At 37.9% G+C, this 250000-nt stretch overlaps 3 protein-coding genes across 7 annotated transcripts; 2 read left to right on the forward strand and 1 right to left on the reverse strand.

The window, feature by feature from the left end:
• Window positions 1-12237: 12237 nt before the first annotated feature.
• Window positions 12238-149562, reverse strand: tbc1d22a (TBC1 domain family, member 22a). Of its 3 annotated transcripts, none has more exons than XM_020926539.2 (14): window positions 149319-149562; window positions 148826-148882; window positions 146325-146502; window positions 144601-144844; window positions 141818-142000; window positions 121884-121954; window positions 113105-113233; window positions 111120-111185; window positions 104321-104435; window positions 79682-79788; window positions 66633-66708; window positions 54343-54470; window positions 41109-41204; window positions 12238-16475 (listed from the first exon to the last, which is right to left on the reverse strand). In XM_020926539.2, the coding sequence occupies exons 1-14, from the start codon at window positions 149372-149374 to the stop codon at window positions 16347-16349; spliced, it is 1635 nt and encodes a 544-aa protein (XP_020782198.1). In that variant the 5' UTR covers window positions 149375-149562; the 3' UTR covers window positions 12238-16346. The 3 variants fall into 3 exon arrangements, with proteins under 3 accessions (XP_020782198.1, XP_020782199.1, XP_020782200.1); XM_020926540.2 differs by lacking the exon at window positions 111120-111185 and adding an exon at window positions 111628-111690 and having other exon boundaries at window positions 149319-149556; XM_020926541.2 differs by lacking the exon at window positions 111120-111185 and having other exon boundaries at window positions 149319-149561.
• Window positions 149563-150475: 913 nt separating this feature from the next.
• On the forward strand, window positions 150476-187311 carry LOC110161655 (ceramide kinase-like). 2 transcript variants are annotated; one of them, XM_055154016.1, is made up of 13 exons: window positions 150476-150931; window positions 162045-162170; window positions 164350-164472; window positions 165434-165559; window positions 168096-168162; window positions 169817-169962; window positions 173908-173982; window positions 175141-175293; window positions 176619-176724; window positions 177924-177973; window positions 180513-180721; window positions 184133-184341; window positions 185577-187311. In XM_055154016.1, the coding sequence occupies exons 1-13, from the start codon at window positions 150787-150789 to the stop codon at window positions 185659-185661; spliced, it is 1620 nt and encodes a 539-aa protein (XP_055009991.1). In that variant the 5' UTR covers window positions 150476-150786; the 3' UTR covers window positions 185662-187311. The 2 variants fall into 2 exon arrangements, with proteins under 2 accessions (XP_055009991.1, XP_020782105.1); XM_020926446.2 differs by having other exon boundaries at window positions 150592-150931; window positions 162042-162170.
• Window positions 187312-231656: 44345 nt separating this feature from the next.
• Window positions 231657-248574, forward strand: mapk11 (mitogen-activated protein kinase 11). 2 transcript variants are annotated; one of them, XM_055153617.1, is made up of 12 exons: window positions 231658-231938; window positions 240664-240793; window positions 240875-240933; window positions 241579-241690; window positions 242166-242195; window positions 242611-242658; window positions 242750-242864; window positions 242939-243010; window positions 244666-244745; window positions 245532-245610; window positions 245779-245952; window positions 246676-248574. In XM_055153617.1, the coding sequence occupies exons 1-12, from the start codon at window positions 231826-231828 to the stop codon at window positions 246747-246749; spliced, it is 1086 nt and encodes a 361-aa protein (XP_055009592.1). In that variant the 5' UTR covers window positions 231658-231825; the 3' UTR covers window positions 246750-248574. The 2 variants fall into 2 exon arrangements, with proteins under 2 accessions (XP_055009593.1, XP_055009592.1); XM_055153618.1 differs by lacking the exon at window positions 242166-242195 and having other exon boundaries at window positions 231657-231938.
• Window positions 248575-250000: the final 1426 nt, after the last annotated feature.

A 250000-nucleotide genomic window follows, 5' to 3' on the forward strand; every position in this document is an offset into this window, starting at 1 on the left:
CAGTTTTACACAGACTAACACTCCACGCTTGTCACTGTGTACTGTGAAGTCAGGTGGCGCGGGTCTGCTCTGTTCTCAGTGGGGGGTCCTACAGATGCTGTATGTCTATTAATTACTGCCAGAGAGTCCAAAGTATGTATATGGAGTCTGATGGTGAAGAAGAGGAGGAGACAGAGGGAGGAAGCACAGGGCATATCAGTTTGAGACGAGAGGAGCCCTGCAGAGGGTGCACTGTCTGGGGCCAGATCAAAAGAAGTGTGAAAGGAGCGGAAGAAGGGGACAAAGAAAGTCTGCATGCTTGGTATTTGAGTCTCACATGTGTTGAATGAACGGATACAAAAAGTTGATGGAAAAAGGGTTTGTTGCCTGGTTACTTTCAAATGATTAGGATTCATTTAAATACTTAATGAATTCAATCTATGCCAGTGTTCTTACTAATGTGTCACCAGATATTATCTGTGATGGAGTGGTTTTTATGCATATGCTCATGGGACCTTGTGTGGGGCTCCATAGACTGAAGAGCAGTCATTTCTGTGCCTATGTGTGTTTATTATTTATTATATCCTGTGATCACTTTGCTCAATTATGTGTAACATCTCTAACCGTGTAACACTCAATTGCACACATCTGCATACATCAGCCAATCTGCTTATTAGAATTATGTCTTTTTTATTACACCAGTTTACATGGACACTGAAGGCAAGGTGGGTGAAATATCTTGCTCATGGACAGACTAACAGTATTCATTGGTCTGAGAAGGACACTACACACCCCACAATGGCAACATGTAGTTCTAGTGGTTTCCCATCCCACTACTAACCAGGCCTAACCCTGCTAAGCTTCAGATCAGGCATTGTCAAGGTGATATGACAATAGGCACAGCAAGATTCTTCTTTTTTCCCGCACCCATTTTGAAAATCCATCTTATATATCTACCACAGCACAAAAAAAAATAAAAAATCACAATTCATAATTCACAGTTCACATGTTACTAGATCAATTTCGATGTAAGATTTACAGTGAGGGCCAGAAGATTATTGCAGGAGAAGTGGAGGCATGCACGGTAACAAACAGGATTTCACAGTGCAACGCTCCAAATCTCACTCAACTCCAGATTAGATGTGTTCATTTGCACTGGAGATTTTCACAGAGAACATGGCCCATTGGTAAGGGCTACAGACTGCTCTCATTCAAACGCCAGTTCTGATTTAAGTGGTTATCATTAAGTGAAGAAAATGACCTTCAATTGGTGCTTTTGAAATGGATTGGTTATTGCAGTTCATGAGATCTGTATGGGTGGAATGGCAACATTGCCATTTTTGAGCCACTTAACATTAACAAAATCTATATTATTATTATTATTTTTATTATTTATTATTATTATTATTATATAACTGCAAGCGGCAATGATCGGCCCTTTCTTGCACTCGCAGTACTCGCAGCACATTGTACTTGTCATTGATCTCTTCAATTACTCACATATCCAGTGCACGTTTTTGGAGTTTACCAGGGTTAACGATCACAATTATGCCACTATCACGGCAATGAGCAATGCCAGTCTATACTATTGGATGCCATGAGTGGCACTGTTGAGTGGCTTTAAGTGTCTGATAAGGGGAGAGCATTTCGTGCTCTGTTTTTGTGGGCGCACTTGACATCGTGCACAATGGTTTTGGGGTGAACAATTATAATTAGGCATGGGCGATGCCACCATGCCATGTCAGCGAGCGCCAGTCGATGACATGAGTGCCACTGTGTTTGGAAAGGGGAGAGCGCTTCGCCATGAAGCGCACTCAGCGTGGTAGTGCTTTGCACTGCCACTGTTGAACAATTACAATTGGCCCTATGCTACCCATGGCACTCAGGTTAATAATAATAATAATAATTATTATTATTATTATTATTAACATTTATATTGACAAGGGCTGTATCTAACTATTATTTTAGTAACTGACTATAAAATGATTATTTCCTTGTACACAAAGACTGTAAAAAATGCATATTTACCATTCTATCCTGTACTCAAGTACTATAGCATTTGTAATTCTACTTAATGGAGACCAACTGACATATTTATTATATTTGTAGCATCTGTCAAAGTCCAAATGAGACCAGAATGAATGAATGGTGTGATAATAATACATTTATTCATAATCAAAATGTAAGAAGACTCAGTGGTCTTCTTGTGGATGCACACAGCAACACAAAGCATCTCTGACTCTACGTAGGACTCTATCAACCCTCTGAAAAAAAGACTGCTTCAGAGGTTTGGTGACTGGAGCAGCGTCTGTGGTCACATGGTTGTCTTCTAAGTCGAGGAGGACTATGAGGTCAGAGCTGTGTGAATACTCAACGGGCTTCAGCTCCAGTAAGTGAATCAGCAGAAGATGCTTGTCCACAAAGGGACCAGACGCCAGAGTCTCGGCCAGTAGATGATGATTTGATCCTCCGGTGGACAGGAAAAATTGTCCACTGTTACACCAGAGACAATCATTTGATCTAACTTTGACTACAAGTAGAAATTTGGGGTACCACTCAACGAATGTTGAGAAATATTACCAAAACAAACAATATAATATATAATATATAATCAGAAAGTCGGCCATATTGGATCAAATCCGGGAATGACAAATGCACACACCACAGTTTCCATTGCAAACACAACACAAAACCCATGTGAAATTAAAGATTTTCAATAACATTTTGAATATGACTTTGGGTGTAGCTGCAAACAAATATGATTCTATATGAATTATGAGTATATTGTCCAACTTATTTCCAGACACACATTACAGCACAGCATTTCAAGTAGTAGGAAGTTAATTAGATTGAAGCTCAATGAAATTTGTTTATTATGAATTAAGTCAATCTTCATGCTTCATTAAGGTAAATTAATGTGTAATAGCACTATAAAGTGGTACCTGATTTGCTACTGTAGCAAAACTTCTGACAAACCAAAAATTTATTCTTTTATACTTAAATGTAATTGGCCCCTCCTTGTAACATTTAGCAATGCTTCGCCTTACTAACAATGTGCCCTCTGGTTTCCTGGTCATTGTCCATATGGAATAACATTGCATTTAAATAATTTGGATGCTCTTGCTTTCTTGACCTTTCTCAAAGATCAACCATTAACTGTGCATCTTTGGCCTTTACTGTGACACTGCTCTCCATCTCTCTCACACACACGTTCACTGTAAATGAGGAACATACACCAACTAACCCTTTACTTTTTCTTATGGCTGTGTTTCTGCCACTCTGGAGCGCTCACCTCCTTTCCACGGTTCGACTCACGGCTGAAATTAAAATGAGCTATTAAAACCTGTCTTTTTATTTCTGTGACTTCTGGTCTTTTAAAATAGGCCCACCTGTCATGACCTCTCCGTCTGTCTGCTTTGCATTAGATGTTGCTTAGGAAGCCAGGACTTAGAGTAATATGTGGTATAAAAGAAATTTTCAAATATATAATGTGATCCATAACTATGTAATTATAGTTACCACAGCATAGCACATTCAAGAAGACTGCCTGTGTCATGAGGCCTGTCTTGAGGACAACAATATTTGGTCTCAAAAATGAAAAAGGTTAAAATATAAGTATCCTAAAATAATTTATTCTTTAATATTACAATTATACATTTTTTTATAACAAGGACTAAGCTATCAGTGTCTTTGGCAGAGCAATTTCCCTCTGAATACTGTAATGTGAATAATTATTATTATGAATTAAATATAACTTTTCCTTTCACATTCAAAATATCCAAGCACTTAATGGCCTTCACAACCAAGTCTGCATTGTGTTGATAATAAATAACTAGTAGTGAAGTGGTAAAAGAATGTAACAGAATTATATTTTTGGTGTGACCTTCTTTATTTACTTTGATGTAACTTAAAATAACTCCATCCTCTCCAAGCATAGTAGACACTTCAAACTGACCTGAACATTGGTATAACAATACCACCTACTAAGAATTTTCTTCTGTATTTTAACCAAGATTTGGAAGGAATACAGCTGTTAAATCCTGGTAAATGAAGATGGATGATTGGTGCCTACGAGTCACTTTGCATAAAATGCCCTCCTCAAGCTCATTGTGAGAGAATGAGGGGGAGAGAAGTGATGGAGGCCTGTGCAGAGGGAGCACATTGTAACAACACAGATTGATGACAAGTCAGGACTTCAGAGGGTTTTCAAGGGTTACATCTCTCCATATTTCTCCTTACACTACACATGTTTGAGAGAGACACTGTTCTCTGTATGCTGGTGTAAAATACAGAAATAATACCCTCGTACTATCCATCCATCCATTTTCTTACACTTATCCGAGGGTGGGTCAAGGGGGCAACAGTCTAAGCAGGGGATCCCAGACTTCCTTCATCCTGGCCACTTCCTCCAGCTCCTCCCCAGGGAGTTCCCAGGCCAGCCGAGAGACCCTGATACTATCAACATTAATCAACACTGTCGTTATAAAGTTTCATTCAAAGTGTCATTTTGAGTTTAAAATTACAAAAATTTATTGATATTGAAAGTTTGAAATTTTAATATTACTGGTTACACTACAATGTGATTTAGTGAATGATATTTCTCTGTGGGTAATAATTTAGCTGAAGGTAGTTCTCAATTCAAGATTTCAAATGAAAAATGTATTAATTGATTGATTGATTAATAATTTAAAACAATTTCAAATGGTACAGAATTTCTGAAGTGATTATTTTCAACGATTGTTCTATCAACACTACATTATACTTTTTAACAATGACAAAGTCTTCTCCATGTATTATCAAGTGAAGATTGGAGAGCTAGACTTAGTGTAGCTGTAACTTTATAATTTTTTGCTATTGGATTCTCAAACCAAAGCAATTCAAAGTGAATAGATGCATTTGCTAAAAGTTAAGTGTTGTCATTTTTACAATCAGAAGAGCCTTTCATCACAGATAGTCCTTAGACAAACATAATTAAGTTTGCTCTCATCGTTCTCATGTTGAAGCCATGAGGACCAGAGGGAACAAAATGTGCCGTTTCCCAAGAAGAACAAAATGTCTCCGCATTATCATGTTTTCACTCACAGGCAGGTGAGGGACAGGTGAGGGGACAGGTGAGGGGACAGGTGAGGGGACAGGTGAGGAGACAGGTGAGGGAGACAGGTGAGGGACAGGTGAGGGACAGGTGAGGAGACAGGTGAGGGACAGGTGAGGGGACAGGTGAGGGGACAGGTGAGGAGACAGGTGAGGAGACAGGTGAGGACAGGTGAGGACAGGTGAGGGGACAGGTGACAGGTGAGGGGACAGGTGAGGGAGGTGAGGAGACAGGTGAGACAGTGAGGAGACAGGTGAGGACAGGTGACGGGACAGGTGAGGGACAGGTGAGGGACAGGTGAGGAGACAGTGAGGACAGGTGAGGAGACAGGTGAGGGGACAGGTGAGGAGACAGGTGAGGAGACAGGTGAGGAGACAGGTGAGGGACAGGTGAGGAGACAGGTGAGGAGACAGGTGGGAGACAGGTGGGGGACAGGTGAGGGGACAGGGGCAGGTGAGAGGACATTGAATTATCATGCATTATTAATTACAACAAATAAATACCTTTTTTCATGTAATTTAATAATTTAATTAAATTAGTTTTGTTTTTAATAAAAGACATTTTAATTAAAGGTTATAATGGTGATTGCTGACCAACTCATTTAATGGTTCATTGTGTGCACAAAAAATATACTTGATAAATTCAACCAATTAACCAAAATGTAATTAATAATCTCTTTCAGTTATGAATCAAACGGTGCTTTGCACAAACTAATGAACTGTAATAAATAATTCATGTAACAGGTAATATAATTATATACACTAAAAGACCAGCTAAGAATTGCAAGGTGACTATCAAGTAGTTCGAAGTACTGCACAACCACAACCATAGTTTCCTTTACCTTGGGACCAATCTAGAGTCTGTATGTATATGGCAGTGCATGTATTGTGTAGTGTGAGTTGGCCAGGAGCCAGGTGGTGTCTCGGGATGGGGCTGTGTGGTGCTAAAGGTGATGCAGCAGGACTCTGTGTAGAGTCACTCTCAGCAGGAACAACACAAGAACCACAGGGAAGTGTCAGTGCACAGAGAGAGACATTCAAAACAGTGAGCTCAGGGACCACAGTGCTAATGCTGCTGCTACACAGCCAACTGGGGGTGGGATATTTACCACTTGAACGTTAAGAGGGCACACTTCAGAGAGTTCCAGCTGAATTAACACGTATGCAAACAATATGGCTAATGCTAAACTGTAGGCCAGAGACATGTAAATGTAATATATAGCAAATGTAACTGTTTATGTAATGGTTATACATCATTGTTTATCTCATATGAGAACAGGGAGTCCCTCAGCCATCTCCCAGTAATTAGGAATTGCCATTACAAGCATGATTCCAACAGGTTCAAACAGAAATGATGGATACCAGTTACCTGGAGCGCACTGTAACACATCAGTGAATGCTTCTAATTGATAAAGAAGTCCTCCTCTGTGATCAGGGCTGATCAGGACTCTGTGGTGTCTGTAACGGAGAGGAGGACATTGGTCAAGATGATCTCTGTCCTGGAGAACAGCAGTCACCCTCTGCATGAGCTGGAGCTCCTTCAGTGACAGACTGCGCTCACTCACCTGCTCCACAGACACAGGCTCAGGAAGTCCTTTTTACCTGGAGCTTTATAATGTGCCCATGTAATAGGAGGGGGTAATCAGGCTAGAAATCATTTACTGATTGTGTTGTATTTGTCTTTATCAGTGCACTACCCTAAATCATGTTTTTTGTATTTTCTATTTTTAATGTCTATTTTAAATCTCGGTAATTTAATTATACTAATATCATCCTTGTTGTGTAGCTATTGTCTATTTGCTGCATCTGCATTGTATGTATTTATATGATGAGAATCCAGTCAGGGGTCATATGACTGCCATACATTGAAATTCACCAGAACTGTACCATTTGTATATCCAAAAGAAAAAAGAAAAAGAAAACCATATCTGAAGATGGAATTAAAAAAAATAAATTAAATAAATTAAAAAAATAAAAAATAAAAAAAACAACTTGATTAAGATCATTGTTGTAATTTTCTTTTAAAGTGACTTATTTTTCTAATACTGATGGTCACTCTGTAAATGTCTAAAGGCCTACTTTAGCATGTTGAACTAATAGTTGCAGTGATTTTAAGCTATATGTGCAGCCCCCAACCTTGGACTAATTCAAAACCCTATTTGCAATTAAAGTATGTGGTGGACTCTAGCTGTGGGATTGAACTTGTTAAGCCCATATTAAAGGCATGGGTGGCAGTAACACACATGTACAGTAGAGACACACTCGCACACAGTTAATTACACCGTCTCTAACTGTTCAGTCTTTATCACCACCACTTTGGCTTAGGTTGGTCCAGTCACATCCTTTCAGCTTACACAGCAACTTGGAGACTTTACTTTTACCAACACATACACACACAGATATACACCTATATACATCCACATATGCTGCAAGATATTTGCAACAATGTTTGGATAGGGCCCTAGAAAAAGTCAATGTGGCTATAATAGGTTTTAGATGTTTTGTGTGAAATCTACAGAGAAATTTTAAAACTAGCCATAAATAATTAAAGAATAAAATAAATTATAAATACAATAAAATAAAAGGATTGTGTCATCACCTCCCAGACATGTGTGGCACATCTGACCACAAGAGTAAAGTTAATGATATTACACATAAAAATAGCTTTCAATATACATTTCCTGAAGATAAACAACAGAGATTTTTACTCAGTCTATTCATTATTATTGTTGAGAAAAAAGTTAGATAATCAGTTCCTTAAGTCCTGTGAGAAAGAAAGTCCTATAGAAAACTTAGAATAGAAGTTTCATTAGAGGAGAGTTATAGAGAAGTGAGCAGCTTCTACAGGTGTGGACATGTGTCAGATCTGTGCTCATTACGTTCACAGCAGAGACTTGGCACTTTATCGCACTAACACATGCACTCTTACATAATCTGGGAATGTACACAACACCACACGTTTGTTTCCTGCTTTGCTTCTGTATCTAAGTGCATTTTATAAGCTTGGAATGAATAAAAGATGGAAAACAAAGCAAATTAAAATGGTTTCTCAAGCATATAAAACACATCAACATCATTTTGCATTATCTTGTCTGCTGATTTTGAATTTAATTGCTAGGCCCAGTCACATTAACATTTTCCCAGACAATACTTAGGTAGAACGCATTAGATAAACTTCTGTTTAATTATATTATAAAGACATTATCTGTTTCAATTCCCACAACATTATCACAGTATCACAATAAACAATAACTCCAGTAAATATAGAAATGTGTACAGAGGACCCAATATCGCAGTCCATAAGTACAAGGTAACAGCATGCAAACTTAACTACCATCATAATAAATCTTAAAGAAGGCATGTCAAACTCATTTTGGTCTGGGGGCCGTATCCAACCTACTTTGATCCCAAAGGGACTCAGAATCAGATCAGATCAGAAAATTCATGGCATATATATGCCCCAAAAATAGCAATAAGTTCAAATATTTGTGCAGAGAAACGCAAATCTATTACAGAAATCTTTTTTTTTAAATTCATTAACTCTTTCTTTTACAAAATATTATAATATCATGAACAACCTGAAACTTTAAATGCAATTTCAACACAATATTTTAACATTAACTTGTACGTAAATAGGAATAAGTCAATTTTTCTTGGAAAATCCTGCACTCGACATCCACTTTTCTCATTTTTGACATTTTACTGATGAGGGTGTCATGGTCAAAACGATCGTCCTTTAAGAGCTTTTAGTAGAAAGAAGGTCAAGTCCATATTAAAGTCCATATTACACTATTTTTTTATCTAAGTTCTAATGTTGCTTCCTTACCAAAAACATACCTGGAGTAGTGTTTTGTTTAATTCACATACAATCCCTGCATATTTCTCTCAAGTCTGAGTTCTTCTCTCCAACAGGAAACACTCTGTTCCACCTTGTGATGTCATGTGCTAATGCGGGAAGTGCTGTGTTTTTAAACTCCATACACCTTCACTAGAATCATTTGGATAATTTCAGCCCTAGAATTTAAATTCTCTATTAAACAAAAGATAATTTAACAGCTATGCCAACTTGATAAAGGGTTACTCACACATATGTGAATGAAAGAAAACACAACTCTGGGTATGTTTTTGATGAGTAACAAATGTATAACATGGCTAAAAGGTCACGAGAGTCCATTTGGTGTAATATAGGATGTTTAATATGTTAAAACATGTCACTTAAATAAAGTTTGAACATTAAAAAACAAAAACATATCGCCCGTCAACACTATGAACCATCTGATAAATGAATCGTAACAACTAACAGATGGCTCTCATTGTGGCACTTTCACTATGATTTGTATCAGTACTAATGAAAGATTTTCTTTGGGGTGAAGTGGGAGCCATGTCAAAAAGACCCAAGTGAGGTGAAAAGTTGCTGATTCAAATCTTCACTGAAAACTACACTTGCACCATGTCAGAATACTCTAGCAGAACTATTACAAGTAGATTTTGTTGTAGAAAGAAGTTCAAGTAAAGTGTGTTTCTTAAAACCTTTGAATTAAAACCTCAAAGGACTCGTGTTCACTTTAGAGACCCAGAATAAGCTGAACCCCAATGGGAACAGGACACTTTTACTATTTTACACTTCAGAAAATGAACATGAATATTTCAGCACTAAAAATGTCTCTATCTTGCAACAAGTTCACAATTACAAAATGATAAATTGGACTCTAGCGGCCAAGAAATAGATTTAAATTCAAACCTCAGTGAGAAAAACATATATCATGTACACAAGGGAGCAACAGTATTCATGGACTGTGCACCACGTTCTTAGTATCTCTCTGTATGAGCGGTCCACGCTTGTGAACCTATGGCTTCCTGTTAGCACAGTCTATATTAGCCCCACCTCCTCGTACCTGCAGACTGCTCATCATGATAATCTTATACAGTATAAGATAACTACGCTCACAGAGACTTAAAGAGGTAACATCCCACTGCACACCCGCTTCACTGGAGGTGACATGTGAGATACATTATATCAATTGTATCGAGGACGTCCAAATTATGGCCCGGAGGCCAAATGCCACCCTCAGAGAATTTGTTGGCCATGAGGGATCTTGCAGTACTTTTTACTGCAAATTCAAGTAATTCTATTACTGCAACCTCATTAACATCTCAATGCACCGTGGTAGACCAAAATTTTGTGTTCCAGGACTTTTTAAAGGTGTTGTGGCTCTGTCATATTTATGTAAAATGCTTCTAACTCAAAAGGCTCTCTGTACTGCCCACCTGCCTGCAGCGAGATGATGTGTGGTTTTCAACTCACTGCCAGCAATTTGAAAAGCTTATGAAGTCAATAAATATGTCAGAGCACTTTGTCAGTGCATCTTGCATTTTTAGCTGTTTAAAAAACTAAATCTAACTAATGATCTTCCTTGACATTATTTTCTGTTTGTGAAGCTAGTTTATGATCCAGACAGCACAGCTTTTCTAGAATTTACCAGCCTGTTAATGCCTCAGGCATTCACATGTTTCAGATTGTTTACTGAATTGGAATTCATCCAGTTCAGGTGAACAGCACTTTTAATAATTCTGTATAAAGCACAAGGTTGTATGAAACCCACAGTTGGCAGGAACAATATGTGAAGGAAAACATTGATCTCCAAAGTACTTCCCATTGTTATTTTTTCACCAGCTCCAGTCTAATGTTGGTGTTTTCATGTGCACAGATGTGGGCTCCTAACTGACCACATATACCAAACCTTGTCTACTTGAGTAGTGTCTTACAAGAAATTATTATAAAACACTTAATAAACAATTAAGATGCCAATGCCTTCATTAAAATTCATACAAAATTCATACAATCTAGTTTGGGATTAGGTTAGGAATGAATTACAGTTGATCCATTATTCTTGTTGAACAGTATAACAGTTGTTCACGCTTGTAGACCCCAACATTTTCTCTCAAAAAACAAAAATAAAATATGATCGAGTTGAAAAGTAAAGTTTGTCCCATATATAGTTACCATAGCAACTTCAGTGTCTGCATCTGTGCAAATGCACTTTGAAAAAATATTCCATAAGAAAATGACAAGTGAAGTGTGTGAACCTGACCAATACTGTGGGCTACTGATTAACTCAACTGTTAGCTGCTAATGCATTTATACAGGTCCTGTAATTGTGTTCATTACATATGAATAGGTAACATAAGTGAGTATGATTTTGAAGCAAGTACGTACTTCTGAGGTTTAATAATAGAACATGAAGGAGTTAGCAGTCAAATGTAAAGGAGAGACACAGGCTGGTCAGTGAATGAGTTTAATTGAGCAGAATCAGGAATCAAGTTGTGCCTTACGATTTTTTTCTCTCTGAACATTTGAAGATTAATGGTATTTGGGCAGCCATATTTTACTGGAAATAAAGCAAATTCCCCCCGAACAAGCTACCATTAATGACAAATATGAGGCAGTTGTTTAAGATATCCCCCTCTACCAAAACAACTACACATTCATTAGCCTTAACAAAGCAGACTTAATTCACAATTAACAAATAATTTATGAACAGTTCAGGCTTAATAACTACTTAAGGGATTAGGGTAAGGCATTAGCTAATTTAGTTACTGAGCCTGAATAATACTTCATTAAGTATTTCTTCATTATGAATTAAATGTCCCGTATTATGCCATTTTCTGATGTGTTATGTTGTTTCCTCATTAAAAACTGACCTGGAGTTGTGTTTTGTTTTATTCACACATCTTTAACACACAAACACTTCCAACTTGTGATGTTATAATATAGAAAGTGCTCCAATGTGTTTTTAAACAAACTCTGTACGGTTTCACTAGAATGATTTCTGATCATTTTTAACCTGGAATTGCCAATCTTTATTAAGTAAAAGGTAAATGGTAGCTGTTAACATAGCATAGAACAGAAGATTTTGAGCTTTGGAAACTCAGACATGTGTGAATAGAAACAAAACACAGCTCCAGGTATGTTTTTGAGGAGGTAACAACATTCTAACATGGCTTAAGAGTCAATTTCACTTAATGTAGGACTTTAAGTATTAGTTCATGCTTTACTGATGCTAATTAAAGTGTAGATAAAATCTATATAAAACTTGTCATTTGGACTGTATCAGTGGTGTGTGAAATAAATTAAGAACCTAGCTTATAAAATACCAGGAAAAGAGCTCTAGTTTGTCATAGATAGGATTTATTTACACTTTGTATTTACAATTTCAAAATCTTCTCTGTACATGTTTTAAATTCAAGGACCTCCTGTCACCCACACTCAAGCACAAACCCAGACTTATTTCAATCCTAGCCACATTTTTCAAGTTTGTAGAAAAAAAAAGAAAAAAAGATGGGGTACAGTGGCTGAAAATGTTACTGCAGGTTAACCTCCCGGAGATGTTGCTTGTGTTTTTGTTGCAGTTTCAAAGCACAGGAGCAAAGCACAGAAGTAAGCTCCAGCCAAAACGCTTTCAGGTCTTCACTGCCACGGAGACGGACGACAGCGCAGAGATGGGGTTCTCGCTCATAAATGCTCTGTGTTTGTTTATTAAAGCACATCTTGCGTAAAAATATATTTTTTTAAAATACAAAAATGGGTCGCCATTTTAATTTTGGAACTGATGTCACACTGTAGCAACACTAGAGAAACGTTTAGAAATCAGGAGTTGCATGCCACTGCCAAGCACAATAACATTTTCACCACTAACACCCATTTTGGATATTGCAAAAAATGATTTCGTTTTAGGCCTGTTTGAAACCCCATTTGGCTGTCTGGATAGATGTCTTTGCTAGGCATACACACATTGACAGCTAATACAGAAGTTGTCAGCCTGCAGCGGTAATTGTCTCTCTACCTAGGCATGTCTGCTTACTCTTTGAGACACTGTAATAATAATGTGTTCAATAAGGCAACTCAACTTTGGGAGACAGTGGTTTTCTGATTTTCTTTCCTTCATAGGTACAAATACAGACCTTATGTTTTACCTATGAAATAACTTCTCATGTCTGTTTCCATGCAACTCCACAGTCTCACCAACCTCTCGGGTCACAGAAGTTTCCCAGTCATTTTTCCCACAGACATTTTGATGGAAAAAACAAAACTAAACAAAAAAATGCAAATAAAATAAAAATAATGTTAAGATTTTTAAAGCTTGCTGAGGACTAATAGCCTGACTCATCAGCCAGTTTCACTTCGTACAAACCGTCTGACCTCGCAGCCTTAGATTTTGTTCGACGGTAGGTGGGTACTTTTTATTATTTAACCAATCGCTGCTATTTGGTCGTGACGTATGTAATGGGCCGCTAACAGGGCTAACTGGTATATTAAGCTTTTCCCAAATCCTGTAGGAAGAAGGGCAATAACGTCTTTCCCCTTGATAAAATTCACCAAACATTCTCTTTATCCCAGCTTTAAATCCTCAATCTCTGGAATCGTTGCCAACACTGAATATATGACTCTTCGCTGATTGGCTGTTGCCTGAACTTGCACTTCCGTGGTTTTTGTGAGCCATCCTGATTCCTGATCTAATCGTTGGAGAGAAATGAAATCGAGCAGAGGCACTAGGTCGCGCCAGCCTGGCTAGAGGACTAATTACATTTTGCCAAATTTTAAGTTTTGCATTTTTTGGACTAAAAATGTTTTTAAACTCTTAATATTTGAAGTTTTGGAAAGGTCTGTGGAGAAAATGAATGGGAAATACTGTATATAAGCTTCAAGGTGGGTGGGACTATTGAGTTCCATATGGTTTCATACAGAGTAGACACCAAAGCACAATAGTTTTTGGCAGAGAAAAACACATACCCTGTTTTCTACCCACGCTCATGACACTTTCGGACACTCAATTCATCATCATTATTTGGTTAATATTTAAATTGAAAGATTTTTCTAGACACTTGCTCACAATGAAAACAACTCAGTTCTGTTCTTTGTTCTTGATAACAGTAGTTCAAAGGGCTGAGTAGAACATTTGTGCTGTGTTTTCCAAGTTAAATGTGCAAAAAAAAACTACCACCTCTCTTCTACATAAAACTCTAGAGTCACTGTTGTCAGGTTGATTTAAGGTCACACTAAATCAGCGTGTCTTATGTCTCCAAAGTCAGGCACAACTCAATAGGCTTGTCACATAAAGAACGTAAAATAAAAGTGAACACATATCTTTAAAACGCTGATAAAAAGAAAGTACAAAAGAGAAGGCATTCATTGAGCACAGTTTCGTCTTGTTGGAGTGTATGGGGAAACACGGAGCTTGTAAACTTAAATAAAATGTTATTAGTCAGATGCCAAGAGACTCTAAATGTTAGTAGTTTATCATAATTTATCAGAAGTCTGCGCAAACATTTTCTTAAGGATTGAAGAGTGGATAATGTCTACCTGAAAACCAAAAATGACCATAAAAGCTCCCATATTATGCTTTATTCTATTTTTCTATCATTTGGAGCTTTCGCAATTGTATTTCATCCAACCTGAAATACTTGGAGAAAAGTAAAATTGTGAAGAAGTTCAAATTAGGTAAAGAGAGGAGATGGTGACACTTAAGTTTGTAACTAGCAGAGATGTTTTTAGTGAAGGCACAGGGCAGTTTGGTAATGAGAATGAGTTTGATTAGAATGAGAAGCACTTGGACGGGAAGAGACTGTTGAAATATCACATTTTCATATCTTGAGAACATGGCCTCAGCAGGATTACTGAAACATGCACACGACTCCTTGGTAAATTTGGACAGAAATGACATTTTTCAGCATAATATGGGACTTTGAAGGTTTTAGGGGTGAGGAGGGTGAGTTGGTAATATTAAGGGCTTTCGTTCCATGAGGGGCAACTGGTAACCTCCAAGCAATTGATTTAATTATAATTGCTAGGACATTTGTTTACTTTGTAGTCATAGATTTGTGTATCAAATTTGTTTTGCCATGGTAGTGCCAAATTTGTCTAATATAAGCAGATTACAAATTTGTGGTAAAAATGGCTGCTTTTGAAGATAGCAAAATTTAATTATGTCAGCTGGACAACAAGAAGCCATTACGCCACTAATCCAGGCCTAAAACTAAGCTATGGCTCATACCTGGAACACAATTTTCCCCCAGTGGAACAAAAGAGCATATATGTATATATAGTAACTGATTTCTTGTTTTTTATGTTGTTGTTTTTTTGCAGTCTTATGACTCATATAAGCTAGATGTTACATTATATATTATAACTGCTTTTCAGACCAATTATTTTATTTTAAGAAACAAGTATTAGGAGAAAGCAAATCAGTATAATTAAGTACTTGAAGAGGATGTGAGCCTCTCGCATGAGTCATACTAAATCAACGGTTGGGCCGTCTTGTGGTACAGTGTCTTAATTAAAGCATGTGGCTACCAATTACACCAGCCACTTGAACTTAATCAAACAATACCTCATTTACCAAATTCATCAAATCTATTATTATTTTTTTTATCCACATGTTGATTGTGTAAAATATATGATAATATTGGATAAATAAGATGGTAATAGCAAAGCAGCTCAAAATGATAATTTGAATTTCCTGTGAATGCAATTGAACAGACAGAAAACCAATCAACATCAGTTTAAAAATACAATCTGATAGTTTGCCTAAATGAAGGCACAGGCAAGTAGTGATTGGGTGTTATCTTACAAAAGACTACATTATTACTGACTGGACCTGGCTTTACATTTGAACATCTAAACGTTAACTGTAAAACATAGCAAAAAAAAAAGTCCCTGACTTGACGTTGCATCTTAGACATCCTGATCACGTTTGTTCACGAAGCAAAAAAAACATGTTAAGTTAAATAAAAACAGAAAAAAATTAGCACAATATTGGCGTTCCCTCCGGTGGTCACCAGGAGAGCTCAGATATGTAAACCATCTGGAGCTTTGCCCTTTTGCCTTCGTGCTTTGTCTTTCTGAACTGAAAAAAGGTCAGATTTTTGCCTCCGGAGGGAAAGGGGAAAACAATGTATTACCATGGAAGGAGCATTTTCTCAGAGCGTGACAGCATCCCCGGGCGATGTCATGCTGCAGTCCTGCATTAGGCCTAAGGTTGTACCAAAGAGGTGCTAGCTTACGCATCTCCCACATTAAGTTCAAGTCTATACGCCAAAGCTGATTGGAGCTATAATTTAAAAAGATGCTAAACTTGTCCTTCGCAGTCATTGGTTGATTCAAATCTCAAAGGCCCATCGCAGAAAGGATGTTGACGATGAAGAAGCGGTCCTTCCAGTATTCAACATACGGGGAGTAAAACAGGAGGAAGTCTGAGGAGATGGGTGCAAACGACCTATCATCTCTTGTAGTGGTTGGGGGCATCTGCAAAGGCAAATTTCAACCTGTAGGCTTCGGCCAATAGGACGCTGACCTCCTCGTTGCCCCAGTGCATTGTGGGAAGGTTCTGCAGAAGGATCATGAGTCCCTGTGAAAAGAAAACAGAGTGAGAGCACAGCCAGGGACACTACGTTTATTTTATTGTCTGTTTTTTTGAGAAATTTAAATGTCAAAAATAGTCAATTGTAAAATCAGATAAAATGAAGCGTGGCCATTAAAACCCAATCAGTGTTGCTAAAAATAAGCTGAGGCTGATTTTCGATTGAAGTACAAATTGTTAGTTTATCAAAATACATTTTTCGTATTTGCATTTTAATATATTTAACAGTGAAATAGAAAATTGTTTAATTTCATAGCAACTACTATACATATTTAAGAATAACTCATACGCAAACTAATGGATGCTTTTTTTTTGTTGATTTATTGACGTGGTTGTTGGAGGGACAGAAACATCTAATTTGCATATTATTTTTGTGACATTTCAAAGACTAGCCACAAACTTTTTCATGAAAAGGACTTGCTGAGAAAAGGTAAGAAACAGTGAAATAAACAAACATCTCAGAGACTAAAATGTCGATTGTAAAAGCCACAATAAATCAGCAGATGTTGAGGAGAGGAGACAGGAGTGGGTGAAAGCAGACGGTGGTTTATTATACTCTAAAGAATAATGTCAAAGAAAACGGCCCAACATGCTCATTTTAAATATAGCTTAAGGATAAAATCAAGCTTTTATGCAAATGTTTTCATTACAGTTAATTACCAAGATACCTCTGCTGCATTTGTGTAATAAAAAAGACATTTATCATTGGAGGAGATGACAGGGCATCAGTCACTGGAGAAAATGATCTGAATTTTTATTTCACCTTTCAGGTATAAAAACAACATAATTACACTGAACAATGTCAGGCATATACGAGAGATATAAAAACAATCTATTTAAAAGTATGCTTTGGTGAAATACCTTTTCTCTATTAGGCTAAGAGAAAAACTTGACTATACGTCTATGAAAAGTAAGTTTAAGATAGCACTTCAGAAAGGAAGTACAGTACAGAAATCTGCGAGATGACTGCACGACGGTGCCTGGCTACCTCCGGTCACTAATAGTGTTAGCAAAAGATCACGCAGGATACAGCGAGTTGTGGGTGGATAATCACTGGCAATGATGTTAAAGACTATATAAATGAAGTGAATACTACAGTACACTGAACGGCATTTCAGTGTTTATACAGGCTGAAGGAGGTTTGTCTCTATACTAATGCTAGTAACAATTTCAGCATAAATATTAAATTAAATTATAAAAACTGTATAGACCAAGTAAGAGGAGAGACATTGGCACAGACGACACAGACCCACTACGACATGTCCTTCAGACGGAAAAAGGGGTAAGCAGGCTCCAGGTGTGTGTGGCCGATAGCATTGCATTGACAGACAGGTTTATGAACCAATCTCATTCTTTGATTATTACATTTATGGACCAAATCAACAATTGAGCCACGTGCACACCTAAGTGAGTTCTACCGTGTCACTCCTCAACCTCAAAAAGACTGAATCAAAGTCTGAACCATGGTCCTAACAAATGACAATCTCATCTACAGCATCTGAAGAAGGCATATTGTTCTTTTTGGGGGTATTTAGAAATAAACCATATGAACAAATTGATATTTTACATTTAGTTAATAGTAATATTAATCTAAAATAAAACAACAACAAAAATTATTGATAGAAAATGGTTGAAAGACTTCCTGTTCAAAACTGTGAAAGTGATTTTCTGCTGCTGCCCTGACATCCTCAGTGGCATTTCACCATAGCAGGCAGTGGATTTTTCATTTAGGTGTACTGTGTTTTTATTTTATATACAAGACTTTTGAACATCTGTGTTTGACCGAGAGTTTGAATTTCTCAAGTAAGTACATAGCTGTAGAAGGAGATGGGTAAAAACACATTTTCTGAGTACTCGAGCCTTGAATACAAGTCAATACAGGATGAGTCAAACATGTAAGAACCATTATCACCATTATGATTAAACGCTCATTAAAATTGATTTGGCATAATATGTCCTCTTTAAAAAGAAACCTGAAATGAAAAAGCTTTTTCAAAATTCTCTTTTTTTGTAACTTTACCATTACGTTAAATGCTTTGTTCCCTGGCAGCTCTTCAAGTGGATTGTTGCTTGAAGATTTAGTCTTGAGGGGGCAGCTATAGTAAAAGTCATTTTCTAATGGAAATGAAAGTTCTGGTCCACCAGTACTTCTTTATGCCAAACCAAAGAAAGGCCATTTGGTTGGACAAGGTCTGTTAGTCATTCAAACCAGAATATTTTTGAATTTGGTTGAACAGCCGGTACGATACAAAGAGCTTCCCAGCAGGTTGACAACTGTTCACCACAACGTCATGCATCACTACATACTTTTGCACCTTTATTTCATAACTACTGCAAAAGTCAAAGTACACAGAACATTAAGTGAAAGTATTTACTACAGCTAAGGTAGTGTGTGTGTTGTTTCCCTCCCACACATTAAACAGAAGGTGTTTGCGCCATTAATTTTTCCTTCCTGGTCCGTTTTAATGAGTCAGTGAAACGACCCCGGTGACTTTTCAACAAAATGCATTTGTATTCCACGAGAGGGTGAAAAAGTACAAGTTTTCTTCGAACTAATTAGGCTCAAAGCTGCCATGCGGGCAGGCTATACAATAAAAAAGACTAACTGTGCTTCCACTTAGCTATTAGAAAGTAAACATAGCATTGACACTCACCACATTTTGAAACGACTGCCTAGCAATGGCCCAAGGCTAAAAGATGATCATTTATTAAACATTTAATAGACATCTTGAGGTTTCTTTAATCTGTCCATGTTAAACACTTAAGTATCCTTGCCCACAGGCACAACAAGACAATTGTTAAGACTAAACTAATTATTTAGAAATTAATGCTTGCAGTGTCAAAATTACAACATGGCTACCTGAGATTATTTTGCTAGTTTGTATATATTTTTTACTGCATATACTGTATGTAGTGACCTCCATTATGTACAATACAACTGTGAAACAGCAAAAAGTAAATGATAATTTTTTTTTACTGAAAAGATGCTATGACTGCTTTTTGAGAGCAAACTGTTAAATAAAACTCAGCAAGAATCTACAAATGAACCGCAGGTCAAGTCCATATTTGAGTAATACTGTAGAAAGTGGATTTAGATGTGAAAATTGGAGCAATTTGTAAAAATTTTAAATATAAAAAAAAGTCTGCAGAATTTTTGCCATGGCTTGAGGCAAAAAAAAGATAACATTTGTTGCACCACTCCTTGAGATATTTTCCCCCAAATTTAGCCTGCTCATGTGAACGGCCCAGGAGGATTGTGTAAAAGTATGACGTTTACAAAACCTGCTGATTCATGCTTAGCAAATTTTAAACCAATATCGCTGACATCTGGTTGTAGCGCACAGGCCTAAATATGTATAAAAATATTTACAAGTACTATACTACTCTACATCTATATCATGATAAGGCCCATTGCCTTCTGTACAGGTCTGTGCTTCAGAGCATTGACTTTATTGCAGATTTACTATTGGAGATGCACAATTGAACAGATCACGACCTTGACTTTGAAAGGCTGACCTCAGTTGCTTTTAGCATCAGGCCCTGAGAACTGTGTGAGGTGGGCGCGAGCATCTGTATTCCACAGGCTTTTTCCTCATTGGTATTCAACAGAGTTCCCCTCTCAACTCTCCCCTTTCATTGCTCAGCCGCTGCTATTCACAAAAATTTCAAATTCAGCAGCGTACAAAGAACAGTGGGGTTATGTTTGTCTCATCACGTGAAAACAATCTCAAACCTGATGATAGAATTACTTAGAAAAGCATTTGAACTGTAGGTGTCCTGTGGAGCATCTGCTGCAGGCATTAGGCCGAATACAAATCAACCATAGCTAACTGTGTTTGAAAAAGAACAAAGAGAAGAGGGGAGGGATATAATGGTCAAAACAAATGATTCGATTTGTACAGGGCAGAGGTGTGTAAGTGTCTAGGGAACAGCTTAACAGCATCAGCACTTATTTAAATATATATGTAAATATGTGTTTGTGGAGAGTAGTGTGGCTGGTCTAGGCAGCCTGAGGCGATACAAGACTCCACTGTACTCCCTGCCCCAGGCCTTCACAAAGAAAGGAATCCCATTGGAATAAACTAGCGGCAAATCTTGGAAGCTCCAACACTACAATAGACCTTTGTACAATTTGAAAGGTATTTTGAAACATTTTGGAAACAGAAGTTGTGCTACAATGAAAAAAATCCAAGAAAAATCCAATATTTTGTAGAAAGTATTCTGTTATTGAAGAGTGTAGAGGGGAACTTTTCCAAGTAACCTAACTAAAAGGTCTCAATTGGTGTGTAAGAAAAACACATTTAACATATAGCCTTCCTCTATGTTACATCAATTATATATTCTAACAGCTGGGCACTTTCCCTCCATTGAAGTCAACTTGACACACAACAAATTTAGTTTGGACTCAGTAATCTGGGAGGTGGTAACACAATGGCACTTTGGCCGACCAAAGCAAATTGAAGTGGGCTGAGAAGAGGTGGTCTCAGCCGGTGAATGGGACAGACTAACTGTTTCTTATATGTTGGAGTTCTTTGTTTTTCTTTGCTTAAGTAGGCTCTCTAAACCAATTCAATACAAAAGTTCCTTTGATTTTTCTGTCAACAAAAACATCCCAGAGGGGCATTTATGTTATACCAGCTATACTATGAAAACTTAATTTATATTTTTATATTATTAAAATCTTTTAGTGAATGACTCCAATAAATGATACACAAGCAACAAAAATGCCAAGATCTTAAGACCAACCACAGAGATTTTTAATTATCACCTCAAGCAAGACACAAAATAAAACTAAACCAAATGAACCTTAATGATTAAGGCATGGTATGATGATTTATATTCAGATCTCTCTATAGACTCACATATAATATAATATAATATAATATAAACTCTAATTTCCTATGAAGTACAAATTGATGTACAAAATCACAAGTGGAGACTCAGACTTTGAAATATAAGATAAAAGACATTTGAGAAAAAAAAAAAAAAAAAGCAGAATTTAAGTATCAAGCATTAAAGGGCCAATATTGCGCTATTTTCATTGTTGTCATTTCATTATTTGTTGTTGATATGTTTATAAGGTAAGATAATATATATATTTTATATATATATGTGTGTGTGTGTGCGTGTGTATTATAGCATGGCAGAAACCTCACAATTTTGCATAATATAGGGCATTTAAATATTAAATGATGCATGCACTCAGAATTATTATTTTAAAAAGGCATATGAAAATGGCAGGGGGCGCCTGTGCTGTACCTATACTATTTACAATGCTTGAAACAAAGACTATCCATTTCAATTATGCCACAAAGTCAAACTTAATATACTCTGCTATATGCAATAAACTGGTGCTTTATTTTGTTAGGTAATTTACATTGCGTCTAGTTCAAAACACACTTGATCACTTATATAAGACTGCACCAAACAAAGCATGTTTACTTAGCCCTCCCATGGGTCTGTGTACAGATTTCCTCCAAGATGAAAGGGAAAATTATATTGAAATCATCCAGTGCAACAGCAGCATGCCAATATGAACTGCTACATCTTGTCTCTCAGAAAATTACATTGCAGATTGTCTAAGCCTTAAGATGACACCCAACAGCCTCTAAATGACTAAGTGGGGGAGAAGAAAACAAAACATGTGGTTCTTTATAAATCGACAATGGGAAGAAATTACTATGCGACGGGAGATGGAGCAACCACGGTCTAATCAAGCTCTGCAGTTGAGTGGTACAGCTGTTGGCCACCACACAAGCCAAAAAGCCCACCGCTACATTGAGTGAGGGCTTTCATTAAGGGCATATTTCTGCGCAGTAACCATCTGTTGGCTATCACTTGTGTTGGGCTAATGACTTTAATATGGTTTAATTGCATACATCTCGCCGTCAGGGGGGAATGCGGCGCGCTCCACTCCACACAGGTGGCACCACTCCAAAAAGAGAGGCCCCAGTACTAGCGATGAGAAGAAGATATTCACCAGTGAGACCAGAAGAAGTTAAACTGTTAAAGTCTCATCTCTTCACAGCACGAGTTATTGTTAAGATAATGTAGTCACCCGTTTTTGTTATTTCTATGATGAAAATGAAAATGGTATGACAATAAAATGGACTGCACCTTCAGAGTGTAGGAAGCAAAACAAAAAACAAGGTAACAGTTCTGATTTAATTCTGAGTTATTCCTGTAAACTTAATTTCATCAAAATAAAAAACAAATATTTTAAGTAAAACATTGTAACTTTCCGGAGGTGGCGTGTAACCCACAATCCATGAAAGTAAAAAGTTAAAACACAATTTTAGAACTTTGTCCATGAAACGTTTTAGCTAGAACTTTACATAGTGGTAGTTTAATATTAAGATTACATTTTTACCTTATTTTCCTGGTTCAATTTCAGTAAAGTTCATACTTTTACTTCCTGGTTGTACATGAGTAGCAAACAATGCATCAGTGATTGATTGCAAATGTGACATACCTAGAGGTAACTCCATAACTGAGCAACCATACTGAGACAAAAGTTCATCTAATGTACAAAAAACTTTTTATTTGACAAATAAAAAAAAACAAAAAAAACAAAAACAAAATAAATTAAATACTGTATTTTCCGCACCATAGGGAGCACTCATAAGCTTCCAACCCCATCAAAAAAATGACTTCGCGCCCCGCAATCCAGAGCGCCCTATACACGAATCCACTCGGGTGTCCCAGCACGACTTCAGTAAACTACAACAGTTTACTTATTTGTAAACAAGTAGGTGTGTTAGTTTGAGTTAGTTAGCTCCTCCCTACAGATATCGGGAAGTGTCCACCAGCATTCTGACCAGAACTGAAGAAGCAGCTTGGATGAGCTGCGAAACGTCTTCAACCAAACGTAACTTTTGTCCAGTCAACAAACTGAATTTTCTCCTCGTCATTGATTCTACCTGGATGACTGAGGGATTCTTCATACATTTGTAAAATTTACCAAAAAATAGTCTTGGCGATATACTGATACAGCAGTCCCCAATATTGATACTGTATCATTACATTAAACTATACGATATATCGCTATTCCGATAATTTGGCACACCCCTAGTTCTATCTCCCTGTAGCTCATGAGCGGTTTACCAATAGGAGTTGAAAAGTTGAGGTCATGCATCTGTGTTAAGCATTAGAAAATCACAAAATGTCAATATAACAATCTAAATCTGTCCCAACAGAATTGGAGATTGTACAATGTTTTAAGCAACACTTTTTAATTTGATCATTTTGTGGAGCGGGAATAAAACTGCTGGCAGCACTATACAACTTTTGTTAATGAAATGTTACGTACAGTATGCAATGTAATCCTATGTATAATAACACAATCAGAGTTGCCCCTGTTAATACCTATAGGATTGCCTGGATTTGCATTGAGTTGGAGCTATTCTTGTAGTGCATCTTATCTCCTGAGGTCAAAGTGAAAAAGACACTACTGCAAATTGAAAGTGGAGCTAGTGAGGTGTGCACACTTGAACTTACTCAGCCATGAATATCCATTTGGCCTGCAATGCTAACAAACGCATTGATTCACCATTACTGTACACGCTACATTATACCACAAGGCAATTAGCTCCCATCTCCTACACTTGGCAAGGTTTAAACTGGTTAATGGCTATTGATACTGAGAGGGAGGCAGATTGTCAATAGACTCAGTGCAATGGGGTCTTTTTAAGAAACCGAAAAGAAAAGCACAAGGCATGGAGACCCAGTGTCAAGTGAAATTTACTCTGTATACTGTTAACCAGCCGGCGGACCCAAATCGATACACATTTCAAAGATGGCCGATGTGTTTTCTTCTGAATGGAAATAGCTAGGTCCTAAATGACACTCCAGGTACCATTATTCCTACCTGCCTACTGTTGGTGAACATAATTATCCACCCCGTGATGAAGCACCATATACAACTGCGAAGCTTTCTATAAGAACTAGAATTATAGTCTTCTAATAAATTGAACTTTTGGAAAAGCTCCACCAAGTTGTCCAAATAACATGAATTGGACAACTAAAAACCAAGTGGAGGTGAAAAAGAGATCAGAGGCTCTCCTGTATACAAAAGTTAAAAATCCTTTATTAATACGAGGATTATTACATACACAATATTTTGTACACAGCAGTGTTTCAGATCGCATTATTATCCCCACCACTCACACATTTATAAAGCGTGTCAATTATTGGCCTAATCCTTGAAAAGCACCTGTGCTTTACATTTTGAATTTCACACCTTTCACCTTTTTGCTTTTTTACCATTTAACTTTCTATTAGTTGTTTATTATAGCCTATTATGGGTTTTCACTTGAGTAAGACATTGTATTTTTTTTTATTTCTTCCACCTGTTCCTTTTTTATTGATACTTTTAGAGAATGCTATACAATTTACAGTTTTAAAACTTTTTTCTGGTAATCAAAGTATAAGTAATCAAACAATCAAAGTAAATTAAAAGACCGGTAGGCCATGTCTGAAACACTACTGCAGTGTCAAACTCAAATTCACACAGGGCCAAAATTAAAAACTGGGATTAAGTTGTGGGCCAAACTAAATATTTATTGAAAAAAAATCAGCAACATGCATGTTTTCTGTTCTTTTCAGATATGTAATGTTAAACCTTGTCTTATTAAAATAAATGTTTAATAATAATTTTGCTTCAACACTGAATCCAGAATAATCTTAATATAAAATAATAACAACATTTTAAATAAATAATGTCTCTATCTATCTGTAGCCAGCGGGCCAGCTCTAATACACATTTGATATGATCTCGCAGGGCAACTATGGCCCCCACGCCTAAGTCTGACATGTCTGCACTATTGGTTGGTAAGATTGTTTTTAAAGTATCATTAGTGTACACTAGTCACTTCATGTAAAGAATAAAAAAATACAAAACAAAAGAAAAGAAAAAAAAAAACCTGAAATAAAACAAGATCTCGAAGAAGAGACTGATACAAATACATGCATAATATTATATTCCGTATATATTCCACTTTTCACATATGAGCCCTTCTGCGCATTATGAAACTGCTTATACAGAGGAGATGAATATTACTTATGAGAGGTGACGACTTAAAGAGAAATCTTCCTTCAGCTATTAATACAGTTAAGTGTTATCTGTGGAATAGCTCTTAAACCTACAGGAGCATGCATAAATGCTCACACTCCAACAGAGATAAACCGTGCAATCACAGCCAGTCCGCCTGTGAAGAAAATGTATGGCGAGAATGACGCAGTGTTAAGTGAAGTGTATATAAAACTATAAGGTGAGACTTGTTTTATCCCTGTCACCTAGACTATGATAAAAGAGTACAGAACAGTGCCTTATATTCATTGAAACATTTCTGGTATCACTTAATAATAAGCTTGAACACAGCATGAACTAAAGAGCACAGAAACTTAACTTTTAAAGAACAAACACTTTCTTAATAATGACTCAGGCCAACTACTTAAAGTTGGGGCACCTAATTTTCAAACAGAGAAAGGAAGAAGTAAGTATTTACAAATATTTAACTAGTTCTTAACGCTCGCAACCCCTTTGGCACAGTGCATCATTTTTCACATGCAGCATTTTTCTGGCCACTAGCACAGCTTTAGAACAGATGGAGAAGTGAGGGTGGACCACCAAAGGGCAGCCAATCAGCTCACATCCTAAAACGTCATAGTTACTCACATGGCTCTTTCTTAAAAATTTATAAAAATAAAATGTTTAATGTCTAATAATTACATGAAAACAACATATAACGGCCTGATTTTTTCCACACAGTTCTGTTTTTTTGTTTGTTTGTTTGTTTTTTTGCTTCTGGGTGAAGTAAGTTTGTGAATTGACTACTCCAATTTTAACAAAAGGATTAGGGTTATGACTTAGAGGTTGCAAAGATTGAATACGTTTTAATAAACTAATTGTTCATTATTAATTAAGTGCTTTGTTAAGGCAAATTAAGATGTAGTTATTATTGGTTTTAAGTGTTTTTTTTCCTCTTTAAATTCTAGTATGCAAATTGGTATCTAAGATATGAAAGTTGACACTGAAATATTATGGAGAAACTTTAGCCCAAATAAAAACAGTATTTTGTGATGCGATGCTTGGGAGGTGCCTAACTGTCACTCCAGTGTGGCCGACAGCATCTCCCCATGGCAGTCTGCTGCTAAAGCCCAGGAGGAATTAATAGAGAAGAGATGACAGGTGTTTTTGCTCAACCAACAAAACACTCCACTCCCGCTCAACAAATGGCAATCACAGGCAGTAACTGTTGTGTTTCTTTGGCAGGTACCGACCTCCCTCTCTCCCTACACATCTACATGGCCACGCACGTAGACTGTCACCTACATGCGCACACGCCAGGGCTGCTCCTGCTGGTGGTAATGGTGTTTTGCAGCACCCCGAGGTGTAATGGGCCCGGGCACTGCTCAGTCAGGGCCATTAGCTTGCTGTAGTTCGTATAATTACACAAAATAGGCACTCTGGCAAACAGTGGGTGCTAATGCAGGAGCGGGTGGAGGTAAGAGGCGAAGAGCACTGCCAAACTGTCTGCTGCTAAAGAGGGCCTGCTGCTGCTAAAGAAGCAAAGGGGATGTGCTAATTTACTTTGGATTGAAAGCGGGGTTGTCAGTTAAGGTGTTTTCACAATTATTTCAACGGTAATTCCTACAACGAGGATTAATGAAATAATATATAAAATGAAATTGCTTATAAAACTTGAAAAAGTTCAGATCGATAGGTCCATTTTACACACATGATACTTTGCAGTGACATCAAGCAGGGGGAAGGTTCTGCATGTATGTCTATGGAAGAATGTTCATCAGCTGACATAATGACACAATGCACACACTGGCAATCACAGCCACATAAGTTTTAAGATTGTCTGAAAACTCAAGAAAATACAAAATGGATTTAAACAGCACATTTTCAGCAACCTGAGACCAATACAAGTGTTCATGGTCTCATTTAGGTGTTGATTTTCAGCAAAAAGGTAAGAGTGACCACTCTGCACCACTTGTTAAAATGTGCCTCTAAAATGTGTATATCATTTAGACAAAATAGATGGTTTCAATAATGGATTGGTTTCATTACTAGTCAACAGTAGAATATGACATGTAAGCTGCATTGTGTAAAATGGGCTTTAGTTTAATTTAGTTGATATTCATATTGTGTGCCACGGGGTCATGGGTCCAGGCTGCTAATTAAGAGAGTGGGAAGAACGTGTTTTACTAACCAAGTTTAGCATTTACCTCTATGCCCTGCTAACACAACAGATTTGAAATGTCAAGTTGAGAATGGCAAAAAAAAAAGTAAAACTGTCATTTTATCTGTTTAGTGAAGCATAATATGGGTCTCTGCATGACTAGTTCCATTTTTCAACAATATCCAAGTTCAAGCTCAGTCGTCTTCTAGCCATCTGCCCTCTCTGCATGACAAGCAGAGAAGTGAAAATGGGTTAAATTAGTTATTTCACCACTACATTCTTTTAGCATGACTTAAGTCAACTCAGAAAACAGTAATGCACGTCTCCCAAGACTCGAGGCCAAACAAGATCTACACCAAGACCAGACACGAAGAACACCACCTCTGGTTTGAACTGAAACTACAAGGACAAAAACCAATTAAAAATCTGAAAAGTCATACACAAATTAAACTATAGATCGACAGATATGGGTTTTTTCACGAACGATGGCGATTGTTTAGAATCCAGAGAAACCGACGGCCAGTATGCTCTGCTGATATTTTTGGGCCAACATGTGAGGACAATTTTGTTAATTTTCCCCAAGACTGTGTAATTTAAATTTACTACAAATCACCCACAGCTCCTTCTTTACCACAAATCTATAGGCGTGCTGTGTAGTCATGTTGTCAGTAGTGATATCTCGTGTTCAAATAAAGCTTTATGCATATTCTTTATACAGCAGGTCAGCCAAAACTAAAAAAAAAAAAAAAAAAAAAGAAAACTGAAATATTGTAGCCTAATAAACTAATAACATCAGCCCAATATCGGCCATTCAATATATCTGTCTATCTCTGAATAAAACCTCTGAAAACAGCCTAATAAGATTGAAAAGTCCAGCACTTTTATTTTACAGCATTCTCCCATAAGCATAGAAAGTAGCTACACCCTCTCGAGTCAATCTAATACAATGCCACAAGCATCACTGCTGCAGTACCCTTCAATTATTATCCAACTTGACTATGCACTATTTACCTGTATTAAGAGAAAAACACAGTACTTCAACTTGTGTCAGCATGCATAATTCTAGCCGATTGTACACAATACAATCCTCTGTGAAAGCCAAACAATAAATAGTGTTTCAGTCTTCATATTTAAATTTCTCTCCAATATGAATGTCTGAGTTCATGACCCATCTCATTCTTCAAATCTTCTATTTTTCTTCCTCTCTGCCAGTGCCGCCCAGTTCATTTATTCCTTATGAGACGATCGATGGAGCTGTTTATTTGCCATTTTTGTGTCTTAACCGAGTTGAACAGGGCCACGTGCCTCGCCTACAACTGCTCTGTTATTTTGTTATCGCTGCCCAAAAGAAAGCTATAAAAGTCTGCCTCCTCGTATCTCCGTTCCCTCCCCCTTGTGGATAAACCTCTGCCAAATGATAATGTTGCCAATGACAGGAAGCCGCAGATAAATGCTTTGGGCCGACTCGTTGCAGAAGAACGGCAAATTCATCAAAAGTGAAAAGAAAATTGGGTGTCATCATTTAGGGGAGTAGATCACAGGTTGGTCGGTGATATAATCTTATACTTCAGTAAACTCATGAGGTGATGGTTCGAAAGCATCAAAGGCATCTATAGACGACACAATTACTACTTGCACCTACTTATATACATGTACAATACAATTTACTGTATTTCTTGCCATTGTAGAAAATGTAAATACAGCCTTACATTCAGTCAGAGGGTTAAATTAATGTGCTCTGCATAACTTTTTTGGTGGAGAGTATGAAATGCATTTGTCTCCATGAATATATTATTACTTTTGCTGGAATGTTCAACAGTATGGAATTAAACTTGAATTCTTAACATTGCTTCATTACAGGTGTTTTCAGAACTACCTTTAGAAATATGCCATCTTCCAAAGAAGCAAGCTGTTTCAAGATAATTAAGTTTAATTAAGCAAGATAATTAAGTTTAATGCCATACTGTAGTACATTCCAGGCAAGGCAATAGCATCCTCATGGAGACAAGCAGGTGGTAGACCCTTCGACCCAAAAATAGTGCCCCTTGAATCTGATTTTTATTAGGTTAAAATGAGATACAAATAGTCCATGGATGCATGCTTCTCAGTTCTTGATATATTACATAAGTAAACAATAGAACCATTGGGGGAAAAAAAACAAAACCAAAACAACAGGAAGGATAGGTAGACTTCACAATGTCGTATAGTCAGAACTGGGAATTTGTTGTATTAATCACTATCAGTGTATTTGTACAGTACGTGTTCTCTTTCATTCACACTTTGTCAGAGCCATGCCAAACTATGAGCGATGGCTGTGCACTTTAAGAGCAGCTTTGGTCATCAGAATAGTACAGTGCAATAATTCAATCCCCTTCACGAGTTAGCCTCACAGCGAACTCTTGTTGTCAGTGATGGAGGACATTTAGGTGTGTATGGGGAGAGCCGAGTCATGCCACAAAAGCCTGGATGAAACAGTGGCTTTTTAAATCTGATCATCGGATTTTTTGAGTTATTGGATTATTGAAATGTCATGTAAACAGTTGTATCAGATGTGCCCTGTGCATGTTTGACAAAGAAAATTATGCATATTGAGCTATTTTCTGATCTGGTATAATGTTGTTTCCTCATCAAAAACATACCTTGAGTTGTGTTTAGTTTCATTCACACATTTTAACACTCAGACTCTGCATATTAATTCTTCTCTAAAAGCTGAAAATACTCTGCTCCACATTGTGATGTCATGTAATACAGAAAGCACTCCACTGTGTTTTTAACCTCCATACACCTTCAGCAGAATCTTTTGGATCATTTCATCCCTGAAATTGCCCATCTCTACTGAACCGAAAGTAAAAGGTACCTGTTAACTTGAAAATTGCCACTACGGTACATCACAAATTAGAACAGAGTATTCTGATTTTTAGAAATGTGGACAGACTAATAACAAAACATGTGTAAATGAAACAAAAAACAACTCTGGGTATATTTTTGGAGGTAACAGCATTCTAATGTAGCACTTCTGGCTGTTTCCAATTGACTTTACAGTTACATCTCTATAACTGCTGCTGTCAATCAATCAATCAATCAACAACTTTATTAAACCAAAAGGGCAATTCAGTTCACACATCTCTGGTTGTGCACAATCCATAAATAATCAAATAAAAAGAAAAACGAATACATACAACACACGCCATACATTCAAACCTCAGTGTATCAGGAACACAATAGCAAATTTACTTTCCATTCAAAAGCTTTATGGCAGAAGGAATAAAAGATTTAGCGTATCATCTCCCAGAGGGCATTTGCATCAACTGTGAGCGTAGTACTTGGTTAGGCTGGTTGTGAGGGTCGTCATTTTGGTCTTAAAATGTTTGTATTAACCCGCTCTTCATGATCCTGATATTTTTATTTTACTATTTTGATCGTAAATGAATAACTATTCCTAAGGTTCTTGACAACAAATTCACCCCATAACTGTAACCGCTAGCATCATGAGCTTCATTTGACTGGAGACGAACACTGTGGGTGACATCACACTCCCTTACTCCCCTTCTTTATACAGTCTATGATGTCAACACACACCAAGTTAGATTATAGAGTTATCTGATTGTTCTAGTTATTAGATTTTTACTGGCCATGTAAATGTACCCAGTGATGCTCGTGGTTACTTCACAGCTTTAAAGCCCATCTGTTCTGCGCTCATTTTTCCTCTGATTTCTTTGTTGTTTTGGCACCAAAGATTCATATGCCACATCCGGCGCGACACTCAATCAAAAGGGTGATTATTAAAAGTTGTTTACCGGGGGTGGCCTTGTCTCACTTTGAGCACTATGTGTCTACAATCTATCAGAACAGAGAAGGTATGCGCAGGCCAAGTTTGGGAAGAAAGTTCTCCAGCACAAAATGAGGTGGTCTAGTCTTGATAAATGGCTAAAAGGACAAAATTAATCAAAAGAGGAACTAAACTCTTTACTGAGAATTGCAAGGTGGTGATGTGGAGAAATGACCCATCGCTCAAGCATACAAGAGGTACAAAATGATTAACCGCAAGTGTGAAGTACATTAGAGTTTTTAATGGAGATCACCGAGGATTAGATAGTTTGGACTGCAGCGCTGTATTGGCAAAGGACAACGTTGAAATTGACCAGATGTCCCAATTAAAATAAGCGAGCGCCAATTTTCAAGCATTTTAGTCCTGGCGCAATGACAGGGACACACTTTGTTTCTCATAATTAGAGCAGACAGGAAGTCAGTTCAGTTCTACATAAACAAATAAAAAAAGATAAATATGTCACCAAAGAAAAAATATGGAGCATCAACTTGCAGTAATTAATGGGAATGTACAAGTTTAGTCAAATAGATGGGGAAGACCTTTCTCAAAATTGCTAAATATTCACACTAATTGGAGATCATATGTAGATACGTTAGTAACAAAATGCCATGGACAAAGGCGTAAGAATATAATAGGGGCTGGACTTTCATTATGCTGAGCATGGAATTGCCTATAAGAAATGTAACTAAACACATCTGACAAGAACATGTTCAAACAGTCACACATCTGCAATAATGTTCAGGGACACAAACTGTAATGCTGATTTATTCTTAATTACAAAAACATTGTTGTTTATGTAATAATTTGATGTTTTGGTTCTTAAGATGATTATACAATCAGAAAGCAAACTTAAAAAAAACAAAACAAAGAAAAATAAAAAGCTCTCTCTCTGATCTAAATCCTCATTACCTTAACCCCAGTACATTTGTTAATCAGTGCTACTGCAGCCTCTGCAGTAAATGCCGTTCATATACTGAGAATGAGAAAAGCTTTTGTTTGTCCTCTATATGCTGGTTAAGGCAATGATAACCCAACCCATGTTCAGTTGTGACTGTTTACCTGTCTTAAAATAATTAAGAGTGCAGCATAATGGAGTACTTAAGTACACATGTAAATTCAGCCTGAGAGGATTATATTTGTTTGACTGTCTTGAGAACAAAAAGACCAAAAACAAACACGAACTTTAATTAACTGCATCTTGATTAACATTTAAATGTGCTACATAAAATTAATAGCGGTAATAATTTTGCACAAAGTTGTGGCGCTGCTCATCGCAGTGACTGAAATAGTGCTGACATTTCGAGCTTCTCTGTGCTTCTCTAGGGGGCTCCCCTTTGCTTCACTGCCAACAGCAGACTAACCTAAAGCACCTCACTCCCAGTTATGATCAGAGGACACACGCTGGCATTTACAAAGGTCTGCACTTTCCACAGAGCTGTAATTAAAGTGAATACAAGTCCCTGTCTATAGTCCTCTTTCTCATCACTCTGCTGCATTGATTTATATTACAAACATGATATGGAGAGCAATATAATGGCACTATGAGCAGCTACAATATTCAAGTGAATTTAAACAGAAAGAACCATTCTTTTACTGCAGAGGTACACTCACATTTTGTATGGATATTTCTGTAACACTAAATACTAGAATTAGGGAAATATACTGTAATATTTACGTACTAAAGTCCCACACTGTAAATTTCTGGTTACGGGCACCCATGACTCACAGAGTTAGTTGGTTTTATAGTATACATTCTATGGTATTGTTTACAGGCAAAGCAGCATCATGGACATATGCAGGTACCTCACTGCTGTGCTCTCTCCGCCAGGCGGGAACGTGCCCCCATGCTCCTGGTGCGATTGTCGACCAGGGAGGACTGCTCGATTACACAGAAAAGTAATGTTGTGCCGAGTTAAAAAAGGAACTACGTTTCATTACCAAATTTTCAGTAGTAGTGCGTTACACTATTTTTACATGAAAAAAAGTTGTTACGTTACCAGGGTTACACTGGTTATGAATCAGGTTTGTGGAGAGGCATACCTGCTCACAGAAAGGATACATGTTTTTCAAAATTTTTTCAGTGCAAAAAAACCATATATATATAAATGCTATTATTTTAGTAATTTTATTTTTAGTAATAGGATTAAAAGCTAAAAAGTGGATCTTTGTTAACTCAGGAGCAAGGTGAAACTACTCCAACCCACCGGATTTGAAATCCACAACACATTTCAAATCAGTTAGAGCTAATTGATTTAACGCTGCCTATAACAATCAGTGTATTCAAATTTTAAATAATGTTGTTATTGTCAAAATCAAGTAAACACAGGGTTGATTTTCCCCAACAAACATGTAATTTTAAGACTTTAAAAGCAGCAGCTCCGTGTGTAAGAGCCCATCTCAGGTGCTTTCACTGTAGATGGTGATTTGGAAAATATTGTTTGTGTGGTGCCACTTCATGTGACAGGATTAGAGCCAAAGAATGAAAAACAGACCAGACCAAAACACACAGCTGGATCTGTGTGTGACAGATGTTCAAAGTGTGAGAGAGAGGCACTGTGCCGTTGCATGGATAAAGGGAGCATGGGGCCACTACATGCAAAACATTACTTTGAAGAACAGAGAAAGTAGAAGTGAAAAATGTATTATATGTCTGCTTATTTATTCAGCATACAGCACACAGCATAACCTAGTGCACCCACACAACATATGAGTCTGACATTGTCCTGTCATATTTATATTTGTACTTATTTTTGCTTCGTTATTGACTGTTGGATGTTTTCAATTGTCATTTAATAGTTTAATTTTCAGGCTGTGTTTATCATCATGAAAAATGCTTTAAATAGTAAGAATTTTTTTTTAATAGAGCTCTGGACCGTTACCTTTGAAATCCGCAGTTGGAAGCACACATAAAAATGTTCATAATGATGCATTAACCAAAACTATGTAAAACACAGTAAACAAAGGAGCCATGAAACAACAAACAAGATTCTGGGTTACTACAGGTAAATACATTTATCACAGTATAGTGTCAGAATATAGAACGTTAAGTTTAGTATTTAAAATCTTAAAATCTCCATCGGTTTATCATTAGGCTAACTGTGCCACAATCCAGAGCTCTACATTTGACAAGTCATCAGTTCCCATAAACAAGGTGTGCTTTAGCATTTAAATTAAATACCCAATAGTCCTAACCAGATCCAGATCGACAGGGGTGCAAAAGAGTGCATTGTAACCTCAGTTAAAAATGTCCGCACCCTCATTTGATGCAGATAAAATAATACCACTTAATGGAAATATAATATGTTGGCACCCATATGAAACTCAAATGCATTCACTCAGGTCTGCACCCTGATCTGGCCTTAAACATAACCCCCAAACAATTTGATCAATCCATGCCACGTTCAAAAAGCTAGTCTAGTGCCCTTTCCTTATTCTGACTCTCTCTTTGAACTTCAGCAGGGCCTTTTTAACTCATCTCAATCGTTGGGGTGCAAACATTTTCCCCGTGTAATTAGTTGATTGGCTCTTTCCATGCGCTTGCATTAGAAGAGGTCTAATGGCGTGTCCCTTGCATGTTTTTCAAGTATGTGTGAAGTTATCCTCGCAGTCCAGGCCTGTACTTAGAGGTATGGTGGGGGCGCTGAGGTGGAACGTAGGAAGCCAGATTGCTTGGGGAGAACGGTCCTTTTCATTTAGCAGCTTAACCAATCCAATCCCAGCAAAACAAGGCAGCCCTATCCACACACACACCTTCTCCCTTCTGCGTTGATAACAATGCATGAATTACGCTTTTGAAATGACTTTCCCAGCATTTTTTAATTAAAACTATTATAGTGAATCAGGCATTTGCGTTGGCCTCTGAGGACCCCAAGCTTGTAATTCTACTATAGTCTGTCATATATCACTGCCCGTCACATTTTGCTTTATACATTAACACAATTAGCTGCACTTTTGAGAGATCTGAGACCAAAGTCAGATCTAGTTAAGGGTTAAAAGAAGTTAAACATAAAACTTCAAAACAAAACCATATACCAAAATTCCATCCAGAAGCAATAGACAAAATTTTTTTCTGACAGTTTAAACACTCTTTACAACTACTGTGTAAATTATACAAGAGTTAGTCATTTATTACAGTATACTTGCTAACCAACATAACTGGAATTTCATCTATGTATGTCGCATCTGCTCCCCCAGCCCAAAATCGCAAAACCAGAGAAAACGTCCTCTGATGAGTAGCACAATTTAAAATATATTTATGCTAACCATCTTTTAATGAAACATGACCTGTCAAGTTTTTGATGAGGAATTTTAAAAAGAAAAAAATATAAATATATTTTTGCTTGAAAAAATATATTCCTACTAGAAGTAAGTAAGTTAGTACGTGAGTGAGTGAGTGAGTAATTTATGACTATAAAATGCACTGAGCATGAATCAATCAAAACAGTCAATACTCAGCTACAACTCCATTGTAAATGCCATTAAAGGTGAGGTAAGTGGCAGGTAACAAGTCTCCCTCTCCTTCAGGCTTGAGAGGCACAGCTCAGCGTAATAATGAGCAGATTGATGAGAACAGGTTGCAAACCTTTATTAAATTGCTCCGAGCCTGAATGTGAGAGTGCGTGACTGGGGAGGAAGGAATTACGGCTTAACAGATGTGGTTATTACAGCAATAATGCATAGATTCTACCCAATTTGAGTTGTTTGTGCAAGACGTTTGGTGCAATGTCTCCTTAAGACATGCTAGACTTGAGCATATAACAGGAAACCCAAACAGTGCTCATAATGTCAGTGTGTGAACCGGATGTCAGAGAAAGAAGGAGAGAAACTACTACTTCTAATGCATTTATACCAAAAACACTTAAAGTCTGGCATGATCTGCTAGTAAACTTCACTTTGGTTCTCACAGCTTTTACAGAAAATTTTAATTAAAGTGAACGTCTTAAGTGTAAGTAAAGGTCATTACATATAATGTAGCTTATGTTGTCTGTGTGAAAAGCCATTTGTTACTCTTTGCATAAAGAGATAACTTATGGTTTCTACTTGCATGATTAACATTAACTTTAGATTGAGCTATAATCACAGTATTTTAATTGGTTTGATCATATTGAGGTTTAAAGCTGCCTCTAACATGCCACTCTCTTCTACTACGGGGATAACGATTGGCTTATATCATCCTTAGGAATATGAGATGTGTGCTGATGATGCATTTATGGTGTGTATAAGAAATGCACCATGGGATTGTTAATGTAACTGTGCAAGGATTTGTTGGTTTAATATTGCCCTGAAAAACAAGTATGTCATGTAGGAGGAAGCAAAAAACAGTAAGTACAAAAAGAACAGGATTTAGGACAGGGCAGAGTTGAAGGATGTTGCAGCTCCTTAAAAAAATGCTTGTCCTGGTCTGAACTTCGGAGATCAGTAGATCACCAGAAGAAATCTCTAAGAATTAGACAGTACAAGCCAAAAAGAAATGAGCTTTTCCCTTCAAAACCCCCTATTCAATCTGTGCCAAAATTAGTCACGTTATCTCACACGCCACAATACGCAACTCAATTTGAGTCAACCAAGATGACATTTTCAACATATTTTTAAAAGACTGGAGTTTGAGGTGAAATTGGTGACATTAAGATTTCCTTAATGATGACAATTAATGAATCCATAAGGATTAAGGAGATCAGAGGAGCAGTTCATGTTAGATCTGTTGGGAGACAAGGTAAGTAAGAGCAGACAGGACAAAAGAGGGCTCATGATCATCATATGCAAATCAGTGAGAGTGAGATCTGAACTGACAGGCCAAACATAAAAGTCCAAAAAGCAGAATGGATTTATTTGTTGTTTTATTTGACCATGCCTTATTGTTGTTTATTTTAGGGGAGTAAAGTAAATTTGCAGACGGGAAGAACATGCCAACTCCACAAAAAGCCAGCTCCTTTCTGGGAATCAAACCCAATCTTTATGTAATTCCCAACTGGACCACTGTGCCACCCATAAGGGATATGGCTCTTTAGTTTGTTTTAGAAGTGGCAGTTATATGGAGGAAGATGATTTATCATAACTTTTATGCTATTGTTTCCCTCAGGAACTGGACTAAACGGGAGAGCACTGTTTAAAATAGTTTTAGCTGGCAGGCTATGTCTGATAACAAAGATGTAAAGTAATATATCTCAAAATCAAGTTTCTATAATGATTTGCACTGACCCCAGTGAACAAAGACGGCTGGGAATCTTTGACACATTATGTATGGCCGTAACACCTACACACAAAAGAACAGATTCTTTCTAAATATACTGTACTTGCTTTTTGTCATTTCTTCTCAGTAGGTCTTGAATCTAAAGCGGCTTTAACTTGTCACAAAGTTATCTTCCAGAGTTCACAGAGTTGCAGTTTTCATTGTTTTACTGCAGTGCTCTTCCTTCTATACTGCCAGAGCAATCCTTACTTAATAAAATCTTCATAAATACATTGGTTTCTCTACAGCAAGACTCAGTGCAGTGGAGCTTATAGGTTAGTTCAGGAGATAGATATCAAAATTCTGTATAAAATGATTGGGAAAAAATATACTAAATTTTTAAAAAAGCACAAGTAATTGAGTTGGAGATGCAAAGAAAGAGCTCACGGTTAAATCAAATGTCATATAAAATGCTAGCCATTAGAATGGTTTATTTGATTGGTACAAAATACAAGGTAAAGGTGAATACATCTCCTAACTTGCTGTCTTTCAAAAGAACCAACGTTTGTGCATTTGCAAAATATATACTGCTCTTCTTTGATTTGTTAAATGGTTGTCTGCCACGTTCCCATCCCCTGACAGTATTGCAAGAGCATAATATGGTTCCTCACAAAGAAATACTCACTTGACAGCCATTGAAATAAATAAAAACAGCACAATGAGAGGGATTCAATGTCACTCTATGGAGCTTTAAAGTTTTACATGTTTTCATAGTCAAAAAACTCCCAATGCTGGTGCTCCGCTGATGGCTGCTCTCATTTTTATCAACAGGGCCCTTAGTGCTGTGTAGTGTGTGGAGCTTGTATAGTGTGTAAAAGTATATAGGGCCACTACAGAGAAGGTCATCTTTAATGTGCAGCAATGGAGGTTAATGAAGAGAAGGAATGTGGTTTAGACACAATGTTCTTGCTGAATATATGTAAGATGTAAGCAATATGGCCAAGATGAGAATGGGCAACATCTTATAAAACTTTAATGAAAATGTACAATTCATTTTTAATGTTTTCCTGACATAAAGGAACATGCCAACACAAATTTCAACCTCAATTACGCTGGACTGTGACACTCTCCATTCTCATTATTAATAGATTGGAATATTTCTGCGGTACAAAGTGCTAATGTGTTAAGATGAAAATCAAGCAAAAATTTTACGTGTACATGAAGATTTTCAAGTTTAGTTATAATATGCACTATTGCAAATATTAAAGTTTGTATGTAGTTATAATCTGTGACACCCATGAATCATTATTTTATAATTTGGACATTGTAAATCTCAATATTCATCTACACTTCATCTACAATGAAAAGAAATATGTCTGCTGAGTTCCTCATTAGAAAACTGTAGTGATCAAACACTGTTCAAACACGCACAGATCACTCCAAATACAACTTCAAGAGGGTAAATGAGAAGAAACAACTATAGCATGGTTAAAACCCCGGAAATATTGAGTGCATAATACGTCAGCTTTAAATGGAGTATTATTGAATATTACTTATTTGCACATCGACCTAATTCATATAAATACACAATTCTAGTGTTTGTAGAGACAAACCAGAATATATAATATGAATCCATTTATTCATATGATCAAAATTGAGCTATTGTTTAGACTTAGACAAACGTAACTGATCAAGAAAACATTTACAAATACAACATATTTGTATTTGGATTACAGTGTGCAATGTATGCAAAATGTTCTATACCCAGGTAAAAAAAAAAAAGTGATGACGAACTTGAAAATGATAAGAAATGAAAGCAGGCAAAAGCAGTGTTTGTGTATGTGGCGATGAAGCTGGTATTGCTGCTGTTAAGAGGCCAAGTCCCCCTGTGAGTTGGCAGCCAAAGTCACCTTCTGGCAGCTGTGTACTGTCATCTCCTAATGCACTCACAATGACTTTTAAACCCACAGTTAATGACCAGGGAGGTAATGGGGAGGGATGTAGGCCAGCATGGGACAGTCTTCTACTGGGTCTGTACACAACTGGAACACCATAGATTTATCTACATGGACACAGCTATGTATACCAGCGTCAGTGTCAGCAGAGGGAACATGCTACAGTCTCCTACAACATGTATGAGAGCCACTGTTCCACTTTAAAGGTGGACTGTGTAACTTTTTCTGGTAGAGCTACTATCTTCTTCTGTCTATTCATCAAGAAGTTACATAGCATATGTTGAGGTGGAAAATTCATTTCAGTGTGTTATTTCTTTCTGAACATGTGCAGTGGGGAACCATTTCATCAAGAGAATATTGGTAGTTAAAAGTCTACAAATTCATGACATAACATAGGACACAGTAGTGAACAAACAATAATGGTTAATCAAGTGTAAAATTAAGGAATTTTACAGATCTTAATTTTCCAGTACTCAGCTTTTCAGAAGAAATTTGGTGATCAGCACTGAGCAATACTATGGGAACATGTCTGTTTTGGATCACATCTCAATGATTTCTTATTGGGTGAGAAACAGTCCAATTAAGCTTGTTACTAAATGCTACATCTCCCTGGTGATTATCTTTTCCTCCCACTGCCATTTCAGCACTGCTTCAGCACACTGCTACTGGTGAGACATTAGCAGAGTCTATAGTCTTAAGTAAACACAAGTTAATTTCTCTTTTCTGGAAGCCTGCAATGTGACAAGCTCATGATCAGTAATTGTATTTAGATGACAGAGTATGTCACAACAACATCACTAAATATTTGGGTTTCTACACTCTTAACTTAAATGTGTCAATATCATGACAGCTTCTGGTGTGAAACAAAAAAAAATATATAGAAAATTACAATTAACTCAACTTAACTAGAAAAAAGAATGCATGAACTGTGCTACATGGGCTGGTTTCCACCATGTCTAAACTAAGCACAAAAGACCTAGTAAGAGTATAAAAGTATGCTCTAATCCCAAATCCAAAATAATGATTGGAAAATGGGTATGGGAACATACCCATGTCTATTTCTATTAAATAAATGTTTGTAATAAAGTTTGTAATTTTATAGGTGTTGTATTTGCAGGGGCAACAGTTTTAGGCAGAAGGGAACCTGCAGGTTTCCGGTTCATGCAGGGGGGCTTCAAGGAAAAAGATCATGATTCATCATGACAAGAAACCCACACATGTAGTCTCTTCATTTTAATGAACTCCCTATATACATCTATATATCTATATATCTCTCTCTATCATCCAAGTTTACAATAGAAAGAACAAAAATATGTTTGGAGGCTTGGGAGACTGGGGTCTCGCTGGTTTAGCACTCTTTGATACTGGACTGTGTAAAGGTGTATTGTTTACTTTGGAGCCGATGAGACATTTCTAATACTATGAATATTTAGTTCAAGGAGAGCAAAAAGGATCCGTGTGGAGGCGTGCGCATGATACCTGAAAATCTCTCTCTTCCAGGATCTCTTTCCGCCATCGCACCAGGAAGGCTGCACAAACGTAGAGGTGGAAGTGGGAGAAGCCCTCTGGTTCAGCCTAATGACAAAAACACAAATAAACATGGTGAGTGATTGCTCTGGGCAACAGAAAGAAGAGACTGTAAAGAACAGTATACAAATCAATACAAGACTTCTGTGTGAATCATGGGAAGAGCCTCAGGACAATTCTAAAAAAGGTTGTCCAGTTTTCTGTAAACAGGGGTCACTTTGTGTATTTGTATGCAGATTGCAGCAAGTTTATCTAGCTCATTTGTGTACTATAATAGATGTCTAATTAGTCTAAGATGAATTTAGATCTAGACCATTCAGAGATCATTTTGAAAAAGTTTAATTTTCCCATATGCATTTTTTCCACTAGTATCTATATAAACAACTAGCATCTAAAGTGAACTTTAGTATGGATTAGCACCTGGGTTTTATCGACAACCTTTTTACATTACAGCAGTACTTCAGATCAACTTTCACTGCACTAGACCAACCTATAGACAAGCCCAACACTTGCTATGTTATGTACATAGCTACAACTTAGCAAGGGTAAAGCAATTGAAAAAAAACAAAGACATTATTATCTTCCACTTTGTGAGTTAAATGTAGAGAACAAGACAAAGGTGTCCATTGTTCTTTTCTACTGCAGGTGGGATAATTACTAGTTCCTTTGACAGCAGACTTAAGAGCCACGTGACCTCTGTGATAACCTGTCTGCACCTTACTGTGGCAATGGTGTGGGAGTCGGATCTTTCACATGGAGCTTCAAATCAATGCAATTAAAATGTGCCCTAATTAAAGTATGAGAGGACTGTGGGGTGTGAGCGGAAAAGATGATACACTTTGTACTAGGAACTTATGTGCATGTTTTTCTACACTATCCACTCCAAAAGCACGTGAAGGGCTATCTTGTAATTTAAATGAGACTGTTACAAAGAAAAGCTCATATGGAAACAATTTATATCCAGGTGAATTTGTTTTATTAAAGGTCTCTTGTGAACTTTAAGTCATATTAGAATTTTGTTACCTCCTCAACTTGTGTTTTGTTTCATTCACACATGTTTGAGTAGTCTGTCTACATCTCCAAAGCTCAAAATGCTCTGTTCCACCTTGTGATGTCACGTAGTGGTGGTTTTCTTTTGTTTAGTAGAGATAAATTCCAGTTCCAGAGCTGAAATCATCCAAATGATTCTGGTGAAGGTATGGGCAGTTTAAAAACACAGTGGAGCTCTTCCTGTATTACCAGATGACAGTTTAAGGTTAGAAAGAAAATAACTCAAGCCTAAATATGCAGGGTTTGTGTGTTAAAGATGTAATGATAGATGAGTCTGTTTTATGCTTGGTTCACACAAACTTTCAAACTAGTATTTTAACTGTAAGCTACTTGATTTTAGTGCAGGGGATCTGACTTTTGTTCCTGTTAGGGTGGCATGTCCCCATAAAGTGTGTGTGCATACAGACTTTGGTGCCCACACGGTGCTAAATACACCACCACACACACGTTATTCACTAAACAGTAATGGTTAGTTCTCATTCTCATTTGAGTCTAACAGAGAGATGGACACATAACTCCACAGGAATTAACAGAAACTGCCTCTCCACTGTGATAATTGAATGTGCCTCCAGGAAAAAGATGTAAACAGATTAACAGTAAAAAGGAGAGATTAAACCAAAAGCCACTCTTAAGAAGGCATGAATCAAAAAATGAATTAACTGTTCCTTTGTTGTTTGGAAGACAGACTGAGGTAGCTTATTTCACCTACTGCTTACGTATGGGCATCAATTTAAAAAATACTTAAATAGAGTGTGAGCTGAATAATGGCAGTATGGGGAGGTGATGGGGAGACGGGACGCTTGTTTGTGAACAGTGGAGCGTAGCAGGAGGAGAGTTGTAAACTGGCAGGTGATTGGCTTGTTGGTATAACCTTGCAACTCAAACGCAAACAGCAAAAGCAAGAGCAAACAAATACACACAGTTCTGCACAGACAGACACAACACAAGAGGCTTTGACTGGCATATGGGAGTTCATTATATGGGAGTCACTGTAAGCATTATAGGGCTGGGCGATATGGCGATAAAGATTCAAATCAAGGTCCTATTCCTGTGACAATCTTCTATTTTGGTAAAAGTTTCATATCATGATTCACTAAGTTTCTGTTTAATGCAGCTCTGTGCTCAAATACAGATATGTTTCCCCGCCCACTCCTCCTTTGGTCATTGTCTTTAAGGCTCTAAATGAGTGAGAATTGTGAGTGAGTGAGTGAGAATTACCCAATCACAGTGAAATGTGAAGTCAAGGGAATGTAAAGATACAAGTACAAGTGTACTTACAATAAAAGTGAGGAGGTTGTTTAAGTTTTCAACTGGGGTACTGAAATTTCACTCGTGAAAGGAGGAAGTAGATATATAAATCTGTCTAACCCCCAATTTACAGCAGAGCAATACGCGCAGCGGCGGCATATACGCGCAGTGGCATACACGCATATGTGCAGGTGTCGTTTTACATTTTAACCAGTTGGACACCTTACACGAGCAGTGTCATACACGTGTCCAGTGGCCATCATTACGCTACGCATCACTTAAATTAGGCTGGAGTTCAAATTTTTCAGCATAAACAGAGCATCTACAGGCTTTTAAGCAGAGGCAAGACAGGAAATAAGCACAAAGTGTAAAAATAAACTTACAATGTTCTTTCAAAATACGTTTCTAAAACCAAGCTCAAACACCATGCGTCGCATCCAGGAGCTCGGATAATAACTCGTGATGGACTATGGAAAGTTTACAGCCATGGAGGAAAAATATTAAACTTTTTACGACATCAGAGAGCAACTTTACAAAAACAACTTCTGAAGGAAATGGTGTGTGGTGCAGACAACCAAAGTGAAATGGTGAGTAGCTTTAAATTTTAATTAATGCGAGCACTGCACATACGGCTTGTAATTGCTGCAAAGCATTGTCTCTCTTGTTGTCAACTTTCGTATTGTGATTTACAACATAATTCATCCAGTTAACACTGAATACATAAGCAGTGTAAAAAGTTTTGTGTTTAAATGTGAGAATACGCAGAGGTTGGCGTCACAGGAGCAGCTCTGCTGCCTCTGGTGTAAACTGAAGCTTTCAAAAGTATACACGCATATTCAGCTCTGCTTATGTTACATGTCGCTGACGCTCCTGGTGTAAATTTCTATTACTACGTAGCCTTGATATGGCTACTTATGATGATCCCAATCCATTTTCCCACCCACTGAACCTCCTTTACAAAGAAACTCATCAAATTAGTTTTACCTTAATACTACAAAAACAGAACACTATACTATAACAGAAAATCTGCCATCATTTTCAAACTAAATGTCCTTTAAACAACTTTAAAAGCTATTTCCATATTTCAGTCTAAATAAAAATATCTGCTGCCGTGCAACTGTGGTATATCTGACCTTCTGTCCCGGTGTGCACCATCTCACCCCTTCCCTGTCCCATGCACCCCGCTGCTGCCCCCTGCCTCCAGGGCTCACGTTATTATGATTTACAAAATAAAGTTTGTCATGGAAGTGAAGGTGATTCAGAGAAACCCGTCTCTGACTCTTCTCCTGTCTGCTCTGTCCTCCAGCCCTTTGTGCAGCCATATTGGTTCAGATAAGCAATGCCCTGACTGACAAGTAGCAGGGATCAAAGCTGGGTGTGGAAGGGGCAAAAGGCGGGGGGTAAAAAGTGTGTCAACTTTGAAGAAGGGAATAAGAACTAAAGCAATAGACTACAACTTATAGTGTTCAGACTTGCACCAGGTAATCTTTTAGCCACAACATTGCTGTTGTCAAAAAAAAAAAAAAAAAAAACACTGGAAAAATAAATAAAATTTATAGTCAACTCTGTACCTACAGTTAAAGGTGCATTGTGCCTGGTGGAGTGCCTGTCAACTGCTCGTCTCCATAGAGACGTTATAACTTTGCATAGAATGCTCCATGGTACGACATTAAACACATCTAACATTTCATTATGGGTCTTTCTATTGCCTCTCCACAGATCTGACCTGTAATGTAGACTATAGTTTCCCTTGAGAGAGATATGTTTAATCTCTACTGTGGAAAATTCTAAATAAAGCAATAACATCTCCATGGAGACAAGCAGGTGACAGACCCTCCACTAGGAAAGATACGCAATGCACCTTTAACAGATATATAATGTAATGATTACTATAAAGCTAAATGCTACGTAAAGCTTTAACTATGTGCTTTATGCATTAATAACATGTGGCTACTGGGAACATTTGCGTAACAAGTAATGTCTTTCATTTAGACCTACATCTCATATATTCTCAGTAGGTGCCACTACATTTGTTTCTATTCGTGTGTGTGTCTGTGTGTGTAAATGTTCTGTTGGCTTTCTTCTATCACCTTTTCACCTTGTCGTCTTTGCCAGTCAAACATCAGGATCTGAGTTTCATTGGGATGACAGGTTGTGACTAGTCAGACAGCCCACACAGCAGTTTGAGTTGTAATGACAAAGCAGCACCCACCGGCCCCCTCTTTTCACCAATTAATATTTAATCATCTTGATAGTTATGTAAAAATAAAAAAAGTAACTCACCAACTTCTAACATGCTAGTAAAATGATGACAAATTATGATAAATTGTCATATCTGTTACATACAATATGCAGCTACACATTGCCAACTCAGTAACAGTACTTTCTAAATATGAAAAAAAAATAATAAAAAAAATCATTACCTAACCCTCAACTGTGAGATAACCTGAGGATCTGTCGTATCAGCTTCTCAGACACAAACTTTAATCTTGATGTATAAATATTTTTTCCAACTCAAGCTTGAAAATCTATTTAAAGCTATTGTCTGCAGGTTGAACTGATGAAACCTGTTTATTTCAAGTGCCAGTGAAAAGAGTGTGTGGGCGATGCATACAGGGGGTATACTGGTGATGGCAATTAATTATATGCCAACTACAGAAACAATATAACACTAAGGAAATGAGAAGTAGTATTCATTTATTTCAGTACATTAACTCAGTGATAAATGTTTACTCTGTTGAAGTTTTAATGTTGGCTTCACACAGAGATCAAATGAAAAACAATAAAACTGGAGAAATATGAAATGCAGTGAGACTGAGGCAGCATGGGTGGAAATGTAATGTTTTTTATTGTAATTTTTCATGTAAAATATAGGGAAGTTAGCAAGTTGTCTCATGGCATGCTGACTGTGATCTGTGAATAAAAAAATGCATACTTCTGTGAATATTACTATGAATCAAGGTGCTGCACACTGGAAAATGGACAGATCGGTGGCGTTGCAACTCATGCACATGATGATGGAATTTTTTTGGTGTTTGCAGTGCAAGTGCATGATATAAACTTTCTAATATGTCTCCATGGAGATGTTACTGCTTTGCCAGGAATGTTCCACAGTATGACATTAAATTTGATTTTGTCCATGGAGACAAGCAGGTAGCACTACCAGCTCAAAATCCTGTTTTTCAAGGCAATTCTTACAAATGTATTTGTAAAATATTTGTTAAATAAAAGATAGGCATGTTAAATGCCATAAAATTGAACATTTCAGGCAAAGCAATAATATCTCCATAAAGACAAACAAATGGTGCCCCTCCATCAAAAGTTACATAGTGCACCTTTATACATTATTAAGATGGTACCTGTACAACACTTGAAGAACTACTGGCCTAAAATATCCTCACACTTTATTTTAAACGAGTAGCTTTCTCTATATGTGAGTTTGTTAAATCTATTCAGAAAGGGGGTAGCCTGGTCCGGTCTGTGGGGATTTGGGGTATTGTTTGCCGTGACCAGGGGCCAGTCATTACCACAGACAGAAGACAGGAGAGCCAGACAGTGTGAGCGGGGCCACTTCCCCAAAGACGAATGCTTTTCTTATTCAGCACTGCAGCCCTCGCACTCAAGTCAAGTCACTCTGGGTTTGACTTCACTGCAACACTCATCTGTTTGATTTTACAAAGCTGTCAAAGGATCGAAGCTCAAAGAATGCAACTGTCTGCTACAATACGTTTACAAGGCAGTACATCTCAATACGTGTGGTAATATATAGGGAGTAGTAACCAAGATGTAGCACAGGCTGAAGTGTATGGGCAAGCAAGAGCAAGATTTATGTATATAATTACAGACTGTCTGATATGGGTTTTTCATTGCCAATATTTATAATTCATAGCAACCAATGATGGATGAGCTCTGTTGACATCTTGAGGCCGATGCATAGGGCAGTTTTTGACATTTTCTCCAAATTAAAAAAAATATAAAATTACTACTTATAGACTTGTTTATTGTCTATCTATACAGTGTACAAAGAAATTAAAGTATAATAAAGTTAAACAGTTATACTCACAGTCCTTTTCACAAAACAACTATAAGACAGCAGTAGTTAGATATAGATGTGCGTTGCCCTCTTATTGCACACAAATCTTGTACCAAAAGCAGTTTTGCTCCAGTCCAGTACATTGTATAAGACAGTAATGTGCTGGATCTATCTGAAGCATTTTTATCATGAACCTTAAAATCAGTGAGCTAACTGTCGCTATCAACACACTGTGTCTCTCTAATTTAGCTTTGCCCCTTTAAAGATGGTGAAACGTGCTTAGAAGAAGTGAAAACAATGGGATGTTACAAAAGTATAGAACTTGGTCAACTGATAATAGTTTGAAATGAACTAGATCTAATGTTCACTGTTTCCAGCCTGAACTAAATGGGTACAGGGGCTTTAAGGTGGATAGCCAAAATAGTGCTAATATAATCATAATCAATTGAACAGAAAAACATTTTAACATTACTCTGATTGTACACATAAATGAAGGGTAAACAAAATTGCAATTTGAAACAGCAAATGTTCAGCCTTACATGCTTATTAACAATGGAGAACAGCTTTTTGCTTGGCCAATCTTGGCTTCAGCCTGGAAATCTACCATGTTTCTGAGTCTGGAAATGTCACCGAATACCGTTAACAGGCGTGCTAATGCTGCCACAGCGAGCTAAGGCTAATTTCATGCTCCACGCTTCGGGGATAATTTGGTCCCTGTCAGACAGCACAGAGGTGTGTGAGAAAGAATGGTTACTGCACTGGTGCTTGCCATGGTGTCTTTGGATTTATGGTTACTCATTCAGTGCATGTAAAAACACAGGAAATATAGAGAAACAGGCAATAGCAATGTGCAAAAACAAGTGCATATTCTAATGTAACAGAAATATGATTAATGACTGTCCTATCAGCTTGGAGATCTTATTGCTTTGCCTAGAATGCTTGAATGTAGTTTATATGTAGTTTAACAAGTTTATATCCACTGGGGCAAGTAGAAGAAGTCACCAAGCCAAATAACAGGTCAAATCTGGTGGAAAGGTGAACATAATATTACCATGGAGACAAGCAGGTGGCAAGCCCCCCGACCAGAAAGGCTACACAGTGTGGTTTTAATTTAGAAGCTTTTTGGACTGTGAAGATCTTGTTTTTTGTTAAACTTGTTAAATTATTATTTCTAAATATTTAGATTTTAATAAATACATTTTCTCAAAGAAAATAAGGTTCTAGGTAGAGAATATTAATAAATGAAGAGAATGATTGATAACATGTTGACATTTATATTTAATAATGCCTCCGTCTTTATTATAAAAAGTCTTCTGGCATGTGCTCTAGATAATGATTATTTAAATATGATTACAATTTATGTTATTAGGTTATTTTTTCAAACCAAGACTTTGTTTTCATACTTGACAGTTTCGACTGCCCACTAGCGGTCTTCCTCTGAGTGGTCATGGGATGTTGCTGTGACGTGTCAGGTCAGCTGATTTCAACAGGTTTTGGTGCTGTCTTCTTTGTCTTCTTACTGGAGGAGGCAAGATGACAGCGTCATCTGCAGTCTGACTTCCTCAGGACAGCATCCCAGGTGTGTGAGAGTAAAAAAAAAAACCTTGTCCCGGTTTATAGTCCCGTGAGCACGTTTTCATATTTCGATTGCCTCTTTAATCCTGGGATGGAGCAAACATCATTGGAACAGAGGGCAACAAACATCGTCGCTGGATTCAAGAGGCAATCGAAATATGGAAACATCCCCACGGGACTATAAACCGGGACAACGGTTTATTTTACTCTCACACACCTGGGATACTATCCTGAGGAACTTGGACTGCAGATGGCGCTGTCATTCTGCCTCCTTCAATAGGAAGACAGCGCCAAAACCTGTATAAAACAGCTGACCAGCCACGTCATAGCAACATCTTGCGACCACTCTGAGGAAGATCGCTAGTGAGCAGTCGAAACTGTCAGAACCTAATAACATAAATTATCGGAAGACCAAATGAACCTCATTGAACTATGAATACAATTATTTTAGTTGTCAACTAGATTATTCTGGATTCATTTTTGCAGTTCTAATTAACTTCGCTCTCTCTCTCTTTTTTTTTTCTCTTTATTGATTACACCTCTGTCTGAAAACATGTATTCCTTGGCCCATTACTAACCTTCCCTAAAATATCAGAAAATGGCCTTATTGTATTTGATATAGAGTATCTTGTTGCCTGAAGTTATACAGCACAAATAGTGTAAAAATGTAGTGCACAGCGGCTGTGAGACAGAGGGAGAGCTGTCTTCTGTTGGAGGGACTGAACAGATGGCAGCGCCGCAGAGAGAAGCCCACAGCGGAGACTTACAACACTCAGGTTAAAACGCCCAGAGGAACCAGACACACACATCCAAACAGGCATAGAGCAAAAGGCCAAAGACTTCCTGTTTATAACCGCCAAGAGTACGGAGGCCTCAACAGGACAATCTGTTCATCTGTAGCACACAAAACAAGGTCAGAAAACTGTATGAAGTCAAGAGCAAAGAAATGCCTTTTTTAAATGACTATTGACAGAACTCTGTAAATTAGATGCAGAGAATACAGTAGAATGCACACTTAACTAGCATTAAGGTAGAGCAAAAGATATGATTAAAAATGTTGTCTGGGCATATGATGTACACTGGCAGATTTGCTAGTCATGCATATTAGTTTATTGATTTCAATGAATCTTGTAAAATAAATGTAATAATTCTGACAATATTTAATAACATTGGCTCCAGATTCGGTGCAGACAGACTACTCTACAGGTGAGTAATTTGTATAAACAGCATGCATTGGTGGTTTTTCAAATGGTAATACTGCCCCCTGCATTGTCCATCTTGTTGAGGAGGGTGGACATACTTTGAGGATGAATAGAATAAAATTATCTTTATAGAGCAAGTGAAAGCATTCTATACCCCTTGGTTGCAGCGAACTCCACTGTACGTGATACCCTGCTTTAAAAACATTATTCCTATCTATCTGTGCCTACAGAGGTCAAGCTGGACAAGCTGTAAACACTGTGGATAAAGTAATGAATAAAGCCATGAGAGAGGGTTGATCCTAGGCCTTTGAAAAACTTACACAAATACGTACATCAATAAAAAAGAAGGAATTTACTGCATCTAACCTATAATATCGACATCATTATTTGCAAGGAAAAATATATTATTAACTTGCAACAACACTTGCAACTAATGTTACTGCATTACCTTTGACTGAGACAAAGGCAACTGAGAAGTGAAATGTAAATGTTGCTGCAGCAAAATTTGAAATTCCCTCGAGATCAATAAAGTATCTCTTTCTCTCTCTCTCTGTCACTCTCTCCAAAAAGTCCAAAAAGCACATTTAAAATGAAAGCTTCAGCAAAATGCTTTAATAACTTTTCAGTTTATAAAGTTTTAGAAACTCTCTCTGTCACTCTCTCTCTGTCTCTCTCTCTCTGTCACTCTCTCTCTGTCTCTCTCTCTCTGTCACTCTCTCTCTGTCTCTCTCTGTCTCTCTCTCTCTGTCTCTCGCTCTCTCTTCTCTCTCTCTCTCTCGCTCTCTCTCTCTCACTCTCTCGCTCTCTCTCTCTCTGGCTTTCTGTCGCTCTCGCTCTGTCTGTCTCTCTTTCTCTGTCTGTCACTCTTTGTCTGTCGCTCTTGCTCTCTCGGTCTCTGCCTCTTTCCATCCAGTATAGAGTTTTACAGTGACCGCCCGCTCCTTTTCCAGAAGTAAATTTTCCATTCATTTTTCCATTAACTTTTCAAAAATCTAAGAGTTAAAAGGCATCAGGATTGTTTTAAGTCCAAAAAGCACATTTAAAATGAAAGCTTCAGCAAAATGCTTTAATAACTTTTCAGTTTATAAAGTTTTAGAAATGGATTTCAAATAAAATGATAGGTCTTGTGGTCACTATTCAGGTCCATTATCAAAAGTTGGCCTTCACCACTCCACACCCAAAACTGGACACACTACCAATTTTAACAACCCCTTAAAAGTAACATTTCTTTTCTAAGCACTGGCACCATTGGAATTAAAAGTAAAATGTGCGAGTCTGGCTAGCTAGCTGAGAGTCATGAGTGAATTTTTGAGCCATTTTATTCAATGAAAGCCAACAGATCGAATAGCATCTTCCAGGCAGTGTCATGTCTGTGCTTCTTCTGCCAGCTCACAATTGGAACAGACACACAGACCTGGAGGAGCAGCCCAGTGGTTAATTGCAATGATGAAGTCACAATCTTTTGCAAGCTTTTAATTCAATTGTGGTAATTATGAAGGGATTTGGGCACAAAAACTGTTTCAGGGTCAAGAGGTGGTGAGAGAAACTGCTGTTCCCATAACTTACAGAGTGGAGGGCATTTCAATGGGAGCCAGAATCAGTTTTAATGTTGGATAAATCTTTTGGTGAGGCTAAAATTATGACACAATTGGCAGGTTGGTATGGAAATGTGAAGAAAGAAAAAAAGAATAATAACTCCTACATCCACAAATTATTTAGCAGGATTCAGAGCTTAAAGTTGACATAAAATATATAGTTATAGTTATAAAATATAGTTCAAATAACACAGTAAGCATGACAGATGCTTCAGTCTTTAACTTTACCATAAAAAGATCTATTTTTGAAGTGGACATTGTCGCTGTCAGTTACAATCTGTCTCACTGCTACAAGTTCAAAGTCAGTTCAGCCTCATTAAAACATGCAGGTGAAATAAGTAAAAAAAAAAGGCTCTGTTGAAGTTCCCATGTGCCCTATTTAAATGAAAGCAACATTTATCCAATTAACCATCAATGTTAGCTTACTGTTTGTTTGTTTTTCTTTCCTTTAATAGCACGTATGTTAAACAGTGTAGGTGGTAGAATGGTCCCACTGCTCTGACTAGTGCTGCTCTTTACCATTAGCAGTACAGTAAATATTAAAACTAACACGGTGGAAATGTGACAGCAGCAGAGATGTTGGCCCTTGTGGTTGACTTCCAAACTCATTTTGGTACGATTTGTGATGCAAAAATTGTTCCACTGGCATGCTTGATGTATCTAAGTTGGTCCTCAAATAACCAGCTAAGATTTGCTGGACAAAGCTATAGCCACTAAGAAATCGGGATATCTAATACAGATATCCGATCATTGGTTGCTATGGGTAATAACTGATTTGCAGATACCAATATTTACCTTTAAAAAGCCATAGCAAGGCACACAAATATAAGTAAAATTCACAAATACATTTTTCACTTATAATAAATAAATAATGACAAAATGTACTTATCTGGGATATAAAATAATTTGTTACATGTTATATTCTAGTCTAATTGGTCTTCTTATTCTATTTTTACTCATCAAAAAGAACAGATCTGATGCACTGAGGATGATCTGGGTATGAACCATGGGCAAATATCGCCCAATCTGTGCAAACTGTCCACTATCAGCCAATAAAATATGCCGACATACAGTCCATTCCTACACAGAATTTTCACAAATGCCTACAAGATGTATGAATAACTCTGTGGGCTGTTGTCATGGAAAAGCGAGTGAGAGGCTGTAATGGCTCCAGTTCTACCACTCTCTGACGTAAATAAGGACTGTTTTTCTCTATATGAAACAGGAAAGACCATTTAACATTCAATTCCTCCACTCCTCTTTCTTGCACACCTTTTCAAATGCTAAAACAGCCCTTCCTGACCTCTGCAGCAACAGGAAAATCCAATATACTTTCCTCTGGCCCGCTTCTCACAGACACAGTGCGTTTGGACACACACTGCTCGATCAATAGCGGGCATTAGATGTTATTGACAAAGCCGACGGAGGTTAACTATGTGGTGTAAGTGTCCGACTGCCTATTAAACCCTGTGTGCTTGTGAAAGAGCAGTTTAAGATGAGTTACAGACACAATTACAATGCTTTTGAACAGGAAAAACACAAAAGAGGACCTTGAAATGAGCAAAATACAAGGAAAAGAGCAATGGCTGCAGTTCAAAAGAGAGAGAATGAATCTGTTAAGTTTTTTGCCTCATAATGATACAGATCTAGTTTCAGAGTATAGATCAAGGGTGCATGTTCAAGCTATTAAGTCATGAAAGGTAATGGCTTGTTCTTTGGCTGTCCTTCTGTCTGGGGTCAAATAATACAGTGTTATAGAGACATAGAAATCAATCTTTCTCCATTCAGACAAATGTAAGTATACAATGGTTATGAAATAGAAAGTTAAATTTTGAAAACAACTTCTCTCAAAACACTGACAACAATAAAATGCACTGTGGTTTAAGGCTATCAGATTCATCAAATGCAGAAATATTTTTTCAATTGTGAACTACTAATTACTACTAAATAACTACTTCTGCTTGTAGAAAAGATTGAGAGCTACTGCAAACTACAGGATGGAGGCCTCTAATATTAGGAATGAAATGTCCTGTTCAAACAAAAGTATAAATAAGAAAAGGGAAAAATTAGCATTTGATATTACAGTCTTATCTCATGAATAAATTCACCTGTTTAAAATGTGAACTTCTGGTCATAGTAAATTTCAAATATCTTTTTAATTTCTCGTCATTAAAATTTTTTTTTAAATCCATTTGATTTTGTTCCCAAAATTCTGCAGCCCTAGACTTCTGTTAGTATTTATTACAAGTCTCAGTTTTATCCCGTTTAAATACATCTGCATTATGAGTTCTGTTATTTGTCTTGGCTGGAGTTAAACAGTGGGAACTAGAAACACAACACTTTGGAGGCAATCATGGATGTCATTATCAGAGAACATTCCCCATTTTGAGGAATCCCACGCAGAGACACAGGCCCATTACAGACAGCAGCCCCCTCTCAGCAGTGGTAAAACTCCACTGTGAACGTGTGGAATGGGCTCGTACCTGGTAGGTGTCCCAAAGTCGGATAGTACAGCGCAGAGGCAGCTCTCTCATCAGGAGGTTGTTCATCCAGCGAAAAGCAAACTGTAGGTACTCCACCTCGTACTGGTGCATGTGGCGGTGCACAGATTCTGACAAAACAATTACAACATTTTAGTACAACAGTAAAAATCTGCAAAATGTGTGATCATGTTGATGTGCCTGTGACTGAAAAGGTTTTGCAGTGTTGATATTTTGTACCTCCTTAAAGGTGTACTGTGGAATATTTCTAGTGGAGGGTCTGACACCTGCTTTGCTATTTGTTATTGCTTTATGTTCCACAATATAGATTAAACCCATCTATCACAAGTGAAACAAGCAGGTTACAGCATTACACTACATTACAATTCTCTCCCTATTTACAGAAGGAATGGTATTTTTGAGCAATAGAAACACCTGTAATGAATAAATGCTAGCTGGATATGTTTAAAGTCATATCATGGAACATTCCAGACAAAGCAATAACATCTCCAAGGAAACAAGTAAATAGCGAATCCACCAGAAAAGTTGTGAAGTGCACCTTTACGACATAATGAGAAGGTGGTTTGGTGGTGGAGAATTGATATTTGAATACAGGGTTTGATACAGGGAAAGGTGACACTCATACAGTATTTTGTAAAACAATGGACCATTTTTAAGCCTGCAAAATATTCTGCTTATATAACTATATGTAGCTATAAGTATTTCTCCCCTTTTTTGTAATTTGTATGTTGCACTTACTTCCCCACTAATTTGAGAACTGTCACTTGGTCCGGTAGCATCATGTCATCATGGAGATGGAAAAAAATGTATGCCATACTATGAAACACTTTATACATAACAGTAACATCTCCATGGAGGGGCAAGGGACCATTTACCAAAAAGAAAAAAAAAATGGATTTGTACCAATCACGTCTTTAAAATAATAATTAAGACATACTGTACAGATACATCTGTGGCAGTAGAAATGGTTTGATCTTCTTTCCTCTTACCACTCAAGTGTAGCGTTAAGTAACAGAGAGGTAATTATCATAGGGAACATCACATCAAACCTGGAATGAGCTAGAGTAAGTAATCACTGTTACAGGCTATTAGGCTACATCTGACTGCGTACATTTAAAAGTAATGACGTCCCGTAATTAGTCATCTTTGGTGTATTTAATATTGTTGCTTGAGTCTCAATTTAAACAAACCACTATGGAGCACATTTCATCACTCCCTTATTACAGTCTACAGGGAGAGAAACCTTTTACAACTTTTTATTTGTTGAAAGTATAATAAGCAAACATATTGTAAAAAACAAACTGTGCCTTACTCATTATACAATGCCTTTTGATGTGTTATGAATATTTCATTTTACTCAACTGCCAGTGGACAGACAGTAGACTGTAAAATAACATTATCTTATTTTTCTTTATGCATTTGTGAGCCCTTTGTCAGATACACAAACATTATTATGACAAAAACAGTGGGATAAAATGACATTCTATACTCCACATTGATTCAGCACATATTTGCTACAATAAGACAAAAACACACAGGCTGTATAGTTGACCTGTTTTTTTTTTTTTTTTTTTTTTCTTGGAATACCCAGGTTCTCTCAGTTATGTCCCTCTTACTGTCCAAAACATGCATAGGCAAACTGTGCAATTAATAAGATTTTAATAAATTCAGACTAACTTGTTTTAAATCAATGATCTGCTTGAGTTTTTTTAATGGCGAGTTCTTCACTGCAGCCAGTCTGTCAGTAAAGATATGCTGCTTTGTTCAGACTTTGGAGGAATGAATTTGACTATTCTTATTACTTATTAACAGTTTATATCTCATTCCTTATTAACAGTCTGTTTCTTTTTAGTCATTAACAGTCTGTTTTGTCAATGATCATGAAATAATGAAAAGCATTTAAATAAAACATAACAAAACATCATGGTCAGTCAATGATTTTTTGTTTTATTTCCAAATCCTAATGGTAGGTATATTAAGGACTCTGGATTGCCTCTGTAAAAATCTATACATAATGAGAGTGAAGATCTCTAACAATGGACACAGTATGATGCATTTCAACTAAATTATTTTGCAGCATTTAAACTTCTTTCCCTCCACACCTTTCTTTACATTTTTGTGAATAACTGCCAACATTACAGAAACGGCTGATATTAATACACACTGACAACCTAACTGTGACAGCATTGTTCTCTACTCTGCCTCTTGATAAATGCTTGTTTAATGCTACTTTACATAACAAAACCTCCACATTATTGCTCAGTATTCAGCAGCGTCCTATTCGCAGTCATCAGCCCTGTGACACTCATGCCCACAGTGTCACATAATAACACATCCATAATTATAGAGCTGCCAGAGAACCCTGTTAGGAGGCAACTGTAGCATCCTTTTCTCACATTCTTTGTTCTTCTGGTTGACAAGCTTAAGCTATATGCATTAATGTAGTGACAATGACTGAAAACATAGGTTGGCGTGCAGTCCATAATAAACATGTAAGAGACACCTGTCAATCTATTCCATGGGATTGGAAAATTAGGGGTTTTATGTGACGATATCATACTCCCAGAAGGGGGCAAGAGCCAGACTTCCTTAATGAGTGTAGTGTACTAAGCTATGAAAGTAAAAAAGTAAATGGACAAATGTTTAACCTGGTGATTTTTTATTAGTGACTAGACCCATTATCTTCTTGTACTGTAACAAAAATGCATTTTAACAATATTCATTATAGCTGCTCCCCATCTGTATTAAATATTATTGGCCTATAATGAGATGGTGTAGTCCAGGAATGGTTTGATGTAGCAAAGGTTTCAATGGTGATGATATGAACAAGCAATCAATCTCCCATCCTGAAGCCATTTTGTGGATGGAAATCGAAATGTCTTGATTGCAAAAAATGATTGTGATGTTATCTGAAACTCAACAATAACGTTTCTAGAATATGATTCTGTATAGGGTTGTCGATCTAATTATCAATAGCACTGTGGAATTGACAAGCTCTTCCTCAGTACTGAAATCAAGTTTAAAATGGTAATCATGAGCTTATGTTACTTTAAAAACTGCAGAGTTTATAATTTGCTAACTGTGATCATTAAAATTGTTTTGGTTGGTTTGCCCTTCGTCCTGCAGCCCTAGATCTGAACATATATAGTCCAAGAAAGAAGGAGATAATATCGAAATGTAGCTTGCCTGTGTCTGACTGAAAATACTGAAAATACACTATTGTTGCATTATGTTCTTGAATTAGTGGGGAATGATGTTGTAATGTAATGACAGGTGTATATTTTCATACAGGTTTAAATATGGTGAAAAGAGAACACCATCTCTCTCTCTCTCCTCAGTTTAATTATCACTTGCTGCTGTAAATGCATAAACAAGAGAAGCTAGTTAACAGAGAATACATCACTGTGACATATCAGAGCAGAGACGAGGAAAGAGAGAGGAACTGTAGATGATATTAAACTACACTAATGATCCCACGCTGCCTAATATTAGCATCTTGGCCAAATATGCGGCGAAAGAGGCACTATGGGTGACGGGAATGGGGATGAGAAAAGATGGCTGACATTGAGAGACAAGGAAAAATGATATTCCATGACACATTTGTTCAGTTGTAATTGTAAATACATTGAAAATGATACAAGAATAACAAGATTATGTTCTTTTTTAGGATAATTTTACAATTTTGTGCACGTACATTTACAACTAAAACACAGCTATATTGAGCCTGTAAATTAGAAAAAAGAATTGCAGTCTTGTGCTATTTAACTTAGAAGTCTAAAATGATTGTACAAATGAGTTTGACCCAACACAAAACTGATTTGTGAGCTTTAAGCCAAAGTTGTTACCTCATCAAAAACATACCTGGAGTTGTGTTTTGGTTCATTCACACATGTTTGAGAAACTCATTATTATTAATCTGTCTGCATACTCAAAGCTCATAATACTCTTTTCCATCTTGTGATGTCTTTAAGCAGTTTTGATGTTAACAGCTACCTTTAGTTCAGGAGAATTTGGCAATTCCAGGGCTGAAATTATCCAAATGATTCTAGTGAAGATGTATGTATTAAAAACACAGTGGAAGACTCCCTGTATTACCACATGACATCACAAGGTGAAACAGTGGTTTGTGTTTGAGAAAAGAAATCATCCTAAATTCGATTTGTGTGAATGAAACAGAACACAATTCCAGGTTTGTGATGAGGAACGACATCATAACATAAATCAGAAAATAGAGCAATATGAGTCCTTTAAAACTAAACCGCTTACTGGCAACGGAAAAAAAAAAGAAAAACAAAATAATAGTTCAAAATATATATTTCATTTTAACAAAGTTTCATGATTTCATAAACTTCACTTATTTACAGGATTGTGACGTATCTATTATATTCATAGTTTTCAATGATAGTGTAGTAAGTCTGTGGTATGAACAAGTGCAAGTACAAGCAGTAAAACTTATGACTTCTTCACCTTTGGCTTGTGTCCAGTCTTTGGGGGCTGACACAGGCATTTTTATGACTGGGCTATTGCTCAACTATTTTCCAGGTTTTCCATGATGTGTGGGAACCCCAAAGAACTGCAATAAGTACAAGCGCTAAAATGAATGCCCTTTTAACCTCTGCATGGCTCCTATCCAGCTGGGAGAGTCAAGATGGCTGACGCAGACAAAATACTGGTTCACTCATACACTGACTAGGTGGTGAGTCCATACTGATGACTACAGTTGTGGACAGTCTTACTATAGGAGACACTTGCTTGTGGCGGTACAGATGTGGGTGGACAGTGAAAGGTCATAGGTCATAAAGTAACTAAAGTGAGCTAGGCTTACGATTTAGCTCATGGGGCCATTTTCACAAGTACTCCTCAGTTTGATATAAACAGAATGAGCACGTGAACTGTAACTAGTGTAAAGATTAGTATTTATAAAACAGATAGATGATAATGAGGACCTGGGCAAGGTTACAGGCAGTTATACATAGGAAAGGTAATTACTTTCTCTGCATACTCTACACCTACTCTCCCCTTTCATGTATAAATATAAAGCAGGGTTAGGTGGTGATTTTTACATTATCTGAGCCTCACACAGAACAAAGGCCTGTTCCATGTTTCATTATGTTGCACCAACACAAAAGAGAAGAGAGAGAGAGAGAGAGACTGCAGGCCTGTGCTGCTTTGTCGTCTACTGTGTTTACTTTGATTAAAACACATGCAAACGCCACCAGGCTAACTTTACACATTCCGCACTATTGCTCTACTGTTCCTATTATATTTCTACTACTTTATAACATGACATTTTATTTGTGCAAAATGATTATTAAAACAAATGGGAAATAAATGTCATGTACAGAAAAGCAATAATGGTAGTCCCATTTACAATAAAACATTTCATGATATATTGCTACAGAGAAATACTGTGGTAAATGATAATATTGCACTTGTTTTATACCACTGACACAAAAGGAACAAAACCAAGCTAGGTAGGATAATCATTTAAACAGACAGTACCATTCAAAAGGTCTGAGCTGCAACAAGTAAATAAGAGAATTAACCAATAATTAGCCATACAAGTTATTTATTCAACCTCTACAGCACAGCTAAAATCTTATCATATTACAGCTAAAATAAAATAAATAAATAAATAAATAAAATAAACCAACACTATTGCAAAGAAAATATACAGCCGATAAATACTGAGTTGAAAAATATATTGTTCTATCTATCATGTATAGAATGATAAGTTGATATAGTAATTATGTGACAGGCCTACCCAAACAGTGGTGATAAACATATAAGCTTGACCCTAGTGTGTCCATGTATTTGACAGTGTGACGTCTATTTTGCCATATGCCGTATATGGAAATGAAAATGTATGTGTACAGTATAGACTTGTCTATGTAGTTTATGTATGATGTATGAGTGTGTAAATGTGTATGTGCATATATGTTACATGCATGTGTATGTAGATCATATGTAATGCTGAACACTGTGAAAAATAAATTGAAAAAAAACAACAACAAAAAGTATAGTTTTAACTTTAGCTTCATAGCCACTTGCTTGCAACTTATTTTCTAACGGATTTCTGAACAGTAGCAACAGATTTTCTATACAAGTGGGAATAGCGCACCATACCAGCAATTTTCTCATTTCCATAAATTCACCTTTGGGCAATTTGCATGTTGATGAACTTGAGCTAATGCACGCTACAAACACACAGAAACAGAGATAAGACGAGATAAAGAGATTAGAAAAAAAAAAAAAAGACACACAAAAAACTGTTCTACACGATGAAAGTGTTCTGTCTTCTGAGCAGCTACAGCAACAGCATCAAGTGGAGCTAATGTGAGTTGCTGTACACTATTAGGAGGGGAATAATTACAAAGAGGTGGGTCTGAGGAGGGACCGGCCTAGGCAGGAACAACAGGATACAAGAGTAAAAGTCTCAACAGTGCCCTCACACAATTACAGAAATAGTAACCTAGATAAAGTTAATAACATATCAAGTAACATTTACAGTTACATTTATGAAAGGTGTCCTGCCCATTACAATCATTCTATGTGAAAAATGAATAAGGCCAAAGGTGCCGGGCTAATAAGACAATTCTCCAGCAGTGAATATTACATCTGCTCTGGGCATTTACAGAAAGCTATTGTTATAGTACAGAAAGTTATTATTAAATATTAGGGAGGTATAGTTTGACTTAAATATTACAATTTATGTTTTTGCTCTAGATTAAGTGGACATATGACTGTAAATTAGACTGTTGACTGTTATCTTTGTTCTTGCATCATTAGTTTACTGAACATTGTAAATTTATTGATTCATGCATGTTTGAGTAACTGTGTATTGTCCTAATTTGAGAAAGAAAACTTCTGGTTTCAAAAGCTGCTCCTTGCTACGATGAAGAGCCAATGTGAAGAGGCAGAGCCCATCAGATCTGTGGTTTTGAACAGAAGTCAATGGGCCCATTTCTGTAAGCCATTTGAAATAAATATTCCAGCTTATTGTATATGATGTGTGGATGTTATAATTTAATACGACATATGAAAAGCATAATAGATCTTTTTTAAACAGGATTCTTCAAATGTTTCTGCACACACTCATGATGTGTGGGGCTGCATGTGTGCATCAGCATGAAGGTGACAGACAGGGACAGACCCACTGCAGTGTCTTGGTCTCTTGGCAACACACACACACACACACACAAAAACATAATACAATGAAACTCTGGGTCGACAAAAATCTGAACCCTGCGTGTTTCGTGTCCCGCCCCCGCAGCCTCAGCACCCTGTTGTCTTAACAAATAGTGCTGTCCGCCTCAGTCTTTACCAGTAAAGTCCTAACGTCAGATACACAGACCGATACAAGGCCAAGACAAAGCACTGCTTTCTGCTACTTTGAGAAATGTGTATACTTTTAACTGTGTAAAATAAATGCTCTTTGCTACCATAAGCTTAGAAAACTGTTGAAATTAATGAGCTTTAGGATATAGGCTAACTTCCAGGATAGATAGATAAGCCTGAATAAAACATTAGTGTTTTGAAAGAAACCCTTTCTAAACAGTAAAAACTCTCATAAAAGTCATTGCTCAATTTGAGATCTACAGTGCGAAAAGTAATATTGTCTCAGAAACCGACCAACACAAAGACAAAACTACAGTCTTTAGAGGAAAATATGCAATAATCGGCCATATGATAAGAGATGATAGGTAATTCAAGGCAGCAGATAGGCCATTGTCCCCAAAACAGATGGTATGTCGACAGCAGAGCGGAAAACAATCCAGTAACACAAGATAAAAGCGATGTGTGATCTCATTATGGAGGTGGTAATGCTCCGAAATGGCTCTGCCCCAAACTGCTATACGACAGGACTATCTAAATCCACAGTCAGAGTTTTATGGCTTCTTTTTGGGGAAGAAATATGAATTATTGAATTTAATAAGTGGTGTACATTTATAAATTTTTTTTTTACATAACAGGACTGTTTTAAACTACCATAATTTCCGGACTACTAGGCGCACCTGAATATAAGAAAAAAAAAAGTACAGAAAAGGCCGCATTTCCCTATAAGCAGTAGGTGTCCACGTTGTAACTTGAGATTTTTATACAGAAAGATGGTACACAGAAAGATTTAAATTTTTAAAAAATTAAATACTGGTACATGTTTTTTCCAAATAGTACCTGTAACATAGCAGTAAAACATCAGTATTACGACAGGATTATCAGACATCATCATTTTGAGCTCTAAAGAGCCGCTGTCCTGTCTGGTATCATGTCAGTGTCTTGTAGGATTTCAGAAGATTTCAGGCTCTCCCGGGGGCGGGGCTAGTTGTACTGATCAGGTATGAGTGGATTTCCGGCTACTGAAGTTTGAGACATTTCTTCTCGTCATTTACGCACCCTTGCATTTAACGAATATAGGGCATTGAGTTGTATTCCACTCTCTAATGTTAATTTAGCTTCATAACTTATTTTATCACACAACGATAAACTGTTTTATTGCCCTGACAACATTGCTAGCTAGTGTTGCAACTTCATGTGAACCGCACAGACAGCGGCTCTTTCTGCACTCAGGCTGCGTGCATCCGCTGTGTTGATAAACAAATAGTCCTTCAATATATTAGCTGCATCGTTGTATAAGCCACTTCTTTATATATACAAAAAAGATTTAAAAGGGAAAATAAGCAGAACATTTTATTTATATATATATATATATATATATATATATATATATATATATATACAACACACACACACACACACACACACACACACACACACACACACACACACACACACACACACACACATATATATATATACACACACACGCATCATATTTTACACTTTTACTATAAATATTACGAGTTTGAGCATGTTTATTTCAGCAAAGTTGTAAGTTGAATTTCCCTTGGGATCAATAAGGTATCTCTCGCTCTCATCTTTTGGGGCTCATTTAAAATTTATGTACAGTACAGACCTGCCTGTTTAAGCGCATCAACATACTAAGTACACAGCCTGAAGCATTAACAGCAACATTGTCACTCCGAGCACGCTCCCAGACACACAGTGCATGTACCATCGCCACTATGAGTTTGACTTGATCACATACACATGACTTTGGCTGACATTCAGTGGTGTATGAGCTGCTACTTGTGTCCATTTGAATGCAGGGGGCAGCTCCCTCCCTCTGGCTGACTGAGCGGGTGACAGGACGGCCCGGCAGCACCAAGGTTAGACCCAAACACAACCACTCGACAAAACCTGCTATGATAAGTGCTTGTTTATCACTGAAAGTTGTTGGACAAATGCAGAATAAATGTGTCGCATTTACAAAGTAGGGAGGAGATGAAGGAAAAGCCTTGTACATAAGGACTGGACATTAAATATACTGTGCTAAATTCCAGTATATGGGAGTTATTATTATTGGAATGATATTTGAAATCATAATCATCTACAAGAATTATTAATGGACTCACAAGTTATCCTATTTTTGTGTCAAAATAAATACCCACAAATTACATTAAGAATAGAAATATTGACTAATAATGTATTTATTAATTGTAATCATGATGAAAAACAATGAACTGCTCCTCATGTGAACATTACTTCTTGTAGTTTTTCTTACTTACTCTGTCACAAGGGTAAGCAATGATGAATAGTTTATTAAATTAAACTACTTCACTATTGCTAGGAGATGAACACCAAGTCTCCTTTGCTGATGTTTTGTAGACAACTGTTAGGCCATTGAGGCACATATTTTTTTGAATACTACAGAAATACCAATTATAATGTTTTAAAAAGCTAAATTAATGCATACCATCAGGACGTTTAGGAATCTATGATAATGAATTCAGTTACTATACTATAAATATTCACCAATTGAACTATGAAAAGATCCTACAGCCAGTCTCGTATTATAGCCGTGATATGAATAACATTTAAAAATGAATGAAAAGTGAATTTCAATCAGTCATTTAATAGATCAGCCTCAAATAGGGTTGTACGATAAGAGTCAAACTAATAATCACATCTAACATATCTGAGGAATATATTAAGGCAGAGCTGATAATTAACAGATAGTGTGTGTAAGCGTGTGCATGTGATTGCACTGTGTTTGCATATATTAACTCTGAGCCCTAGACGGCCCTTGTGTCATACTAATAATCAACACCACGTAAACATTCCTCTGCAGACAGTGGAGCCGAATGAGAATTAGCCAGACGCGCTGGTGGTGTCATGTCAAAACCCTCGAAAGAACAGAGTCGGAAAAACAAATGCTACATCCTGCCGTGTACTCAGCCTGACATCACAGTTAAAGCAATCAAAGCCAGCGCTAAGCTAACAGTGCACGGAGTCAAAGTTAAGGGAAGATTCCTCAACTGAATGGCTTTTGTTTGGTGAGTTCTTTTGTTTTCAGTGTCAGAGAACTAATCAAAACAGTGGTGGCCAGACAGCATTTTATAGCTAGACATCTCAAGACCCAGTCAGTGTAATAAAGGGAAGTATAAAAAAATACAAGTTCAATATTTTGAAAGAGGAAAAAGAAGACCCACTGCAGCGAACAATGAGAGAATGCAATGAATCGCAGCCATGAAATATTCATACATGCATAAGTGTGCAAAAATCACATTTTCAGATCCCTCCATTCAGAATATACACTTTTTTTCTGATACTTACACAGCAGAGGGGAAAGACTTTTATGAGCTCAGAGAAAGTTCAGAAACCCAGTAAAGTTACTCTGCAGAAGTAAAGTTCAGTTGAGTGTAAATGTTGCATAAAGGGAGATTTGAGCACAGTCCAAGTACGTTCTGGTTGTATGAAGTATAACTGTGTATGTCTGTATATCACATCTCAAATGTTTATTTATATAATCCAGGGGTGGGCAAACTTTTTGGCTCGGGGGCCACAAAGGGTTCTAAAATTTGACGGAAGGGCTGAACAGGAGCAGATGGATGGAGTTGAGAAAAAAAAAAAACATGGGATATGTAGAAAACCTGTGCTTGAATTTCAATTGAAAGTCATTACAAAGCATTACAACAAAATATCTGTCTTTCTAAAACACTGAAAATTAAATTAATAAAATTTGCTTCTTTTTAAAAAAATTATTATCATTTTTTTTTTTATTACTAACAGTTTCTATTTTAAAGCACTGAAAGTTCTGTTCTCCTTCAGGATATTATCACTATCACTCTTCTCCTGGTACAAGATGCAGATCTACTTCTATTCAACGTGCGTCCTCAGAGCCAAAATTCAACAACGACCAACGCAAGGACGGAACAGTGACAGCGTGCCAGTCTGCAAGCGTGTTATATTTGATCATGGTACATGCATACGCACTATACCAGTTACTGCAATATAAAGTTGAGTGCGAATGCGTCCAAAAGACAAATGCTTCCGAAATACTTTCTGGGGCGCCATCTAGTTGTAGCCGTCACCATATTTTCTTCAGCCTACCTCCCTAAACTGGAATTTCCAATGACCAAATTGCGCGATTGCAACACACTCCTCTACGCGCCTGGGCCCAACCAAATGTTAACAAGCCCAACCAAACCTCCAACCAAAAACACGCCCCGTCACATGTTAAGATGCTTCACGAGTAAAGACTTCATAACATGACATCTGTGAGTCTTTTGACTTTGGTTACAACCTGTTCAAACTACAAACAGTGCAGCCTTATGTCTTGAACACCTCTGCTTCACTCATGGTCCGAATACACCGACCGAAAATGACTCCTGTCATTAGCTAGTCCGAAAGAACACTTTCCCATAAAGCACTGCAGCCAATATAATATGCCCCACCTCAATCTATATATAGTGCGCCATCTACTGGGAAACACCAGAAATGCAGGAAAAATAAAACATTAACAAGGTTTATTATTATAATTTATTCAAGTTCGGCGGGACAGATTAAAAGGTTTAAAGGGCCGCATACGGCCCCCAGGCCGTAGTTTGCCCACCCCTGATATAATCTATATGCAATGTTGTTCATAGTCAACACAACAATTAGCAACAAAAAACTGCCTTTTAACAGACTATAATCACTTGCCTTGTATACTCATTAGGCAATGAACACTGCATATTTTTTTTACTACCATTAATTTTAGGCAAAGTTCAGAAATAGTTTTTGGAATGGGAATGGTCATTCGGCTTCAAATTGACCCTTCTTAAAGTGAATTCCCTGACCATTAGACTTGGTCTTGGTTGTTATATTACTTATGATTGCTAAGGATGTGTGCAATGTCAGTGTATTTTGTAGAAGCCAGAACAATAGCTCACCATCGATCCTGCTGACCAACTCCTCCAACGCCTTGACTTTCCTCTGGATCCCTGGCTGTGCAAATGTGTAGTTGTCCTGGAAACAAGAATTAAAAGCATAAGTTAAAGTCTACCTAAAATAGAACAGCAACAATTTCACTACAGACTTGGCTAAGGATGGACTTCTACAATAGTGATAGACATTTGTTTGTGTTGTTTATGCACCTATATGCACTTCACCTCCAAGACAAATTTCCCTTTGTGGAACAATAACATTTAATTTAACATTGGCAAATACAGTGGCCACAACAGCAAGAACCATATCAGTTTGCTGATTTAGTGTTTAAGAGATTGTTAATAGATTGTGGACAAGAAATTCCAAAGCATTTTGTCATTCAGCACAATAAAAACATTAATTTAGTAAACTTTTAAGAACCTTTCTAAGGACATGCATTGGTATAATTAGTGTATCTAGGGCTGAGCATCACAGGGTCCCTCATGATTCAATGTGATATATGATACATTCAAAATACAGTATTATTACGGTATGGTGATAATAGATATATTGCACATGATTTGCTGTGATATATTACTTTTTTAAGAACAAAATACATTTTTGCAACAATATTTCTTTGTTAAAACACTACTTGTACAAAGTACAATATGAAATGAAGCTATTTCAGTCACCATAGCAGTGAATATATGAAGTGTATTCATCCAATGAGGTTAATTTAGTTTTCCGAAAATTTATGTTATTAGGTTTCGACTGCTCACTAGCGGCCTTCCTCAGAGTGGTCCCCGACTACCGGTAGGAAAATGGCGCCAAAACCTGTATAAATCAGCTGACCAGACACATCACAGCAACATCACATGACCACGCTGAGGAAGACCGCGAGTGAGCAACTGACAGGTACGAAAACAAACATTTGGTCTGAAAAAAAACAAACAAAAAAACTAATAACATATACCAAGTGTATTAGACAAGTTCCCTTTCTTTAAATAAGCCAAAAAATTGTAGTGCAGTCACACAAAAAAATTCTAAAAGACACCAAAAATACTCTTCACGATACATCGAAACAGCAGCCCACAATAACGATACTATATCACCAAATTTAGTCTCATGATACCAATATTTTTGCACACCCCTAATTCCATGATGGACCGTGTATTGGGATGCTTATTGAATCGCAAGGTTCCAATTAGAACATCTCAAATGAGTGGACAGAGTTATTTAGTAAAGGGATATTTGCTCAATTCCTTTATAATTTTTGGGACAAGCTGCGAAATTGATGTCCTGTTGAGGAAAACCAATTAAATTTGTCTCACACCAGTGTTTCAGTTCCATTTGGTCCGAAACTGTGTCACGCTTGTATTATTCAGAAAGCCTTGCATTTCACACTTACACCCTGATAATTTAATTTCAGATGTAGCCTTTTTGTATCTCAAGTGTTTGGCAGACCCATTTCACACCTTGCACAAAGCTAATCTTAAGACCAGAAACAGAGAAAAATGAAGTAACTAACACAACAGTGAAGTCGGTCTGTGTGGATTAGACCCTCAACATGAATAGAGCCGAATGAATGAAACAATGAAGCTCTCTCAACATGAAGCCGGTCAAAGTTTTAGGTCAAGGACTTGAGACATAACATGACATGATCTTTTGAGCACACCTCTTTAAACTATATGTCAGTGAATTTCAAGGAAAGGACAGAGAGCAAAAAAAAAGCTGTACTGAGAAACTAAAGGCAGTATTTACACAACTTTATAATAGCTACACTTTAATTAGCCTTAATAATGCATGAACAAATAATGATTCAAGTGTAACTACTTACAGGGTTTGGGTTGGGAGTTAGGGTGAGGGCTTAAAATTAAATAGTGACTGAACCTGAATATTTTTTTAATATACCATTTGTTCTTTATGGTTAAGATCATAGTTATTAAATAATGCTTGTGTTTTTTTTAATGCTTGTGTTTTTTTTTTTTTTTCTGTCATATTAAGTTTACGATTTTATGAATATACAGCATACATAGTATGTAAAGTACATCTAAGTTAGGGTTGTCAAAATTGTAAAAATGTGAAAGAGGATATTTCTTTTGGATTGAGCTATGTGCTGAATTTTCTACTGTCCTATGACCCAGGACACAGTCTCAGTGTAGACTCGGTGCCCTCCTGGTTGTGCTGATCCTGAAGGACAAACCTGGTGTGTTTACTGCTAAATGACTTCTCTCCCCCACTCTTTTTCTCCCCCTTTCTCCTTCTCATTTTCTCTGCCACTCTCTCCATCTGTTGGCTACAGTTTGCCACCTCAGCTCTTCTGAAGCCACTCTGAAATGACCCCTCAAGGAAACTTAATCCTTGTTGTGTGTGCGTTTAGGTGATTACACACACAAAGTCCCTAAAATGCTTATGTGTTGTTCGCTCTCGGATTGTATTCTGCCCAAGTCAACCCCTGTCCAGTCCTATCATCATATTCAGCTGCTGTTGGGGTTGTCACGACCCCGCAAGGTCCCTACATACACAATACGACACAACTTTGTAAAATGTCAAGGCCGAAAACTTCAATGAAACCAGCTAAAAGTGGTTGCCAATAGTGCAAGTGTAATTACATGATTTAATAAAATGCTTTTCATGTATATATATTATTTTTAAATTTATTTTTAAAATTAATTTGAATTAAATGGTTCTTTTCAAAACTGCATATTGACAATCAACCCCTATTTTCACTGCCCCCAGTATATGCGCACTGCTCTGTACTTACTATGTTCATTTTTTTGTTGTTGTTTGAGATATAAAATATGCAAATTATAAGAATGATCCACGGGTGTCAAGGGTGTGATTATTCAAGATTTTTCAAGGTATTTTTATTACATTCATATTTTTATTTGAATAAATACAAAATAGATGCATTTAATGTTGTTCTGTGGAACATTCCAGGCAATGCAAAAACATCCTCAAGACAAAGAAGGTGGCAGACTCCATCAGAAAAGTTACATGTTGCACCTCCAGTTCTTTTGGCCATAATATTAAGTCAAATAAAATATCACACTTTGTTGATTAAGAATGCATCACTGCTGTAACAATTTTGTAGATTGTGTTGCGCCAAATCAGAAACATCTATTGACTCTTGACCCAATCCTCCAAGTGACCCTTCCATTACTCAAACAAATTGGAAACCATAAATTTCAAACTGCGCTCTTGTCCAATTAGCTGTTTCTTTAGATCACATCAATTTAGACTCTTGTTTGCCAGAAATACAATGTGGTTTATTGCCTTTTTCCTACCAGAGTTTGCAGCCCTTTGGCTCTGTTGTTGGCTGTCTCTGCCTCTGTCAGCCCAGTGTTAATGCGGTTAGGTGCTATGCAAGTGTGCGGCTCACTGCCAGTAATTACATTTGCATTATTGAAGCTGCTGGCTTTAATCAACTGTCCTTCGCCACAATTTTTCCCACTCGCTCTCAACAACTTTCCCCATAGCAGTGCTTTCTATTGAAATTACACTGCCTTTACCATTTTAGTCCTTGTTTAGAGAGATTGGTTTAGTTACATTTAGTTTAGTTCAATTTTAGAGTAGTTTTCTGTCCTGGTTTAGACTCACAATTGTTTCAACTTGACACTGCAACCATCAAATTGAAAATGTGGCTGTATGATTTTATTGAGAATGTAAAATGCAAAATATACATAGCTACACCTGAAGCTTTTTCAAGTTTAATTGTGAAAAAAATCTATAAAAATCAGCATAGATAGAAAGTTTTGTCATTTTCCCGACTTCCTCCTATTGTTATTCTCACACTTCTTTGACACTCTGATTCGCTGTCCCTTCTAAACCAGTCAACCCACAAACATTCTCGCTTTTCCATTCGCTCCTGTCGGTTCATATCTGTCACCTTTTCACTGTTGGGAATAAAAAGTGGACTATATGAATGTCAGAAGTTATCATTTTTACCTCCACAAATGGTGTCTTAGTAGAGTCTTCATTTTGACAGCAGAATAAGACACACTAAAATGCCAGTTGCAAAAAAATAAAATAAAAAATAAATAATTGTATAATTGTTATATATAGCTGTTGATAAGGTATGTTAAAGAAATGTTCTATAAATTTTACATATTAGTCTATAGTTGAGTTCATAAATAAGTGGAATTGCAGCAATTACTTCTCATTGCTTATCATTTAGTCCTAAATCTCACAATGAGTGAGATGAATCTAAAATGAAATTTGCAATCATGTGAAAACAGGTTGGAAATGGATGAAAGGAGAACCAAGATTTTCCCTTGACACAATTTTAAATGCTTTTCTGTCTCACCACCACAACCACCTGCTGTTTCATATTCTGTGTCTCCTTCCATCACTGAGCTGTCACTAATCTAACCTAAACAGACCACATGTTGAATGATGACATTATATGTTCTATAAAAATAAAGTTGTCCTCAGCTGTAATTGTTTTACATAAATCTTACTACAGCTGGTTTTCACACAGAATTGTGCAACCAATTTTTCTGTAGGTATAAAAAGTTTAAATCAATACACCTACACATTTCATTACTTTGAGCTAATATCAGACATTTGCACATTACTGCTATTCCAAAACTTTACAGATTCTTTCTAACCTGTTACTAACTAAATTAGATCCAGTCTTTTACCACCATGTTCAATGCTGTCCATGTTCAATACCATCTTCACTACTTCTCACCTCCTCATTTCAGCGGCTGCAGTCTTAGCTTTCTGCCACATTTTCCAATTTTCTCCTCTCTTGCCTTTCCCTTCTTCATTGACAGCCTTTCTTTGTCGAATCCAATATGTTAGATCTTTGATCAGCTGAGGCAACAGGAGGAAATCAACCCTGCTTCATTATTCATCCTCCATGTTCTCTCCAGCCATCTGCCCATCTGCTGCACCTGACCTAGTAACCACTTTTTAACCATCTCTCATTTTGCCCTTTTTGAACATTGTACATTTACTCAGGTAGGTCAATGATTTGTTCCCTCATAATGAAAAGAGCAATAAAGGACACACATTTTTTACACTGCAATCTCCAAATCCAATATTGCCATAATCCAAAATGATCAGTGCTTTATAAATCAAATTAATAAGTACAATTCTGACTTGTTTTACAGGACTATACAGGACTATACGTTATTCTTCTCTTATGCAAACCATACTACATCACACATCCTGTTGCATATAACAACTTCGATAAACAGCAGTATTTTCAAGTATTTGTATTGTTCCCACCAAAAGTTAGTTTTGACAAAAAAATAAATAAATAAAATCAGTAGCACCTTCCTGCACAAAAAGTGTCAACAGTCTTTGTCCACACAATGGCCTTGTAGTCCCTCCTTCGTCCATCGTCCAAATCAATAGCTCCTCTTCACCTCTCTTTCCATTCTATTAGGTACAACAATGGCTCCATGCTGGACTTAGATTGCTTGCTTTTGTGGCACCGGATGTCTATCAACGACTTGGACACGGTCGCCAATGTTGTGGGGCAAATGGGAGCAGTGTAAAGGTGGGTGCGGGTAGTGGGGCAGACACTGTGAAGAGTAGAGTAGGAGATGACAGGGCAAGATAAAGTCTGAACAATAATGCCGGCCCATAGGACGTCGAAGGGCGAGCCAACGATCTGTCTACTTTAGCTGTGCATGCCTGTGTGTGGGGTTAATATAATGGAGGAGACAGACACGTGATGAGATGAAAAAGGACAGGTCAAATACAGGTATTCAAAGCTTAAAGGGTATGGTAAATTAAGTCGAAATGTCTGCTGGTGATTGTAATTAAAAGACTGTAATTAAAACTCAACATGGGAGGTAATGGGACATATGTAAGGGCATTAAATAATTAAAGCCATTGTAGTTTCCCTTGAGCTGTTAACGCAATAATGGAGACATGGTCAAATAAAAATAAAAAAATCCCTCCAATAGGCTAACGTTCTTGTCTCACAGCAAGAGGGTCCCATGTTTGACTTGAGGGACAACTGCGTATTCAATTTGGACACCTGGCAATAAGCGATCGTCAGTGCCTTCATACATACAAATTAATCAAGAGTGTATTGTTACATTGATTTTTATGGTTTGGTTTATTAGTACATTTTGATTATTAAAATTTTAACATCAATTATAAAATAAATACGGAGTCTCATCAGAGTCTCAGTCAGAAGTTGTGAAAATGTTGACATGGTGCCCTACTTTGCATTCCATCAAAAAGTTTTGTTAAATGGTGCAACATGTGTTTGCAAAAAGCCGCCTTGTATAATCATACTAGTTCATTTGGTGAAGATAATCCAAAATTTGAAGTTGTTAAACACCTGTGAGTGGCATTCATATTTGACGAGCAATAGTTATCAGACAACAAACTGAGGGGAATACAAAATTGCCTTCTGTGAAATTGTATTTTTCCAAAGAGAAATGTGAAACTCATTACCCACTTGAAAAGAAAAGCGCCATAGTGAAATTGTGTTATTGTTAGTTTGTGACTCTTATTTGCATTAAAATAGCATTTGAATATGTATAATAATAATTGATTAATTATTTATTCTAATATAGTTTGATGGTAAATCTTCCCAAATCATTACGAACACTAAATACTTAAAGATAGGGGGTAAAGTGGAAACACTGGCAGGGGTTTTTGTAGATGTATACTCTTTATAAGTCTAGCTTTATAATGTACATCTCAGTTCGCTTCCAAGTTCATTTGAGTCAACGTGGTCTTCTGTGTTATTCTTCATCTTCATAAATAATCTCTGGTGTGACCCCTGTTGTGATCTACATCAATTCATTCAGGAAAATAGACTTTAAGATTTCTGCTGGAACATAAATATCCCTTTGCTTATTCTTCAACTTGTTTCATCCTTGACAGCTGTTGCTTTGTTTATTCACATTGACCTGGTGCATGGCTTGTTAAGATAAAGCAGCCTGAAATCCTTGACAGAGTTGGAGGGGGAAAAATATCACATCATTTGAAGTTGAAAACCATCAAACTTTAATCCCCCTGCAGCAACATCATCTCAATCACTCCAGATGATATTTTTGTTCAGTAATTTTAAGATTTAAGGGTGAAATTATGAACCTAAAATGATCATATGTTGAAACTGCTGTTAGACATCTCCTCGTACAAATGGACCAGCTGGACTTTCTCTGTAACTGTGTGGGGACTGAGCTAGTGTTACTGGAGTGACTGACAGCTGAAGGTGACGCCAAAAAACCCTTGGGAACCAGGAACAGGCCTAAACGTCTGCTTTGCTCTGGCTACCTTCTGCTAGACATCTCTTCCCGGACCCCTGCACCCACTCCAGGGAGACCCCATCACTATCCAGCACCCAGCAAACAGATGGCTGCCTTGACAATGAGCAGACACACTTGGATTGGCTCATAGAGTGTGCCTCAGACAAGAAGGCACAGGGGAGCTGAGATGTTTAGTTATTTTGTTGGCAAGTGAACTACAGCAGTTCATGTAGTAAGTGTGTGCAGAGAGGATAGTCTCAGGAGCTGGTTTCTTCTCATTTTCTGTTCTCAATCTGGAGCCAACTCAAACTTGAACTAAAGGAGTTTTTTTGTTGGCAAGACTTCAGTGGAGGCATATCTTATTGTATTTTAGCCAATTTAATGCTATTCTTGGTACTTTATTGGTTCGCATATGTTTGTATAATTTAATTGGACTACTGGGGTACTTTGTCACTCTTTATTGATATCTATCACTAAATTTCGTGTAGAATAATTCACAGTTCAAAGGTTTTAGTGTGACAACGGTTTAGGCCTTTAAATAACTGACCACTTGTTAGGCTTATAGAAAACACATTGCGATTATATGTTATATCTTAGTTTGACAAGATAAAACCTGAAAACATTATACATTCAGATCTGAAGGTTATATCAAATTCCTCAAAGTTCATTCTTTCGGCTTAAAATATTCTTAAGAGAGCCCCTGCTGTTCAGGCCATATCTGCAGTATTAGCATAAAAGGCAGGTTTTCATCTGCTGCCTCTAAAACTAAAGGGCCTCGGGGGTGTGCTAGCAGAATAATGGACTTTTTAAACTTTTGGACTTCATTTCCCAAACTGACACTGGCTGTGAACGGACGCCACATATGGTTTTGATTGAATAATATGAGCTGGGAGCACCAAGCCTGTCTGTACCTGCAAAATAACTTAAGAAAAAAAAAAAAAAAAAAAAAAAAAGGACAGAAAGAAATGACTGATAGCTTTATTGCTGGTGTTAATAATGCATTATCGTTTATCTTGGGATTAACAGAAAAAGCCTAAACCAACATTACAGTAGTGGGCAGAGATGACAGTTCAATTTGAATTCATTAAAACAGCAGATATGGAACCATTTTAATAAGTTAAATTAGTCCTGTTTGCCAGGGGCGATGTCCAATTTAGAGCAGTGTATGACTAATTGGCTACAGAAGTAAAGGGGTAGCATAAGGTCAGTTCAACAAAGAATGGTGTCTAAAAATGCCTGAACGTACAAAGTGCCTACTAATTTGTGTTTTTGGCTTCAAAGCATATTGTTCGAGGAATAATAGACTTTTGTGCAGATATTTGATTTGCCATTGGCGGTGGATAAAATGAAAAAAAAAATGTCTCCATCACAACAGCTCCATTTCTTGTACCTCTTATGTGTTCATTTCAATTTTTTTATATGATTGTGTCCTAGTGAAAAGTGGCAAGTGCAGTTCAAAGTTTTTAAGGGACAATATGTATGCTTTCGAGCTGAAGGTCTTGTCTCTATGGCGGTTTTGTTGCTTCGCCACATTTTATAAAATTGCATAAAACGTAGCAATATCCTTGGACACTACACCCTACACAAAACTCAGTTCTTTCTGGGCAATAAAAATGCATGCAGTTGAAAAAATGAAAGACACATTTCTACACTGAGGAACATTCAAGACCCTCCACCAGAAAAGTTACACAGTGCACCGTTAAAGCAATTCTCACATATGGCAGCATTGGTACCAGCAGTGTGGAGAAACAAAACAAGTGAATAAAAAGGGAAAATCTCCATTTGTAGGTGTTTGAGTGTAGATTGTGTGAAGTTGGTGTTGGCCTTGGTCCTACTTCAAATCGACTGATCTCACAAACCTCCATTTGATCCGAGGGGAGGAAGGGAGCTGTCCATGGTGCCGTTTTTCCAATTAAAGTAGAAGCTCATTATAAAAGGAGCTGCTAAAGAGAATTGACAGCCAAAATAGCACTTTGAACATTTCAGCAAGACACTAAAAACACAGCTAATGGCCAATTTACTGTATTAGTGATAGAAAACAACAGCTAAATATTTCCACTGAACTGCAGGTAATTAAAACGAGGGACAATAAATGGGAACATCCTTTTTTATTTTTAATTTTAGTTCACTCAGGGTGGTGCTTTGTTCATTAAATCTAGGGCTGGATCATTTGTTTTAAACAAAACTAGAGTAATGGGTATGTGCTAGCGTAAATTACAATATAGGCTTTTTCTGGAATGTCTTCAGCTTTCTTACAAGACTTGTAGATCTTTTTGAATGAATACAAGAGTCAAAATTAGTGATATAGTCAGATGCATCAAACTATGTAGGGTTATTACTGTGCAATGCAATGTAATACAAACTATGGTTCATGCTTAATCACTATGCCACACATTTTGGTGAATTTGAATCTCAAGTAGACTGACTTTTTCAAGCAGGCCCAGTAAGACAGCAATCAAAACTAAAAACCCATAATAAATGTCAGATTTGTTTTGGTAAAAAAGTATGACATTTAAGGATAATTAGGAATATTGGTTAAGTTATATAGAGTATCCCATGGACAAACAAGCACCTTCCAGTCAAAAGGATTTATGAGCATTAAATCCTTAATAGTGTTGTTTCGATTGATTTTTAAAAACATATCTGATGTGATAAGGATACTTGGCCTTAGTATACTTAGTCCGGTGCTGCATAGTGAAGAATTAGATTAAAGCTAATCAATGTAAAATATACGAGCAAAACGTAAATCTTCTAAAGGCTATCTCTAAAGAAAATCTACATGAATAAATGAGATTTTGAGGATTAAAGTATTAGTCCAAGGTATAATGAGGGCTAATTATGCAGAGTAAACAAAGTCTGTTAGCGCTATTGCCTGTTGTCGGGCTGAACACTCCGTAGTTATTTTACTAAGTTCATTGTCCACACAAAAGGGTAAACGAAGGAATCAAAGAGGTAACACCAGTTTATTTTCTGCCATCATTAGTGTTTTAAGTGTCTACAGAGCCTCCACAGTCTGGATTTAACATGCTCAAAGACTCAGCGAGAGCATTATTACTGATATAATACCTGAAAAGTGTGCGGTATCTGATCTTTTGCCAATATCAGTATCAGAACAACACTAATCCTTAATCCAGAGTTTAAATCACTGTAATCAATCTTGTGTGATACTTTTAGACTATTCCTAACCCTGTACAAAAAATAAAGGTGAGAAAGCCAAGTTGTTACCCAGAAAAAGTAGACACATAGCACATTGTCAGACTTTTTTTTTTTTTTTTTCTTTTAATGATCTAATAGGCTCCATTTACACACACTGTCAAAACTAACAAACTTGTCAACACTTTTTGATCCAACTACAGACCATGAAAGTCAATACAGCATCATGTAATTTTCTGTGAGTCTTCTCCTAGGCCAGCAACCCTTCTTCAGTTAAAAGTAACAGTGGCCAGTGGATGTGAGCAGGTCAGACTAGGGATCACCAACTAATTACACAGCACTGGCACTCCGGCTGCGTCCGATTGTTTAGAAAGCATTAGGGGCGAAACAGGCTTCCCTGGTGGATTGCACATAATTAGTTTGTAGCCAAGGTCGCGCACAGATACACAATCCCATAGACAAAACACAAACACACACACACAACAAAGCAAACAGAAGACACACAATGTATTCTTCTCCACAGCCTCCTTCAGTCTCTCAGGGCCACCACGCAAGAGGCTGTATTCATTGCTTAAATTAATAGCCTTCTGATTGAGTGTTATTTATGGTTATTCACACTTCATTTACAATGCGCACTTATAGCTATTAATTACCTTTGCTTCAGACAGACCATTATGAATGCACCAGTAAATTGAAAGCCTTTGTGATATGCTGCAAAGTATTAAACAGGCATTAAACAATATTAAGCACGGGCTGAAACTGCAGTATTTTATGAAAGATCAGTTGAATCCAAGTTGATTCGTATCGCATATCCCTTAAAAGGTCCCTAAGGATGGAAGGCAGTTTCTTACATTTGATAGGATGTGAGAAAAGATGATTGGGCTCCAAGAGATTTCACAAGAAAACAACATATATATATTTTAACAGACTGCTGCATGATAGTATTTCCAGGACAAAATTACTATATTTTACTATACTATAATTACTATAATTTTTGGATGACTTGGTTGTAAATTTCAGTCTATTGTTTAAAAAGAGCTTTTGCTATCATTGCAGTATCGATGTATTGTCCTTAACAAGTTTGAGATTTTAGCTATGTGACAACACTGCTGCGTCTACATTTTAAATGTTGCCACTCCTTCACAATCATTTAAACTGATTACAACCAAAATACTGGCATTTCTTTAGGTATATGTCCATCTCTTGGCACTGGAGTATTGCACCAAAATATGTAGATTAAAAGACCTTAGATCCTTTTAAGTACAAAAAGATGTTACCAACATGGCTACCAATGGCTGGAAAACACACTCTTTAATACCACTATAACGTTTTCTCAGCTCCAGAGCTCATTTCCATAAAACAATAAGCATATTGCTGGATCAATACAGATTTAAACAGCTGTAGTCTACTTAAGTGGTGCTTTAAATTAGGGCTATTGACCTGCAGGTGGGCGGACTTGGCACAAGTCCGAAAACAGTTACTGGAGAAACATCAATTCTCAATGGCAAAATGACTACACATTAAAAGCCTCAACGTACTAAAAATGCCAAACTGCCTATAAATTATTGCAAACAATTGTCCTAAATTTACAATAATCTAATATGTCATTTTCAGGGGGAACAGCTGAAAGTTGAATGTGTTAGATAGAGCAGAAATAGTGGAGAGATAACTAAAAGAGAAGGCTAAACTTAGTGTAGGACAAAGTCATGGTTAAGTATAGCAGAGCATTGTTGAATCTCGCAGGCAGGGATTTTACAATTGACAGATGGCTGAACCGTGACCGCTGAGAGCAAGGTCGATTAGGAGAACGGGTGGGCTCGAGCTTTAGTAGGAAATGATGAAACTAAATGAAGTTTGGTGCCGCGGACCGTGTGCAATTATCAGGTCTCCAGACACTCCACGGCTTCAGAATATGCAAGAGAATCACATTCCTCAAACCCACACAGAAACACAGCCTCACAGAGCAATGCACCGGCCGACACAATGTAATAAAGATTATGAATTCAATTGAGAAAACTGGAACACATGCAATCCCATTCATGTGGTAAGAGTGGAGGCGTAATGATAACAGGCTTTCAAGGCCATATTCCCAGACAGAAAATAATGCCCAGAAACATGGTTGTAATTTATGATAATAGTCAAATGACATTATCTGAATTCAGTTGGAGAGATGTTAATAGCAATTATTAAAATCATGTGTTGACTTGTCTTTTTTTTTTTTTTTTTTTCACACTCTTGTGCTTATAGTGTTGATTGCGGATTTAATGATGTTTAACTTTACCTTTGAACAGTAAGGCTGAACAGAGGTGTATAGCAGCAAATTTTCAGCCCTGGATACAAATCATCTTGTAGGGCCTGCACTACATGGTGCATGGTGGTGTAATGATGAATATATATTATAGACTTCGTGAGGGGCCCTGTGTGCACTGGGCCCTTGGTAAACAATACCCTTTACCCCCCCGTTTGACGCCTTTGAGGCTGACCTACCCTTTCTGATATTAATGCAGTGTGTGCCTAGCCCAGATGTTGTGTGAAAGCTTTGGCGGGTATCTCAGCACCTGTCTGTACAAATCTTGTAAGTGCATGCCGTTTCCAGTTCAAATACCTTTAACGGTGTATGTATGTAGAATAAGCCCATTTGAAGGGATGACCACATTTCGCTTACGTATTTTCAGACAAGTTGAAGGCATTTTGCCGTTTACCTGGATGCCATCCAGCAGTTTGCTCATGCACCAGAAGCTGTCTGCCTCGATGTTCTTCAGAGCCTCTTCCTCGAGACTGGACACGTCAAAGTTTTCCACCTCCTCCTCTGTACAAGAGACAAGAACAGACAAAAGTAAAATAAGGAACAAGACATACAGAGGATAAGTGTCAAGCGGAGTAAAGAAAACAAAAAGGTTATGAAAATGAAAATGAGGACTAAATATAGGAAAACACATAGGTACATGATCACTACACAGGAGAAATAAAGCTGGAAAAATACAGAGCTAGGAAAAAATCTGTGAAATTAAACGCATTCAAATTGCATGATAACCTTTAACAAAAACAATTTTCATTCTAGAAAATGTCATTTCAACAGCGATCAGCATAATACGCAGTCAGTTATTTTAAACCACTCTTCACAGTGTAAAGTTTATACTAATATTAAAATATGAATAATCAAAAATACTTTTAAATTAGACTTAGACTTTAAAATAGTATTGTCAAATTATTATGCAATTTATGGGACATTTTGTTTTAGGCCATATTCATGACAAATCTCTATAATCAAGTTTAAGATTAATATCTTAATATCACATATCATGAACATAATTAATGTATCCAAGTTCTCTAATAAATCTTAGTCTAATCAAAACTATAGTGTTTAAACCTCACTTCACATGATCAGTTGGTGTTTTTAAGTATCAAGGGATGAATATCAAAGCATTCAAAACAGTTTAAACATGTTTTTCTTCACAAGTTGCGGGCCTCATTTGAGCACACGGACACGTTCCTGTTTGACGTCTCCTCCGTGCTCCCTTGTGCGCTTCTGGATCCCCCTCTTTGGATCATTCTTAATCAGTCTTATCCCATCTCCTCCCCGCTGGCTGTCAGGGGCTGTCAGGGGCCCGTCACACGCATGCAGCTGTCACACCCCGCTGCCGTTAATGACATCTGATGACACCCATTGAGGAAGTCACCCGCTGGAAATGACTGGGGACTCGGTGTGCCTGATGCCTGCCCGGAAACAATACCTACTGTGCAACAAAGGAGTCTGTTCCAATCTGGGTGACAAAGCCTGTGATTACATGGTAACTATCAACTCAGAGGGGAATTGTGAGTTAGCTTCTCATTGGTGAAATGCATGATTTTGGATTTCACCATTTAAAAAGGTGGCTTAGGGCTCTGTTTCCTGTTTAAAGGTCCTATATTACGCAAAACTGACTCTAGTCAGTCGTAAGCCATATTATAATGTTGTTACCTAAACAACATACCTGTTGATGTTCCATTATCAAAAACATACCTGCAGTTGTGTTTTGTGTCATTCACATGTTTGTGTAACTATTTATTATTAGCCAGTCTACATCTTCAACGCTCAGAATGCTCTGCTCTACCTTGTGAGGTCTTGAAGTGGTATTTTTCAAGTTAACAGCTCCTTTTACCTTTAGTTCAGTAGAGATTGGAAATTCCAGGGCTGAAATTCAGTTTGATTCTAGAGAAGGTGTCTGTTTGAGAGGAGAACTCAGCTTAAATATACAGAGATTATGTTAAACATGTGTGAATCAAACAGAACACAACTCCAGGTATGTTTGTGATGAGGAAACTATATTATAGAAATCAGAAAATAGCATAATATGGGTCTTTTAAATAGTGGGATTCAGTTCAAAGTTCTCATTTAAATTGGTCCAAAAGAATTGCCAAATATACATTCTGTTAATATGAACTGACAAACGAATAAAAAAATTACATATTAACACATTTGTAAAGATTTAAACTACAAGGTCAGAATTTTTTTAAATGTAAAATACAACTAGAATATTTTGTTCTTTGTGGATGAAATTATGATACTTCAAAAAATGCAGCCAGTGCGATTTGCTAATTTCCTTCCATTCAAATTACTGGTCTGCTGCCTGCTTGTTTCCCTGGTGATGTTTTTGCTTTGCCTGAATGTTCTACATTATGGCATTAACTTTTCAATTTTCCAAGGCATAAACAACAATAAATACCTGTAATTGAATAAATGCTAGATGGATAAGATTGGGAGTGCATGTAATAATGAATGGACCTGATACAACATGAATATCAAGACAATGTCTCAGTTCGGTGCCTAATTTAAAACTTTCCACTGAGCAAGTATACATACGATTTTCTCATATACCGCGACATACGAGTCTCATCTTTGTCTTGTTTGTTTGAAGTCAGCAGAGGGAGGCGCGGAAAAGAGCAGAGAGCCTGAGACCTTTCATCCGATCACAGCAGGACAGACGAAGGTACCCACATTATCACACAACGTATTCTTGTGGCATGGACACCACATCTGATAATGGCACAAGATATGGGTGAGCAGGCCTGCAGTATGATTAGATGTCAGGGTAGTTCATTTTAACCACCGCACTAGCACCACTGTAGCATTACAATGCAACACAGCCAGGGGATAGAAAATAATGGACATGAGCTCTGCCAAAATGAAGAGATAAAAATCAATGGGATGGGAGCTAAAACAGCTCGCACCAATCATCACAAAGATATTACTACAGACATTTCATGGAAATAAACTACAAAAGCTGACAGGGTGTTTCAAGCACAAAAACACTATTGAATTTTTCCAAATAGCACGCATTCATTACTGGACAACCATTTGTTATAAAACATGCAGTGTTTCTTTCTCTAGGCATGTCCATCGAACCAAATATGCAGCTAGTTCTACAAAGACAGTCCAAATGATTGGAAACAGTTACTTTTGCAGAAGAAATATAGTTCATAAGCCAAAACAACTGGTACATACAAAATTCTTCAAAAAAATTATATTTTTTATAGTCAATATTCAAATGAAAATGTGTGCCTACCAAAGCTGTAAGGTCAAATTTGTTCATTAAAAAAATAAGGGAATGGAACAAAACTATTTGTCTATGTTTCTAGCATCCAAAGCAAGTTTGACCATAACATCTGGTCTCTACATAGACTTCAAGCTTGGTGTCATATCTCACGTGACCAGTTATACAGTGTAAACATATCATGCTACATTCTTCTCATATAATATTGCTTAGTCTTGCATATAATTACTTCCAAGCAAAAAAACAAAGATAGTATTTACAGTACGTGAATGTTCAATTATTTACTGGCTATTTAATAATTCAACACCCAAGCTCCATCCCTTAAGACCAACATTTCCTTCTCCGTTTAAATCAAAGCCATAACATTCAAACAACTGACTACAACGGGCCCTGAAGAGGTGAAAGAGGGAATCATTTTGAATCTGTATTTAGACTTAATAGCTCATCTGCAGTGGCTCACAAAACAATGAGACTGGATGAATACCGACTTCCTCTTTGGGACATAGCTGCTCTGGGCAACAGCGACGGCATTAAAAATTATAATTGAAAAGATTAATTGCCAACAGACCAACTGGCAATTGGCAGTATGTCAGAGCTGATTAACAAGGTGCTGAAGTACCACTGGCCGGCATTTTGGGAGACCCCCGAGGACAGTCCCTTAGTCTCAGACCAGTCTTTGTGGATGTGGCTGCAGAAGAAGACCTTGAGCTACACAGAACAGGGAGCATTTGCAGGAGTCCATGGTTGTTACTGGAAATACGCATAGCTCATCACAACAACAAGGACACAGGGGTAAGGGCTAAGAGCAGGGAGGCTACAGTGAGTCAGGGAGATAAGTGTATGATTAACAAAGCAACAGTGCCCTCTCTGGTCACTATATAAAAACAATAGGTAGTGGTAGTCTATGGGAGCTTATTATGAAAAACATTTAAATCCATAATTATTAGTGTGTTGGCGGTTAGTGGTTATGCAATCTTTTTGCTGGAATATCCTATATTGCCTGAGAATGTTGTGACAGCAGTTATAATTCTACAAGAGAGAAAAAAAGTAAATATATTAAAATTTTAGCGAGCTCCCTGCAAAAATCAGAGTTCAATACTAGACAAATAGCCCCAGGAGGTGTGTACAGATCCTGCAGGTCACTAATGGAGTATTAAAGTGAAATGCAGACCTTGACTGTTAGAATGTTTTATGTGATCTTATGTCAATATTGAATCTTACATAATCAAAAAGTAAGGCATAAGACTAACTGTGAAATAAAGCTTCTAAATGGCAAGTGTCCACAAGAACTTAATAACTTATTACATTTACTGCAGTTCTAATTACACCTAAGGGTCTGGTCAAGCGGTAATGGAGGGAAACGGGCAAATTTTTTACATTCAAATAGGTCTTATTCAAAAACTAGAGGGACTATTGAAATAAGTAAGGTATTAGAATGTAGGAAAGAGTTAGCACTCCAACAAGGTAAAGTTAACCCTGCAATATTCTTTCAAGTTGGTGACAAAAAATTTAAAACTCACGTCGGTAACGGAGGGAATGAAATATGCAGCACTTTTTGGGCAATAAATACAAATAGCGATAACTACCGGTTCTCACTTACATATCCTTAACAAACTGGTTTGAATATTTGCTTAATATAGTTTTCTACCATATGGTACAAGATTAGGTTGAAAAACCTCTTGCTTTTTGAGTAATGAGATTTTTTTATTAAGAAAGGTCATGGTAACGGAGGGAAAAGTAACGGAGGGAAAATTGTGCAAGCAAGTAGAAGGTGCATGATTTTGCATAATTTGTCAGCTTTTTTCTTCCGAATACTTTAATATTACTTAAAAATGAAAGGAAACTATTTCTATAAAATATGTCAGTCCTTCCAAGCAAATTTTTATCATTTTAAATACAACACAAGATATGATGAAATACATCAATTTATTTACATGATTTGCAGGTCTTTGAAATTTGGGAAATATTTTTTGTTCCATGTTGCATACATGGTATGTTTAAAACTTATGTAACTTTAGAACCAAAAATGGTACAGAAAAAAGGTAAACAGTTTCGTAAACTAGAGTACATATGCTATCTGTTGAATACATTTTTATATCAGATGCATTAACTTGAATTTTTGGCCTTGCTGTATACTTCTGCTTGAAATAATTTACTGCAATAATCAAGATGTTTAATTTAGTTCAACCATTTCACCATTGTAAATTGTCTACTGATGAGCTATTCTATTTTAAGTTAACTGACTGACTACCTTTCCTATGAGTGAAGTCAACAGCTTGACATCTCTTGTTTCCTTTGTTTCCATCAGTCGCCTCCCCTTACTCTCTTCTTCTATGTTCTTCCCACTGGAGCCAGCCCACTTCCTGTTGGCTCCGGGGCTTACTTCCTGTTTGTCCTGGCGCATGGGGCTGCCGTGTCCGGGGAGACTGACTTGCTTGGTAGCTGCCAGCTGTGAGCACTTGGCACACAGCATTACGGTTAGACCTCCGGAGACCTGGGTTTGCGCCGCGACACAAACTACACAAGTTCTACACAATGTGGTGCCTGCGCCGCCATCTGCCCTCCACGACGCAGGGCCACAAGGTAATGTGATGTAAGATGATAAACGAGCCACTTTAGGCTGATGCAATGATCAAGGATGTGTGCTCACTGTTAAATCTGATTCAGCTGAACACAAATTAAGAGGATTAACCCTAATTATTGACTTTAGCAGATATGAAACCTCTACTACCTTTAAGCCAGAAATTAATATTGCATAATGTTATTTTATCTTCTTTTGATTAATTAACCACAATAATAAAACAATAAACTGACCTTTGGTTTAACAAGAATTTTCACCAAAAATTACATTAAATAAAGCAGCCACATTTATCATTTAGAGATGACAGACATAGTCTAATATCCTGATGATGATTACATATATACTGTACTGTAAAAATGGGCCCAGCAAAAAGCTTGAAACTTGTAACAAAAAGTATCACTAGAGATACATCTGCTAAATGTATTTATTGTTATAAGCATCTTTATTGTTTCAGCTATTGGCTTCAATCCACTGTAAAACAAAACTAATGAATAAATAAACTCACTGTCAAGAAAAACTTACATGATATCTTCAAGTAAAAACACATTTTAGAGAAACATTAGTTGTTGTTTCGATGAGGCAAAAGGAAAAGAATTTGCCTGTGCAAATCAGTATACATTAGACATTTCTGGAACAAGAATTTACAAAACAATGCCCTATCTACTCTCCTCTAAACCATTTGTAATGAAATTCTGATGCACTGCCAATTCATAGTGCAAAACTACTCTAGGCTATGGGGAAAAAAAAAAAAAAACTTTGCTAACTCTCTGCAACTTTTTACTACTACATTTGAAAAATTTTCAGGCCCCTATAGGAATGAGATTTTAAATCCACATTCCCCTCAACTCCTAAGGTAACCTCTAGAGTTAATATAAATCAATCTTAAGCCTTCAATGGGTCTGTGTGTCACTGTGTATCATTACCACAGGAAAAGTGCCTAAAGAATATAAAGCCGATACATTATACTACCATTGATATTGGGACAAAGATTGCTATTACTAGTACTAATAGTACTAGTATGTGCCTGCTGCTATCGGTGACTATAAGGCCCTGGACAGTTGCCAATTAGGGAAACAACAGTGTAAAGAAAATAAACTAGGGATGCACCAATACTGATATTGGATATCAGTGCCAATATTTAAAACTTCGATGAACATCGGTTCAGTCAATATCCCATTTTGGTCTATAAATTGGTGTAATAAGAGGATTTACTAATCATTTTTTTTCCCCAAAGCACCTTGTAGTACTAAAGCTGTTCTGTAAAGCCATAGTATCAACATTGGCATTGGAACATAAAAGCTGGCTAAAAGCTAAAAACAAAACACTATAAAACAAAATGAAGAGAGGAACATCAACCCAACAACTTCCAGAAAAATCAGAATGCTAACCACCCTGCCAATGAATATGCAATTCATTACAATACAATAATGACAGAGTATTACACTCATTATGACTTTAAACTGCACAAGCTTCACACAACAAATTGAACAAAAACTCTTGCTTCTATATGATGCCTCTATGGCTCCTCTTGCCTCACATAACTCCTCCAGAAGGAAAATATGGGTTTTCACTTTTCACCACAGCACAATTAGCATGATAACACTGATGATAATGAGAGACAAACATTTCCAGAGGTGGCATGCAAACTGTTGTACAATTGGCAAAATCAACTTGACATTTGCGCACACCACACACACAAAATACATCTGTCACACTGAGTGAGCATGGATGAGAATAGAGTTATGATGGTGTGAACAAAACAAAAGGTGAAAGTATGGAAATAGGCAGGTGAAGGTGCAAAGATCCACAGAAGGGAGGGGGCGCTGATGCTAAACAAGGAAGTAATAAATACAGGAGTGAGATGAAATCAGACTTTGATATGTCAAGCAAAAATCTGTATTTTCCAATATCTTTGAGTTTAGCTGAATAAATGCAAATCCATCTAGTCAATAGAAAGTAATCTTGAGACCCCAATTTAACCCCAGTTTAACCCCAAATAGCATCTACAAGCCTATTCCTCCAAGAAAGCTGAACCTCAACATGGCAATGATAAGGATCGCTTAAGGCCATAAAATCTACACAATCACCCAAGTAATGTTCTCATCTCCCCACTATCTGCAATACAAGCCGTGTGTCCATACATCAAAGAGGGGGGCCACAGCTGTTGGTGAGATAATGGAGGTCCATGACATCAAATAGACTAGTGCTATTAATACAGTACTGCTTCCATAATGATTTGCACGCCTGGGGGTACAGTCATGGCCTATATGAGGAAGTGAAAAGCGTTGATTAAGGCTAAAGTAACACATTAACTGATGCCACAGCTGTCAATATCAGTATGTCTGTATGCCCCAGGGTCCACGCTACAACACACAACATGTCTGAAATAACATCATTTATCATAGGCATACAAGAGCATGTGGTGACATGCAACTACTGTATATACTTTTTAAATAGCATATTTCAAGATATTCCACGCAATTTACAGTGCATTTGCAGTCTACCCCAGCTGCCCAGGGGTAGACTGATGGAAGCAATGCTGACAATCTGTGCCATCGGCCCCTCTGCCCACTCACTCATACACATTCATTCTGTGCCAGGTGTGTGCAGTGTCTTGCCTAAGGACACAACAAACGCATGCACTAGAAGCCTCTGCTGCCCCACTACAGGACACGGCATTCGCAGTCTCCCTTTCTAATATAAACCAGGCCCCAACTTTGATTAAAGGTGCATTGTGTAACTTTTCTTTTGGCAGGTCCTTCAAATGCTTTTCTGCATGGAGATGTTACTGCTTTGCCTGGAATGTTTCACAGTATGGCATTAAATTATTCTATCGTGATGGAGCCCAAACCAGACCAAGTTGCACATCAGATCTGTGGAGAGGTGACCCCAATCACAGCTGTTTTTCTATGTATTTTTGAGCTATAAAACCACCTGTCATTGAATAAGATAGATAGGTAGAACAATGACATATCCATAGAAACAAGCAGGTGACCCTCTACCAGAATAAAACAATGCACCTTTAACTTCAGAGATCAAGTAGCATTTTCATGATGGTATGGCCACAATTACACTTATTATAATTTCAACATTTTCTCCAGTATTCAGTGTAATATAGAAACTTCACATCACCTGTGTATCTTTAAGCTCACGATAAACAAAGCAATACAACACAACCTTCAACAGTCTATTGAATTAATGTCAATCAAAAGCTGTAATGAAAAGTAGCTGTAGAATAAAATAACTAAGAACTCAACAAGTAGAATTAAATAAGAAATGTGGATGATGAGGCACATAAAGCTGTTTAAATCATTAAAAATTTCCATCTGACTCGCCTGACTCTGAGAGCTGCTGCCTAATGTAGTCAACACATTTGGGATTTGAAGAGGGTTTCTTGAGATGTAAGTGACAGACCAGTCCATTAAGTCATTAGTGTGTGTAAGCTTTAAAAAGACAGAAGGAAGATATTACTAGATCAGTAATAAGCAAGCCAGACCAAATAACTCTTAAATACTTAGATATTCTCATTGTGCTTAAAGAGGAATTAGTGCATTAGGTTTTCTTATTCCCTAGAAAGATTTGGTGAGCACAAGACTGAGAAGTAACCAATGACATAAACCTGCTCCAAAACAAACATGGTGACTTATCATAGAATGTATATGGGCCCAGTCAAGCAGAAGTATACAGCAAGGCCAAAAATTCAAGTTAATGCATCTGATATAAAAATATATTCAACAGATAGCATATGTACTCTAGTTTACGAAACCGTTTACCTTTTTTCTGTACCATTTTTGGTTCTAAAGTTACATAAGTTTTAAACATACCATGTATGCAACATGGAACAAAAAATATTTCCCAAATTTCAAAGACCTGCAAATCATGTAAATAAATTGATGTATTTCATCATATCTTGTGTTGTATTTAAAATGATAAAAATTTGCTTGGAAGGACTGACATATTTTATAGAAATAGTTTCCTTTCATTTTTAAGTAATATTAAAGTATTCGGAAGAAAAAAGCTGACAAATTATGCAAAATCATGCACCTTCTACTTGCTTGCACAATTTTCCCTCCGTTACTTTTCCCTCCGTTACCATGACCTTTCTTAATAAAAAAATCTCATTACTCAAAAAGCAAGAGGTTTTTCAACCTAATCTTGTACCATATGGTAGAAAACTATATTAATATTCAAAACAGTTTGTTGAGGATATGTAAGTGAGAACCGTTAGTTTGTATTTATTGCCCAAAAAGTGCTGCATATTTCATTCCCTCCGTTACCGACATGAGTTTTTGAATTTTTTGTCAACAACTTGAAAGAATATCGCAGGGTTAACTTTACCCTATTGGAGTGTTAACTCTTTCCTACATTCTGATACCTTACTTATTTCAATAGTCCCTCTAGTTTCTGAATAAGAGCTATTTGAATGTAAAAAATCTGCCCCTGTTTCCCTCCGTTACCGCTTGACCGGACTCATATATAAATGGACATAGTTAAGCTGCTAGTTGCTGCATGCCAAATAGGAAGTGAAAATGGCACTTCCGGCCCTAATCAACTCTGGCTTTGAAAAATTGTGACCCCTCTCTCTGTAACTGCTGCATTGAGTCTCGTCATTTTGGCCTTAAAATGCTGTTGTTTTTTTTTCACAATTTTATTCATATAGAAATTTCTATTTGTAACATGGAACTGGCTCCACATTCATTTGACTGAAGGCAAACGCTATGGGTGATGTCACACTCCCTTAGTCCACTTCTTTATACATTTTACCTGACTTGTGTGTGAAAGGACAAAAGGTATCACTGCAATGCATTTAAAATTTGTGACTAACAATATACGTGACAGAAATAATTGATTCTTTGATTCCCCCAAAGTGCTGACTATCTAATAACTACACTTTATTTTTTCTTGCTCAAAACCATCACTCCATATTTTCCAACCAAACACACGGATTAGCATACTTTTCATATTTCACATTGTAATTCAGTGTATGTTTCAGCACATGGCTGTGATGCAACTTGCAAACAGCACACAGCCCCAGTGTAACGCACAGTTAGACGACTGTTTCAATTGCCTTCAATTGCATCAGGTCAAGCAGAACGCATCTCACTGTCACAGAATGATAAAACACTTTTTTCACTCCAATCACACGGCTGACATAGAAAAAAGGGAGTATGAGTTTTGGAGGGATCTGAGGCGCTTCGGGCTGGGGAGAACTTCAATTTATGGCTTTTTATAGTCAAGTAATTAACTTAATCTAAAAATATTCAATAACGCCAGCGATTATTCACAGACGATAAATCATTTTCTGACAGAACTATTTCTCTGGATCATTTCAGAGCCCTATTGCTTTTTATCAGGGTGACAAGCCCAATCTCTGGAAATAAGATCAGGCCCAATGCAGATTAAAGAACGACTATTGAATTTCAGATACACAGAATTTCAACAGCTGACAATGAGAGGCCAAACAATTACAAGTCACTGTACTCTTTGACCTATGAAGTAGCTAATATAAATATGTAATCTTCTTGGGGCATGCTACTGTGATTAGTTGAACCATTACCTATTCCAGCAATTGCAATTAGAGATAATTGAAAATGGATTATGTTAAAGTTACATTTTCACTACAAGTAAGGTTTTCCATCCATGCCATGAACTTTGAAGTAAACTCTTACTTTTAAGTAAACTCGCAGCAACAATACAAAGGTAAAATGGAGTACAAGATCACCTGGTGACAGACTTTTGTAGAGAGAGATGGACAAAACTAATGTAAATGACAACCTTCAGAAGTATTAAGGCTGAGAACATCTTTCAGGGGAATAAAAGAGACACTTATAGAGAAAAAGGTGGACATGGACAGAGACTTGGGGTCAAAACCACAAGGCCAATTCAATTTCTCTACTCCAAAGGCTATTACTTAACCCCAGAAACACTGTGATTGCATTCTAAACTGAATATAGCAGTGCAGCCTGGGATGGAGCTCAGGACCGGAGAGAGACGCAGACAGAGAAAGAAAAACTCAAGAACAAACCTCGACATGTCTGACAGAAAGAGGAATGTTTTAATCAAATTCGAGAGAATGAATGAGAATGAGAATGAGAAGAGGACGGACCATATGCTAAGTAGTACTACAAGTCTAAATTATAAAGACTTTACTTTAAGAGCATATGACTTGTTAGACTATTACTTTGATTCAAACTTAGTTAACAGATATATATTTAAGGTTTTACTAAACATCCATCTAGTTTTCCCTAATTTTATATTTTTGTGAAGTTTGAAATGATTGTACATATGCAGCAGATAAGTAGAGGTAATTCTATTCTGTAAATAAAAAAATAAAAAAAAAATATATATATATATATATATATATATATATATATATATATATATACACACACACACACACACATAGATATATACACTGTAAGTGTATTTGGGGGACTTACTGTTTATATCTTTGAGGCTCAATGATATTTTAAATGCTGGGAAACATTCTTGTAGGCTCTAATTAAATATGTGTCAAAACATGCTAGTATATGTATGTTGATTCTGACTTAGGTCAATTGGTTACAGTGCAAACCCTGTAACCAATCAACCTAGGTCAGAATCAGTTCATTCATTAGGGATGCACCACTCCGATGTTGTATCTGATATTGACGCAGATACTGAAAAATTTGGTAGATCAGATATAGGCTTCCAAATGTTGGTTGGAACATGGCTGAACATATGAACTGATGTAATAACCGGTTTACCGGACATAACTGGCCCAGAAAGTCTCACAATGTTTGAGTTTTTATTTATATTATGCTGTTCTGTAGTTACTTGAGGATAATTTACAGCTACATAACACATTTGGATCAGTTAAGTCCTTTTTAATTTCTTTTTAAGGAAATTGGAAGGAATTTAAGGAAATGCTGCTTTCAGCCTTTGCACTGGTGTCAGTTAATATCGGGTATCTGCATAGACTATAATATTAGAATAAGTATCGGAACTGAAAAAGATGGATTGGCGCATATTGAACATTGATCCCATGCATTTTGTTTTCTGTTATTGTGGCAAAATAGACAAACAATTCAGAAAGATAAAATAAATATAAGTTAGATATAAATTAGAGGTGAGCAAAACCTGTTTGCAACACCAAATTTAAGTCAATTGGAATATTGGAACAAGCACTATCAGCAAAGAAGTAAATTACTGGTCATAATTCTGATGTAAAATAATGTTATTGTGACATCTTGGGTGCCTGAGAATCGCTTAATCTGACCCTGTTAAAATCCAAAATCTTAAAAAGAAACATCCAGCTACACTGATATTTCCACTTCTCCTCTCCTCTCTGCTTCAAAACCGTTTTATTTCTCTTATTTCTAAAATGCCACGCATAAATTGTAAATGTACCCAGGGCGCTCAGTGGGTTTCTTAACTTAAGCAGATGTTAGAGAGCATATTTTCTGTTTTCTGTGAGCTTGTTGAGGAAATGCATGTGTCTGGGGATGAGAAGTCTGCAGATGTTTTAAAAGGGCTAAATACACTATAGTACCCATAACTCTGGCTGCTGTGTCATAGGGGATATGGCGCCGCTTGCTCCTTATCCTCTCCATCTTCTTCCCTAATACCTACAAGGACAGAAGCCTGAGAGCCACGATTTTGCAGATAGCCTCACTCTGTCAACTTCTCACATCTGGCTCTTCTGGCCCCCTGCTAGGTGAAGTGGGCTGTCTTGTCCAAAAGCTACTGCCTTTGAAGTATACATCTGAAGTGAAAGTAACTACTGTAAAACCATATACATATGATTATTGTAAAAATCTGATACATTTGACAGGTTATAACAGAGCACTGACAAACCTGTATTTTTGTTTTTGCCACTGTAGCAAGCAGGGGACTTCATGAAAAAATAGGGATTGTCAAGATTATGTAGTTAATGGAATAATTATGAATTATTCAGGTCACAATAAAAATGTGAGAAATAAACATTCTATAAATAACTGGGAGATTTTAGAAGCAATGTTGAGTAGTTTAAATTAGAGCCCGACCGATATGGATTTTGCTGTGGCCGATATGAAACAGATATAATGGGATTTGGAGCTGCCGATAGCCGATATAATCGCCAACATATTTACTGATGTAAAAATTCACTGTAAATGTTGAATTGTTTAAAAAACTTAGGTTTGGTTCTGGTGGATTTTAAATTGGGTTTATTTAGGCAACATTTATTGTTATTCTGCCTCTTTACATCATATTTACAGACAATAGGTTGGCTTAATGGAATTTTTGCATCATATTCTAGACACTAGTGATGGGTATTCCAGTTCTTTTTAGAGAACCGGCTCTTTTGGCTCGGCTCACTAAAAGCTGCTGGTTCTTTTGGCTCCCAAGCGGCTCTTCAGATTGTTTTGTTGCAAGCAGGACTAAAGCACGTCTAAAGCAGGACTGAATCAGGATTGAACCAGGTCTAAACCAGGACTGAAAAAGGACTAAACCGTCCCGGTTTATTTTATGCTAAACTACAGCCAAATATGCTCAGTTTTTTATTTTATTTATTTTATCCTATGTACACGCAAATTTCTCAAAGTTTCGTTTTCAGCCGCTGCCGCTGTCAAACTACCACGAGTCTGCACGCAGCGTGAAGAGAAAAAAAGTGAGAGAAAGAAAACACGGCTCCCAATAAGGATCAGGCTCCCGTCGTTCGCTTCAAAGAGTCGGCTCTAAGAGCCATTTCGTTCGCGACCGACCCATAACTAGTAAAGAAAGTAGCGCTATTAGCCTTTAGCCGCAAATACGTGCCCGTAAATACGTAATTAATTATATGCGCAAATGTCATAATTCACACGTCTATTCACAGCTCATTTACATATCAATGCAGGTTCCAGTAACAAATATACGGCTAATATAGTCACTTTACAATAGACCAATAGAAAACAGTCTGTTTATGTGCGGGAGCTACAGCAGCTAACCCATAACAAATGACCAAAACTAGCCTCAAAGTCGACATATTTCCAACACTCACCGCTCACACAGGCTCCTCCCACATCACAAATCTGCACTAATAAATGTCCTTTTAATTCAGACTCAAACCGATTGTCCTTAAAAAGAATATAATCTCAACGTTTGGATCCGTGTCTGCAGGTGTAAACAAACACACGTGAGTGACGCGACTCTGTGGTGTGTTCAGGGACAGTACAGACACACACACAGACAAATGACTCCGTAGATAAATACTGATGTGGAGCCACATATTTGGACATTTATCTGTCTGTAAATTGGATTAAATGAACATAATGTAGAGAGTCTAAGATTTTTAACGACTATCACATGCCGACGTGAAATATCGGCCCCTATCAGCAAGCATATCGGCCGATAGCCGATATGCTTGCTAGCCTCCAGGTGCCCATACCCGCCGATAATATCGGCCAATCGATATATCGGTCGGGCTCTAGTTTAAATTATACCTAAATGTAAAGTATTTTTTTAATGTTTCTACGTTTATGTCAAGGTTGTATTTCAAAAAGCTGCATACATATTGAGTATAAAAAGGAAGAAAATTCGATAACACGACATCCCTAATGGAAAACACTTTGCTTGAGCATCCAAATACAAAGATAAACATAAAAATAATAACAATAAATAAATAATAATAAGCTGGTAGTAGAATTTGTAGCAGTAGAAGTAGAAAGGAAATGCTTAGTACATTTATGTTTGATTCATCAATTCAAAGTCATGTCATAAAATATATACTGGTAAGCAGGAAATAATTAGAGCCCGACCGATATATCGGTTGGCCGATATTATCGGCTGATATGGGCAACTTTAGGCATATCAGCTATTGGCCGATATGCTTGCTGATAGGGGCCGATATTTCACGTGGGCATGTTATACCTCGTTATAAAGCTTAGACTCTCTACATTCTGTTCATTTAATCCAATTTACAGACAGATAAATGTCCTAATATGTGGCTCCACATCAGTATTTATCTACGGAGTCATTTGTCTGTGTGTGTCCATACTGTCCCTGAACACACCACAGAGTCGCGTCACTCACGTGTGTTTGTTTACACCTGCAGACACAGATCCAAACACTGAGATGATATTCTTTTTACGGACAATCGGTTTGAGTCTGGATTTAAAGGACATTTATTAGTGCAGACTTGTGATGTGAGGAGGAGCCTGTATGAGCGGTGAGTGTTGGAAATATGTCGACTTTGAAGCTAGTTTTTGTCATTTGTTATGGGTTAGCTGCTGTAGCTCCCGCACATAAACAGACTGTTTTCTATTGGTCTGTTCTAAAGTGACTATATTGGCCGTATATTTGCTACTGGACCTGCACTGATATGTAAATGAGCTGTGAATAGACGTGTGAATTATGACATTTGCGCATATAATTAATTACCGCGGCGCGCACGTATTTACGGCTAAAGGCTAATAGCGCTACTTTCTTTACTAGTTATGGGTCCGTCGCGAACGAAATGACTCTTAGAACCGGCTCTTTAAAGGGAACGACGGGAGCCTGATCCTTATTGGGAGCCGTGTTTTCTCTTTCTCTCACTTTTGTTCTCTTCACGCCGCGAGCAGATTCGTGGTTTGACAGCGGCTAAAAACGAAACTTTGAGAAATTTGCGTGTACGTAGGATTGGAAAAAAAAAAAAAAAAACGAGCATTTTTGACTGTAGTTTATCATAAAATAAATAAGTCCCGGTTTAGTCCTTTTTCAGTCCTGGTTTAGAGCTGGTTCAGTCCTGATTCAGTCCTGCTTGCAACAAAACAATCTGAAGAGCCACTTGGGAGCCAAAAGAACCAGCAGCTTTTAGTGAGCCGAGCCAAAAGAGCCGGTTCTCTAAAAAGAACTGGAATACCCATCACTAGTGTCTAGAATGTGATGCAAAAATGCCATTAAGCCAACCTACTGTCTGTAAATATGATGTAAAGAGGCAGAATAACAATAAACGTTGCCTAAATAAACCCAATTTAAAATCCACCAGAGCCAAACCTAAGTTTTTTAAACAATTCAACGTTTACAGTGAATTTTTACATCAGTAAATATATCGGCGATTATATCGCTTATCGGCAGCTCCAACTTCCATTATATCGGTTTCATATCGGCCACAGCAAAATCCATATCGGTCGGGCTCTAGAAATAATAATTTTAAAAAAATTACATGGAAAGAAAAAAATACAATAACAAAATGCATTTACTTCCACATGATGTGAACTCAACCCATTACCACTACTTTGCAAATGTACGACCTAACCACATACATTCTGATCCATGACTTTAGGGACTGTAGCAAAGCTCCCCTTCCAGCATAGGAAATTATCCTCACAGGACCCCATCAGCGCAGAGGTGATGATAGCAGTTTTCTCAGTGCCATGACAAGTACCAGTGGCTTCAAAGCTAAGGGTGGAGGAGCAGTGCTGTACACCGGCCCATTCTTCTGCTCACTGATAGGAGGAAGGCTAGTCTGGCTGGGATGTTTCCTGCCAGCATGGGGCCACTTTCTTGGTTTCATTTTCTCCATTCTAAAAATCTTGTTTTGCTGCCTTGTGTTGTTTGTCCCCCTCCGTCAGACCCCATGCCCTCGCTCTTTCTCACCCTTAAGCTTGCCAAAACACGCCTTCGGCCTCCTGCTATTTTCACTACTTTGTTTCCATTTAGGTTTTCTCTCTTGAGACGACCCGGCTGCTCAGAATAACCAGTAGGGCTGGACGAGATGACAGTTTGTGTTTCTTTCCTCATATTGACTGATGACAATTTTCAATTCCATTTTATTTTGTCTTATAAATCATGAAAGGGTTTTTAACATTAATTTCTCAAACATACAACAAGACAGACTTTTATAGTTACAGAATATAATACTATTTCAAAATTACAGTCTCAAAATTGAAGACAGTCCTATTCTTTCTCCTCTTGGAATAGAAAGGTACATACTCTAGGTGACATTTGCAACTCCTCTGGCCTCCTGTGTTTCCAAGATCTACAGGAAAAGTATAACTTACTTAACTTTCACCTTCAATTGAGAACAGCAATGCACTCATATGGAGTACCATGGGAGACCCCTCTTACTGCTCATCACCAATTTATATACAATCAAAAAGGAGTGTATCTAGAATATATTCTTGTTTACAGACAGCTCAAGATCATTCTATGCAAGTCGCCAAGCAGTGGGAAGTTGACTCTGAACTGGGAAACTATATGGCAAAATATACAGTTCTCATCCTGTAACCCCAATCACCAAGCTCTTCATTTTAATAGTATTCATAGAACTTATTTTACTTCTTGCACATTGTTCAAAATAGGAGCTCACCCAACTGCACACTCTGCGACTGTAATGTAGTCCGAAAATGTATCCATTTAGTTTGGGAATGCACTAAATTTAATTTAAACTCCTTTTGTGAGAATATTGCAAAACTCTTTCTCAAATATTACAAAAACAATACCATGCCTACCAGAGATATTTTTACTGAATGATACCTCTAATTTATGTTTAACATTTATGGAAAGATGGATTTTCTTAGCTGGCTTAAAAGCAGTAAAGCACCTTGTAACCTGCAGGTGGAAGACCCCACAGCTTGTGCACTTGCAAAGATGGATTTTGGACTTCATGGATATTGTATCATTAGAGGAACGGGTTTCACAAATCCATAAAACCAAACTTAAAAACATACAGCTGTGGGAGGACCTAATAATAACTTTAAAATATCTTCTAACAAGCTAATGCTATGTACATACGTATACCTCTAGTTTCTTCTTCTGTACTTATTTTTAAATAATGATGATTATGATGATGTTCTATGGGTACAGGCCCCATGTTTGCTAATGAATCCCTTCCACCCATGAATACTAAAAATCAAATCAAATATTGGTCACAAAAAAAGAATATAATACAATTTCTTCTTCCACATCTCAACTCTGCTCATAACCACATGCTTTTAGTACTGACCAAGGAATGGCTGTATGACTGAATCTCAGTTTAAATTAGATTAACTGCACAACCCTAACAAGATTTTTTATTTTATTTTATTTTATTTTTTTTTTTAACTTCTGGGAAATTACTCAATACAACTCTAACACTATATGAATGCACTCAGAGAGCAGGATTGCTTCACTACAGTCCGTCCTTACAAAAAATCAGTTGTAGGTTACATCAATAGGTGAACAAGTCTGCATGTTGTCCCTATGGAAGTTGATAATGGCAGATGGTGGTTGATATTAAATAAATAAATTATTATTAAGAAGAGACAGTAGCCCCAGAGCAGAAGTGAATAGATGCCTGATTAGTGAATAATCAGCATTAATCAAGCATCTCCACTTTAAATGCTAAGCTTCACATAAGTCAGTCAGAGATGACACATATATACTTTTAAACTAAGAGTAAAAATGGGTGTGCATATATGCATATAGGAGTTTTAAGTACATCAGATATATTTTAAGAATGTGATAGTGGCGAGAGACGTGTCCATCATTACGGTCCTCATCAGATTCTGAGGTAACTGGAGAGTGCAGAGCTCAATTACATGTGTTTAAGTTAAACACAGATATAGGGCCACACAGAAGACTGACTGTGACTTTTAGTATACATAAAGAACAATAATTTAACTTCAAGACTGATTTATAAAATCATGCTTTCAGTAGGCATATAAGGGTACTCATGTGAGTACCCCACTCTTCCTTGATGTGGATCCAAAGTAAAGCTTGTCACTGTCAGCCTCACACTGAAGAAAGACAGGTCTTCTCGGTCCTCCCTGTTCTTAATTTTTCCGCTAATAATAAGTGAGAGAGTAAGTGTGAGTGAGCAGTGCTTTTTTTGTAAAAAAAAAAAAAAAAAAAAAAAAGCAAAAGAGGACTGAATGATAGGAGAATTGAATAGAATATGCACTGGTTTAAAAGGTCCATCTCTTGGCATTGCATCATGGGAATAGAGAAAGTAGGGGGGATGGCAGCTGAACAGTAACTGCAGTGTCAGGCCAAAGATGTTCTGTGGCAAACGACGACAGGAGCGAGCAAGAGCAAAAAACCAAGACAGTACCACGGAGATCTAAATAAAATCACGACAGGCAGCACAAGACTGGGAACTGGAGGATCTCAGCTATGTTAGGAGCTACATAAAAAGGCAAAAAACTATGGTTTTATGTGTGCTTTGCAGTATGGTGATTAGAAATATGTGAATAGTATTATGATATAGTCAAATCCAAACTCACGCATCACTAGCAGTCACAAAAGCTTGATGGTTTATCTCAGACAGGATCTTAACCTAATTAAACCATGAGGAATACAGGACTGAACTAGGACTGAATCAGGACTAATTTAAATTAAATTAACTCACAACATATCAACAAGAATATGAATATTTGCAAATGGCTAGCTACAATAATTAGACTCAAAGATAACAATAGAGACTTCTGATAAAAAATTCACTTATTTTTTTTTTTCTCAAATCTCTCCAGACCAAACCAGAAATATCCTGTTCCCTCCTATGGCTGTACCTCCACTTCACTGATCCAGCTTGTGTTTTGTGTTATTAAATTCATCCAAGTGCACTTCTTAAAAATAGGCTCATCTCTTCTTACGCTTTTCTCTGTTACACAGTCTTGGCAAACCTTTATATACAAAGGTCTGATCCACAAACTTGATCAAAAGAGTCTATTAAAAAAGCACGTTTGACTGAGGTCACATGTCGCTCAGAGGTGCAGTGGGTTTTACATGTAATGGTTCTTAAAAATATGAATTCTGACTTGCGAAGTAGGTTGCTTTCAGATTGAATTGAGCTCACTTACAAAAGCAGAGCACAGCTATCAGGGAAAGGTGGCAGAAGTGTAAGGTAATAGAAGAAAGAAGAACGACATGGGGGCAAGACGGGCAGCAGCAGGGAGCAGTAAGTGTATGGGCTTATATCTCGCAAATGGCAGGCCCTACACAAAGAAGAATTAGGTCCAATACATGAAAAGAGTCAGATATAGACTCATGTCCACTGGAATCATACAGACTGGATTCAGAAATTGTTAAGTATTTCATAAATGAGGATTTGTTTTTTAATTAAAATGCGAAGTTTCAATGCATTTACGTATAATTATATGACCAAAAAAGGGAAAACACTGGCGTATAACAACAAGCAAAGTTAAAATCATAAAATATAAAATAAACAACCTATTGAAAGTTTAATTAATTACAACTACAACTTAAGACATATATATATATATATATATATATATATATATATATATATATATATATATATATATATATATATATATATATATATATATATATATATATATACATATATATACATATATATATATATATATATATATATATATATATATATATATATATATATATATACATACATATACATATATATATATATATATATATATATATATATATATACATACATACATACATACATACATACATACATACATATCCATCCATCCATCCATTTTCGTCCGCTTATCCGGGGCCGGGTCGCGGGGGCAGCAGCCTAAGCAGGGACTCCCAGACTTCCTTCACCCCAGACACGTCCTCCAGCTCCTCCGGGGGGACCCCGAGGCGTTCCCAGGCCAGCCAAGAGACATAGTCCCTCCAGCGTGTCCTGGGTCTTCCCCGGGGCCTCCTCCCGGTGGGACATGCCCGGAACACCTCCCGAGGGAGGCGACCAGGAGGCATCCGGAACAGATGCCCGAGCCACCTCAACTGGCTCCTCTCGACGTGGAGGAGCAGCGGCTCTACTCCGAGCTCCTCCCGTGTGACTGAGCTCCTCACCCTATCTCTAAGGGAGCGCCCAGCCGCCTTGCGGAGGAAACTCATTTCGGGCGCTTATATCCGCGATCTCGTCCTTTCGGTCACTACCCAGAGCTCATGACCATAGGTGAGGGTAGGAACGAAGACTGACCGGTAAATCGAGAGCTTTGCCTTTCGACTCAGCTCCCTCTTCACCACAACGATCCGATACAGCGACCGCATCACTGCCGAAGCTGCACCGATCCGCCTGTCAATCTCACGTTCCGTCCTTCCCTCACTCGTGAACAAGACCCCGAGATACTTGAACTCCTCCACTTGAGGCAAAGACTCCCCACCCGGAAAGGGCAAGCCACCTTTTTCCGGTCGAGAACCATGGCCTCAGACTTAGAAGAGCTGATCTTCATCCCAGCCGCTTCACACTCGGCTGCAAACCGCCCCCAGTGCACATTGTAGGTCCTGGTTCGATGAAGCCAACAGAACAACATCGTCCGCAAACAGCAGAGATGAAATCCTGTGGTCCCCAAACCGGACCCCCTCCGGCCCCTGACTGTGCCTAGAAATTCTGTCCATAAATACAATGAACAGAACCGGTGACAAAGGGCAGCCCTGGCGGAGTCCAACATGCACCGGGAACAGGTCTGACTTACTGCCGGCAATGCGAACACAGCCCCTGCTCCGGTCGTACAGGGACCGGACAGCCCTTAGCAAAGGGCCCCGGACCCCATACTCCCAGAGCACCGCCCCCACAGGACACCACGAGGGACACGGTCGAATGCCTTCTCCAAGTCCACAAAGCACATGTGGACTGGTTGGGCAAACTCCAATGAACCCTCGAGCACCCGATGGAGAGTGTAGAGCTGGTCCAGTGTTCCACGGCCAGGACGAAAACCACACTGCTCTTCCTGAATCCGAGGTTCGACTATCGGCCGGATTCTCCTCTCCAGTACCCTGGCATAGACCTTACCGGGAAGGCTGAGAAGTGTGATCCCCCTATAGTTGGAACACACCCTCCGGTCCCCCTTCTTATACAGAGGGACCACCACCCCGGTTTGCCAGTCCAGAGGTACTTTCCCCGACTGCCATGCGATGTTGAAGAGGCGTGTCAGCCAAGACAGCTCCACAACATCCAGAGACTTAAGGTACTCAGGACGGATCTCATCCAACCCCGGAGCCTTGACACCAAGGAGCTTGCCAATCACCTCTTTGAGGCCGTCCGATAGTCCTTCTCCATGGCCTCCCCGAACTCCTCCCAGCTCCGAGTTTTTGCCTCCTCGACCACACGGGCTGCAGTACGCTTGGCCCGCCGGTACCCGTCAGCTGCCTCAGGAGTCCCCCGAGCCAGCAAGGCCTGATAGGACTCCTTCTTCAGCTTGACAGCATCCCTTACTTCCGGTGTCCACTACCGGGTTCTGGGGTTGCCGCAGCGACAGGCACCCCAGACCTTACGCCCACAGCTCCGAGCAGCTGCATTGACAATAGAGGCCGAGAATGAAGCCCACTCGGACTCCATATCTCCGGCCTCCCCCGGAATCCGGGAGAAGTCCTCCCGGAGGTGCGAGTTGAAAGTCCCTCTGACAGAGGGCTCCGCCAGACGTTCCCAGCAGACCCTCACTACACGCTTGGGCCTGCCAGGTCTTTCCGGCTTCCTCCTCCGCCAGCGAACCCAACTCACAACCAGGTGGTGATCAGTTGACAGCTCAGCCCCTCTCTTCACCCGAGTGTCCAAGACACGCGGCCGGAGGTCAGATGACACGACTACAAAGTCGATCATCGACCTTCGGCCTAGGGTGTCCTGGTGCCACGTGCACTTATGGACACCCTGTGCTCGAACATGGTGTTCGTGATGGACAAACTGTGACTAGCACAGAAGTCCAATAACAAAACACCACTCGGGTTCAGATCAGGGAGGCCGTTCCTCCCAATCACCCCTCTCCAAGTGTCACTGTCGTTGCCCACGTGGGCGTTGAAGTCCCCCAGGAGAACAATGGAGTCCCCGGTCGGTGCACTGTCTAGTACCCCTCCCAAGGACTCCAAGAAGGCCGGGTACTCAGCACTGCTGTTCGGCCCGTAGGCCGACACCACAGTGAGAGACCTGTCCCCGACCCGAAGGCACAGGGACGCGACCCTCTCGTTCACCGGGGTGAACTCCAACACACAGCGGCTGAGCTGTGGGGCAATGAGCAGGCCCACACCAGCCCGCCGCCGCTCCCCGCGGACGACGCCAGAGAAATGGAGAGTCCAGCCCCTCTCAAGGAGTTGGGTTCCAGAGCCCAAACTGTGCGTGGAGGTGAGGCCGACTATATCTAGTCGGTAACGCTCAACCTCCCGCACAAGCTCAGGCTCCTTCCCGCCCAGCGAGGTGACATTCCATGTCCCCAGAGCTAGTCTCCATGTCCGGAGATCTGGTCGCCGAGGCCCCCGCCGTCGACTGCTGCCCAGATCTCTCTGCACCGGCCCCATATGGATCCTCCCGCGGGTGGTGGGCCCACGTGAGGACGGCCCCACGTCGCTCCTTCGGGCTGAGCCCGGCCGGGCCCCGTGGGGGGAGGCTCGGCCACCAGCACCCACCCCAGGCATATACATATATACATATATACATATATATATATATACATATATATATATATATATATATATATATATATACATATATATATATATATATATATATATATATATATATATATATATATATATATATATATATACATATATATATATATACATATATATATATATATATATATATATATATATATATACATATATATATATATATATATATATATATATATATATATGTATATATGTATATATATATATATATACACATATATACATATATATATATACACACATATATACATATATATATAATAATGGATACTATATATATATGATATATATATGATATATATATATATATATATATATATATATATATATATGTATATATATATATATGTATATATATATATATATATATATATATATATATATATATATATATATATATATATGTATATATATAGTATCCATTTTATTTGTGTACTTTTTATCATGTTGTCAGTGACATCCACCCACAGCTCCCTGTTCACTGCCTTATCTTTAAATATGTATGCAGCTAAGCATGACTCAGCAAAAACCTCAGAGATTAAACTGGACAGGAATTAGTGACGCTAACAGTGAGGTTGCTGGGCGCTGCTGTGCACAGAGCCTATTGGCTCTAATGGATCAACAGCATTCAATGGTAAAGCAAAATCATCATGTTTCTTAGCCCACAATGAACATGGGAATTTCTAATTGCATCTTTGTGACCACAATTGCAGAGTGCTTTGTGGATTTACCCTCATTAACGGTTCTAAAGACAGTTTGAAATGCCAAAACAAACATGGCACTGGTTTAGACAGATCACCACTAACCACCATTTTTTCATGACACCCTCAGACCATCCTTGCAATTATGCTACGGGTTTAAAAAAACAAAACAACACTTACCAATGTATTCAAACACGAAGACTACGAAGAAAGGCGTGACCAGGTCGTTGATGCCCTGAACGTATCCACTGGCCGGGTGTCGAATTGCCCAGATAAATAATATCCTTTCAAAAATCTTTAATGAAAAAAATAAAAAAAACACAAGGTCAGAGTGGTTAAGTTAGGTTAAATATGCATGCAAATACAGTAAGCAGCTCCAAATACAAGAGACCACTGTAAACTACTGGTAAATCATCATTATCCCTCTCTAATAGTTTTGTGGGATTTTGGAAGAAATATTGTGAGAAAAAATAAGGCGTTTGCTTCACTTGGTTAGCCCTACAGAAGAAAACAATTATTTAGCAATGGTCTGTTATTCTTTAGAGCTGCAAGTCCATACTGCATCTAAACCAAATTTCTCCAGAAAGTATAATTACAGTTTTCTCAATACATTAACAACCATTTTTAGAGGCAATTTATGCTCACTAATTGCAAGTTCAAATTACAGCTTTTGATGTAGGTGTTTAAATATGTGAGGTGTGTAAATCAGTGGTATAAATTACAGTAAATTGAGGCATGCCAGGCTGGTGCAGAGAAAGCAGAAAAACATGCAGTTGTGTTTGCAGTGGGTCAGGCATGAAAATATGCTATGGCTTTGCATAACATTTTAATGTTATGTTCAACAGAATGTTCTACAAGTTCAGTCAGAAATGAGCACTTCAGTTTTTATTTTTTGTGTCAAATTTTCAAAGTTATCCTAAGACAACATAAGCACGGCAGCATTGTTAAGCTTGTATTAAAAATTGAAAAGCAGAAGGGACAAACTGAGCACTTTGCTGTGGAGAAGCACAATGACTTGACCTTTTGAGCACTACATACATTTCATTTTCTGGTAATAATAGTATCTACATTTGACAGTCTGTTTTAAATAATATTCATCCAGAATTACCATGACAAACTTTTGGTAGGTACAAGAAAACTAACTTCTCTGTAGGCCTGTCATGATAACAGATTTTGAAGTTCAACAGAAAATATAGGAGATAGACAATAATATTGAAAGTGATTTTTGCCACTGACACAGTAACTCAAGAGCAGATTTAAACCACAAAAACTATTCTAAATCTACAATATTGTTAAAAAAACAAGCTGCAATAAGTATACAGCAGAAGAATTATTCAATCTTCTACAGCTCAAATCTCTTCATATAACCAAAAAAATAATTAACTATACTTTGCCAAGTAATGTACAGAAAATGTATACATGCTAAATACTGTCCCCAAAAAAGTATTGTCCTACCTTTCTGTAACTAAAGTCATCCCACAACTTTTTCAAATTTACAAATCTAATTCCTGTCTCCAGATTGCCATTGTTGGACATTTGCAAAGTTGAATATGTATCACATTTGATTCACAGTGTTCCTGTGACACTCAATCAAATTATGCATCCCTCTGTTGTTTTAAACACTGATCTACAGAGAATGAACACTGCATGTTTTCAGTTTGTATATGCTTTTCCTTTCCTACAACAACCATTTTTTCTTACACAAATGCGTTTAAAGCACTTATTGTTTTTTTCATGTTTTATTTTGATTATTCACACAGGCAGAATCTACACTCAACATTGTGGAATAAAGATTTTGTTTTTTTCTGTTAATGTTGCTTCCTCAGAATCTAGCACCTCACCTCAGTTCCTACGCTGTGTTTTATCTACACAAAAAAGGTCTCTTTGAACTTTGTTTTTTGGCTTTGGTGCTGGTCTCCTGCATCTTCTCGTCTATTTTCTTCCATCTGAGTTTGTCTCTGTGCAATGCTCCTTCCTCCAAGTCACACCTCTCCCTCTCCTCCTCTCTTCATTTTTTCTCTATAAATTCTTCCTTTGTTTTTCTTCCCAGTTGAAAAATTCCACCTTTGTTGCACACAACCGTCAATATTGTTGAACAAATTGGGTGGGTGACAAAAATTACAATTCAAGTTTACCATATTTCTCTATATTTCTTTTATTATAGATATTCTAATTGTGCAACATATGAATATGTTTAATATATATTATCTCAGTACATCAACATCCCTCACTGCCCAGTGTACTGTATTCCACAATATATTTCACATCCTCACCTCAGCCCGACAGTAGTCATATTGTCATGGTTAAGGGCTACTTACTTACCTATACCTATCTGTAATACACTCATATACACTCACACCATAGCTATTATATTGTATTATTTATCACAGTAAAACCATCTTCCCATCACATCTCTAACAGCCTAAATCCCATTGAAAACCCTCTTTTGACAGGAATATTTTTGGCAAGCTAGTACACATACCTATTCATTTTTTATTTTAACTAATTTGATCAATGTTTGCAGGAGGGACAATATGGCCATACGGTATTTCACTCTAGCTCTCCTTACACCTTTACCTGCCTCCACATCTTGCACCTCTTCTCTCCTTATCAAAGCCCTATCCATCAAACACACAGAGCTGCTGGTGCTGCACTGAGAGCGGCTAATGGGACTTTCTTTCCACTCCAATCTCAAAAGCTGACATGAATATTTCACATGGGCACAGAGCCACACACAGAGAAATCCCACCCAAAACCTACTTAGGTGCTCAATATTACCATATTCATTTCTATTACTACAATTATAATTAGAACAATTGCTACTATTTGAAGTGCCATTTGTTTACCATAAATTGCAACTGTAATAAAGTTTGAAAAATACTTATGCTGGTCAACTGTAATTGTTGACATTAAAACAGAAAGAAAATTATAGAATGGATTATAGTGATGAGCATAGTTCAATTTTATGAAGTACCAAAGTGTTCTGGTGCTTCTTCAGTTTTGCAAAGTCTTATCTTGTGTTATGTTTACATAAAAGCTAAAGATGGCTTCAGTGTGTACTGTAATAAAGGGCCTGATTGAACCAAGTCATGTGCAGCCGTTGGTAGTTGTGTAAATTGTGTTAATCTTACACTAATTTCATGTTCTTCTCATAATGTGCTTCATCTGCCAGAGAGGAAATCTGTTTTGCCATATCTCTAGAGTCATAGAGCTCCGGTTCAGTTCCATTAAACCCGAGCCCCCAGGATTGCAATATAGTCTGTATCATAGCTTTGAAAGAAATTCAATACAACAAAATGGTTTTCATGTCATCATAAGACAAAGTAAGACTTACTCCATTAGTTTCTGCTCTCAGAGGAGGCACTCTGACATCAGCACTTTCTTTCTTTAATTAATATATGTGTCACTATACTATTTCAAAATGACTGATTTCAGGCCATGTCTGTCCATATGTTAGAACCATATTTTGCCTGTAATATAGTTTTTTTTTGCTAATAGATGGTGTGATGAGTAGTTGTAACACTTATATGACTGAATTACAAATGGGTTTTGCCACTGGAGTATGTCATTTTGTGTGATGAATGCTCACTTCAAGCCAAAACAAGTATCAATCAGTGGTACCATGTGTTGAACATTGATCACATTTTTAAATATCCACTTGTGCCAAGTTGCCAGTGTCCCTGCTAATTATGCACTTTTAATTTGTGTTGAAGTGTAAAAAAATGAATTTGAATTTCTGGACTAGCTAATTGCTTTTGAGTTTTCAGCAATTACAACTACAGGTGGTTTCCCATTTGGCTCTAAAACTTATAATTGGATGATTATCAAAAATCTTCAAAACAGTATTGTTCAAAAAAAATATAGGATACCACTAGGAAATAGCAGCAAAATTGCTTTAGCGTTCCTCTATTTTGCGAATGGAGCAGACTGTTGACTGGCTTCCATCTCCACTAAATCTTTTGGAGCCCCCAGAGTGCGGCGCAGAGACAAACAATTGAATGTAATGAAGCAGAGGTGATTTTCAGGTGGTGGCGCAGCAAGCATAACCGTATAAAAGAGACGGAGAGAGTGTGCTTTTGGAGTCTGTTGCATACAAAATATATGCGGAGAACGCAGCCTGAATATTTCAGTTGAGGCTAGAGATTGTCTGTGTGCACGCAAAAGGGGCAGAGTCGAAGAGCAGAAAGGAGATATGACTTTTGGGAGTATGAAAGAGGGGACAAGAGGTAAAAGGGTGTCTTACAATGCAAGTATACAGTATAAGTGTGATTGTAAGAAAATGTACAGAAATAAACCAAACTCTCACAAGCTTGAGCTATAGTCTGCAAGGGCACAATTTAGCAAGTAGGGCTGTGTAAAATTATTGCAAGTAGATAGTGAAACCATTTCTGGTGATACAGTATTAAGTGGGCTGTTCAATATCAATATAAGGCCATGAATATGTTTAGATAAATTTTACAAAAACATTTTGTAACAGTATATTTTTGTTGCATGTTTACATTTGACACATTCACTGTTTTGATTATTAAAATGAAAGTATCAAGTTTGTGCGGGTGTTGGTTTAAGAAAGAAATACTGTTAAAATCTACTTTGCACAAATTGTGATAGATCCCAGAGATAGATCCCCATAGATCATGTGTAATATACTGATGAATGTATCACTGTATCATCTATCACATCGAATTTTTTACATTTGATTTGGAAGTAAACTACACATGTAAAATATCCTTGTTATTGGTGTGCTCAAGTTGTCCACTTGAGTTTTTTTCTAAGCATTAAATCAAAAGGAAATCACAAAGTAGTGGAAGTATAAGCTTTTTAAATTATAGTGCAAATCATACTGTCTATGCATGTAGAAAAAGCAGTTTTCTGATAAAATAATGAATCATTTCCATTATTTTGCCAAGGAAACTCAATCATATCTGAAAAAGTCTCAATGTGTAGAGAAGTAGTCTTCACCTGCATGTCATTCTTAATATGCAATTCCCTTAAGTTTCAGCTGATGGCCATGAGCTCTATTGTACACAGTGTAGCGCCAACATGAGGCGGCATGGCCAGGGTGTTGAGCGTATGATGTAGTCAGAGTCCACACAACAATGCCTGTTTTGTTAGCCTTAATAAATGTTACATAAGTTTTCAGCTTCTTCCTGTGGGTAAAATGTCTGGCCCTATAGCTGTGCAGTGTAGGTGTATATCCACAGCACCACACTGTCCGCCTCGTTAGCCTGAACCTCATTATGAGATCTGTATTTTCACTTCACATCTTGTCAGGCCACCAACTGGTGTGTCTGGCAAAGCCGTCCCCAAGTGTAAATAAGAAAGTTCAGCTTAACCCTCCAGACCTGCATAGAATCATGTTAATTTCTATGTAAAATCGTAATGAGGAGCTGTCCAGGCAGACCCTTAAGTCTTATTTATACAAAAGATACACCATGTGCACACTGCAGTAGAATCCTAAGCAACTCTGAGCACCTCTGCACACAACAGATTTAAGGAACCTGGAATTCTAGATCAGGGACTTAATGGTCCAAGCACCCAGATGTGCTTAAATGGCCCAGTTTTCCTAATACTAGCCTGTACATTTAAATGTTGTTTAGTAGGTTACTTAAAAATATTGGGCCTCATTCATGAAACATTTTTACGAACAAGTTTGTACTTATGACCTTCTTACGAACAATTTCTGCATTCACAACATGTTTTCTTAACTGAAAATGTTCTTCTGTAAGAACAAATACAACAAAAAGAACAAAAATTCTACCGTTTTAGAATATTATTACTATTAAAAAAATTCAAATTCCTCCATGATGGTAAGTTATATATTTTCTTAAAAGATTTCCTATAAACATATTACTATGTGATCCAATTACATTTATGATGCATTTTATAGAGCATGTGGAATGTTGGGTCTAACAAACTTTATACAGGCTGCAGTGAGCCTCAGTGCTCTCCATATGGGCCACTGTTACAGCCCTGCGCCTGGATATCGTGCTGGACTCATCACCCCATCATGCCCTCCTGACACCCCAACACCCCCCTGACCCCCATGACCAGAGCGCACTCTTATGCACTCCCACCCCAGAACCCTTCCCTTGCTATTTATTTCTGCGATCGCGGACAGCGCGATAAATATGATAAATGTGTCCGCTTATTGAAATAAGTTTATGACTTAAATATTTCCTCACTGACTGTGTTCTTGTAAGTTTGGACATTTGAAATCACAGCTGAAGCTGTAAAACCTCGTACACTCTCTGCCTCGCACTTTCATGCGTCAGAATGCCAAGCCCATAATGCCATATATGGAAGTTCAGAGGGCATTTCTAACCAAATACATAGTAATTTTCTATGTAAATAAAATGTAAATGAGTGCAGAGGTGTTCGTAGCTGGATGTTGGTGAATTAGGGGCAACTGTCATTTAAGGAATTTGGGAGCTTAAGAATGCTTTGTGAATCTAACACACAGTTCTCTCGGCATTTTCTCAAAGTGAAAGTTAGGAAATATTTTTAAGAAAAGATTCATGACTGGGGCCCAGTGAGTAGTATCTGTTAGGTGTATTGCTCATCCATGCAAACCATGCAGTGCATTGCAGATATAAGTATCGCCTATTCTAAAGTAAACAACAAAAAAAAGTAAAAATGTATTTCTAAAGGAACCCTCATTCATATCACTGAAGTGTAAAACAATACTGAATTTGACTACACAGCACTAGTATATGGGCGTAGCATTTTTAGTAGTCGCATAGCCATGCGTAATGAGACAGCATACTGTAATATAAAATACTTTTCCTGAAGTGTGCTTATGTATTTCAAAGTTATTTTATACTTTTTTTTTTTTTTTACTGCTCATGCATCTAGGCTCTAGGTCTTATGAAGCTACTTTTTGATGTGCCCAGAAGACGTAGGGGGGAGACCCCCCCGCTGAGGTGTGCATGAGGTGTGGGTGTATGGGCAGGGGGCAGCAGTGGTTTGGATCTGGTCTCACCTCTTGAACAGAAGCTTGTTGAAAGAGAGGAATAAGAGGATTAGTTCTCGGTATGTCAATGTGAATCTGCAGAGAGAGAAAGAGAAAAGACAACACTGAAGCAACGGGCAGTTTTAGATTAGCACAGATTCTTGCAGCCATTACATGGACAGACATAAGAAGGCTACAGTTAGTGCATTGGTTCCTGATTGGACTGCAGGCAGATGGAGGTGGGAATAGCTTTGTCTGAAATGGATCATTCCAGTGGTCCTCCTTCTGCTTCCCTGTGACAGCATGTGATGAAGAGTGTGCAAGTTAGACCACCTTGACACCATTTCAGACTTCCAGCACCATACATAAACGATATGACAGGAGACAGATTTGTCAAAAAGATTCAGACGGATGCAGGACAGCGGCTGGGAGTCAAGCCAGACATAAAGTCCTGGTTTGTAGGTGTGTTGTTGAGTGTGCCTCTTGCTGCGGTTACTGAGGGGCCATAGATGGGATGGCACCGCTATGACCGCCTTACCTCCGTCACCTTTGGTTGCAGTACCAAATGCTCTGGGCTCATCCTAGGAATGTCTATGTGGATCTGACATGGGAGAAAAACAGGTCACAATAAAAAAAATAAAAAAATACATGAAGCTCTGTCTTCTCGTTTTCTTCTTTATAAAAGATATAAGAATATGAAAGAAGAGGTATATAACTTTTTCTAGCATATATGTATTGTATATATAAACAGTTAACTATTCAAATTAGAAGCTTAACATAAAGGAAAGTCTGGAAAAGGAAAAACTGTCTCTACAGCATCAGTTTACACCACAAGTTGACTTTCACCAAATATGCACTACATGTGTTCCCACAACTTAACTGTGAATCTCTGAACACATACGCTCCCTCACAATCTTTTGGGACAGAGCCGAAATCTTACTTCAATCAGTCCCTTATGCACACTAGTGTTTCTAAAATGCCTCCTCCATATGTATTTAAACAATCAAGCTGTTCAAGCGAGTTCCAATAAATATAAACAAATATGTAAAGATGGAAACAGATGGACAGGCACAAGTCACAAAGACAGAGCAGCTGACTGTATCCCATATGAACACCATCAAACAGAGTGTAGACAGTGTAATGGGACTTCATCTAGTGGAACAGGAGAATTGCTGTTCAATCCAGTCTGATTAATACAGTACATTATCTCTACACAAGATAGTTCAAAAAGATTCATAATGGAACTTTTCCGGTAGAGGGTCCCATGCATTTTCTTTGCCTGGAATGTTCCATATTCAAATTTATCATTATTCATTGGGTTGGTCACAGATCTGGGCAAAAACTTCTCCAAGGAGACAAGCAGGTAGCAGACAATCCACCGGAAAAAAGTGGTTCACTCTTGTTTTACTCATATGTCCTGGTTCGGTACTGCTGTATTTATTTCAATTAATTATTAGTATAAATTAAACTATTAGACATACACAAAGTTTGAGAACCCCTGTAGGAGAAAAAAATATTTCATATTAAGCCTACACAGAATATTTTCTCAACTCTCAAGCAATCATTTGCAAGCAGTCCAAACACACTTTACAACAGAAAGAAAATCACACAAAATAGGTGTTTACAACAAATTTACAAGACAAAAAAATGCCAAAAGAAGGGTCCTTTAAAAATGTTTCCTACTCTCATCAAACAAAGTACTCTAGATTTTTGGCAGAGCTGCAAGGGAGATCAACGTGAAATTGGACTTGATGTGAATAAATACTAGAATTTTCTATTGATGTCGCACTTTGATGTTCCTTATCAACTTGGGTGGAAAGTAGTTGAAGATGTATAGGTAGGGAGACTGTAATTTAAGCACACAACAGTTTTGTGTAATCTTCTCTGGATGGTCCATTCCTGCCACAATATGCTTTTTATCATATTCACACAAAATGGCTATATCCTGTATTTTAGCTGTAAGAATACATTAGTGAGAGGAAGAAGCTATTGCATATGCAAATGAGTGGCTATACCTGTCTATATGTGTCCTGGTGGTGCTCATCATTGCGGGAGTCGTAGTATTGCTGGATGAAGCCAAAATATTCTTGTCTTTTCCGTTGTAGTACACTCTCTCTTCTCTCTGCATTGGCTGGCAGGTATCCCTATGAACAAAGAAAAGCAAAGAAAGAATGACACTGAGAGCAAAACTATAGACTAACTGTTAACTAGATTTTTTTTTAAATATTTTTGACATTAAAAATGTGATTGAAACAAAAACATGTGAAGCAGCTACACATGTGTTGTAAACATGTATAGGCACACTAGACCCGGCAGTAAAGCAATTGAAGTATATACAAAATTCTAAAATGTCCATCTCTACAGCTCAAAACAATTGCTCCTCCCTCACTAATCATGTCATAATCCAAGAGGTTCCTCCATGTAAGTTAATGCAATTTAAAAAGACAGAATTATAATATTCAACCTTTAAACTGGGGTAAATTATTTTCCAGTCATTACATGTGATTCTTTGGCAAGCAATTTTTTTGCAATAGCCAACATGATCACATCCCAAAGTGTACAGGGAGACTGAATTTCAGAATAATTTATTATGTATAAACGAAATATAAGCCCTGGCAGACTTCAGTCTAATATACCTGTCTGCTAACACACTGACATATGCATGCTATTCACATGAGACTCATTAATACAGTTCTGTTGGTATTAACAAAGACAGCCTTTGAGATGCTCCAAGCTGAGGGTGTTTAACAGCATGAACTCTCTACTCTTTTACTTCTTTATCTGTCAATGTGCACCACCTAATGAGCCTTTCATACAACCTACTTCTTCTTAAACCCATACTTTGAGTTTGACACAAAACCAAATAAAAAAAAAAATCAAATATCTTACAAAAAGGAGAATGTTGATGCAAGCTACATCAAATCACACTGGCTCTTCATTTAAAATTAAGGATTTTTTTGTTAGATCACAGCCTGTTTTCTCTGATATTTTGGGTCCATTCTCAGGGAACTTGTATGTAAAAGGACCCCTTGAAGTGCTTACCTTCATCTTTATTTAACAATATAAAGACTTTTTAGTAAAGAAAATGTATATAATTGTTAGAACTAGTTATAACTGTGAAAATACTTTTCATTTGGGCTGTATTATTTTAAAGACTAGCTTAAAATTTTCTCAGCTAACCAAAGTCTCCCAGCAAGGGGCTGACAGACTTCACTTTGACCAAATGTTGTGCCTCCAAGGAGAAGCTACCTTTTTCCATGTTTGTCTTGGAGTAATGGTAATTTGTGTTGCAGCACTGAAGGGACTGTTTGTCAGGCCTGTTTTTAAGTGAGCACAAGTTGGTAAGAGTGTATCCGATGTTCGGTCAGGCTTATGCAATGATGAGAAGTAAGATTGGTGACAACAGTGAACAAATGTAAAGCCTATTAAAGCAAGCTCTGCGACCACAGGCTCTGAAATATTCACAGTTGGAGTCTTTTGAGGATGACTCCGATGTAGCCGCTAACACTAGAATAAAAACTTAAAGACTTATTTTTAAAACATTGAGCAATATAAAGTTGGGGTTACTGCAGTTTTAGGATATGATTAAAGACCAACTGATTATGATAATGAGATGAGAGAATCTTAGAAGGAAACTTCTATAGCACTTATTTCATATTTAATTTAGTTTCATTTTATATTTTTAACTTCTTTAAAAGTTTTACAAAGGGTGCATCAATATATATGATTACAAAGAGACCTCTGCCAAGATATTGGTCCAATTGTGCAAAGAGATCAAGGGCCAAGAAAAGCCAAGCCAGTTTGTCAGCCCTTAGCGCACTGCCAGCTCTTGTACAACAGATTTCCATGGCAATCGTAATTTAACAAACACACTTTTGACAGCCTGTAGTGCATGGCCATATATCTTAATATAACTTATAATTTCAAAAGCTGGTAAAAGCTGTTCAGTGTGGTTGTAACCTTGTGCAATATTCCCAGAGGTCAGCTAAGAGCAGAGCCGAGAGTGCTTTCAGTAAACGGAGATGTTCTAGCACTCTTCATTAATCCTCCTCCTCCACTTTTATTTGTCAATACTGTGAAGTTAAAGCCAGCGTTTGTCTGGGGACGGATCTGGCGACTGTTCAGTCACATGTGAAAGCAACTCAGTCTTGGACAAGCTTTACTGAAATGGCCATCAAACAAACTCTTTGTGACAAAAAGCTAACCAGACAAAAGCATTGAATTAAGTGTGTCTACTGTTGTCTAACGCTGTTTTTGTAGAGTTGCTTTGCAGTGGAGCTAAAACACACACATGTACCTCTCTCATGCACCCTCAAGTATCCCTTCACTCCAGTGAGCAAAAGTTAGATTTTATTGGCCATCCCAGGAGTTGGCTTATTCAAGACACAGATTTGGAGCAAAAAAGATGTATCAAAACCAAACAGCAACAAAAATGTATTAGCCAATCCAATACCAAATAAATTGTACAATTCAGTATATGAGACCAAAAATAGGTGATTAGAACATTAAAAGGACTCATAACTAAAAGTGTCTGAATAAAACTGTCTTCAGACATATTTTAAAATGATGAGAAATGGCACCATCATGCAGACAAGGACAAGGGCTGTGCAAATTCTGAGGACAAAATTTTCTGGCAAAGACAAATTGAAGCTACTAAAAGATTTTTGGATATGCAGTTAAGATGTGTCAAGGGTCCAGATATCAACCACAAGTGGGAACATCTACAAAGAACTATAAGGTAAGAATTAAAACCGCCATAGTACACAATAAGTTCCTTGAATTATTTTGATGTGTAGTAGGCATTACTTTCTCAAACTAATAAAAATGAACAAACTTTAACAAAAAAAGCCTAGATTATGAATTTTGGGGGGCTTTCTTATCAACTTAGACTTCATTTATAGAAAAAAAAAAAAAACTTCCAGCTCATACACAAAATGTTTTCAATAAGGAAAAACTCTGAAAAGTACGATACATTTTGCATAATACAGGCCCTTCAATCAATACAACTTATCTCAAGAACTTTGGTACACTGCCAAATGTAGCAATCTATCTGACAAAAATCGGTGTAAATTCCCTTATAAGAAAACCCATCCAAGACAAGGACAGCCCTAACAACAGTTGTGGGTGTGACGTTGGCAGAGCAGATGAAGGAGAGGAAGATTTGTGAGTGGTGAAGGTTAATGGACATTTTAGTGGAGGTCAGTCAGTGCTGCAGCTGCACTCGCTCCACAGGATCCACACAAGGGTACTCTGAAAGGACTATTAACTGCCTCCTAAATTAGACTGAGATTAATTCATTAACCAGAATTAATTAGCTTGCACAATGTTTAGGTAATGCTTTAACGTGTCCACTATAATGACTAGACAATGTGCGCATATGGAAAATGTAAAGCATTAATTTGACAACTGATGAATGTATGGCTGCAGAAAGATAGTTGGAGATGCTCAATCAAGGTCATGGAAATCAATACTGGCTCCCAAACTGCATTAAACATATGGATTTTGAATGCATTGTTGTATCCTCACAATGTATTGTGCAGCTTTGTCTTCCAAGGACCTTTGTGCACTTCAGTTCTCATTTGAATAGTAGTTTTTGAACAGTCTAACCCTGTTTCACCTTTTCTCCAACTTGTGAAGCTAATTCCATTTTGAAAAAAGAAAAGACCCTCATGATACGGTCCCCAATCAGCATCAATAATTGAACTATACACCAACAATGTCTAATGCAGTTTGAACTTCGGAGACAAATTTCCACTTTAGTTTTATTCCGTGTATAAAATGTCAAGAGTCCCTGTCCCATTGCCACGGCGAGATGGAGCGATGACGCTGGAGCATATGCACTACTGCTCTATGTGACCTGATGTAGAAAAATGTGCCCATAACACTCTGGCTGCCTCCGCTAATCAGTCTACATAAAATCTCCCTCTTCATCCTCCCAATCCTTCACCACTCTAATGCATCTCCCACTCCACTAAACTCGCTCCAAAAACAGGCGAAATATGCTCTGGGAATCCATTTGGGGACTTTGAAATTGTTTCTTTTAGCAAGCAGCCTTACAATCTTAAATAGATTTGTACTTAGCAGCAGCACATTATCTTAAAACCAGACAGGAAACAAAGTGTCCAGAGACTCAAATGGACAAAAGTTGAGTAAAACTTTATTTCTTCTTGGTATGAAAACCAAGGATTTCAGGACTAATATTTTTCTATAGAATATAATGTGATTTAGTGGATGTCGAGTTTTTTGGCCGCCATGTTTATCCAGAGGCACCTGTAACTACACATCTTGCCATAACATTTTGAAGAGTTGTTTGAAGAAACAGCATGGAGCACATAATGCATTACAAAATCATTCAGAAAATAAAAGCCTAAAATAGAGGACTGTTATTGAAATATTCCATTTGGAAGAGAAGTGTGTACAGCTTTCAAGAAGATGATGGGCTATTTGTGAATTTAGAATTATAACTTACTGAGAATACCCATCGTGTGACGGAGAAGAGTTTGTGAGTGGTGGGTATGTCAGTCCGTTTTTTAAGACAATCCATCTGGAGGAAAAGTGGCTCAAGTCTGCTCATCCCCAAAGATTTAGAAAACAAATGCATCTTTCAACTCGGAGTCTGAAGCTGTTTACAAAATGTAATTTGCTCAGGCCTCTAGAGTAGGAAGCAGACTATGGTTACATCAACATACTGTGGAAGAACAAACATGATCAGTATTGGTTAGGATTGTAATGACCTGGATGACATTTTTACATAAAGTAACAACTAGGAAAACATTTAGCTTTCCATATATTGATAATCATTTATCAATATAGCCTCAGCTCAATCATTAATCAATATAGTCTCAGCGCAAGTTAAAATAGGCCAGCATTGAGTTTAATACACTGCAAAAACAAAAATTTTCCCAAGTTAAGATTTCTTGAATTAAAAACATTTTTATTATGATTTGAGTTAATTTCACTTGACAAGGAAATTTATCTACCAGTGGAACAAGACTTTTTGTAATTAAGTGTAGCAAGATGCATTTTCATATTTTAAGAACAAAAAACAACAACTCTTTGAACTTTAAATAAGAAACAAAATCTAATGTTGCTTGAATTAAGAAAAAACACTTATTTCGCTGGTAGATAATTTTACATGCCAAGTTGAATTTACTCAATAAAAATAAAATGTTCTTGATTCAAGTCACTTTAACCTACCTAGAATAAAAATGTATCTCGCTAAGGTAGACTACAGACTATTACAAATCCAGGAAATGAGGTTACAATCATTACTACGAGGCCTTGTGTAAAAGTATTTGAAAATGCTCCATGGGTTTAAGTTAGATTTCAGTTTATGGGCAACAGCAGAATTTTCTGTTTATAATTTATGCATTTTTTTTGTCACATCAAATGACAAAACGCATGTACTTGTCCCTGTGGCGATATCATCATGAGCACTGGTGTAGGCTAACTGTTGAACATAATCTCCAAATCAGTCACTGTGCGTCTCATTCTTCCCTTTAGCCTATCAATATTTCTACACCCAGTTAGTTTCCCTTCTTCACATTTAACAGCCACACTTCATTAGGGAATGCACATATTGCCACAGGCCAGCACACTCCTACAAAGCAGAAAAGTCATTTAATTTCTTCCTCTTTCCTCAAGGCCCGGACTGCAAGTGCTCTTTAAACAAATGGTATTATTATTATGAATAAATAGAAAGTGCAAAATGGATTGCTTCCGGATGCTAGAAGCAATGTTTGGTCATATATCAAAAGACAAAGCACCCATCCACAGAGAACACAGAAATCTATGCAGCATCATCTGAATAACTGTAAATGTTCCAAAAATTTGAAATATTTGCTCATCACTAAACAGAAAAAGGGGATCAAAGGGGATGGAGATACTAAGAGGTTTGATACTATATTTATTAAAACAAATAAATATAGTAATACACACAAAATAATAGCAGTGCTTTACCAAGTGGTCTTATCAGTAGTTATGACGCAGATCAATATAATTCAAAAACTATTCAGGAACATTTTTCTTGTTCAATAGAGTGTCTAGTTTATTATCAGTTAGTATCTGGGTCCTGGTTTGGACAACCCTAGCAACATTGCATGTTCACAATAGGTAATAACAGGGAGACAGTTGATTTTGGCCTGTAGATCATACTAGGCCTGTGGGGAAGGCATTACAGAGCTCTGACCGCAAAGGGAAAAGTTTTCTTGTGGTCTTTGTCAGGTAAAAAGAAGAGAGACGGCTGAAGCATGCCTGCTGGAGGGGAGAAAGAAATCAAATAAGTTGGTGCAGGCGGGCGAGCAGCAGAAGGGCACCAGGGACATCACTGGAGTGAAGTTTTATTAGGTGCCTCTGCCAAGTTTATGGAATACAGTGAGAGAGACAGACACAGGGTGTGTATGTGGCAGATCTCTCCTGTTTCTCCAATGGATCAAGCTCCAAAGACAGGAGACAAAGAGGCGCTCATGTGTTAGGACTCCTCTGAAGATGTGACAAGGATTGTGACACTCCTGTGCCTTTAATCCCACAAAAGCGGGTTATCTTGAAACAAAATTTCTAATATAAAATAAAGAAATGTTCAAACAAAATTGACCTTCACCCTGGATCAGTCACCCTCTATCCCTCTCTCTTGAGTGGACCTTCTACTGGACCTTTTATCCATCTGCAAATTGACACGTGTCAGTCCTGGACACAACTACAGCCTGTCTGCCCATGAGAGTGGCTCTCTCCTTTACTCTGGTTCTCCTCAAAGTTCCTCTTTTTCCACACTGCTTTATTTTTTCTTGCTGAGAAGAAGGGTCTAAGAATGGAAAATGTCCTGTGACAATCAACCATTTGCATGTTTCATGTGAATGTTGGTTGACCTGCTTGTCTTTTATGTACCAATGACAGTTTCACTGCTGATTCTACATTTTTAGACACCTTGCTAGGCAAGTAAAATAACATTCTCAAGGAGGAGACCACTGATATGCACATTTGAGTTGACTTTTCATTTTGATTGATTTTCTGATTTACTTAATTATACATTAATAAAAAAAAAACATTAATCATTCAAATGTATGTGTTTTGTGAACAGTAACAAATTGTAGGAAGCGGATGCAAGGGTTCTCCGGTCCAAAATGTAGTTAAAGTTCAGTTTATTTAGCTTGATTTCCCATTTGCACTGAACACTGACTCAGCGTGTCAAGAAAAAATGTACAAAGTGTTGCATTCACTGACATTTATATGCATGAGAGTTTCTGGATATCACAATACCCTGCTCTTTTTTAGCACTTAAGGAGCTGAACAATCATCAGCAGAAAACAATTGGTAACAACACAAATGCCAAGCACACAATAATAGGTTGGACAAATATGTACACAAATTTGCATTAATTACTGAAGTACAATTGCGGCAACCTAATTCCAAAGAGGCCAGGGCAATCTAGAGTTTCTCAAATTGTTGAATGGACACATTCATACATAATGCAAGTCAATTTAATACTGATATGAGGTTTTATGTATAGCTATTTATATATATATATATATATATTATATATATATATATATATATATATATATATATATATATATATATATATATATATATATATATATATATATATATATATATATATATATATATATATATATATATATATATATATATATATATATATATATATATATATATATATATATATATATAGTATATATATATATATATATATATATATATATATATATATATATATATATATATATATATATATAGATAGATAGATAGATAGATAGATAGATAGATATAGAGAGAGAGAGAGACAGACTAAGAGACTACAGGTTAGCTTGTTGGTAACTACTATAGACTTGCTTCATGGTTGTGACATTTTTAGATCTAGTTAAGACCTGTTTTCTTATTACTTTGAAAGTCAAATGTTTTCTGAAATTATGTGAACACTGTTTATTCAATATTGCATGTCATCAATTTAGCATCATACAAAACAGAAACAGCTAGTTAAAATGGCCAGTTGATAACCTCCTACTTGCACAATACCAACACACCTTTAATGACATCTTTTCTGCAGCGCATTAACTATTGTGCTGTAATTAATGGGATAGTCACGCAGCTCAAAAAGCCGCTCTTCTCTCGGCTGTACACAACAACAAAAGCTTAATGAGTAAACACATTGCGCGTTTCATGAATAAATTATTGGCAGCTCGTAATTAATTTTCTCTATTGAAGATGGAAAAAAAGAGGATGTTACGAGTCTTCATAAATCAAATATGGGAATAAACTGACAGTGATTGTGTGTGTAAAAAAAATATATATATATAATAATGTGTTTATTGTTTATGAAGTGTAGGCTGCGTTAATGCCATTATAAGGTTTCTTATCAAGAGAACAGTTAAGGGGCTTAGGTGTCTTTTCTTTAGTAATATAAGTAAGTAAGTATTGTTGCTCTATTGAAATTATTATCATTATTTTATTTATTTCAGATTTTGTGTAATTTAAATATAAAGATAACATTACAGGACTTGAAATTAAGAGAGACCCTTCACTTGAAAAGATATCATTGTAAACAAGCAAGTTCCTAATTACTTACCCACTAGAAATAAAAGAGATACAAACATACCATGCCTGTGTTTTACTACTCTCAAAATGGCCCTAAATGTAGCATCATCAGCTACAGCTGCAAGATATGAAATTGTGAAAAACTATAAAAACTATAATTGACAGCTTTACCATTCTGACGTTAGAGTGTATGTAATATGCACAATGATACACAATACAAAGTAATACATAGGTAAAACTTACTGATAGTAGCTTCCATGTTATTGGTCGAACTTGTCTAGGGATTCCAGACCAGCTTAGTTTCCGTAGCTCATCTGAAAACCAAGAAAAGGAAGAAAGATTTATTTTATTTTTTTTTTTTTTTAAAGCTTAACCTAAACAAAGAATCCTTTAATAACAAAATCACAAGTGTTCAATATCTGATGAAGTCTATTGAATCAAAAGCTAACTCCATTTATCAAACATTTACGGCATCATAATTCATTCATGGACATTCATCCATCAGTATACCCATCTACAATTTACTGACTGTCACAGCTTCCATCTCATCTTTGTGAAATTATCTGAAGGGAAAGGGCCACAGATTATTAAATACATTCTCTCATGGCCAAGAGGAAGCGCTGGATATAATGTAAAATAAAGTTGGATGGAGAGGTTCAAATTGAACTTTTAAATTGGTTGAAAGCAGCTCCCTTTGGGCCTTTGTAGACTGAGAAAAAATGGCTTAATGCAAGCCACATCGACAGCGGGAGAGTGGGCTGAGTGTCTGCAATAGTCCAAGAGAAATGCTTTGTCTTCTGGCTTTAGTGTGTTTCATTTTAGAACATTTTCAATGAATTAGACTTAATAACTAGGATACAATAAAAAAAAAAAAGGGTGCAGGTTCTCATTCCCTTACTGCAAGACAAGATCATATTCTTAAAAAACTGAAATCACTATTCAGAGCAATGCTTGGTGCATGAATGCCATTCCTGCACAGACAATTATGTAACATGTTATGAACTGATAATGACCCTTGCGTATGGAGTAAAAATATTTTCAGAAATACTGGTGTGCATATGAGAAATCTGTGCATATTTGGGAAATCCATGCATATTTGGCTGTAGTTTAGCATAAAATAAATATTTGTAAACTCACGAACGAGTCCAGTTGTACATAAAATGGATTTGTATATAGTTTTTAATGTTTTAATGTTTGTATCCATCAGCATACACAGCTTATGACATAAAGAATTACAATCACAAAATGAAAATGTACGATTTAGTTGGTCACATACTTGAAGAATGGTAATGTATTAGACAATAGCAATGACAGAAAATTAATGATTTGACTATTGTTTTAATCACGGTGACAGAATTGTAAATAAGGCACTGAATTTCAACATGACAATATCACCAAAATAGCTGCCCCAAAATAAATCATGTTTCCTGTCAGATTCACTGTAACATTGATATTGTGACATCCCTGGATAAAAGTGGAAATCATCTTTAACATAACAGTATTGACTATGGCTGGTCAAATGTTCTTCAAGGCTAAAACAATGGAGAGTGATAGCAAAAAAGGAAAGGGCAATCAGCTTAACAGCAAGAAGCTCCATCCTTTGGCTAAATTGAGTGAAACACATTAAGGCCTGTTCAACCGAAGGGAGTGGCTATTTATTTGGACCAGCTCTTGTGCATCTTCCACTTAAAATTTCCTTTCGCCTTGTCCCTAGTGACTCTAATTATATAGAAATTCAATACAGTGATCTAGTGCTCGGCATGGTTCTGTTGGTTTTTAGAGGGCCAAAGCACTGAAGTAGAGGAAGTTTCGATTACCTCTAGGCTACCTGTGCAAGAGCATTTAAAAACACAGATTAAAAAAAAATCTCTACAAGACCCGAATCATAGTAAGGAACAAAATAAATCTTTTGAAGGGTTTTCTCCCAATGTCTCCTGCACTGTAAAGTACAACTGAAGAAGAAAGCACTGCTCACAAAGCTTCACAGGCTGGTGTATTTGGGGGTAGTGAGGGAGCAGATTAATCTTTCTCTGGAGGAAAGGGAAAACAATGTTACAACAGTGAGAACAAAACCTCACAAAACAGGAATATAAGCTCAGATCTGCACTTTCTTAGCGCTCAGAAACCGTATACGCTCAAATGACATCGCAACATACTACAATCTAGAGCCTGACCGATATATCAGTTGGCCGATATTATCGGCTGACATGGGCACCTGGAAACATATCGGCTATCAGCCGACAAGTTTGCTGATATGGGTCGATATTTCACATGGGCATGATATACCTCATTATAAAGATTAGACTCTCTACATTATGTTCATTTAATCCAATTTACAAACAGATAAATGTCCTAATATGTGGCTCCGAATCAGTATTTTTCTGTGGAGTCATTTGTCTGTGTGTGTGTCCGTACTGTCCCTGAACACACCCCCAGAGTCACGTCACTCACGTGCGTTTGTTTACACCTGCAGCCACAGATCCAAACATTGAGATTATACTCTTTTTATGTACAATCGGTTTGAGTCAGGATTAAAAGGACTTTTATTAGTGCAGACTTGTAATGTGAGGAGGAGCCTGTGTGAGCGGTGAGTGTTAAAAATATGTCAACTTTGAAGCTAGTTTTATTTATTTTTCTCATTGGTTAGCGATTAGCTGCTGTAGCTCCCACACATAAACAGACTGTTTTCTTTTGGCCTACTGTAAAGTGACTATATTGGCCGTATATTTGTTACTGGACCAGCACTGATATGTAAATGAGCTGTGAATAGACATGTGAATTAAGACATTTGTGCATATAATTACTGCGGTGCGCACGCATGTACTGCTAAAGGCTAATAGCGGTAGATTACTTTTTTTACTAGCTAGTAGTGATGGGCCGGTCCCGAAAAAAACGGCTCTTAGAGCCGGCTCTTTGAAGCGAACGATGGGAGCCTGCTCCTTCTTGGGAGTCGTGTTTTCTCTTTCTCTCACTTTTTTTCCTTCAGCCAGCTGCTTTTAGTGAGCCGAGCCTAAAGAGACGGTTCTCTAAAAAGAACAGGAATACCCATCACTGGCAGCTAGAATGTGCTGCAAAAATGCCATTAGGCCAACCTACTGTCTGTAAATATGACGCATCACTAAATATATCGGCGTTTATATCGGCTATCGGCAGCTCCAACTCCCATTTTATCGGTATCATATCGGCCACAACAAAATCCATATCAGTTGGGCCCTACTACAATCCCTATAATAATTATGTGGAGAAATTTGGTGTTAAGCAAATCAGATTGCAGATTTGTTGCCCTGTTTTTTTAAGATCTCTGTACTCACTGGACATATCCACATGAAATAAATGCTGTCACAAAGTCCAATGTTTTCTGTCTCAAATTAAAAAAAATAAATAAATAAAAATCTTCAGAGACTGGTGTCATTATTCAACCCAAAGACAAAATAGTAGTCAGTTGAAAGGACTTAAAAACAAAAGGTTAACATGGCAATTCTGGGGAGCCACTCACTTCAAGAACTGTGAATAATACATTTAGATATTTATTTTTAACAAACTGAATCGACCACATACAGGCCCCTGCCCTCTATCTGAAATTATGGCATTATCAAATTCTAGAACGTGAACACAACCTATCGCCATAAAAGTATAATAGGGTATATATCAGAAGACTGAATCATTATTGGATATACCATTGCATGACAATGCATTCTGCAATATTTCCAGAAATTCGAGTTTAGACTAAAACACAATTGACATCAATATATAATTCAGGTCCTAAACCGTTTCAGAGGTTGTCCAGCTACTATCACAAAATGTTGTGGAGTAGTCTCTTTGACAGCAATAGATGAGGCACACAGAGGATGCTTAAAAACATACACCAGATTTTTTTTCCCCCCATTTCAATATAGATGGCCTCATTTACACCCCTCTCAAACCACCTGTCACCCCTGTCAAAAACGTGGACATCCTGGTTCCGAAAGCTTGGCTGATTTTTCTGTAGATAAGTGCTGTCCTGAGGAGTTGGGCCGTCAGTGTGATACATATGTCTGCAAAGAGGCTGCCGGGTCTCTCTCCTATATGTACAGCTCTCTACAACTCCCTTGACTGCACAGGACTACAGACATATTATTGCAATGGTGTTTGAAAGGATGGCCATTTGGATACCAGTGGCTGTCTAATTAAGGGTGTGATGGTTCTGCAACCTCTGCAAGATACAAAATCACCATCAGCAATTACCCTATCAACAAGATTGGAAATGTCAATATTCAGTATATTTGTTCGTAGGATTTCACATTTAATTAAATTTTCAAATAAGACTGTGCACATATGTAGCGATCCCAGATTAAAGAGAGCATGTTTACGTGACCACCAATATGCAATCAGAAAAGCATTTAATTGCTTAGTATTGACCAATACTGTAAGCTGTAGCATAGTGCTGTTCAATCTTTAGTAAAGGCATCTGTTTTGAAAAAATAAAAATAGTATGTTTTTAATATAATATAATTCATACACAATTTCTACAACATACACAAACACAGACTGTAATAACCTGTCTAAAGAAACACATCTTTTCATCTCAGCCGTCGGTGTGTGTAAATGTTCTTGTTCATATCAGGTGTTAAAGCCCTATTAAATCTGTACTGAAGTCGTCTTCTCATTACGCACGTGGAGAAGGGCAGTCAGGGCGCTGTGCAAATCTTTTTCAACTAAATCCCTATCTTTAAGGGTGAAATCGTTATCTCTGGCTTCATTCATTATGGCTAGTCAAGGGTGGCTCTTGCCTTGCACCCTTTGAACCTTCATTTGCACTGTCAGGCAAAGAAATGAGTCCATGAATCTTGTGGGCTCTGGCTTAATTAAACTATGTTATACTTGTCCCACCTGGCATTAATCTCACCATAGGGGGTAAAGGGAGGAGGGGTAATGGAGGGGACAAGTTAGATAATAGTCTTTACATCCCAATGCTGCTGCAACATGTAAAAATGCTGCATCTGCTTATGGTCACTAGATTCATTTCAAATTTTTGATCACCAAAATATTTCATATACATTCTTTGAATGTACACTATGTAACTTTTCTGGTGAAAACTCCACTCTCACTTATCTCCATGGAGACGTTATTGCTTTGCCTTCGGAGGTTCAATTTGATTTTGGCATTACATTATTCGGTAGTATTCAATTGTTTGTTTTTATTGCCCAAAATTACCTTGAAAAATATGCATTCTTTACATGTAAGCAAGGTCACTGCTCCACAGAGCTGTTGGAGATAGACCAGTTCAATGCCCTACTGTGGGCAAACAATAACCTCTCCATGGATATGTGCAGATTTGTACTCTCCACCAGAGAGGTTACATAGTGCACCTTTAATAAGACCAATTGAGTCAAGTAGTTGTAGTTGATGAGCAGGATGTGCTCTTAGTTTAATATTACCATAGACACAATATCAATAAGGATCACTGTAATTGAATGAATAAATCCTAGGACTGCATAATTTACAGACACAATTTCCAGTTCTCTAATTACCACAAGTGAGGGCATGGGGCAAATATTTACTTGGCACCATAAGGCTAGCAGGACAAGAAGATGCCCAAAAGGCCCATTCATTATGAGCAGAAAGAGCTAACACAGCCACAAAGTAGGACCACAGCAGAATCCAAATCACAGAGCGCCTAAAGTGAGTCCGTATGACTTATAGACACTCAGCACGACTGTCAGAGCACTAATGCACTGTACCGGCCTAGTTTGGGGGGAGAGGGTCTATAGTAAATTTTACTGGAAGCACTTAAAACTTCCCAACTACTACAACACTCTATATTTGAATTACTTAAGGGTCATGATAAAACACCATTTTGAAAAGAAATGTCTTCAAATAAATAAGTACGTTTGTTCCCCTGAAATCATAAAGTTGTATAACGCTTAGAGAAGCACAAAGCAACCATGTGGAATTACTCAAATGACTTCCAAAGTAAGGTGCACTAACTGAAGGACTTGTGGACTTGTTTTACATTATGTGTATGTGGGGCTAAATTGGCTTTTCTGAGAATCATTACATATTAGGAGTAAACGTTTCATTTTTTTTAATGAATCAAGATGCAATAGTTTGAAATGGTCAATAATCACCATAAGGCATTTTAATCTCTTATAGTTTGGAGCAGAATTCAGGCTTTGGAGAAATAAATGAGATGGATTAAAAGTCTGTTTTGTTCATGAAATTAATGACTTAGCTGATGTGCAATGTATATCTTTAATCAACTGCAGCAATGCAATCTTTTAAACTATTTGACTAGGACATAAATCTCAAATCATTCTGCTCACCACTATATTACTGTTACTTTGAGGACCTCAAGCTAGGTAATAACATTAAATGCAGTGACTGTGGATAGCAAGCAAAGCCTTAAAACAAATCTATGACTAGATCTTGTCTTTAATTAAGGACGAACATTCTTGTTTGTTCAAAACCAATGCCAATTATTGCAAGACAATAGTGTGTCCAGGGAAGGATGTTAAGTATCACCCAAAGCTACGCACTCTATACCAAGCGGGAGCTATAAAATGTAATGATTTCATCGTTTCTTTGGGATAAGGAGTGTGTGGTGTTTATCATGCAGGCAGGCACAGCACTTTTGGGACTGTTCTACAGAGACCAGCTTAACCCTGGAGGAAGTGATGTTCCTCACTGGCATTAAAAACCCACACCTGTAACACTGGCAACTCAAGGACAACTGCCTCTGTAGACTCCCTCTGGTGTTTAGGCCCACTGTACTACATTATGCATGAACATACTCAAGTGCACTTTGTCTTGGCTGAAGTTAAGCTAGGGGACCACAGGGGGTGATTAGGACACCATGCACTCTGATTCAAACACCCACAACAGCTGTTCCGACCCTCTGAGGTAATGAATGCTCAAAGATGCTTACAACATTCAAAAAGGGCACAACAAAATGGACAGGATTTTAAAAGGATCAGTTTAGTCAATGTATTCTGCTTGAGGGACAAAAGTGAACAAAAGTGAACAGAAGTGGACAGTGTGGGGCTCAGAGCACAGGGCCGTGTTGAGAGAATGGTGATACCAGTGAAACAGATGGGAGGTTGTTATAGTTTATTAAAAAAACAAAACAAAAAAAACACCTTATTTGTTTAAAAAGAGGACAGTGTCTTACTCACCCCAGTGACCCAGATTCTTACAAAACTCAATGAGATTTCAATGTGGGTCAGAGAAGTGTCTATAAAACTTTCTGCATTATTGGCAAAAGCCTAATAAAACCTTTTCAATGTACACTCATAAAAGAATGTGTTTTTATAATTTTTTTTACTGATGAATTTTACCATTTCAAATAAGGAAAAAAAATCATGTCCAAAAGGATGTGTTATTTTACTTTTATTTAATCGTATAAGGTTTTTTTTTTTTTTTTTTTTTTGCAATGACACCAAAAACAGTGTAATTTTTTAAAATAAAAGAATACAAATAAGTCATAAATAATATACATACAAAGCAACAACATTTAAGAACACCCAGGAAGACACTTGCTAAAAAGCTGCAAAGTAGCTTATAAACAACATAAACTGTATCTCCAGACTTGTATTCTTTTGGGCTGAAAGGCTCTGCACCAAGAGATGTAGCCCGGGGCACTGGTGGACAGTAAAAATTCAGGAATAAAGGCGAGTGCATATGTATGACCGTGTTTGTAGTATGTACTGTGGGCCTGCACTGGCCCACCTGTCCATCAGTCAGAAAGCTGTGTGTGCAGCTCGCTGTGAAGGCCAGAGAGAAGAGCAGAGGAAGAGCTGTCCGTCAGTGCTGCCTGAGCTGAGAGCTGATGGGAGGCAGCAGGGAGACAGTTGGCGAACCGAGGCCATGCACTATTCAGGTATCATTCACTCGGAGCGCGACCAGTGGGGCAAAACACCACCAGCAACCACACACCTGCCAAAATACAGGGACTACAGGGGCTCATCGGTGCACCAGGTACTGCCTCGGGTCAAATACAAGAGCCGCCAAAGCCAGTTATTCTGCAAAACTGTGGAACACCAGGATTTCACCTGAACAGTACAGGTCGGAGCAGAGGCAGCTGGTTTTAAGCATACAAAAATCTGTATGGAGGGTTTCTATACCAGACAAGTTTTGGACATTTTTGGTTGTATATTTATACATGGTTCAATGAGCTGATATATTATTAGACGTAGAGCTGCACAATATATCGCTATTTAATCCACATAACAAATTAAGTAGGGACAATTATCAAATCAAACCAATGGCTGCAATTACTTTTTAAACATATATTGCCTTTTTCTCCAAATTGTGCAGGACTATTTAGAAGTACCATACAGCCAAATTAAACAGCAAAAGGTGTGCAGAACGCACTGTAAAAGGAGGTCAAGTGTTACTATGGTTTCAGCTTCCAAGCTCACAACAGGTAATGGTATCTCCTGTATAAAGAAAAGGATTAGGGTTGATAATACCCTTTGCAACCTTCTCATTAATCACATCCTCAAGTGATGCAAGATTGACCCTACACTTGAAAACAACTTAAACTTAACACATTAAAAATATAGGTTAGGTGCATCAGATATCCCTGTCATAGAGACAGGATATTTAAACTTTTCTACTGCTAATTTATTGCAACATACATTACTTCCAACAGGAGGAGATGATGGTTATAGTTGTTTGTCATGTGAACTACTCCAATTCAGCAGTACGTTTTTCTCATAGGCTTTTGCAAATATTATGAATTTAAAAGGGCATGATGAAGATTAATCAGATATGTGGTGGCCAACATCCATAACACGCTCAAAAAGCATGTTTAAAATGCAAGACTGGGTGAACCTTTTTAATAAATTATTTGGTTTTTTAAACATTCAGACTTTTAATAGTATTTATATTATTCTTCGCAAAATCTCTAGGAAAAATGAATGAGAAATTTACTTCCAGAAACAGAGGGTAGGTGGTCACTTTAGTTGAGCATAAGGTCAAAACCCCAAGATTTAACTTTCACTGAGTTTTACATCAGTATAATGAGTCCCATTTACTTTAGGAGGTCAAATAAACAATGGCAGGGAGACAAGCACCTTCATCATGTTGTGTATTAAAAAGTTAAGCTCTTGTCCTATAAACCTTGAATGGAGAGTTTCTGAACACATCTAAAGGACACAGTGATGGCGCCAGGGAGCAGACGGCTCATAAACTAATGGGACTCTTGTAAAGAGATCCTCCCCCCTGGATGATACCTGCTCCAGAGGCCTGATGGATGGCCCAGATGGTGAGGACAGGACACAGAGATGGGCATACAGGTGTGAGAATCAGTGCAACGCTTTGTGCATAGCATATACAACAGGGATGCTGTGTTTCAATCCCTCAGGCTCACCTTGTATCTACGTAATCTGAAGAGGATTAACGTATCCCCCAATGATGGTAAGTAGCGAAATAAAGTAAAAGAGTTGAGTTTGCAGATTGGGTAAGTCCATGAGAGATGGGAGAATCAACACTAGTGCTGAACGATTTGGGAAAAATACCCAAAAGTGATTTTTCTGAGATGCACTGTGATTATAATTAGATTTTCAATGTATGTTTTAATAATAGTATTTTGTTTCACATTTTAAACATGTCCAGGAGAATTGCAAAAAGACTGAAACATGAACTGACCACGTTACCTAGCCAGCCAGAACCACAAGCTTTGACAAATACAAAAACGAGTGGATTTGGAGTCATATCCGGTCTCTGCCATTTCACAGAGCATGACTGACAGGCAATTTAACCAATCAGAGAGACCCACAGTCCATTCATGACAAACTACAAACATAGTGGTTAACAAAACAATAGGGCAAGAAACATCATAAAGGACTGAGAAAAGGATTTTTCCAGAATCAACAACTGAAGCACCAAACTATTACTTATCTCAGGTAAAAGAAATTATATATTTTGTTCTGAACTATAATATATATATATATATATATATATATATATATATATATATATATAATATATATATATATATATATATATATATATATATATATATATATATATATATATATATATATATATATATATATAGAGAGAGAGAGAGAGAGAGAGAGAGAGATTTAGCTTTTTTGGAGAAAATGATGGTACTCAAAAGTGCAGTCTTCGTAATTTGCCAGTTGCGCCCTTTAAAATTTGCATCCCTGATCAACGTCACTATTTTTGAAAGTGCAATTAACCTGTAGCTGGACCCTCCCTGTATAAAAACATTTGACACACAACAAGCATAAGGAGATGATGAAATCACCTTTTTTTTTTCTTTTTATTGCAACTCCTCCATGAATAAACTTACCTTATCAGGCCTAACTTCTACAGGCACCCTTGCACTAATCCTTAAACAACTAAAAGAGTTAAAAGTCAATAATGGGGAGATTAAAATAAAAGCATAGCCATTGGCACAGGCAGTCTCTTCCTCACATACAAATAAGATGAGTATTTCAATGGCCAATGTGTTTCCTTTTAAACCAAAAATTTTAAATTTTGGGAAGTAGCTTACACAGTGTAACATATGAATAAAGTGAGCCAGACAATAAGAGATTCTGACGCAGGAGACAGGTGGTGGCTGTACCAACCTTATTAAATCAGGTGTTTTGCCGGGGGAGATGCTCAGAGGCAGTGTATGTGTCCTGCATGTACTTTTGACTGGGAACACTTTCTGAGACCCATCGGTTACAAGGCCCAGCTGTGGTGTGGCTTTTAGCCAAGTGCTTCTTTTTAAAAATTTTGATTCATTAAAAATAGTAATAGTGCCCAATTTATAATATCATCACTGCTAAGAGGTAGCAAAAACAGGTAATTATTAGTTTTTCAAAAGCAAGGCTAAAGAATCCAAAGTCTACCCTAGTATTACTTTTCTTAACTATCATGAAGCTGACAAAACTGGGAGTAGATGAAATGGACAAGGTCAAAATTAATTATAGCAAGGGCCATAGACAAGGCGAGGGGTTCCAAAATGGATTCCAAAAGTTTCATAGAGTTTGTAGCTTGAAGTTGTTGCACATTATACAGCATATGAGCTGAGGAAACTAGTCAGAGATCCAAGCCCTATTTTACCCATGTTCACTAAAGAAAACCTTGCACAATATGACTAACAAGGGCAATAAATTATGAAAAAGCCAATGAACAGATTAGAGAGGTGTGGCACAGGCAAAAGCTCTCAAAAATATCAAACCCAAACTGAAGCTGCTCTAGTAAAAGGGAGTAATAAAGGGCGTAATCCATAAAAACTAAAAAAGCAGATTTATTCCCAAAAAAGCTCTCGTTGTGCATGCCTTTGCACAGAAATAAAACCATATTTGAAATTTTAATATAAATGTAAAATGCTGACTGACAATTTTGCAAAGCAGCTTGTGCTAATCTTTAGATATACAACAATGCAACTGTCAAGCCTGACATGTCTGTCTGAAGGAGAAATAGGACCTAGTTAAATTGAAATACTCTTGTGCCACTTCACACTTTTTATAGCAGCTATTAACTTTGCCATTAACAGGCCTTTGGTGGATAGTTAATGCCTATCATATGTTGTCACTCGTGTTTAAAGAACTGTGAATTGCCTGCAGAGTGCATGGGAGTCCTGCCTAATAAGAAATGCTGCATTCAAAGTGATACGAGCTGAGGAGACGCAGTGTTACAGCACCCCCAACAGAGAAACACATGGACTGGCAACTAGAAAAAGAAAGGCTCCATCCATGTTTACAAATGCATATGTACAACACGTTTTCTCCCTGATTAGTGGTGTGTCTTCACATATGTTGTCTGTTGGCAGAGGCAGGTGGAATGTAGGTCTGTGCGTGGGAGACCGTACAATGACCCCAAAAAAGAGCAAAAGGAAAACTGCCAAGTGCAACAAACATATGAGCTGATGAAAAGAGGAAGTGAAAGAGCAGAAATTGGCAGAAAAAAAAGAGAAAGGATCATTGCCATAGCAACAGCAGTATTTCTGAAATAATGACTTTATATAAATGGTGTCAAATGTCAGAGCTTAAAGTGCATTAAAAGGAAAAAATGCATAGGGGAAATACCTAAATCATTTGACAAAAATGCATAATAAAAAAATATAAATTTCAATTATAGTAATTTTTGCTTATTCATGCAAACAAATTAGTAGATATGGGCCATAGATTTTTAAAGCAGTACATTTAAAGGTTCACTGTGTATCTTCTCTGGTAGATGGCAGCACCAGCTTTTCTCCATGAAAACATTACCTGGAATGTTCCATTCTATGGCATTACACTTATTTATCTCTATGGAGGACCAAGTTAGATGTCAGATCTGTGAAGAATCGAGCCACCATTCCAACATTCACAATAATAAATGTGAGTTTTTAAGTCAATAAGGTTACTGAATAAATGGAGGATGGATACATTTAATGCCATAGTGGGGCATTCTATACAAAGCAACATCTCCAGACAAGCAGTTGGCTTACCAGAAAAGTTACACAGTGTACAATTAATGTACTGGCCAAAAAATAGGATAATAAATAGTTAAAATAAGAAATACAGAAATCAGTTTTCAAAGCAATTTTTGTGTAAATATTAGCTTGCTAAATTGAAAATGTGTAAATGGTAGAGCTGTACAGTGCTCTGTGTGTGCATGTTCACTCTGCCTCGCCTCAGGACATGAGCAATAATTAGCAGAGCGGAGGCTGACATCCATCACCTGGCCCAGGTTATAACCTCCTCTATGACCTCCCATGTTAAACAGGCTGCTGTCACCCCCCATCACACGCATCACAGGACAACCACAGCTAAAGACAACCAACGGGCTACAAATCACACACTGTAATGGAGATGATAAGTACTATGAACAGTCAGTATTGTGTTCAAACTGTGAGTATGGATGTGGGGCCTTTAGTACAAGGTTTTAATTGGCTTAATAGTGTGAACAGAATAATGCAACTTAAATTGAGTAGGCCTAGTAAGGTACAGGTAATAGTAAATAGAGTTGTCAAAAGTACTGACAATCAGATATTAATCACTTCTAAAAGTAACATCAAAACTAGATATTCATTTGAAAAGTATTGATACTAAAATCACATCAACAGGACAGAAATGCTCTTACACTATATCAAAACTATAAGACTGCATATACCTGGACGTTTATACAGACCACATGGTAATATAAAAGAAAGCACTATTATTTAATGATGAAAATACAATTCTTTTATTTTTATCATAGTGGTATCCATATTCAGTATAGAGTCTATTCCTTAGTATTAAAATTGTTCATTTACAATGCATATTACATCATTTAACAATTCCTCACATCATAAAATCAGCACTTTTAAAAATGTGAAAAATGAGATTTGTTTTGGGGGCAGGAGAAAAAATGCTATTGACTAATATAGCTTCCCTTTGCTGTGCCATTATAAGAAGGTTTTTAAGTCTACTGGCTTGTTTAGTTTAAAAATACCATTGTGCTAAACTTTACACTGCTGTGTGGCCAGTGCACCACCTCAGGATGGGGTTAGTGAGGCTGCAGTCAGCAGTGGAGCAGGTCTATCGATTCTGCTAACACCAGACACACACTGCGATAGACAGACGAGCCCACCTGCTAACAGCACAGACTGGCAGCTCTCACTTGTCATCAGCCCGCCCGGCCCCCAAAAAGAAGAGAGATTTGAGGCTATGACTGCTATTAATGATGTTATTCATGTGAGAAACGGCAGTGGATGGATGAGTGCGGACCCCCTCCAGTGAACTCAAGGGCACACGGTCACAAAGCTTTTACCCAAGAGGCCACTGACTACATTGACAAACTATCAGATGGACTCCATTAATTATGTGGATTTTATTTTATGTTTGCCTTTACATTTTTATAGTATTTACTATGGTAATTGTGAAAATATTACACATAAGAAAATGTGCAGAATCAAACTGTACATGCAAGGCAAAACCCCGGATATACCATGTACTGTTACAAAAGCTCTCAACTCTGGGTCATTATAGAAATGCTGTTATTGCTATACACCATTTCTTGAAAGTTTACCCGTCAGAGACTTAGGGTTTGAGTTTTGTAACATTAACAAAAGTAATACTGTACACATATCTGTCAATCTAATGTATGTGGTCATTCCATACTTTGCTAAACAAACTCTATATTTAGTTAGGCCCATCAAAAGTTATTGCGAAAAGCACCATCAAGAGTTTTCATGTTGTCATGTTGTACTCTGGCCTTGAATAAAATGGAGTTATTTACCCTCTTCTGTGTCATGGAATTGTCTAAATGACTTTGAGGCTACATACTTAAAGCCCTCATGAGAACCCGGTGAGAACTAATGGGACTAAATGGGAACAAAAATGATGCTTTCTCGCCCCAAACAACAACATCTAAAGACACTGTCTGAGTCTTATTACTGGAGGCAAGCACTGATATTATTTACTATTTCCCACAAGTATTTTGTAACATTAGGTTTAAAGTCCCTCAGTCTGTCTGGATACTTTTGTGTGCTCGTCTATAACCCATTCTTCGCTGCAACGCTGACCCATTTTTGCCCGTGGGGATCATTAAAGTTTCATCTGATCTGATCCGCCCCGATCCTTCTCTTGGTCCTGATCACCCTCTGCCCCCCTTGCCTTATCCTTCACTTAATTATGTCCCGTGAATGAAGTTCATCGTTCATTCTGCCAGCAGCCGGCAGCGTGGCTCGTCCTAATGGAGGCGCGGAGACCAAACTAAATTTAGACAGGAGGCTGTTGATGCCTGGCAGGGCTGTAATGGGGCCCGACGTCTGAGACAGAGAGCTGATGTAAAGGATACACTCATCTGCCCATAACCAGTTTGTGTTCCAAACTTTTCAAGGAGATCACACACAGAGGTGGAGCACGCTGCTGACTAAGGCAATTCAAACTTAATGAAATCCTACATTTACATTTTAGGATCTCAGCCAGTGCTACGTCTGCCTCTACCTCTTCAAAGTAATCTGCATGTGGCAGTGAAGCGGTGACAAGGGCTTCTCAAAGTCCAACCCAATCGGCCATGTCTGCTGATGTGATATGAGAGACGTCACAGAGTTTCTTAAGTTTCTAGTTTGTTTAAGGCTTTTTATTATATCTGCACAGTTCACTGGCAAAGGTCAGATTCAAGACAATCCATTTCTAAACTGTCAAGTTGTTCACCCAAATTCAGATTTAGCCCTGCATAAAAATAAACTGAAAAGTTTTTATGTTCAAGGCAATAGAATAAATCAATTTGGCAATAATTATTAGATATTATTAAAGTTGTGAGTCGATTTTTTGGGTTCTAATCAAAACATCCTTAATTTCATGTGTCATTTAGATGTAATTACGACTCTGTCTTGACTCATAAAATACAGCATGTTTTTTTTTTAGTCTGCACATAAAAAAATATACTAGATATATACCTAGAAATATACCTATTGGATGATTTTCTTCTCTATTTATTAATAACCCAAAAAGATGACAAAGTAAGAGCAAGTAAACACAACTCTGAAAAGCAAGTAATAAAGTGAAAAAGAAATGATAAAAGGGGAAACTGCCAATAAAGCATGTCTAATAATAGTTTTTTAGCAAAACACCTAGCTGGTTATTTGAGGTCAATTAAGACCGGTGCGAGTAATTAGAATGTGTGTCATGGTTAAAACTCACTAATTTCACCAATAAAATGTTTCAAAGTGAATAGATCAGGGACATTACTATAACCCTTGACAGTTTAAGTGAATAACAACATCATTTTATCTAAATATGTAACTGGGAGCCAAATTTGAGACTTACAAGAGCCAAATTATGGAGAGTGCATCTGTATTTCAGTGTGTAATTTGGTTGTAGTGGTCTGAATGAATTTTAAGTAACAGGGGTAAACTGGCAAAAGGTGAAGCACATCCCGGCCAATGTTGTCCACTTTAGACATTAATAGTCATAATGTCAATAACTCTGATGTGATGTCAGACTCTCAGAGCCTCTAACTGCTACACAAGCCACTGTATTTCATCTCAAATCCTTGTCTGAACTCTGCAGTCAGCAAATGTATTTCTAAACACTTCAACAGTGTTAGAGATCAAGTATCACTTATGCTCTAAGATTTAATGTGAAATATAGAACAGCTTTAAGAGATTTGCTTGAGAATAATATTTCTGGTTCAGTTCACTGTTATTTATTCAATACAAATAAGCAACTTCGTGGTGTTCATTAGAGCCCAACCGATATATCGGCTGGCCGCTATTATTGGCCGATATGATCACCTGGAGACATATCGGCTATCGGCCGATATGCTTGTTGATATGGGCCGATATTTCACGTGGGCATGTTATACCTAGTTATAAAGCTTAGACTCTACATTATGTTCATTTAATCCAATTTACAGACAGATAAATGTCCTAATATGTGGCTCCGCATCAGTATTTATCTGCGGTGTAATTTGTCTGTGTCTGTGTCTGTATTGTCCCTGAACACCCCCCCAGAGTCACGTCACTTCACTCACGTGCTATTGTTTACACCCGCAGCGGTGCGCAACACTGAGATTATATTCTTTTTACGGACAATCGGTTTGAGTCTGGATTAAAAGGACTTTTATTAGTTCAGACTTGTGATGTGAGGAGGAGCCTGTGTGAGCGGTGAGTGTTGGAAATACATCGACTTTGAAGCTAGTTTTGGCCATTTGTTATTAGCGATTAGCTGTTGTAGCTCCCGCACATAAACAGGCTGTTTTCTATTGGCCTATTGTAAAGTGACTATATTGGCCGTATATTTGCTACTGGACCAGCATTGATATGTAAATGAGCTGTGAATAGACATGTGAATGATCAACATTTATGCATATAATTAAAAACCGCGGCGCGCACGTTTTTACGGCTAAAGGCTAATAGCGGTAGTTTATTTACTAGCTAGGAGTTATGGGTCGGTCACGATCGAAGCGGCTCTTAGGCTACGTTCAGACTGCAGGGCTTAACGCTCAATTCCTATTTTTTTGTGAAATCCGATGTTTTTGCGAGGTCGTTCACATTTCGAATTAAATGCGACTTGTATGTAATCAGCTGTGTGAACGTAAAACGGCCCGAAAGTGTCCCGCATGCGCAATGGAGGACACGATGACGTCAACCGCAGCGAGCGTGCTCTGTGTTTACGAAAGTTGTCCAAACATGGATGCGAGCATTGAGCACCTGGAGATTTTAAAGCTTCTCTCGTACCGGAGCCAGAACATGAACAACTTACTTGTTTTAAGGACGAGATTGAGAAGGAGAAGGACGAGGTTTTTGGCCGTGGTGTTTTGGGGGACAGCGGCAGCGACGTCCGTTGAAAGGAACGTGTGGATGTGGAGACGTAGCCAAGAGTGGTGAGTGGCGATGTGCTTCGCTTCAGTGACACGGAGTTCATTAACAATTTTCGCCTACTTCAGTGCAGAATAGTGACGTTTGTGGCTTGTTGATAACGCGTAGGTCGAATGAATGCGCTTTGGCCGTTCACACTGAAGTCGCATGTCAAAAGATCGAATATGTATCGGTTTCAGGACCACATATCCAATTGGCCTGGGTCGCATTTGAAAAAATCGGATCTGTGCCATTCAGACTGTCATTAAAAGATCGGATACAGGTCACATAGAAGCCAAAAAATCGGATTTGGGTCACTTCAGGCTGCAGTCTGAACGCCTCTTTTGAAGCGAACAACTGGAGCATGTTTCTTATTGGGAGCCGTGTTTTCTCTTTTTCTCACTTTTTCTCTTCAAGCCGCTTGTAGACCCGTAGTTTGACAGCAGCAGCGGCTGAAAACGAAACTTTCAGAAATCTGCGTATGCATAGGATAAAAAAAAAAAAAAAAAGTGCGTATTTGGCTGCAGTTCAGCATAAAATGAATAAACCAGGACTAATCTTGGGCTTGAGTGAGGGAGAGACCGAGTCCCGACACTCAGTCCTGGTTCAGTTCTGGTTTAAATCTGTTTTAGTCCTGGTTTAGTCCCTTTTCAGTCCTGGTTCAGTTTTGGTTCAGTCCTGCTTGCAACAAAACAATCTCAAGAGTCGCTTGGGAGCCGAAAGAGCCAGCTGCTTTAGTGAGCTGAGCCAAAAGAGCCGGTTCTCCAAAAAAAAAAAACTGGAATACCCATCACTAGTAGCTAGAATGTGATGCAAAAATGCCATTAGGCCAATCTACTGTATGTAAATATGATGTAAAGAGTCAGAATAACAATAAATGTTGCCTAAATAAACCCAATTTAGAATCCACTAGAGCCAAACCTAAGTTTTTTAAACAATTCAAGGTTTACTGTGAATTTTTACATCACTAAATATATCGGCGATTATATCGGCTATGGGCAGCTCCAACTCCCATTATATCGGTTTCATATAGGCCACAACAAAATCCATATCGGTCGGGCTCTAGTGTTCATACCCATGCCCTTTTTTCAGTCAATGGCTTTGATGACATGATGTCTGACCAGACAAAGCTCTGGGGTCCTGCCCCCAGGTTGTAAGCCACTGGTGTAATATTGTCCATCGCTATTTGGTAAGTGCACAGTTTGACATGAGAAAGTAAAGAACCCATGAAAACTCAATAACAAGAGACAAAATGATAATATTATTATTATTTTTTAAATTGCATTGTATAATTTATTTCTGTAAAACAGGGACTGCAGATGCAAACTAGCCATTTAGCTATAATCTGGTGCGGACAATCTCTGTTTTAATGATCTTAATGTCTCTGTAGAACTTGTTTAGACATGTTCTAAGGCTACAAAAATTCGTAGTGGTCAAGAAGATATGAATGTAATTTTAGTAATGATGAACATGCACCTGCTGATGTATTGTTGTCTTTAATGCTACATTCAAAATGAAACATCCTCGATTGATTGGGGCCACTGTTGGAAGGCAGAAGAACAAAAGCAACATGTTGGCACAGTGTTAGTCAGTGTGGACAGTAAGGACTTTTTAGAGCCACTGATAAAACCACAGCACCAGACGCCCCTCTCTGGGGTTGGATAAACAATACATTATTCTCATTTGCACAACAAAGACTCGTCATTTGCTTCTGATGTTAGTTGTATTTTTCTCTTGTAATATGCGCACATGCCCAGATGGCTGCACAAATTTCCCCCTCACTGCTCCATTAAAGCTAGCACAGCTGGCAAACTCCACAGTGAGTAAAACAAAAGAGTATACTACGAAAAAGTCTGGCCATATAAGACAAATCTGGAGAAACAAAAACTATATGTAAAGAATGCAAGTGATGTTTTGACCACAATGGAGAAAGAAAAGTCTCCACTTTTTTTTTTTTTTTTTTTTCGTTTTACTTTAAAGCATTAAAAAAAAAAATCTATCCATCATGCACCTCCACCACTTCTACAACATTTAATACATTTCATAACTCTGGAGACTCTATAAGTTCATGAGGATGACACTGACATAATTAAATTGTAATTGCTATAACATAGGGGTGGGCGATATCTCGATATTTTAAATATATTGAGATATTTTTTAAACTCGATATGGATTCTGACATATTTTATATATTGATATAATGCTTATATCCAATTCTGATTTTGCTGCTTCGCTTGTTTGCCTTCTCTGTGGTCGACCCCGCGAGCCCCCGCCTCCCTGATTTTGCTCGCTTGTGTCTCATTCTCTCCTCACTACTGCCGTGAATGCCAAAAGTTGGTACCAGTGAAAAGCTTCTAGCACCACAAAACTTTTCCACCATTTACAGACAAGGCCATCAGCAGGACATCCTCTGTCACAGAGAGAACACTCATATTCCACCGAGTTGTGTCCTTTAGTCATATAGTCGTTATGCTTTATGTTGTAAAGTTTAGTAATAATCTGCTGCAGTGTAACTTGTACAATAGTGTTTGGAAACGTTGGGTTTGATCTGTGCAGTGGCTTGTGAGATACCTCATAGCTCCTTACTGCTGGATAGGAACATGAATCTGTTAAAATAAGGAACCTCCCGAGCTTTTTCAAGCTTCAATTTTACTCGTCAAAACAATGAAAATGTCAAATATGCAGCATAAACGAGTTTCCTTCCTTCCCCTAAACAAGCAACAAAACTGTAAAATAATTTAGTAAAATATACCAAGAAATACTCTTGGCAATATATCGATACAGCAGCCCACGATATCAATACTGTCATCATCACATTAAACAATACAATATATCAATATTTTGATAGTTTTGCACAACCCTAATGATAGTGCACCTTTAATGTGAAAAGGAGAAGCAGTTGACATACCCAGATCTGTGTTGGGTCCAGCCAGTATCTGTCGGAACTTGTCGAGCCTGGAGGCCTCTCTCTCGGTCATGGCGGGGGTCCCAGATGTGTTCTGGTCGGCCATCCGTGCCACTAACGGGATGACAGGGGGTCGGTGGGGCAGGGACCTCTGTCTGTGGAGGGCGGCTCGTTCACTCTCGGCATCTGTGGAGACACATAATAGGTGAAATATATGGTTTACAATACACTATTACAGACAAAAAAAAAAAAAGTACATCACATCTACATGGCAACTTGATGGATCATATTAATATTATTTATCCTACATAAACACACATTATGAAATTATTAAAACACCAATTACTTGAACACTTACCAACTTGCAGTATATTTTCTACAGTAAAGGTGCCCGAAATGACCAAAAAACATTTTCAGAACAACCTTATGCTCCTTATGTACTTGTAGCCTTGTGCCATGTTCTCCTATTGAGATGGTATAATAAATGTACAGTTCTCATCAGAAGTTATACAAGTAGGACTTGAAGCGGAAGGCACTTGCAGAGGTTGTGAACTTCAAGGCATGTCTTTGCAGCCTTTGTATCAGAATGACTTCGCTCAGGGCCACATGTTTCCCAGATGCATTAAAAAGGCTCAAGAAGAATCAAACACAAAACCAGAGCACAGAAAAGCTGCAGAGGTCGAGACTTGTATGTGATGAGGAATGCTCCTTCTACCACTGAGAAAAGTGTTATAAAGACAAGTCTTGTTGAATCAAATTGACAACAATTCCCAGGGCTGGAGCTAAATATGACACATTTAAAACTCCATAACAATTACAGAAAAATGGGGCCAGGGACTGTAATATCCCTTTTCAGCTTCTAACAACCACGAAAAACAATCCAACACTGTTTCAATTGAACTTACAAATATTACAAGAGTCAACAGCAGTGTCTCAAAAAAAAAAAAAAAACTAATATGTGCTTTCAATTGGGTTATTTTGCTCAGCATGGCTGTGTTTGTGTTGATGTCAGAGGCAATAAAAAACAGCATTGATTAATTACTAGACTAATACGCTTTCATACATGAAACAGGTCATTGTAATTTTAGATGTTAGATGGTTGATTTGACCGGTTTTAGACTGTTGTAATTTCCCTTTTCAGCACATTAGTTACTTGGAAATCATAATAATAATCTAAAATACAATACTTGGATAATATACTGTACATACACTGGATTATATTGTACATACATTGGATTTTATTGGCATGTACGCCATTTCTTAACCTGCCCAAGGACACCCGTGGAAATTGTCAATCTTGCTATAACCTGACACAGACTTTTTATATTATATTTTCTCATTGTATATGTATTTGATAAATAAACTAATAAACTTTTGCAAAATCTGAAATGAACAGAAGAGTGGGTGGTGACAAACTTTAACACAGCAAGCCTCTACACACTATATATTATGTCTTCTGCGTGCGCTGAGTGTATGGTGTACTTTTTTATCTTCATGCTTTTGTGCATTTGCAAAACACTCACTAAGGATGCATGCCGCATCACCTGTGTATCCCTGTATCCATGCGTGACACAGTGAAGCAGCCAGGCGTCTCCAGAGATAGGAGGTGGTGCCCGGAGCTAAAGTACTGCTGCTTACGCTATCTACAACATGCAGCACCAGCCTACACAGCAGACAGACATGTGACCTGTTATCCAGACAAGAACTCAAGGTTTAAAATGGCAAATTTACTGATCCAGAATGACATTACGATGATGTTGATAGCATAGGACCAGGTGAGGGTTGTTTATAGTAGACACACTGTGAACTTTTTTTTTTTCATCCAAATTGGGACATCACTGGATAATAAAATAACTGAGTTCTACAAAAGACAAAATTTGAAGAACTGAAGGAAATTATGTTCCAGTGTGCATCATGTAATGGAAGTAAGGAAGGGTGGTTGGTGAGGAAAAATCTAAACTCTTCATGTACATATGTGAATTTACAGTATTACAACAGGAGCTTAGTATAAGGCAGGTTGTCATCTGTTAAATGTTAAATGATCAGACTGTATGTCACCTGTGCTGTTTGCCTGTTTAAAATATTACTGTGATATCTGAGGCCAGTCTTGAGTAGTGAGAGATGTAAATGCAGGACCATGACATTGTGATAAGCAGTGGTAGACTTGTGCTTCAGGAAAACAACACAAGCACAGGCTGAGGAGAAGGGAGCACTTTCTGTCTGTCACAGCACATCTGTGCCCAACTTGATAAAAGTAGAGGCAGCCAAGGACAGCTACTAGTGCCCAGGGAATGGTTTGGTTGTTTGCATAAAAACCAATACATCCCCAAGCAAAATACAAGCAATATGCAGCCTTCCAAAACAGAGATCCTTCCAGTCAATTTCTATGTAATCTTTAGGTTGCTGCAGTTTTCTATTCAGATTAACAGAAGTTAATATTACCAGTTGCTTTTCATGCCATTTGAACAAACAGAAACATTACCCAATCAGCCCCCCTTTACTGAGATTGCTCAAGTCTTCCTGTCTGTATCTCATAATAGGCACTGACCAATGAGGAGGGCTGTGAGAATGTATACCCACAAATCTGTTTTTGAGCAGAGAATTGATCTAAATTGGACAGGATATAAAAGTCACTTATACAGGTGTCTGGATTGACAGTTTGTCCCAGGATTAATCCAGCATCAGTTACTCAACTACATTACTAACTAAACAAGTCAGACCACCAAAAGTTTTAGGATTCAGCTCAGCAGCTGAGCTGAAAACTTTGGAGTCTCAAGTCCACTAACCTTTCGGTGACCCAATTGGAGCCTCGCTGTGGGACTTGACCAGGCGCACATCACTGTAGGGGCTGGAGGTAAACGACACCTCTGGGCTGGGCAGCTCTCCCTCATGGGGTCGCTCCACCTCCTCCTCCACATCCAGGTCCTGGTCCTCAGGGTCCTCCTCTGTGGGCTCCTCCTCCCTCTGCTCCACTTCCAAAGAGTCATCCTGCCTCTGCCTCTCCTGCTGCCTGCTGTGGTTCTCAATCACCTGGGTACAGGGCAACAAAGAAATAATAAAGCATAAGTCAGCACGGTACACGTTAACTTAGTAAGAACATTAAATTCAAGATAGTTACTGGAGGTGCAATCTCTGTTTGTGCCACATAAAGTCTTAGGCCTACTTTCTTACATGAATGCAAGTCTGTGGTTGGTGGTGGACAGGAATGCCTTAGCGCAAAATAGCTGCTACATTTCCTTTTCATCCAGGACAACAACTGCAGAGAAGTCTAATGAAATCAAAACTTAACATGCACAACTAAATTATGATTGTGCAAAGACTATTATATTAGTGCTTACTCAAAAGAAAACTTGTGAAAATACATTAGCATTATTGTGTTGCATGTAACTGAGGTGTAATAGAAATAAGTAAAATAAAAATTATACATGATTTCTGCCCCTTTTCACAAAAAGCATACTTTGTTTACTTAAAATTTTATACACACAAAACAAACCCAAACTTATTGCTAGACTAAAAATCCACAAAGTAGTTCAATCTTGCACTGCTTCAGAATAATTTTCAAATGCAATCTCCACTTTCTTCCATATGGTTGCTTGTGCTTTCACATAATAAAAAATCTTACAGCCATTTGAACAATGTCTGTATGCAATAGTGTGACTGTATAAATATTGAGCCTGAAGCTAATATAATCAAATAGACAGGTTTTCTTTTGAATATACTGCAATATCTTGGACTCAACATTTTTTCTCTCCTTCTTGAAAAGAGCACCTCTTGGCATTTGGGTTTCATAAGACCTTTCATAAGTGCATAGAATTTTAGCAATAATAAAAGTATGATTAGTTCTATATCATTAAGATTAAATGGCAAGAAGAGAAGCTGTGTGGAAGTGATGATGGTGTTTTAATTGGTTAAAAAAGGCAAAAAGTGACCAATGGAGCAGACAATTATGATTCAATTACACTCAGTCAGTTGCCAAAGTAAATTCAGTCAAAATATTGCATGTACAAAAGCACAGCTTTGTCATTAAAGAGAGCAAAGCCTTTTAAATCAGGCACACCCAGAGGCCAGTTGCAGTCCTTTTTTCCTCTACTGTGATAATCTGAACCTGAATAAGTAACATTTAGGTGTGAGACAGGCCTGATATAAAGGTTCCAAGCAAGAATAAAAATGTGGTGGCCTGGTCTAGCCTCTGTTAAATGCACCCATCCCACTGTATCAAACACCAATATATGGCCCTGTGCTTTGTGTGTTTACTTTTTTTTTTTTTTTTTTAGTTTGGACACCCCTGTTTTAAATAAAGGCATGTCCACTGTAGTCAAGAGAATATAAACGCTGAAATTAGTCCAGTGAAGCAGTGAAGCATGACTCCAGCATTAAAACATGTTTAAGTCATTTCAGCATCATAATGTGATATGGGGACATTTAGTATGATATTCATACAGGCTATAGCAATGTATTATCACAGATCGTAGGTGATGCGAGAGGTTAAAATACGGTGGATACTGTTTACCTTATTGGCTGTTTCCATGACAACCTCAATGTTGAGATTTTGGGCGCCCATCGCCAACAGTTCGTCATCCTCCACATCCCAGGCATCACTCGTAGTGCTCTCAAACTCCTGGAAAGTGGTTGCTTTTTTAGGTTTGCCAGGCGTCGCAGGAGGAGGCTTGTTACCAGCTTTAATTAGGCTGTAACACACAGAGCACATCACGACCATTGAGAAGTTAAGGGAAAGACATTCAGTTTTGGATAAATAAGAGAAAGGGATCAAATAGGAAAACAATTTGGGATAAGGGCCACAGAAAAAAGCAAACCTCGATAAAGTAAATGACGGTAAGTGGGAAGAAATGAGCAATTCAGGTCCATTTTAAAAGACTACCATATCTACAGTTTCAGATAAATAAAATAAAATTGAAGGTACACTATGTAACTTTTCTGACTGAGGGTCTGCTACCTTTGTCATCTCTCTATTGAGGTGTTACCATCTTGAATGGATTGTTTTGCAGTATGGCATTAATCTTATGTCCATCTTCATGGAAACAGGAAAGTGATGCCCTCATTCCATATCACAGGATAGATCGAGGGGTTTTTGAGCAATAAAAACAACTGGCATATGTGGACTAAATAACATAAACTAAACTAACTATGTGTTTATTTTGACCCTTGAATCAAGCTGATTCTGTAAAGAAACAAAAACAAAAAAATTAGTGTTTTTTTTTTTTTTTTCCAGATTACAATCATGGAGAAGTAAATGCACTGTCAATGAGAGTTTGATAGCTGCCATGCTAAAGATTATATAAAACTTCTTCATCCCGAATGGGTATTTTATTACAAATGAATGTGACCAAATTAAATGAAAGTAGTATCACTGCCGCTTTCATTCTGTTACAAGGACACCACTTTATTCAGGCAAAATGAGAAACAAAGAAGAAAGGGGATTCAATTAAACTCAAGTCCTGCTTTATGCAATGCAGAGAAAAGAAGTAGACTGAAGCAACAGGGACAAAAGGGGCGAAAGGTGAAGCCATTTTCCACAAAGACAAGCATTATCATAAAAATAATTAAAAAGATTTTTGTCATAAACCAGGTGTAAACTAGACAAAGAGAGTCCAAATTGAGTCTCGACAAAAATACAAATTAAAAGTGAATCTCAATTAACATTCAGAACAAGTTAAAAGGAGAAAGTGCTCCCTTTTAAACTGCAACTCAAGAATAATCAAAACAAACAAAACAAAAACAAAAAAAAAAGATGCAAAGTCCCTAGGGAAAAGACTGAAGTAAAATGTACAGTAAGTGAAGAGTCTTATAGAAACTTCTACAACTTAAGGTGGATGACTAGATTTTCTGGAAAGTCCACTGTAGGGAGTGGAGAACAAAGAACAGAAATGCTATTGCTACTCAACAACTATTCAGAGTTAGAATTGGTTTAATTACCACTTTGACCTCAAGGAAAAGAATAAATGATAAATGATAGGTGTGCAACAACCTTACCTCTGCTTTAAATAAACTGAATGTTACCATTCATTAGGTCTGGTGATATTAAAAAAAAAAAAACATCTATTTTGTATCATGTATCTATCAGTGTTGCCATAGTTACTTTGAAATAGTAATCTGACTACTGATTACTTCTTTAAAAAGTAACTTAGTTAAGTTACTGACTATTTGCTTTTAAAAGTAACTAAGTTAGTTTACAAGTTACTTTATCAGTTACTTTCAGCAGCGGCTGATCCCCCACCCCCTTCTTGAACGCAGACAACACTTTGTCACCAGCACAGAGTGTACAATGAACCTTTATGCTGCCATCCTTAGCTGAAATAAAATCAAAATAATGTTTGTATTTCCAGCTGCAAAAGTCATACCTCTCTCCCTCCATTGTTTACATCTGACTCATGACGGAGCGGAGATGACGTAACATCATAGGAAACGTGTCACCAGAGACGATTTATATGATCTTTGGGGTCACATAACCCATGTTGCCAAAAAAAATAAATAAATAAATAACCTACTTCGCCCTGAAATGCAAAAATAGTAACACACAGTGTATTAGATAAGTAACTTAAATCTGACTACTGGTTTGGAAATAGCACTGCATTAGACTACTCATTACTGAAAAAAGTAGTCTGACTACAGTAACACGTTACTAAGTAGCGCGTTAGTGGCAGCATTGGTATGTATACATATCTATCTATTTATCTATAACCCTCCAATGTAACTGCCTACAAAAATAAAACAGACTTATTACTCTTGAGACTCAGAAAGGAACCTTGACTGACAGGTTGAGGTAATAGAAAATCAAATCCGCCTTTGATTTAAAACATCTATAGGCTCAACAGGAACACTTAAGCTATGGTTTCGATCTAGTTTAAGCCTGGTTTAAATATGGTGTTATCCTAAAATCAGAAAACACATTGCTCAAGAATCACTCAAGAATCCAGATTTCTGAGGAATACTACTACAACTAAGATTTACAATGTAGTATAACTGCTTGCTCTGACAGAGGATGGTACTTACTTTGCGTGAAGTAGGGGGTCGAAAGGTGGATGCTGTGCGCCGTACACATGCTGGATGCTGAGAAAACAAAATCAGAAAACGTTAATGAATGAGTCCTGTCAAGCTAGCTCAAACAGCTTCCTGATTTCCTCAAACTCCAATTCGATTATAGGAATAGTTTATAATGGGGACTACGAGTGATTGCACAGCCAGCGCATTGCTGTTTTGATCATGTACATACTTTCTTCTCTAATTTCTGATTACGACAGTCGGCAGGGGGAAATACTATCAACAATTAGCCGCTGTTAGCAAATTAGCCCAGAACCACCTATGTGCAGCAAGGGATAAACGAGAGGTATTGAACTGATTAGCGGGTTGAAATAAAGTGCAAAACCGGTACAGTAGTTACGGTGGAACGGATTTTGTTATTTTTGCTTTTATGCATAAACTACAAGGCGTTTTCAGTACAGCTAGCCGTGCTAAGTTAGCCCTGATCAGAGAACACGTCACTCACCTGCCAGGAACCTTCGCCGTGTTTCGCTTCCAAAACTTATTCCCGTCATTCGACATTTTTCCTCTGCTATTCCACACGTCATAAAATGAAGCACCGGAGCGCTGTCGTTTTCAATACAGCCCGATTTTGAGTTTATTTGCACAGATTCCCTCCTCCAAAACTCAGAAAGCTGCCATGTTGGTGCTGCCAGATCGGTGAGCAAACGTGGCTGTGATTGGCTACAATGAGAGTTCCTCCGTGTGCACCAATCAGAAGTGAGATTTGAAGTGAGGTGTCCATAGGGGGGAGGCTGACGTCGTTGCCTGCGGTGTCTGCTGCTGTGTTGACAGAAAAGTGTCAATCAAACAAGAGACCACCAGCAGCATCAGCACCATTCTACCGGGGAATAGTCACCTTAAAACATTTCATAGGGTCCTTGCCACGAGTGTGTTTAAATAGTCATTTTATCATCGGGATTGTTCATTTCTAAACACAAACCTTTAACTAATACAAACCTTTTTAATCTGCCATGCATGTGTGTGGGGATTTACCCATGGGCCGATGTGTATACGTAGACAGTACGCTGCAGTACACCTAGAAGACAATGACATAAATAAAAAGATTTTACGCAACAGCTCGTGCGTTTGTTGGCCAAGAAAGAACCAGCAAAAATCTTGACAGATGTCTCACTCTGACGAAAATCTGAAGCTGTCTTTTGGATAGCCAAAAACGGTGTTTACAGTAGGGTGATCAGAAACCATTGATTTGTCCCAGTTTTATATAAATGTCCCAGGTGTCCCTATTTTTGACCACTCTGATAAGTCATTTCTTTTGGTAAAATACATAAAACCTGCTTAAAATGACCGAAGCATAAAGAAAATGTGACCGTACTGACTCACATGTTAGACATGAATAGGCCGAGTGCATCATTATTTTTCCTTAATTACGCATTGGTTTCATCATTTTTATTATTACCAACTATCTTAAACCTGAGGTGCCGCAGTTTTAAATTTGATTGCTTTGATTTTGATCTGGTCACCCTAGTCTACAGGTAAGATATACAAGCTGTCATAGGCAGTCATTTATGAATGCATATAACCCATGGATCTATAGCGATTGTTTGGGAACAAGACGCAAACTCGACGTGGCTCCAAATTCATTTAAAAATGTTGTTTATTGAAGGGAGTCGGGGGAAAAAATAGGATTCACTTTTATGTGTCCCCTGAGTCATGTTTGTACATTCTGGGGGTTTCGTCAGAATCTACTTTGGTAGGCGTACACGTTATAAAAAATAGTGTGTTTGTGCGCAGTGAGTGAGCCATCTGTTTGCATAAAATATCTTTGCTTGCGCTTGTGCCCGTGCGTTTGTCACTGCGCGGGGCAAAACGCGCTCCTACACGCGGCCCATTACAAAGTTGAAATGAGGACGATCGAGAGGCTGACAAGCACTGTGATGCCCTTAAAGTGACCCCTTGGAGCAACAGACAGTATGGACAAGCAGCACAGGTTACTTTCAACGCGTCTTTTCGTCAAACAAGCTGAGGTAGAAGTTGTACTGAACCGCGCCGTACTGTCATGGAGGAAAATTCAGAAAAACACAAAAGGCGACTCTGACATCAGCTGCACAGACACAAGTGAGTATGAAAAACTTTTCGTGATATAACTTCATTTTTGTATAGGTTACAGTGAGTCTGTCTACGATAAGTCAGACAGGCTATGTGTTTCTCAGTCTGTGGTTTGTGGACTGTTGTGGCTTGTCTGTCATTTGCCAATTTTGGTTGTCCCAATTAGTCTCCTAGTTAGTCCTGATGTAATATTCGGTGTTACACTAGCTGGGGTTTAATACATTCTAATCAGTGGTTCAGTAAATAAATTGAGCCATCTAAACATGACTTAAAGAACCTCATAGCACATTCGTTCTTGTCCTATGGCAGTACTGTAGGTTTCCTTTGTACTACTACTGTTAAACATTACCTGTCCTGGTCCGTGTATTTTCAGTGTGTGAAATGGTTGTCTTCACCTCTTTGATTGTTATCTGGGTCATGTGTGTGCTGAAGGGCTAGGGTTATTGTGTGGTCCGTGTTGCGTGAAGTATTTGGTGATGGTGTTTTTTCATTGTTTTTGCTTTGAGGCCCAAAATATCCCACTAAAGTGCTCCAAAATATACTTTTTTTGATAATAGCAGATATTAATACATGCATTAGAAAAGATGGACAAAAAGACACTTTCTTCATGTTATAATTATATATCAGTGGTAACAAAATTCAATGCATTTGGATAGTAATATGTAATTTTATGATTTAATGAGCAGCTGTGATTATGTGTGTGATGAACTTAGGTCTATGATGTATTTGCATAATTGTTTTAGATATTTATGATATATTACATTATAATATTTCACTAATCGTCATAAAATGGACTTGAAAAAAAAATACAGAATTAATTTTATCAAAATATATTCTGATGTTGGGGCTACTGCTGTCTTTGTATAGTGCTGAGATATTATGTATATATATTCATGTGTAATTTCAGTAATTATGCCTAATTACAGGGTGTGACCAGTGCAGCCGTGAAATGATGAACCCACTTGTTGATGTAATAGACGAAACTTTGCCCTCTCTTTGAGCAACAATGGTCACTGGATCCCAAAGTCCATGTAACCCCTGAGGGCTAACTGTTTGTTCATGAAGATAGAGTTCTCACTCCGCAATTACTACCCCGTATTGAGAGCAGTGTCATTACAGCCAGCACTGCACACTTGGCTTTAAACTCAGCCATTGACCTTCTTCAAAGTGGTATCAGGCGCCCTATAATAACCTACCATAAAGACTTCCATTTATTGAGTCAATGTTCAACACAGTCCTCTGAGATTTCCTCATTGTAATGGCCATAATGGTAATAGCTGAGTGTTTGACTGTCAGGTGTAGGTGCTTTTGAGACTTGCTTGTGATAAATATCTATTTGGTTTCATAAATATGTATTTGTTTTCATAATATGTGCGTTGTAATTATTTCATATGAATACATTATAGTTAGTTACAGTTGGGTTGAATCTTTAATCCTGTAAATTATTTATTACACCAATAAACCACATAATGGTACGTGAAGTTGGGGCCTCAATAAAAGGCATGTTTGTGACTGTATTAAAGCGTTGTAATTACAATGATTAAAATCCCATGTAGATCAATAGTTATGTCATATTTCTTTTACCTTTACCGCTGAAAGTATATGCTTGTAGATACTTCACAAATATATGCATATAAAAACAATACTTTAGAAATATATTGCATACTTGTACTTCACCAAGTTGGTTTGATACCTGTATGGATGAATAAATAAGAGGTTAGGTACATTTTGTTCTGATACATGTACGGTATAAACAGGGCAAACAGGAAAAACAATGGTTAGAAAATATCTTGTAAAGCAGTTCATGTTATTGTCTGTTTTAAGCATGTTTGTGTCATTATTACACCCAAGTCTTTTAACGTGCCCATATTATACTATTTTCTTATCTGATGTTCTGATGTTATAATGTTCACTCTACATTTTTAGACTTTTTAGAGTTCTTCCTGGAAAAACATTCTGTTCCTATGTTGATATCATGTGGTAATACAGGAAGTGATCCACAGTTTTCTTTAAACTCTGTGCACCTTCACGAGAATCATTAGGATAATTTCAGTCTTGGAATTGCATATCTCTACTACACTAAATGTAAAAAAGGTATCTATTCACTTGAAAACTACATGATATCACAAGGTGGAAAACTAAACAGTGTCTACCTCCTGTACTGTTCTGCTCACTCTCTGTCCAAATGTGTCTTTATGAGTGGCTTGAGTGAAATTATAGCATGCTATTCTGAAAAGCAGAAAGCTAACAAACAGTTTTCCAAAGCTTTCTTATCTGATAAACAGACTCATCTTTTACCCGTAACATGCACATGCTGACAAGGAAGGCAGATTTGTCAGTGGATGTAGGCTGTGTGCAAGCCGAAGACACAATCCTGCAACGTATTCAAAAAAGAGATGAATTATTCTAAATCAAGGTGTAACTTTATTTTCCCATGCAGAGAAACATTTATCTTGAGTTTAAAGTACTGCAGGTCATAATTCACACATTCAGCAAACATAAGGACAGGTTTGCTAAAAAAATCATATCACAGTATTCACCAAGCTGAGATCACAATTTCAACTCTATCACATCAAAACCACCTTTAAAACAAGTAATAAAAGCATATAAGATAAATATAAACATTTAAAGATAGGAGGATATGAAAAGCCTCAGATGAGTGAAGGAGGCTATAAGTGAAAATTACAGTTAAATGTAGAAAAGCCAAGCCTTCTACTTTAAATGTTATTCATTACCTACCACTGGCCACTCACGCGCAAAACAGAATAAATCATGTTAGTAGAGAGCTCCCTTCATGTGCTTATCCAGTCAAACTTCCTCGAGCCTTCTAAGCCCTCATATCTCTATGGGCCAGGGACTTTTTAGATATTTACTTCTCCATATGCTGAAGCTGCACCAATATCCACCTCCGAGATTCACTGGCAGAGATACATGCAGTTTGAAAATGAGCAGTACCGCAGACTTGGCAGTGTAGATTATGTGATGTTGTTATGGAGTATCACTACGCTAGAATCATTTATTTTGATCAGACAACTTGAATATACTGTAAACACCGGACAGTTTAATACAAATAATATTGAATTAATTTTTTTGAGACAGTAAATAATAGCTGAATAGTACAATACAATAGCTGAATATTAAAAATCATTTCCCCTTAATCCTTTTCCTGGGTTCTTTTTCAGTTTGTACCAAGGACTGCATAGAGTCAAAATACTTGACCCAACTTGTCAGAAGTGTGGCCACATTTCTCTCAGTCTGTCCAAGAATCAATAAAGGAGCCACATTCATGTAATACTGTTACTTGAGTGTATTTGGAGTATAAGTTCTACATCTTGTTTGTAACATGACCCAATCCTAAAATATCCCACATTTTCTCGTCTCTTGTCCATATTTTTTGTATAGCTTTCCCGAGCATATGTATGACAAACACTGTGTCCAATAGCAGGTCTCATTTGACAATTCACCTCTGTGTGTTCTATTGCAGAGACTGATCTTTGTAATCGAAAGCCCTCTGCACACATAACTTTGTATACACAGCAAGCTATAGAGAGAGGCAAAGGCATACTTCCAAATAAACAACCATAAAAGGACAGAGGGAAATTGGTTGGACTGAGCAGGTTGGTGAAGTGTTATTGGCAGCAGGGCAGGCTCTCTCATCACATCGATTGCATTTATTTACCTGTGTCTGGGCTCAATGGGTAAAGAAATGGACCCTGGATGATGACTTAAGTGAGTGACTAATGCAGAACCGTCTCCATGATGTCAATAGTAGCCTTCTGGCCTTATGGTGAATGGTTAATGTGTTTTTCCAGATGACCAGTTCATGCATGAACCTATGCTTGTTGTTTCAATAATGTGCTACATATTCATTATTAGTACCATCGATATTTTACTTTGACAATTTTCATAGTGACTAGGCCTGTCACTCTAAAACAAAAATCTTTGGTGTGATATAATGGTGAAGTAAATAGTACTTACTTTGCATATGTAATCAGTCATATAATTTTTTTTATTAAATCTTTAATGGTTTAAATCTTATTGTATTGCCCAAAAAATAACAAATTATCAGTAATTGTCTTGACTAGCCTAATAGCGATAGCTGTATTTTTTCTCACAGATTTTCCTTTATATAATCCCCAGACAGCCAATGTAGCACTCCTGGGATCAGCAGATAACATAGACATGCGTCTGCTGCACAATATTAGCAAAGGCCTATTTGTATACAGTACCCACTTCAAATGTTGACATGGCTACCATGTTGTAACCCCAGTATTGTTCTGCCAAACCACAGTCATAGAATTCCTACATGTGTAAACAGTTGTTATTGTGAAAAAACTTTCATCACTTCACAGTTGGGCCATTTGCAAAACAAAACTAATGGAAACTTTCTTTATCCAAAACATAGTAACGTGGTAATTGGTTGTGTGATTTTATCATCAGCCAATTTGATTAAAGTTTCTCCTCAATAGGTGTAAACATGTGTGTATTTCTTTTTTTGTTTGCTTCTGTAATAAAGGTATTCCATGGTCCAGGGCAATAGATAAGCTTCTGTAGGTCAAATTGCATGTAACATAACACATTTTGACTGGGGAGTTTCAAGTTTTGCCTCACGCAGTATGTGATAAGGATTTGTACTAAAGTTTACAGTTAAAACCTTTTCTTGAATTTCCTTTGGGATCAATAAAATCTCTCTCTCAATAAAATACCTTCTTCCATATTCATGCATTTAACTTGTTTTCTTGTTTGGGTGCTTTTCGAGACATAGTTTTATAAGTCAAAGATTCTGCCACATCTTATCAGCTGTCACACTTGCTCCTGCACTGCACTCTGTATGCGCCACATGAAAAAACAGGAATTAAAACGGAGAGAAATGTTGTTGTAAGAAGCCGGGAGTGTAAGCGTTTTCCTTCAGCTGGTGGCGTCTTGTCGTCCTAACTCCAAAGCACGCACCGCCAACAGCTCCGTGACAATAGAGGGATTACTGTGATCCACTGTGTACAGGGAGGGCGTGGTGACAACAGCAGAATATGAATATGGTGACAGCTAGTTGTTGTCAGAGGACTAAAATGAGGTGAGACCAGTGCAGTGCTGTCATAAGAAACCTATAGAGAAAAGAAACATAACATCTCTGGTGTACAAGTTTTGGATAAAAGTTTTAGACAGGTGTAAAACTAACTGATTTGGTAAATACACTCATTGAATTTTGTCTGGCTATTTTTATCCTTTAACCTGGGTCTGAGCTGTGGGGGCAATCAGGATAACACCTATAAGAATAAGAATAAGAATAAGAATACATTTTATGTATATAGCGCTTTTCAGGATACTCAAAAAACTTTACAGAACAAATATTAAAACTGTCAAAAGAGCAATAAACAGATAATAAAGGAAAGATAGGTACAGGATAGATAAGGCAGCGAATCATAGAGAGAAAAAGTTAACAGTAAAAAGTTGTCCTTCTTTTGGTTGGCCTGTACAGCCCACTTAGGCCTTTATCCCTTGTCCCACTTATTTAGAAAATGTCCCACTTCATTGTTACTTGTTGATGTTATGTATTTTGTAAAAGCAAGATAAAAACATGAAGACATCAAGATTTTGGGTGCACTGGCTTTCAAAGTTGAATTGTTTTGGTTTGCTATTCCAATCTCTCTGTGTGTTATGACTGCTAAAAACTGAAATCATGTGGTGTTATTGCAGAAATGATCTAGAGCTGAATGTCCCAAGTTCATCCCCCCACATTCCACCACATTCAACAAGGACCTTTAATAGACCTTTCTTGAGGTTTTAAGACTCAGGGGATGACAACTAAGCTACCGGATCATCAAGTGCACCGTCGTGTAGGTCAGATGAGTGCAGATACCTAAACTATAGCTTGCAGACTCCAATTTTGGCTGTTGACATAATTGGGTTGGGTTTTTGCTGAGTAGAAAAGTGCATCAAGGGCGTGTGGAGGAATTTAAAAGCGTTAACTGAAGCATCCAGTATTTTTAGTTAGGTCCTGTTTGGTGGGATGCCACAATGGATTTCCTTGTGATTTTGATACAGGGATTCAGTTATTGTCTCTTCTCTGCTTTAAATCTAATGCTACTGACATTTTCAGGTATTAAAAATGTAATGGCTTTTTTGTTTCCATGGGGCAATTTAGACTAACGTTTAACTACGGGACCCATAAAAGCATAAATAAAGTGGTAGAACGGAATTTCGTACTTCTTTAAATACAAAGCTACGTTTTGTATTACATTACAATGCACATATGTGTTTTCTCTTATATTTAGCAGAGTTTAGTCTATTATATACTAAACTACTACTATAATTTCTTTGGTTATAAACATCATTAATAAAGTTTGGATTGTTACAAGATCTGTAGTGAGGTGCAGTGATCACACAGGCACCAGCACATAAATAAGAACAGTGACTCAGAGGAGAAACATTTGGCAGTTACATAAGAAAAATACTTAAGTACCTGTACTGAGGCACTCTTCCCAAACTCAAACAGCTGTACTGTCCTGTGCATCAGATTAAAGACTTTAGCCCTGAGAGCTGGTATTTATGACTTCCTCCAGTGTTGCCCATGTTGTGCATTCAGGCTGATCCCATTTAAATGAATGACACTTTCTTATTCACACTGACTGCCGTATGTCATTTTGACTGGGGAAATATAGGCAGAATTAAGTTGCACATATTTAAAGTTGGGCAAAAATGTATCCAAATGTGTCCAAGAAAGGATCTTCTGTACAGTGGGATAGCCAGAAATAGATTTGTGTAGTTAAAAAAAATAATAATTTCGGCAGATTTAAAAGTAGCCTAATGATGATAATGACGTTTTGTTATGTTTAGCAAGACACATGCATCTCAGACTGAGTGCAGTGATTTGTGTGGTGCGGTTTTATCCCTTCTGTGCCCTCTGCACACTTTGCAAAAATGAAACTTAATATTACTAGAATTTAGAATACCTCTTCAAGATATTGTACAGACAGTAAAGTGTTTTGTGTACGTGAGCCTTTTCATAGATTCCCCATGGCTACAGTAAACGCTGCACAAGACTCCTGTTTCATTCAAACCTACTTCAGTTGATATTATGTTACACTCCGCAGAGCATTACATGTGTGGGCTCCTGCTTTGGTCACACAATGGGTAGTGCACACTAACATCTTTATTATTATTATTTTATTTTATTTTTACAGATATAAAATTTGCTCAACCTGGAAACTTACATGTGCATTTTGGGTAGTGTAATTTCAACATAACAATTACTCTCACCTTAGATTTCAGTTCTAAGTAAGAAATCATGTCATAGAAATATAATCCTGTTTGATGTAGTTACATGCAATTTCTTGGAGTTGAAAATCTCACCACACCCTTCTTTATTACGCTTTCTGTTAGTGTTATTAACAGGCCCAAGGTCACACCAGTATGAATATAAACCTGCTTTACCACTGCCAGCAGAAGGACAAATGTTATTGTGGAAAGAGTGACCACATAATTGATTCCATGACAAGAACATTATGAATAGCCACCCACATAAACATTTCCATTATGAATTATAATTTATGGAAGCTGTCTGGTACATTTGTTTTGTTTTAGATTTGTTAACAAAATTATTTTTAGATTGTCATCCTTAAACTGCATTGCTAACAGGTCTTATACAAAAGAAACAAAACGCACACCAAGATTCCTGCAGAGGTGCAAATGCAAGGAGTAGCCAAGACCAGGGTGAAAAAATGCATAGCACACTCGGTTGGCCGATGTCCAAATACTTTTTTACTAACAAAATAACATTTTTGCCGAAACGTTATTTTGTTAATAAAAAAGTATGTGGACATCGGCCAACCAAGTGTGCTATGCATTTTTTTCACAACAGGTCTTATACAACCATGTTTTAGTCTGAATATTTAACTCATTCCTTGGGTCATTATCAACTGACTCCATAGTACGTCCACCTCTGAGTTTAATTTGTATATTTGGAATGTGCATATTTCATTTACAAAAAATTATATCCCTATGGCACGTACATTCATTTTTCACTTCTCACATCTTTGGTAAAGTCAATATTCAGATACCTCTCTCCTCTCTGCTGCACAGGTCGCAGACATTAAAAATGGGTGCATGTTCTTAGAAAGCTGGAGCTTCTGCGAATGGCAAACCTCCTGTATTATACTCTGAGCTCGTAGTAAGAATAGGAGGTGCACTGTGGACGAATGTCAGTGCTCAGAGTCTTCTCAAGCACAAAGAAAAGAGAGGATCCAGCTTGTACTGGCCAGAGGGCTTAGCTTGTAGTTTGGGACTGCACAGTGCGAGGCTAGAAGTGGGTTGTGGATTACAGTGTGTAGTTGGGTCAGCTCTGCAATGTCTAAATGTTGTTGTGAGTTTGTGTTGGGGCCTGATCAGACTGGCAATGTTTAATGCAGAGGCCTCACCAGAAACAACTGTAACAAGATTTGGGTCCATGACAGAGAGGCAAGACAGGATTTGTATGCAATTAATAATTCATAAATTGTGCTGCTCAGGTTACAATTTTGGGCTCAGTTTTTATTTTATTTTGTCCTAAAAATTATTTTTGCTGCTCATTTTAACAGTTCACCTTCTCGAGGCCCTTCTATTTTGTCAAACCCAAATGTTTGTTATGAGTACATGGAAAATATGTATTCATGATGTGTCCATATAGGCTTGTGGCAATTTAATCTTGCGAGATCTTGTCCCTTCCCTAATGACTATGTATTTAATCCGATTGTCTTGATACATAGACCTATGTTGCAATTGACTGTAATACTCTCCATTATCAGCATGGATCACCCCACTCACCATAATCTAATCTTTTGTGCATGAAATCCCTTTGACGCTGCTCTATCAGTTCTACTAATTGATCTGTAACAAGTGATTAAAAGCAAACGAGATTTAAGGAATCAGATTCAGCTGGCACATGATTATTGCAGATAAATTACTCGTTTAGTCTATAGTTTCACTTACTTCTCTTACTTGTTGCTACAGAAACTAAATATATCAGCTTTGTTGTTTGTATTCTGTAGTTAATGTGTTTTTTTTTTCTTTGTAAATGTTTTGAAACATGATTTGCCATAGAAATTGTTCACCTGCTGCTGCTGCTCATGCTGTAATCTCTCTGTAATCTGTTTTTCGGCCTGTCACATATTTAAGTGCTTAAGAAATATTGCTGAGGAAAATGATAATATTGGAATTTATGCCACTAATACAATAAATAACCAAAGAGAAGATTTGTACTACAAAATTGATTCTAAATTTAAAATATGGTTAAAAACACAAACTGCACTAAATAAATAACAGAATGAAACACTTTAACACAATAAATTTGTATCAATCTCTCTATGAATGAGTCACAGACATAATTTACTCAACCTGTACAGCTCAGAACTACAGAACAGAAAAATACCAAAAGTTCCCCACTAGTGTGAAGAAAAAGGGACCAAGATAAATATTGATCCTCAAAAATTATTGTTCCATCTAACATATTGAACAATAACTCAATATAGTAATTATCGTGAAAGGCCTATATATTATGCAAGAGAGTTGTGGATTACTGACTATAAAGGAGTCCATTAAGGCAAAAAGATTTATTTCTGTATCATTTAGTTTAAGCATTATTTTTCCATTTTGTTTTACTATTACCTCAATAGTCTTAAGTCATTTATTTAGCAAAGGCAACTCTTATTTGCCTTCCCACTGTTGACATTTGTATGTTGACTCACTATTACTTCAAAGCTCTGGACCTCCCTTGACCCATTTTACCAGTCACTTGACCCATTTTAATCCCAGTCTTGTATAACTAGGTTATTCACTCTACACCCTCACAGTGAACCCCACTTGACCATTTCCCCTCATAAACAAAACTCTCTCACACACACAGACCCTTTCATCCGAGCACTGCGTTCAGCTCGTGGCCTAAATACTTTTCCCATGGGAACATCAGAACAAGGAGAAACTGATTCTTCCCAAACCCAGTCCGTCTCTCCTGGGATGTGTCTGTGTTTCCCTCCCATTGACTCCTCTGTCTGGGAAATCAATAGAGCATTCTACAGGGACCACCCGTATAGACTCTTTCGTGGCTGTATTTGCTCATTTAACCATTTATTTACAGTACATACATGTTTGGTACACTGAGCTATGGGTCTCCAGTAAGTACGTGTTTAATTGTGTGTTATTCCAGATTTTGATGCACTTTTGAATGTTTTGCCAATGTTTGTTATTTTTTCTGATAATTTTTGAGTCAGAACATTTTCTTTTTTTAAGTTATGTGTGTAGTGTGCATTTGTGTTGTTTGTGTTACGTTGCAGGTGATGCAGTACGCTGGCTGTGGTTCTAGGCTAGTGCATACCATTGTTCTGTCCTTGGACAAGACACTTCACCCACCTTGCCTAGTATGAATGTGGTGTGTGAGTGATTGTGTTGGGCTGGGGGGCTGATGATGCAGATTAAAGGGCTGATATTACAGTATCACATAATATATATCATAGGTTTATATGTGATATATCATTACATACATACCTGGATTTGTGTTTTGTTTCATTAATTCTTAAACCCTGCATATTTAGACTTTAGAGTTCTTCTCTCAAACAGAAAATACCTTGTGATGTCATGTGGCAATACAGGAAGTGCTCCACTGTGTTTTTAAATACATACTAGAATTTTCATCTTTCTCACCTGGAATTGCCAATCTCGACTAAACTAAAAGTAAAAGGAGCTGGTAACTTGAAAACTACCGCTTCAGGACATCACAAAGTGGAACAGAGCATTTTGAGCTTTGGAGACTAATAATAAATTTTTAAAATATATTATTCAGTCATGTGGGAAAGAAACAAAATGCAACTCCAGGTGTGTTTTTGATGAGGTAACAACATTATAGCATGACTTATTGCTCACAGGAGTTAGTTTTGTGTAATATATGACCTTTAACAGCTTCCATCAGTCTGTTCCTGGGCAGCTGTGGCTAAATCTTGCAATATAAAGCGTTCCGGGTGTCTTCAAAAGTGTGAAAGATATAGATAGATGGATTTTACATTTAGCAAATAGTCGGACACTTGAGCAATTATCTGGCACTCTTATTTATTTTACTTTGAACTGAAATATGGATTCTCTTGTGTTTCTCCAGCAGTGAGCCAGGTGGTCCAAGTGAGTGAGATAGTATCTGTCCAGAAGACAGAGGAGGGACATCTACAGGCCAGCAGGAGGAAGAGCAGCGCCAAGCAACCGAACCAGCTGTTCACTAACGCCTTCACAGGTACTGCAGTGCATCATAGTAATAAACACTTGAGACTATCAAAGTACAAAAGCAATATGCTTGAGTTTCCCTATTAAGTCAAGTTAAGATTTCAAGCTACTGTGATTACACTGTGACTTTGTCTGAAGTCTGATCTGCACCAAAATGTTATCACTTAAAACATAAATCACACTTTGTAATGAAATATATACTTTTAGTTTGTCTTTTCCTTTTTTGGTCAGCAGAGCAAATCACCTTGATGTATCTAGCCCTGTCACAATAACAAATATTGAAATGCAATATTGCTGAACAATAAACAATACTACTGAAACTAACCCAAGAGCAGATTTATACCATAAAATGTACAATATTTCTAAAAATCATGAGCTTCAGTAAATAAATACCAGAATGAAACACTTCTGTATTTAGTTTGTATCTGTAATTAGTCATATAAATTAATATGAACCTTTTACAGCTTAATTCTAGTCAAAAAGTAACCAAAGATTTCCCAGCAGTGCATAGAAAATATATACATGATAAATATTGACCCCAAAATAATTTTGCTCCAGCTTTAATATATTGAAGCAGAAGTCGATATGGTAATTGTCATGACAGGCCTGTATGGAGTGATAAGTATTAATTTCATTTCACATCAGATGCTCTTACATCTTTCAAAAGCAAAAGAAAAAGAGGGTATGGATCATATGTGGATGACTGAGAGATTACACAGACTTCTTACTGATAAAACTCTTGCACACTATATGTAATGCCAGGGACAGACTTTCTTTGTATATTGTACCCAGACACCAACTAAGAACTTTTCATTGATGTAGCATAGTTCAGTCATCAGAGCTAGATTATCCAAATGTGTGTACTGCCCAATAGCCCGTGCAGAGTTGATCCTCGCCCATGACATCTCTAAAAAGAACTGTCCAAAAAACAACAGAGCCAGCTGAAAGTTGGTTTTCATCTTTGAGCAATATTCTTTTTGGCTCCAGCAAGTCCTGACAACCAGATCCAAAGGTGTCAGAAGGGACATCATCACTTAACAGCTTAGTACCAGTGACCCTGAGTCATTTTAATGCTCTTGTTGAGGCATGGGTGTCTAAAGTGTATGTAGAAAAGCACTGACATTGGTGATCATCAGCAGTAGACTTTATCAGTACTTTTTATTGCTGTCTTTTTCGTTTTTTCTGTTAAAGGTTAAAGCCCGTCACACTTAGTTGTGGTGATCTCTGGCAGTGATCCCACAGACAGTCTGCAGTTCTGTGTTAACTGGAGCATCCCTCACTTTGGAGCTCAATGGGGCAGAGGCGGCACCGTGCCATTTCACTTATGCCTTATTTTTGGCTTTTAGATCCAAAAGTGACAGATTTTATATTATTTATCCAGGCAAAATGTTTCAAATTGCTTCTCTAATCTAATCTTGTACTGGCACATTACTCTGAACTGACAAGGCTGCAATTCCCCCTTTTTTAAAACTTGGCTTAAAGTACCATCTCCCACTGATTATGTAACACATTAAAGACTGAGTTAGCAGGCTTTTTAAATGTCTGCGTTTCATCCCTGCACTAGATTGTATTGTAAGTCACTCCAGTTGGGAAGTTGTCTGAAAAGTAACTTTTCCATTTGATAAAAAAAAATGCTTAGTAGTTAATCTGACTGTGAGATGCTTGGGGAGTGAATCCACTGTCAAAGTGCTTAGCCAGTATTTTTGGTACGCTAATGTAAATATTTTAGTAATGTTCCTGACTTTGCTTTTTTGTCCATGTGTCCTCAGGGACATGCTATACATAATTGACTTTTAGCTTTCAAATCTATCTAATGTTCTTACATATTCCCTTCTATCTAATGGACCCACAATCATTTTTGACTTATCTACAGAGGAAAGCTACAAATGAACAAATCAGTTTTATGAAAAGACAGGGGTGATTATGATATTAAAATGAATTATTTTTTACTATCAAATGCATCATGTTCTTCAGGTCTAAACTATGCAAACAGAGTAGACCAGTTCCCCAGTACAAGCATTTAGCATAAATTAAATTAAATTAACCACAACAAGCCTATTTGAGAAAGCCAGTATCCAAAACAACAACAAAGAGCAAATCCAATTTTAAAGACCTCTCAGTAAACTTTATGGACTTACTCTGATATATGCATTTTCAGCTTTTATCTATATTAATCTGTATCTCTGCAGTTTCGTATGTGCGGAGGGCCAGTAAACACCAGTGGTGCTGCACTGATGTGGAGTTCCTGTGTCCGGACCAGAGCACGTGTGAGCAGTGGATCAGAGCTATCAGTGATCAGCTCACACTACTGAGTATGTATACCTTATCTCTGGTACTGGACTTTGGACTAATGTTACGGTCTGCTAACTCACAGGTGTAAAATGTGTCTTATGTACACATTGATAAGATATGTAGTAGTGTGTTTGGACAGCCTATCAGATAAGAAGTCTAGAATCAAGTGCATGCAGGTTGACAATGACTAAGTACGTAATAATGCATTATATTCAAACTATAAATAATAGGCAAATAGACATAGTTTATATTGCTCAGTGTATAACCCTCCTGATAATAATCAGTTAATAAGTACTCATTACTAACTCAAAAGTAACTTGAACTTATGTTATCAAATAATTTTATATATTTGATTTGATTGAATTGAAGTTATATATTTTGTTTCATAATGAAGTTAAAATGTATTATTGGGTTTCCTTCTGAGGAAGAACATATGAGTAAACTGGGTTGTCATAGCAATATTTAAATAGATAATAAACCAGCTCATCTTATTTTAGCTTATTGTACCATTAAAAGTATGTATGTAAGTAAAGATTTTTCCTAAAATTGGTCCCCTAAACCTCCTTTCTATTCTTTTGTGATGAATCTTTTAAACTCACTGTATTGTATAGTTTTATCTATAGATCTCTTTCTTCAATTAACACTTAATCTGTGGGCTTTTTGTTTTTCAATTTGCACCTCCTCTCCATCTCTCAACACTGGCCCAAACTACAACCATGAACAAGCCATTTAGCATCTCCCCTCTAAAGCTTTATCACCATATGATGCACCACTTTTGCATTGGCCCACACTCCCCTCATAGTCACACCATTTATTTCACACAGCTCCCTACTTTGCTGCAAGTCACTTTGACGGAGCATTTTGCGAAAGGTCTCTGCTTAATGAAAACTTCATCAAGTGGCTGTCAGGACCACATTTGTAAGGAAAAAAGGTTGAAAAACATTGAAGGTTTTTAATCACCATCTTCTCTTGCTTGTGCAGCTAACCGACCAAAACGCCTGCTTGTGTACATCAATCCCATTGGAGGGAAGAAGCAGGGAAAGTGGATTTACGACCAAAAGGTGGCACCGCTTTTTCATAAGGCATGCATCTCAACCGACGTAATTGGTGAGTATTGGTTCAACTGTCTGCCAAAACCATCATCAGATCATAACAAGATGTTTATTCAAGGTTTATGCCTCACTGCTTTAGTTTCCTGATTGTGTAAGTTTGTATATTGCATCAGAATATTACTTTTTATCAACATATTTATCATCTTTTGTCTTTGGCATACCCAAACAGTTCATTTCTAAACTTTTACCATGAGATTTTCAAAATTGCACTAAATTAAGATCTTTTTTTCCCAGCTCTAAATCCATCCCTAAATGCATGTTTTTGTTGAGCACCCCATTTTCACATATTTTTCCTGTACCCCATACACCTCTCCCACACACCCCCAAACCAGGTCATTTTGGACTGAACATGCAGCCACAGTTCAAACTGTGCATTTGATCACAAATTTCACCTAGTTTCTTAAATTTCTTGTCACAGTGGCTTGAAGTCATATTTTTTTTTAGGAAATTTCCAAAGTTCAAATTTTTTCTCATGATTTTCACCAGACATGTTTGCTTTGCTCTATTACACTATATCACACTACGCAAATCAACATAATGTGGGTTAAAACATAACATTTGAAGCCTTAGCTTTAAAATGTATGCTTATCTTCATGATTTTTCTTGTTGTTTTCAAGGAACCCGAATTGATGTTTTTATTGCTTTGTTTACAAATAGGCTGTTTTTACATTAAGGGACATATCTCTTCAGTTTTGATTAGCCGCAGAAACACTGCTTAAAATTATAATTTCTTTTACTCCAATCATTCAGACAGAGATATTCACCACCAACACATCCATTCTATTTTTGGTGACTCTCCTCTGGTTTTCCAGAATAAATTGTCCAAATGTGACAATGTTTTGTACAGGGTAACAGTGGAAGTCGTGGGGGGAGAGGCTAAAAGTAAGCAAATTTTTGAAAAACATATCTAAAATTAATTTGGTTTACTGCAGAGAAATGAAAAAAATTACACATATGTCTAAAAACTTGTAAAAATACACATCTGTGTGAATTTTCTTGGCAATCAAACAACCACAGCCAAAGTTATCACAATCAATGTACCTTCAGATACATATATTTCTATATAGGCACATATAGTCCTCTAATTCAAATACGCCCAGAAACACTATTTGAATTTTTTCTCTTCACTCTAACTATTTAGACTTGAAGAGTTACTCACTACCGACACATAACGTAAAAGTTGGTAAATTTTGGAAAAAACATAATTTTTACTGAAATTCACTGGGTTTGCTCCAGAAATATAAAAACTTGAAAAATTATTTTCACCTTGATTTTTAGAGTAGGGGTCAAAAACTTCCATTAAAAAAATGATTTATAATGGAAGTCAAGTACAATAACACGCTGAGTGTCTGCAAATTTTCTCATGTCATTTTTCATGTCATTTTCAAATTGGTCCGAATGAAACTTCCATATGTCCAAAATGCTGTAAAAACACAGGTGTGCGTGAATTTTCATGGCAGTCGAACAATTACTGCCATGATAAATGTACCTTCAGATACACAAATTTCCTTTAACAATCTACAAGGTTTAAACTAATCTAGGGTGTAGGGCTGTGCAAATAATGAAATCGATATTTGAAATATAAATAATATAATATGATATTAAATATATATTAAATTATATATATATAATATAAAATATTTCTCAGTCGTATTTTTGGGACATTTTCACTGAGAGGTATACAGTCTGTATACAGTGAAAGTATGTGGTTTGGGGCAGTGTTTATTCTTTGGAGTAAAAAATGGAATATGTATTGTGTTAAATGGCCTTAATTGTGTATGTATAGGGTATTAATATTGAATGCCATTGTATTTGTTTTTAATTACAGTAAATAAAAATCAACAATTAAGATTAATCAATGTGAATTAAAAAAGTATTACCGGTAATTGTTTTGTCATATCACCCAGCTCTGCTTTTTTTTAGAATAAGACTCTTTATCCAGCAGCATGATTGGTGAGCCCCTCTCATAGCCGCACAGTGATATTTAAATAAAGGATGAGTTTGTATAGTGGCTGTATAGATCTGCAGTGCCATAGTGGACTCTGTTGTGGCCCGAAGAGGATTGCACAGATATGATTTGGTCCCAGTGCCATTAATCACACTGAGGTTGTAATGGGAACAGTGATAGTTGATAAACAGAGGTTTCCAAACACATCTATTATTCAGTGACTGGAGTGAAAATTATCCATCAAGGGCAGGCCCAATATGTTTCTACTGCTTTATTCCAACAGCAAGGGGTTTCATATCCATGAAGATGATTGTTGTGGTGAAATAAAGAAAAGCTGAAAGAACCATGTCTAACACATGAGTTAATTTACTAGCTGTAGAGTGGAGACGTGAATAACATTGTGGTGTGACTATATTTGCCTGGCCATTCTTCTGTTGTAGGGTGTAGTAGTACCTTGGATGCTGCAGGTCGTGGATAGAGCTTCCACAAAGAAATTTCATAAGGATCAAGTTTGAAGATTCTTCAGACTGGTGTAAACATCCAGTGGAACATTCCTCAAAAATAATGATCAATTTTTCTACAGTTACAGAGCGAGCCAACCATGCAAGGGAACACCTGGTGACAGAGGCCGATCTGGACAAATACGATGGGTGAGTATGATAATGGTCAGTTTATCATTTTACAGTGAAATCTGAGAGCAACACATGTCAGATGGCTTGAGAATAAATTCAAGTAAAATTTTCATTTTGAAAAGACATTTATATAGTAGATAGTAGAAGTCACAAGAAATTGAGACAATTGTAAGAAAGAGGGTGAGCCTTGGGGTACAGTTACCTACCTACTTACCTATAAAACATAAACCATTGTTCATTTATTAGTGCACAAAGTTAGGCATCAATGTACATACAATGGTAATAGGCATTTAATTAATCAAATTTTACTTATTCGGCACAATACATATATTCAGAAATCCCTTGACGAGCTACTTGGAAGAGGGTGGAGAGCTACTGGGAGCTCCCGTACTACGGGTTGGAGACCCCTGATTTAGAGCAAGATAGTAACTAAACAATCATTGAACTAACTTAAGGAGAATAGCCAGTACAAAAGCATTTAAGATAACTTTTTTCAAACCTCCTTCTGTTCTAAAAGACAAAGACCAGTGTATATGTGCATCTTCAGAAATTATATATATATTTGGTAGTATAATAAGTATTTTATTAACTTAGGGATTGAAGCATGTGTCCTGTAGTTCAAATGCAGTAGGTGAGCATCAGTAACATGAAAAGCCTTGCTGCTCAGTGCCGCGTTGACTCCATCGTGTGTTTGGTCCAGTGAAGCGAACTTGGACCCATTAAAAAGGGCTGAAGACTTCACATAATTCATGATGGTGCATTTGTGGTAGTCTTTGTGAGGCAATGAACAGCGGTAATGCAGTTTGGCACAGTGTGAGGATGATCTTATATATTGAAGGCTTTCACAGTAAGATCCCCTGCCAGCTCATGTTATGCTCTGGGGTTCTATGGTGTAGCTTTTTCTTTATGTATGGGTTGTATTATAAAAAGTATGAGCGATTGCTTAATCAATTTCTATCCTACACACTATTCATTTTTATTGTAGTTTACATCATTTATAGATCCAAATAGCAAATTCCACTGTACCAAAATGTGATAATATAATACTTAACAGGTCATTATTTCCAGTATTTTTTACCACTCTATGTTAGAACTGGGTGGTTTGATCAGCATCGTTATAGTGTTCTGATTGGGGATTGGGAATTCCAGTGTTTTGTTAATTCTTTGCTTTTAAAGGCCCATATTACGCCATTTTCGGATTTATGTTGTTCCCTCATCAGTTTTTCACTAGAATCATTTGGACAATTCAATTTGGAGTTGCCAATCATTGCTGAACTGAAGGCAAAAGGTAGCTGCTAACTTGAAAACTATCAATTGGAACAGAGCATTTTGAGTTTTGGAAATGTAGACAATCAAATCAAACATGAAACAAATTAATATAAATGAAACAAAACAAAACAAACTCCAGGTATGTTTTTGAGGAGGTAACATCATTATAGAATGGATTAAAGCTCACAAGAATCTGTATTGTGAAACATGGGACCTTTATTTTTTTAAGATCTTCTGTAAAACAATTTTATTAATTGTTTTGAAAGGGCATTTTAGCCTTGTCACAACATTGTAATTAATATATGTTCATGCTGCTACTACACTGCTGATAATACAACAGTGTATGTTATGGCTATTGTTACATTATACTGAACCATATGTTTTATCTTGTCTTTATGTACAGGCTGGTGTGTGTAGGTGGTGATGGCATGTTCAGTGAAATCGTGCATGGTTTAGTGACTCGAACTCAGAACGACAACAAAGTGGACCTGAACGACCCGGGGGCTGAGTTGGTTCCGACTGCTTTGAGAATCGGCATCATCCCAGCAGGTGAGCTTTGGGGAGAAAAACACAACACTTTTTTTATTAAAGGAGCTTATTCTGCTGCTACACTCTTGTAAAGAATGCTTCCTCTGCTTCTTAAGGCCACTGGAACGTAACTACACCGTTGCCATGGTTGAACATCAGAACAGATTTATTGTAAGAAATAACACGTTTTCACAGTTGGACATTAAACAAGGTCTTTCTCACTCAACCTCAGCTCTGTAGCTTTTTACAGCAGCACTAAACCTGAATGAGGATTGAAAATGGTGTAAGGGGTTGTGCCTGTGGTTCACAAAGGGATAGTAGCGTGTGTTTCAAATACCTGCGGTGTAACATTTTACAATTACTGTAATTTTCATACTGGTAATACTTAAAAGGTCTGAGTTGAAATCATATCATTTTCAAAAGAAATTGAGTTAAGTGTTAAGTGCACTGGGTCACTCGTGGCTATACAGACATGAACCACTTCTCTGATAAGTACACTTGCCATTGCTTCTGGAAACTCAAGCATTAAGATAGTTCATGGGCAGGAAGTTTAAGTTAAAGGTCTGTGTTTTCAAGAGGATTAAGGTTAAGTGTTAATAAAAGCACATTCGTTTTCATTCTTTAAACTAAAGACCGCCTGGATTTTTCGGTTCTAAAGGATTTTTAAACGTACGTCAAAAAGCGTATACCACAGACACGAGGAGAATCTTATGGGATTTTAAATCTCCGATTACAAAGACTGTAGCTGGATATGGCTGCAGACCACAGGCTATGAAGTTGTGGGCGTGATCGCGTCTGCTTCTCACTTTGAAACTCTTAAAATGTGTTGAAAAGATCAGGGCACTGCACTTCTAGTTTACATGCAAGTCAACGCTGTGTTACAGAACAGTAGAAAACTGTGTATGGAGCCGTGGAGAGGCTGGACTCTTACAGGGAGCAGGACATGTATTCACTGATAGCTCGGGGAGCTTTGTACAGCGGCTCAAGAGATGTATAGTGCACATAAGCACTTCTCTGTACAGACCTGTACATCGTGCTCTGTGCACTTAAGGCACATATCAGTCACTTGTGCGGGGCAAATGCAGGTCGTGCAGCCACCCTTCCTTTGTGTTAATGGTTTAATTCATATCTGTGCGCAAAGCAGTAACATCAGAAACATTTATATGACAATAAATGTATTCCATAATCCGCAAGACATCCACCTGTGTGGGACCAAATGCAGTGGACAGCCGTGATAAGAGAATGTGAGCAGTCAGCAGTAGCAGCGGTGGACACTAGTACCTCAAATGAGAGGCACAGAGTGGAATGCCAGGACAGGCAGGAGCAGGGGAGAGCAGCGGTCAGTTGGTCTGCTGCGTAATGGGAGGCAAACGAATTGAGGAGCGCAGAGAAAACTAAAAAGACTGACGTGTGTGTACGTGCACAAGCTTACAAGGGTGTGTGTGCGTGAGAGAGACGCACGTGCATACGGAGTGTTCTGAACACAAACTCCAGTTCTGTCACAGCGCATCCAAAATTCTGTATTCCTGGTGCCTCTGCTGGCGCATGCTTGCATCATGCTCTGTCCCACTCCAGCCTCCAGCAGCGAAATACAGCCCGACCTGGACACGTCCCTTCTTTAATGCTAGCACTAGTGTTTAGATCGGGGGCAAGATCTGGCCATGATGTTTAATGCACAGAAGGCTGGTGACACAGGAAGTCACTATCGCTAATCTGTATCTTACGCCCCTGTCTTCGCCACTTCGTCTGTCCGTGACGATCTGGTTTATTGGCTGTTACCGTAGCTTTGCTGATGTTTGATATTTACGATATGACAGTGCAGCTCAGAGTGGCATACGAAGGCAAAAAGTCAGGTCACACATTCCCCAAGTCAGAGAGAGAGCAAATCACAGCCTCAATCGGCCAAATTTTGTTGGAGGGTCTGTCTCTTGCTTCTCTCTATGGAGATGTGCATAAAATGTTCCACAGTGTAGCCATAAACATAGGAATCTCCATGGAGATTTGCAAGTCAAATTACAGGTTTGTGGAGAGGCGACCCCACTCATAAAAAAAATAAATGTTACATGGTGCTCCTTTATGAAGCTAATCTGGAAGATTCTTACAAATTGGAAGCAAACCCATTAATTTTTTTTCCTGTAAAGGAACAGGAATATAAAGATAATTTGATAATTAGTCAATTAAAGCAAGTTTATATAACTTCTAGGAACCAAAATCCAAATCAGGGTACTAATTGAGCCTATTTTTTTATTTTTACTTGTACATATACATTTATATGATTATGCCTCTTGCTATTTTTGCTACTTATTTTGAATTTACTATAACTTTTTTTTTTCTTTTTGCTCACTATTATTATATTTATTGTGATGTTTGAGCTACTGTGTCCACATAATTTCTCTCGTGGATCACTAAAGTTTGTCCAAGTCTAAGTCTAAATCTACTGTCTGCCACTAGCCCTACCCTCCCCACAGTTTGAGAACCTCTGTGTTAGATCTGGTCTTCTTGTGAGTATCCTCTGAATGACATCTTCAAGCTCCTGTCACGCTGCAGTGAACTAGCCCATAACATCAGGCCTTAGATTCACTCGTTGTCTCTTCTTCGTCCCCTCTCTCCTTCTCTCTCCCCTCTCTCTCTCTCTTCTCTCTCTCCCCTCTCTGCTCTTCTTTTATCAGTAGCGCCGGGTCCATTTCACCACTCAAGCATGATCAAAGTGGAGCAGATAGGTCTGAAATTATGCCATGTGGCGCAGAAAAAGAGATAGGACCTTATTACCTCTCAAGTTGAAAGATTTAGCGTCAAACTTCACATTTCTCACGGAGCAGGGGATGTCTCTTATCGTTCATTTGTTGGCTGAGGAGCGTTCATGAGCCAGGGGCACCCAGATATACGATTAGCTTTATGATTCTCGGTACGCATCACTAATAAAATCACCCGGCTGAACTTTTCACACTTGGTTGCAGCTTTTACAAGATACAGAATGGCTATGCTCTTGTCCACAAATGTTAGTCTTGCAGTTTATATATGGTGACACAAAAGGCACCAAGAAATGGAAGTGGGAAAAGTCTATCTTTTATAGCTAGTCAAAAGAAAAATGTGTAGGAAATTACAGTAAATGTTTAGATGCAGTGTACTCATTTTATGAAGTGGATTATCCATAATTATGTTTTTATTAGCTTTTTCCAATTACTGGTCTCCTGTTCTTTTTAGATATCATGTTGTATTCAGAATTTAAAGGTGTGTGCCTTCATTGAAATATTATGGCTTTACCGGAACTGTTCCTCATTAGTATGACACTAAACTTAACTATTTTTTATTGCGTTAATTAAACTGTAACCTGCCTGACTGCATCACTGTGGACATGAACCATTCAACTGAAAAGCTAGATTTTGCATCTTCCACTTATTTAAGTACCATTAAATACATTAAGAAAGCTAAACACAGTTTTCAGATGACTCAGTTGGCCAATCCTTGTGAAAACAGAATAACAAGAACATCAAGAAGAATGACATTCATTAATGATTGTTCATGGTCTAGTGCCTGTAACAGTACTGGCAAATCCACAACCCAAACCTACATTTACCACAACAACCAAACAAATCAGCAACATTACTTAGAAAGGAGTGTGACCACATTGTACAGTAAAGCAGCAGTGGTTCACAAACTAGAAAATATTTAGTTTCCCAAGTACCACGAGATTTTAACAGGCTAAACTAGATCTAAATGATTAAAGCAAGTTTTGGAAGTAGTTTTTCATGTGGACTAATCCACAGGACATAGAAGTACTATAACTATTATTGACCCAGTGTGCCACCACAGCATTTGAACCACATTTTGTAAACCACTATGTTATTTTACACGTTCTGGTATTGAGTATTTCAAGTGTCATGATGGTAGCAGGTGCATTGCTTGGCTCTTTACAATGACATATAGTGTTTTTCTTGTGTCTGACCGGTGTCCCCTCTTTAACAGGTTCTACTGATTGTATCTGCTTCAGCACAGTGGGCACCAACGATCCGGTCACGTCTGCTTTACACATCATTGTGGGTGAGTAATTGAAAAGACACATGCACCTTTTATTTGTGGACTACAGCTGCGGCATGTTTCTTTTCTGTTAGATATTATCAGAGCTGGTCTGTCACAGGAAATACACACAACCTTTGAACTGAAGTAATAGGGATAAAATACAGGGCCTGCACAAAAATAAGTCACACAGTCAGTCTTAAAGGCTTAAAGATTTGAGTTGGCTTTTAGACGATAACAAATGTATTTGATCTTGTACCGAACTTCACAAGCTAATAGTGTGAATTAAAAGCAATAGGCAATATGCCTTTTCATTCAGTCTTTTTTTTTTTTCTCAATTGTAGTTTGAAAAGTTTTACTTTCGACACAAACTGCACCATCAATCAAAGACTGGTCGAAAATTATAAATGAAATTAAGAAAATGGAAAAAATAACATTTGGACTTAATTTGAAAATGGACCTCTTTGACAAACTTTGGAGTAAATGGGACTCATATGCTGGAAAGGAAGTGTCGTAATATTATTTAAATTTAAATGTGATATAAAAACACTGGATGCAGTCTGTCAAATTTGTCTACTCTCTTTGTCATGTTCAATGTTTTGTGTTATACGTTGTTTACCTTTTTTCAAAACTAAAGAAAAATAAAATATAAAAAAAAAAAAGAAAAGTTTTAGTTTCTGTTCATTTTTTAACATTAAGGTAATGCCAGGGATGTTATGTCATTTCATAGAGAATTTTACCCAGCGTGAGGAGCTCATTCATCTGTCTTATGATTAAATAACTGGCTTAAGGTTAAAGTTAAACAATTTCATGTTTTTAATGTTTTAGTTGTAATATTTATAAATAACTATTTTTCTTTTCAAATAAGCATTTTATGGAGCTAAATTATTCCCTGATTGTGGGAAAGATGGACTAGGGTGCGTAGTGTTGTGTTTTAGTTTTAGTTTTTCCTTGAGTGATGCAGAAAAGAGGGAGCCACTGCCTGTGTAAATGTTCATGTATGTTAGCATACATGTTAGCACAATGGTTAGAGTAATATTTCATATGAATGTGTTTACTTCATATTTGAGACATATTGCTGTTGTTTACAATACATTTGAAAATTTCTACTACATATTTGGAATAAATACTACACATAATTGTAGCTGTTAATGTGTCTTACAGTGTCCATTTCTTCTCCAGGTGATGCACAGCCGATGGACGTGTGCTCAGTTCACCACAACGACTTCTTCCTTAGATTCTCTGTCTCGCTGCTAGGATACGGTTTCTACGGAGATGTGCTGTCCGACAGTGAGAAGAAAAGATGGCTGGGCCCTGCTCGCTACGACCTCGCTGGTAAAAGTCAGGACTGAACCAGGTCTAAACCTGGATGAGGCCATGCGTAGAGAAGCATTAAACCATCACTAAAACAAGTAGTAAAAGGAGACAAATACATACAAAATCATCATAAGGCAACGTCATGATCTGGTTTGTGAAATTTTGAGTTGTATAAGTAAGTAGAGAGCAATGAGCATGGACAGGGGTTACATGAAAAGAGAGACATTTTCTTGAATCATAACAATATAGTATTAATAAAACATACATGAATCAATAAAAATACAACTCATAGTAAGTAAATGATGAAGGAACGCTGTTATGAGATCATTTAAATCTTATAAAAGTCCATTTTACACAATATGTCCCCTTTAAACCTTCATTTTTGGTTTTAGTTACAAGTCAGATAAATGGCACACTTTTCTGAATGCTTCTTATGAAACAGCTCTCAGTAGTAAACCACAGAGCCATTCGCTGCTGCAGCCTCGCAGGTGTGAAGGGTCAGCATCTGAGTTCAAGCCTGGCTAAGCACTCATACTTACCTTTTAACCCCGGATCAACTTATTCTAACCCGACTTAGACCCGGCACAGTCCATTGTTGAAGGACTTGGACTTGTGTGTGCTGGTGGCTGCGGAGGATTTCAGATAGTATCTAACACACGGATTCTAGCTCAGGAGTTCAGGCTAAAGGTTTTACTACTACCACCTCCAACTCTGCTCCCATGGGCCCTGCTCACATACGCTACAGTTCAATGCACTGTACGGTACTCGGCGCGCAGTAATCCACTTTATAAAATGGAAAAACTGGGCACAATTAAATGGCTTCCATCCGGAACAAGCAAGAAAGTAATTTATATTTGTTTTAACATACACATGGACACTTTTTTAATATTTAGAGGAAATTTAATTGATTTATTAAGTGCTTTCCATAATATGCACATATTTCTAGGGTTGGGTGCATTGTGGTAATTGAAGTGGGGTTTGAATTAGAATTGAAACAGGAATTTCATTAAAAGTAAATGTATTTCACATGCTCCACATGCTTCACAAATTTGTATCAGAACTTACTTACATGGGTTTTTTTATTTTGCCATTTGCCAAACTCACTATTTAAAGGTGCAATATGTAACTATTCTGGTGGAGGGTTTGCCACTTCCTGTCTATGGAAATTTTACTGTTTTGCCTGGAATGTTCAACAGCATGCAGGCATGTACACAAGCAAATGACACCATCAAATACCAAATATCTTCTGGATAATGATAATTCATAAATAGTTTCACATATTCCTCACAACTGTTATTTTCATCGTTTTTTTCTTGTGTTTTTTTTTTTTTTTTTTTTTTCAGGGGTAAAAACCTTTCTTAACCACAACCACTACGAAGGCACTGTGTCATTTCTACCCGCTGAGGATGATGTGAGCAGTCCCAGAGATAAAGTGCAGTGCAGATCAGGGTAAACATCCGCTCCCAGTGGGCAGCATAGAGATTTTCAGCAAACACTTTAAATAGCATTGAAAAGATTAAGGTCATATGATACCAATGGATTATTGTTTACCCATGTTGTTTATGAACAGAGGAATCAATTCTGCTATCTGTGGTAAAATTTAATGAACACATGGAATTACAAAATAAACATATTTTTTTATTTTTCTTCATGTATAGACTAAAGCTGCACTGCTTTTATTTTAGAGGTGTTTTTTTTATTACTGTAGTTTTTTCTAAGGCAACCTCCCTTTTTCATTGCTTAGTCATAACATAAACTCTTACCAGTCTTACCAGCTTGTCAAAACAATGCTATTTACTGCTTTTTTATAAAGAAATACAATTAATATTATGCCAAATTTAGTTAAGCATTTTGGCCTAGCTGTCTTCAATATTTTCTGTTTCTCATGTGGCCCCATGGAAAAAATAATTGCCCACCCCTGTGTTAGAATGTTTTTCCCTCATCAAAAACATACCTGGTGTTGTGATTTGTTTCATTCACACATTTCTTTCAACATGTATGTAATAATGTGTGTTATTAGTCTGTCAATATCTTTAAAGCTCATAATGTTCTTTTCCACCTCGTGGTGTCATGTAGTGGTAGTTAACAGCTACCTCTCATCCTTAGTTCAGCAGAGACTGGCAATTCCAGGGTTGAAATTATCCAATTATCCAAATGATTCTAGTGAAGGTGTATGGAGTTTTAAAACACACTGGAGCACTTCCCGTATTACCGTATGGCATCATCAAGTGGAACAGAGCCGTTCCACCTGATGATGACAGTTTTCTCTTTGACAGAAGAACTCAGCCTAAATATGCAGGGTTTATGTTTTAAACTTGAGTGACTGAAACAAAACACAGGTATGTTTGTGATGAGGAAACATTATAACCTATAGCCTTTAAATAGTAAAAGAAGCCAACTTATATGTTTTGCTGTTGTATTTCAAATTGCTGGACTTGCTGCTCTTTTCACCATTTAAGAATACAGTGCATATAGACAATTACATGTTTTATAACAAGTTAGATCAAAGTTTTAGCTAAAGTCTTAACCATTCGTAAATGAGTCAACAAACAACTTAAGTGCTCAGTTTATAAGTATATATTGTATCATCATGTATCATCACAATATTTTGGTTATAATATGAGATTATTTTTTTTGCCATTTTGCAGGTGTAGAGTCTGTCAGCACACATCAGGGGAGAAAAAGAAGACTGAGAAAGGTACGTGTAATTATTTTTCAAACGATTTTGCGCATAATAAATATACTGTGATTGCACAGAGTGTCTGCCCACTGATCAGATTGCTAGCGGACTGAATCCTGCTTTTGACACATCATTGGTAGAGTGGTCAGATCCACAAATCCAGGGGTAGGCAATTCCAGCTCCCACAGATGAATGCTGTTGTTTTGTCCTTGGGCAAGACACTTAACCCCACAGTGTCTTCCTTGATGTAAAGCTCTATATAAAAATGTTCCTCATTATTTATAGTTTGCTGCTACTTGTAAATAAACTATGATTATTCCCTAAAACAAAACATACTTGTGATCTTTTACTATGAAAGTCAATATAACTACCTGTGTGCAGATGTCAATATCACCACATCATTATAATTTTTAATCCAAACCTTGCTTTGTCCTAATTTTCCATGATGCCGCGTTTGATTAGAGATTTAATGAGTTATTGATGAGAATACAAAATTATGTTAGTGACATTGAATAAATCTCATCATGATTTTAATTAAAATCTTTTCATTACCAACTCTCCAAAACTAATGCATTGGCTCCATTTGGTACAAACCCAGTACTCACCAGAGATTGATGAAAAAGTAATTTACTGTAGTTTATAACTGTACTCCAAGCCATTTTACACAAAAACAGACATACTAGTACATAGCAACTGATTTTCAACTGAGAGAATATGTTTAAAATATTTGGGTCATGGCATATTTTTTTATTATTAGTCTTTTCACATCGCATGCTCAGGTAAAGTACAATGTTTTATGAAGTACTTTTTCTGTTATCTAATGTCCTTTCATGTACAATACATCTCTAAACTTTGCAGTAACTTTGTGACGAAGGGGCCACCAGTTGAGAATCACTGCTCTTGATTTTCATCCTTTTGACTATTGCTTCACCTCACATCATTTGCTTAGCGATTTCTGTTTGTTTTTATGTTTTGCCCTGTTCTCTTTGAGGGGTAAACTCCTCCAACTGCTGAGTCAATGAGTCCTGACACAGAAATGGCCTCCCTCTCAGAGAAAACAGTCATTTGCAGACATTGGCTAATGCATACAGGCCTCTCACAGCTGCCTTTGTTTTGTTCCTGCTCCTCAAATGTTACTTTAATCACTATTGTACAATTGCGAGGCCACATTTCGCAGTAGCCTCAGCGGGCTTGTTATCTGTGGTGATCACCTCTGTAAGTTTGTTTTGCCAAATGGAGGGTAAAGGTAATGATTTTTTTTCTTACTAATTTTCCCCTGGAGACACAGTAAAGCTAATTTGAACGTGATTTCGTTGCACACTTGGTCGGTTATTGAAGCAGTGACAGTTTTGTGGTCTCATGGGTGAATCGAGACATCTGATTGGCTCATCAACAGCAAGGGATCTCTAAGGAGCAGTGTTAGCGCTTTGTGAAGTGCGACCATCACGTCTGGTGTTCTGGAAATCTGCAAAGCGTGTCTAATCAGAAAAACAAGCTTAATCCAATCACATTTTTATCTATATGACTTCTTTTGATATTGTGAACTGATCCTTGGCTACATTTAATTGCCTTTGAAATATCTTGTGTTGTTCTACAAGTAAAAAGAAGTCTAAACTTTATAATGTAAACTTTTTGTTTCTTAGACCTTCTTAGAACATGAAGACATCTGGAACTTAATGGACTTTCATTAGTGCCAATTGTGTGCAACCCATTGCCAATCCACAAAAAGAATACTCCACACACAAACTATTTTAATTTTTCCTACTTCACAACATGATTAATTTTCTCATTCAGTGGGCTACCAGATGATGTTATGATGCTTTAAAGTTATTAAACACATATTTACTTTAAAACATTGTGGCTTTAGTGTGACAACATAGCACTCTTAAATGAGCTATTTAGTGTCTAATGTGAGCATGGTTAAAGCTGACTGTACACTACAATCAAATTAAAATGTGTATATTTGTAAACTGAGTAGATCTCACAAAATCTGTTACTACAGTGGTGCCAGTTTCTGATGGAGCCTAAAGATGGCAGACGAACTGGAGACTGATATAAACAATAGTGAATCGTCCTTTGGCATCTACTAGAAGCATCAGACAGAGTAAACACAGATTTAACATAATAATGGAGTGGCTCAGTATAGTTGGATTATCGTTCAGATCTCATGCCACATTTGGAAAATTTTGCAGTGCATCCAAGAACAAATGTGCTGAAGGACTTAGAAGTACTTAGTTTAAAAGTCCATTATGTTCCCAGTTACTGATGACAGTTTGGAAATCATTTCATAAAGTGCTTAGTATTTATGCTAATAAGTTATATAATTATAAATAAAATGACATATGGCAAAATATCACTTTTGAGTACAAAGTATCCCATATATTAAACAAGGCTGGAGAAAAAAGATCATGAGTCAGGGAAAGATCCATTGAAAGTTGTCTTATATATGCATCACATATTATTTCTACAAGCTGAATAACTAATATCACCTTTTTTCATTGACTAAAATGTCCCCAAAAATACAACTTACATACCATGCTGCTAATACCTGTTTCAGATAGGCGTGATGATGGCTGGACAGTGATCAGTGGGAAATTCATGGCCATAAACGCGGCGTGTATGAGCTGTGCTTGTCCCCGCAGTCCCAAGGGCCTGTCTCCTTCGGCACACCTCGCAGATGGGACAGCTGACCTCATCCTTGTCCGAAAGTGCTCCAGGATTGACTTCTTCAAACACCTGCTGAGGCACACCAACAAGGATGACCAGGTGGGAATATGCAGCATCATCACCGTTTGACATACAAATTACATTGTACATGTGATGTAGAAAACTGAGAACATTGTGAACAACTGCAAATTATAATAATTTTAAAGGTGAAAAAAATTACTATCACCAGTGTTACAGTTGAACTTGTCCCCTATTTATGCACAATTTGAGAGTCTACAGATACCCAACACAAATATTATATCAGTAACAGTATCTATTGTACTTTGATTTAAAGGTGCACTTTGTACCTTCTCTGGTGAGGAGTCTACCACAGACTTCATCATAGAGCTGTTGCTTTGCCTGGAATGTTCAATAGTATGGCATTTAACATATCATTCAGATTATTACAGGTGTTTTTCATTGCTTAGAAATACCTTAAAATATGCTTTTGCACTATGAGTGTGCTCACCACTTCACAAATCTGACCTTTAACTTGGTCTGATGGCATCTCCATGAGATGAGTTTAATTCTGTACTGTGGAACATACCAAGCAAGCAAGAAGCAGACCATCCACCAGAAAAGTTGCATAGCACATATTTAAAGCAGTAATATGTCTTTCTTATACACCCCAAAAGTGCATACATTTTCATATTTATTTTTTAGAATGTAAAAGAAAAAAAAACAGTAACAATCAAGTGATCATGACAGAAAACCCATTGTATAATTTACCAGTTGAAACCCATTTTCTAGCACAGAAGTCAATTTTAATGATCCTTTCCAATTATCAGTTTACCAACAAGTAATAAAAACAGCAATATCTGATTCCCAGCTTGTCCTCACTCCCACTGAACCTGATGTGGCTCACCAGGAGCTGCTCAACCTGTGCCTGGATAAATTGAGTGTGTTGTAGTGTGCAGCGGAGAGCAGAAGGCAGGAGTTAGCCCACTGCTGTGCTAGCATCTCCATCTGCTGACTCTGCTCATTTCACCTGCTACAGTTCACTTTAGTGCAGAAGCCTTAGCCCCCCCTTAGCCCCCCCTTAGCCCCAGTGCCTCCCCGCGTTTCATAAATAACCTGCAGTTTGGTCCAGTGAGGATGTATGTAATGGCTGGATCATAGTTTCAGTAATGAATGGGAGAAATGTGGTCTAATACCCCTGTAGGATCACACTGCATCACAGGGGGTCTGGTGGGTTTAGCTAATTATTGCCACAGGATACGCCTTGAGACAGTTTATCCTATTTAGAAAACAGTCATAGCAGTAATTTTATCTATAGGGGCTTTCCAGAGGAAACTGTGCAGTGACTTCAACCTGCAGGAATAATAATACAACTTTGGTCAATAGCTCTCTGCTGGTGAAGTTGAGAGTGTGTGTGATAGTGTGTGATATTTTTGTCAAAGCATTAACATCTCCATGGAGACAAGCAGGTGGCAGAAAAAAGTGGCATAGTGTAGCTTAAAGCAAACAGTGCTTGACGTATCCAGGCTGTGGCTCAGTTTGTTTGTGCAGGTATGAGTGCAGGCCCAAGGGAGACCCAAGCCTCTCCCCGACCAAACCGGAGCATGGCACAGTTTGATTGGTCTAGTATGAGTGTGTCCTTACTGAATGATGGGAAAAAATCCACAAGACCAAGCGCAGACATACATCTCCACACAGAAATTATTTTAAGATGTAATTTTATACTCTTGATGTAATTGTTCTATTGGTGCTGCTGACCTGTTCTTACTCTAATTGGTACAGCATGTATCTGTGTTTGGAAATTACTTCTGTAAGACCGAGGCGGCTGGAATCCAAGGCAACACGACATGTGATCAAAATATCACAGCCAATCCTGCTCGACTGCTGAATTGGAACAAGCTCAATGAAAAATGAACCGGTTAGCAGAAGGAAATGGTGAAATGGAAGCTGCTGTTAGACTGAGAAGATTTGGCCGCTGTGTGATGTGTGGAGCGTGTCTTTAGACAGATTAACATTCACCAAATCAGTCTTTACCAAAAACAAGCAGCGTGCACTGCTGGGATTATATTACCACGCTGCTCAAGCAGATAGATGGTAGAAAATGAGGGAACACGAAAGACAAAATATTTGGCAATTCATTTTTGAATTGCATCTGCACCACACACACACAGCTAACCAATTCATAAAAACTAAATGGGTCTTTTCTAAAAAATAAAAAAAAATTAAAAATTTAAAAAAAAAAGGTGCACTATGTAACTGTATAATTCAAACAAAACTTATTTGTAGTGACAAGCACATGGCAGACTTAAACCAGAAAAGTTACATAGTGTATCTTTTAAGCCAAACTATAAGTGAAATTTTTTTTTGTATTGTAATTTTTGGTTGTGATTTGTCTTTGTCAGGTTTTTGGCTAATCAAAACTAAATGTGCCGCAAAATGAGGGGGAGGGGTGTAGAAAAATCTGAACTCAGTGACCACAATCTATTCTAACAAGAAGTCTATTAGGTTTCAACGCAAGTACATCTAATTAAGAGCTGGATTAGCTATAAACCTTTAATGAAACAAAATCAGGACATGAACTATAAGAAATCTTCTGTAAGAGCCATACCTCACTTTGGGGACCACTGGACTAGATCTCCTGCTTTACTTGGCACATATCAAGTTGAAAAGAGGACTATGAGTGATAAGGGCTGAGTGACTTTGCATCTCCGTTCACTTAATATCAGCCTCAGTGTCCAGCCGAGCGAGGAGAAACAGGAGTGAGGCGGCTCTAAGCGTATTCATGGCCTTGTCAGAAAGCCTTTTAGGCCCAACGTCCCGCGTGAATGCAAAGAGCACGCTCATAAAGTGGCTCTGATGTGAAATAAATGGTTGTCAGTGAGTTTTTTGGATGAGTGGGGAGAGATAGACAGTGGACAGGCAGAAGAATAAAGAGTGTAGCAAAGAGGAAGTGGCACTTTGTGAAGAAAAGCAAGTCTTAGATATAAGACATTTAAAAGAGAACTGACTAGCCTATTATTTCTTTACTACTTGTCATTTTAAGTCTTTTCTCATCATTCAAAATTGTTGAGTTTTAGTGTTTTTATTGTCCTGCCACAAAATACATTGTGGCAGGACATGTACAATGTTAACCTGCTCTTCTTATAACGAGGTAGTCTGTAGTCGTTCACCCTCTGCCCCTGACTGAATAGTCTTTGTAGAACAGAAATATAGATCAAATGCATATCCATGGGTTTCATTTTCTGGACCGTTGCCATAGATTGGCAATTTATAACTAAATATTAACAAAATATTATAGCTTTTAAATGGAAAAAAGTCCTCAAAATGTTGCAGGTAACTGGAAGGTGAAATACACGAGTAGCAACATCTGATTGGCTATTATGCAATGCTTGAAAGAATGTGCAAGATTTAAATGTTTTGTTTATTGTATTAAGATGCACATTACTTTTATAACTAAAAAGTTATTTCATTTTCAGATTAAGTCCTAATAATGCATTTTGCTCCTCTCTACAGTTTGACCACGTGTTTGTGGACGTCCACCGAGTGAAGAAATTTAAATTCCAGCCACGACACGTGGTTTCAGTGGAGGACCTCAGCGAGATACCCATGAAGAACACCTTTACACCTGTATGCCCTACCCCCTGCAGGTGTAACAATGACTCCGCCCAGAGCAGCTGGACCTGCGATGGCGAGATCCTGCCCCATGTCAGCATTCAAGTCAGGTAATAGTTCAAATAGTTAATACAATAAGGTTCAGTTAATGGTGCTCTATGTCACTTTTGGGATAAGGTGTGTCTCCATGGAACTGTTGTTGCATAGACTGGAATGTTCCACAGTATGGCATTAAACTTACGCATGGTTTATATTTTCTAAGAAATCTATAATTATTATAAATGCCTTGAAATATATACCTTTATGTGATGAGCATTTGATTGGCCTGGTGGGAACATCTGGTTGTTTTATTTTGTAGAACATTCCAGGCAAAGCAGTAACCTCAGCTTGGAGACAAGTTCCATACTGCACCTTTAAGAATACATACACACTACAAACAAATACTAAAATGTAAGATGTAGGTATCGTGAAAATACTTGACAATACAAGCAACCATTGTATTTTAGAGTTAAGAGATTAGTTTCTACTATTCAATATAAGACTAATTCTACTTTCCCTAGTGTGCAGTCTTATTCTCCTATACTCCGATCCCTATACATTCCTATGGCACAGCTGGACACATCATTTATTTCATGCTCCATTGTACTTAGCCAATGATGCATGGTTCTGTAATGTTACTAATTTAACGGCCCTCCCCATGTTAAAAGGCTACTCCCCTTTAATTAAAGCATGAGTCTGTCCCTTTATTGCCTCTTCCCTGTGCTAATCGCTCTCACAGTGAGCTGGTCTGAGTGCTGTGTCGATAATTAATGGTTTTAGTTCGGGCGAAACGGAAAGAAAGTGGGGAAAAAGAAGAATAACGACCAGAGTTTAGATGTAGAGGAATGATAAAAGTGAATAGTTTTGAGAGGATTAAAATATTGCGATCTTGGCTGGTTGTTCAAAGTCATCATAAAACATTTCCAGACGTTTTTTTTTTTTAAGTTTTTAGCCTAGACTCAGTGTCTGTGGTCCTGGTATATGAATGTATGTGTATGTTTGAGTGCCTTTAAGGCTGAAAAGCCAAGTTATAGCTATATAAAACTACAATGTGATGTGTGTGTGTTTGAAATAATATTGTTCCAGCTGATACTGTTGTGTCAGGCCTTGTCACTACCACCAGCTATACGTCCCTGGTTGTGAATTTAGTTGTGGGAAATGTTTTATATTCTAAACCAACTACCGATTGTGCTGAACTGAACTTTGACTCCCAAAAACAAGGTGACACATGTTCTAAAATGTCTTCCAGGTCCAGCTAGATCTGTTAGCGTGTAATAATCTGTGTGCTTTGTGTGTTTCTTTGCAGTGTCCAGTGCCAGTTGATTCACCTGTTTGCACGTGGCATTGAAGAGACCCAAGAACAGCAGCAGTTTGTGTTTGAGGAGCTCTGACAATGTGGAAACTCTGAATGTGGTATTTAGATGCACAAGGCTGAGTGGATCTTGGCAAGAAGAACATGCTTTTTTTTTTTTTTTTTTTTTAATTGTACAAAATCAAGTGATACTTTGTGTTTAAAGTAATCATTTTTCAAAGTGATTTTAATTGATGTATTACCAAAATACTGTAGATTGTAAAGTCAGACCAGGTGTCATTGTTGTACAGCTGGTTCCCTGTGTCATTGCCACAGCTTGCTCAAAGTTTGACTGTGGGCAAGAATGTTCTTTTTAACAAGTATCTTATGAAGCCTAAACTGTTCCTTTAAAAGGTAACATGAAAGTAAAAAGTGTTAAGAGATTTTTATAGACAAAATATGTTTATCTGGTGCCATTCGGCGTTTGAAATGCAATATGCCCAGTTTTTCTATCTTAAAAGTGACTTGTGCATTTCTTTGAAAATATGTTTTCACTATGCATCTAAAGGAAAACAGAGTTCCACATTGAGCAAGACTGAGCTGGTCTCCACCAACAATCTTTTATTTTTTACCTTTTGTCATGAAGGACAATTCAAATTGAATATTCTCTCAGAGAGGCATTTGTGTTTTGGAAGGCTGGTGAGCCATAAAGATAAACTTAAAAGCACACAAGAACAAAGCACTCAAATCTGACTGTTAAACTGTGGCCCAGGAGAAGTTGATTTTAGCCAGGAGCACTAATGGAAAGCGGAATACAGTGCTAATACTCTAACATTGCCCCAGTGGATTGTGGGTAATAAGCCGAAGTGGTGACTAAGTGATCCGGGGCTTCTCTGCACTGCTGCTCTGCACCTGTGACTCTGAGATGTGATCTTCACTGGTAAAAACCAATGACAGCTAGATCAGCAGCTGAGGTTATCCATGTTTACAGCCCTTTAATCCTCATTAGAAATAATCTGGTGATCTGGAAATAAACCCGGTCTGTTCTCAAATATATTTAATACATTCACTAAAATCATTTAAAATCACAAACAAGTACATAAAGTGTAAATTCTACATATATATTGATAACTTTATGCACTAAATATATATGCATCAGACAGATTTTTTTGAATAATATAATTACTTGAATGTGTTAAAGCATGAATGTTACTTGGGTCATCTGGAGCTGGCCTTCACTTGATTCAAATATTTTTATCATGTTACATAGTTTTTACTGTTCCACCCAAGAGTTCAACTCCAATTTACAATTGTACTAACCTTATTTCATTCATACAGTATCAATTAGACTTGGCCTCGCACTGTATTATGATGCTTTTTATCTTCATTTTCCTGAGGTGGTGCGTCCTTTGTCTCTGCACTTGTTCATTTCACGTTGTAAAAATCGTCTCTTTCTGAATGTGGTCCAACTCCTAACACAGGCCTATAATGTTTCACCTTCAGCTCTACTTTAGTGAACTTTGGATGTTCTTCTGGTGCTTTTAAATCTCTGAAATGTACAAAACACCGCAGAAAGACATGAGAGAGGGTTCAACAAAAGCTACATATTTATGACTGAGAAGAAAAAAAAAAAAAAAAAGTTTTGCAAGCATGTATGCAGTGTCTATGTACTGCAAGCATGTATGTGGTGTCTGTGTCTGTCTGTGTGTAGATGACTAATTTATTTGAAAAATAAAATTCTTTGAAATTACATGTTCATTCTTTTTAATGATCGCTTATGTCTAACTACGAAAAAGTTGTCTAAACCTGTAAAGTCTGTCCTTTTATCTAATTTGAGATTTTAATTTGGAATTGTGAAATGAGAAATATAATAGGACTAATATGAGACAATGAATGATTTACAACATTTCTAAAACACAATCAAATTTGTGTAAAAGCAAAGACAAATGTGAAATTACTTCACACAAGAAACTCAAATTGAGCTAATTTAGATTTCAAATAAAAATAAATTACATCTTCCATGTTTTAGTTGTTCACAAGGTCAGTGAATAACTTTCTAAGTGCAGATGTAGTATAAAACTCAATATTACAGTTACACCATGTTAATCACATTATCGTTTAGGCTCTCAAACCACACAGACCACTCCTTTTGTTCTACAACACAAGAACACTGCAAAAGCTATATGGTAAAGCTAATGAACCTTAAAATCACAATCTTAAAGGGCCCATACTATGTTATTTTCAGATGTCTCATAATATTTCCTGAATAAAAACATACCTGCATTTACGTTTTGTTTCTTTCACACAATTTTAACACAAAATTACCTGCATGTTTAGGCTTTAGGGGATTTTGTCTTAAATGGAAAATACCCTCTTTCACCTTGGGATGTAATGTGGTAATACAGGAAAGTTATCATCTAGAATTGCCTTTTTTTTTCTTTTCTGAGTTTTGGGGGTGTAGACAGACTAATAATAAAAGGCCACCCAAATGTGAATGAAACAAACACAACTTCAGGGATGTTTGTGACGAGGTAACAACATTATAACATGACTTGAAGGTCACAAGACTCGATTTTGTGTAATATAGGACCTTTAACTTTGTCTGGTCTGTTGTCAGTGGTAATTTTGTGTTGTTTGCTTGATTCGGGTTTAGATGCATTGGGCACCACCAGCCACTAGGGGGGTTATTTTTTGTTGGCTTTGTTACTTTCACATTCTTGGAGATGTTCATGAAATATATTTTGTCATTGACCTGGATCAATTAAGGAATTAGGAATTTTACAAGCTTGGCAAAGCAGTAGGCCCAGAAAAGCATCTTGTATAAGAGATCCAAAAATGTCCCTCATCTGATCTGTGTATACACAACTTTGTCTCACCGTACTTTTGTTCACAGAAAACAGCTCTGCCTTGTTTCCAGTCACAGCAGAGGGATTCTCTAGCCTCTCATCTCCTCAACAGCACCAAATTGTTTTCCTCTCCCCATTGTCTGCTCTTTCTTCTTCATTTTCTGATTTTGCCACTTCCTCATTGATTTATCCTCCATCTGTGTGTGGGGCCCACTGAGGACTGCTATCTCATTCCCCTGTCCCACCTGAGACGCAAGGTGAGGCTGGAGATGCACACACACACACATGCACGCACGCACACACACACACACACACAGAGAACAGGGAGATGGGGAGATGGCCTGGATTCACCGCTGTCCTCACCCTAAGAAACATTTCCTAAAGGGACACGACGGAGCAGGACGGCCCCCTGATACTCTCATTCACACTCCCACCCCCCTCTGTGCTGCTGTCACCTTCACACACTAAGAGGTTTGTCCCACATAAAGGAGCAAATGCTGATTTAAAACATGTATTATAAGCCCCAAGCCTAGAACCAGACATCTCTCACTATACACTGTATGTTTGTGGGTTTGGAATTTATTTTGAGGCATAAAACAGTCATTTAAAGCAGCTATGATTTGGATATCTAAATTGAATAGACCTTTTTTGTTATCGCACTTGCTTCAGGCATTGTAGCAGATTAAATGTTTGCAGACTCATATATTCAGCTTTTCACTTTTACATTACTTCCGATGCCCTTCTTGACACAACCTTTTAAATGTATCTCGTTTTGAGAATACCGTAAATCCGGAGAATGCATCTAGTAATGAAGGAAACGAAATGATCTATTACCTAATAAGGTAGTAAAAAACAATTTCTGAATTTCATCAATAAAACTAATATTGAAAGTGAATACTCCATTGGGCAAGTACTGACAAAAACAAAAAAAAATCACTTGGGATTTTAGTAGTTAGTAGATTCCTGAATGGTCTATTAGTCTAAGACCACATGGTAATATTAAAGAAACTACTATTATTTTGTGGTGGAAATTGCATTCTGTTGTCTAAAGGATGAATGTGGAGCCTTTTCCTTAGAATCAAAAATTTGATTGTGACAAAACACAACAAAAGAAAGTGCTACCTTTCTTCTCTACTAATTCTTAGGATGTATTCATGAACTGCAGCTTGTACCTGTAAATACATTCTCAAAACTTGGGATCAGGAACTACCATTTGTTGCCAGAACCACTGAAGACGCCTGAAAAGAATGTCTTGTCACCTCCGAGAACATACAGAGAAATAATTAAAGGGCCCATATTGTTGTCTGATCTACGTTATAATATTGTATGCTCATCAAAAACATACCTGGAGTTGTGTTTTGTTTCATTCTCACAATACACAACTGCTGCATATTTAGGCTGAGTTCTTCTCTCAGATAAATAACAATCTGTTCCACCTTGTGATGTCATGTAGTAATACAAGTGCTCCACCATGTTTTTAAACTCCATACACTTTCACTGGAATCATTCGGATAATTTCAGCCCTGAAATTGCCAATCTCTGCTGAATAAAAGGTAAAAGGTAGCTGTTGACTTGAAAACTACTGTATCATGATATCACAACGGGGAATAGAGCATTTTGAGCTTTGGAAATGTAGAATGACTAACAAATTACTCAGGATTACTCAAACTCAACTGCAGATATGTTTTTGATGAGGTAACAATATTCTAACCAGTCGATTTTGCATCATATAATTATATTTTATTCAGATCTTAGACCACAGAACTAGCACTTTACTGTTTTATTCTGTTGTTTTAATGTGTTTTACTTGTCCTTGGCTTTTTGTTGTTTATTATATTAACTGCAACTGCAACTCACCTCACCATAAAATCAAATACAAACATTAATAGTCCTGTATGGGCACATGGGATTGCCGTGTGATGAAACATAAAAATCCAGACTTGATGATGACTTGGTCTGAGCAGGAAGATGCTGCAGAGTAGGTGGTGGACAGTTGAAGCACTCCTGTGTGTATTGATTGAATTGGTCTCCCTGTGAGAGAGTGCGATCAATGAGGCTATAACAGTCCATCTTCACAGAGAGGAGCCTCTTATCTCCCACTGCCCATCGCCCACACACTCACAAGTTCCACCACCAGCCTGGACCTACACAGACTACACTGCACTCTCTGTCTAACACCTGAGATATGGACCCAGATATATGGAATCAATAGAACTTTCAAACACTGGAGTATTTTGACAATCGACAAGGGCAGACAATCTTTCCCAATTAATCAGTTTTTTCTGCTTCTCCAACAACATAAATTAATTAAAAATGCCTATAGTTGCCACTCAACTTTTTTCATCAGAAAGCAGTAAAGCAAACAAACACATAGTTTGTTAATGCCAAACCTTTGATGCAAATATAAAGCGTTTAGCCATCTGGACAATTTATTATCTCAAACATGGTTCCTGCTTTCCTTGTGGATTAAACACAGTGCAGTAGTGGCAGAATATAGAATTAGTTTAGCTGTTGTAACTTTTTAGTCAACACAGCAACTTTAAAGGTGCACTGCATAACATTTCTGCTAGAGGGTCCGCCACCTGCTTGTCTCCATGGAAATGTTATTGCTTTATCTAGACAGAATGTTTCCCAGTATAGATTAAACCTAGATAAGGAGGTTACAGCACTACTCTAGATTACAATTCAGATCTGTGGAGAGTCACCCCTATTCTCAGAAGGAATTTTTCTATTTTTGAGCACTGGAAACACCTGTAATGAATAAATGCCAGATGTATATGTTTAAATTCATACTATGGAATATTCCAGGCAAAGCAATAACATCTTCATGTTATTCCTTTCAGAAATGTTGTGCACCTCTAATTTTATGTATACATTTTAGCATTTTATTTTTTTATTTTTATCTTTTTATATTTAGTGTGGTTTTATGTTTGTAGTTATATTAGGTAATGGATTTTTAGCACTCAGAGATGAAAGATGAAAAGTCTTTTATAAATACAATAATGAATTACATTAGAAATATCAATGTAGAGCATAATTAACATTACTGGAGTTGAAAATGGAAGCCTAACTATTAAGAGCTCAATGCTCTCAGTGTTTCACACATAATGAGAAAATACTGTGACACAAGCTGCACACTTGACTGCTTAAGAACAAATCATAAAATAACATCCTTCATTCTGCTTACAACATGAGATATAGGCAGCTACACTTCAAAATGGACTATGTTTATGTTTAGAATTACATGAAGTTGTCTGAGCCGTCAGTAGGTTCATGGTTGGCAGCACAGCTTTTAAAGATGTCTCCAAACTGTCTCTAAAAAAAAAAAAAAAATCCTAATGACTTAAAAGCACTGCCCAAGAGAATGTTGCCACCTTTGTAAACTCTGGTTGAGTAATTTGCCCATTTTCATTAGTCTGTGCTGAGATGTTGGTGTGTGAAAGAAATATGCTTTACTGTGGAAGGGTGAGACAGGTTTTCTAAAGGTAAATAAATAAAGAAAGAAAGAAAGAAAGAAAGAAAGAAAGGACTGTGGCATCTTACAAAAGTTTTTATACCAGTTCTAAAAAGTATGTATTCTCCAGACAACAAATAACCAATTACTTCATGGTGAATTTACCAATAATTCACAATGAATAATGAATCTGACTTCAATATACAAAAATTATCCAAAGTTAAATGTCTTATATCACGAAAAATTGATTTGTGAGTTTTAAGCCATGTTATAATGTTGCTCTCTCACCATTTTTTTTTTTTTTTACCGAGCATTATTCATTCACTTTATACCCAGTGGTGGTAAGCTACTACTGCAGCCACAGCTGCCCTGGGGCAGACTGACTGAAGTGCAGCTGTCAATCGGGGCCATCGGTTCCTCCGACCACCACCAACACTCAGGCACACACCACTTTTACACTAGGCAATGTGAGTGAAGTGTCTTGCCTAAGGACACAACAACAGTTTTTGCCACTGGTGCCCCTGATTTTCCCAGGTCTCCCATTCAAGTACTAACCAGGCCAGGCCTTTCTTAGCTTCTGAGATCTGACAGGATCAGGCTTTGAAAAGCTGGTATGGCCACAATTAATCTGTCTGGTCTACAACTCCAAAGTTCAGAAAGCTCCATTCCACCTTGTGATGTCGTGTAGAGGTAGTTTTAAAGTTAACAGCTCCTTTTACCTTTAGTTCTGTAGAGATGGACAATTCCAGGCCTTGTTAGAACTTGGATGGGAGATCGCTGGGAACAGGTGCCACAGTGGGTAGCAGTAGCTCTAATGGAAACTCCTGTTGTGCTCTTGAGCAAGACATTTCAGTCACGTTGCCTAGTATGAATGTGCACATGGGAGTTGATGGTTATAATTGTTATTACTATAGATTAAAGGTGCACCACTTACACTGTATGGCTTAGAATTTTGACATTTAACACTTAATTTAAACATTAGATTTTTTTTTTAATTTATTTTATGCAATATATATTTTCATATTTTATCTTCCACTGGCAAATACTTTCTTAATTCCAGTTCTTGCAATGTGCATTTCCAGTTATGGCAGGTGACAAGAGGGAATTGTGTAAGAAAAATATAAATTCCCATAGCATGTTGCAATTGCTTTAGTGTGGCAACATGAGAAGGCAATGGGGAAAATGTGTTATCATTTTTTTAGGGAAATAATAACAGTTTCAGTTTCAGTTAGCTTTCGTCTGTGCATAAACCCCCCACAGTGCCTCCTAATTTGTTTGTTTAGTCCCCTTGACCAAACACCCTTCTCATCAGACAGTTAGGTCCTCACTGATGCATGCCTGTATTTTCTTGCAGTGTTACAAGGGAAGCCATCTCGAGCCCCTTCTGTTTAATGGACTCATTTGGAGAAACCGTTTCGTATGTGAGCTACTCGGGACACTCCATGCTGCGTTCTGCTGGAGAGGACACGTCCCACTAACATTAGCCTGTAATTACTTCAAGCACCATTAGCAGCACAATGGCGTTTGCGGCCAGTCCAAACCCAAGTCTCTCCTCTTCTCTCGATGTTGTTGTTGGACATTGTGCTGGTCTGGACAAACGGATCCTCCTCCTCTAGTGATTAACAAGTAATGAGGGAGTTTTGTGAAAGTGAGTGCACAGATCCAGCAGAGGTAATGACTTGTCTCTATAAAAACTGTGCATTGGCTCCAAGGGCGAGACTCAGTGGCAGAATGAACCCAAATAGGATAATAACAATAATACAATAACGCAAAATCTTATTCATAGGTTTCAGCTTCCTGTTATAGGCAACATTTTGAGGTTTGTTCAGAAGATAGGATATTTTACTTTAAATTGGCAATAACTATGACTATACTTTTTTATTGTTCTGAAACTCATGTGTATTCAATAATTTCAACTGATGTAAAATTACTGTTGCCAAATCAATAAATACTGCAGTTTTCAGATTTTCGAGTGGTCCTCAAAATGATGTTTGATTAGAAAAATGTTTTGAAAAATCTTTAAACCCCATAAAAATTAACTATTAAAATCACTTAGTAGCACTTTAGTTCAAGGACCACATTCATGGCTAACAAGGACCCCATGAACTGGCAGTGCCTCATTTGGAAGAAGCAAAACAACTAAACAAAAGTGTAAGTGCTGTTTTATAGTTTTGTGCATTATTCATGAAAATTCATTCATTTCTCAGTTACTCTTGATGGTAAGATACTTCTGGCTCACTGCGATGGTGTATTCCCTCATTCGTCCAGGAGGAGGTCAATGTAGAGACGGTTTCTGGTTGTCTGGACAGTGTTTTTGTGATCAAGATGTTTCGGCTCCCATCCATAAGCCATTTTCAACTGATAGAACTGGCCTGAAACCCTGGGACTTTATTCTACTCTGCCCTGTCCTTGGTTTACTAGCTAATATCATTACAGGTCGTTATGTCCCTATCATGTGCTGGCTGTCTCACCTTGTTAAAAGTCCTCCAGTGTTTCAGGCCAGTTCTATTTATTGAAAATGGCTTCTGGATGGGATGATCCCTGTTGAAACCATTTCTACATTTTTGGATTATTACTCACCACCACAAAATCCAGAATCACTTTCACTCATAGGTAAGGTACATGAGATGACTTGCTAGAACACAACAAAATGAAAAAAACAAATTAGGACTCAAATCAAACAGAAAATGCACACCAAAGTTCTTGTAGCGGTGCAAATGCAAGGAACAGCAAAATAAAAGTGAAAAAATGCATAGCACACTCGGATGGCCGATATCCAAAAGCTTTTTTTCTTTATTTTTAAATAAGGTTATGTCAAAAAAAAAAAAAAAAAAAAAAGCTTTCATCAGATATTTTTCTTGCTTTGGACCACAGTAAGAAACACTCTTTAGATCTGTTAGTTGTACGTGTAACACTGAGTAATTTGATTCATCTCATGTGTTATCATAGTGCAGTGGTCTCCAACCTTTTTTCTTCAGTGAGCTACAAAAATGCCAAGAGAGCTACTAATTTTAGCGGTTGCAAAGAAACTGGGTAAATATAAGAGCCGCAGCGAGCCTTAGATGGGAAACAGTTAGATGCTTATAAAACATAAACCATTATCCATTTATCGCTGCATCAAGTTAGGCATCAAAATTATATATTTACAATTAATTAATCAGTAATTAATCTAAATTTACTTATTATCCACAATACATAGAATTAAGAAATCCCTTGGCGATCTACTTGGAGGAAGGTGGAGAGCTGCTGGAAGCTCCCGAGCTACAGGTTGGAGACCCCTGTCATAGTGAACGTATAATTTAAATACACTCATATACTGAGTTATGGTTTATGTTTATAGGCATCGAAATATACCCCATCTAAAGCTATAGTTGCTAGTTTTATATCAGCTCAATTTCATGCAGCACCTAAAAGGAGTAGCTCTCTGCCATTTTAGTTTTGCAGGTCGCTCACCAGAGGAAAAAGGTTGCAGCTAAAGCAGGGGTTGCTTTAGATGATAGATATACTGCATATTGAAAAGACCATTCAGTATTTTTACAGCAAGTTTTCCTCGCTCTTACAACTTTTCCAAGCCCAGTTGAAGTCATTTTCCCTTGCGTCTTTGTGTTCACGGTTTGCCCTCTTCCCTCCCTGTGTCCATTGTGTATCCATCATGACGTCGACGCCCTGTTTTCAGCTTTGGGTGAGAATGATTGAGGTGCATTGGTCAGTGTCAGCCGCCCTAGGGCAAGCACATCGGGACGAGGACCAACAGACATGTCACCCCGTAAAGAATTATTTGGGTGACACACGTGGAGGCGAGGAGGAAGAGGAGGAGGAGGAGAAGGAGGAGAGCTTATAGTGTGGAAGTGCATGTCCTTTCCCGAGGGGCGGACTTCTTATCTAACCGGCGTCTGGGAAGAAAAACAAGCCAATATGTCGGTGGGAAGACGAAACAGATATAGAGAGCATCAGATTTAGCCACTGTGACACAACTATAGGTCCACTTTATGGCCAATGAGCCGTATCTGTCCACAGCAGTGATAGAGATGGTAGAGAGCCGGGACATTTGTGGAAGCAGAGATTGCAGTAAGTAATCCTGAAAATGTGGAGATATCTTGACAAACTAAAGATATACAGCTGGGAGAATACCAGGGTCTATAAGGAAGGCATGCACTGCAACAAAATTTAAAATGAATTCACAATGTTTGTCTTGATTTTAGTAGTTTTTACAAGTTTAGCATTACTTTAATAGTAGTTCAATATATTCCTGATTTCAATTCTGTTCTTCAGTTCTTCTATTTTCAATTTACTTTAGTTTATAATTATTTTTTGTGTATTTTCTTTATTTACATGTGCAAATCTCAGACTATCTGAAAATATATAGAAACTAGTGATGAACCAACCAACTTATAATGTCAAATTTAATATGGATACACGTTTTAGCAGTGTGCTTTTTTGCAATAATAGTGTTTGCAATGACAGTGAACCATATTTTTGAACAGACTTTCTTATTCCTATACCAAGTGATAGTCCTGAGGTGCATGAATGGTCATATCTCAGTGTGGGGCATGGATTTTTTGCTATTACTCTTGCCAAAATAATTCAGAGGAAGTAACAGTAACTTGGAAGCTATCTCGAAAATTGTGTTTTTGTAAAAAGCTTTATTTTCTTCATAATAAACCTCTTGTTCTTTTCCAGCACGAAGCAGATGTTGTGTGGTCTCTTAAGTACAGAGCTGTTTCCCCATCTGTTTCATTCAGTTTTAACAATTAAAATGTCTGTCTGTTAGAAATAGACTTATACTTCAGGAACGGTTGAGGGGGTCCTTCTTAATAAACAGTCAAACATAAAATTACCTTAATGGAAAGTGGAGTATTTATGCAGAGCTCATTGATGATTTTGCCCACTCATTCCTCAAAAAACTCGATCTTGTATTTGTCTGTGGGTTGCAGCAGCTGGAAGTACACACTTTAATAAGTCTTTTACTGCCCCCTAAAGGAATTCTGGTGCAGTGAGTTTACTGCTTTCTCAATGAAGTTCGCCTGGTTGTCTGTACCTGTAAAGCAGTCAGATCATCTTCATTTCAGATTTAGGTAGCAAATTTGCATCTTGTTCTTGATGTTCTTATGGTGAAAGTGGGACAAATTATGAAGTAACAATGTACGTACTATTTTTATACAACAAACTGTGTATGCCATGGACCGGCCGAACCTCATAAACCAGTATGATGCTATATATTCCTGGTTTTGTGTTGTCCAAAGTCATGGGTTGAAGCTATTAAGAAAAAGCAAATACATGTGAGGTAAGCAAACATACGGCGGTGCACAAAGCTAACAGACATTAGTCATTACAGTGTTCAGAAGAAGGGGGCGCTCCACCGGGACCTGCTGCACATAGGAGCATGTGGATACACATTGAAATGCATGGGAAATCACATATAGGGAGTTGTTTGAAGGAACTGCATGTTAGGTTTACATAGAGTGAAGAAAAGGTGTCTGTTTTTATTATGTGTAAATGACAAAGGGGACAGAGAGGACAGAAGACCGACTGTACAAATAGTCACAGTGCATTGTGGAGAATATACTTGTATAACAGGATGAGGTAAGATTCCTTTGGGTGAAGTACTGAGAGGGAGTTTAGTCATCTGTCTCTCCAAACTCAAACAGAAAAATATAATCCCAGAACAGTCCTTTTGTATTCATTATTTGTGGATTAAAGGCAAATGATTCCTTCTAGATTGGAAGGATTTTGTGAGGACATTTCCCCATTTAGAAAATGTAATATTTAAATTTCAATTGTGTTGTGAAGGACCATTGCCATGCCAAATCCTTCAGGTAGGAATCCTTTGCCTGAAACCCATGAATTGGCCATTAATCTGTACTGTTTTATACAACATTTATTTTTCTTCTATTTATAACTTTTTATTTTCACAATCCAATTGCTATGAAGAAGGACCTCTAACCTTTTAACCTATTATGAACCCAATTTAAGAATAAAGTACAGTAGGTTGAACCAGATGGAATCCAACTTTGGTGTACAAACTAATGATGTAGCTATATATGAAGAATAATTTGACCTCTAAATACCTAGAAGACAAGTTTCAAGTTTGAAACAAGTAACTAAACACAACATTACAAACCAATAAAGCACTATAATGATGCAGCTATGGTGTCCTTTAGACCTAGCATATATCTTTCTTTGTTTTTAACTCTGCCTTCACTTAGACACACATTGAACACCGCATTATCCAATATCACTATGTCACACAGCAGCTTCCACGCATCTACGCCTCGCTCTAAATCTGAAGCACAACACACAATCACACTATATGATAATCCAAGATGCGTATTACAATCCTGATTGACACGCGAGCCAACGAGCGTGACACTTCACTCTGTACATGATAAGTCAGACACCATGAGACAAGAATGGGTGTCAAAATTTAGTATGCACGATCTGTCACACAACGGAAGTTCAGCCAGACTTGTGTGTCAAAGGCAAATGGTGACTATTTGTGTTATCGCACACTCCTAGGCCGGGATTTCCTTATTCGGTGCAACCAGCTCTTGTGCGCAAGTGGCACATACTCAGCACTCAGGCTTAGACAAATAAGATAACCATATATAAGCAGAGAGAAGAGTAGCTGATGTCTAGATATATCTAATAGCAGCAGCTGGACATGTAATGACTTGCTTCTGACATAAATAATCATGATTGGTCTTATATTAAAACAAAGAGTTCGTAAAACGTATATGCATTGTGATAATGTAGATTTCCCTTAGTGAGAATTCTAATCCATTCTTCATCCAAATATTAATTCTTTACCGCAGACTGCTTTGCTTAGAGACAGTCAATTCATAAAGATCATCTGTATCGCGGGTGATGTATAGTCTGCATTATAGTCACAAAGTCTGTCTCTCATGTACTGAGAAGAGGAAGGGCAAGCTTCCCCCTGGCTGAGCTATCAGCTTATTATGTATTTTCTATCCACGGTACTGGACTAAAACAAGCAGTGTTGAGCCCACGACCACTACCTAACACTTTCGCCCGTGCCAGAAACATCGGCATACGATACAGATATATGGGTCTGCTGTACACATCTATTGTAAATGTGTGGGCATTCATATCCCACATCATACACTATTAATATTTGAAGACAGAGTTTATACGTATGGTCGTAAGTATAGATTGATTGCAAGATATTGTCGCTTGTTAAATGAGCTACGGTTTTGGGGACGAACATGATAGTGCGTGTATGATTGTTAATAGAGTCATAAACTACTTGATGTTGAAAGTACCAAAAGAGACTATGGCGCGGGTAGGGGAGTAACCGAGTACGATGTGGATCGATTGACGGATGTGTGGTTCCTTGCTATGTACCGCGCTAATATATGGTGGTGGTGAGAGAAACTATAATCAACAGGCTATACGATAGCTACGGACAGCATACTCGCGACTTCGCTATGAGACACCTGCATATAGATATTTGGGCTCATACTCCATAGTTAACCTTCTAATGGGCGTTGTTTTATTGGGGATCTCAGGCTTTTTGGCAGTGACAATATTATCACATGTTCTTCTCGCTAGCCTACAGGTATATTGACAATCTATGAAACAGAATCCACACAATTCACCATTAAGAGAATCACTGACTTGCACCAGTCGTTGAATCGTGAAGGATAACATACGCGCGCTTGATATCAGATAGATGTACTCGCTGGCGGTAGAGTTGTGGCCAGGTCTTTTAATCTATAATATATTCACCATCCTTGCTTAATTGTGGTTTGTGTCTCTACGATAGTGCATAGTGTGAGCGTCCTTAACAGTCATATGACCACACATCGACACTCGATATATGAATGTAATTAAATGGATAAACTCATTTCGAGACTGTTGTACACGCGAGGACCCAGAATAATTACTCCATCATACCAGGCCAAAACATCGACCACTCTTGATGGCGTACGAGCAGATTAGTTGCCCGTTTTTTTTTCGCGTAATGTGCACAGTTATAAGTTGATCAGTTCTGATAATATAGAGATAATATGGGTTTGAATGCTAAAATTCTCGGATATTAGGAGGAACCGTTTTATCATCGTCAATAATAAGTGTGGGAGGTTTATAATTCTAAGCGGACAAGGAGCTGTTTGATATATAGAGTTGTTCATTGTAGGAATCTGAGACTAGTACACACTGGAACTTAGAGATGGTATCGACGATAACTGTAAATGCCTATAGTTGGTGGATGCACGATGGCCACAGTAGTTGGATTGTGATGGAATTGTTACTCAACTGTGTATAGCAAAAATAGAAGCCTACGCGAACTGGCAATAAAAAATCTGTGTGAGTGTGTCTCTCACCGAGAAGATCGAAAATATACGACCGTGTCATAATGAAGTGTTCAGGATCTAGAGAACGCACTGTGGAGGAGACTAGATCATTGCTCATTCACGGTTCTGTGTGATTTGAATATATAGCTCGTACAGTAGTATTAGTCTATTCATGATATATCTTACTATATTCAGTCACTCAATGATTTAGTCATACTTTACTGAGCCTCGACTGTAACTAAGAGTACCGTAGGCGCCTGTGGAAGCGGCTCTTGTACGTAGTATAATCATATATAATAACAAATTAGGTAAAATAATATCTAACGCTTGTCACATTATTACTCACTGTCTTGTGGATATGACTCCATAGTCTAGGTAGTATACTCTGTAATGAGTAGTGATTTGCGAACGATACCTAAGGGCGTGAAATAAAGAATCAGACTAATTTCTGAGTAATTACGCGGAGGTGGGACGATAATAGGCTGCATGAAGGACATCAATAATCATTTAATCAGCCAGCAATACAATATTAGTTATTTAATCGCATTGGTGCGGTAGAATATTATACATCAAACATGGCATGCTTTGATATACAAGATGACAACCAGTGGTTGTCTCACAGCACACGATTGTAACATAAAAATTAGCATCTATTACACCGATGTTACATTTCAAGTCATTGCCTCAGTGCTTAAAACAGCTCTGCTGGATTGCGTATAAGAGATATAACCATTAATATGTCCTAGCCCACAAACTGGGCCTCCTGAGAGGAAGTAGTAATTTATGGAAATAGATGAGATTATTGTCTAGAGGGCCCATAATTTTCGCTGTTGTTCCAGGACCTTCACTGCTGGGTTGATACTCATCTCATCACCAGTGCTCAAAAACTACTCCTAGGATGACTAGAGTATTATTGTCTGTCTACGTATAGATGTATGATTTGATGCTTCATCACATATGACCCTACTCTAAATATGTATAGTGTGAGATCAGAGCTAGAATAGTACAGGTTGTAACTGATAAGATGCTGGATTTATGACATATATCTTCATCTATTCTATCTTTGGTATCTCAAGACCAATCTCTACTGCGGAGTGAAATCAAAGTTAGATGAAGGTCAGGGTGCTACGTTGTAAATCCATAGAGGTGATAATACTATGTGTTCTTCTGTACAATCGATGGTGGGGAACCAGGACGTCGTACTATTTGTTAGGACACGCTTGGGATAGATAGTGGGATCGCGTCAACTACGTTTTTAGTGACTTTAATACGGAATGCGCTCACACGTTGGGGCTTAACATGTATCGGTTTCCGCACATCTTAAAGAGCGATATATACTGGCAGTCATTATTTAGTTACAGGTGGATCGAGCTTATTAGGTGCATGATCTTCCTACAAGAGATCTCATTTATAATATATAAGTCGACGCTATATCAGCGCAAGAATTATCAGGAGTAAATGATCTTGTACTTTGATAGTCTCCATGAATAATTGTTAGCATTTACTAAACTAAGTCACTTAAGATAGAATTAATGGTACTACTAAAGGTGAATTATCTATGGATTTTTGCATCTATACGTACGTGGACACGATAATAGCTATCCTACTTTCATTTCCTTCATCACGCAGCACGCGGCCATGTATATAGTTTAGTGGTCGGAATGTGAGTAGTGGGTATTTGTAGGACATCAGAACCATATCGAGATGTTATGATCATATTGGTTATTTCTCCATAACGGCTGTCAGAGTCGTGTGTGCTTTTTTAACTCCGGCTCCTCCTCTTGACCTAAACACACATCAGCATTTAAATGACGAGAAACAGTGATTGTGTGTCCACGAGTTGTATCAGAGAAGATAGTTGTGTGCCAGATAGTCTACGCGAGACCAGATTAGCCAACTCAGTGCACCACAAATATCAAGTATAATGATAACTAGCACCAGCCCTAGTGTGGAACTACGCGAGCTGCCAAGACAGGTAATCTGTTTATCAGATGTCTCATAGCTGTGGAGTGGTCGAAATATATATGTCAGGTCGACATTAATATTGTTGACTATTCACTCGGAGGCTTCGCCAAAATTTGATATGCATGTGCAAGATGGCTTTATGTATTAGGGGCTATATATATGATCGCTAATTGCCATTAATCAGGAAGTGACTCAGAAGTCCTCAGATTATGACTGACCACGAGAATGCACATCTATAATAAGGTATTCAGGTTACATTCTCTTTCAGCATGTATTTTTTATATTCTATAACCTGCAATCGGGAATATGCTGGAACTAGGTGACCCTCATATTCTCTTATGTCTGTGTTTCCTCCATGTTTTGGGAATGTTCATGGAAATTAAGACGAGTGGAGGCATTACAGGGACCTGGAAATTATTCCATAAACGGTATTATCCCAGTTAATTAATAAGCGAGTTTGTGGATGAACAAACAGCTCTGGGTGTTGTGGATGATTGTGAACAACATTATAACAATAGGATCGAAATAGGTATTTTGGCATATCTCCAAAACTCTATAAGGACCCACATTATATAGTGATTTGCCTTTCTTTCTTTCACCATTTGCACATCATCTTCTGACATCACTAAATCTGGTTAGGTACCATCGCTGACATTATTTTGTTTTAGTGAGATATCAGTAACGGTTAAGGATGAATTCGTCGATGTCATAAAATGTATATATCGGGAGAGACCTAGATGAGGAGAAGTAGGCAACATGTGATGTAGTCTGGCCTGAACGCTCACTAGATGGTAAGCGTATAGAAGCAGTACTACTCGCTCTCAACATCAGCTCTACTATGTGTGTGTGTTCTTGTGATCATAGTAGGTCTAGATCATTACTAGATGGAAATATGATAGTTTTGAACACAGTCACAAAGGTATGATTCTCTACGGTCACTCTATTCAAGAAGTAGATAGCTTCTCTGCGGAGTCGATATTCGCGCAGCTGGCTGCACTCATAATATGTGATGAAATGGCATGGATATATGAAAGTCTGGGTTGCGTCTATGTCGTATTCTTCTCTATGTGATTAGATCAACCTCGCTCGCGCTTCGTTCGTAGGGATTTGGTGTAATTACCGGAGAGTATCAACTGTTGGAGATGACGGAAACAAAAGACATTTCCCTAGCTTTTGGTGTCTATATCACTTAGATCAAGCTGTTCTTTAGAATTCAAATGAGAAACAGATCCGCATGACTTATATCGCACGACAGCATTATAGCGGTGTTTTTCAACGGTTTATGTCTATGTGGTAACTGGGCCTAAGTTATTATGTACCGGGTAAATTCTTGGTTTCCAAAGACGCTCTGGACGCAGCTACGTTAGGTGACTAGATCTTTGCCATCGTCTGCGATGAGTCTTTCTCAAAACGGTACCTGCACTAATGTATTAACCAGTGTCTGACTCGCACATCAAATTACAGGGTCGCACTTAATCATTTGACACTTCATAGCTAGAATGTAATGTGCCTCAAGGTGGATGAGAGATAGGATGGAGCTATGAGGTTTGTTGCAGAGATTCTCGAGATGAGCGCTGAAGGTCTGGGCTTTGTGTGTACTACTGTGATTGAACTGAGAGTCTACGATATGCGGCATATATAAAATGTCATAGAAGTTTTTTAATATCTCATGTTATTTTCATATCTCCCGCGGAATGAAGGTCTATTTGTCTGGACTACGCTATGTAGGGAATAAATGCAGAATACAAACCATTCGGGGTAGAAGCTCTATATGAGCTGTGTAAGATCGGGTGATGTGTGTATCTGGGAATATATTTATGATATTTATAGAGTATCTACTACCTATCTTTCATGATGGTCACACACGCATTACTTGATCTGCAAATAAGACTAGCTAGGTAACTCTTTGATTGCTTCTAATAGCTTAATACATAAAGGTGGGTGTTATCTGTCTCTTTAGCATCGAATAGAGTGCCAGTCGCTTTGCTGAGTATGAAGCTCTTGGGCACGGCTTTCGCCCAGCACATAGTTCAGGGTAGTCTGTCTGGGATGTGAAATAATTCGTCATGTGTTAAGTTTTTATTTGTCTAAAGCTTAACTAAGTGTATGTTGCTTATGTGGTGGGTAGTTTGCAGTGCAAAGAGAAGGATCAGAAGCCAGAAATAATAGGGGTTAACGAAAGTATACAGGGATAAATTGGATAGTTGGTGGAATTTCATACGCATGTTTACTGGACTATGTTATAGAGTTGAACAAGTAGAGGGTTTCTACCACAAAACGCACATGGGACAGTCTTTTTTACATTGTACTTACATCGTTATCTCGTGGTCAACTCAAAAACACTGTTTTTCTTATATATCGTTAGAAGATGGGCATGTTAAGGCTTAAACAGATTTGTACTTATACTAATAAAACTCATGTCTATAAAGATCATTATCATAAATTTAATAATACGACATTACGAGGGAATCATACACATAAAGCTTGGGTTAGGTATCGTGGGTGAGCTCTGTGTTGTCTAACATGCATCTAATAGGTTCTGCATATGAATCATAAAAATCACCAGCATAGCAGGGCATGTTAGACTCAAGTATTTGTTTCTTTTATGGGCGTAGACTATTTTTCTCAAAATGAACCGTTATGTCGCGAGGAGGTTGGAGTACTCATCGAAATGAACTCAAGACAGAGAGATTCGTCTGAGTCATCAACGGTTTAGATTCTCTAGAGCTGACTGATGAGAGAGACAGACAAGAAGGAACAGAGGATCAGGCTCTCAACCACAGCCAGCAATCACAACACAAGCTGCCCTCGTGGAACAGCCAAATGATCATTATTTTATATCAGTGCACCAGACGCTGAATTAACATAGAATACGCATCTTTTGTGTATTGCCATTCGTTAAATTTCATTAAACACTCAGAAGAGTCACATTGAGGCAGTTTTTGATTAAAGATATTCTTAAAGACTACATGTTTGTTAATCGTGCTCCTTTTGAGAGTATCTCTTTGATAATTATATATAGTTTAGGCAATCAGGTCGTACTAAAAACTAATTTGGAAAAGGGATTCAATGTAGCTTATAGCAAAATAAAGAAGAATTCAGGGGAAACAGAATCCTGTCCGTTTAAAACAAAATGTCATACTTTGAGGTTTGATACTATGTGTCACATACTTTGGGGATGTGCATGATTATTTAGCATCTTTAAAACAAGGTAGTCATTCCACTATACACCCACACCAGTTTCTCATTGCAACTTTGTAGTAAAACAGGTTTGTAAATTGAAACTGTTTTCAGGCCTAAAAAAGCAGAAGCTTTTCGCGCCAAAATCTGGGATATTGTTCCGTAATTATAAACAGAAATGGTATCGGTCTTTAGGGAAGTGTGGTAGTAATACGTAGTTTCACCCATCTCAGGACTCACCCTTGTCTTCTAGGTTCTACAATTGACAACTTAATGACACATACAGCAGAGCTCTATGTAGAACCTTGAATCTCACATATACTCAGGGAATCTAACCATTCTTCTCAGAGACAAAGCACATAGCTCATAGCAGCGTTGTATGGTCACATATAGATATTCGCTTTAGTTTGCTGGATGTATCTGTATATTCGCTCCTTGTGTAAATAAGTATAATACAGTATTGCGAATCACACATGTGCATAGCGAGGAGTAAAACACGCACTGTATGAGCAGGAGTGAAACACTTGATATCCGTATTTAACGTGTCTCGAGATTTAACTGTGTAAACGCATGTTAATAAAAATAGTGGAGATATATAACATCACACATCATAATACATAATATATAATGGTATTATATCACTATGAACAAGTAAGTATGGAATAATAATAAATGGGGAACATCAGGTATGAAGATTATCATTTAAACATAATTGCCACAGTCAAGTATTAGGACGTGTTATACAAGAGAAAGATAAAAATCCATCACTCTGCTATGTTAGACTGAATATATTTGAAAAATGGCTAGTCTCCTGGCTGTGAATTACAGATTAGTGTACTGAAGTTATTTCTACGATAATAATACCTGATCGGGCCATGTATTGGAATATAATACGACAAAACTAGACTCTCAGAGGACTAGTTTTATTCACATTCTAAGTAGGTTAGCAATCAAGTACTAGTTGTAAACTTAGAAAATATTTAACACAGGGTTATAATAAATTAGCTTGGGCGAAATGATTTAGAGGCAAGTGTTTAAAGGGTCCTGATAATTCGATTATGCTCGCGAACCAACATCAAAATCTTTCTGCCATCACTGGTTTTATATCGTGATGATACCATAGTATACAAATGCGAGGTGATGAATGATCAATCTCAGATTGTATGCAAAATAGCATACTAGTTAGTGGATAATTTTCCAAGGCTTATTCTTCGATGTAAGTGTTGGGTAATTCCACGACAGTTTAAAAAGTATGCAAATAACATGTTTGTTACAATGACATGGTGCTACGAGGGAGAGCCCGCCACAGGGTCTTTTCTAGCTAAGGCTCTGCTTGTCATGTCAGCCTAGTATTTGAAACAGTATTAGCAAGAGACCTATGCCCTCGTAAGAAATTATCCATTTATTCTCCACATAGAACGTTTAGAAGGGTTCTTTTCTACATTACACTTTCAGAGTTATCATGAAAATTTAGTAGGATTTTGTAGATACCTAGTAGTTGTGTAGAACAACTCACTAACTCCACTTTTCAAGTGAAAGTTAGGTGTTTCTCTCCGTTTTCAACATTGCACATAGGCACACACGTTGCGGACGGCTGCGATTGCAGTTATTGCACATGATGTTGGGATCTCTTGTGAGGTGTGCTGTTTTACGTGCCTATTGTTATGTGCCGTTGGAAAAAAATATTATAGAAGCATATAATGGTGTCTGGTTATGGTTATGTATTATCTTTGTCTGATGCTTAGTCCACTGAAGAGGTCAATGTTGTTAGTGGATGGCGTTCATACTTGAATAACATTCAAACATGTTCAGTAGATATACTATGGTACTATATAGGATATGAAGTACTCTTCACATTAACACAGTACTGCAACTCATGGTGGTATCATATCTTTGCAGGGACTATAACAGTTGATACCGAATTGTATATGTGCAGAGTTCCACTCATGCTGCGAGGCGCGATGTTTGGAGCCTCCGGTTAAAGTAGCTAGTTGAAGATCAGATTGTAATAATACAGTAAGATAACTACTAGATGAGAAGTCAAAGGGTTCTAGGGACATAAAGATGATTTTAATCTCATTACAGTGTTTAGTCCTAGTAGTGTTAGTTTTTATATAAAGTAGAGACAAGCTTTAGTTATAAATGTGTATCAGGTAGAATACTCATGTAAAACTTGAGGATTGTATGCTTGATTCTATAAATGTACTTACGCAATGAAAAAGTAATTGTCAAGACATCTCCCTAAAGAAGACTGTAGATTGGCTAATGAAATGTCGATAAACGCAATGCATCTATTTGGTCAGCTATATATCTGAATTGTCAGACGGAGAGAGAATGAATGTATGGATCACATGATTTGACTTGCTCTTTTTGGTTTATAGAGACATTTCAAATGTGTTTCTAGCTGCTTGAACATCTTTGGAATCAGTTGAAACTCAGCAGAAAGAAGAGCAAATATCAAGAGGGAAGCGCTCATCTCCATGTAGATTCACACTTGTTTACTATTATCACCCCCAGGATTCAAGGCTTTTAAAATGTCTTATAGTGACTGAAACATGTCTAAATTCTCTGTGCCTAGGAGCCACATTCAATTAATTTTTGTTTTGTATTTCTACTACTATTATTTGCAGTAGAGTTCTTCCCTCCTGTGATTTTCAACTCAGTTTTAAACTCATCCCCCACAAACACAATTTGTTTTTGAGTGGCTCATCCAAGCTTCACTTGTGAGATTCAGAACAATATCCTGCAGAGACAAACTTTTCCTCAAAGAAAACAGTTTCCAGTGAGAAGAAATAGTTTTGTGAAATAGGTTGAAGTGTTTAATTACAAAGATGACATGAACTGTAGGTTAATAAATGGTGATTCTCTTGAGAGCTGGGTGGATATTGAGGAGGCTGTTTTGAATATTAAATAGCTTCTCATAGTGACACTAAAGAAGTTAGTTAGCAAAGGGTGCAAAATAAACTGTCTCCATTTCACAGTCGAGGCCAAAGGGGTTTATGCAAAACAATAATGTGCTAAAGTTAAGAAAGACCAGATTATCATTAGTGCCTCTGTGTCCCCTAATAGCTGTTGTATTGGGAAAACCATTGTTTCAGAGTATTCTACAAATGCATTTATATATTTTACATGTAGTACTTTCAAATGCATATAACAATATCTGTTTTATTAAACCTATACTTGAAAAATATATATCCAGCTGTGTCTGAGAGATTTCTTTGGATACCCCTGTTTCCTCTATCAATCTACCTCAACCAACAATCTCAGGAATAATATATAGTGAATTTCTTAGTCTTATTCATTCAAGTTTTACTGTGTATACTTGCTGATGGCTGATGGCTATTTAAATGAACTGACAAACAATCCTTCACTGCTGCGTTTAATCAGTATGGGTAATTTAGACTGGACCATGTGTAAGTCTTTGGATGAATCTGATTTTGAGCAATACAATCCTTAGTCACCATTTATAGCATGGAACATCTCTTCTGCATTTCTTCCTATGGTAAAAGTGGCAGATAGTATTTGTATTATTTGTCCCCTGTGTCTGCTTAGCCCTTTCCATAGATTTCATTGCAACAGAGACACAGAGGAGAGGAGCAGCAGAGATGAAGGCAGTGGAGGACACAGGCTTTCACAGTGAGATAATCAATAAGCCCTTCTTCAGTCTATTTCCTATGGGCTGCTGTGGGTAATAGCATTGTGACGGGGCTGGATCTGTGGGGTTCAGAATACACTCAGGGTGAAGAGGTAGCATGAACAGGTCAAAATAAGAGAAATTTATATATATATATATATATATATATATATATATATATATATATATATATATATATATATATATATATATAAGCATTACATATACAATGTCTTGTAATAATAATAATACATTTTATTTAAAGGAGCCTTTTTGGGCACTCAAGGACACTGTACAAACAGCAAACAAGACACTTAATTAAAAACAAATCAACAGGTTCTAAAACATGAGGGCATTGATGTTGGTAGGCTAAATTAATAAATGGGTTTTGAGTCTGGATTTGCATGTTGGGAGTGAATCAAGATTACGGAGGTCGAGTGGGAGTGAGATCCAGAGCTGAGGAGCAGAGAGACTGAATGCTCTGCCTCCCATGGTGATGAGGCGAACAGAGGAGACAAAAAGCTGGAGAGAGGAGGAGAAGCGGAGGGAGCAGAAGTGTGTCGTGGTATAGAGGAGATCACAGAGATAGGTGGGGGCCAGATTATCAGTCGATTTAAAGGTGAGTAATAGAATCTTTCAGAAATCAGAAATGAACCGGAAAAACAATAGAGCTGCTGGAGGACTGGAGTGATGTCGCTGATGGAGGGTTTTCTGGTTATGATTCAGGCAGCTGAGTTCTGTAAGAGTTGTAACTGGTGGAGTGATTTGTAAGGACGTCCATGGAGAAGGGAGTTGCAGTAGTCAAGTCTAGAGGTGAGCAGGCTACTGACGAGGATGGCAGCAGTGTGAGGGGTGAGGGAGGGGCGGAGGTGGTGGTTAATGTTCCTGAGGTGAAAATACGCAGACATGGTGATATTGTTGATATGGAATTGAAATGAAAGTGTGCTGTCCAGGATGACACCAAGGCTCTTTACTTGAGGGGAGGGACAGATGGAGGAATTGTCAGAGGAAATGGAGAGAGTTTTGTCGATAGTGGACTTGGTGCCTATTAACAGGACTTTGGTCTTGCTGCTATTGAGCTTCAGAAGATTAGATGAAAACCTATACTTGATATGGGGAATACATTGCTGGAGGAAGGCAGGGGGGAGAGTGTCAGATGGTTTGGAGGAGATGTATAGCTGGGTGTGGTCTGCATAGCAATGGAAATGAGTATTATATTTTCTGAAGATGTGGCCAAGGTGAAGCAGGTAAATGATAAATAACAAGGAGCCAAGGATGGAACCTTGTGGGACACTAGAAGAAACAGGGGAAGGCTGAGATGAATAAGGAACAATCTGAATCTGACCATACTGAAAACGGTTGCAGAGATATGGTTTAAACCAGAGCAGGGGTGTGTGAGATATGCCAAAAGAGCTCAATCTGACAATGAAGATGGTGTGAGAGGCGATGTCAAATGCAGAGGTCAGGTCCAGTAGGATGAGGATGAAGAGAATTCCTTTGTCAGCTGCAAGTAGGAGGTCGTTGGTTATTCTGATTATGGTTGCCTCTGTGTTGTGAAGGGGCCTGAAACCAAACTGGAATTGTTCATAGAAATTGTTACCTGAGAGATGATGATAGATGGGAAGCAACATTTTTTTCAACACAGGTTTGGAGAGAAATGGCAAGTTGGAAATAGGACACAGGTTACTGAAGTCAGTTGGATCAGAACCATTTTTTTTTTTTTTTAATGATGGGGTAATGGCTGCCAGTTTGAACAATGAGGGGACAATACAAGTGGTGAGTGTATAATGGCTGTGATCATTGGGATCAGAGATGGGGTCTAGTTTACAAGTAGATGGTTTGGATTTAATGATCACGTCAAAAATATCAGTAGGGAAAAAAAGAGTAAATTGTGACAATAGGTGAGCTGGGAGTATTGAGGAAGTTGGAGTGGTGACACAGGATGTGGATTTCCATAGGATTTGGTCAAGAATTTGATTAATTTTGTCATTTAAAAACAGCATTATGAAGTTGCAGAATACATTGGCGAGAAGGTGAGAAGAGAATGAGTTTGTAATGAGAATGTAATTGATTTGATTTGAGAAGTGGGTGAGTTTTGCTGAGTTTATAGAGTCCTTGTAGAGAAGGGTGTGATTTGTGTACAGATCTTTGTGAATTGTGAGTTCAGTTTTTGTGTACAAGTCAAATTGGCGCACTCTGGCTTTCAGCTGACCCAAAGCAGGACTGTGCCAAAGAGCTGTATGTGCAAAGACAACAGATCTGGATTTGAGAGACACTTTGAAGTTTGGTATTATAGAAAAAATTAATCAGTTCATCTGGAGAGTATAGATCCTCTATAGCAGTGATAGTGATAGATCAATTTTCTTGATATTTCTGAAGGTTATTGTTCAAGGTATATTTGTTTGCGACAAAGTGAGTTTAACACTGAAGGAAATTAACATCTGGTCAGTGATGGGGAGATCAGCAGCTTTACGAGCAAATGGTGTAAGGCCTGAGCAACAGACCAAATCTAAGACATGGCATTTAGAGAAAGTCAATACATTGATCCATGATAAAACTGTCCAGACAGGACAAAAAATCCTTTGTGTTTCTGTTGTTAAAGTTATCAGTATGAATATTCAAATCTCCCATTAAAAGAATGTTGGGAGAGGGAGAGGACAGATGAGTTAAAAAGTTGACAAATCAAACATATAGTCCGAGTTTGGCTTAGGCGGGCGGTAGATAGTAGCAATGATGGTTGGTGCAGGACCAGAAATCTGCACTAATAGATTCAAATGATGAAGAAACTGGCTCTGCCAAGGACGAGACTTTCCAACTGTCCTGGAGTAATATTGCGAGACTACCTTCATGGCCCAATACTCGCAGCTGGCAGATGTAAATATAACCAGGTGGGCAGGTGTCATTCCCCTGGGTAAAGTCGTTTGGCTGTTGCCACATTTCTGTCAGGCATATGAAATCTAACTTGCATTCCAGGATGATATTGTGGATAAGATGGCCCTTACCGGTAAGCGAGCAGACATTCAAAAGAGTGAAGGAAGTGTGAGAGCGATCCTTCTTGACAGCCTGTTTGCCGCTAGCAGATCTAGCCAAAGGGCCTAAGTGGCCATGGAGTAGTCTGACACAGCAGTCGGAGCTCCGGAGACGCAGACTAGATGGAGTGTATCTGTGTGGTTTTGCCCAGGTGCAGGCCACATCGGGACCCCCGATGGATATATCTCTGGTGGGGTTGATAGATGATATCCAACTGAAGATGATGGAATGCTGTCGATGGCTCAAACCAGTGGAAGTGGAGCTGCATTATATCACCAGCAGAATATCACTGGAGACTGCTGACTGGTTGATGGATCAGACTGTTCAGGATAATCATAATATCATGTTGATGACATGAAGTTGACCAGACCACATATTGCCAGTGGAGTTGGGCCGCATCTACAATGTGGGAACAGGGGGTCAGGTGGATGACAAGGGAAGGTAAGATAAACCTGACTGCTAGTCGCCAGATTCCAGGTAGATATCGTTAGGGTGACCATATTTCCGTTTGTAAAAACCCGGACACCTTGGGGAAGGGTGTCCGGGTACGCTTTTTTTTACAGCGGTATTAAAGGCGGGTAGTAATTACACACGTGTGAGTCAGGAGTAAACCAGGTCTAAACCAGGACTAATCTTGGACTTAAGAGAGAGAATGCCGAGCAGTTTGTCCGCAAAGCACGATCGGGCAATTGCGCATTTACCTCCGTGAGGTGCGGAGCTGAGCCGGTCCGCTCCTTTCTCCTGTGGTCATCTCCAAGCCCGTCCCGACGGTGAGTCCTGTTTCAGTCCTGGTTTAGTCCTCCTCTTCAGTCCTGGAATCAGTCCTGGGTTAGTCCTGGTTTAGTCTTGGTTCAGTACGTGCCGTAGGCAGCGCAAAAGTTTGATATAATCTCTGGTTAACGGGCAGGTGTGGTCCTGTACTGCGTGGGTGCGGTGTTGTACTGGGGGTCTCCAAAAACTGATCTGTGCAGTTCTCTGCGCTGTAGGTTCCATTACGGAATAAATGAATCTTCAGTTCGTTACATAAAGAAGGAGGAAAATAACAAAAGGACGACAGCAGCAACAAGTTTTAAGAAGGAAGTAAAAGTGTATAAAGTGTGTGCTGAGGGTTTTACAGCCTTAAAACAGATATAATAATTGTAAAATGTAAAGTTGACTACTTCGTGGATTTCACCTATCGTGGGTTATTTTTAGAACGTAACCCCGCGATAAACGAGGGAGAAATTAGCGAGTTACAACATTTTGGGAATTTGGCAAGCAGCGGCTGCATTTCGTGCCAACATTCACTCAGCCAACCCAGAAGTGTGCACCTGTGTTGTGATATGCATTGGAACTATATTACTACCTTCAAGCCTCTTCGATGACTGTCAACAAATACTTCATGGTGGCAACGGAAAAGAATTGCCTACGATAATGCCATACAGAACTGCTATGTGCCTAATGTGAGTCTTGAGTAAGTTTGTCTTTGCTGTTGCCAAATTTGTGAGAGGACTCGGCAGGATAAACGGTTAGCGGGAGCAAAATAGGTGGGTTAACTGTTACCTAGCAATGACAAAAATGGCATCACATCTACTGTTGATGAACTGGTCCGATCCGGATCTGAGTGAGGCTGTGTCACTATTTAAACAGAAAACGTGTCTTTACCTAGAAGATGAGGAAATAGAGGATGAAAGTAAACAAGCCAGGAAAATATGCCGAAACATCGGAGATGAAGGACTGAAAAGACTGAATCCTAGCGGACTCAGTGGTGTTGACAAGAAAATCGCGAACAGCTGTACAACTTTTTGAAGGTCAGTTGACGCTTAATGTGAACTTCAGGATACACAGCCTTCACTTAATGCAGTGCACATAGAAACAGGATGAACACATCAATGATTTTGTGACTAGAGCCAGAACTTTAGCACTGAAATGCCAATTCATCGTTGAGGAATTGAATGAACGTCTGATTGAGCTTATCATTGCCAGCACGCCACATGATGCATACTGGAATCAGTTCGCAAAAATACGAGTCATACAGAAAATGCCAACACAGTCACACACAAAAAATGCAGTGTTGCATGTCCTTATTCGGATGACCCAATGCAATTCTGTCTGATAATGGACCACAGTACATTGGACAGGCTTTTCAACTGTTTGTGAAAAGGTGGGGAGTAAGAAACATCAGCAGTTCTCCCCACTACCCCAAAAGCAATGGATTCATTGAAAGACATGTCTGACACATCAAAGCCATTGTCAAGAAAACACAGCAAGACAAAGGTGACCTCCACATAGCTTTATTACAAGTACGTGCAACACCTATTGACAGCAAGCTGCCTTCACCCGCAGAACTGCTCTTTGGTAGGCTTGTCAAGACTCTACTGCCAAGCAGAGCAGACCAAGGTAAAGAAAGGCACCATCAGCACCTGGTTCACAGAGCAGCTGCGATGAAGAGAACTACCTCCACTCCATTCGGGACAACATGTGGCCACGTGGAACAAAGAGCGAAGGACATGGTACCAAACAGTTGTCAGGCAAAAGTGTAATGAGCCAAGGAGCTACATTGTCCAAACACCCAATGGAACCATGATCAGGCATTGCAGGAGCCACCTGTGTGGACCTTACAACACAGAGATGCAACAGGCTGTGAAGAGTATCTACTTTGGGGAACCACAAACACAGGATGAAGACTAGCAGGGTCATGGTGGACAAACAGAGACTGTACCATCCTGTGAACCTGAAACTAAAGTGCCAGATCCCAACAACCCTCAGCCAGTCCATACACGATTCGGAAGAGCTTGTGGTCAAACCAGCGCACTACAGACTATGTCCCAAGGCGAGTAAAATACACTTGGGTAGAACATAGTTCTTGCTCACTAGCAAAAACAGAACTGATGTTGACAGATGTTTACATGTTTGAAACATGTTCCTATTGCCATATGTGAGTTCTAATAACTGAATGATATATGAAATGAAATATGGGTGGAATGACCAGCGTAGCAATACCCGGCATGTATGTGATGTGACTCGGTGATCTGCAATAAAGGAACATTAATATATCTCTAAGCCTCTTTGAAGACTGTCAACAAATACTTCAACCTGTGGGAGTCAATGTAATGTATTTTTTCTTTTACTAGATAAACTAAGCCAAATATTGTCTGGAAAAAAGTGTTTGAAATTTTGAAACTAGTTTAATTGGTTTAAGAAAAAGCAGCCTTATTTTATAGTGTTACAATTAAATGGTAAATGGTCACCATTTTATACAGCTGTTTTCCACCTTCAAGGTACTTAAAGCGTTTTACATCAAGGAACCACCCATTCACACACACATTCTTACACCAGTGTACATGGGCAAGGTTTCTTGCCCAAGGACACAATGATAGCATTCTTCTGTGGGAGTTGGAATCACACCACCAACCTGTGGGTCAGTGGATCTAACCACTCTAACAATGATGTTTATGTTGAGAGCAGGATTGGAACTACCACCTTCATATCAGTGGACAAACACTCTACCAACTAAGTTACTCTTGTCCAATAATATTAAGCCAATGATGTTCATTTTGTCTTCTTATATACTTTAACTTCTTAGGTTCTTTTTAAAGACAATGCAGTAAAGTGTATTTACCTTGTTGACATGTTTCGGCTGCTAGCTGCAAGCCATCTTCAGAACTGTCACCGGTGTTGGTGGTGACGTGTCGTATATCAGTTGTTGTTACTTCCTGTAGGCGTGGTCAGCCTGATGGACCTGGCAGGTCGCTCAGACTGACCACGCCTCCCGTCGCCCGGTGTTCTCTGGAGGAGGGTGTCCCAGGTGTGTGAAAGGAGGAACGCGCCATCATCACGGTTAATGCTGTCCGTGCCTCGTTTCCTGATTTCAATGGCCTCCTTGATCCAGCGTTTGAACTTGTTGTTTTCCGATCCGATGACCCGAGCCCCGTCCCAATCCATAATGTGGTTGTTCCTTTTACAGTGGTCTGATATGGCGGATTTTAGGTTTTCCTGTTCTGCTTTATCTTTTTGTGTTCTGGTGAGTCTCCCTGACGTTTCCTTTTCGCATTCCTTTTGGTGTTCCTTTTTTCGGATGTGAAATGCCCGGCCTGTTTCCCCTATGTATGATTTATTGCATGATTTGCATTGAATTTCGTAGATGGCATTGCATTTTTGTTCTTGTGGGATTTTGTCCTTGGGGTGTACGAGTTGTTGGCGGAGTTTTGTGTATGATTTTACTACAGTGCTTATGTTGTGTCTTTTCATGGCTCTCTGGATGGGTTCGGTTATGCCTCTGATGTATGGTAGTGTGACTATGTTTTTGTCCTGCTGCCCTGTGTTGGATTGTTGTGTTTTTTTCCGGGGTTTGTTGGTTTTATTGATAACTTGTTGTCTGCCTTTGTTTATGGCCCAGCTGGGATATTGGCATTGTTTGAGTGCTTGTATGATGTGTCTCTCCTCTTCCTCCCTGTCAGTGTGGTCTGTGATGAGTATGGCCCGTTCGAATAATGTTCTTACTACTGAAAGTTTGTGTGCAGTGGGATGTTCGGATGTCCAGAGTAAATATTGGTCAGTGTGTGTAGGTTTCCAGTATACAGTCATTTTGATGCTGCCGTCTGCGATGTGGTGGATTTTAATGTCCAGAAAAGATATGGCTCCGTCTTTCTCCTCCTCGTGTGTGAATTGAATGTTACCTGTGTCGTCTTGTGTGTTGAGATGGTCCGTGAGTTCTTGCGTGTGTCCTTGCTGTATTTTTCCAGGATGTCATCTACGTAGCGTTTCCAAAAGGTTAAACGGCATTGTGGTGGTGCGGTGTTGAATGCTTTCTGTTCCAGGTCCTCCATGAAAAAACTGCTCATTATTGCTGATAGTGGATCTCCCATTGCGAACCCTTCTTTCTGTCTGTAAATTATGCTATTGTACTGAAAATATGTAGATTTGGCCACGAAACGTAATAATTGTGAAATGTCATCAACTGTTAGATTTGTGCGTTTTTTGAGTGTTCTGTCCTTTTTAAGTTTTTCTTATACTATGCGTAGTGTGACATCCATGGGTGTTTTGGTGAACAGTCCTTTCACACACCTGGGACACCCTCCTCCAAAGAACACCGGGCGACGGGAGGCGTGGTCAGTCTGAGCGACCTGCCAGGTCCATCAGGCTGACCACGCCTACAGGAAGTAACAACAACTGATATACGACACGTCACCACCAACACCGGTGACAGTTCTGAAGATGGCTTGCAGCTAGCAGCCGAAACATGTCAACAAGGTAAATACACTTTACTGCATTGTCTTTAAAAAGAACTTAAGAAGTTAAAATAATATTAATTTTTTCATGGTCAGACGTAAAATAAATTTGACACAGTGGGCCCAAGTTTAATTTTTCAGTGAAACGTGTGTTCAGTTAGACTCAATATGAAAGATTACCTAATTATTAAAAATAACAGTGTATTATTTACACAAATTAAAATTATTAGAAAGAAATTATTGCTGTTCACTAATTCTGGCTAAGCTTGAAGGATGAAGGTGGTTGTAGGAAACATCTAATCTTGTGATAGCAAATTGATCCAGTTTTGATTAAAAAAGAGCATGTTGTTTGGAAGGACAACATGCAATCTTTTATTGTGCCGAATGGAAAAATAAACACCATTCTCTTCTCTCCCAAGAGCACAAATCAATACAGAAGTTTTCTAAAAGAACTGGCCTGCTGGTGCTCGAAAACTCGCCTGTGACAGCTTATCTGATCTGCAGTTTAATATTTGTTAATGCTCCGGCCTTATATAGGCGAGGGGGTATTAAAATCTCATCTTATATCTTCATGCATGAATTGGCTGGACGTCCCTCTGAACCTCCACGTGTAGATGGAAAATAAAAGTTGGAGAGGCTCATGGGGGATGACTGGGAAGAATTTACACCTCACTGCAAAATGGGCCCAGAGTTTCATTAAAGAGAAGCAGCAGTCAGCAGAGCGCACGGGGCAGGTGGGGCTCACACAGGTGGGTAGAGATGGGAGAGTAGGGGAGACTTTCCATCCATACAAGGTGGTTTAAACTATATACGATGGCATGGAAAGAAAGCCATTCAGTGAAAAATACAGGTATATACTGTACATCATTATGGTAAATGGTAACATTTGTGCAGTGGCGGCCCCTGCATTTGTATATAGTGTCTTTCCAGCTTCAAAGCATCAAGGAACAGCATTTACCTATGGGAGCTGGAATCACAACCTGTGGGTCTGTGGATCTGTGGAGCTGATTGTTCAACCAGTGCTGTTTATGTTGAGAGTGGGATTTGAACCGCCAACTTTCAGATCAGTAAACAAATACTCTATCAACTAAGCTATTGTTATTTACTCACCAAACTAGAACAAAACTGTTTTGACTTAGCACTGTGAGAAAAACTGTAAAATCGGGTGTGCCAAGACTATTTTACAGTAGTCTGAAAATTGTTCTTTTTTGTAACCTCAAAAGATTACTCTCTTTTTGCTCTTAATTAGGTTACTTCCCTCAGGCTTGAGCTTAGTTCTCCCATTGTAAACACCCACAATATTTTTAATTAAGCATGGTAAATACTATCAGCTATAATGTAGCTCAGAGCAGTGGAGCACTTTTGAACAGAGGTGGTAATTAACAATTGAATAAAAAAAATAATTTGGGTGCCACTTTCTAATAAGTACTACAGCTTAAAGCTACCATTTGTAATTAGAATGGCTGACCTGGACCTGTTGTATTCTCACATAACACCATTAGATCTTATCTATGTTACTTTTGTCTGATTGTGTGCCAGCTTTGGTTTGAGATAAGACCAGAGAGCACAGGTGAGATTCAGCAAAGGGCAGGTGTGTGTGTGTGTGTGTGTGCGTGCGTGCGTGCGAGTGCGTGTGTGTGTGTGTGTGTGTGTGTGTGTGTGTGTGTGGTGGTGGGGGGGGCGTAGGATATGAAGGAGTTATTAAGTCTGTACTAAGTCTGAACGATTGTTAGTACTATGTGTTCATTATGAATTCTTTGTTCGTGCTTTATTAGGGCTCTTAAATGTGTAATTCTTATAAAGTTTTCCCATAATTTGAAATGAGGGCTGGACTGATAGTACATGGCTGCATACTTGGCATACGATGTATTCAGTGCGGCATTGTTTAGCATTGTTATAGACAGAACAACAGCATTCTACTTGAAAGATGAATGCATCACATTTTGTTGCATATTGGACAGGTGGTCATATGTATTGTGCACAGACTCCACACAGTTGTAGTTTTCCCATAGGAGGTGCAGGCTGGTGGTGCTGGGTGAGAGTTATAGCAGTCTGACAGTGCGCACAGCTGCTTTATGTACAGTGTATGGCCCGCTGCATCTGTTTTTCTGTTGAGCTGTGCGCCTGACCCCTCCAAGGGAGAGGGAGTCCCACGCAGGGCGGCCGAGCGAGCGAGCTAACAGCCTGTGACCGCGCGGTAATTATGAGTCCTTTTCTAATTATGAACCACTTCACTGCGTCTGCATCGACCGATCAAACTTTTATTTTGTTAATGCAGTTTTATAGCCCGCGGCGTGGTGACAAGCAGAGGACAAAAACCGCTAGGACACACAAGAGGAAAGAGAGAGGAGAGAGAAGATATAACATTGACTTTACAATGTGCTTTTATTTTGTGTAATCAAAATTGTATGACAGTAAAATAGTCAGAAACAATAGATTTTGCCATTGTGAGACCAGTAAAGTTTCTAAAAGTATCTTCTAATCCTATATCTACAGTGCAACATAGCAAAATAGGAAATGTTGTTATTTTTTTGTTGGCTCATAGGACTATTGGACAGGGTAAGAGGTATCGTAAAATGAGGGCTGCATCGAAGGGCCATATTAAAAGACTATCATTTGTTGTTTTGAATGCTATGATATTAATTGTCCTTAAAGGTGCACTAAGTAACTTTTATGGTGGAGGGTACATCACTTATTTGTCTCCATGGAGATGTTATTGCTTTGGCTGGAATGCTCCACAGTACAACATTTAACTAATCTATCCCCATGGACAAAATCAGTTGACACTTGTATTAATAAAAAGCACTTGAAAAGTTTTTGTGTAATAATGTCAAATATTATACACAAGGCAATAACGTCTCTATTGAGATAAGCAGGTGGCAGACCCTACCAGAATTGTTACACCGTGCACTGTAACTTTTCTGATGGAGGGTCTGTCTCCTGCGTGTTGGAGATGGAGATAGTGTATATATTTGAGGCTGCACTGTGGAACATTCCAGGCAAAAGCAATAACATTTCATGGATACAAGTGGCGAACTCTCTTCTAGAAAAATTATATAGTGCTCCTTTAAAGCTTTGTTATTGGACAAAGGATAGTTGAATTGCAGCTGAAGTCTGTGCTTCATACAAATATGAAGATGTGTATACTTGTACTCCTGGCTGTATTTGAGAAATAGTCATTTTGAAATTGATTGTGTGAATGGTGGGTTGGCTAACACTTGATCTCCAGTCCGGGTCAGACAGATGCTGAGGGGACTGAGTGCTCTGCTGCACCAGCCCCATCAGAGGTGACTGCAGCCGATTGAGATTTATGTGGCTCTAGGTTTGAACAGGGGAACAAGGGGTAGATGAGGAAAGAGAGGGGGATGACCTGATTATAACCTCCTCCACCCTTTAATCTTCATCTTTAACCTCCTGTCACTGCGGTAACCTCAAGTGTGTTAACTGAACTGATTGAATGATTGAGAAGTTACTCTTGGTAGTAGCAGTATTTGTTGCTCAGTATGTGGGAGGAGAAGGATTTTGTGAGACTAAGCAAGCTGAGGCCTCAGAAAAACACATTTGTGTGCTGTTTGATCAAGACCACCTGTTTGTCTATGGAGATGTTATTGCTTTGTCTGTAATGTTCCACAGTATGCCATTAAAGTATGTTCATGGAGACATTTACATCACCAGGTTACTGGTGAGAAAAGATGCAATTATTGGGCAACAAAAACTCTTCTTGAGCATGTAATGCAATAAATGGGGCATAAATCAGTTTAATGTTACACTACGGAAAATGTCAGGCAGAAATAACATACAGCATATACATGAAGACAAACCTATGTTTGTGTCCTTATTATAAAGCATAGATAATCCCAGGTTATGTTTTTAAGACACAAGACAACATGGACTATGCTTAAACAACCATCTGCCTTTTAGAAAGTAGACACAGTAGAAATAGTTTTGAATGAAAACGATTTATAATCTTTACTGTGGATCTACACAGTAGCACTTTTGGATAACTTTTAATTTAAAAAGAAAGACAGTGCAAACTTTGTGGAATGTTGCTGTCATTGGAGGAGCAGTTGTAGTCCATCACGCTTTGAGCCCTGAGACACAGAATTCCCAAAGACAGGAGTCGTTTCGGAAAAGTTAGCCAGCTGTCTGAACTACTTTAGCCTGAGAGACCAGGAAATATTCTGACTGTACAGGATACAGGAGACTCTTTTGTCTTTCAGCGGCCCCTTAAGGTTTAAGTTGGATTCAAATGACTTTGAAAGAAGACGCCTGAGTTAAATAAATATAAGTGGTAAAATACATTCACATAATGAAGAAAAAAGATCTGTGTATACCTTAGTGAAAAATCACAACTCAGATGGCAGAGTTCAGTGCCATCTGAAATCCCCCATTTGATAATAGTCAATTAGTGTGGTCGATAGAATGCTATCCTGCAACAAACACATTAGCAAAGAAATAAAACAATTTCTGTGGGTTGCATGCATTCTGTGCTGTTGTTGTTGTCCTAATTATGTTCAGTACTGGTCTTTATGAGAAAAAAAGGAAATCAGTGAAACAGTTTAATAGGTTACATTCAAACTATCAATATATTTGAATAGATCAAATCACCAAACACTTTTCTGACCAAGCAACCAGGTAGTGTGGTGTGCCATGTCTGCCCCCAAGTGGAGATTATAGGATTTGCAGTCATTTTAAAGTTTTATTCTCTCCTCGAAACAGAAATGAAAAACTGAGACGAGGTGTGACTGAGACTGGAAGTAAATAGTGGAGATCCCTGGATAGATCATTCATCATTATAATGTATATTTCTCTGTGGAGAGAAAACAGCTGACCACAGAGTCCAGTACTGACTCAGGCTTTATGAAACAGGAGGAGCTGAATGAAGTGGTCCTCAAGGTGCAAACAATAACACTCTACCACTATAAATCATTATAGATGTAATTGGGACGATTATGGCCATCAAAAGTGAGAAGGAACAGCAAAAACGGCAAAAGCCTGAACAACACAAATAAGTTCTGTAGATAAAAAAAAGGGAATGAGTTCAGACATACTGTATAATCCATTAATACCTAAAGATCAACATCTCCTGATAAACTTTGCTTCTGCCCTGCTATCGTGTGGCATGTTTTAGGTCTATAGTTATAGTTACTGCAATGATAGTATAATTAATTTTCTTATTTTGTATTTTGTTGTAACTAAAGCTTCACAAAACAGTCTTAAGCAGCTGACAATGCTTTGTTTTCATGTTTTCCACCCTGCTGGACAACAGCTGATAGAAGGTTTGTTCAGTAATCTGAAGGTTGGATGAAGGCTGTCATTGTGTCCTTGGGCAAGACACTTAACCCACCTCGCTTCGAATGTGTGTGTGAATCAGTGAGTGGTTCCTTGATGTAATAACGCTGAGTGCCTTCAACGTGGGAATGTGCAAAATAAAATCAGACCATTTACTATTCTAATCCAGTCGCCAACGAACTGGCCAATATATATCTCTCTGGCCTCTTTTGCCTTTAATGGTTCTGTCAATATACTGTAAGGATTTCACACAAGGATGTAAGTCAAATAGAACAAAGCAAAGTTGATGACACGATGAGGAGAAAGCACCATTACACTTTTCTCAACATTTCAAAATGAGCATCCAACTTTTCTTAAACTGCCATGACAGGTAGATAAACAGCAAAGTGATGGTACTGATAAACACAGAAAGTCCACACATTTCCTCTCAGTGTTGATACTCGACCCATTCAATTACCTCCACCTTTTTCTCTGTACAAATGAGACAGTTGACCATGATATGATTACTTCTGGCCCAACATGTAGTTAAAAGGTTCGGAGTAATTAAAACGGAAACAAGGCCACAGAAAGAAACAGGAAATAAGTGCTCTGTGTAGGAAGTTAGGAGAGAGGAGAGGGAGATGAGATGTTGTGGTGCATGAGTAGACTCTATTATTTGTGCCTTTCTTACCTGAGACAGCACCAAGAACCTAATTTAGCAAAGTAACACAGTAAATAAATATATTATAGAGGTGGCAGTTTGAGAACCCAGCTATTTATTTCTTTACCCCAAAGGTTGTGTTTTGATTGACTGGTCTATAATGATGACAAGTAAAAGAGAATAATGTCTGAGTTCATATTCAGGAGACAACAGTGTAAGAAAAGACTCAAACCTTAAAATTTAAAGGTGTATTGTGTAACTTTTCTGGTGGAGGGTCCGCCACCTGCTTATCTCCATGAAGATGTTGCTTTGTCTGGAATATCTCACAATGACATCAAAATGTATCCATCTTGCATTTACTCAGAAACATGGGTTTTTATTGACTTAAAAACTTGCATTCTTTCTGTACAGATATGTCATGTAACTTGGTCCTATGGTGTCACTTGCTGTCTCCGTAGAGATAAATAAGTGTAATGCCATACAGTGGAACATTCCATAACATCCATAACATCCGTTACATCTTCATAGAGAGAAGCTGATGACAGACTCTCTAGCAGAAAAGTCATACCAGCTTGTGAAGCTAAGCAAGGCTGGGTCTGGGTAGTACTTGGATGGGAGACCACTGGGAAATCCAGGTGCCACACTGGGGCACCAGTGGCAAAACAAAACTGTTGTATGCTTAGGCAAGACACATCACCTACATTGTGTGTGTGTGTGTGTGTGTGTGTGTTGGTGGTTGGAGGGGTTGATGGCACAGATTAGCAGCCTTACTTCTGTCAGTCTGCCCCAGGGCAGCTGTGGCTACAATAGTAGCTTGCCACCATTGAGTGTGAAGTCAATGAACTGCAAAGTGCTTTGGGTGTCTTGAAAGGTGCTATATAAAAAAATCCATTATTATTTTTTTTAAGTTACACAGTTCACCTTTAAACATTATCTGAAGACAGAAATAGCACTAAAAATAAAAGAGGAACAGTGTTGTATAAGCTTTGGTGTATATTTCATTGGCAGCCTGTGTGACTGATGGGAAGACCAGAACCCTTCCATGTCCCAGTGCAGGGGTCAGGGTGTGTCCATGCATTAGATAGAACTGGCCTGATGGATGGCCACATGCGAAATGACACATATTCATGATTTATGACAGAGCTGCATTTATCTGACGACTACCCAGTCTTCAGGGTAATGTACATGTATTAATGATACAGGTTTGAGAATGACATTTTGATTGCCATGCGAACACATTACTGTCATGTAAGACAAGCGTGTTCATTCTGTACAGCTAATCAAGGAGATAAAAATAGCTGTTTTTTCAATGTAATCTTTACAGCTATTCATTGTTATATAAAAGATGTCTGGTGACTTCTGGAAGTGTGTGCTCAATGAACGGGAATTCTTGTACTGAGGTGGCCCCAGTTATTGAGGCTTAAATAGCCCATATTTCTTAGGTGACATATACAGTTTAGATTAAACTGAACTTGGTCACCCAATATACTACCCCAGCCCCTCTGAATGCATTAGCACCTGGAGTTGATCAACTTACAGCTAAATAAGCTCATGTATTTTAAATGTTCAGTTATTTCAAGCCACAAACAGCTATTTCCTTTCAAACTCACACTCGTAGAGACTCCTTGTATAATTTGAAAATTATGATAGCAACTTTTGGTGTACTGAACTTTTGGTGTCTTTCACATCAAATGATTTGGAGTGGTTTCCAAACTTTTTATAATTGTGTACCCCCTGACACTCTTTATGATCGGTCACAGTCCCCTACCCTGAAAAATGTCAGCATGCTGCACACATCATACACAATAGTTAGTATACATTTTACAGGATTATTAAAATGAAACATGTACTTTACTTCTTCAACATTTAGACTGGTCTGGTAGATAAAATTAACAAAATAATCAATAAAACAAAAATAATGACAATATAAATTTTCTTTTTCCACAGACCTATTTACATACCCCCTTAGTCATTCTGCTTACATGTGCCATGGTTGGGGAACTGCTGATCAAAGGAAATGGATATTTGTCTGAAGATAAAGAACTCATCGAGGTACACTTAGTCTTAGAGTTTTGCAGAAAGCCCTAATTTATCTTTGAAATCAAGATTCAAATACCTGGAGTGTATGAATGAAACAAAACACAATTCCAGACGTTTTTGATGAGGTAACAGTATTATATAGTATAGTTCTAAAGTAAAGGGAAAACCCAGAAGCAGTTTTGGGGATACTTGCAGAGGATATATAAATTCTTCTTCTCCAAACTCCTTAATAAGTTGAGGTCATTATGTGAGTGCTGACATGGAGTTATTTGGTAATGAATGTAAATTAGCTGTAATTAATGAGCTCATTAACATAACTACTCGTGTCCCATACATCACTCAGATATACAGGGGCATTAGGCAGCTAAAGTGGCTCTCTTTCATTATGTTTCAACTCATTTACATGGCACTTTTTAATATTTGATGACTGCTAACTGTCTCAGAGAAGAGATGTATTGTATTTTTAGATGTTATATCATCGGCTCGGCTAATGGTTCACAGGCTAATGTTAGTGTTACTATTAGTGTCATTGGGGTAGACAGGAGGTCCCCCCCTTTGCCTCAGACAGTGATTGGAAGGCTACTGCAATGCAAGTTTTGTGGTAGCCTCCGAGCTAGGATAATAACTTAAACAACATTTGAAATACTGTTTTGCATAAATTGGTTGTACCAGGCCACAAGGAAATTCAGTATGTTCATATAAGACGTATTTATTATGGAAAATTGTTCTTGTTTATCAAGCTGAATGTGAATTAGTTGGGGAATGGCTGCTTACATAGTTTAAAATAATTAATCAATGAAGTTTGAAAACACAAGCTGAAAACACTGCACCTTGTGACGTAATGTAGTAAATCAGGAAGTAATCCACTGTGTTTTTAAACTCCATTCTTTTTTACTAGAACCATATGTATAATTTCAGCCCTGGAATGGCCTATCTTTACTGAACTAAATGTAAAAGATAGCTTTTAACTTTAAAACTCCTACTAAATGGCATCAGTAGGTGGAATAAAACATTTTGAGCTTTGAAGATGTAGACAGCCTAACAATAATGGGTTACCCAAACGTATGAATGAAACAAAACACAACCTCTGGTATGTTTTTGATGAAGAAACAACATTCTAACAAGGTTAAAGGCTCACAAGAGTCTGTTGTGTGTCCTGTAGGACCTTTAAATAAGGAAATAAAAGAAAGTTGACTATTTTTATCAGATAAAAAACAATAAGGCTGACTAATTCTTTATTTTTTGAATCACTTGCTGCTGCAGCGTCTCCTGTCTCTGGAAAGCATTGCTTATTAAAATGCAGTAAAAGTTGTTCTTTGCTGAGTTCTGTGAATAAGCAGCAGACAATGTGGCCCCAAAGACTTAGACAGCAGGTTCTGGAGAGTGTGGGTGTAAGTCTCCACTAAACTTTACAGACTGTGCTGAGGAGCAGGCGGTAAGTTCACTCAGAGGCCAGATGAAGGAAAAAAAAGTGCAAAAATATACAAAGAGAAAATGCAATCATTATTTAAAGATACACAAGAAGGCATAACATTGTAACCACAGTCAGGCGAAGAGATATCACCAAGGAACTCAATGTGTTCTTACTTATCCTCTTATTTGATTGGGCCAGTGGATGATAGTGGACAGACCTGATACAGTATGATACCTGAGATCACCCGGCTCGCCCTGACTGTGATGCTCATACTGCAGGACACAAAGGAGGGGTACTTCTGTCCTGAGGGGTGTTAATACTTTCAAATTGCCCTTACACAGACTCTGCTGGCCATACTTGAGCTACATTGAGACCTTTGTTTGAGTTATTCCAGTTATACCTGTGATTTAACTCCTCTGATTTAATTTGTGAGGTTAAATTGCTCCTTGGAGGTAAAGTTATATTGATTAATAGTTGCTAAGATGACACAATGCTATTCAAGTATTTTCACACTTAAAATAAATTATTACATTTGGTCCTCTCGTGTCTTGTTGTATTGCTATTATTTTAAGGCCTGGAGCATCTTCTGCATGGGCTAACACAAATGCACTGCATATGATTCCACATTAATCACATTTATAACTGCCATTATGCCCAAGTCTGTGGCTAGCAGCATACATCACACAGAGAGGCTAGAGTGTGGGTCATTAGCAGGACTCCAACAGCTGCTACAGGGAGAGCTACAGGACAAAATTAGGCGAAATCCTGCAGGAAAACTCCAGTTGAACATTTAACTAATGACTGATGACAGTGTCGCCTAATGCATGTCCTCTGCCTTCTGGATAAAGAGACCACCTATAGGGACAGGGGTCACCTCCAACCCACAATGTGCACCACAGATATGTCAGGATTGAGAGTAGATACTATGACACTATGATGCTATTTCATGTAGTGGTTTTGTTTATTTTATATGTCACAATTAAAGTTATTGAACAACGACTGTGTCTGCAATCTGTAAACCTTTTCGAGCAGCAGTAGTTTTAAATTTCAATACCCTATGCACGTACTGCCCTCTACTGGCTAAGTTCTGTATAAGAAATCAAAATACAAGGTATTTAGGGGGGCACACACAGCATGGTATTAAAACATATCTATCTTGCACTTATTCAGACGTAGTTAAATCAATAATGATCAGTAATTTTCCTCTTTTTATTTATAAAAAATAAAAAATAAAATAAATAAATAAACGTAATTATAGGAACTGATTTAAGTAACTTCATCTAGCTAATTAATGTAACGGTCTGTGCTGATTGCATTAGGAATCAATTGCAACTATTCTGTCTCATTTAGCACAAATTTTGTGTCACATTTAGCATTTTCATAACTTCACAACTGTTTCTTACAAGGACAAAACTAGGCTAAATTTTGGTCAAAAGTTGAGTTACAAGGTCAGTCCTGGTTGGCAGTACCAAATAAATGAGCTGTGGTCAGAGCAGAGGGCACAGAGGCAGAGCTGTCACGGTTTTTGTCATGTGTACTAATGGTAAAGTAGTTACATTTGCCAGTGTGTCTTTTGGGAAGCCTAAAAATACACCGAATCAATCAAACAACAGGAGCACAGCGACCCTAGTGACTCTGACATGTCATATACAGGCACATCAAAAGGGCAATTCCTGACACCCCTCTTAACTTTAGGTCACTAAATGTTGTAAGACGTGAGGCATTTAACAAAAGGAACCAAAAGATGTAGCAACAATGAGACAACCCCTAAAACAGGACTGGTTTTGCATGCAGAGGCCCTTTCAAGTTTCTTCTTGGTCCTTTTTGGCTGGTGTCCCACTAGTGCTGGCTTTGGCAAGAGTATGGGAGTATGAGACCATTTCTTAACCCTACAGAAGTTGCACAGATTGTCCAGCTTCTCCAGGATGGCACATTCTGACGTGCTGGATATTCTCCAAAACATGGAGGAGATTTCAGGAGACAGGCAGTTGCTCTATGGGAGGGAGGGACAGGCCTGTAGAAGGTCCTCAACCCATCAGCAGGATGGTCCCATATCTGCTCCTTTGTGCAAGGAGGAACAGGTTGAGCACTGCCTGTGCCTTACAGAATGACCTCCAGAAGGCCACTGGTGTGAATATGCCCAAACAATCAGAAACAGACTTCATGAGGGGGACTTGAGGGCCCCATGTCTTGTAATGGGCCCTGTGCTCACCCCCAAGACCTTGGAGCTCCATTGGCATTTGCTAGACAACACCACAATTGGCAAGTCCTCCACCGCTGCTCTGTGCTTTTCATAAATGAGAGCAGGTTCACCCTGAGCACCTGTAATATGACAGAGTCTGGAGACGAAAAGGTGAATGATATGTTGCTTGCAACATGGTTCAGAATGAGTGGTTTGGTGGTGGGTCAGTGATGGTCTGGGGAGGTATATGTATGGATGGACACCCAGACCGGCTAGAAAATTGCAGTCTGACTGCCATTAGGTATTGGGATGAAATCCTTGACTCCCATACGCTGCCACAATAGGTCCTGGGTTGCTCCTGATACACGAGAATGCTCGGGCTCATGTGGCAAGAGTACGCAGGCAGTACCTGAAGGATGAAGGGACTGATACTATAGTAACTTCTTGACCAACCTTATAGCCGCTCGAGAAGATCAGAGTGGGTCCTGACGTCATAATTTTGTGACGTGATTGGAGATGATTGTAAACAGATATGCTGGGATCCAGAATGCATTTTGGACACATATCTGACATATCTATCACAGCAAAGAAAATGGATGGGACCAGTTGGAAAATAAAGGGTAAGTATAGAGGAATAGTGGTGGTCAAATTGCCACCCAGCCCTGACCTTCAACCAAGCTGAGTAACAGGTAAGTGCGCATGTTTACACCCTTACACACACACACACACACACACACACACACACACACACACACATATGCACGTACACCTGCCCATGTGAGCCCCACCCCCTCTACACCAGAGCAACATACCCACACCCTCAACAACACAGTGCACCAGTCCTATCTCCTACAGATACAATTGAATTGCCCTCATGATCACCTGATTTAAACACGGTAGAACACCTCTGGGACATTATGTTTGGGTCCATCAGACACCACCAGGTTGGTCCTCAGACTCTACAGGAGCTCAGTGATGCGCTCACACAGATCTGGGAGGACAACCCACAAGACACGATCCGTGGTCTCATTAGGAGCATGCCACAACGTTGTCAAACATGGATACATGCAAAATATTGAAAAGTTACAGAAATTCAGTTTTGAAATTCAATTATTTCAGTTTGATTTTCAGAGTGTTTATAAAATTGAGCACTCTGTAGGCTGATATTTTTTAGTTTTTGTTTTTTTTTAGATCAGACATGTTCTTAAAGTATTCCTTTAACTTTTTTGAGCAGTATATTATTTACTTTAATACTTATATGACCTATTCATATAAATAATTGTATGCCCAGTGTTTATAGTTATCTAATTTAGGTCATCGCAGAGGCAAAAGAAACCTACTTAAAGGTGCACTATGTAACTTTTCTGGTGGGGTGTACACCACTGCCTGGTGATGTAATTGCCTTGCTTAGAATGTTTCACAGTATGGCATTAGGTGACAAGTCCAGTGACATCATAAGGTCAAAGTTACAAAACATTTCTCTAGAGATGCGACCCTGCTCAGTATGAGAACGTAATGCTTTTCAAGGCAGATTTGAATCATAAAAAAATCCACTGAATCAATTCAAGATAAACGTCTAATACTCAGGATCATTCCAGTAACAGCTCCATGGAAACGATATTCCCTCCAGAACACTAAAATGTAACTAATATAACTAATACTACTCCAGTTATACCTCAGCTTCCATAGTGTTTATGAGGTACTTTATAAATAACTGTTACGACCCAGCTCGTTTGGGGTGAGGGAAGTAACAAAAAAATAAAACCAAGATGTAAAATGGAATAAATTAAATAATGTTTAATTAACAGGAATGTAAAGATAAATTAACAAAAGACTAAAATATACAGAAAACAACCTAAACTAAGAAACAGAACAACAGAATAAACAGTGTTTTCTGCCACAAAAGGGGTCACGCAGGCTTACAAAAAACAAGAGGTGAAATTAAGGGACACACACTAAACTAAACACAAGTTTCCCAAATTAAACCACATAAACCCACAAGCAGAATCGAGTGACCAAATCAAAAAAGGCACAAAATAGAACAAAGCTAAACTACATACACGAAACCAAAATAGTATATTGGCCACCAAGGCCAGCAGCCCCGAACAGGTGCTAGTAATCTCCTTAAATAGGGGGAGGTGGCTACAGGTGAGACGTCAACCTGCCCCACCAATCATGGACCAGGGCTCCTGCAGCAGGAATCAAGAGAACACGGCAAAAATTACACAAACAAATTAGAACTAAGGCCTGGGGCCGTAATAATAACATGTTCTTGTAATTTCCTTTAGGAAATAAGTTTTTGTGAATTTGTTACACTTACATTGCAATTATTATTACAATAACAATGCACTGGATTTAAATAACACCTTAATGGTGCTTTATTCAGTCACTACACCAGCACTGTCTCATCAATTCAAAAGAGAACATTCAGCTCTGCTACCTCTGTGCTCATCACACCAGGACCAAACCAGGACACTGGGCTCTCACCCTGAGAGCAGGCTGCCCTATGACTGTCAAACTAAAATAATGAGGATCCAAATGGAACTACAACCCGTGCTACTACCTATTTTTTCCTCACGTATACTGTATGAAGAGAGTAGCATGCATGGAATGATAATCTCACAACTCCTTTCCTTTTTGAGTCTCAAAATGTAGAACTTCACTGACAAATGTTTAACACTAGATGTCGTTAGAGTCTCGCATTTCACGCAAATTTAACCATGACATGAAATGTCTTTAGCCTACATCTAGGCTATTTAATAGGATGTATTTCATTTTTGCATATGGCTTTTTAGGATTCTTTGCATAAGAAAGCATATTGGCTTGACTGCAGTTGTTATGATTTTGGCAAAAAGAACTGACAACTTTTTTCCTGGTCAATAGGCGTATGAGATGAGAGGGGGAGTTAAAGAGATGCTTCTAGCGCGTGTGCAGCAGCGGTAGTAGCCGTGGCGGCAGTCAGCAGCCCATCCTCCGCTCCATGTACCCTGGTCTCTCCCGTGCAGCCCTTCTCCTTCCCGCTCACTCTATATTTCATCCCTTTGTGTTTTGTTTAGCGCGTGGACATGTCTGCCAGACCGGGGTTTTACCGACAGGAGCTGAATAAGACCGTCTGGGAGGTACCGGAGCGCTATCAGAACCTAACGCCGGTGGGCTCCGGGGCGTACGGCTCCGTGTGGTGAGTGTTTGTCTGGGGCACGGTGCGTGTGGAGAGGGGCGAGGCACTAGCACAGTATTTTAGGAGACACAGGCTGGTGGTATGATGCAGTAGCGCAGCAGTGCCAAGCCTATGGTCCGCTGTCTAACAGTGTTGTTGTTCTCACTGACAGTGCGTAATTAGCTTGTGTAGTAGACTGAATCGAAAACCTATAGGTCTTTATGTCAACTCAATCAATTTGTGTTGTTCCAATTGTGTACTTAGATGGGAAATGTCCCCAAGTCATTTCTGGAATAATCTCCAATGGAGGTTAACAAACATATACATTTTCTTATTTATGGGGGGAATTCTTATGTTGAGTTTTAAGGTGGTGAAAATAAAATAAACTAATAAAACAGATATGACTAGAAGTAGTCTGGTTAATGCACTGTAGCCTGGAAGATACTTTTACACATCTGATAATGAAATAGACATCTTTGTAACACCAAAATAATTTAACAGTACAGTGGTAATTTATGACAGATTATGAATTAAATATGCTTTTGTTTAAATGAATAATCTGTAATATTGATGTAAACATGGGGTTTCAGTGAAGACTACTCTATAGCCTGCTAAAGCAAATGTTGACAGTTGCATTCAGGGTTAGAATCCTCAACAATCCTCAATGTAAAACTTTATTTTCTAAACCTTGAAACCACCTAAAAGTATAAGGCATTTAGAATTTTACATGATCACTTAGGTGCAGTGTGTAACATTTCTAGTGGTGGGTTTGCCACCTGTTTGCCTCCAGGAATTGTAATTCCTTGAATCTTTCACACTACAGATTAAATCTATCACAAGGGAGACACACACAGGTGACATGACTACGCCACATTACAATTCAGATCTGTGGAGAGTCGTCTCCATTCACAGAAGCAATAGAAAGACCTTTAATGAATAAATGGATGAATATGTTTAATGTCATAACATGGAACATTCCAGGCAAAACAATCAACATCTCCATGGAGACAAGTAGGTAGTGGACCTTCCACCAGAAAAGTTGCTTAATGCACCTTTAACTAGGTCTACGCATTCACATTTTACAGTAAAGAAGAGAAATGTGTAACTGGCTGTTCTATGTGGCTCATCTTACTGTGAAATTGTATCTTTTTTAGTGATTTCAAAGTCGATGTGAGAGCCATATTACAAAAGACATACATGACCATTAGATTCACCACAAGTCTAATGTGATTGGACAAACCGTTAAAGCTACATTGCTGCATTTGTGGTCTATCATTGGCTGACAGTAATGTTCCTACAAATGTTCAATTAGCCTAGCTGTTTCTAAAATAGTCTATTTCCTTCTAGTAATCTATATAAAGTACATTGAACTGGCTGGAGACCAATTCGACTTGCAGAGTATATGGGAAATATCTGAAACCGGCAGTGAAAACAATAAGATCTGCAACATTTGGATCAACTTGGCTTTGGGAAAAGATTAGATTAGATTAGTTTGTCATGCAGTGATCAAGTTATTATTCCAATTAAGATTTTGGAATAATAGATATGTATTTATTTTATTAAAAACACTGTATACCTGGGTGGTACAAAATTCTGTCTAACCTAATATAATCTTGTACACCTAATCTTGTTGTACACTTTTGTCAGACATATCTCTGGCATTAGGCTCAGGTTTCCACGGTGAAGTGTGAGAGTGATAACTACTGTCAGTGGATCTTGTTTTGGCGGTATACCTCGGAAAGTGTGCTGGGAATGTGCTGGGAAAGAGGATAAGATCTGAGGAGGTAGTAAATCTGTAGAGCAATTTAGATGCAGTTTGCTTACATTTTAGTTTGGTCATAGTATTGGCACATATAGGAAAACAGGTTCCTTTTTCCTGTTAAATTTATGTCAGTCTTTGGACAGTTTCAAGGTATGCATCAAAAGAATAAGAGGTGTGGTTTATCAGGTGGAATGATTTGTGGAGTGAAATAGTGATTTATTTCCAAGAGTGTGTTCAAATGACCGCATCAATAATACAATGCTGTATGATTTTTTTGTAAGCATGTAGCAAGATCTATGTCTCTCATAACACCTATAAATGTAGGTTTATGTGGGCAAACATCTTTTTTGTTTTAGCATAGCCAGTACAATAATATTAATAACCATAGGCACTATTTTCTATACATTACTCTTTCAAAAAGGCATCCTTTTTTTCTAAAAGGCTATATTTTTTTTTCCAAAAAGTCAGATAGTAAAATTCTGATAACCTCTAATTGTACAAAATTTACTTCTAGGCTTCATCTCAGATTAGTTTACAGAATATCTTACTCCACTCTCATCTGGATGCACTCCAATGTTAGTCTAATTATTCTCTCTATTCTCATTACACACTTTTCTCTGTTTATTTAAACAATGGTACACTTGCACACCTTACAGCTAAGTGATTTTATAGCTGGTGTTGTACATGGACACCCATTGCGTATAGTCCAGTGTGAAACTCTATACAGTGCACTCGGAATAGCTCAGCCTCAAACTGCCATATTAGCCAGAGAAATAGATCATTAGTTCCTCCCATGCAGCTCTTACATCCAAGAATGTTATGCACACTATCTGCACTTTAGAGCAAGCCGCTTATCATCACTGAAGTAAATTATATTGACTTCGCATCTTCAATTTGCACAATTCATCCAGTATTTACTCTGCAGCATGTAAAATAACCACTGTCTTAACCATCAGCCACAGAGCCTGTTTACTTCTCTTTTGCCCCAAGCAAAGATTCTTTCTCCAAACTTTCACGCCGTGCACAATTTGAGAAAGTATTAAGCACTTCAAGAGGCCTAGTCAAGCCATAGCCAAGGCTATCCAAGGTCAAAACACAAATAACACAATAATATAATTAGATAGAGACATGGAATAAGTCATGTTATTTTTGAACTGGATCAAAACTTTTTGCAATACACTTAAGGTCCTATATTACATCAAATTGACTCTTGTGAGCTTTAAGCCATGTGATAATACCTAAAAATTTATTTTGTTTTACACATGTGAACTAGTAACTCTTTATTGTTAGTCTGTCTACATCTCCAAAGCTCAAAATGCTCTGTTCCACCTTGTGATGTCATGTAGTGGTAAGTTTCAAGTTAACAGCTACCTTTTACCTTTAGTTCAGTAGAGATTGGCATTTCTAGGGCTGAAATTATCAAAATGATTCTAGTGAAGATGAATTGAGTTTAAAAACACAGTGGAGCACTTCCTGAATTACCACATGATATCAAAACCTTGAACAGAGTGTTTTCTGTTTGAAATATGCAGGGTTTGTGTTTTAAATGTGTGAATGAAACAAATACAATTCCAGTTATGTTTTTGATGAGGAGACAACATAAATATGAGACCTTTGAAGGCGCACTATGTAACTTTTCTGGTGGGCATTTCTTGTCTTCACTGAGATGATATTACTTTGCCTGGAGTGTAGTCTCCATTCCCTGGTGACAAGCAAGTGATACCACCGAACCAGGTTACAGTTCCAATCTGTGGAGAGGTGACGTGTTCACAGCAAGATTGCATGTTTTTTATGATTTTGGCAATAAAAAACACCTGTTATCAAATAAATGCATGATAGATGTGTGTAAAGATGCTGTACCTGATTTTTATTGTCTGAAAAAAGGGAAAAAGTGATTAAAAGCAGTTATCTAAAGTTAGCCCTCACTTACCACATGCATTCTAAGCATCCCAATTATTCACCACAGTTAGTTTATAAGTGCTTTTCCGAACTCTCAGAGACCAGAGCAGAGTTTTGCCATGATGGGAAAGCTAACAATGACTAGCATGCTAACTCATACTTAATAATTAGATGCAGACAGCAAGCAGCAGACTTATTTTGATCTCAATAGCTACTTGTATAATATCTGTACTGGGGCAAGGTAGATGGTACAGGACCTTTGATGCCTCCATGTGTAAAGTTAAGTTATAGTTATAGTGTGATGCTATCGGTTACAAAGCACATTCCTGCAGTGGTCCCCCTGTCTGACCTGTATTGTTGAGGCTGATCTCCATCCATTGTCATTGACTTTCTCATGGGATGACTTGATTAGCACAGGCAGGGGGAGGGGTGCTGTGACATAGACCCTTTTGGTTGCACCAAAAACCTGGGCAAATAGCAGTACATTAATTCTAATTTGGATGCTTGTTAGCAATGTCATATTAAAAGATGTGATTATTATATCCAGTGTTGACTTGCAATTCCAATATACTCCTTCTTCAGAATATTTGTTTTATTCTTCAGGGTGGAATATTTTTGTTACATTGTGTAAAAATGGCATCCCTGACTGTGCTGTCTCTTATGGGACTGTGAACAGAGAATGTTAGGATCATGTGTTGTTTTCTTTGTTTTAGAGCCAAGACGAGACAGATGCTGTGGATCTTAGGGTAGGATTGAACAGAATTATGTAATTCAGTGGAGCAATGTTCAGTAAACCCAAGCACAAATTTTACAATTTGTCAATTTTGACTGCTTATATTTTTTTCCTTTCTGGTCATACATTTTGCTATATATTGTGTACCCAGATGAAGATGAAGTTTGAAATACCAATACTGAATAACCCTATAGTTTCTATTACTCAAGTATACTATCTGTGTACTAGTACAGTTGTTCCTTGTTTTGTACTTCTGCCCTATTCTCACAACAGCAAATACTACAGTTGATATTACTACCAATTTCAGATGGAACTTCTGTTTTTACCAATGTGTGTACCAATAAAATTTCCCAAATTATTATGAAAGCTAAAACAATGTGTTATCTGTACAGTTATCATTCAAGACTCATGCATTTCTATTAGGAGAATATAATTGACATGTATATACAGTGTTGGGAAGGTTACTTTTAAAATGTATTCACCTACAGATTACAGATTACATCCCCCACAATGTAGTTTGTAACGTAATCCATTAAATTACTTAAAGTGAGTAACGTAATCTGAATACTTTGGATTACTTGATATTGTCATGCTTTTTAAAATGACATGAATGTAGCAACCACATCCTGAAAATTCATGTTTGTTCTCTTCAAATTGTCTGTTGAGCCCAAGTCTCCATGAACAGACTTTTTTTTACTGTAGAGAAGCAAAGACAAGGATCTGAACATACGATGTTTTGTTTTATCTGATAAAAGAAAATAAGAAGCCCAGTCTTTACTTAATCATATTAAAAATATTATTGATAGAGAAATGATTTTTATATGAGATCACTGCTGCCTGAAATTATGTTCACCTACTGTTAGGTGTCCTGGTTTAGACCTGGTTTAGTTGAGGTTTAGACCTGGTTTAGACCTGGTTTAGTTGAGGTTTAGACCTGGTTTAGTCCTGGTTTAGACTTGGTTTAGACCTGGTTTAGTCCTGGATTAGTCCTGGTTTAGACCTGGTTTAGTCCTGGATTAGTCCTGGTTTAGACCTGGTTTAGACTTGCTTTTAGACCTGGTTTAGTCCTGGTTTAGTCCTAGTTTAGTCCTGCTTTTAGACTTGGTTTAGACCTGTTTTAGTCCTGTTTTACTCCTGGTTTAGTCCTGGTTTTAGTCCTGGTTTAGCCCAAAATGTAAAAACAGGAAAATACTGCCTTGTAATCCATTTATTTCAACAAAGTAACTGTAATCCAATTACCACTCACTGAAACAGTAACTGTAACTGAACACAGTTACTCATAATTTGTACTCTGATTGCGTAACTCCGGTACATGTAATCCATTACTCCCCAACACTGTGTATATAGCAAACATATGCAGTGGGCCCATCTCAGCTGTTTTATGTGCTCTCCGAATAAAATGTAACATCTGTTCATATAATATAGAGCTGGCATGAAGCCTTCCATTTGGATAAAATGAATCAAACACGCCTGCCTGGTTTTCTCATGTCAAAATTGTTGTCTTTGCTTGTCACAATTATTTGAAGGTGATAGACTGAGAACAGACCAACACTGGGTTTGTGGTAATTAATCATATGTCTGACACAAATCTATGCAAGCTGCATGTGTCTGTTAAAACAGCCATGTAATCTTGGCTAAACTGCATGTTATTGATTCATCAAATATTTCTGCACACGTTCTGAGTAAGCTTTGCCATTTTTTCTTCCCTCAAACATCTGAATCGGAGAGTTGGAAAGGTAGCTATATCATATAAATTATGGCTGTTCTAAGATGAATTTCAAATGATGACTTCTGTTCAGTCAATAAACTTGTAGAAAAGGTATAAACCTAATTTAAAAAGGTAATATTTTAAGACACTTTTTTCAAAGCTCAAATAGTTTAGTGGCTTTATTCCAGTTTTTTATCATCATTCTGAACAAAATCTAGTTAATTAGATTTTAATTTACAGCATTTTTGTACCAAAACAAAGCTCTCTTTGATGAGCAAATATGGCTGCATTAATATGTAGGCATATAATCTCTCTTAATATAAATTTTCACACATTTGTTTTTTTTTTGTTTTTTTTTTTTTTCATTCAGTCCATTAGCAGCAGAGATAAATAATGTTATGACTAAAGTGAAGTAATCAATGACCATGCTCTCACCATGCAGCAGCAGTAGTCCCTTGTATGGAAGCTGGCACAGAAAAGGGATAGGCCTGGCTCAGATCAGACAGACAGGCTGCTGCCCTTCTGGAGCCTGGCGGGGCATCCGGGCACCAGATGAATACTGAACCATATGGATCGACTCTGCCTGGACTGTTGCAACAAAGGTATAGGCTACAGTTACATACAATAAATAAAGTGGGAATAACAATAATAAGTAATAGTTTTTCAGAATAAACAGTGAGGTGACTGATAATTACATTGTATTATAGCACAGCACTTTCTTTAGTTTGGAGGATAAGAGTATAAGGCCAAGCAATGTTATATGGTTGCATTTTCTTTTCTCCGTCCACTCCTCCTACTGGTCAGCCTCCACCATTCTCTGGGTGATGTGGATCGATCCCATGACAGACTAGTGGGAACTTTCAAGATAAGCTTAAGTTACCTCCAAAAGCCAATATAAAACTGTCAAGAAAAATATTGATAAAAGAAAGAAACGTATGTTGGGCTAGTAAATAAAAAAACATAATAAATGATGCAACCACATGTTATGGCCACGGGCCTCTGGCTCCGTCTATATATTTTTAAAAATCTCTGTGCGCGTGCAAGCCTCCGACTACAGATGGCTGTGATTGGAGGATTCAATTTAAGACAGCACCTGGAGACCCTCCTGCTGATTGGTGGAAGCCATAACACCTGACCAATCTTGGGCCTACACCTGGAGGACCAGCCCTATAAAAGGACCCGCCCCCTGCCACTCATGGCAGCTGTCTGTCTGTGGACTTGCCTGCTGGCTTTGTGTCTCTCGTGGTGTATTTTGTTGAGACACTATAGTCCTTGTGACTTAGACTGGTTTTGTTTTTCTGTATCATTTTGTATACCCTGTTTTGGTTAGCATACTTTTAGTTATACATTTAGCTACTCTGTTTAGAGCCTCTTTTTGTTAATTCTTGTAAATATCATTCTTTTAGTTTTACCTTACAATTCTTTTAAGTAAATCACAGCTTTAGTTTTACTATTTCTACATCTTGGTTATTTTGTTACTTCCCCCTGTCCCTAGCAGAGCTGGGTCGTAACACCACACACAGAAATCGTTGTGGCCGCTATTAAAACTATATGTATTCTGTTGCCTGGTTTGTATGTGCACTGCTTTTGCAAGATTTCTCAATCCTGACCCCATTTCCTTCCTGTTTGTATGACAGCGGTATTGCATTGAACAGTTCTCAGGCGTGAAGAGACATTGGCAAAGACAAGAGCGGACTGGAGAAAAAATACGGCATACAATATTCGGAATGACATTTACATTTCAAAAGAAGGAACACAACACCATGTTCTTGCAGAATCTGACAACCTCAATTCTCCAGTTCAACCACATCCTCTCACTCTTTATGTGTTATCGACTTATTTGGTTGTCTATCCCATAGAGTACAGTTGACTGACAATTTTTGTTTTCTTTTTTACTCACTTGCTTCTTGTTATAAGATACACTTACATGAGACTAATGAGTCAGAAAAGAGTGACAGGTGATAAAGAGAGCATTAAATGAAAGGACTGGGAAGCAGACAGGAAGTTACACTAGAGGTAGCAGAGTTTAAGATGTTCAACTCCTCTATGGGAATGTAAAGGTTTGTGGTAAGTGGTGAAGTGGTAATTTAAGGATGTTGAGGTTAAAGTGATGTCACCAAGTACTTACAATCACAGACGCTATTGCACTAACATAGAATCAAGTGTTTGTGACCAAAAAACTGCAGATTAACCTAGTTTGCAATGAAGTTTCCAAAAATGATTGGGGGCAGTAGATAAAGCTGTTAAAACACAATATACATTGTTTTATAGTAAAAAAGTGTTTCACTTAAAAGCTATTAGCCAGAATTCCCAGAGGTAGACCAATATATTGACCAATATTTGCACTTTTTATTGCAAAAAGTAACTGCATTGCTCAGTCTGTGGATCTAGCCTCAAAAAATCAATATTGTCACTGGCCATGAAAAAGCCTGTATTGGATGTAATAGAGGACATAAAGTCAAATGGCAAGTGAAAAAATTTAGAAGATAGATACAGCAGATTGGTATTGATTCCAAAACTAAAAATGATGATGTGACTGCTCTACACCTGTCCTAAAATAATGGGCAAAGAGTTGCATATTCTAGGATATATTCTTTGAATACCACTCCAAACTCAATATGTTCTTTATGTGTTCTTTCCCTAGTTCTGCTTATGACGTGGTGCTGCGTCAGAAAGTTGCTGTGAAGAAGTTATCCAGACCGTTCCAGTCCCTAATCCACAGTCGGAGGTCATATAGAGAGCTGAGGTTACTCAAACACATGAAACACGAGAATGTAGGTATTTTTGTAAGTATTTAAAAATATCAGAAATACATGTTTGGTCTAGATCTACCCTGTTTGCCTGTGTCTGTGCAGGTAATAGGACTGCTGGATGTCTTCACACCTGCTGCTGCTCTTGAGGATTTTAATGAGCTGTGAGTCAATGTGATCCTATTTATATATCCTATTCTGCTAGTTTATATTTTACATGATAAAATAAGGCAAGCTAAACTGTAAATCCATAACTTTCTTGTTGTAAGGCATTTTGGCAAATCGTTAAATTTAGCAATGGAACAAAAGACAAAGATGCACTAACTAACTTTTCTGGTGGGGCAGTGCATTAAACAAAACGTTTCTTTTTTTTTATTGCAAAAAATTCAGGTGAAAATCATGCCTTTGTACTTTGAGCAGGTCACCTCTCCACAGATCTTCCCAGTATCTTGGCCTCATGGCAACACTTGCTTCTCTTTATGAAGATAGATAACGTTAATGCAATATTGTGGAACATTCTAGGCAAAGCAAAACCATCTTTATAGAGACAAAAAGGTGGCAGACCCTCCACCAGAAAACTTACAAAGTGCAGGTTATTTATAAGTTAAGAATTGTTCGAATGTCCAAGAAACAGTTCCATATGTGCCTTGTCTCCACTGATGCTGGTTCATTCATGTTGATGAGGTTCACACACTTCTGGAGATGTCTGCTGGTTTCCATGGCAGCCACTGTTCCCCTCCCCCCTTAAACCTGTCTTTCCCCTCTGACGCTGCTTCACTCTTATGTCTTTGTCTCCCCTTTCACCACAGCTACCTGGTGACCAACCTGATGGGTGCCGACCTCAACAACATTGTGAAATTTCAGAGACTGTCGGACGAACATGTACAGTTTTTAATCTACCAGCTCCTCCGAGGGCTCAAGGTAATTTAGCGCATCACTAATTACCTGCTGCATATGCAATATGCTGTGCAATGGGAGTAAAGAGTTCAGCAGTCTTTAACTTGTAATTGAGATGTTAGGATGGTTTCTTCTAGTGGGGCTGGATACGGACTGGCTGGACTTACAATATTTCCACCTATTACTTGATTAACCAGTCTGGATTAGTAATAAATCATGCTCATAAAATTCACACTGAACACTGGGCCTGGTACAATCTTATTAAAGGTTGACTACTAAAGGTGACTACTTTTGTACCGTTATTGCAATATGAATGTTGTGTTAGTTAGAATATATTGATTTGTCTTATTATTAACCAGCAAGCCCAGTCATTTACAGTAAAGCAAACCAGAGCACTTTTTCTTTAGACTGCTCTTGTGAATTGCACTATTGACCTATTGACTCCTTTCTTTCCTCTCCCTCCTCTCTTCCACTGCCCTGCCCATGTGCTGTCGAACAGTACATTCACTCAGCAGGATTAATACACAGAGTAAGTGTATGACTGATATTTACTTTACCGTAATCTGGTAGAAAATGTGCATACTAAATCTATAGAGGTGACATGTTTGTTGGTGTCTGTAAACTGAATTCCCTCTATTGTTACATGAAGTTGTCAGTTGTTTAATTTTATTTATTTCATGTTAAATGCAAATATTCTTCTGTTCTTCTGCATAGGCATACTAGTATCTCGAGGTAAACAAAGATAAGATAATCGGAACATTTTATTTTTTCATAGAGGAAATTATTCAGTTGCGTAAGCCAATAAATCATTAAACACATAACCTTCACTAATAAAAGCAATCATTATTCTGCTGGGGTAATTGCAAATATGTGTTATTAATAAAGAGTATAATAAGCCTTATAAGGTCAAATATATTTCACAAAGCAAGTTTCCCTCTTCCTAGGACCTAAAGCCCAGTAACGTTGCAGTCAATGAGGACTGTGAACTCAGAGTAAGATTCACCATTTATGATATTCTGCTCTTTACTTAAACAAACTGCTGAATAAAGATAAAAAGTAACACTGTTGACTTGTGATTTTTAGATCTTAGACTTTGGCCTGGCCCGACAGACAGATGATGAGATGACAGGGTACGTGGCTACTCGCTGGTATAGAGCGCCAGAGATCATGCTCAATTGGATGCACTACAACCAGAATGGTGAGGAAAATACTATAAATCCTGCTGTGAATGAGCACTGTCTACATGTCTAAACTATTTTGTCTGTGTTCCAGTTGACATATGGTCTGTGGGATGCATCATGGGAGAGCTTATAAAAGGAAAGGTTCTGTTTCCTGGTTCTGACTGTATCCTTTTACTAAATATCATCAGCTACTACTTTTATACTTTTTTTGATTCACTTTTACCTCTATTACTAACTACTACACCAATGGCACTAACATTATTGGGGAATATTTAGAGATCATATAATAAAGTAGTTTATTATGTGTTAGAGCCCGACCGATATGGATTTTGTTGTGGCCGATATGAAACTGATATAATGGGAGTTGGCGCTGCCGATAGCCGATATAATCGCCGATATATTTAGTGATGTAAAAATTCACTGTAAATCTTGAATTGTTTAAAAAACTTAGGTTTGGCTCTAATGGATTCTAAATTGGGTTTATTTAGGCAACATTTATCGTTATTCTGACACTTAACATCATATTTACATACAGTAGATTGGCCTAATGGCATTTTTGCATCACATTCTAGCTACTAGTGATGGGTATTCCATTTTTTTTTTTTTTTTTTTGGAGAACCGGCTCTTTTGGCTCGGCTCACAAAAGCAGCTGGCTCTTTCGGCTCCCAAGCGACTCTTGATTGTTTTGTTGCAAGCAGGACTAAACCAAAACTGAACCAGGACTGAAAAAGGACTAAACCAGGACTAAAACAGATTTAAACCATGTGTAAAACAGGACTAAACCAGAACTGAACCAGGACTGAGTGTCGGGACTCGGTCTCCATCTCTCTCTCAAGCCCAAGATTAGTCCTGCTTTATTCATTTTATGCTGAACTGCAGCCAAATATGCACCTTTTTTTTATCCTATGCACACGCAGATTTCTGAAAGTTTCGTTTTCAGCCGCTGCTGCTGTCAAACTACGGGTCTACAAGCGGCTTGAAGAGAAAAAGTGAGAAAAAGAGAAAACACGGCTCCCAATAAGAAACATGCTCCCGTTGTTCGCTCTAAGAGCCGCTTCGATCGCGACCGACCCATAACTAGTAAATAAACAATCGCTATTAGCCTTTAGCCGTAAAAACGTGCGCACCGCGGTAATTAATTATATGCATAAATGTGGATCATTCACACGTCTATTCACAGCTCATTTACATATCAATGCTGGTCCAGGAACAAATATACGGCCAATACAGTCACTTTACAATAGACCAATAGAAAACAGTCTGTTTATGTGCGGGAGCTACAGCAGCTAATCGCTAACAGATAACCTAAACTAGCTTCAAAGTCGATGTATTTCCAACACTCACCGCTCACACAGGCTCCTCCTCACATCACAAGTCTGCACTAATAAAAGTCCTTTTAATCCAGACTCAAGCCGATTGTTCGTAAAAAGAAAATAATCTCAGTGTTGCGCACCGCTGCGGGTGTAAACAAGAACACGTGAGTGAAGTGGCGTGACTCTGTGGTGTGTTCAGGGACAGTACGGACACAAATTACATTACGTTACGCAAATAAATACTGATTCGGAGCCACATATTAGGACATTGATCTGTCTATAAATTTGATTAAATGAACATAATGTAGAGAGTCTAAGCTTTATAACGAGGTATAACATGCCCACGTGAAATATCGGCCCATATCAGCAAGCATATCGGCCGATAGCCGATATGTCTCCAGGTGCCCATATTGGCCGATATATCGGTCGGGCTCTATTATGTGTTGTTGCATGTATATAATTGCATGTTCTAACGTTACCTCCCCTTAACCTATTGTGAAACTAGATATTGACCAACTAAAACGAATCATGGAGGTGGTGGGGACCCCAACACCAGATCTACTGCAAAAAATCTGCTCTGAACATGTAAGTGGTGTAAATGTATAGATCTAAAGAGGGGGTGCACTTTGACAATGTTTAAATCAATGGCCATCCCCTGCTAACCTGGTAAGTGATGTGATTGATTAGCCTTTGGGGACACAGTAGTTAAGTGAATTGTCTGTATGTGTCACTGCAGGGTGTGATGGAGAACCTATAGCAACACTTTGTCACTACAAATGAAAGCAGAGTCAGATAACAATTTATTGTTATTGCATTATCTATACTCCATGTAGCTCTTCTACGAGAAACCACATCCACTGTGTTGCATTAGCTTTCTGTTCATCCATAAATGTTTTAAAGAGCAGTAGGACGCCCTGGAAGAAGCAATAATACCTCAATGGGGCCACAGTAAATAAAATAAAATACAGGTCTTTAATATCTTTAAACTCATTATATTCTTCATGAAAAACATGACTTGTTTAATTTACTCACATTTGAGTAATCTGTATTATTTTCCTTTTCATCTTCTCAGGACTTGTCCTCAAATTGCACTCAAATTGCCTGACCAACTAATAACAGCTAGCAGCCATTTCAACAGCTTCACACCTCAGTGCAACAGCATATTTATATTTTACATAATTTATTTCAAAAGAATATTTAATTCTATGAACTGGACACAGAACCTGGATGAGAGGGACTATACAGACGTTGTATTATTTAGATATAAAGTTATACAAGTTTCAATAACAAGACTAACTTGCCAAAAGGTTGTATCAAATTCTGATAAATGCTAAATAATCAAATGACTGACCAAACTTTGCTTTGTTACAGGCACAGAAATACATCCAGTCTCTGCCCTACATGCCCCCACAAGACTTGGAGAAGATCTTCAGAGGAGCAAACCCTCTAGGTGATCGATTTGCTGTTGATTTGATTACCAAAGTCTTTAATTTAATTCACAAAGGCCACTGCATCTCAAGTTGCTGTCTACATGATGCCAAATAGCTTTTCAGATGGTTCTAAAAGGATATTTCTGCTTCTATTTCCAATACTCTGTCTTTGGTCTGTTTCGACACAGCCGTAGACCTCTTAAAGCGCATGCTGGTTTTGGACTGTGATGGGCGGATCTCGGCGAGTGAAGCTCTGGCCCACCCGTACTTCTCACAGTACCACGATCCAGAGGACGAGCCCGAAGCCCCACCTTATGACCAAACTCTAGAGAGCAAAGACCGCACCCTAGAGGAATGGAAAGGTACGACGCAGAGTTACTACAGTAAAAAGGAAGGATTGATTCAGATCAGTTATTGCAGTGGTTCTCTAACTTTTTGCACTAAGTACACCTAAGAAAATACATTGTACAACCAGATCTAAATCAGGCCTAAATCAGGATTATACCAGAAAATAAAATTGAAAATCAGTGGTATCACAGATTGAGAAACATAAAGTAATTGGATTTATATACTTACATTATGAACACTACATCTTTGAAATAGTTTGGATAATGTTATTTATTGTTCATGGCAATTCACTAAAATAAAACACATTATGTGGCCATATTCTATTATCAAGTAATGCAGTGCATATAATCTAAAGTATCAGTGTATAAATAAAAGTATATTTGATTGCATTACTTAATCCAAATAAATAAATAAATAAATAGAATATACTAACACCGTACATTTCACTAAGCTTCTGAAACCAGATGGTCTGAAAGTGTGAAAGCTTGCATTTGTGTTTGAGGTTCCGGAGAGTTGACTTCATTATAAAGTTATGGATCACAGCATATTTTTAAGTACGCTTTAAGCACAGTGATGTGTCAGTACAACTCAGATCTGGGGGAAGTGTAAGCCAGTGAGTTGGAATGCTTAAAGTTGTTTTGAAAATTAGATTCAACTCAATGTTATTAGCCCTGGAACTCAGACTATATTGATATGTATTCGCTAATATCCAGTAATGCTCTTTATTATGTTTACAGAGTTGGTTTTTGAAGAGGTGAACAGTTTTAAAACTCCAGTCTGCAGTGGTGACAGTCTTCAGGCAGAGCAATAAGCCTCTAATGGCTATGAACTCATTCTAAGTGAAAGGAAGACTGGAACATGAGTATGATTATAAACCTATGACCAAGGCCAAGAATATGCCCTGCTCAGTTTTGCCTTCTTCAGGTTCATCTGAGCAAAATACTGGGACAATCTCCAATGTATCAGAAAGCTGGACTTCAGGGATGACTATGAATGGAAGGATTCATACAAGGATGCAACTTAAACTGTTTACAAAGAAGGAAAAATGCACTCTAGGATTTCCAAAGTGACAGCACATATGGACCATCAACTACAATGGCTTTAGAATACTAGAATATACACAGCCAGCCATAGCATTGTAAGCATATAGGACTGAATGGAAAGAAATGGGAGCCCCTGAACCAATCAAAGGGTTGACAACAGGATAATTAATCAGTTGTTTATATGGGCCGTATATATTTAGATAATTACAATTAGGCCTGCACAAATTATTCCAGTTTTGTGTCAAGTATTGCAATTGCAGTTTGATTTTCAATTTATGTTTAAAAAGTAGGATTCTGTTCAGAGTGCGCAATGCAAACAACTCCAGCATTCAGAGAAGACAAACTAATACAAGAATCACATGACAAACTAATACAAGAATCACATGAATTTCAGAACATGTTTGTTGATTTGTCTATAAAAATACATGATACTTCGTTCTTTGCAGAGGGCATTCTATTAGCGAAATAAATGAAGTCTTTGTGATGTGTTACTTTCATTTGATTGGGATATTGTGCAGCCCTGTTTACAATGTTATGTTTGATCAGTGTATATCAATGGCTTGCTGCTATATCACATCATTATCACTAAAACTGCTTTGCAATTAACCACCATACTCTACTGCATGAACCAAACTCATATTAACAAAATATATGACTATAGGTCTGTCTGTGTGTACTGTTGGAAACTTCTCACTTTCTCTGAACTACTTCATCCACATAATAACTGCAATCCAAATGTTTGTTTATAAATGATCTGGTTTAATATTACAAGATTAAGCAGTCAGCAGAGATTTTGACACTATCTGTAATTACTTTGTATCAAATGTTATTCTAAATGACTAACTTTTTCCCCAAAAAATATCTGTCCTTGCTGTACATAAGGGACTTAGTAGCTTATAACAGATAACAGATAACCAAAAAGTTAAATATTTGTTATGAGCCCAAATCTGGTTATTAAAACAGATGACTACCTAATGTATAATGCAGTCCAGTGCAGGTTCCACACATAGGACCAAAGAGTTCCTTATGTCACTCAGTTCATTAATTAGTAACAATATAAAACACTTAATATTTGCAAAGAAAAATTATGTCAAATGTATGCAAGTTTAATCTTTTCATCACTGAATGTTTAAGTAGTGTCTTTCATTCTGGATACAATGCTTAAAACATAACGGCTGCAATATTACTTCTGAAAACTTTTAATTTGATATTTTGTGGAAATTTGTAATCCACTAAAGGAGTAGAAGGATTCATTTCAACAACACAGGAAAGTAACAAATAAATCACAAAAAGCTACCTATGACCTAACTGTTATTATTTTTTTCAGTGGTACAGTCTGAAGATTCTCTTGTAGCCTTTACCCACTTTGGTGGACATTATTGTTTGTCTCATTTTGAGGTGTCAAAACTTGGGATTTATTTTGAATGTTTGGTGTAAAATGGGCAATGTAAATGGTGAATGTGAATAGTACCTGCAAACTGAATGTATACTATAACTGTATGTATGTACTGTGAGTATTTGAGTACTTGGAAATGCATGTAGTCACGACTACCTGAGGTGAATGCCGCCTTCATCCATCTGCAAGTCTTGGCCTGAGAGAAATAAATACAAATCTTTTTAATACCAATATGTCTCTAATCAATTATTTGGCAAGGATATATATTTAAACTATATGTTAGCTGAAGTAGAGCAATAACGCACTACAGTATACGGATTTTACTTGAGAGCTGAAGTGAAGTCTGTTGTTTTCAGTCATTTTACTGACATCTGGTGGTGAAAATACAGAACCAGGTCAAATGTTTTAGCTGCTTAAATTAACTGAAGATCTGTTATTGTATATTGTTATACCATTTATCAGATGATTTAGTTTCTAAAATATTGTCCCACACAGACAAATCACGCCACATTCAGTAGAAACATTAAGAATATGTATACCACCACCACAACAATAATGAGCCGGAAATGGATCTGTCGAATATTGCAACAGATCAGCTTTGATATGTACTTCTCTGGAATGTAATTCTTTCTTTGCAAATAGTTTTACGGTGCAAAACACTAAGTAACAAAAGCAGTTATTTAGCAGGGCCATGATCTCCGTATCGTGGGTGGTGAACTTCAGCCTTTTGTATCTCCATCAGCCACCGGTCAACCGCCTTTGACAACATTTTTGCACAGGGACAGGCTCTGAATATTTGTAAAACCCCATTTTATTTCAGGCACTGCTATGTGAAGGAATTAAGTCTAAGTGGCATTTTTTCTGAAAAATCAAATCAAATCAAATTTAAAAAAAAATAAAAAATACGCGCGCCCTCTGTTGGCAGTCACTCCAGACACATTATCGGAAACAATCGCAAACTAGGAACAAGGGGATTAAATGAGGGTGGGCAGATGTTTGAGGCTGCCCCATCTCATTGTGAACACACCCAGGGACTGCCCAAGGCTACAGGAGGGACGCCAAAACAATGCGCAAGGGGGGTGTGCCGATGCGTGTCTGGGGCGTCTGAAGGAATTCTCCTGAAACTTTCTGTGAATACGTGAAGTTAGACGTTTGAGAAACTGCTTATGTTGCATACAAAGTTTCAGTAGCAGAATAGTCGCACCGCTTGCCCTGGTTTCGTTCACAGTGAGCTATGGCTTTGCGCTCCAGCAGGACGGGCTTCTACCGGCAGGAGGTAAACAGAACCGCGTGGGAAGTCCCGGAGCGGTACCGAGACCTGAAGCAGATCGGGACGGGAGCCTATGGGACAGTGTGGTAGGTCTTAACATGAACAACATTCGTAACATTCGTAGCACTACAGGAGTGCCGACACTATATTCTTTTTTTTCATTTCAATTAATTTTGGTTCTGCCGTCACTGCGTTGATGACAGTAAACTGAAATGTGATTCCAAACTGTTTTCGCTTATTTGAAGCGAAAACATTTTAAAAACATCAATACTAAAGCTTTAAATGGAATGTTAGATTTTTCATATACCCTAACTGAATCTACATTTGAGGAAATACATGGTTCTCTTTCACCA

Source organism: Boleophthalmus pectinirostris, unplaced genomic scaffold, assembly GCF_026225935.1.
Source record: "Boleophthalmus pectinirostris isolate CB_2022bp ecotype Guang Dong unplaced genomic scaffold, ASM2622593v1 HiC_scaffold_18, whole genome shotgun sequence".
Taxonomy (NCBI): Eukaryota; Metazoa; Chordata; class Actinopteri; order Gobiiformes; family Gobiidae; genus Boleophthalmus; species Boleophthalmus pectinirostris.

What these genes read in the sequence shown, in the direction of transcription:
- tbc1d22a (XM_020926539.2), bottom strand. Translation starts at nt 149,374, where the DNA reads ATGTCGAATGACGGGAATAAGTTTTGGAAGCGAAACACGGCGAAGGTT. An exon ending in TGGACCCAACACAGATCTGG is followed by an intron (nt 121,955 to 141,817) that starts GTATGTCAACTG and finishes CTTGGTTTTCAG; the next exon opens with ATGAGCTACGGAAACTAAGC. An exon ending in AACAAGCTTCTGTTCAAGAG is followed by an intron (nt 104,436 to 111,119) that starts GTGAGACCAGAT and finishes TTTTCATTAAAG; the next exon opens with ATTTTTGAAAGGATATTATT.
- LOC110161655 (XM_020926446.2), top strand. Translation starts at nt 150,787, where the DNA reads ATGGACAAGCAGCACAGGTTACTTTCAACGCGTCTTTTCGTCAAACAA. An exon ending in TGCTCGCTACGACCTCGCTG is followed by an intron (nt 175,294 to 176,618) that starts GTAAAAGTCAGG and finishes TTTTTTTTTCAG; the next exon opens with GGGTAAAAACCTTTCTTAAC. An exon ending in ACACCAACAAGGATGACCAG is followed by an intron (nt 180,722 to 184,132) that starts GTGGGAATATGC and finishes TCCTCTCTACAG; the next exon opens with TTTGACCACGTGTTTGTGGA.
- mapk11 (XM_055153617.1), top strand. Translation starts at nt 231,826, where the DNA reads ATGTCTGCCAGACCGGGGTTTTACCGACAGGAGCTGAATAAGACCGTC. An exon ending in GGGGCGTACGGCTCCGTGTG is followed by an intron (nt 231,939 to 240,663) that starts GTGAGTGTTTGT and finishes TTCTTTCCCTAG; the next exon opens with TTCTGCTTATGACGTGGTGC. An exon ending in CACCCTAGAGGAATGGAAAG is followed by an intron (nt 245,953 to 246,675) that starts GTACGACGCAGA and finishes TTATGTTTACAG; the next exon opens with AGTTGGTTTTTGAAGAGGTG.